At 51.5% G+C, this 280759-nt stretch overlaps 8 protein-coding genes and 1 long non-coding RNA gene across 34 annotated transcripts; 4 read left to right on the top strand and 5 right to left on the bottom strand.

Annotated features, from left to right (window-relative positions):
• Positions 1-18493: 18493 nt before the first annotated feature.
• Positions 18494-56344, bottom strand: IGSF9B (immunoglobulin superfamily member 9B). 11 transcript variants are annotated; one of them, XR_010616471.1, is made up of 23 exons: positions 56123-56344; positions 49163-49360; positions 48289-48435; positions 46278-46429; positions 45110-45227; positions 44024-44165; positions 43778-43929; positions 41365-41507; positions 40493-40633; positions 39015-39131; positions 37528-37620; positions 37283-37433; positions 36705-36828; positions 33979-34154; positions 33213-33439; positions 32991-33075; positions 31413-31574; positions 30628-30673; positions 27543-29177; positions 27190-27431; positions 26825-27057; positions 25980-26025; positions 19429-19448 (listed from the first exon to the last, which is right to left on the bottom strand). XR_010616471.1 is itself a non-coding variant. In XM_065697238.1 (21 exons), exons 1-21 carry the CDS (start codon positions 56184-56186, stop codon positions 18560-18562), a joined length of 4419 nt encoding a protein of 1472 aa, XP_065553310.1. In that variant the 5' UTR covers positions 56187-56344; the 3' UTR covers positions 18494-18559. The 11 variants fall into 11 exon arrangements, 7 of the variants coding, with proteins under 7 accessions (XP_065553310.1, XP_065553312.1, XP_065553311.1 ...); XR_010616472.1 differs by lacking the exon at positions 25980-26025 and having other exon boundaries at positions 19427-19448; XR_010616474.1 differs by lacking the exon at positions 27190-27431 and having other exon boundaries at positions 26825-27148.
• A 26054-nt stretch (positions 56345-82398) lies between these two features.
• Positions 82399-108400, top strand: JAM3 (junctional adhesion molecule 3). Its single transcript, XM_065696892.1, has 9 exons — positions 82399-82503; positions 101654-101719; positions 102515-102628; positions 103219-103371; positions 103538-103740; positions 104046-104145; positions 104427-104556; positions 105278-105332; positions 105917-108400. The coding sequence occupies exons 1-9, from the start codon at positions 82470-82472 to the stop codon at positions 105950-105952; spliced, it is 891 nt and encodes a 296-aa protein (XP_065552964.1). The 5' UTR covers positions 82399-82469; the 3' UTR covers positions 105953-108400.
• On the bottom strand, positions 83572-95272 carry LOC136022950 (uncharacterized). The gene is made up of 4 exons (XR_010616407.1): positions 94822-95272; positions 93806-93931; positions 88246-88291; positions 83572-83989 (listed from the first exon to the last, which is right to left on the bottom strand). It is a non-coding gene; the product is annotated as an uncharacterized LOC136022950 (long non-coding RNA).
• Positions 107216-135350, bottom strand: NCAPD3 (non-SMC condensin II complex subunit D3). Of its 3 annotated transcripts, XM_065696890.1 has the most exons (36): positions 135269-135350; positions 134865-135016; positions 133623-133785; positions 132879-133063; positions 132116-132292; positions 131487-131548; positions 131163-131250; positions 129876-130009; positions 129196-129268; positions 128476-128601; positions 128063-128315; positions 127482-127550; positions 127245-127328; positions 124972-125045; positions 124073-124207; positions 123160-123380; positions 121847-122038; positions 121427-121524; positions 121187-121302; positions 120080-120187; positions 119573-119687; positions 119371-119478; positions 118153-118391; positions 117463-117542; positions 116140-116277; positions 115599-115732; positions 115268-115467; positions 114941-115051; positions 114378-114533; positions 113440-113600; positions 112989-113128; positions 112791-112868; positions 110285-110359; positions 110128-110185; positions 109892-110036; positions 107216-109316 (listed from the first exon to the last, which is right to left on the bottom strand). In XM_065696890.1, the coding sequence occupies exons 1-35, from the start codon at positions 135327-135329 to the stop codon at positions 109925-109927; spliced, it is 4476 nt and encodes a 1491-aa protein (XP_065552962.1). In that variant the 5' UTR covers positions 135330-135350; the 3' UTR covers positions 107216-109316; positions 109892-109924. The 3 variants fall into 3 exon arrangements, with proteins under 3 accessions (XP_065552962.1, XP_065552961.1, XP_065552963.1); XM_065696889.1 differs by lacking the exon at positions 107216-109316 and having other exon boundaries at positions 109324-110036; XM_065696891.1 differs by lacking the exon at positions 107216-109316 and having other exon boundaries at positions 109324-110036; positions 127503-127550.
• Positions 135351-135468: 118 nt separating this feature from the next.
• VPS26B (VPS26 retromer complex component B) lies at positions 135469-145000 on the top strand. The gene is made up of 6 exons (XM_065696879.1): positions 135469-135911; positions 139194-139350; positions 139917-140081; positions 140635-140810; positions 141422-141564; positions 142075-145000. Exons 1-6 carry the CDS (start codon positions 135689-135691, stop codon positions 142219-142221), a joined length of 1011 nt encoding a protein of 336 aa, XP_065552951.1. The 5' UTR covers positions 135469-135688; the 3' UTR covers positions 142222-145000.
• A 461-nt stretch (positions 145001-145461) lies between these two features.
• THYN1 (thymocyte nuclear protein 1) lies at positions 145462-149502 on the bottom strand. Of its 2 annotated transcripts, none has more exons than XM_065696880.1 (8): positions 149376-149502; positions 148774-148860; positions 148072-148304; positions 147834-147902; positions 147279-147371; positions 146556-146651; positions 145799-145949; positions 145462-145686 (listed from the first exon to the last, which is right to left on the bottom strand). In XM_065696880.1, exons 2-8 carry the CDS (start codon positions 148814-148816, stop codon positions 145640-145642), a joined length of 732 nt encoding a protein of 243 aa, XP_065552952.1. In that variant the 5' UTR covers positions 148817-148860; positions 149376-149502; the 3' UTR covers positions 145462-145639. The 2 variants fall into 2 exon arrangements, with proteins under 2 accessions (XP_065552952.1, XP_065552953.1); XM_065696881.1 differs by having other exon boundaries at positions 148774-148857.
• On the top strand, positions 148660-154865 carry ACAD8 (acyl-CoA dehydrogenase family member 8). 2 transcript variants are annotated; one of them, XM_065696877.1, is made up of 12 exons: positions 148660-148860; positions 149376-149668; positions 150195-150295; positions 150688-150857; positions 151096-151205; positions 151392-151468; positions 151680-151817; positions 152178-152313; positions 152412-152509; positions 152589-152741; positions 153520-153622; positions 154063-154865. In XM_065696877.1, the coding sequence occupies exons 1-12, from the start codon at positions 148760-148762 to the stop codon at positions 154113-154115; spliced, it is 1533 nt and encodes a 510-aa protein (XP_065552949.1). In that variant the 5' UTR covers positions 148660-148759; the 3' UTR covers positions 154116-154865. The 2 variants fall into 2 exon arrangements, with proteins under 2 accessions (XP_065552949.1, XP_065552950.1); XM_065696878.1 differs by having other exon boundaries at positions 148664-148860; positions 152427-152509.
• Positions 154866-155229: 364 nt separating this feature from the next.
• LOC136023083 (beta-galactosidase-1-like protein 2) lies at positions 155230-175143 on the top strand. Of its 3 annotated transcripts, none has more exons than XR_010616460.1 (21): positions 155230-155341; positions 157499-157558; positions 158630-158827; positions 159013-159081; positions 159296-159391; positions 160411-160519; positions 160783-160875; positions 163541-163622; positions 166100-166164; positions 167081-167165; positions 168038-168175; positions 168506-168586; positions 168791-168897; positions 169250-169396; positions 169735-169806; positions 170665-170743; positions 171570-171657; positions 173068-173182; positions 173904-174020; positions 174453-174643; positions 174717-175143. XR_010616460.1 is itself a non-coding variant. In XM_065697170.1 (21 exons), exons 1-21 carry the CDS (start codon positions 155259-155261, stop codon positions 174748-174750), a joined length of 1992 nt encoding a protein of 663 aa, XP_065553242.1. In that variant the 5' UTR covers positions 155230-155258; the 3' UTR covers positions 174751-175143. The 3 variants fall into 3 exon arrangements, 2 of the variants coding, with proteins under 2 accessions (XP_065553242.1, XP_065553243.1); XM_065697170.1 differs by having other exon boundaries at positions 174453-174526; XM_065697171.1 differs by lacking the exon at positions 157499-157558 and having other exon boundaries at positions 174453-174526.
• A 501-nt stretch (positions 175144-175644) lies between these two features.
• On the bottom strand, positions 175645-256782 carry B3GAT1 (beta-1,3-glucuronyltransferase 1). 10 transcript variants are annotated; one of them, XM_065697326.1, is made up of 14 exons: positions 256700-256762; positions 254736-255089; positions 253637-253778; positions 238056-238207; positions 228931-229078; positions 226585-226718; positions 202118-203496; positions 188122-197411; positions 186962-187080; positions 186662-186808; positions 184089-184597; positions 181858-182154; positions 179647-179762; positions 175645-178310 (listed from the first exon to the last, which is right to left on the bottom strand). In XM_065697326.1, exons 9-13 carry the CDS (start codon positions 186963-186965, stop codon positions 179676-179678), a joined length of 1044 nt encoding a protein of 347 aa, XP_065553398.1. In that variant the 5' UTR covers positions 186966-187080; positions 188122-197411; positions 202118-203496; positions 226585-226718; positions 228931-229078; positions 238056-238207; positions 253637-253778; positions 254736-255089; positions 256700-256762; the 3' UTR covers positions 175645-178310; positions 179647-179675. The 10 variants fall into 10 exon arrangements, with proteins under 10 accessions (XP_065553398.1, XP_065553391.1, XP_065553399.1 ...); XM_065697319.1 differs by having other exon boundaries at positions 186662-187080; positions 202118-202420; positions 203333-203496; XM_065697327.1 differs by having other exon boundaries at positions 184089-184561; positions 186662-187080.
• Between the last annotated feature and the right edge of the window lie 23977 nt (positions 256783-280759).

Raw genomic sequence — 280759 nt, 5'->3', positions numbered from 1 at the left:
CCACATTCTGTTTATTTTGCCTGCAAAACTGACAATATGATCAAAATGCGAAGAAAAAACATTCCCTCTTTACCTCCTTGATCCTTTAGGTCGCATTTGCCATCACATTCAACAAGAGCCGATTCGTTTCTGTTGTTTCTAACCCATTTCGTTGCTGGGCTCTCTGCAGGAAGAGCCAACCCTGACCTTCGAATTGGGGGAGCTCACCCAAAACCCCACTTTCCTCCTCAAACTAACCCCTGTATTAGGGCAGAAGCACCGGGTTGAGGATGCTTTCCCAGCAGAAGCAGCCCAGCTCAAGCCCTAAGAGCTACCAAAGCAACAGGCTGCAGGAAATGAGCGAAACCAAGTCTTTCTTCTTACTATTTCTCTATTGTTTGCCCTTGTTGTGGAGAAATCGCTATTTTAACCCTAATTGTCTCCCGGTGGTCATGATTAAGGCATGGCTGGGTGATTTGCATTACAAATACCATAGGGCTTTTGGTCCAGCCCCAACGAAGCCCATTAACACACACTTGGCTTGTGAATGCCTCACTGCAGAAAGCTTCTTGCTCTTCCGGTGGTCACCAGCTCACCTTCCCCATCAGAGCAGCAGTGAAAAGGGGCAAGGCAGACACTCATGGGGGTTTATTTAGCCCTTGGGGCAAAATGAAGCAGCCTGGAGCTGTTTTCTTATCCTGGGAATGGAAATGGGGATGGCTCAGCCCACCCTCAGCGGGCTTTGGTCATTGTTCCAAGTGTTCTCACAGGTTGGAAGTAGCTGTAGTAATTAGGAGCTAAATCTCTATTTAGGGAACAAAGCAGCTAACACAGGGTGAGGTGATGTGCTCCAAAGTCACCCCCATCAACGTCTTCCCTGGTCCCAAACCCCATTATTCATCTGAATTCATATCGGAGCATAATGCCAGCTAGCTACAAGCCCTCTCAGCATCGCCTATAAAGAACCATCAGCATCACCTATGAGGAGCCATCAGCTCTCAACTACAGCTTGCTGAGGGCTGGAAGCACAGCAGTGCCTGCATGGAGGTCTCTCACACAGCTGTGATTAATACAACCACCCCGGTAGGGAAAACCCAAAATAGAGCTATAGTTTGGGGAATTTAAAAGTTATATTTGGCCTTAAACACAATAGAAAGGGGTAATTACACAGCCAAAATACCCACCTTTGAAATGTTTTAGATGAGATCTGCATATTAAAAGAATCCCCTTGAGAAATCACATAAAACGGCAAAAATTCGAGTGGAAACAAGTTGGTAAATAATGAATATGTATTAGAAAACATGAAATATAGTTTCACTTCCAAAGTAAAGGAGTTGCTAGGCTGGTAAATACCAGCCTATAAAGAGCACATCGCAACGGAGCCTTAGTGTATTTAGTCTTGGGTGAGGTTTCATGAAGGCTCAATCCAACCCACTCAGAAGCTCCATAAATGGCCTTTTCTATGGTTGTTTTGCAGATACAAACGCAGGGATAAGGCCATCACCCTTATTTTCTTTATTATTTTGTATAAAGCTGCATTACAGCCTCAAAACTTGATGAAATGAGCAGTTTTAGTGGGATTCCCACATTCCTCTTGCAGCGTAGGGAACTTGGTATAGTTATAGGTTATGAGAGCCCAGCACCAAGTGCCAGAGCACGTTTAGCTCATGTTTTTAGTCCAAAAGACATATTTACCCCCAGAAGCCATGAAAACAGCCACACTATTAGGTTGGAGGAGAGTATGCACATACAAGAAAACATGGGAGTTGGAATAAACCAAAGAGGGTGATGCAAATCCCACTGGAAATCACCAGTTGGAAAAGGAAAGGGAAAAAATTATATCTTCTTGACATTAAGAGCTGAAAACTCATCCCCATCTCTAATTCATCTTGGATTCACTGCCTTCCACACATGCAGGGCTGCCTAAAGCCTGTATCCCCCCCAGTCACGTTGCCTGCTGCAGCCCTTCCCACATGGAAGCAAATCTCAGCTCTCACCAAAAACACCCATTCCCACCAGTAAATACCATTAGCACCCAACTCAAACGAGCCGTAAGGCTTGCTAAAACCAAGGAGGAAAGGCAAACACGTACATACATTTTAAATAACATGAGTCTGGGGCTATTTTCTCACACCAACAGCCTCTCCAGCACAACTCACCACATCCCCCCTGCCTCCCCAGCAATGCTACCTGAGCCAAACTCTGCCCAGCAAAGGAACACCTCCCAAAAGTTGGTTTTCTTGCCCAAACAGAGCCAAAAGCACCAAAGATCCAAGCCAAAGCACTGCAGCAGCAAGGAGCAAAACCCCCTGCACACAGCCATACCTAAGAGCATCCCTCCAAGTGTTCCTAAGAAAGGTGAAGAGGAGCTTCCACCATTCCCAAACGCAGCTGGTGAGTGCGAACCCTCTGAATAGCCAATAGGCCCCTGCCAGCACCTCTGCCTATTTCTCCAGGGGTGATTTGGGCTCTCCCAGATCCTGGTTTGGGATAGTGGAGAAGCAAAGCATCACGCCAAGAGCTGGAGGGGAGCAGCGAGTGCAGGATGCGAGGAGATTTGCACCCCTCCATCAGTTCACCACAATTCCTGCTCTATTTTACCCCAAAATACAGAGCCTTTGGGACAACAGGGAATAAAGGGACTTGGGTTTGGGTTCAAGGGTTTCATAAGCGGGCAAAATCTCCCTTCTGACCCCAGGGCTCCAAAACGACATGGAGCTTGGTTTAATCAAAGGTCTGAGCATCCAGAGCCCTGAACGGGGAGGGAATAGGGGAAAGCAGGGTTCTGATGTGTATTTCTTGATTGCATTTCAAACAACATCTTATAGTTAGCATAATAATGAAGTTGAGACCTGTCTGAGCCCATGGAGAGGAGCTGGCTCTTCCTGCTGCTGGTAGCAGGAGGCAGAAGCGATAGCTCTGCACAGGGAGCATCCATGCAGACACATCTGGAAGCAAAGCATCACTGGAGAAAGCAGGAGGCTGAGCCAAGCCCATCTCATGCCACAGCTTTAGGGCTTCGTGTGTTGTTGCTGGTGAGTGTTAAGGGCAGGTCTGATATCCATAAATCACCATATTACTCATTTCGAAGCATTGCAGGCTGACAGCTGTTACATGAGCACATTGTTAGGAGCTGTCAGGCAGTGATACATAGTGCCTTTTACAACATATGTTGACTCTTATCTAATGTTGTTCCGTAATTAGCCCCAGGGAGCAGGAATCTGGGCTGGGTGATCTCGGCTTAACCTTTCCTGCCTTGGGGAAAAAGGCCAGTTCCATGTATGGCAGTTCCATGTATGGCAGTTCCATGGACAGGGACAGTTCCGTGGATGCAGGAGGAAGCAGGTGGGGTATGGATGCGAGTGGTACCCACAACCCATCCACCTGCAGATGGAGCAGCTTCCAATGCTTTCCCATGTCCCTGAGCATTCCAGAGCCGTCACAAGAGGTAAAATAAAGCTCTCAGGAACTTGGGAGCTTTCCTCCTGAATTCCAAGCTCTAAACATGGTCTGGGATGAGGAAGAAACCCAGTGGTACTTCCATGCATGGATGGAGGGGGAAGGCATGGGTGACTTATTGATGGGGATAGCAGATGAATGAAGGAGCAGATGGTGGAGTTAATGAGTGGAAAGGGTAGATGGATGGACACAGAGACAAGGGAGAAAACACCATAACAGATGGCTGTGGACCCGGATGAGGACAAACACACTCATGTCCTCCCAGCCATGATGATGCCACCCATGGTTCTCAGAGCAAACTATTGGGAAAATGGGGAATGGGACCTCTCCTGTTGAGTGGAAGCAGGGTTTGGTCCCCCTGCATCAGCACAGCCCTGCCCAGCATCTCCCCTTGGTCCAAGCATGGTGCAATGAGACTGGAAACAGGGACAGCTCCAGCCCCCCAGCCCGGCTGCAGTGATTCTCCTGCATCCCAGGGCTGCGTTGCTCATGCACACACAAAGTCACCACCCTGCTCACACCCCTTCCATCCAAATCACCCTTCATGAGCATCTTTGCTGTCACCAACCATGATAAACCCTTCTCTTTGAACCATTCCCAGGCTCCTGCTCCACCAAACCAAGGCTCAGAGTACTCCAAAGATGCTCTTAGCACTCAGCTTGGTGGTTTCCTCCTGCAACGGGACAAACCCAAAGGGGCCCTTGGCTCCGATGGGGACAAGATCCGACTGCAGCAGCCTCTTGGGCTCCTTTCCTTTCCTTGCTGCAGCTGCTGGAGCTTGAAATGCAGGAGAGAGGAAATAAATCAATAAGACATGAAGACAAATACACTTTTCAGTGCTCGGATGTCACAGTGCCGGTCCTCTGCATAAACTCACCAATAACATGCAAATGGTGCTGGTCCTGTCACACTGACCTCAATAGCATCTCCTATGGACTGTTTTGGGGGTGTTGCAGGAGGGAATGTCCCCCCGGCATCCAGAAAGATGCTTATTCCCACTCAGGATGCAGAAATCCGCCTTTTGGGGTGCAAAGCATTCAAAGACCAACCAGAGGGTGAAAGTTGAGGTCTGGAGACCACAAGTGCCCATCAGAATCGCTCCCTGGGGATTATAATCATGGCAGCTCCATGTCCGAGCACAGACCTCTCCTGCTCCTCCATCACCCACTTCCACACCTTCATCTCCACCCCACACAAGCCATTTCCATGGATGTCTCAGGGAAGAAACCCCAGCCAGGCCTGGATAAGCTCTTACAAAGCAAAGGAGCAAAGCCTGGAGAAATAGATGTTCCCAGTGTTTTTTCCACCTGCAAACACCATGGATGGGTTTGAGCTGGGATTTTACAAAGGGAGATTTGAGGCCCATTTTCTTCCCATCTATCAGACGAACACAACAGCAAAGGAAAGCACTGGGCTAAGACCTGCTTTTATGAGAGATTAAAGCTAACTTTGTTGTGTTTTAAGCTACTAAAAGCTTATAACCCCCCCAAAGAACAGACTGCACACCTTGGAGCAACCTCCCAGGGCTCTGCTAAGAGAAAGTCAATGTAAAGTTAATGTGCAGGTTGCTTTGCTTTGCAAACAGCAAGACTGCACTGCCCGGAGAGGAGAGTTTAGGGGAGAGCAAAGGGGTTTGGGTCCTCTGCATGGGGCCATGGTGCAGCTCTGCTCACCCAGGAGTAAATCCCATCCGTTGTTATGGATGGATGTGAATATAAACCACCAGCTTCTCAGCTGGAAAAATACTTTCTAAGGCATTACAGAACCATCAAGGACTTGTTTCAGGCAGTGTGTGGAAGCCAAGGAGCTGGTTGGCAGCGGCCCCATTGAGGATGCTGCGGTTAGTACCCTCCTCGCTCAGCCCCAGCTGAGCTTCTCCTCATCCCAGGGGCTGCCAACAGCCTTTCCTTGTCCCTCCTTCATCCCGACATCCATGTTTCCTAGGATAACACCATAGGAGTGACTGCTTTTCCCACATAAACAACTTAATTTCTGTTCTATTGACTTTGGCAAACACCGTCCTCAGGTAGCGGCTGGTAGAGGAAAAGCAGGAAAGCCCCAGAGACCAGATCCTGCACCCAGCAGTACAGTGAGAAGGGCTCCAAGCTGCCACCCTGGGGTGGTTAGAAAAGGTCTTTGCCTCATCTTGCCCCCATGGAATCACAGTTGGGCCAAGAAGAGCAGATCCAGCCCTGGGGGGGGTTCTGTTCTGCACATGAGCATCCATGCGAGCATCCATCCCTCGGGTTAACTCCATCCTGTATCCACCACTCAGAGGGTGAGATGTGGCAGGAGCAGCATCTGCTGCACCTGAGCAAAGCTTCTGGTTTGTTGACCAAGGCCCCTGTGCCGCTTGCTAATAAGTCGCCCTCCACATTGAACCCCATGGACAAACCTTTTTCCCTGCCAGGTTCGATGCCACCCACGGGGAATGACAAAAAACAGTCTCCCATGAGCAAGCCCCAAAGATGTGCACCAGCCCCATCTATTAAAGCGATGGAAGATGCTGTCCACCTCAACCAGGCACCAGCTCCATTCAGTGCAGGGGAGGGATTCCAGGAGCTCAATTTGTGTTTGCTTGAGCCGAGGAGGAAAATGTGATTAAACATGGTGTTGGGGCTTGAAGGAGCTGGGGATGGGGCTGGCATATAAAGCATGGCTGCTTCCCGCAGATCAGAGGGCAATATTAATAAACCCACTGAGGGGGACTGAAGGATCAGCTGGTAATATTGATGAATGTAAAGCAAAGACAAAGCAGAAGGAGAATATTGGATGGCAAAGCTGATAACAAAGCAAGGAGGATCACCTTGATAGCAGACTGCACACAGCCTTGTGTCCTGCTTCCCAGGTGTGGGGCGGCCTCACGAGCTCCACAGCATGGAATGAGGTGGATTGTGGCCTGGTGGGCTGCTACCCCCACTGCTGCACACCCAAACCTTCACAACGCAGAGCCCAGGTCATGATCTGGCATCAAGCTGGGGCTAGGAGCAAAGAGATGCGCAGGGGATGGGGATGTGCAAGGGGTGGAGGTGCACAGGGAATGGGATGAGCAGGGAATGAGGATGCACAGGGGATGGGGATGCGCAGGGGATGGGGGTGCGCAGGGGATGGGGGTGCGCAGGGGATGGGGGTGTACAGGGAATGGGATGAGCAGGGAATGAGGATGCACAGGGGATGGGGATGATCAGGGGATGGGGATGCGCAGGGGATGGGGGTGCACAGGGAATGGGATGAGCAGGGAATGAGGATGCACAGGGGATGGGGATGATCAGGGGATAGGGATGCGCAGGGGATGGGGATCAGCAGGGGATGCAGATGAGCAAGGGATGGGGGTGCGCAGGGGATGGGGATGAGCAGGGGATGCGGATGAGCAGGGGATGGGGATGCACAGAGAATGGGGATGAGCAGGGGATGCAGATGAGCAGGGAATGGGGGTGTGCAGAGGATGGGGATGAGCTGGGGATGGGGATGCACAGGGGATGGGGATGAGCAGGGGATGGGGGTGCGCAGATGATGAGGATGAGCAAGGGATGGAGATGAGCAGGGGATGGGGGTGCGCAGATGATGGGGATGAGCAGGGGATGGAGATGAGCAGGGGATGGGGATGCGCAGCGGATGGGGATGTGCAGCAGATGGTGAACAGGGACAGCAACAGCCAGGGGCTGTGTGGGAGAACACAGCAGGGTACGCTGGGGTACACAGCATTGGAGATGCCCACTGCTTGCTCCATCAGCTGCAGGGATGGAGCGGACAGAGTTGTGGGGGCAAAAGGACAGGGACCCCTCAGAGCCTGCCTGGGTGCTTGGCTTAGAGCTACTTCCTCCCAAACACAGCCTGGCTCAGGAAGAGCCCCCAAGTGCATGTTCAATGAAAAGCCATGTCTTCTGGAGTGACTGGAGTGATGGTTTCAACATGAAACACCCAGGAACGGTGGTGTCAGAGCCAGAGCGTTAATTCCAGTAAGGAATTCAATGTTAGGCAGTAACTGCCTCCAGCCAGACCTGCAGAAGGCAGGGTGCTTCCCCCTGGGGTGGGAGCTACATCCCCATCCCTCTGCCATCACCACCAAGGGTACCAAGGCTACCCAATAGCATCCCTCATCCCAGGACCCCCACACCCTTACTGAGCTCCTACACCTACACAAGCACCAGAATATCCCAACAACTTCATCCCTAAACACCCCCAACTCCACCATAACCTTAGAGTGACACCACCATACACCCCCCCACCCCATTACACTCCATGGGATGCTCATGGCAAACAGAAGCCCAGCATCCTTCCCGCATCCCAAGGCGGCAGCATCCTCCCCCCAACCATCTCCACAGGCAAATCCAAACCAACGACAGCAAAAAAAGCCTCTATTTTTTTTAGCAAATGTTTATTTATATCAAAATACAAAACATTTCTGAAGCAGGGTAATGTTACATGAGGAGCAAGTTAATCGATTCCAAAACCCATCATTCTCCTACAGCATGGCTACTTGTACGTAACATTGCAACACTGCCAGAACTTCTCTCATCGTGGGGACATTGAAAGAAAACCAACATAAAAAGTCAGTCTAGGAACATGCAATGGGACCGGCGAGAAAATCAAGTGCTCAGAAGGCCTTAAAACCCCAACAGGCAGAGACCGAGGGACCAGTATTCCCAGTAAGGCAGGGCTTCAAACTCATGTTGTCCAATTGGTGTTGGCTTTGAGCCTTTACTCATTAACTGACAACAGTCCAAGAGCCAAAGGGACCCAACTTTCTTGGCAGAGTGGGATTATTGCTTAGAGCTATCAAAGCAGCCCCAGCTCCCCGTCCATCCCCAAGGGAAGATGGGGAAGGGCAGGGACAGGGCTCGCAGGGTGAGAGCAAGGAGAGATCCACCTTGGCCAAGCCCTGCTTAGGTCGGGCTGAGCTGGAAGATGTAAAACCCCCATGGCAAAGGGTCTCGATGGGTTGTTATCCCCTTGGAGGTGAGCTCGGAGGTTGCCCAGGAGGAGCCATCAGTGCTCCCAGCGAGGTCTCAGTTACCTGCCCAGGGCAGGCTTAGCACCCAGTGGGAAAGAAGAGTTTGGGGTGAGGGACCCCCACTTGTGCCCCTCATCACATACCTGGGGAGTGATGCTGCAATTTGGCTTCCCCTCCCTGCGGTCCCAGCCCAGCTCCAGGTAGGAAGCTGGGTATTCCCGGGAATGCCGAGCACGCTGCCGCCGTCGGTCCCTCCTGATGGCATTTTAGTGGCCTTCGTGAGCACAGAGGCCGAGAGCAACAATTACAGATACAGAGAGATTATATAGAGCACGGAATAAGTTTCATATAAGGCTTTGGTACAGCACCATCATGTCAGATTTCTTTGTAAATCCTTTACAGAAAAAAAAAGCTGACTGAAAAAATAGTGGTTTGTTTCTCTATTTTATTATTATTCTTTTTTATTATTATTAATTATTATTATTATTTTTCTCTTGAGGAACATACCTGAAAGTTCAACAATTAACCCCCTAGTTGCCATCCGGGCTCCCCTCCAATGCTCTTTTTGCTGTGTACAACTGCAAACCGAAGCGACTCGACCCCGACTCCTCCATGGAGTCTCCTTGGGATCCTCTTGTATCCCAAGGGGTGATACAGCCCACCCGGCTCGCAGCATCCATCCTGCCCATGCAGGTAGCAGGTCGCAGTGCACAAGGCAGTAGAATCAACACCACAAAGCTCCAGCAGCTGAGAGCTACTCATTGTTTAGTAAAAACCCAAAAGAACCCCCCACAAAAGAACTAAGGAAGAGGAAAGAAAAGTCACGACAAGAAACAGGATGGAACCAGCGGTCCTAAAGATTCCTTTATTGTTATGGGGGGGGGGGGGGGGGGGGGAAGGCAGTTCCACTGGTTCCTATTGAAACAGCACCAAAGAGCACCCTAATGTGTGTTATAGATCGTAATACTGGACATTCAAGAAATGGAAATGAGGTTGGATGGTCTTAGTCTTTCTATCCACGGGCAAGAAGTTCTTCCTAAAGAAGAGGGAAAAGATGTTGCAAGCAACCAGAGACCTGGTGGGTCCGGAAGAAAATCCTGCCTTAGGGAAAACACTATGGAGTTAGGAGGGAATGAAATCAAGAGCTACCTAAGGGAGGGTTCAGAGACTCTACAAACCTAGCAAAGGGGAGTAAAAAGTCTGGGCTCTCCAGGAGAGACAGGGATGCACCCCCGGGAGAGGTGGAGATGTTCCCCATGGGATCCAGGGATGCTCCCCTTGGAGAGCTGGAGATGCTCCCCTGGAGCTCCAAGGATGCTCCCCAGGAGATCCAAGGATGCTCTCCTTGGAGAGCTGGAGATGCTTCCCAGGGAGCCAAGGATGCTCCCCTGGGAGAGGTGAAGATGCTTCCCTGGAGACCCAGGGATGCTCCCCCAGGAGAGCTGGAGATGCTCCCCCAGGATCCAGGGACTGCACATGTGCAATCTCTGAAAGCCCAAAAGGATGGTTCGAGTAACTTAGGGCAACCTAGATGTGTCCAGAAGGATTTCTATGGGGCTTTTCCAAGCAGGAAAGGCAAAGGAACCAGAGCCTGCACAGCCTAGGGAAGGTCCTGCAGCCCCCCAGGACCACAGGAGCATCCTCTGCCTGCTCTCTACCAGCCCCATAGATAAGAAAAAGGAGGAGTTTGGCCTTAAAGTGCATCTGGGAAGGCAGGAAGCAGGTCCAGTGCCTCCCACCAAGCCAAAACCTCCCCGAGTGGAGACAGGCGCTTTCCCACTGCTCCCAAAGCCCAGCAGGAAGAGCCTGGAAAGGGGGCAGGAAGCAAACACCCACCCACCCCCCCAAAAAGCAAGCTCCTGCCAGCAGGTGGATGGAGGAAGCAGGGTTGAGTGTACCAAAGGAAAAGATACGATCAGAGTAAATGATCCCAAGGGAAGCAGGACGATGGCGTTGGCGCGGCCGCCCCTCCAGCCCACGGCACATGGGGAGGAGCAGCTCTTGACGTGTCTGTTTGGCATCCAGAGGGTTAACGGTGGCAAATGTGCTTTGTAAACATCTGAGTTTTGTGTTTCCTTCTTCTTTTTCCTGTTTTTTTTCTGTAAGTGATTCCAGGGGAAAGAGGGAAAGGAGAAAGCTGCCCCCCACCCCCCCCCACCCCCCCCCCACCCCAGCACTACCCCAAAGCCCCACTGCTTGGAGGCAACGCAGCCCCTTGAACCAGTGAGAAATCTCATTCCTCCTCTTCCTCCTCCCATCCTTTGCCTTGTTTTAACATAGAAAATACTCACTTATGTATTTACCTCTAATAAATGCAAGTTAGTCCCATCAAACATGCTTTTGCTTTGATATCAAGAATTGGTGCTGAACAACTCTTGGCTTGATATTAGAAACATCCCAACCCCCCCCTCCCAACCCTCCCCATCCCCATCCCGACAAAGAAGACAGAAATATCATGGAAAATACAGGTGACACCGACGGAGGACAGGAGGGGACCAGCTCCTGGGCATTACATTCGTGCCTCAGCCCACGACACCAGTGAGGGTCCTCTGCCTGGTCCCAGAGGCATGAAGCACCCAGAGTCTGCCCCACCATCCCCTGTCTCCATGCAGAGACATCTGAGCCCCAAACCCAGCATCTGGGTCCCCCCCCCCATAGTGGTAAGGACCATGGGACCAAGCTGGAGGGGAGCAGAAGCACCGCTGCCCAAAGGCAAGCCCCAAATCCTGCCCTAAAGGAGGCAGAGGGGATGGTTTGCCACTCCTTGGCATCGCTCAGTCCCAAAACTGGCTCTTCTACCCCTCACCACACAGGGAAAAGGGATGGCGGGTCCACACTGCTTTGCAGGAAAGGCCCTGAGCACCCCAGCCCCTTCTCCACGGTGCCTGCTGCCCACCAAGCTAGGGCTCCATGCTATTCCACACACTGGGAATGGAGCTTCGCATCCCGCCCTGGGTACCAGCAGCCTGCACGGCACCAGTAAAACCCTGATGCTTGGAGATCTTTTGTTATAGAGGTATTGACGTGCCTACAGAGAAGGTGCCCTGCTCCAGCCGGGCATGGGGACCTATGGGGACCTCACCACGGCCACCCAGGCAGCTCCAAAAACCATGGGATCCATAAGGATTAACACCAAGGCGGTGAGGATGGGTGCCCAATGGCACCCAGCGAGGTAGCGGCGTGGGGAGCCTGTCCCCACAGCGTGTCCCCCTGTCCTGTGCCACCCCATGGGCCTCATCCTTCCCGTTGAAAATAGCACCCCTGGAGCTGAAATTCATCTGGAAAAGCAATAAAATCCAAGCAAGACACAGCCCTCAGCGGGAAAACCATTTCCTTACCGGCAAGCTGGCAGCAAACAGGGTGCCCAGGCTCCCCCCATCCCAGGGATTTTTCCCTTTTCCCTCCATTTTCCATGTTTTTTCCCTATTGAAACAGCAAACAGTGGTGATGCTGGGACGGCAGCCAGAGCCAGCGGAGCCCTCTGAGCCCCTCAGCCTTACCCAACCCTCCTCTCCTTGGCCACCGTATTGCTCGAACAGCACTAGGCATGGATACAAAAATAAAACAGCTATGTGACTTAGATATATAGAATTTATATATATAGATATAGATAGATTTGTATATATATCTTTTTGTCTATTTATAGGTGGATGGAGAAGCAGAGAAGCCAAAGCGCAAGAGGATGGCAAGCTACTCGCTCTGCTCCCTCTGTTCCCACTCTCCCCACCTCTGCCAGCCTCTCTCCCGCTGCAGAGGTTTCTGACACCTACATCTAAGGAATTCACTTAAATATTTCCTCTTCCCCCCCCCTTCTAAAATAGAAAGTAACTATCTATTTGCTTCAGGTTTGTATATACAATGCAGGTTCCAGACACCAATATCGTTTCTTTAGATAAGAGATACTGGGGCTCAGTTGGAAAGTAGTTCTTTTGTTTTATAATAGAAGTGCCGAGGGGAAGGGGTGGAAATCAGAGGAGCTTCCAGACCACAGGAATGCCTTAGTCCAGGCATGATGGGCACCCCCTTTGCAGTCCCCTTGGTCCCCTGGAACCTCAGGAGAACAAGAATAACAGCCTCCCCTAGGAGAGAAATTGGTATTTTTGATGGTAAAGCAAAAATCTGGGCAAAGTCTCCCCCATAGCACGTGTCCCACCCCATTCCAATGAGGATAAATCCTTAACCACCAGTACAGCACCTGCTTTCCATGTCCAACCCCCCCTGCAGCCTGGACCAGCCTGCCTGCCCCATGTTTCTCCTGCCCACCTTCTCCCCAGTATGGTCCTTTATCCATCCATGCACATATCAAAAGGCAGCCAGAGCCTTGGGATTGGGGATGCAGCCCTGGGACTGGGAATGCTCACTGGCACAGGGCCCGAGGTCACCCAGCAAGACGCCCACTGCCAACACAAGTGATGAGGAACTGCCAGCTTAGCAGAAACCTGCCAAGTCAAAGCACATATAAATAGGGAAAAACAGGGAAACACGGCACTGGGAGGCCCCCACTCATCCCAGTTGCTTGGGAAGGGGAACAGGCTCCCACCTCCAACCTTTTCCCAGGAAGCTGCAGCTCCACATCACTGATGGGAATGGAATTTGACATCAAGTTTCCTCTTTTGCTGCCAGGTTGGAGGTGACATTCCTGCTCCTGCAGCCTCCAGCTCAGGCAGATTCCAGCCCTCACCTCCAAGAGGAGTAAACTGCACTTCCCAGCCAACACAGGCAGGCAGGAGTAAAGATACTCAGCCAAAAAGACAACCAAGGTGAAGAGGGGTAACGGGAGCAAGCATCTCACTGTCTTTAACAGCCCAGACAGCACGGGGATGGGCTCCCACAGAGCATCCAGCCTGAATTCAGCCAGCCCCATGGTGCCAGTACAGGCTCTGCTCTCGTTACAGAACAGATATTAACAGTCCTGCTAATGAGGTTTAAAAAAGCAAAAAGGAAAGAAAAGCCACTGATAAGAACATCTTGTGCCAGCGAGGAGCCACTGCTGGGCCCGCCTGGCACCGCGTTCCTCATCCCAAGGGACAAATTTAGCCGTATCCCTTTTCATCCCTTCTGACTCATGCTTTTTCTGGGAAGAACAGATGCTTCCGCATCAGTAACCGGAGAGCAGCATCTAGAGGGACGTAAGGGAAGGGCTCCTGTGTGGTGCTGCCTCTGCTTTAAGCCCTTTCCCATGCCATGCACACGCAGAGGGGAGGACCTGGCACTCCTGATTCTCAATGTCACAGCCTGGGGTGAGCCACATACAATGAATAAAGCCCCAAAAACAAACGGGGAGGGGGGTAATGAGTATCAAAAGCAGGATTTGGTTGTGTGCAGCAGGGCTGCGGTGCCTGGTCCATTCCCAAATCCCATTGCTCCCAACCCCTCCACCCAGCTTTGCCCATCCCACTCCCCCCCATCCAGCATGGCTCTAAACACTCTCCCCTAAAGACAAACATACCCCCAACATGCAAATCTACTGGACTTCTGCATACATCTACCTTTGTCCTATGCTTCTCTATGTATTTATAGCTCATATATACAGTGTGTTTGATTCCAGTTCCTTGGAAAGATTTCCTGCCACAAACAGCATCGACTCTGCCACATGGGACATATGGAAGTGCCTGAAGGCAGCCAGCAGCTGGTCCAGCCTCGCTGAAGAGCACCGCAAACCAAGAACCACAGCTGAAACCAACCCAGAACTCCAGAGAACTCCCAAATCTGCATCACTGCCAAAGACAGGCTGCAAGGGACAAGCACATCTCAAATGCATGTGTCATGCCCAGATGCCATCACTAGGCCCTGCAGGACTACGCCTGCTGTGAGAGCACACCTCCACCCCTGGAAGTAGGTCCAGCAAAGTTGATATTCCCTTTATATTCCCTATACATCCATTTATCCAAACACCATCACCTCCAAAGGAAGGGCTGAACGTCCGAAGGGTGGCACTGAGGAGGCACCACCAGATCAGCAACCTGCAGCCCATCAGGGACCAAACCCAGGCTCCAAATCACACCAACACACAGCAGCAGCAGCGAGCAACCTACCCTGGGCAATCCATCCCCTGAGCTCATGGGGACCACTCTGCTCAGGGAGCACCTATACATGGGCCCAGTGAGGCCACAAACCATGCCTCCTGCCATGGTCTCCATCCCAGGCCCATGGCAGGGCTGGGAAGAGACCCGGAGACCTTCCACCCTACAACCCCATCAGTCCTGTGGAGGCAGTTAATGGCAGGCACAGAAACAGGGCCCCATAAGCGGGCCATAAACGTCCCCTCCCATTTACACCAACGTGCATTTCCCTTCATGCCAACATTGCTAAACCAAGACCACCAGTGGGTTAGCATGGCAAAGTCAACTTAAAAATCCATGGCTGATTGCTCAGCAGCTCCTGCTGGAAAAGCAATGGGACAGCAGGGGATTGATGGAGGGGGTGTGAGGAGCAGCATCCCATAACTACCCCATCTTCCGAGGGATCTCAGCGACATTCCTGTACCTACCTCTTGGTGTGACCCGGCAGCCGAATCCTGCACCCCGATGGTGATGGAGAACAGCACCGGAGCATCCCCACCATGGCCACCTCACAGCAGGAACCACCTAAAGCCAGGTTGGTGCCCACTGCAGTGACGCCTTGGTGGAGCCCAGGGCCAAATGTTCCTGTGATTCAGACGCATCTCTTCACTTTTGGCCCAGGATTTGCCAAAGGACCTAATGAAATGCATCAAGTTCAGAACGTGCAAGGAGGAATCGTGTGCTTACTGCTAAAGGAAGAGCCGTCTACCTCAGACGAGCTTAGCAAATAAGAGAGTTGGGCCCAGGGAGATAAAAAACATGATATATTTTGCAGCATGAAGGAGAAAAATGAAAGGAAGGAGATGAAGCAGCAGCAGCAGCAGCTGTGTTTGCAAACCACCAAAGCGAAACGGAGTTCAAACAGGGATGAAATGGGGGAAGCGTTTGGCATCGTCTGACACAGCTTCGATGTCCCAGGTCCGCGGGAGGAGAGAGGGGAAACCAGAGGGCTGGGAGAAGCCAGGAGGTTGCCAAAGCAAGAGGTGAGCCCGTCTGCCAAAGCACAGCCCGAGTCTATCGGAAGGTAGCTCGGTCTAGCAGGGAAAGGAGTTAAGGATGGTTTTTAGGGAAGAGCCGCTTCCATGAGGCGCCCGGGCGGGATTTCCCACTCCAGCAGCATGGCTGAAAGAGAGAGGGCTGCAGCTCCAGCCTCTAAAGGTCGAAGACCATGAAAAGCAGGGGGCCCAGTGGCTCAAAACACCTGCAAAAGGAAAACAACTCTCAAAAAGACTGACCCAGCAAGCCGGCGCGCTCCATCAACCTTCCAAAGCCTCTAGAGCTCCTTAAGACGGGAAAGGGGCACAGTCCCGAGGTAGCGACCTCAAGAGCCCGAAGACATCACCTTGCCCATGGGAACGGGCGTCATAAACAGCTTGGAAAGCACTCAAATGGATAAAAAAACCCCAGCCTTCTGTTAGAGAGGTTGAGGCAACAAGAGCAAAAGGAAGAGCAAGTCAGCACGAAGCCTCCCCCCGGCCCCCATTGTCACCTGTCCATCAGGAGCAGCCCACTGACGTTGCCGGCGAGCTGAAGTTACCCAGGCAGAGTGTTCCCGCTGGCAAGCGGGTGAATGGCATTAAATCAATTCAGATCCGAGCGGGTTCTAGGGAAAACCCCCTAAAAACACACTCAAAGCAAAGAAATTGGCAGTCATACCGTTAGCGAGGTTGAATTCTCACTCTGATAGTTGAGGTTCTTAACATCACGGACTCAATAGAAAGCCCTGGTAGAGGCTGGAAGGAGAGGGGCATTCCTACAACACCCTCCCTCCTTCCCAAGACAAACCTGCTCGCGGTTCGAAGACCACCTACACGATGTTAAAGCTCCGAGATAATCACGTTATCGAGTTAGAGGATTCATTGTCAAGTGGTTCAAACCTAAGTGAGGGCTTTGAGACTGGAAAAGACACAGCGCTCTGCCTTTTGGGGTGGCAGGGAGCCAAGTGTCCTGCTGGAAGAGGAAGCACAACCTCCAAACCCAGGTATTTCTAGGCAGGAGGATCAATACACTCCAACCTAAAAGCTCCCAGGGAGTGTGGCATGGTTGGAGTGCTGTAGCCCAGCTGAGAGCTCACGTCTTTGTCCAAACATCTAAGCCCTTGGAGGTTCAACCAGCAGCAAGAGCAATAACCAAGGCAAAGCAGAATTAAAGGCGAGATTGTGGAGAATCTCTTGGCAATTCTACCTGGGAATAAACAAAAGTTTCGGATGCAAATGGAGAGCCTGGGGCAAAAACCATGCCTAAAGGCTCTTGGATTCTCCTGATGCTTCTTCTAGACAGCCCGAATCCGCTGGAAGCAAGAATATCCACATGAAACACTCGGTGGTTTATTCCCAGGCAGGCTGGAGGGTTTAGCACTCAGAGGAAGGAGTGTGCAAATCTGGATGCAGTGGTTGATTTTACCACTTCAAAACCCCCGAAACCTCTAAATCTCTTAAAGGGAGGATCGCTTGGTACCAGCACTCAGCATCTAGGCAGCACTTGCGGTCTGTAGGTGACCAAAGTGCTTGTTCAAAGTGCTCAAATATGACTTATCCCCATTTTACAGATGGGAGAACTGAGGCACAGAAAGGGTGAGTGACTTGCCCAAGGCCACGCAGTCAGAGAGTGGAGGCAGAGCAGGAAAGGGAGCCCGGTTGTTCTCGGAGTCAGGCTACACCTTTCCTGCTGAAGGGAAAACAAAAGGCCTGTGCAATCCAGAAAACCACCAGCCGCCAAACCTACCCTACGTGTGGTGAAATACATTCTGGTGAAGAGATACAACAGCATTACCAAGAGGGGAACAGCAGGTCTCCTCGGATGGAGCAAAGGGAGGGACACAACCCTGGTGGGGCTCACAGCCTCCACGGCCAGGCAGGAACAGGAGAAAGAAGTGGGGAAAGAGTGAAACCAGCAGCAATGTGTTTGAAGCTGACGCGAAAGGCCGGGCTTCGCTTTGCACAGATGCTCCAAGGAGCCATCATCCATCTCCATCTGCAGAGCTGGGGCTTTTCCAGCTGCTTGCACTGGGTTCAGCATCTGCTGATGGAGGCTTTTGGGACCCCGTGGCCAAACCCCCTTGGTCTGCATGCCTGCGTCCCACCCCGTTTGGCAGTTGTGAGTCAGGATTACAGACGTTCCCGCAGGAAGAAATCACATTACTACATAGCACTGAGTGCACCAGCGATAACACAAAGTGTCAGGAAGAATAAATCAAAACCACCCTCAAAGCTGAGGGACACCAGACTTGGGGGGCAAAGACCCTTGGCTGACAGCAGTCCCATACCTGCGTGCTCACACGTGTTAACAACATTCAAACACAGAGAAATGGTGATTCCTCACATCTGGAAGAGGCTGCCAAAGGAAGCTGTGGCTGCCCCATTCCTGGAAGTGTCCAAGGCCAGGCTGGGCAAGGCTTGGAGCAACCTGCTCTAGTGGAACGTGTCCCTGCCCGTGGCAGGGGGTTGGAACTGGATGAGCTTTCTTTCCAACCCAAACCAGTCTGGAATTCTATCTCAGACCAGTTCAAAGGCTCAGGGTCTTTCTGGTTTTCCCTTTCAGAGGCAGGTAAGGAAAGATGTCACGGATGGTTTTGTTGCTGTTATCTTCACACAAAAGGAGGCTGGGAAGGGGGAGGCAGGGCGATTTTCACAATTCCAGCTTTCCTGGGATTATTTGGTCATGGTTTTATCATAATCAGATTCATGGGATTACCAGGTCCCGGCCGGGTTCTTGGCTTCTTGTCAACTAATTACACCCTGTGCCATTTAATTTCTTCCAGCTATCGAGCTGCTCAACCCCACACTTCCTCCCTAACCTCACGCAATGGAAGCGATGTCAGAAGCTCCGTCGATGCCTTTTAAGCCTAAAGATCTTTCCTGAAACCGAGGTGCAACGCCTCCCCCTTCCCACCCCACCAAAGCCATCCGGAGCAGTGGGGGAGAAGCAGATCCCAGGCATCCTCTCTACCCCCTAACCTGCCCCAAGATGCCCCCAGCTCATCCCCACCACAAGCCACCAGCATAGGGGCATCCCCCACCATGTCCCCCATCACCTCCATCCCCCGGCAGCGCGATGTTGGCTCCCTCCACCCCGTCCTGTTTAAGTACGTGGGGCCGGCGCTAGGCTAAAGCAAGGTGGCGTGGCCGCTGGTGTCGTCGTGGTCCACGCTGTTGAGGATGGCTGTCTGGTCTTCAGGGAGCTGCCGGTGGCAGAGGTCGTCCTTCAGCGCCGAGAGGCGGGCGAAGGGGTCCTGACGAGGGTGTCTCTTCTTCTTGCGGAGGCAGACAGCTTCGTCAGGCCACAGTACCTGAGAGTTGGGAAGGTGCTGAACCTGGGAGGCAGAGCCATCTGCGGGGGAAGAGAAGCACGGAATCATAGGAGCATGGAATCAGCTGGGTTGGAAAAGACCCTTAAGATCATGTCCAACCACTCCCCATCACTAACCCATGTCACTGAGGGCCTTGTCTACATGGTTTGTGAACACGTCCAGGGAGGGTGACTACACCACTTCCCTGGAGCCCTGTTCCAGTGCCTGACACCCAAGATAGATGGGACCAGAGGCAGCACCAGCAGCAAGCAGAGTGCTTTGCATGCTGTAAAAGAGAGGTTACAACAAGCCCAGACCTCAATCTAATCACGTGGTGAGCAGGGCATCATGGAAAGTTAACACTCAGAATCCAAACCAGACTGGAGATGCATGGAAGGAGAACTTGGGTTGGAGGTGGGGAGATGCAGCAGAGGGACAGGGTGAGCATGGGAGCCACCCCTTTAGGGAGAGGGGGTGAGGGCATCATCCAGGGATGGGTTTGGAGCCAGCAGGGACCTGCCTGGGCTTTGCCCATGGGAGCACAGAGGGGATGCTGATGGGGACCGCGGCACCCTCGCACTCACTGGATTGTTTTCTGGATTTCGACGAGCCCTTGGATGACTTTTTGGGCTTCTTTATCCGCTGGTATTTCAGAGCTTCAAGCCTCTCAGGTGCAGCAGCGTCCCCGGGCGGAGATGGACAGTTTCTAGGGAGCAAAAAGCAGACAGGCACTGTCAGTGGCTCTCGGCCATGCTCCAGCCTCTGGATGTCCCCGGTGGGGGATCGGTTGACCCCAGCCAGCTGTGCCATGGAAAAGGAAAAGGTGAGAAACCCGGGGCCTCGCCAGCCCCCGACATCTCCTCCACGTTGCACGTTGCCGGTCCCACCAGCAAGAGCGTTGCCAGCACCCCCAGCTCACCTGCCTGCCATGCCAGCATAGCTAAACCAAAAAGGACGGGGCAGATCCTATGTCCGATAAGGTATTGCTGCGAAGCGGTGGGGGAAACCCCTTGGGATGGAAAGAGAGGAAGAAGACAGGCAGAAGCGGCACGGCAGCATCGAGACGGGCACCACGAGCCACCCATGGTGGACAACACCAGCACCACGAGCAGCAGGGGGGCAGGTTCCTGCCCGGCCCTGCTCCCATGGCTGGGATAACCGAGTGCCACACGACAGACAGGGACACGATGGGCACACGCTGACAGCCGGGAACCTCATTCCCAGGTCCCTGCTATAAGCAACAACAGAAATGCAACAGCACGGGAGCATCTACTCCTTTCCCACCCAGAGCTGGGTTTTCCTGCCCTGTGGGACAGGATGTTGTAATGGTGAGGTTTTACCGTGAGGGACAAGGAGGGGATTTGCAGACAGGTATTTCCTGCAGGACAGCAAGAAGCTGTAAGTGATAGTTTTCCAGCTCCAGCCCCTGAGTAACTCTTCTACAGGAATCAGCTCAAGGTTAAGTGGTCTCCCCTTTGCAAAGGGTTCTTCGGCTCTATTTTCTTCACTGTACCTCTTTTCCCACCCACGGGCTGGAAAGCTGACTGCTGTCAGCAGGGTAGCAAGGAAAACCTTTCCCTTTGGACAACAGTCAGCCCAGCTCTTTCATATAACACATCCCAGCATCCCCCCTCTTGCTGCTTTCCCATCTCCTTCCCTCTTCTATTTTACTTTCAGGACCCACGATGTTGCACCAGCACCTGCAGAAGGAGAAGCCTGAGGCCACAGGTAACAACCTAGGATCAACTCGAGTCATCATGGAGCAACCTGCATGCAAGGTGTCCAGAGATGACAGGGAAAGCACCCGCAAAGCACCCTTCATCGCAACAGAGTCAGCGCTCAAAGCCAGGCTCCAAAGAGGAGATTTAAACCAGCGTGCATCAAACAAGCCTGTCCTACCCAACACTCTGTTGCTCTCACAGCTGGAGGTCAATGAGTAAACCTTTTCCAAGCAGCCACGCAGAGCATGGCAACTCCTGCATCTTCAGGTGTCTGTGATGGGGTTGGGATGTGCAAACCCCACAAGGAACATGCCCTGCACCCAGCAGCATGTGGAGGAGCTGCCGCGGTGTATCCAGACTCCTGCTCTGTCCCCAAGAAGCTGTGGATGAAATCCTCCTGGTGGGTCAGTAAGATGGGACCCATCCAGCATCGCCAAAACTGTGTGTGCCAGCGGCAGGGAAGGGGTAAGCACAGAGACCCAGCACAAGGTACAAGACCACATCCCCCTGTGATGTGTTTGAAGCTTCTCATCTCCGTTAGATTTCAGGAGGAGCCTTGCAGGCCCTGAAAACACCCGGCAGGGTTTCCTCTGCAAGTCTTCCACTGCTGTGGAGCCCGATGTGCCAGCAGCGTTTCATGTCTCACATCCCAAGTGACTGATGCTTCAGCTGGAGCGGCACAGGCAGAGAGCTCCCAAGGGATTTTTCCCCTTGAGGAGCAGGAGGGGTTGGTTTTGAAGCTGGTTTCTGAAAGTACGTGCGATTGCAAAGCCTCTCAGATCTTCCAGCCGCGTTGGAGAGCAGTGAGAAAAGCACAGTGCGAATTGATGCGGCAGCTGGGACACAGCAGATGCAACAGAAACCCAAACACTGGGTATGAAGAGCTGCTTTTCATGTTTCCCATCAACATCAAGGCATGGAATGCTCCTGGAGAGCCTCTGTTCCAGCTCCCAGCAGAGCAGCACGTCAACAGAAGATGAAGCAACTCGTCAGACAAGCTGCTGGCTGGATCCAAGTGAGAGCTTTCCCTCATAGGAAAGATGGCATTTACAAGCCCAGAGAGTTGCAGTTCTTCAACATCATCTTCCCAAGGGCAACCAGATGCTGCAAGTGGCAGCTCCAAGCTCCGTTGGGGCATTGCCCACTGAGCTGCATCAATACCAACAGCCACTGGGCTGTACACTACACACATACGACGGTTCAGAGTAACATCACATTGACCCAGAAGGCCAACAACATGGGACTTCCTGCAGTAATTCCTGCCTGAATAGTCAGTAAGAGGCTTTTCCCACTTATATCCACCATTCTCTGGTTTGCACTATACATTCATGCAGGTACTTGGCTAATGGTGACCTCAATTGCTCCAGCCCCACTCCATCTCCCATGTGTGCCACCATCCTGCCCATCAGCATCTCTCCCTTCTACTGCCTGTTCCCACCATCCAGGTAACTTTGCTGCTATTAGTAGTGCCCAACTTATAAAAGGCTCTTGCTCTTTCCATGCTTTTTTCCTTCTAAGAAGATGTTCCTGTGGCACGTTGACAAAATGAGACAGATTTACGCGAGGGATTAGGAGGAAATTGCCTGAAGCTCATTTCCACTTGTTCTCTATAATTGGGCTTGTATTTATACACACAAACATAAGCAGCTGAACCCATGTGTCACCATAAATAGTCTGACCTCTGGCAAGGAAGAGATACAGAGGAGGACGAGACGATGCTACTCACCAGCCAGATTGTATCTGTTCTACCCACCCTTTATTTCTTCCAAGGACTCTGATTCTTTCACATTCATTTGCATTTTAAGCTCAGCCAAAAGTCTGTTCCTGCCCACAGAGTTCATATCTTGGGCAGCTGCCCATGCACCAGAAGTCTCTTGAGCACATGACGATGAGGTTCAGGAAGGTGGGTGAAATTCTCCGCTGCAGAGCCAAGGAAAGGAGCTTCAAGAAGCACACGTGAATCCCAGGTCAAGGCCCCACAAACACCCAGAGCAGAAGCTTTCTCAAGTCTTCAAAGGATGACCCTTCTGGATGAGCAAGGATCTGAACTGCATAGGCAGGGAAGTACTGGAGAGACCAGAAAGGCACTGAGGGACCTCAGAGACCCCCAGGACAGGAGGAGGTAGCTGAAGGAAAAGAGCTATCCAACCCAACACACATCTCAGCTGCTTTTCTTCAAACCTCCTTCCACATATGAGGCAAAAACACAAGGGAAAAGGCCTGTGAAAGCATCACTAAGCTCTTTCCACGCAAAAGGGGGAACCCATATAAAGGAAGAGTCCAGCAGATTCAAGGCACAATACGTGTATGTCACCTAGGGGAGGTCTCAATACACATTCCCTGTCTCCTCCTCTCCTTGAGTCAAGATGTTGACATCCAGGAATAGTTTGGACACGTTAGAGTATCCACTTGGACCAGACGGAGCATCCACTTGGACCAAACAGAGCAACCACTTGGACCAGAGCCCACCACATTCTTCAACCCTTCATCCTCCTCAGATGAAGAGCTCAATTCAAGGCTCCATCTCACACCCAAAGTGCAGCATGATCCAATAAGATGTCCTGCATGTTGGAATGCCCCCTTTGTCCCCAGGCTGCTGCCTCCATCCTGGAATGCCATCATGCAACACTTGAGATCCTTCGGCACAAGAGGCGCTAGAGAAACACAGCGGTGATGGCCCCTTGCCAAGGCACCACAATGAGGGAGGAAGAGGCTGGGAACACACCAGAGAAGGGTGTCCCCTTCTCCAGGTCTGCAGACACCACAACTCATCTACACAACGGACTTCACCATGCTGACGGGAGAGGAGAGAGGGCGAGGGAAAAGGGGCTGGACTGGAGAGGAAGAGGGGGGAATAAAGTCACGGGGCAAGGGAAGAGAGGAAGAGAAACGAAAAACGGGAGTGAGAAAATATAGAAGGAACTTAAAAGAGACTGAAAAGAAGGAAATCATAGTAATAATCCAGAAAGAAAAGAGAAAAAAAACGCACTCAGACAAGCGGACTCACAACTTCTCCAAGCGGGAGGAGGCATGGAACACATGCAGAGGAGCAGCACATGGACAGTCTTTAAAGGGGAACCTGGTTTCTTTCAAGCGGGGAGCAAGGGGTGACCTCCTCCCGCACGCCTGGCACCCACGTCCCTTCGTCACTCAACGCTACGCCATGGCCGAGCCTCCCAAATCCTGGCATCAGCAGCACTGCCCTGGAAAAAGGGGGGGCCTGAAGGGATCAGCCAGGGCAGGCTGTGGTGCTGAGGGGTATGGGTGCTTGGTGCTTTGTCTGTGGTTTTTGGGTTTCCCTCTGCACGGAGGCGACAGCTCCGCTTCAGCCCATTAGGAGATGCATCCGGAGAGAAGAGGATGGGAAAACTGCTTGTGCTGACTCGGGAATGGCATCATTTATCCCTGCCCTTCACCCGGGTGCTGCAACCATCACCGAGCCCACACACCATAGAATCACAGACTGGTTTGGTAAGGACCTTAGGATCATCCAGTCCCAAACCCCTGCCACGGGCAAGGACACCTTCCATTAGAGCAGCTTGCTCCAAGCCCCTTCCAACCTGGCCTTGAACACTGCCAGGGATGGGGCGTCCCCAAGGAATGGCCTCTCCCTCTCCTCCCCTCAGCTTTTATTACTGCAGTACAGCAATCCGGCTGGTCTGGTGAGAAATCCCTGTGCTCTGCACGCACTGACAATTTTATGACCCCAAATCACCAAGAAATTACTTGGCTGGGCTCTTTACAGGATTCCTTGCTTATTAAAGGGAGATTTATCCTTCTGGCTTCCCCTTTTGGGGGAATAATGACTCTGGAGTCGCTCCTGCAGCTCCAGTCCCCTGCAGCATCTTGGAATAGGACGCATGGCTGCTCCTCAGGAAGCATCCTGCTGGGCAATGTGACCCTGCTCCTAAAAACCCATCAGCCCCCAGCACCTGGAGACAGGAGCCCACCAGGATCTGTGCAAGAGCCACACCAAACCAGCCTGGATCCATCTCTGCTCTATTAAAGCCATGTTACTTGTGTCCCTAATGCTCCCGGAGCAGGGAAGCACCACAGGGAAGGAAAGAGCGAAAACAGCCACATCCTCACTGAGGGCTTCTTTATTACTCCAGAAGCCTGGCACAGCCCAGGTCTCACCAAGGCTTGGTCCCAGCTTTGTTCCTCATGGGATACCCTGCTCTGGGATCAGCAGGGGAAAATAGAAGAAGGTGGCCAAGCACTCCAGAGCTTTGGAAGCTGCAAGGCTCAAACTAGAGAATGGTTCCTCCATGGAGCGCACATCCTGTACCTGCTCCCCTCACCGTGACCAGATATTCCTTCCTCACCTCTCCTGCACTGCCCACCCCAGAACAACCCTCCAGGTCAGCTGGAGGAATTCTCCTCTCCTGGAAACATGTACCGATCCCACCTCTCTCTCATGAGGCTCTTTTCCAGCCCAACAAGGCTCCTCAGCCTGTTAGAAGAGCATCAGCCAAGACCTTGACTCTGTCCATCCAAGGCAGAAAAGCTTTGTAAGACCTGTGCTAAAGAAGCCTGGGCACGGTCAAGCCCTAGAAACTGACACACCATGTGCAATCCAACCTCTCCTTTCAGAACCAGGCTGGGTGACAGCCAAAGGGGCTCAGCATTCCCAACCCTTGTGGTCAGGAATATTATCCCATCTGCCTTTAGCAGTTTTAGTGACATTCTCTGCTTCTAAGGTCTGAAAGCCATCTCCCAGTTACTCCATCCCAGCCCAGTGGTGCCCACGGTCATCCAGGAAACAGGGCCGAGCAAGGCATCCTCTCTCTTGGGATAGTCTTCCAAGATCTGCTTAGGGCTGTTTAATTACAGCTGGATCAGAAGAAGTCTTCAAGGTTTCCCAACGGGAATGAGGAACCACCTCCCCAGCAGCTTGAAACTGCAGTCACGCTGCTGCCAACCTCACAGCCCGCCTTGGCTTCTCCCCTTCTCCATGACTGAGGGGACTTGGGATGAACAAAACAGGTCCAGGTACTGATGGGAACAAAATTCCCCACGTCCTGGACTGCAACTGGAGACTGCCTTGTGGAACCCTATTGCGAGGGCTCTGTCCGCTCCAGCTGTGCCTTCTACCTGGCTTCAGAAGGTGGCCCTGAGCGCCTCTTGGTTTGGATCACCCGGACACAGCACACACCTCCCTAACACTACACAACCAGCACCGGGGTTGAGGGTGCCATCCTCCAGGAAAGGAATGGTGGCCATGGGAAGACAACAGCTTGGCTCATCCCAAAGCCCACCGTGAGGACATTGCTGCCACCACCGGGTTCTCCAGCCCAAAGGCAGGGGAGCAGCGGCGTGCTGCTGGGAGGGGAAACCCAAAAGCCACAGAGACTGTTGTGTCCAGAGGTGTTTCCTAGTGTTTTCGGATTCCTTATTCCCCTTTAAAGGAAGAGATGGTATTGGAAAAGCCCCTTCCGTGTCCCCCTTCTCATGCCCCGCTCCCAGCCACCCTCCACAGCGCCCACACCATCCTTTCGGACATGGATCACCCTTACCTATTGAGCTGAGGAGAAGCTTGTCTCGACAACACTGCCCAGATAGCTGAGATTAATCAAAAACAAAGCAGTTATCAACACCCGCAAGGAGCCGAGCTCCGCAACACATCAGCACGTCAACAACTCCAAAGGAAAAAAGGAGGGAAAGAAACCAAACGGAAACCACAAACGAAACGAGGCTGGAGAATAAAAGGGGAAAGAAACAGAAGAAGAAAGGAAACAAAGAAGAAACCAAAACAATACTCAACGAAGCGAATGGATACACTGCGTAAAAGCACGGACAACAGTGCTGGCTCTAACACGGATCTGTCCTGGAGCTGGCTCTCCTTAGGGCAGCCCTGGCTTGGAGACGTGGACCTATAGATGCTGAACTGCATCACTCCGGAGCTGCGCTTCCCAAAAGGCACACAGAAGTCATTTCAGGCTCCTCCAGCTCCTCTCCCTCCCCATCCTCTCCCCCAAGCCCTCCATCCTTCCCCCTGCGCAGTGCCAGAGGGGTTTCCTAAGGCCATAACGCTTCCAGGTACCAGAGGGAGGGAGTGAAATGTGGGAAGTGGTGAAACGCTGCCTCCCCCCTCCCCAAAACACATTCCTCTTCTCCGTACGCCTCCGACCGCGCCGGCTCCATGGGGCTGGGTGCCCCGGCCCCCCAAGTCCTCTCTGCCACAAGAGGAAGGGGGTTCAAACCCCACCAGACAACAAGCCAAAATGAAGCGAGACGGAAGGATGGGACGAAAGCACGGCTACGGGGTCTGAGGAGCTGGGAAAGACGGAGGGAAAGAGAAGGAATACAGAGAGAAAAGGAGAAAGAGAGAGACGCTTTTTGCCTGGAGCAACCCTGGTACCTGGAAAACCAGCCGCTACTGTCTAGTGCAGCCACATCCCTCTCTTAGGGCAGGATCTGAGCGTGCCGGCAGCCTCCCGATCTCCGCTGGGGTTACTTTACTGTTTCTATGTCCTCCTCTCCTGACATGCTGCTGCTGTGGCTAAAAGTCCTCGAGCTCTCCCTGCCCACGTCCTGGGGCTGCAGCATCCCTTTTGCAGGTGGGGCGGTGAACGTGTCATGCATTAAAGCTCTCTAGACTCCGCGGGGAGGAAGAGGAAGAGGAAGGAAGACAGAGGCGCGGCGGCGGCGGCCCTAACGTTCGAAGAAAGCCAAGAGCCAGCAGCTAGAAGAGGAAACAACCGCCAGTGACACCAGGACACTTACCTACGCGAGCCAGGAGCCAGGTCATTGCACGCCTGGGAGACAGCCCATAGTCCTCATGGCGCTCCCACATTCCCAAGGGAGCAGCCAGGGAGGAGGCAAGCGTTCCGACTGGGAAGGTCGCCTAAACCCCAGCTCTCTTGGGCAGTGGCCATGCAACCCCTTGGTGCCACCAAGCTTCTTCCTAGCAAAGCCCGCGAGATGCCATCTCCAAAAGGGATGCTGCAGCACGCCCAAGAGAGTCCCTACGAGTTGGGATGGTGATGGCGGGGAGGGAATCAGAGGGAATGGGTGAGGCAGGGTCAGGGAAGCAGGGAAGGGGCTGGGGGGAGGCACCACGGGGCTCACACACTTACCCCGTGGCGGCTACCGTGGTGGATGTCGGCTCCGGTTGGAGGATCTCCTCGCCGGCCCTCCTTGGAGAAGGGATGTCTCCGAAAACATCCATGGTATCCACGGGCAAGGAGGAGCCTTGGGAAGCGGAGTAGCCAGCGGTGGCCAGGGAGGTGAAGGCGGTGGTAGGTCGGAAGCTGGGGCTGTCGCCCCGGCTGCTGGGCGCCGGGGATCCCGTTGATGATGGTGTGGACTTGCGGGAGAAGCTCACGGCCGTGGGGGGCTGCAGGGTGATCTCCGACACCTCAGCCTGCTGGATGAGACCCGGCCGGGGCCGGGCACGGGCGGTCAGCTCTGGGGAGCTGTTCCGGGAGCTGAGGGGGCTTTGGGTCAGAGGAGAAAGCCTCGAAGGTTGTAGCACCACCTGATGTAAACTGGGCTCGGCCCTCCTGACCTGCCGAGGGCTTGGCCGAGGTCGGGGTTGGGGCTCATACCACCTGGTATCCAGGCTGAATGTGCTTGTGCCGCTGGGAACGCCGGGCTCGGACGGTTCGTGGTAAGGCAACACGGGTATGCCCATACCTTGGCTGGTATGTCTTAGCTGCCCTTGACATCCCATGGGTTGCATAGGTTTGTCCTGCCACTTGGTGGTGGTGGTGGGCACAGAAGGCTGTCCCCTGCCGGGTGACTTGCCGGTCCAGCTCTTTGGTGCCTCCAAGGGCAAGATGCCCGGGTAGGATGCAGGGACCACCTGAAGGGAGGAAGGGGGTGGCCCCCGAGGAAGGCAACCGGTGGGCTGGGTGCCCTCGCCCCCCTCGCAGGGCTGGAGCTGGTGGGGGAACGGCGCAGGGGCCAGCTCCAGGCTGCCGAAGGGGAACTCAGCCCTGCCCCACGACTCGGGGGACCGGCCCCCCGTAGGTGTCTGGGCCAGGGGCAGCGTGCTGTTGGAGGCGTTCTCGCCGTTCTCCTCGGGGATGGTGGGGTGTCCGAAGGGCCCCTCGGGGGGCAGCGGTGGGGAGGACATGACCGAGCTCAACGGGCTGACTTCTGGCATGTAGAAGGGCGGTGGGTCCACCTCCCCGGGGCTGCTGCTGCTGAGGTAACCATAAAACTGGTGGTGGAAAGCCCGTGGGGCTGGCGGGCGAGCCTGGCCAGTGGGCTGCAGGGCGCCGGGCCCCTCCAGCGCCCGGTGGAACCGGGGGCTGTATGCTGGTGGCTGAAGGTAGGACTCTTGGCTGGAGGACAGAGGGGTGAGCTGGGTTTTCAGGGCGCTGACAGAGGTGGGGACGACGGGGTCGTCGTTCTCCTCGTCCGACTGCCTGAACTCAGGGTACATGTCCGTCTCCTCCACGAAGGGGAAGCCCTCAATGCGCCGCGTCTTCAAGGAGGGCTCCATCTCCGATGGGTCCATGACGAAGCGGCCGTCTGGCCCGCGGCTGATGAGCTCGATGGGGGTGGTGGCCTCGGCTTCGGCCTCCGCCTTGGAGACGCTGTACTTCTTGCTGCTGATGGCTCGCTTGGTCTTCTTGTAAAGGGAAAGCTCCTTCTCCTTGGTGGGGCTCAGCATCCGCTTGGCCTGCGGGCCCTGGTCGTCAGAGGACTCCGAAGGGGGACGGAGCGTGCGGATGCTCTCAGGACTCACCTTGCCGGAAGACAACCTGGACCACAAGGGAGAAAAACCAAGAGGGGACTGTCACCCGGAGGGGAAAGGAGGTCTTCCCGTGCAGAAGAACCACCGGCTGGATCCAGAGAACAAAGTGCTACCAGCCATCCAAAGAGGAACCGCTGAGAGAAACCAGGATGGCAAAGTCTTGCCCGGCCAGAGGACCAGCAGCAATGCCCATCATCCTGCTCCACTGGAAGAGAGCTCAGCACCCTCGCCAAGGCAACCAGCTCCACCAACACCCTGCAACCAGCTCCACCAACACCCTGCAACCAGTTCCACCAACACCCTGCAACCAGTTCCACCAACGCCTTGCAACCAGTTCCACCAATACCCTGCAACCAGTTCCACCAACGCCTTGCAACCAGTTCCACCAACGCCTTGCAACCAGTTCCACTAACACCCTGCAACCAGCTCCACCAATGCCTTGCAATCAGCTCCACAGCCCCAGGAGGACAAAAGACAGATCCAGAGCTCACTTCCAACTCCTCCAAAGGTTTCCTATGTCCACCTGAGCTATCAACACAGGAAAAGCCCCTGAGAGGGACATCAGGCAAACGTTCCCCTCCTGCAGAAGTCAGTATCTCACTTGCAGATGTTGATGGATCATTTCAGACCAACCTTTCACCCCATTCTCAACACTCCAACTTAAGGCTGAGAGCCTCAAAGGCAGAAAGCATCAGAATAGTTCACTCATCCCTATCCAGAAAGCCTTGGACAAACAGGATTGAAAGGCAAAAGGCAGCAGATCCAACAAAGCGAGCCCAGGCATGGTTATTCCAGTGCAGTGGATGAACCAAAACAAAGGAAGATTAAGATCCACCAGCACTGGGACATTTTACAGCGATCCAGGAGCCAAAGCATGAGCTGTCCACATCTGACTCCCATGAAGATGCTCCTGTTGATTAGCAGCTATACATGCTTTTGATGGCTCTGCAAGGAGCTGTGGCTGCTGCAAGCACCACAATCCACCACCTTGGGGCACGTGTGGGAAGAGGCTTCAGCGGGGCACTCCTGATGGGAAAAGAAAGGATGTAGGTGGAAGATTCCCTGAATTTCCCAAGTAAAACCAAAATCAACAGAGAATCACCCAAAAACTACACCGGGCTTGCACGAAGGACTCATATGCAGCAGGATAACCCTTCTCCTAAGGAGCCCCTTCAAGCTGGGTGTGAAATTGAGTTCCATCAGTCAACTCCAGCTTTGGCCAGTGGTCATAGAAAGATCCAACGGGGTCATCACTTAGCTGCATTTGTCCCTCTTTTCTGCTCCAAAGCCCATTTGTCTCTTGTTGCGTTCCCACAAGTTCAAGGAACACCCAAAACCACTCGTCAGGAGCAAGAAAACAAGCTGACACATTTCCATTTGAGCTTTGCAACAACTCGTAAGGAGGGAGGCACCTGGAAGACCCACAGCCTGGTGCCGCGTCTAAGACAGATACTTACGGGGACTCCAAACTCTTCCTGCAGTGGGTTATCGAGAGAGGAGGGTCTGGAAGAGAATAAAAAGGGGAAAGAAGAGAGAACGCTGAGGAGGCGCAACACGACAGGAACAACACAAACTCAACATCAAGACAACAAAAGACACTCAACAAGAGGCCAAGGTTTCATTGCTCCAGTGCTTTAATGGTTGCTGACAACACACAGCTCCCGTCACAGGGTCCTGCCCCATCCTGCTGCCGCATCTTAGCTCATAGAATCACATGGGTTGGAAGGGACCTTCCAAGGTCATCTAATCTTCCAGGACAGGGGAGCTGCTGCCCTTCCTGGCTCTCCAGGCACCATTTTCCCTATGACCCACTCCTGCATGGTGGCTGCAGCCCCAGTTTTTGGGAAGCAGAGCAGCAGGGTCTCCATTGTGGGGGTCTTCTCTAGTGTAATGTGGCTGTGGGGCACTGGGGCTGGGCAGAAAGGAGCTAGAGAGCCCAGCTCCATGGGACCTCAAGGAGGAGAGGGGCTCAACACCCCAACCCTAAACCCCATCTCTAGGAGTTATCACCAGGCTAGTTCCTGTGTCTCCTCTTCACCCACCCTGCCTCTCCCGCTCCCGACCACGGGTTCTTTCAGGCACAGACGAGGGATGAAGTCAGGGCTTCACCTGAGGACGCGCACGCACGGAAGAAGAGACAGATAGGGAAGACGGTTACCACCACAACACAACATAGGAGGAGGAGCGAGGAATGAGGAGGAGGGGGAGGAGGGAGGAAGCACACGAGAGGGGATGGGCTCACCTTTCTTGCGCTTGAGCTTGCGTTTGCGTTGCTTGTTGACGAAGCAGGCGGCGAGTGTGCTGAAGAGGATGGCAGCAGCCAGGAAGCAGATGGTGGCAACAATGCCAGCCAGCACCGGGCGGGCTAGACCTTCATCCGTCAGGTCAGGCTGAGGGAATACGTCTGCGGGGAAACCACGACAATTGGGTGTCATCATGCACAATCACTGCTGGCTTCTCCAGGGACCCATCACAGCAACTGTGAAGGCGACTGGTACTAGGGATGATAATCCCAGACTGGTTTGGGTTGGAAGGGACCTTAATGTTCATCCAGTTCCAAACCCCTGCCATGGGCACTGACACGTTCCACTAGAGCAGGTTGCTCCAAGCCCCATCCAACCCATAGGGTGCCACCAGAGCAGAGGGGCAGGATCACCTCCTTGGCCATTCAGCCCACCTAGGGAGAGCATCCAGTGCAGCTGCAGGACACTGCCAAGGGATTTGGTGACCCTGCACCACACAATTGCATGAAGATGCTGCAAGGGCTGGAGCAGCTCTGCTCTGGAGCCAGGCTGAGAGAGCTGGGCTGGGGCAGCCTGGACAAGAGAAGGCTCCTGAAGGGGAGACCTGAGAGCAGCCCCAGTGCCTAAAGGGGCTGCAGGAAACCTGGAGAGGGGCTTGGGACAAGGGCCTGTAGGGACAGGCCAAGGGGAATGGCTTGAACCTGCCCGAGGGGAGACTGAGATGAGCTCTTAGGCAGAAGCTCTTCCCTGTGAGGGTGCTGAGGCGCTGGCACAGGGTGCCCAGAGAAGCAAAAAGCCCTTTTGCCTTAGCCGACAGACACCCAGGGAAGAGGCCACAAGCCCCAGTGCTCCTGCAGCGTGCTCCTGCCTGGAGCACCCGCTTCCAGCCGGGAAGAGCACACACACGCTCTGCAGGCATTGCCAAACCCCCTGGGAAAGCTTCTGGGAGAGGAGCCGGAGCAGGGAAGCAAGCAGGCTGCAGCAGGCAGGCTCTCACCGTGCCAGCACCACTTGGGGGCAGAGGAAGACCGCAGCAGAGCTGTGCTGCTGCTTGGCTTTTCCATCAGAGCCATAAACCCAGGGCTCTCCCCATCCCCATCTCCCCCTTGCCTTTCCCATCGACACCACCTCCCCTGCCCCTTGCTCCAGAAGCATCATCTGAGCTGGGCTGGGATGCAGGTCCATGCACAAGCTGCAGCATGCTGCAGTCTCCAGCTCCAAAGCTTTTTTATCCCTTGGATCTCTGCACTGCAGTGCTACGTTTCCCTCTCTGCACCTTCCACTCCCATTTCCAGGCTGCGCTGTGCCCGGTCTTTGTCCTCCAAGCACCCTGCAGAGCTGTCACACTGCAACACAATGCTCTTTGGGAAGGACTAACCCACTCCAGTGCTGCTCCATTTGCATCCAAGCACGGATGGGGCCAGCAACATTCCCAGGACACTGACCATAACCATGCAGCCAGCCCACATCAAAAGCACACAACCACCCTTCAGTGTCATGAGCAAGTTCTGCTGCATGACCCGAGCGCTACCTGTAGAAGCAGAGATGCTTGTGGTAGAAGAACAAACCACCCTTACCTGTACTGGAGACACCAGCAACGTTGCTGGGCTCACTGATGAGATCCTGCATGACCGCCAGGACACGGAACTCGTACCAGGTATCCTGAAACACCAAGAACATCCATCAGGTCCCTCACCGCAGCCTCCAACCTGGCCCAGCTCCTTGAAGACCTTGAGCCACCCCTAAAGCATCCCCAGAGCTGCAACACCACACATACGGGGTGGGCAGCCCCTGCTTACCTGGGACAAGTCCTTGGCAAAGAACTCGTTCTCGGTCCCCAGGATACCATCATCCAAGATCTCCCACCTCTCCGCGACGCGGAATTCCATGATGTAGCGGTCGATGGGGAAGCTGTGGTTAGCAGGAGGAAGCCATGACAAGAGGACGCCTTGCTGTGTGCGGTTGGCTGTTAGGCACCTCGGTGGGGTAACCAACACCAGAGGCTCTGGAGTTGTTACAGGGAATGCTGGGGACAGAGCAGATGGGACAGGGACACAGTTGAGATGGGGTGAGATGAAGGATTCTCTCCCATCAGGGCAGGCAGAGCACGGTGGCAGCAGCGGTTCCCAGCTTGCTGGAGTTTCAGGCCTATCTGAGGCATCTCATCTCAGTGTCTTTCCAAAAAGCAGGACTAACAACGCAGTGGCTCCAAGAAAAAGGCCTTAGAAAACATCCTGCTTCCTCCCACCTCCACCTCAGACAGCTCCAAAGCAGGTACCAGCACGTGAGAGCTCCAGCTGAGCTGCACACAAGTGATTTGGGGCTCCATTAATCCCTCCTGACCCCAGCTGAACTTAAGAGATATCTGAAAGGTGACTGGTGCAGCACAGCTCTCCAGCACTGCCTGTTAGGACAAGCTCTAAGGAGCCCCATGCACCCCACAAAGTCCAAAAGCATCATTTAGGACCCTCCATGATCCCTCAAACTACTGCTGCTGATCAGCATCAGACAGGACATCCCCATAGCCCTCCTGAATCCCTCCCCTCGTGCCCATGGAGGACCTACCTAGAGTGTTCACAGTGACCACCTCACTGAAGGAGCTGGTGCCCAGCTTGTTTTGAGCCAAGACACTGAACTGGTATGCTGTCTCTGGTTCCAAGGTATCCACCAGTAGCCAACTGGAACCAGCTGGCACAGGGAGAGAGAGCCAGTCATGGGGGCCAAACTGGGCTCTCTTCATCCTGCCAAGAGAGAAGGGAGCATCCTCAGGGAAAGGGGTCTTTGACAGGGAGGACCAAGAGGCAGCATTAACTTCTGGAGTGGATATGGAGCTTTCCTGAGCGATGGTTTGCTTTGAGAGCAGTGATGTGTATGGACATGGGGCAGCCAACCAAGAGCTGGCTTGGCGATAACCGGGGCCAGCATCCCGCTGTGCCACACCAGCTCATATGGACACTGCCACCAGCCTCCCCCCTGCCCTGTGCCCCCCTGAGCAGGGTCAGCACCAACAGCCCTGCTCTGAGGTTGTCTCCATCAGATTCCCATGGGCGAAAGTAGAAGCTGGAACATTCTTCCTAAGGTGGGTGCTGCGAACGGGATGGAGATGGGCCCTGTTCCCACTCATACCTGAGTTTTCCCTCAGCTCTATCCCTGTCCATGCAACCCCACAAGAGACATTCAACTAAATCACCACCATTGCCACATCTACACAAGTCAGGGGCTGCCAGCACAGCCCAGGGCATCACTTGGGCTTTAGCAACACAGCACTTGTGGGGCACACAGGACACAGCCCTTCTGCTGGGGTCTAACCCACAAACCCAGGGTGAAAAGAGCTCCCAGAGCCACCCCAGTGCAACCCAGCATAGACAAGCATGCAGCCACCTCCACAAGCCATCACCCTGCTGGGAAGCACCACGTCCCAGAGGAGCATCGCTGTGATGCAAGTACTGGTGCTTATGTTAGAGGGATGCTCTATTGAGCCCCAGCCCTTGGCTGCACGTTATGGTTGTGTCCAATAGAGGATCTGGAAAGGATTGCTGCAGATGGTCTATTCTGAATAGGGCACATCTGTAACCACCAGTTTACAGCCAGGTAAATCCCCCGAGTGGGAAGTAAAAGATGGAGCAAGGACAAGTGATGCTGCTGTAAAGGGAGCAAAAGGTGAGGCAGGAGAAGCAGCAGCAAGCTATGGAAACAAGGAAGTCGGTGGAGAGCCATGCACCTGCAGTGTGCTCCACCAAACCCAGTGGGAAAGCCTCTGTCCCACCACTGCTCCAGCTGGGAATCCACCTCCCAGAATCCCCACTGCCACCGCAGTGGAGCAGCCAGTGCCTGGAGCGGGTTTCCATGTGGCATATAACTCCATCACCTCCCACATCCCTTCTGTGTGGGGACACGCAACCACAAGGAGCTGAGTTAGGGCAAGACAAGGGTAAATGCATCACTAACCGCCCCCCGGGATGTGTGACCGTCCTTGCTGAGGGATGGTGTGTATGCAGGAGGGATGCTGCGGTGGCCCTGGCTACCTCTGGGGAGCAGGGTTTGCATTTCCAGCATCAATAACCATGGAAGAGGGAGGAAGCATCAGCTCCACCGAGGATGAAGCTGTGTTTCGCTTGAGCATCCCATAGCCACAGCAGGGAGGAAAGCACAGGGATGGCCAAGCTCTCCACATGGCTCTAGATGACCCAGCACCATCCCAGATCCCTGGTCCCAAGGAGCAGCACAGCACCCAAGGCTCACACCCTTGCAGTCAGGGCAAGACAGGTCTCTGGATCCCTGTTCCAACAACACCCTGTAAATTCCCTACGGAAAGCTTGGTGTAAGCACCCTTCCTGCTGCTGGCTGCTCTCGCCAAGGGTCTGGAAGAGCCTGGATGAGGCAGGAAACCAGCAGCAGGTTGCAGAGCAGGAATAGCAGCAGCTGTCACATCTCTCCAGAGCAGAGAGGTTTAACTGCTCCTTCCCAAGGGCATTTTCATCACAGCAAGGTCTGCGCTGCTCTGCTTGCTCCATTCCTTCCTCCCCCCACTTCCCAACAGGCTGGGGGAGCAGGGCAGGAATCGCTGCAGGTGACATCTGCCCTATCTCCACTCTCAGCAGTCTCCATCAGGGCAAATTAAGGGAAGGAAGGAAAGAAAGAGCAAGAAGAAAGGCTGAAGAACACCAGCCCAAGCACAGGAACGGAAGGCATCACCCCCCACACACCACGTTTCCAAGGACATGCAAGTGCAGAGCCCCAACCTCACTGCAGCTACATTGCTCCCTCCCCTGTCCCAAGGGATGCACCCACTGGCTTTAGGTACCAGGCAGCACAGGGGTGATGGGAGCACAGCCCCACGAGGCTCAGACCCAGCCCTCATCTCGCAGTGGCTGGTTGTGAAGTGAGCTGGGATTTAATCACCTCCAGGGAGCCAGAGAGCAAGGAGAGATCATTTCTGCTTAGTCACAGCTCTTCCAGGACGCGCACTCTAAAGGCTGCATTTCCCATCCTCTCCCTGCCTGTTAAGCTCCATAAACAGTTTATCTTGAAATGAGATGCCAGGGGCAAAGTTACGTGAATGCAAAGCATCTCCCTTGTACCATCATCAGCAGAACGAAACCTGCTGGGCAGCACAGATCCCACCACCACCCAACCTCTCCCAATGGGAACACAGCCCTAATGACACCCATGGGTGCCGAGCCACCCTCACCACCCTCCTCCCCTCAACCCCCCCCACCCCAGGCTGCTGGAAGCTCTGGTCAGCTGGAAAGGAAAAGAAGCAGAGAGCAAAGCATGCCAGGATGACTCACAGAGGGCCGTACCAAACTGAGAATGTCTGCTCGTATCCACCGTCGTAGCCGGGCTCCCAGGAGACGTTGGCTGAGGTCATGGCCACCACCACGTGCACGCTGGTTGGGGCATGAGGGCTTGTGCCTGCACGGGACAAAGGGATGGGGTCAATGGGAGCAAAACCAGAGAAGCTGCGGCCGCCCCAGCCCTGGAAGTGCTCAAAGCCAGGTTGGATGGGGCTCGGAGCAACCTGGGTTAGTGGAAGGCATCCCTGTCTATGGAACTCAATGAGCTTCAGGGTCCCTTCCAAACCAAACCATTCTGTGATTCTTTGCCAGCTGGCAAAGGCAAGAGGGCTTGGAGCCCCCATGATTCCACAAGGAACGATTCCCATGAATCATTTCAGCATCCAGCATGATTCCACAAGGACTCCTCTTGCCCCAACCGAAGGCCCCCCAGAATTCCTGCTCCAAACAGCAGCAGGACAAAACAGGAGCAGAGAAAGGCAGCTCCATCAGTAAACAGCACGGAAAAGCCACGCTGCTTTCCACGGCGAGCATCCCCACCTTCTTCGCTCGAGGTGCCACCGCTTACGTACCTACAACAGTGAGGTGGGTGCTGGCAGTAATGCTTGCGACGATGTTGGTGGCGACGCATTCCCACTCGCCGTGGTCATCCTTGCCGAGGGAGCGGATCTGCAGGGTGCCACCGGGCAGTGTGTTGTGCTTGCTCCTGCTGGGCTTCCCTACCTTGGGCAAGGAGCCGGGCAAAGAGAGAAAGAGAGAGGACTCAGCGGCGGGTTGCGGGGCAGGGCAAGGCGGCAGCGGGGTCACACTAAGCTACCTGCGTGGCCCAGGGGACACCGCCGGCCACCGGCAAGGGAGCTGGTCTCTCCAGTCGTGGCAGGGCAGCCGGTTCCCCCGCTTGCGAGAGGACCTGGCGGGGCAACGCGAGAGGAAGGTGTGAGGGAGGTTGGTGCTCGGCACGAGCGGAGAGCCCTGCGGCACCCACACGGGCACCGCTGCCGAGGAAGGGGCAAAGCAGCAAACACCGTTCCGGGCTGTCCCCAGGTGCCCAACCTGCCCCTCAACCAGCAGCAGGACCCTTTGCCTCTGATGGGCGGGCAGAGAGGGCCCCATGGGGACACAGGAGGATGGAGGGAGGTGCCTGGAAGATGGATCTTGTAACAGCTCCTTTCTAGGCTCGTAAACCCAAATGATGCAAATCCCACATTGTCCCGAGTCTTCTTCAGCTGTTCTTCATGCAGAGGGCTCTGCTAATCCACACAAGACGAGTACAAAGCACACAGGATTACCAGTGCCAAGCCCAAGTCTTCAGGAGTTCTTCAAGAGACTGGTCAACGCTGGTGCGCTGATGGGGAGCTTGCTTCTGGCAGTGGGAAACTGAGCCCAAGCAAGCCCCAGCTGCACTTGGAGGGGATAAGGCCAAAGTCATGACAGTAGGAGGATGGCCAGAAGGCACAAGAAGGGTTGAAAAGAGACCGGAATAAGAATGGTGAGGGGCAGGGAAGAGAAAAATAAGATGGAGAAAAAGACTAAAGGGCCAGCAAGGCTTAGATAGGTCCATGTGTAGGCCATGGTCCTCCTCGTGCAGGTCAAAGGAACTCAAAGAGACGCAGCATCTCACACCATAAGGACTGAAGATGCTGCTGCCCACTGGACAACACAAGGGACCCCATCACTCTCAGGAGCTCTGAGAAGGGGAGATGAAGCTTGGCAAGAAGATTCTGACAGGGGGACAAAGAGCACACGGGGTCCCTGCATGGTGGCTTTCATGGGAGCAGCAAGGTTGGAAGCAAAGGGGAGGCACAGGAGGACACTGCTCTCCGGCTGTGCCATCACAGCCTGGAACCATTATGTTGAGTTCAGCATCATCAAAACAGCTTCTTCTCAAGGTCTTCAAAGCCACAGTGCTGCTGACAGGACCAGCCCCTTAGCAAAACACAGCCAAGGGTCGTCTGGGAGCACAAGAGATGGGAGATGTCCCACCATGGGAGATCCACATGGGAATGGTGGCCATGTCCTGCCAGTGACCACCTCATCAGCAGCCAGAGGAGGAAGAGGAGGGAGACAGGGCTAGGGCTCAGCTTGGCGGGTGCTTTTCCCGTGCTGGTTTCATGGGATTCAAGGACTTGGTGGCCGCAAACTGGGCTTCCCCCACCCACCTGCGGGACAGGACGGCAGTGGCTCAGCCCAAAGCGAAGCAGCTGTACCTGCAGTTTGTTCTTACCGGGACAGAGTGTGGCTTCTCTGTCTGCAATAGTCACCAAAAGCCAAAGGCACTGCAGATTTGTCTGGCAGGCCGGGTACCTTTCTCCAGGCGATGATGGGAAAGGGGTCTCCGGCAGCAGCACAAGGAATCAACAGCTCCCTCCCTGCCTCCTGTCTGTACTCCCAGCCTGGTAGCACCGTGAAATAGGGGGGGTCCTGCAGCCAAGGGAAAAGGCATCCATCAACCTGTGTCAACTCCCACCAAGGAGCACCAACCCATTGACAACTCCAACCAAGGAGCATCAACCCAGTGATGACTCCCACCAAGGAGCATCAACCATTGACAACTCCAGCCAAGGAGCACCAACCCATTGATGACTCCCACCAAGGAGGATCAACCGATTGATGACTCCAACCAAGGAGCATCAACCCATTGACGACTCCCACCAAGGAGCATCAACCCATTGACGACTCCCATCAAGGAGCATCAACCCACTGCCAACTCCCACAACACACTGCCAACTCCACCATGTGCAAGCAGCTGCCCACCACCAAAACAAACCCTTTTCCAACACAAATCAATTTGGTTTGGGTAAGGTTGAGGCACTGCAAGAGTGTTTTCACAGCAGAGAGTGTTTCCTCTAAAGAGCCATCGCACTATGGCATCTTGTTTAAGTTTTAAGGAGGTCAACAGGGGGAAAAAAACCCACCCACATCACATCAGATTCCATCAACAGCCGTTTTAGTGGATGTGTGTTTGTGATACACAAAGTGTTATCAGATGAATCTCAACAAGACACCATAAATCACTGCTGCCCACAAGCATGGACTTGGTGATCAGGGAAGGAAGAGGCAGCAAATCCCACCCCAGACACAGTGGGAACTGCACTGGGAGCCCAGCACACCTCAGGCTCTGCATGCAGCAAGAGCACATGGAGCATCTCTAGAGCTCAAATCATCCCTTTAATAAAGTCTTCCATGAACCCAAGCCCAGGACAGCAGGGCCCAAGTGTTTTGTTGTAAAAAGGCCATCCCAGGGCCACATTTCCTGGTCCAGCACTACCAAAGCCTCACGCTCATCATACACTGGCTGTGGCCCAACCTGTGCCACTGCTCCAGGGGGACCTTCTCCAGCTATACCTGCCTAGTGTTTCAGGACACTCATGAGGCTCCACATCCACCTTTCTCAGCACAGGTAAGAGATAAGGCTCACAGCAAAGGTTTTTGCTACAGCGAGTAATGGACCAGTTTGGGGGGCACAAAGCCCTTCTTGGGCTCTCTTCACAGAGAAGCACTCAGAGAAGCAAAGTAAATCCTCAACCCCAGCACTGAATTAACAACCAAATAAGCACCATGGATTAGAGACCCCGCCTCATCCATCCCTGCAGTGCTGTGCCGAACAGGAAGGCAGAATGAGTCACATGCACATTGCAATTCCACGTCAAGAAAGCCTGGCTACAGCAGGAGATATCTCCACAAAGCACACACAGATTCACTGCAGCACAACCCCGAGAGCATCACTTGGCAAGAGACACAATCCATGGCTGCAGAGCAAGGATCTGAGCAGGCAAATTTACCTTCAGTACCAGTCGGGCAGGGGGAGACTGGCCCATCGTACCCAGGGCGTTATAAGGCACACAGGTGTAAGTGCCGAGAGCATCTTCAGTTGCCTCCTCGATCCGGATCGACCCGTCTTCCAGCAGGTTCCAGCCGGAATACTGCAGCAGTGACAAAGAGGGAGCTGGTTTATCCCACACCCACTGCTGCTGCTTATTCTCCCTTCAGCCAAACCGCCCCCAGCTATGCCCCAGGAGATGCCCGATTCTATTCCCAACACACAAGTAGCCCAAAAGACATAACATCCCAATCCGTCACCCCCTAAAGTGAAACTCATCCTGGTGGCACCAAGGAGACAACTTCACCCGAGGGGCTGAGGGCACCAAGGAGCAGGAACCCTCAGGTTTAAATGCAATTAAAACTTCGGATCATTAATATTTAAGGAAATTTAAGATCCTGAGCGTTTCCTTTAAATATTTAATGGCTCATATCCTTGCTCAGCCGATCAAACTGTGATTATAGGATGGCAGAGACCTATTAAAAGGGTCTTTCAACCATCCATTCCCATTGGAGAAACCAAAACAGGGCCATCAAGATGTGACTTGGGAAGGCAGCAGGCACAAGGTCTGGGAGATGCAGACATCATGTCTACACAAGAACCCGAATTCACTCTGCCCGCAGCTGATAAGGAACAGCAGCATCATCCCACCCATGGGATGGATTAGTGCACTTGGCAGGTAAAGGCTGGACTTGATGATCTTGAACGTCTCTTCCAGCCCTGCTGATCCTATGGGGTTTCTTCTCTCCCGATGAACACAGGGTGATGCTCTCTGGCTATGCAGAGGACACAGGGTCCAAATCCCTCTGTGTCCCTCCCCGGGGGGTTCCTTACCTTCTCAATCCTAAGGGGACGTCCGTCTTTGTTCCACTTGACCAGCGTGACCGGGGGCTCTGCCTCCACCGGGCAGCGGATGTATCCGTGTATCCCAATGGGGACGTAGATGACGGGGGGCATGTTCACCACGCGGGCAGGATCTGGGAGAGCAGAAGCACCGTGTCAGCCCATCTCTCCTCCACCACCTGGCTTCAGACGATCTCCATCACTTTGATAATGAATTCCAAGCCCTTGGCTCCCGGAGGCTGTTATCTCCAGGCTTCCTACACACAAATCCATTGTAATACCTGGTATTTCGGGGGGGCTTTACTCATGCCCAGAGTGCTCCTACCGGGGGCTCATTAAACGATGCATTTAAGAAGCAGCATTAAACCCATCTGCTGGCACATCCACATTGAGTCATGCCCTGCTCAGCATGCTCCATCACACCCAGCCTGCCTGGTTCTGCACAGCAGCAGTGAAAACTATCCCAGCTCCCAGCTGCAGCAATAGGGATGGGAGAAGGGATCCATGACTGGGCTACAGCGAGTCCTTTACCTCCTGTCTGTTTGTACTCGCAGCTCATCGAGCCTGGGTCACATTGAGCATCAGCCACCTCCTGCCTTCCCAACAGGATGCAAGTAGCTTAAAATATGCACCTTAACCCCCCCACGCTGCATCACCCACACAGTCTCGCGATGCTCCAGTCTAGGATGTGTCATTACCAGTGCTTCTAAGAGCTTTTTAATTAAGTGTGAGTGGGTTGGAGCGAATCGAGGCTTTCTTTAATAAGCAGCTTGATAAAAAAAGGAGGAAAAAAGAAGTTACTTTTAATAAGAAGAGTATTTCCACAACCTTGTCTAGACACCGGCAGCGTGAGGTTAGGGGGGAAATCCTGACAGTGTTTACACTGCCATAAGGGATGGATGAATGCATTTTGGGGCTGCAGCATCCCTGTGCTGCGGATACAGAAACGCAAAGCTGGGGCTAAGGGTGAGGTTTTTGGGAGGAAGGGATGGAAGACGCGCTTCCTTGGGGTAAAAACTACCCAGTTCGGGAGTGCTGCTCCCTCTCTGCCTGCCAAAACACGGAACCCCAAGCCGGTGCCCCCGGCAATGGCACCGTAACCCAGATTTGCCAAGCGCTGCATATGGAATGGGCTTTACCCCCCCTCCTGCTTCACTCCACCTCCTAGGAAATGTAATCAAGGGCTCTGGCAGCATGGGAGAGGGTAATGGGATCGAGCCTTTCACTACTAGGTCACTGGCGAGGGGCCAGCCCAGCTCAGTAATGCCCCAGAGCCATGTCCCCATCCGAGGGCTGCTTCAGGGGGTGGGAATTCTCCCTCTCGAGAGGTCAGCCCGGTTCTAGATGAGGTTTGCTGTGGGGGAAAGGGGTTTGCAGCACAAGCAGCCCCCCTTGCAGGGCGGTATGGAGGGCAGGTTGCCCAAAGGCTGGTTTTCCTGCCATTAGAGCTATTTTTAACAGCCTTCAGCCCTGATGAGTGGTCCTGGATTAGCAGCAGGGCAGATTTAATGGTCTGAGGCCACAGGCTCTCCCAGCCGGGCGTATCCAAGCACCTCTGCCTGGTCACCCCTCCATCCATCCCTATAGGGAGACCACTGGACCTACCGGCCCTTCTCATAGCAGCTCCCCACCAGTGTGGGGCTTCCCACTAACCAGCATTATTGAGTTAAAACACTTCAAATCAGGAGCCCACTTTGCTCAAGCCTATCTATCATTATAAAATAAACCTCTTACAGCAGAGTAATATTGCCATTGAGAGCAGCAGCAATTGAGGCCATTACTGTCAAATGCCACAGGACACCGGTAGCACACTACCCATTACTGCCTGGGGAGCCCAGAGAACAAGTGTGGGAAGCAACACTCCTGCTCCAGCCCCTTCTCCTCTGCTTGTTTAGATCGGTTACAGCCTGAAGAATACAACATGCAAAGCAGAAAACTCCTCCATAGGAACATGCCCCCATAATAAACACTGGGGAACTCAAGCAGGCAGCTGAATCTGAGAGCCCTGAGCTGGTGTTTCCCTGCCCAACACGATGCAGATGAGGACAGCGCGGTGGGGAGATGCCAGCCTAATCAAAACCCACTTGTAGCAAAGGTGGAAGCTACCCAGGATGCTCAGGCTCTGCTTTCCTGTTGCCCGCACCCTACAAACACATGTGGGATGCAATCTGGGATTCCCAGAAGCTGTGGCTGCCCCATCCCTGGCAGCGCTCAAGGCCAGGTTGGACACAGGGGCTTGGAGCAAGCTGCTCCACTGGAAGGTGTCCCTGTCCAAGGCAGGATGAGCTTTAAGGTCCCTTCCAACACAAACCAGTCTGTAATAGGATTCGGGGATAACAGAGCCTCTTGGGCTGCCTCAGAGCCCGGTACTACCAATCCCAGCACCATCCCTTAGGATACCCACACTCACACTGCACCGTCAGGTAGGCAGAGGCCGATGGCGAGCGGCCCAGGCTGTTACTGGGGATACAGGTGTATTTTCCAGCATCCTCTGGCTTGACACGGAAAATGATCAGCGTCCCATCGATCAGGATCCGCACCCTCAGCTTCAGGTCACTGCGAGAGAAGAGAGGAGGAGGAGGATCATGGGGACATCATGACCCGGGAGCAGGAAAAGGAGGATAAGGACACGGAGCCAGCTACAACTCACTTCTTGAAGTAGACGTTCTCCTCCTCCCAGTACCACAGGTAGGTGAGGTTCCCGGGATACGCCTCGGCTTGGCAGGTGAAGAGCGCATCCTGGGAGATGTTGACTGTGATGTTCTCCGGAGGGGAAACAATAAATGGAGGTCCTGGAAGCAGGGAGAGAAAGGTGTTACCCCCACCAGCACAGAGCCCTGCAGAGGCTGCGCAGGCTCAGCTCCATCCCAGCATCATTGGCTGGGAGCTGCTCTGGGATCATGGACAAGGGGAAGTTCAGGTTGGAGATAAGGCAGAAGCTCTTCCCTGTGAGGGTGCTGAGGTGCTGGCACAGGGTGCCCAGAGAAGCTGTGGCTGCCCCATCCCTGGCAGTGCTCAAGGCCAGGCTGGATGGGGCTTGGAGCAACCTGGTCCATTGGAACATGTCCCTGCCCGTGGCAGGGGTTACAGAATCACAGAATCACAGAATCCCAATGAATGGTTGGAATGAGATGATCCTAAGGTCCTTTCCAACCCAAACCAGGCAGGGATGCTATACTCTCTACACCTTTAGGGAGGGGGCCCTGCACTCACGCCACACGGCTCTGCTCCTCCCAGGCCAGATGAGCTCATGCTTCCCTTTATCCTGAGCACTTCCACATCACCCACAGGAAAAACCAGAGGGATGCACAGCTCAGCACCACGGCTAAAGCAGAGCAGAGGACACCCCGTGCTCCTCTCTCTGCTGGTAGCTGTTGACCTAATTAAAGATTTATTTAATCAAAGAGGGAGCAGGAGGCCCTGCCATGCATCACCGCTGTCTGACGAGGTGCTTTGTGACAGCCTCAAGCTTTTCCCTGCTTCCCAAACAAAAGGGGCCCGGCACGGCCGCGGCGTGCCCCAGTTAAGCAGATTCCTCCATCCCACAAACGGGATGCGGAGCTGGCAGGATGCTGAAGCAGATTCCTCCATCCTACAGCTTGCAGGATGCTGAGCCCATGAGGTTTGCGGGTCACTTCAGGACAGCGCCGCAGTCCTGCGGTCCATGGAGTTTTCCCCATGGAGAACAAACCAGTGGCTGAGGAGGAGCTGGAGGGTCCGTGCTGGAAGATCTCACCTTGAACGAGCAGGCGCGTTGTGTGCACAGCTTCCCCCTGGATGCTGTATGCCCGGCAGGTATAGGCACCCCGGTCCTCCCGGCTCACAGAGAGCACCGTAAGGCTCCCGTCGCTCACCTGGGAATGACAAGGGAAAACCCTGGAGCACAGGGAAGGAGCCCTGGGAAAGGGATGCATCCTATAGCCGCACCTCAGCATCCTCCCTCCCTGCAGCACTGCGCTACCAGCGCTTTAAGGGCTGGATGAGAAACGGGTTTCCCCGGCTCGGCAAGGCTTTGGATATTAATAAACCAACACAGATTCCTGCAGGATGCCAAGGGGAAGGGAAATAAATAAATAAATGAATAAATAAACCATCACAATGCATTCATCTCCTGCAGAAGGGACTGGCAGCAGGCAGGCTCCAAACCGCTCCTGCCAGGTGCCCCCGGCACCATCAGCCCTTCACAAAGATCCATCCCCTGCTCCCAAGTGATCCACCCCTGGGGTGGGATACAAGGGGAGAACCCAGCTCAGCCACCATCCTTCCTGTAGGGACACCCTGCAGCTGCAAGGAGAAGCCAAATTCCCCCCTGGGGACACAGCAGAGGAAGGATGGGTGAGGGATTGTCACCCTCAGGGCAGCAGCACCCCCAAGCACAGGAAGCCCTACTCCCAGCCAGGCTTCCCTCCACCCCATCCTGCCTCCTCCTTCTATTTCAATTAGTAACAAATGATTCCTAATTACTCTCATTAGTGCCTGCACTGATTCCAATGCCTGATTTACCAATTACAGCTCAGGGGGGGAATCTCTGCTTGGGAACCTCCAGGATGCAAACAGGGTCCTGAAAGGAGGCAAGGATATCCTCCCTGCCCAAACCTCCCCCTGCATCCCTCCCTGCATGAAGACACAGCATTCCCAGGCTCCAGCCCCACTGGAGTCCCCAGGGAGCAGTCTGGATGTGGGAATAGGGATGTCCTAAAGCCTGGCGGGGTCTCTAGCCTGTACCAAAGGGATGCAGCATGAGAGGATGGGGTGGGAAGAGACATGGGGGGAAACAGGCATCATGGCAAGGAGATGCTGAGAAAGAACACCCGGCTCTGGGGCCACCGTGGTCCCATTGACACCATCCCCAGCAGTGGGATGTCCAGGACCCCCATGACAGCTCCCACCACCCATCTACATACCTGGTACTTGCCGTTAGCACCCAAAAGGTCTCCTTCTCTCAGCCAGGTGACGATGGGCTTGGGGTTCCCGAACGCCATGCAGGTCAAGGTGACGCTGCTGCCTTCCTTCGCCTCTACGTACTGCGGCGGTGTCTCCGTGAAGGTGGGGGGAGCTGGGGGGCAGAGGACACCACTGTGACCCCCCCACGGCCGCTGTGGGTCACCAGAAGGCACAGGGACAGAGGGAACAGGCTGCGCATCCCTATGGAGGGGGCTGGACCACCCCAAAAGTGAGCAGGGGTGGGGATAACACCCATCGAGGGTATCCCTTTCCCTGCCACACGCACCCCAGCCCTGTCCCCTCTCCTCCCCAGCAGCTCCAGGCTTGCAGCACAGCCTCCCCCCTGGCTGCACATTAACTTCCTATTGTCAAAACATGGGAAAACACCGCAGTGCAGATCGAAAGGCTCCTTCCTGATTCCAGAGGCTGGCAGGATTACAGCCCGCCCCCAATTACCAGGACTTGTTAAAGCTCACTTTGGAGGAAGATAGGTTGGCAATTTCAGCTGCTTGGGGATGAAAAAGAAGAATCACACTTTGTTTCTCCCCAAATGATTCCTGTTCCCCCCCCAAGAAAAGGAAGCATTGTAATGCACTGAGAGGGAAGCCACGGCCTTCCCCCTGCAAGCAGCTCCTCAAGCCAGGAGGATTATGGTTATTAAGCCGCTGTATGCCCCTTACTGCAAACACCACCACCCCCCCCGAAAAACACCCCATTTTCCAAAGGAGGTCGAGTCCATGGAGAGTCAGAGGTGCTGACAACCACTTCCAGCCCATTGGGATGCTGGTTTGCAGCATCCCCGCATGCAGTGGAGGTGAAGCAGGCACCATCCTGCTGCTCTTGCTTCCCTCTACCCTGTGAGCTCATTAGCAGGTGAAAGGAGGCAGCAGCAGGGCAGGACCAGGCTGGGGCAGTGCATGGCTTGCAAAGCTCCTGCTCACTAATTGGGCTCAATTAGACGGCTCTGGTCCATGCTGCAGCCCAGCACCCCCCTGAAAGGTTGAATTAGTCACTCAAGGTCAGGCAAGACCAAGGAGCTGCTGGCGGTGCCCACATCTCTGCAGCAGGAGAGGCAGAGCCCTGCTGCTGGGCTCAACATCAAGCCCTCTCCTGACGCGGAGAACAGTTTGTGATGGGTTTAAGACGCAGCCTTAATAAAATGGAGAAGTCATTTGAGTAAATCTGGATTTCAAGAGAACAAAGATGGGATGCTCTGAGCCGGTTGCTCAGAGCAGATCCGTTCCCAGCCCCGCTCCTTGATGTCTGCCCTTTCAACAAGCACCTCATAATTAAACTGCTGAATCCCTCATAAAAGCGTGCCCCTTTGTTAAGGCACACCCTGGCTGCAGCAGCCACCCTCGATGGCTCCAGCCTTGTCTGCAAGGTGTGTGCTCTCTGAGACCCCATTGGGAGCATTGTGTGAAGTTCTGGTGTCCTAAGCTTAAGGACATGGAGCTGGTGGAGCAAGGCCAGAAGAGGCCACGAGGATGCTCGAGGGCTGGAGCACCTCCTGTATGGAGACAGGCTGAGAACACTGGGGCTGTTCAGCCTGGAGAAGAGAAGCTGCGTGGAGACCTCAGAGCAGCTTTCAGTATCTGAAGGGGGCTACAAGGATGCTGGAGAGGGGCTCTACATCAGGGACTGTAGTGATAGGACAAGGGGTGATGGGTTCAAACTGACACAGGGGAAGTTCAGGTTGGAGATAAGGCAGAAGCTCTTCCCTGTGAGGGTGCTGAGGCGCTGGCACAGGGTGCCCAGAGAAGCTGTGGCTGCCCCATCCCTGGCAGTGCTCAAGGCCAGGCTGGACACAGGGGCTTGGAGCAAGCTGCTCCAGTGGAAGGGGTCCCTGTGGCAGGGGCTGGAACTGGATGAGCTTCTAGGTCCCTCCAACCCAAACCAGTCTGGGATTCCAAGATACCATCAAGGTTCAGCATCCATCGGGAACCACGCAGCCCATCATGCCTGGCTCACCATTGACCGTGAGGTGGACCCAGCTGCCGTTGTGGAAGGTGTCGTACTGCTGGTCCAACATGAGCACTTTGCACTCGTACCAGCCCTGGTCCTCGGAGCGGACCTGCTCAATGCGCAGGGAGGCTTTGTCATGCAGGCTGGCCCGGCCTGTGGGGACAGCACAGCCATCAGCATCAGCATCAGTGCGATGCCCACCCGCACCAGAGCATCACCACTGCGGACACCCAAAGCATCTCCTTTGAGGCCAAAAGCACCCAAAATCCATGGGTTGAGCCTCATAGCTCCCATCTGGGGAGCGCAGAGGCCACTGGGCTCATTCATGAGCTGAGTATGGCAAAGCTCAGCCCATGCTAAGGCGCATCCTCCCTAAGGGGAGCAATGTGGGCAGAGGAAGCCCCACAGGGTAAAGACCCAAGGAAGGTCCCCAGGGGACTGAGACACCGAAGTGGGTCTCCCCCACCACACCAACCACATCAAGGCTTATCCCCACCAGCCACGTGGGTCTGGCGGCACATTGGCAAGTGGCCACATGGGTTCTACAGCTCCAGCCTGCTGCTTCCACCTTGCACGTGGGGCTGGTTCCATCCCCACAGCATCCCTGCATCCCTCCTCTCGGCTCACAGATGCTCTGGAGCGCAGTGGCAGCAGCAGCAGCAGCAGCCGCCGCCACCACCACGTGTCACCCTGGGTTTCTCTGCCTCGCTTGCTCCTGTCCCACGCAGCCCAGCTGGCTTCCTAGTGCTGCTGCTTAATTAAAACCAACTGGGTGGAAAGCAAGCAAGGAGAGGCAGAGCCCGCGCGGTTCCCGGCGGAGGAGCGGATGGAGCGGATCCGTGCACCCCTGCCACATCCCCCTCGCCACCCCTACACTCACCAGCATATTCCGGGTCGACATGGGGAGGGTAGAACCCAAACTTGATGAAGATGGGGATGGGGACGCCGAACTTGAACCACTCCACGACATAGGGAGGGGGCTGCCCCGTGAGCGGGTGGATCACGTCGCATCCCAGGATCACGCTCTCGCCAGCGCGAGCGGTCACGAACTCGGGCTCTTCCCTTGAGCCGAGGGCACCTGCAAGGGGCAAAGGATGAAACTGGGGCTGATCCCACCACTGGGCCCCAGCACCAGTGAGAGATGGAGGATGGGACCCCGATATGAGCTGCAGCAACAGCATCTGCACCAGGGCAAGGTGATGCGCAGTGACCCCACATGGGGGGGACCTGCTGTTCTCAATGGAGCGGGTGCACGAAGTACACTCAGTGCTGCTCCCCACTTAGCTGCACCATCAGGGCTGCCCCACATCCCTGTGGCGGGCTAAAGGCTGCTTCTGCTGTCCTGTTTGTGCCCTTATGTCCTCTGGGACCACTGACCCACAGACCTTTGCCAACCCGGAGATCTGGCTTTCCCATGGGAGCAGGCTCAGAGCATTTACATTCCAGCCAAGCTCATCCATCCTGGGGCATCCCCAGGAGCCCCAAGGCCTGAAACCTGGTGATCAAGCCTGGCACCCTGCTGGGGTAATTAAAGAGGGCTTTGGTGTCCCCATCAAAGGCAGGGACCGCTCCACCCCAGCCACCCCAGCCGTGCCTCCCTGCTCAGCTGCAGCCTGGCATCACCCGGCCAGCAAAGCTGCATCCTCAGCACAGCCTTTTAGAGAGGGAAACCCAGGGCTGGAGCCAAGGCTCAGAACTGCAGGCACCTGGATCTCCTTGATGGAAAGGACTCCCCTTTCCTTTCCCTGGCACATGCAGCATGGAGTGGGGGGATACTGAGGAAGGGGGATGCTGGGGATGGGGATGCTGCTGGGGAAAGGGGATACTGCTGGGGAAAGGGGATACTGCTGGGGAAAGGGGATACTGCTGGGGAAGGGGGATGCTGGGGAAGGGGGATGCTGGGGAAGGGGGATGCTGGGGAAGGGGGATGCTGGGGAAGGGGGATTGGAGAAGGGGGATGCTCAGGAAGGGGGATGCTGGAGAAGGGGGATGCTCAGGCAGGGGGATGCAGGGGAAGGGGGATGCTGGGGAAGGGGGATGCTGGGGAAGGGGGATGCTCAGGCATGTGGTTGCTCGGGAAGGGGGATGCTCAGGAAGGGGGATGCTTGGGAAGGGGGATTGGAGAAGCGGGATGCTCAGGAAGGGGGATGCTGGAGAAGGGGGATGCTCGGGAAGTGGGATGTTGGAGAAGCGGGATGCAGGAGAAGGGGGATGCTCAGGAAGGGGAATGCTGAGAAGAGGAATGTAGGGGAAGAGGGATGCAGGGGAAGGAGGATGCTCAATCAGGGGGATGCTCGGGAAGAGGGATGTTTGAGAAGGGGGATGCAGGAGAAGAGGGATGCAGGGGAAGGGGGATGCAGGGGAAGAGGGATGCAGGGGAAGGGGGATGCTCGGGGAAGCACGTTCCCACTCCTCCGCGCTGCTCCTCGGGGCCGCCGGTGATTGGCGGCGAGTGACATCACCGCATCCCCGCCGCGGGAGCCGAGCATCACCGGCTATTTTTGGCTCTGGCACAAGCTCACACTGGCGAGAGGCGCGCACTGTGCCACCCCATGGGCTCCCCAGCCCAGTCCCACCATGGCAAAGAGGAGCCTGAAGCTCCCCATAGCCAAAACCCCTTCCGTGATGCAAGGTGCAGCACGGCAGGGACGCACAGCCCGATGGGCAGCCAGGCATCCCGGCATCAATCCCTGCATCCAGGCATCATTCCCTGCATCCAGGCATCCTCAGTCCCTGCATCACCGGCTAGCCAGGTACAGGGACCGGCTATAGTGGCTGTTCAACCAGGAGGGCTGGCTGGTGGCAATGGAGAGGGTGATGCTCTGAACCATCTGCAAGGAGCAGATGCTGCATTGAACACCCACTACAGGGGTCCTGCACAGCCTGGACCCCATCTAGGTGGAGGGGATTGCTTCACACACGTGTGTTATGCATGCACACGCGTGCAAGAGGCATGCACACACACAGCCGGCTCCTGCCCACCCTGACACGGCTCTTTGCACCTCTCTCCCCATCCCTCCTTATCGCTGCATATGATGAGCTCAGGCATTCACACCCTGTCAGCAGGGACGGTGTCAGCCCTCCCCTGCCACCCCAGCAAGGAGCTGTGAGGACCCAGCCCGAGCCCAGTGCAGCCATTTAGGGGGCTGCAGTGCAGGGCTGGGACACCCCCCCTTCCCTGCCCACTGTGCTCCTAGGGGACAAGCCACATCATGTGCTGCTCAAGAGCATCCAAGCACACACACAGGTCCCCAGCACCTTGCTACCTTTCCAGGGACAGGATGGAGCCCCCCAGTGCCTGGGGTACCAAGGTGGGATCTTACATCAAGCCAAGCAGAACCTGGGATGCTGATGCTTGCCCGGCTATTGAAGCACGACGCTGCCCTGATGCCCCAGGGATGGGCACCAGGGAGTGACACTCACACATAGCCCCCCGCAGTGAACCTATGGGTGATGTCCCAGGGGAGGAGGGGGTGGATCCATGCCTGGGTGCAGGGAAAAATAGGTCATTCCCTGGAGCTGGCAGCGCCGGTGTCTGACCGCGATGCCGGTGGGGAATGGCACGCACGGCTGAGCATCACCTCCCCATGCACCACAGCAGAGAACCAGCCCCTGGCTCTGCCCAGCTGCCACCAGCCCCACCACCAGCCCCCTGCTCTCCTATTCCCACTGCTAGAGACAGCAGGAAAGCACCAGGGAGATGCCTTACAGACCTTTGATGGCCTCACTTCCCAAGCTGCCAACCCAGCGCTCCCAACCCTGACCAGGTTTTCCTTCCCAAAGCCGATGCAATGAAGGCACGCGAGCCCTGGAGGCTGCAGCTCCACTCGAAGCAGCGTTTCTCACCCCCACGTTGATGGGGAAATGCTTGGAAACAACCTGCAGACGCCAGCAGAAACAGAGCGCAAACAGACGGGGTATTTTTAAACCCACTTGGTTTTCCCCAGCCAAGGGGTTTCAAGGCTCAACGTGCAGCTTGGGAAGAGGGATAACAGAGGGGATGCGAGCCCCAAATCCCACCCTGGGGCAGGAGCTCACGTGGAGCAGGGGGATGCCTCGTAAAGGAAAACAAGTAAATCAACAGGCTCCGTCATCCGAGCACATCCAGGAGAAATAAAAGCACGCTGCGTGCCAGGAGGCGAGGATACAAGCTGCGGAGGTGGAGTTGAACAGCATCCCAATGGGAGAGGAGGGAACGCTGCTGCCGAGGGGCTCCGGGGGAGGATGCTGAGGCTGGGGAGACCCTCATCCGGGTCCGGGCATCCAGTTCCTCCCATCTCAAGAGCAGAGATTTAAGGTGACACAGGGCTCGGTGAAGCTGAGATCGGGAGCAGGACCCTTCCTGAGGATGTGGCCATGGCAGAGCCGGTTTCCAGATGGGAATGCTGCCCTGCCTGTGCTGTGTCAGAGAGGGGATCCTTCCCTGTCCCACCACCACCTTGCTACGGGCAAGGAGGTGCCACAATCTGCTTGCAACGACCCCAAGGCTCTCATCCCCATCCCTAGCCCCCCATGGGGACATCTGATGGAGCAGGAGCGAGGACCTCTTCTCCCTGCCGAGCGGAGACAAGATCCGCTCTGACACATCAGTGGAGGCGGGATACGGCCCGGATCTCCGAGGACAAGGCCACCAGCATGGCATATGGAGGCCAGCAGGGAAGCAGAGCAAGCAACCCCACACTGCGACCCCAGTCCCCCCCGGGGTCCCCACAGCCCCCCCAAAGCACCCATCCCTGGCGAGGGGCAGCTCTGGGGGTTGGGAGCGCAGCCCTCGCTCCCTCCCCCCAGCTGGAAAAGCAGCATCTGGGCTTTGAGCGCAATTCCTGCGTTTTAAACCCGATTTTCCAGCTGGATGCAGGGCGGAGCGCAGGTCAAGTGACGTGCCTCAAGGTTACCCGGGGCCACGGAGGAGCAGGATTAGCTGGGAGGGGTGGCTCAATGTCCCATCCACAGCGGCTCTGAACCCCATCCCCAGGAACAAGGGATGCCCTGAGGGACCACACCACCATCCCAGCAGCGCCCCACAAGCTCCCTCCACATGCTATAGAGGGAGGCTGGAGCCAAAACTGCTCCCAAGAGAGACTTGCACCCAACGAGCACTCTGCCCCCCAGCCAGACCCATAGCACATCGGTACCCTCATCGCCTTCCCCATAGAGCAGCGTGTGGCACCCCGATGATGCCTTCATAACCGGGATGCAGGCAGCACTCTGAGCTGCCCGCCAGCAGCTCCTGAATCACGCTGTTCCTGGCTCTCAGGCAGCCCTCCCACCAACGCCAGCTTCTCCATCGGGAAGCGGGAGGATGGGAGTTGTTTTTCCAAAGGCCAGCTGGCCCCAGCTCGGGAGATGCCTACTGCAGGGGAAGGGAAAGGGAAGGGCTCCGGCACAAGGTTGGACCCACTGCTCACCCACCCATCTGTGGGGCTTCTCTTCCAGCCATGACCTCCAAGACAGAGAACTGGAGGAGAATGGGAACTAACCCATCCTGCTGCGGATCCGGAAGGGAATTTGCAGGGTTCACTCATCACCAGCAAAGCCAAAAGGTGACCAAGCAGGGAAAGCATCACTACAAAACCCCTCTGGCAAGCCAAGTCAGCAACTGAGACACATCCCTCCCATCCAACAGGTCCAGGAGAGCAAAAATCCTCCAGGGAAGGATGGAACTGGGAGCTGAGCCAACCCCTTGGCCGCTCCCAGTGCCAAACCATCCCCTTGCCAGAGGAGAATGGAGCCAAAGCTGGTGGCTGCTGGTCCAAGCCCCTCCATGGCCAAAGAGACACCAACCCTCATGTGCCACGGCTCTGCACCAGGAGCGAGTCAGGGATGCAGCTCCGGCACCCCCGCAGTGAGCCGCTCCGACCATCAAGGTCACCATCACCTGCCATGGTATCCAGAGGCATCTCTTCCATGGGAGCCTTCACCAGGCGCTGGCGAAGCCGAATCCTCCTTCCTGATGGATCCATGAGCATCCCTGCTCGCCCTGACGGTGCGGCGCCGCGTCACTCTCGTGGGAGAGGGAGGAAAAGCCCCTCGGCACCACGGCACGGCTGGGAATGCCAGGAGGCCAGATCCCTCCTCCAACACCCACTCCCAGCGCGGTCACATCCCGGCTCTCCTCCCCCATGCCGTAAGAAGGGATAACGCGCCCTCCATCCCTCCCTTGAGCCGATTAACTCCTGGGAAGCCCTCGGAGAGCCAGGCCAGGCAGGAGGGCTGAGGAGAGGAGGATGCAGTGCAGGAGAAAGGCCATGGAAAGGGGGAAAAACCCCGCTGAGGGCATCACCCCATGGCGAGCCCCAGCCCTGCTCCGAAGCCTTATCCCTGAGTGATGCAGGGTGGGAGCATCACTGTGGCCATGGGGCTGCAGCAGCAAGTCCTCATCCCCACGCAGCACCCACCTGGGCATCACTCATGGCACACTCATTCATCACATATACGCCGCTCCGTACACACGGCACCCCCGCACCCGGGCTTCCCGGCACCCACCCACCCTGGCACCGGTTCCGGAGCCCCCATCCAAGGTATTTCCAAGTTGCCCAGCGCTCTGCTCCTCTCCCAAGCAGAGGATCCCTCTGCTGCAAGCCACCGCCTCGCCACGCTGCAGCACGCATTACAGGCGGCTCGGCACCAAAAGGGCAGCCCCATCCTGAAATCCCCCCCCATCCTGACATTGCCCCCACTTCTAAGGAGCACGCTGCCAGGCAGGAATGCCAAGGGACCGCGGCGAGATGCAGATTTGACCCCACATGCTCAAGGAGCACCGTGATGCAGGGGGGATGCTGCAGTGCCCCTGGTAAATGCTGATGTGCCCCACACCAGCCCACCAAGGCAGTGTTTCCCTGCGGAGAGGGGAGCCAGCAGTTGCTGCACCCCCATGGGAAGGGGCTTGGGGACACCCAGGGTGCAGATCCCGGGTCTTATCCCGGTTTGGGACCATTGGGATGCAGCGATCACCCCGTGCCCGGCAAGGCAGAGATGGAGACGGTGCTGCACCAGCAGCAAGCAGCTTCCCTTCACCTGCAGGGATGGCTGGGAGGGAGGGAGGAGGCAGCTCAAGGAAAAAGAAGCCAGAGCAGGAAAATCAGGGTTATTCCCTGCTGCTGTCTCCCTCCTGACCTTGGACAACCCTGTGCCTCAGTTTACCCGGCGCAGCAGCCCAGCCTGCAGTGGTGGGGGGGGGGGAGTATTGGCCACCTCCCCCTGGGCAGCGGGGAGCAAAGTCACCCCCAAACCCAGGCACTGCAGGAAAAGGCACCGAATCCCTTTCCCGTTTCCCCTTGCAGGGAAGGGCAAACGCTGTGGGCTGCTTCCCCACGCTGGGAGAAGGCACAGGGGAGCCAGCAACACTTCCCATTCCCTTCCTGTGCTCCGGCCCCATCCAGGGGTGCCCCCAGCAAGGACTCGCACCCGGTTGCCTTCTGCCACAGGGAATTTCGAGCGGAGAACCGGGCTCACGCACCACCTCCTGCCTCCCGAACTTCCCTTGCTGCAGCCGCTGCCCTCCGGCAGGTCACGGCACGAACCACCGGGAGAAGGAGATGCGCTGGGTGCAAGGGATAACGGACCCGCCATTACCCCCCCATTCCCTCCCTCCCTCCCCGCTGCAGCGGGGACACGGGCACCGGGGAGGATGCGAACCCCGCAGCGCGACGCGCTCCCGGCGCAAGCTGCCCGGTGCATGCATTCCACCCCGGTGCATGCATCCCAGCCGCAGCCGGCAAACCGGGCGGGGGGGGGGGGGGGGGAGGAGGAAAGGGGAGGAAGGATACACATGCAGACGCAGCCCCATAGATTCCGGCGGACCCCCCCACCGCGTCGGACCCCCCTCATCCTCACTCACCTTGCACGGGCAGCCCGCGGGCACCGAGCACACTTGCTACCAAAGCGGCCACATACCAAATCATAGTACTACCGGTCCCCGGTGCGCAGCATCTTCCGCCCGCCGGGCGGCCCGGCCGGGGCGGGGCAGGGCTTGGCCGGGCCGGGGTGAGGGGCTCGGCTCCCCGGGCCTCCGCGGGGCTGGCGGGGCCGGAGGAGCGGCTGCGGAGCGGCTCAGGACCGGCCGCCGGCCGCTGCGCCCATACCCGCGCCCATACCCGCGCCCATGCCGCCGCCGCCGCACCTGCCCTCCGCCGCACGCTGCGGGGCGCAGCCTAGCCTGCTCCCTTTAGCGGCTCGGTGCCGCCCCCGCCCGCCGCTCATTGGTCAGAGCGCCGGCGGAGTGGGCGGTGATTGGTTAGCGGCGCGGCCCGGGCCCGATTCAAGGTGGGTTGGCGCGCACGGGGCCCCCCTTGCGCCGCAGTATCATGCGCACTGCCGGGAGCGGCGGGCGGAGCGGAGCGGAGCGGAGCGGGGTCACCTCCGACGAGCGGTCACCTCCCCGCAGCCGCGCCGGCCGGGCCCCGCAAGGTGCCCGTTGGCACCGGCGCAGTCACCTGCCTGCGCACACAGCGGCCGGCTCAGCGTCACCTCCGTGTACCCAGATGTGGCCTCTGCACCGGCTCAGTGTCACCTCCGTGTACCCAGATGTGGCCCCTGCGCCGGTTCAGCATCACCTCTGTGTACCCAGATGTGGCCCCTGCGCCGGTTCAGCATCACCTCTGTGTACCCAGATGTGGCCCCTGCACCGGCTCAGCATCACCTACCTGCCCCCAGATGTGGCCCCTGCACCGGCTCAGCATCACCTACCTGTCTCCAGATGTGTCCCCAGCACTGCAAAGCATCACCTGCCTGTTCCCAAATGTATTGCCCACACCAGAGCAGTCAGTGTCCCATCCCCAGATGTGGCCCCTGCATCAGTGCAGCATCACCTGTCTGTCTCCAGATGTGGCCCCTGCATCAGTGCAGCATCACCTGTCTGTCTCCAGATATGGCCCCTGCACCAGCACAGTTGTCTCCCTGTTCCAAAATGTGGTCCCCACAGTGCAAAGCATCACCAACCTGTCACCAGATGTGCCCCTTGTCCCATCTGTGTTCCCCGCACCAGTGCAGCATCACCTATCTGTCTCCAGATGTGTCCCCGGCACTAGCACAGTCACCTTCCTGCTCCCAGGTGAGCCCCTGCACCAGTGTAGGATCAACTCTGTCTCCAGATGTGTCCCCTGCCCTGGCACAGTGTCACCCCCCTGTCCCCACCTCTGCCCCCTGCCCCTGTTGCCACACACGACCTCTCCATCACAACAGTGCCACTTTGCTCCCACTCAGGGTCACCTTCCCACCATCTGCCCCAGCTCCACATCACCCCGACCACCATGAGCTGTGCCAGCTCTCCCTGCCACCCTGCACCACCAGGGTCACATCCCTGCCACCTACTTGGTGCCACTGCAACCTTGTACCCACATCAGCACAGGGGAACGGACCTGTGCCCCTGATCAGGGCCAGCACCCTGTGACATGTCCACTTGCTCCCATCCCTAGCCCCTTGCACTCTATGACGTCGCTGTGTCACCCTGTCCCCCAATGAGCCCACCCCTCCACCTGAAAAGAGAGAATTGGGGGACAATTCAATTAAAGGAGGTAGAAAACAGGCAGCCCCCTTGTGCTCCCCCATCTCAGCCCACCTCTCATCCCTGCAAAGACCTCTGGTGATGCCAGATGGGCAAACAGCCTGGCTTGCTCCCCAAGGAGCGTGCCAGCAGGAGAAATGGGCCACTGAATATCCCCCAAGTGACAGGCAGCCTGGGAGGGGACAGGCGCAAAGGTTGCCTCAGCACCAGCTCAGCATCACCTACCTGTCCCCAGATTTGCCCCCCTGCACCAGCTCAGTATCACCTCCCTCCATCCTGTGGCCCCTGCATTGGCACAGCATCACCTCCCTGTGCCTACACCATCGGGAGGGGACGTGGGGAGAGGTCTGAGCAGCTGCTGCTCTTCCCACCTCTTCCCATGCGTGTCCTGGAAGAGCACCAAAACCAACCCTTGGAGAGGATGAGGAGCATCCCACACCCTCTGCCCACACTTAGGCTGGTTGAGGGTCAGGCCTGGGTGCAGCCCTGGCACAGGAGCATCCCCCAGCCCAGCTCCTGCAAGCTCCCAAGCAGTTTGCTTCCCTAGCAAAATCCAAGGCCTCGGAAAAGCCTGACTCAGCTCCTAGTCCTGAGGTCTGAAGTGAAAGCTTGCAGATCTACAAGGTGGGTTGGCAGAGCCAAGGATGACCCTCGTGCTGGGCTGGTTTTGCTCTCCAGACCTCACATCCTCCCTGCTCCAGTCCTACCAGCTCCAAAGCACCCAAAGCCTCCCAGCTATCACCCACAGCCCATGAGGGAGCACGCCCAAAGCCATCAGGCCTCCATTCACCCTCTCCCCAGCCACACAGAGTCGATAGGCTCTGGTCCAGCTGGAATCCATGTTCCCATCCAGATCATCTTCATGCCTTTAGCTGGGTTTTGCCTCATTTTCATACACTCATAGAATCCCAGAATGGTTTGGGTTGGAAAGGACCCTAACACCACCCAGTTCCAACCCCCAGGCATGGGCAGGGACGCACCACACTAGACCAAGGCTCTGTCCAACCTGGCCTTCAACACTGGATGAAGCATTCACCACTTCCCTGGGCAGCCTGCTCAGCATCCTCACAGGGAAGATCTTCTTCCTTATCTCCAACCTGAACTTTCCCTGCTCCAGTTTGAACCCATCACCCCTTGTCCTACCGCTACAGCCCCTGATGCAGAGCCCCTCTCCAGCATCTAAAGAAGAACGATAGATACCAAACTACACTGATACCCTCAGCCCAACCTGGGAGACATCAGGAGCCTGTGGCCGATGGGGAGGACGCAGCCCTGCTCCTGGTGTGTCGCTCCCAAAGCTAACCACAGCGCGGGGGCCGCAGCAGCATCCTCCAGAACCCGGAGTTATGGGCTCGGGTTGAGGCTCTTGTTTCTCCTGCCTAATTTGCCGGTTTCTGAAATCCATTCCCCACTGCTTTCACACCTCTCTCCCTCTATTTATAGCTGGGTTTATTTACATGAGCAGGGCACTCCATGTACTTACACGTCAGCCTGCGGTGGCAGAGCCGCGAGAGGGTGAAGGCAGCGAGGCAAGGCAAGGCCAGGAGCATCCCGGTCCTCAGCCATGTCCATGTGGGAAGCAGGCAGGAAGCCGAGATGGGAGCTGCCAAGGAAAGGAGAAGGAGCTGAATAAGCCATGGACAACTCAGACCCACATACCCAGATCCATCCCCGTGGGGCACGGTGAATGCAGCTCCCATGGGATGCAGATGGCCATGGAGCTGGCACCTTCTCTTTCCCAGGTGGAGCAATTGCTTTTGGGGTTTGTTTCTCCTAAAACTCTGACAGATGAGGCAGGAATCTAGACTCTTGAGATGAACACAAGAGCAAGAGACAATGGGGATGCAGCTCTTCCCATTGCAACACATGGACATCTGTGTTCAAACCCTGGGACTTGGCTCTTGGGATCAGGGACAGAGGTTTGAGGCATAAGAAAACTGGGAATGAGATGGAAATGTAGGCTGGAAATGCAGAGATTTCCATAACAAGGTTCTGGTTCAACCTTCACACGGGGCAGCAAAAACACTTCCCGTTGGAGAAGGGCTGCAAACGGGGGGTCCCTGGGATGTGGGTCACCGGTGCTCTCTTCCCAGCCCCTCTCCACCGGTGATCCAGTCCAGAGAGCAGGAGATCCGGACCCAGCAGCATCCCCCCCGGCCGCGGGATGCTCCAGCCCACACGGGGCTGAGTCTCCCTGCACAAGTACATGATTATTCACAGCATTTGCATGGTGGAGTCACGAGTCTCACAACACCTGATCTCCTCCTGCAGTGGGGAGGCAGCGGCCCACAGCCCAAAAGTGGGACTCGGTGTCTCACAGCATCCCACATCACCCAGCTGCCACCTCCTCCTTGCTCCATGTGGGAAGGGAGCCGGAATGCCCGGGCAGGGAGATGGCTTTAGGGCAGGGAAAGGCAGGAGCAGAGCAGGGAATTGCTGAGGCAGCCTACAGCATCGCTGCGCACAGCCAGGCTGTCATGGGAGAGACCAAGAGAGCCCTTCGGAGCAGGCAGATGGGCTCAGTGCTCAGCTCACGCCGAGCTGGGGTTAGGCTCATTCCCTCTCCCATCACCGGTGGCTCATCACCAGCACGTGACTGGGGCTGGCAAGCGAGGAGGAACATCCTGCCAGGCCTTTCCCGGCTCCACATTCCAAGTCGTGGAATGATCCACCTGTGGTATTTGAGCAGACACACAGCAAACCCCGGCACAGAGGGGTCAGCTGAGTCACGTTCACAGCCTCTCCCTCCCTTTAGCAGGTCTCCAGCACAGCTGATTACTCATCAAGCCCACTAATAGACTCATAGCACTCCCTGGATCAAGCAGCAGTGATGTCTGTCTTGTCTTATCAACCTCAAAGCAGAGTAATGAGATACCCCGTCCTTATCACCTCCTTCTCCAGCCAAAACATGGCTCTCCATGGTGTAGGGCATCCTCATCCCAGCACCATCCCGGGGAAGCTCAGCCTCACTGCTCCCTGGGACCCTGGTGGGGTGGGAGACCCTGGACCCACATCAGGCACCATGGGATGGGGTTTGTTCCCCCAAGCAAGGGGCAGCAAGACAACAGCAGGGACCCATTGTGCTTAACACAGAATCCCAGCCTGGGTTGGGATGAAGGGACCTTAAAGTTCATCCAGTCCCAACTGCTGCCATGGACAGGGACACCTCACATTGGACCAGGTTGCTCCAAGCCCAATTCAACCTTGCCTTGAGGGATGGGGCAGCCACAGCTTCTCTGGGCACCCTGTGCCAGCGCCTCAGCACCCTCACAGGGAAGAGCTTCTGCCTTGTATCCAACCTGAACTTCCCCTGTTTCAGTCTGTACCCATCACCCCTTGTCCTATCACTCCAGTCCCTGCTGAAGGGTCCCTCTTCAGCCTCCAACACGAGTTTGGGTGCTGTATGCCTCATCTCATTGCCCCACAGTGCAGCACATCCCCCGTGGTGTGTGTCCCATCCCCCCCCCCCCAACCCCAAAACGATGCCGGAGCGTGTTCTGCTCAGCACCACCAACTGCATCCCCCGGCACTGCCACCCACCCCATTACTCACTGGGGCTCTCTGGCACCGGGAACACACCTCCCTGCGTTGGGAATAGGCACAGCACGTGCTCCTGGGGGCTGGGGGACTTTGTCATCGCTGTGAGTAACCACACTTTGTCTTAAATCACCCTAAAACCGGCCCCAAGCAGCCCGCAGCGTGCAGCTCCACTGCCGGCATCCTCACAGCCACCATCATGGGGGAAACTGAGGCACGGAGCTCCCGGAGGGGAAGGGAAGAACAGGCTGGACCGCTTCGGCTGTGCTGGGGAGGTGACCCACTGCGGGGCTGAGGCGGCGATGCTGTCCCTGTGATGCTCCAGCCTCTCGCCCTGGCATCCTTTCCAGCCCCTGCACATGCAGCAGCGTGTCACCGGCGCTGACACACTCTGCTGACGTCCCTGCCGCAAGTGCCATCGACCTGGCTCGCAATTCCCGGCGGCAGGAGCGCTTGCAGCCGGCTCCGTGCCCTGCAGGGCTGCCACCGGGGCACCCCATGCACAAGCCCTGCTCCCCCAGGAGCCTCAATGCGGTGGCATCCCCCACCAAGGACGTGCCCTGCTGTGCGGCAATAGCATCCCAAATAACCCCCCAGCTGCAGGAGGGGACAGGCTCATGGAAGGGGTTGCAGCCTGGCCAAGGAAGGGGGGGACCAGGCTTGGGAAGAGCCTTTGCTGCGGAGAGAAGGGCTCTCTTGTAGCGTGCCAAGAGGCAGAGGAGGCTCAGAGCTGCCTTTGTTCAGAGGGCAGCAGATGAAGTCTCACACCTCCCTGCTCAAGCTGCACCAGCCTCTGTGCTTCTCCTCCCTTCAGCCCCGCAGCCCCGACTGAGGCTCAGCAGGGGATGAACGGACCATTCCCTGCGGGATCGCTTTCCCAGAAAGCCTTTGGAAGCCGAGCTGCAGGGAGCAAATAGAGGGGGATGCGTGGAAGGGAGAAGCCCAGCTTGGGGGGACCAGCCCCCAGATGCTGCTCCCTGCCCCACACTGGGTGGGCAAATCCTCACCTCCCTGAGCCCAGGAAGAGTGGAAACAGCCCATGGCCATTCCATGGGTCCCCTCCGGCCGCAGCCCAGAGGCCACAATGAGGGGCTCAAGGAGACACAGGGTGTGCTGCGCCCCCCCAACACACAACCCAGGACAGGAGGCTCAGCACCTCGTGCCCCATCCCGAGCTCAGAGCATCACAACAACAGCCCCAACCTGGGTCAGTTCACAGGGGGTGAAGGGGCGATGTCCCGGTGCCACTGCAGCCACAGGGAGGGAATCCCAAGCCAGGAATGCAATGACACCAGCCTGTAGGTCCAGGGGGACCCCTCACTCACCCCTTTACACACACACAAGGCATCGCATGGAGCGGTGACAGCACCCCGGGGCTGTGCTGTGGACACCGGGGGTCCTGCCCCACAGGTCACCCAGCATCGCTTCAATGGAGCCTGGCACAAACTGGAGACAGGAGCTGGCTCATCCTCATCCAAACTCAGCCCAGCGGCTCCGGCATCGCTTCCCTGCAGCTGGGCTTGGCTCCCAGACAGCTTCCCCCTGCTCCCTCCCTGCCAGCAGCAATCAGCCCTGCATTCAGAGGGCTGCGGGGGGGATGATGAAGCAGCAGTCAGACCGCTCTGGGCACAATGTGCAATCAGCCCCCCGAGGAGCAGGACTTGCTCCCTTGGGAAGGGCAAGAAGGGCCCTGGAGATGGGCGCTGACTCCATCCCCAAAAGCAAACCCGCACCCAAGGGATGCTCCCCCACTCCTGCATCCCATCTGCCCATCCTTTGCTGCTGAGGATGGTCCTGGGAGTGCAGACCCTCAGCTCCTCAGTTTTCCCCCCATCAGACACAGAGAGCCTGGGTGGCTTCTGGCTGATACATTCCCAACCTTCCTTGCTGCAACAGCGTCCCAAATAACAACCTGTGACACACTGAATGCAGGGAGAACCCCACACACACACTGTTGCCCTGGCCCTGATTCCCATGGATTTGATCCACTGGATAACCATTCCCTCCCCATCTCAGGCACTGCTGTGTTGCTCCTGCCACACACTGACATTTCCTTCCCCGGATGCCACTTATTTATAGCACGCCTGACCTTTTCCCCAAGTTTACATCCTCCTTTCCCTTCCCTTCCTCCCACCCAGCGCTGAGATCCAGCCCCCAAGCCTGGCTGTCTGCAGACGTCCCCCACGGCCCAGCCGGGATGCAGGATTTGCTTCTCCAGCATCCCCATGGACAAAGCTGGGGCTGTCCGCTAAGCACGAGCCCCCTTCTTCCTTCTGCAAGGAACAGCTTCCTAAGAAACCTCTTTGGAATCCAGATGGACTCGTAATTCCTGCTGGAGAGGAGCAGAAAGGCCATTGCAGTGCGAAGCAGAGCTGGGGGAAGCAGCAAGTTTGCTCCCTGAGGATGGAAGGACAAGGGAAAGCTTGGAAAGCTTCAGCACACAAGTGCTACAGCCCAAATCCAGGCTTTTTGGAGCTATTTCCTTGGATTGTGAGGGAAATCTGTCCCATTATCCCCTACTAAGACCCGATTTCCGCGAGGATCCCCCATCACTGCTCCTTGGGGAGTGCAATGGGTCCCTTCCACCTGCCAGCATCCAGCCTTTAACCTGAATGGGGAAAATCACTTCCCAGGGATGGAGATGCTGTTCCAGCAGCAAGAGGGAGAGGAAAACATGCTGGGAAAACACCTCACTTCAGGATCAACCCCTTAACAGAGTAACCCCGCTTGTTCCTATCAGCCTGGAGATGTCTGGATGCCAAAGGGCATCCCGGCTGCCTGGGAAGCAGGAGCCAGCCCCTTGCACTCCCTGCTGTCCATCTGTCCATCCCTCTCCAGGCAATGGGCTCTGCTGCTCCCATAACTCCTCTTGCACCCAGCACTGGGCCCTCCCAACAAATGACCATCGATTCTTCTCTCCAGCCCAATCGATGCCATTGACTGAGGCATCAGAAAGACAAATCCAGGCTCCCTGCCCTGGGAAGGCAGCATCAGCCCTGGGGGGGTGTGGGATGCACAGGGCTGCCTTCACTTGATGCTCTCCATCCCTAAAGCCATACGGATAAGGCAAACGCTTCCAAGCACCCGAAAGCACCAGCTCAGTTGGATAAAACTGATAGTAGGGATCAAGCTAACTTGGGAATGGGGAGAGCTCCCCCCAGGCTCCATGGGATGGGGAGGCTGCAGTCCTCTCCTGCCCCAGCGCAGGGATGAGGTGTCCTTCTCCATTGCACCATGCAAGGAACCAAACCTCAGCATCCAGAGGGGGGGAATAATTCCATCAGAGCCCCAACAAGGGATCACTCAGTCTTATACAGATGGGAGATGGGGGGGCTGCCCCTGAGCCTCCTCCTCCTGCACCTCCCAGCAGTAGATAATGGACCCCGCACAAGGAAATTACAAGGAATTTGCAGCCATCCCATCTAATCCACAGGGGAGACATCTGAATCCTACAAGGAGCATTTGGCTTCTGGGTACAGAAGAGCTTAGAGACATGCAGAGGCATTAAAAACACTCCTGGGGATTAAACTGGGAGCTGGGAAGGAAGAACACAGCTGGAGACTATGGGTGGATGTGGGAGAAGACTGATGGGGATACCCAAGGACTGTGGGGAGACAGAGTAACACATCTAAGGGTGGCATGAGCCAGCCTTGGAGCAGGGATGGAGGTGGGAGCACACGGGATGCTGCAGGGCAAGTGGGATGCGACCAGTGAGGTGTCACAAGGTCTGGGGCTCCAACACTTCAGCAGCTGATGTCTAAGCCCCCAGCTAGGTCAGAACGAGTCTGAAGCATCCCCCACAGCCAGCCCCATGCTGTGGGGTCTTCCAAGGATAGACTTGGGCAACGTCCCTCATCATTTGGGATTTATCCTCATTATTTCTAATCCTCCTCCTTGATTGCCGAGGCCCCAATCTCATTAGCTGGGCTATGCTGGGTCGTTATTCATGTGGAGGGGGGTGTTTAAAATTGATATTAATCCCACCTCGATAATCTGGCATTCATTGATGTGTATTTTTAACCTCTTCTTTTATGAAGATGAGCTGAGGAAGCCCCAACCCTGTGCAATAGCGACCCAAAACACTGCTCGACCCATGGAGGAGATGCCCCCTCTGCAGGCTGCGAGCATCACTGGGGATGCTCAGGCCCTGCCATACCCACTGGGACCAACCCCTGGCTGCTCTCCTTTAAAGCCATTTTCATCCTTTTGCTTAATGATGACAGAAAACAGCAGCTTCCCCTCAGTGAGGACATGGAGAGAGCCCGTGATTCCCAATGAGGAAGGAGCCATCAGCATCCCGTCAAAACAGCTCCTCCAAACCCAGCTGTGGCAAAGCCAGCACAGGAGAGCCTGGCTCAATTGGACATCATCCTGACAGCTCCCATGAAGGCAACTTCAGGCACCTCTGGGGCATTACCTCCCTATTAAATGCTGCTCAGCAACCCGGCTCCAAGCAAAGCTGCCACAGGGCAGGATTTGGCCTCCGTGGGGCAAACCCGGGTGCTCACCACATTGTGCTTGGAAACCTCCATCTCCCCATGCACAAAGTCCCCTCAGCTCCAAGGGCAAACACAGAAGTGACTGATGATGATGGTGATATGATGATGGTGATATGATGATGGTGATATGATGATGATGATATGATGATGATGATATGATGATGATGATATGATGATGATGATATGATGATGATGATATGATGATGATGATGATACGATGATGATGATGATACGATGATGATGATGATACGATGATGATGATATGATGACAATGATGATATGATGATGATGATGATATGATGATGCAACCTGGATGCTCCAAGTGGGATTTGCTCCAGCCCCAAGCTCCCTTCTAGCTCAAGAACAAGGCACCTCTTTGCTGCAGCTCAGAGGCAGTGGCTGTTTACCCCAGCAGAATGCCAACAGCTTTGGGAACAGCTCTTGTTTAGCTTGGCAGGATGGCTATTGTTCCTATATTGCAATGCACCTATCACGCAGGAGTGCTTTGAGAAAAAGCAAAGCGTTTCCCTTGGTCCTGCTGTAGCATTGTCTTAGAGCTGGAGGCACATCAGGATCGGCTTTTAGGGGAGAAACCACCTCCAAAAGGTCCTCAGATTATGGAGTGGGAGAAAACCAGTCCAGCCCCATTGTAAACCCATCCCTTCATCTCAACTTTGCTGCTCCAGACACATTAGAGCCTGGAACAAGCCCAAGCTTGATGGAGCCAAGCCATGGAGCCAAGCACCAGCTCTATCAAGTGCCTTGAGAAGCTCATGGGGAGAAAACCAATGCAGAGAGGATGGCCCAAAGGAGAGGTGTGGGGACAGGGAGGTGGCCTTAGCTCCTGGTATCATTTCAGAGCCACCAGTTTCATAAGGAGACTGGTTTAGGTGGAACTGCACTCACCAAGAACACAAGGGGAGTAAATACATAGAAATAGTCCCAATTCTAAAGGTTCTGCGGTACTCCCCTAATGAAATGGGGTGTCTTAATTACACAGCAACAGTTAATGCCATCTACAACCCAAATAACCTGAGGGCATTTGAGGAACCACGGACACGGACTTGGAAAAACAAGTTTGGCACCAAAGCAGGTTGGGAGACAGGGATTTGGAGACACAGGCACACACTGGCATGGAGAGCAAAGAGGCAGCTCCATAAAGAACAGGAAGAGCTGAAGAGGTGCCAGCCTCCCCTCTTCACCGCCAGCACTGAGGAATGCAAGATGCATTGCTTGGGAAATAGATGGATGTCTTATGGTGGGATGGATTTCCCTCACTGCCTGTGCCAGTGTTGTGGAGTACGGAATACAGTCACTCCCAAAGTCCTGGGTGGAAAGCTGCTTCATTCCACCGGCAGCACCTCTTGGTGTGTGCATGCTCATAGGAGGGAATGGAGACCTGAGATTCAGGGTCAAAACCCACCTGCAGCCCCCAGGGGTCCCTCGTATGTTGTTGCAAGCCCATCACTGGAGGTCCTGGTTGTCATCTGGGACCAAAGCAGGAGGCTGCAATCCCCCATCCAGGAGTAAAGGAAGCTGGTGGTACCCAGAGGATGCTCCTCAAAGCCAGACACTCGGTGCCGAGGATGTGGGGAGAAGCAGCAGCCAGTAAAACACCGGAGAGCTCCAGACATCAAAGCATCCCAATGCAATGAGGAGAAAGCCACTTCCCTTTGCTGCTCCAGACATCCCAAACTACCAGGGTTGGGCATCCCCACTCCAGGCACCTGGTTTGGAGACACCCAAAAGCTTTTCATCCTTCTTTCCCCTGTAGCTGGATGTTGGGACCGACTGCTCCCTATGGAGCGCTTTGAAACGGCTCCCTTCCAATTACCCCCACAAAAAAAGTGATGGAGATCCCTCTGGAAGGGATTCGAGCTGCACTCATTTAAAGAAACGAGAATAGGAGTTGGCAGGAGGAGCTGTGTGTATTGCAAAACAAAATGTGTTGCTTTTTAATGCGGTTTTCTAACCCAAACAAATTGGTTTCTTCGCACTCCCGGGCTGGGAAGAAGGAGCCGGCCGACAGTTTGGGATTGCAGTTTGCAGTCGGCGCCGCCGAGGAATCTGTTGCAAAGCTGTCGCAGCAAATAAATGCTGTTCCTCTGCTGTGCTGCAGCTCTCCTGGTCACCGCTCGCCACCCGGGCCCCACTCCTCCCCAGCGAGAAAGGGAGGAAAGCAGCACAGCAGATGGTTTGTAATGGAAACCAATGCACGGCTCCTCGAAGCCGCGCAGGGATGCGAAGGCATTTGAATAGACAAGCATCTCCCCATCAGTGCTGCAGAGCCAGGGATGCAGCACTAGGCATGGCCATGCAACCTAGAGCTGAGGTAGGAAAACACCCTTGGGAGCCACCAGCACCTTTCTGCTCCCCAGAGCCAGTCCCACAAGCCACGGCAAGGGAAATGATCCCGATACCCTCGGTCCAGAGCAGAGCATCCTTTGGGAACAGGGATGCAGAGCAACCCCTCCCTGCCCTACGTGTGTTCCCACCCCCAAAATCCGCATCCATTACCTGTGTTTCACCATCGGAGCAGCAGGACAAGGCAGGAGATGCTGCTCCTTGCCCAAGCACCGCAACTGGAGGACACGGAGACTCCCGCTGGTTGCCTGAGGGGATCCAAAGAAATGATTCCCTACAAGCTGTGTGTGTGTGGGGAATATCCCACATCCCAGCCAGCCCCCGAGGGGAACGCACCAAGAGCTCGCTCTGCTTTGTGCTCAGGGAATGGCTGATTCATGCTTTTTTCCAGGCATCCCCTGCAAAACCTTGGATGAGGACAGAGCTCAAAGCTGAGCGGGTGTCTTCCACAGCACATCACAGTGGGCTTCCCTTCAGGGGGGATGCTGAGAGCCAAACCCATCTATTTTGATATGTAAAACCATACGAGAAGGCCTTACAACTCAAAGAGGAATGAGATCCCTTGGGATAGCTCAGCCAGGCACCCGGGAGCCATCCCTGGGGCAACAAGTTCACATGGAGGATGCTGAACCGAGAGCAGGGTCTCAGATAGGAGGGGACATGCTCCCAAATGAGGGCAAGCAGCACCTCATCCTGCCTTCAGTGGCCAGGGCAATGGGGACCTCAACCAGCATCACAGCCTGCCGTGGCTGGGGCAGTCTGCAAGCATTAGGATGCTATGTCATGGGGAAGGACATCTTCCACTAGAGCAGGCTGCTCCAAGGCCCTTCCAGCCTGGCTTGAAAAGGCCAGGGAATGGGCAGGGAAATGTCCCAGTGGTCACATGTATCCACTGGCATCCATGTGTCCCGCTCCTGTGAAGTAATCCCCAAACAGGGACCTGTGTCCATAGGAGATGGGTTGGAACTTGGATGAGCTTTACGGTCCCTTCCCACCCAAACCATTCCATGACTCCATGTTCTCTAACCAAAGCCATGAGCAAACAGGACTCCCCTCACAGACCTGAGCACCCACTCCATGTCCAGAGCCCCCAGAGCTACATCCCCTAGACCTCAATGTAGATTCCCCACCCCAAATCCCACCTCAGACACCACAGGAAGCTGGATGCTGCTGGGGAAGGACCTGCTCTTCCAACTCTCCCTTCCCAAAGCACATCCAAAGCCTGTTTCCAAAGTGAGGGAACACCTTTTGCAACCAGCATCCCATAAACAAAGCAAAGTTAATCCCATCCCATCCCATCCCATCCCATCCGCTGGTACCTGGCCAGGAGATGCTGAGGGTCACCAAACCAGGCAGAGCACCCAAAGCACAAGGTTGGGTCCCACTCCCCTGTTTAAAGCTTCGTGCCCCACAGCTGCATCCCGTATGGATTTGGGAGGCTCCAGGTGCTCCCCATCAGGGATGTTGTCACTCCTGCATCCCCATTCCCTCCCTCGGGGGCGCTGTCTCCCTTCATCCCTGGGTCCCAATCCAGGGTAGTGATGTTCCCCTTCCCTACTTAAACCCACAACCTCCATTAAGAAGCAGCATCCTTGGCTGCAGATCCACTGATGGCTCATCCCTCACCAGCTCCCTTCCCTTAATGCCTCCATCCATCCTGGCATCAGCCTCACCAAGAGCTCCTTAAAAGACATCTAAGCAAGGAATAAGTCTTGGGAATGGGGGATGTTTATGCCTCTGACCCAGTGGAAAACCCCACACCAGCACCTGCACCCATATCCACCAGCAAAACCCATAGCTCCAGTTGAGCCCTAAGCACTGGTCCATGACCCACATGAGCCTCCACACTGCATCATCTCCTCCATGGGTTAACCCCCTCCAATGAGCCCCAGTGAAGCAGCACAGGGAGAAGCAGAGGCAGCAGCATCCCCCCAGAGGGACAGCGATACAGTGGTGGGGAGAGGGGAAGAATGAGTCCCCTCATCCTCCTGCCTTCCTCCTCCTCCTCCTCCTCCTTCCTGGGCCCCCAGGTTGCTGCACACAGAATAGACCCATTTGCTGGCAGGGCTGAGTAATGCTCTGAGCTGCTCCTCCCCGGCAGTGAGTAATCCTGCTTTTGTCTCCATCTCCAGCATGGAGCAAAGCCAGGGATACAGCACCCCATGGCCACCTCATCCAGAAGGATGGGACCCAGGGTGGCACCCCAGGTGGGGGACACACATCATGGTTTACATCATGGCAAGCTATGTTCATATGAGGACATCAAATATGGGCAGCATCCTCTGAGGGGCTCCCTCTCACTGGGGTACCCTGGGCTGGTGTTCCCTGAGCATCCTTTGCCACACTGCTGGACCCCACACAGCACCATGGAATCGTGGAATCCCACATTTGTTTGGGTTGGAAAGGACCTCAAAGCTCACCCAGTTCCAAGGGCAGGGGCACCTTCCACTGGACCAGGTTGCCCCAAGCCCCTGTGTCCAACCTGGCCTTGAGCACTGCCAGGGATGGGGCAGCCACAGCTTCTCTGGGCACCCTGTGCCAGCGCCTCAGCACCCTCACAGGGAAGAGCTTCCTTATATCCAACCTGAACTCCCCCTGTTCCAGTCTGAACCCATCACCCCTTGCCCTGTCCCTACAGGCCCAGGATGCAGAGCCCCTCTCCAGCATCCATCCGGCATCATATCCACGAAGAAGCACATCCCCACTGGGTGCCATGGAAACGCTGTGGAGAAAAGGCTTCTCCATCCGCTTCCACCTGGTTCATCCTCCCTCTCAAGGAGGTGTGAAGGGAAGCCCAGCCACGACGGGCTCCTGCCTGGGTGGGACAACCAAGGGTTTCTCCATTGGTTTTCCCACCCAGGGCATGTCCTGGATCCCAGAGCATCCCTCCATTCCTGGTGCTGAGTCACAGGGCTGGCGGGCGGCTCCCGCTCGGGCTCCCACGCTGCAGATGGTGAAGCCTCTCTCCTTGTGATTTCATGTTTTCCCCCTTATTCTTGGCTGTTATTTCAGTGCACCCCCCCACCCCCCCCACTTCCCTTCCCCTCTCCCATGTCCCCTCGCCACCTCCTTCCATAGGAGAGGGCAGCCATGGAATCCTAGGATTCTATGCCATGAATCCCATGTTGGTGTGCAAGAGAGCCGGGATTTCAGTGACTGTAAGCAGCCCTTGGTGGCTTCCTTGAGGGATGTCACAGTTGTCCCGCATGGAACAACACTGATGCACCAGGACCCAGCTAATTCCCAAGCTTCCCATTGCATGGACACTGATGCCACGTTCCCTGTGGTCCTCTCTGGCACAGGGACATCCTGCAGCGGGCAAACGCCTTCCCCATCACTTCCAGGCACTGAGGACCATGAGCAGCACCAGTTTGCCCCTGTTGTGCCAATGTGAGATCCCGATGTGGGTCATCCATGCACTGGGGGTGATGGAGCTCCCATAGCGATGTGGCTTCTCTTCCATTCCCTTTGCCATGGCTGAGCCGAGGGAGAAGCCTCCCCGTGGAGTGCTGGGTTCAGCAGCTCAGCTGTGCTGGGAAAAGGAATGGAAATATGGGATGCAGTGAGAGCAAGACAGGCTATAAATAAAGGCTGGAGAAGTGGGAGGCAGCAGCCACAGGGGCTCTGGAGCAGCAAGAAAAGCAGGTGCACGTTGGCTCTTGGTGCCTTTGTGCTTCCCGGGTATCCCTAATAACTGGGATCCGGGTGGGAGCAGGGCCAGGATTCCCTCTGGAAATCACTGGTGTCTGAAGAGCAGAAGGAGCTGAGGAAGAGGAGAGTGGGAGGGAACCGAAGGCTCCAAAGGGGCTGCCGGCACCAATGCAGCCCCAGTTTAATGGGAAAGGGGGGAACCTCCAGCCCAAATCTGCTACCGGAGTTAATGGGGAATGGAGGGAATTGCCACAGCTCAATGCATCCAACCCGGATCATCCCAGGAAGAGGTGAGGTTCCCACCGCAGGTCACCGGGAGCCGATGGGGACCCGCACGGTGCCTGCAGCAGGCAGGGATGAGCGGGAAGAGAGGAGGAGAAGGAGACAGATGGGCAGCGATGGAAACATAAGTTAACTCGAAGGAAGCGGATAAACAGCAGGCAGGGAGCAGATCCCAGCACATATGCTGTGCTGCAGCCAGCCAGGAGCAGGGATGTTCCTCACCATTCCCGGTCCCCATCTCTACAGAGCAGCCTGAGCCACACAGGGATGTTGGAAGTGGGAGCAGGGCTCAGGGTGATGGGGTTTGAGGCCAGGGCTTGCAGCAGGCAAGCAGGAGAGCAGCCAGGATGAGCAGCTCAGGTGCAGCTCATGGCCCAAAAGCCAACCCCATAGAAGCATCATCCATGAGGTGGACATGGCTCCCGGCACGGGAATCACAGACTCATTCCCTATGGCTGCTTGGGGCAGCTTTGGCCAGGGAGGGATGGTTCCTCCCTGCCTGTCAGGAGCAGGCAGTTGGATGGGGTCCCTGCCTCAGTTTCCCCAGCCAGGAGAGGGGAAGCTGGTTGGAATACCGTGCTTTAGTGGACAATGTCCCTGCCATGGAACTGGATGAGCTTGAAGGTCCCTTCCAACCCAAACCATTCCATGACTCTAGGGCTCTATGAACAGAACAGCATCGGCTCATGTGCCAAAGACCCTCAAAAGCTCTTGAGCCCTGCAGTGGGTACCGGGTACCCCAGTGCCTGCACAGCATCACTGCCTGCTCCAGCAAGGGGAACCCCGGTCACCCTGCATTGCCCCTGCTCCCCCAGCAGTGGGATGGGGGGCTCTGCATGGAGCTGCCAAGAGCATCCCTTTGGATGCCGGGTTCTAAGAGCCCCGATGTCACGACCCACATTAACACCCCTAAGGATGCTGATAACAGAGAAGAAGGAGAGCGCTCAACAAGCCCCCGCAGCCGTCTGCATCCCCGGAAAGCTGCTGGGCATGGGGCCAGCGAGCGCCGGGCGCACACAGACACCCTTGTTCCCTGCTCCCCGCCGTGGGCCAGGGCTGCCCGCACAAGGGGAAGCTTGTTCAGGGCACCCGCACTTCCCGGCGGGATGCGAGAGCTTTCCCTGTGGTTGCCAGCACGACCGGAGGCTGCGGCAGGACCCTGAGCTGCAGCGGTCAAGGGCAGGGCTGACCCCATAGAGGGGGAATGGAGGCATCCGGTGGGAATTGCAAGCAGGAGGCCTTGGAGAGGTTGTGAGACTGCTCCATCCCTGGCAGAGTTCAAGGCCCAGTTGGACACAGGAGCTTGGAGCAACCTGCTCTAGTGGAAGGTGTCCCTGCCCCTGGCTTTAAGGATGACCTTTAAGGTCCCTTCCAACCCAAACCATTCCATGAATTCATGATTCTATGTGGCTGGCCCTTGTCACGTAGCCACTTGTTTCCTTCACTCAGCATCCCCTCACGCAGCTCCTGGTTCTTTCTTTGCAGCATCCTCCCCCTTGCAGTGTCCTTAGTACCACAGAATCCCAGACTGGTCCATGCAATGGCTCTGAGCGGCCACAGCTCATCCCAATGGTGGTCAGTGGGAAGCTATGGTGGTATTCCATGAGCCCGGAGCAAGCATCTCCTGCCAAGCACGGGTAACTGATGTCCCCATAAAGCCAAGTGGAGATGAGGAGCTGCAGCATCCCGGGAGCATCCATCTGTTGGAAAAGGCAGAGCAAGGAGCAATGGCTGGGAGAGGAAACCAGGAGAGCTCAAATTAGGATTAATAAGGCACAAATTGCTAGTGGCAAAGGGGAATTCAGCCTGGGAAGAGGCTGCCAGAGGGAATGGGGAGACAGAGGCACATTCTCAGCTCAGAGCTGCATCTCCCAGCCCAGCACCACCATGGGAGCAGCCCTGACTCTGCTTCATCCCAGCACCTTCAGAGGCGAAGTTCTGCATCATCCCCCGGGATAAGCAGCCATACCCCGGACCTCTGCAGCCGGCGTACTCCAAACCCATGCCCTGCACCACAGCGACGTGTGCTTGGTGACTCCAGCACCCAGATCCCGAGCATCACACGGAGCATCACAGCTCTGTCCGTGGGGTTTGCCCTGGGCAGGGCTCGGAAGCCCGCTTGCGCACTGGAGCCTGATTTCAGCCTGGGAGCACCCCTGCGGGAGCAGCGCGATCCCGCGGGGCCCTCCCAGCAGCAGCGCGCCCCGGGAGGATGCTCCGCAGCGCTCCCACCGCCGGGGCTGCTCCCGAGGACCAGGGGGTGGCAGGCAGGAGCACCCCCAGCACCCCCCGGGCTCCGTGGCAGCCCCCATGCGCCCGTCCCTGCACCCGGCTGTGGCTGCAGCGGAGGTGGGAGCGATGACTCAGGAGATAATGAGCCACATCAGGAGGAGGAGAGGAGCACAGCGGGGACGTGGTGGTGGTGAGGAGGCAGCTTTGGGCTGCTCTGACTCACCCACAGGGCACAGCAGCACCGTTGTAACCCCCCACCCCATACGCATCCATCCCTCCTCCCACCAGGGATGCGGGTCCGCAGGCAAAGGGGCTGCGCATGGGGTCCATCCAGCCCCCACCGCTGCTGTGCTGCCCCGCAGGGAGCCCATGGTCCAGCATCCAGCGGTGCCTTTCATCCACAGGGATCCTCCCGCTGCCAAACGAGCCGGTTCCCCAGCTCCCGATGGATAAACAGCCTCTGCAGCCTGGGGAAACTGAGGCAGGGAGGCACCAGACTGGCCCGAGGCTGTTGTTCACAGCAGGAGTCCCGGCTCCAGTGTCCATTTGCATCCCAAGCTCCTGTATAAAGTCATTTCCCACTGTGTGCAGGGCAGTGCCACTCACCCATGGGGTGACACTGCTGGTCCAGCCCCTTGGTAGCTTCACCTCCATTAGAACCAGTCAGACCTGGTACCACCGGTGCCTCAGTTTCCCCACATTGGAGCTCATCAGCATCTTTTGCTCACAGCATCTTCCTTCCCCAGGAGCTGAGCCTTGGCAAGGGAAAGGAACTGCTTATGCAGAACAAATGGAATCAATCACAACAAAAGGCAGCGGGCCTGCTTCTATTTATTCCCCATTCGAGGGTTTCAAAGGCATCTACAGGCATCCACAGCCATATGGAGACGGGGAACCCACCGGGGCTGTCCCAATGGGCAGGAAAAGGCAGGAGAGGGGCACAAATCCAGGGTCTCATGGCCACCTTTTGCAGTGTTGTCCCCCCCCCCCCCCCGCCTTGCATGTTCTTTGGGACCACAGTGGTCCCCATCCGCCTCAGCTTAGGGGTGATGCTACTGAGCAGCCAGAACATAAAGCAAAGGGAGGATGAGGAGCAGGGCACCCAAAATATCCTGCTGCTGGGTGCAGCACAGCCCCTGCATCACCACCTCCACGGACACTCCACGGCGGAGGATCCAGCAGCAGGATCCAGCCCACGCTGCCAGGGAATTGGATCTGTGGTGCTTTATCAGGGCTGCTGCTCCTGCTGACAGCTTCCATGTGCTCCCGGGAGCTCCTGGCCTCTCCCTTGGCCTCACCAGCTCATGGAATTGGTGATGCTGGAGGTACCTCTCTGCTCCCATCCCAGCCGGGGCAGTGGCAGCCTTCTGGCATTGGAACAAGCTGGAAGTGGTGAGGAAGGCTGGTGGGAGATGGCTCATTGATGCAATGAGGCAGCAGCATGTCAGGACCTGCACGCTGGAGGGACAAGCTCCAAAACCCTGGAATCTGGCTGTGGCAGAGGCACTGGAGGGATGGTTCCACGCATGAAGAGTGAGGGGACACCTCGCTGCCAGCACGTGGGGTGCAGCCACTACCCAGGCAATGGGGAGATGCCAGCTGGGCTTTGTGATTATCCAAGAGCAAAGAGCAGCTCCGTTTGGAATTCTCCTTGGCTGAAGCTTTCCCACCCACCTGTTCTCCCACTGCACCTCTCCAGGGCTGCTGGAGCTGTCTCCGGGCTGATGTGGGGTCCTGGGCACCCCAGGGGACTCTGGGGAAGGGCAGGACCCCCACATGTCCTCGTATGAGGACACTGAGGGCTCAGCCAGAGCAAGAGCCAGAGCAATGTTCTTCCCAGAAGCATGTTCCAGGGGGTGCAGGAGATGATGCTCAAAGGGGATGATGATGCTTGGAGGGGATAAGGATGCCTGGAGGGGATAAGGATGCCTGGAGGGGATGCTAATGCTTGGAGGGGATGACGCCTGAAGATAATGATGATGCTCAGAGGGGATGAGGATGCTCAGAGGTGATACCGATGGTCAGAGGGGATGATTCTGGGCGGTGATACTGATGCTCAGAGGGGTGACGCTCAACGGGAACAATGCTGGGATGGGATGATGCTGAAAGGTGATGCTGATGCTCGGCGCGGGCTCCCCCTGGCGGCCCCCCCGAGCCCCGAGGCCCCCTCCCGCCCCGGATGGATATCCCCCCCCCCCCCCCCCCCCAGCAGCATCCTCTCCTCCTTCGGTCCCCCCCTCCAGCCCCAGAGCCGCGGCTGCTGCAGGATAAAGCCCCCCAGTCCCCCTCCACCCCATCTCCGCCCAGCGCAGGCTCCCTTTAAGCCCACTCAAATCCTATTTCCAGGAGAGGCTTTTGCACCTGGGCACTTCTCGATATCCCCAAGGGATTTGATGCACCAGCACTGTCCGTCCACCCCCCCCACCCCCCCCCCCACCCTTCAGTGTGAGCCCCTGTTTTGGGCTGTGAGAGCCCAAAGGGGAGCCTGGGGCTGCCCCCCGCTCATCTATGGGGCTGCAGGTGCCTGGTGGTGACGGCCCATGGGCCCCACATCGTGTTGGGGTCACGCAGCGTCTCTCCAGTGCCGCCCCACACACGGGGTGATGAAGGATGGGGGTGGCTCAGCGCACCCCCACCCCCCAACCGCTGGGGCTCTGAGCCTGGCTGTGGAGCATCCAGGAGCATCTTGCCACAAGAGGGAACCCCTGGGCTGGAGAATCCCGTCCTGGAGCCGCTTCCCGGCTGTGCTCCAGCAGCCCCGGCGTCCGGAGAGGCGCCGGGGCCAGGAGGGATGCTCCCCTCGCCAGCAAGGGGCTTTGGTCCCCTTCTATTGGCCCAAGCTACCTGCAAGCACCTCCATTGACGCACCGCAGGGAGATGGATACCTGTCCATGGGATTCCCGTCTCTGACCTCATTTCCCAGCTGATCTGATCTGAGGGATGAGGACGGAGGCAGGACACACAGCTCACGCTTGCCTGGGTGAGGGGGCACGGCAGGCATCCGATGGGACAAGAAGCAGCCACATACGCTGTGGGTGGCTCAGTCATGGACATTCACAGCATCCCATAAAGGAAAGCCAATAGGAATGATGTAGCTGGCCTGGCTCTGGTTTGCACCCCAGCGGGACATCCAGTGCTCAGGAGGGAGCCCAGGGTCCTTCAATGGGGCAGACATATTGGTCCCCATTCAGATTTATAGCCCCGCTGACACTGGGCAATGCTTAGTGCCATGGAGCACCAAAGGGGAGAGACATGGGAATAGAGGTGATGAGGGCCGGTTGAGAGGTTATCTATCTAAAACCATGGGATAAGATCTCCCTGTGGCTTGAATGTGCACAGGGACACTTCCAGGAGAAGGAAAAACACTCCTCATGGGTGGGAGAAGGATGGATGGTGCTGAGGACCTTGTCTGCTTCACCTGAAGATGCCAGTACCAGGAGGAAGGGAGGGAAAGGGGAAGAGATGCCAGAGGGATGGAGAGCAGGGGCATGGGCCAGGATTAGTGATGATAAACCCTAACCCAGGCTTATGTCAGCATGTATTACCCAGGCCTGATGGGAGCAATGGGTTTGCTCATCGTTCCTAAGTGGCAAATGGTCCCTCCATCCTGTTTGCTCTGAATTAGGTGGCATATGTCTAATCGCCTTTGCAAGCACAACGGGCAGAGATTAAGCCCTTGCTCCTCCTCCAAGCCCAGCCAGGCAGGAGGACAGTGCCTTCACCTGCCTGCTCAAGGGCAGAGGGGGGGCAAATGCTGGCACTGGGTGCACACAGCGCATCCCATCTGTCCTCCAGCGGGTTGGAGCTAGTTGAGCCTTAAGGTCCCTTCCAACCCAACCCGTTCCATGGTGCTATGAAGTTCTTCCCTCTCTTCCAAGCAATCTACTGTGTTTGAGCACAGTTTCCAAGCCAGAACATGCCACAGTACTGATTTCCATCGGAGTCATCAGGAACCATTGAAACAAGCTTAAAGTGGGGAACCAAGCACTGTCTGCTGGAGACAAAGCACTTATTAAGCAATAAATCAGTGCAACAGAGGAACCAGCACAAGAGGAGGACTGCGGGATCCACAAGCTCTGCAGGACATCCTCACTCTCCTCATGCTTTTTCTCCTATATCTCTTGTCTTCTCTCAAGAACAGGGATAAATGCAACGGAGCGTTAGCTCCAACAGTTGTTAACCTGTTTGTGTTGAGTGGGATCAGGAGAGAGGAAGCATTTACAGGCTGAGAGAGCTGGGCTGGGGCAGCCTGGAGAAGAGAAGGCTCCTGAAGGGGAGACCTTAGAGCAGCTCCAGTGCCTGAAGGGGCTGCAGGAAACCTGGAGAGGGGCTTGGGACAAGGGCCTGTAGGGACAGGCCAAGGGGAATGGCTTGAACCTGCCCGAGGGGAGACTGAGATGAGCTCTTAGGCAGAAGCTCTTCCCTGTGAGGGTGCTGAGGCGCTGGCACAGGGTGCCCAGAGAAGCTGTGGCTGCCCCATCCCTGGCAGTGCTCAAGGCCAGGTTGGACACAGGGGCTTGGAGCAAGCTGCTCCAGTGGAAGGGGTCCCAGCCCTTGGCTCTAAGGATGAGCTTCTAGGTCGCCTTCAACGCAAACCAGGCTGGGATTCCATGATCCCCTTCCCACTGACCCCAGGCAGAGGAAACGGGAGCAGTCCCCCCCTCCTCCTCCCAGTGCCAGCCTGGGGATGCTGGCAGGATTCAGACCGGAGCTGATGCCATGTCCCAGCTTGCCTTGGCCTGGAAGTGAGCAGTGTAATGGGATGGTGACCCCTGGTCCTGTGATCCACACCTCCACTTTGCTGGGGACTGGGGCAGGAGGGATTGGATTTGACTGTGAACAGCAGCCCCAGGGGTGCTCTGTGCTCGAGGGGGAGCCAGATGCTCCCTGCCCATCGAGAAAGGAAAAGGGCTGCACACCCCTACCTCTGGGATCACAGCTTCCTGCCTGGAGCATCAGGAGGATGCTGAGAGCCAGGCAGATCCCAGTGCTTGAGCATCGTGGTGCTGGGAGGCCAGGGAGACCGGCTTTGGTGCTGAACCCCTAGTGAGGATAACCTCTGCTCCATCCCTGGGCCAGCACAGAGCGAGCTCGGCTTGGGGATCCCTGGGGATGGAGATCAGCTTGGATGAGAGTTATGTGGCTCCTCTCTATAGCTGTTATCCCACCAGGCTGCTGCAGACAGACCCCAAGGAATGCAGCCCAAATCCCGGGCTCCCTAAAAGCATCCTGCTGGGAGGCAGTGGGTTTATTCTAAGCACGGGCATTCCCAGCTCCCGCTGACCACTCCGAGAGCCCTTGTGAGCAAAGCACCCAAAGAAAACCACCTCTAATTAGAGGGTAGAGGTAAAAATATCCCCAGGCCATAAACAGAGGGAGGCAGACAGGGAAAAGGCACATGCCGGAGAGACTGACGCCCGGGAGGGAGACGAGATTAGGAGCAGCCCAGCCTCACACATAGGGAGGATTCAAAATAGATGAGCATATGCCGAAGTGATGAGCGAGGGGAGAAGGATGGGGCTGGTGTAGGAGTGGGGTCATGGGCTGAGGCACTGGGGGAGCAACAGCTTGTCTGGGCTGCGGCAGCCAAAAACAGAGGTGCTGCCTTCAGCTCATGGAAAGCTGCCCCAGCATCCACATGGAAGAGGGATGCCAGGGCCCTGCCTCTATTGCCAGAGCTGCTGAGAGTGAGCCTGGGTGAAGCTGGCAAGCGCTTTGAGGTCCTCGCGTTCAAAGGGAGGTGTAGAAATGAGTGTGGAGCCTAAAGGCCCTGCGGAGCCTAAAGGCCCTCTCCAACATAAGGCAGGACTTTGCTTCCCAAGCCGGTGTTTCCAAGGGGAAAAAGCCTCATGCAGCTCCACCTGGATGCGGCAGCATCCTGCTCACCTGAGGGCAGCTTTGAAGAGCCTTTCCCTCTCCAATGGCTTATTCCATCACCCGCCACCTCCATCACCCTCTGCCGCACACAGCGATGGCTCTCGACACGCTGCACCTAACACAACCCTGTGCGCTGGTGTCTGCCGCCCCTCTTCACCTCCCTCCCACAGCTCCAGGTCTGGAGTGACCCCGATGGCTGGGAAAGGTCCAGGTGGAGAGCCCTGAGGCCGCAGCCAGGCTGCTCCACACGCCAGGCATTGGCACAGCTCATTGGCACAGTCCTCAGAGCCCCGGTGCCCTGGATAATAAGATTCCCATCTGCCATGTGTGTTGCCATTGGAAACCCCCGGCGACAGGCGCAGCCTGTCATCACAGCTTGGAGCAGCTTCTTCCCAGCAGGGCTGGAATCTCACTTTGGGCCTGCAGGCACTACAAGTGTCAAAAGGATCTCTATGTCCCCTGACTGCCTTCAGCTCCTCGCAGATCCCGAATTCTCGGTGTACAACACTGCCCCTTCCAGAACCCCTGAGGGGGTTTTCCTTCTCTTTAACCCTCAATCCCCTTCCCTCTGTTCTCACAAGTGCTGACTCTCTGCTTGGGCTTCTCTTCTCCATCACTGCCCACCACAGGCCTTGGCTGGGGCTCAGGGGGCTCTCAGCAGGACACGTGCTCCCCCACTCTCATCCTTGCTCCGAGCACAGATGGGAAGCTCTTCAAAGAACAAAGGGATCATAGGAAGAGGCAGGTTCGTGCTGCTCCTCATCATGCCTGAATAAACCCTGTGCTACCCAAGGCTGCTCTGAGCACGTATTTCATTCCGGTTCCTTGTTTCGATGTTAAACAATGAAAGGGGAGCTCCATTTGTGTGTGAAAACCCATGGCTGACATGGCAGCGCTTCACCATCCCGGTCTGACGGGCTCTGCTCTGCAGTCCTCGCATGCTGTGTGCTGTGACTCCTTTGGAGTCCCACATTCCAAATGGATGGAAAGGGCCATGCTCCTCTTGGCTGTGTAAATACAACGTAGAAGGCCAGGAGCTAGAAACCCTCCCATCCTTCCTTGTTTCCTCTCTCTCAGCTCCACTCTGCCCTGATGAAGCTGCTGCTGGATGTTAAAGAGGGCCCTGACAGCTCAGTGCTGACACTTTACCACTGATTACACTCTCTGTCATTGTATTTTATGTCTCTTGTCATTCCAGCCCAAGCAGACTGTGTTCAGATGACTCTTTGCTCAACAGGGGCCCAACCCGGAGACGGCAGGAGTCAGGATTTAAGCTGTGTCATCTTATTAGGTGGTTTCTTCCCCTTCATCCTCAACGCAATGTCCCATCTGGCCATTAGAGCTGATGAGCCTCTCTGTATTCATTTCACCAGGCTCAGATCAGCCCTTTAAATCTACTCATTAGCATCTCGAGTTAGATCTGCCACATTATCAACTTAAATACAGCTTTACATCCCTTCATTTCTTCCCGGCTCTCCCGAGCTGGTTCACAGCACAGAGGAGAGCTCAGCTTTCATTCCAGCTGCTTGATCTTCAACAGCATCTTAATTACATCCCATCATGACAGGCTGCTGACAGGCAGTGACGTGGGAGCCAGCATTAGCCCAGGCTGAGGCACTGGATTCCAGTGTCCGGTGCTGGTGGCTTTCGCTTCTCGCCATCACTGAAAAAGACTCTGGGAGGTCTTTTAGGGTTGGTCCAAAGTTTGCAGTGAAATGCACAGATTGGGGACTGATTCTCGCAGGGAAATGCCCCTTTCTTATAGACTTATGGAATGGGTCGGGTTGGAAGGAACTTAGAGCTCATCTAGATCCATCCCTAAACACTCCCCACTAGACCAGGGTGCTCAAACCCTTTTTAGAGGCTCTTATTGAGTGTAAGGAGGGGAAACACTCTCTTTAGAGCAAAACCTGGCCCTAAACCTCTGCTTTCCAGCCGATTTCCAGCTTCTCCTTGCTCTCCACCGCGTAAAACCTGCCCAGCGCCTTCCTCCCGGCCGGTCCCACGCACGGAGCAAACTCTTCCCTTGCCATGGGAAGTGGCTTCCCCGGGGCCGGGGCGGGTGGGGGGAGCCGGAGGACCAGGACCGGGGGCACCCCCCCCCCCCCCCACGGGTCCCCATCCCGGCCCTGCCCTCCCGGGGCCGCCCCTTCCCCGCCCGGTTTCTGCGGTAACGGGAGCGCGGCCGCCGGCGGGGCAGTGCGCAGGCTCTGCGCGGCTCCGCACTCCTTCCCTCCCATCATGGCGCTGCGGATCCTGCTCCTGCCTCTGCTCGGTGAGTCCCGGGCGCCGGAGCTGCCCCGATACCGGCACCGGGGGACCCGCGGCGGCAGCGCCCCGGGGAACGGATGGGAAGGGAAAGGGGAGGGATGCGCTGAACCGGCTCCTTCCCGGGAGGGAAGAAGGGAAAGGGGAGGGATGCGCTGCCCGAGCCTTGTCCCGGGAGGGGAGAAGGGAAAGGGGAGGGATGCGCTGCTCCGAGTCTTGTCCCGGGAGGGGAGAAGGGAAAGGGGAGGGATGCGCTGCTCCGAGTCTTGTCCCGGGAGGGAGGAAGGGATGCGCTGCCCCAAGCCTTGCTTCGGGAGGGAAGAAGGGAGGAAAGAAGGAATGCGCTGTCCCAGGTCTTGTCCCGGGAGGGAGGAAGGGAAGGAAGGAGGGATGCTCTGTCCCAAGCCTTGTCCCAGGAGGGAGGAAGGGAAGGAAGGAGGGATGCTCTGGCCCAAGCCTTGTCCCGGGAGGGGGGAAGGCCAGGAGGGTAGGATGCCGTTCGCCGAGCCTTATCCCGGGAGGGAGGAAAGGAGGGCTGCGCTGCCCCGAGACTTGTTCCGGCAGGGATGCGCTGCTCCAACCCCGTCGGGACGCAGGGGCAGGACGGGACGGGACAAGGACTCGGCGCCGGGAGCGCGGTGCGGCGGGGAGGGAGGGAGGGAGAGTGGGGTGTAAAAACATCCCCCAAAGCCCAGCTCAGCAAGGAGCCGGACCAGGGATGAGGGTGCCAGGAATGTGCAGGCTCGGCAGGCAGGCAGGGAGGACACTGGTGCCTATTCAGGACCAGGCACAGGCGCCTATTGTTCCGGGGGCCCCGCATGGATGTTTGCAGTTTTAATTGCAAAAACATTTGCTAATTCCTCTCAGGAATGAATTTGGGCTCATTTGGTGTCTGGCTATTAATAGTGGAGGGGGGTGAGGAGGGGGACAGCAGCCGGTGGGCTTGGATTGCCCTCCCCCTTTCTCTGCCCAGACAGCAGGAAGAGGAAAGGGATGGAGTGGGGTTAGGGTGACAAGCAGCAAGTGATCACTGGAGCACACAGGGCAGTGCAGACACACAAATCACTGCTTTGGGTCAGTTCAGACTCAGGTGTATTGGCAGTATCTCAAACAACTTATGAAGCAATTCTCTAGGTAACTGAGAGAGCCTGAAAGAAAGGGACATGTGGGCACTCTTTACCAAAAAGGAGTGAGTGGAGTGGTGAGGAGATGACTCTAACATCTTCTTTCACATCTCATCTGCAGCAAGGAGATGGTTGTCACGCGCTCCACGGTCTGTTGTTCACTTGGTTTACTGTGGTTTGTGGCAGAAATGGTTGCAGCAGGAGGAATCGGGATGCCTGATCCCAGAGCATCACGGAGTGTTCCAAGTGCTGACTCTGGATCCGGATGCTCCGTTTGAAGGAGAAAAAGCACGAGACTTAAAGCACCTTTTCCATACAGTTAGCCTGCAAGGTAGCGCGCTCAGTGCCGAGTGTCCCATTCAATTTGGCCTGAAAGATAGCAAAGCTGGAGTGAGCTACAGACACGCCTGCGTTGCTTTAGCCAGACAAACCCCACTCGTTTCACACCTCTGCCTGACAGCATTTCTCTGGCCAGTAAACCAAGTGATACCAGGGTTTGCTCTGCATTTAAATCCAAAGGGTTGTGGCCAAATCCAAGTGCCTCATCCTGGAAGTGATTTCCAGCTATTTTAAATTGGGGTTCCTAAGCGCAGGAGGGTGGGGTTGAGAATAAAGAAGTTTGTCCCACTCTGATGGACTAAGCGAAAGTTGTGCTGTGAGCAGCACATGAAATGAAACATGGACTGAAGCCTGCGGGGTTGGTGTTGGACGGTGGGATAGGAGCATGACAGTGAGGGTGTGCTTGGTGCCAGCAGACTTCTTGGGAACAAACCAGGAGCAAAAGGAAGTTAATGGGATGCTGAGATGCCAAGGTGCAAAATTAACCCGGATGGTTTAGGCTAGAAGGTGCTGGTGAGCAGATACGAGGTGCAGAGCAGGGATTGCCTCCTCCTGGGGTGGTATTGCCCAGAACAGCCCCTACTCTTGCTCACAGTCTAAAAGCCTTGCCATGGAGCCAATGGAGCATTCAGTGCTTACCCAGCTCCAGGCACTGAAAGCATGTAAAGACTCTGCTCATCAGGGAAATGCCACAGTCATAATTAGACTGGCGTCAGTGACGGAGAGTGGGGCTTCCAGCTGACATCAATGTCATGCCCTACCTCCAATGCAAGCTTCCCCGTGAAAACAAAGGTTTGGATGTTGAGCCCTTCCCCAGCCTCTCAAGTTGAAACCGAAACAGGTTGATGTACTCCTCAGTGGGGAGATGCAGCAAGTCCCTGGCTCATTTCAAGCTCAATACATCCAACTCTCCCTTTGGTTCTGTGGGGAGGTTTTGGTAACGTGCTTTTCAGACTCTCTAGAGCAGTTCCCATTTCCTTCTCCCTTTCCTTCCCTCTCTGAAGTCCATCTGTCCCAGCCACCAGCAACTGTTCCGAGTCAGCTGTCAATGCCAAAAAGCACTCGGTGGCAGCATTGTCAGTCGCGCTGTTGGTATTTTCTGATGGGAAGGAGTATTTGCACTGTTGCTTTCTTTCCAACAGGCAGCATAGAACCAGCACAAACAGCTTGGAGAGCCAACAGGCTTAAGAACCTCTTCCAAAAAATTCTTAGGAAGGGCTTGGTGTTCCTATTTGGGTAAGAAATATCTGGCATCACCACCAAAGGGTGGTTGGATGCACATCCCCTTTACAGCTGTTGACAGAGAACGTGACACCAGTGCATTCCCTCTTGCTTGGAATACTTTGGGGAATGACTTGGGTACTGGAGCACAAGTAGATTAAAGAGTGAGATGTGTTTCCTTTAGCGAGGAGAAAGAGCTGCTGCTCTGCTGGCGAACTTGGCTTCTTTCACTGTCCTGTTTGTTTTCCTTCTCCGAGTTGAACTCCGGGTCTGCTGCAGCTGGGTTGCAGCAATCTGGCCACACACTGAGGATATGCACCAGGAACACACGGTATGGTGCCAAAACCTCACCTTCAACAAGTCAATCCAGTGGAAGGAGCTGCTGCGTTCAGCTTCCCAACTCAGGGCAAAAGCTGGTTTCTGGGTCTCCTGCTGGTTTGCCCCTAACTTTATCCATCTCCAGAGGGTAAAGCGCTTGCTCCGGCCGTGTTGGAGCAGAACTGGCCTCCCTGTTGTATATTTAGAGCTAATGCTTCACAGTTAATTGCATCAAGCCCTGAACTCCTTACAGAGCTCGCCTGGAGTGGTGGGAGGGAGTTAGGATCCAACAGGATCCTGAGTCCTTCTCTGCACTGTGCCTTGCTAATGTGCCCCTCCGGAAGAGCAAACCTCTGCTCTCTGCGTACAAGCTGGTGGCCTGCTTTGAAACTGTTCATCTGCTAGAGGAGAGATGTACCCGTGATAGCAAATTCATTAGGATAATTACATTCTCAATCTGGCTTCTCCATCAACTGGAAGCTGAACTGCACCATCTTCTCCCAATTGATAAGGGCTGTTTGCTTCCCTCTGCACCCCCAGCTGGTATCCTGGTTTTAGGACATGCAGTATCAACCACAAAGCATCAGTTCTGAGTAGTGGAGAAGTAAGGGGGTGTGGACCCTGCAGTGAAACCCATCCCTTTGCTGAGCCTAAGAACCAGTTAATGGCTTTAATTGCACTAATGAATGTTCTGGACACGGTTCCCTATTCACCCAAAGGGGCCGGATTGCTGTTTGGGTGCAGTTCTGTCAATAGCTGTGCTTGGGGCAGAGGAAATACCTGCTGGGCTCCTGCTGCAAACCAGAGGTTTCAGTTTCAGTAAAGCAAACAAGAACATGAAAACTGGACTCTCCTTTTGGCTGGAAAGCTCGGGGCAATGTTTGCTTATGACTCCTCAGAGTGCTGACAACACCCACAGCATTAACCTGGGGTCAGAGGTGCCGTTTGGAGCGTTTCATTCTTGTTCTAGAGGCTTACCAGAAACGAGTTCATCTGTGGGGAGCAGGACAGCAAAGTCCTCCATGGACTTCATTAGGACGAGGAGAACGAGCTTCTGCTCCTCCTTTTCGATAAGTGGAGGTCAAGCAGGCTTCCTTTGGGGACAGGCACTGTGGGAGGTGGCTATTGGAGTTGTGTCCTGCACAAGAGCAGCCAGCTGAGGTTCTGTTATCCCCACTTCCACTGACTTTCTGGTTGCCTCGCTGTGTTTTGGGCTTTGTGTGACTCCTGTGCTGAGTTCAGCTGTCTAAGACACAGCTTGGAAGCGCAAAACCCAGACAGCTGCATAACTGAGCTGGTGCCTGGTTCCTGTTAGAGCAGCATCCTAAGCCAGGCCTTAGGAAGGCGAGAAGTAAGGTCTAGGGAGGGTGTTCCTCACTGGTCCTGAAGGGTCTCTGCTGGGTTGAGTATGGAAGGGATTTGCTTTGGTGCATGGTCCAAACCAGGCAGAGAAAAGAGGGGCAAAGGCAGAAGGGAAAATCATAAATGGGAGCTGGCAAAGGATAAAACCCATCCCTGCAATTCCCCCTGCTCCTGAGAGCAGGATTCCCATGGGCTGCTGGGTTCTCTCCAGTGGGAGTCCAGTCCGCACTGGGCTGGCATCACCTCCCTAAAACCCAGCCACGTACAAGTTGCAACCCGACAGCCCACAGGTACTTGAGGTGAGCTCAGAAACGTGATGGGAATTGTTCTATCGTGCCCAAATCACTTGTCAGTGTAAATAATACAACATACTGGGTTGTGTAGAGCCTGCCCCTCATGGGCTGGAGCAAAGGGCTTAGCACAGAGGCCGTTACAAGGGGAAATGAAGGTTCCAGCGCAGCAATGGATGAAGTAGATGAAATTAAATCATGTTCAGCTCATGCTCAAGGTTTTCTTTTCTTTTTTAAGTCACAAATCCGAGGGATTTGGGAGTTAAAGCCAGAGCGCTCTAAACCACCACCCCCCACCCCCATCAGTGAACCTGATTACAGCACAAACCTGAGATCAGCACCTTTTGAAGGCTCCTTGGGATTCATTTGGGCACAGCTGGCTCATGGGAAGACGCTGAGCTCTGTGCCAGGGACTTGCTGTATCTTTGGCACAGGGCTAAGAGGCAGCAGTTGCGGATGCTCAGCAGTATTCCAAGGGGTTTAACCACACCATTAAAAGTACATTTTTGGTGGCCTAAGAAAGATTTTCCGCTGAGCCAAAGAAATCCACTGAAGTCTAAGGGGATTTGGTCCCATTACTAAGCTGCTTCTAACACCCAGGGCCTTTCTTGATAAACTTTGGGGAAATGACTTCTGTAGTTGGCCAGCATTTGACAGGAAGATGTGAACCAGGGGCACTTAGGTTTAGACTCTGTTTTGGAAGGTGGTAAGGGGGAGGCACAGGTTGAAGTCCTTCAGTGGGTGCTGAAGGAGCCCATAATAGTCCATGTATCCAAAGTAAGTCTGAATATGGGTTTCATTAGTAACAGGGAATAAGCCTGGCAAGCAATGTCGTGGGAGAGAGGTGTTTTGAGGAGCCAAGCTTACCTTTTAACACAGCCAGCAGTGCTCTGCTCCGCACTCCTGCTTTCCTAAGGGAAAGGCTCCTGCCACATCCCACCTCTCCCAGACCCACTTGAGTGGAGCTGGTTCCACAGCTATGGACACAGTGATTGCAAGGCTCTGCTTGATCTTTTAGACCAAGATGAGCTATGGAGACAATCTAGGATGTGATGGTTGGAAAGCAAAGGCCTTGAGAGATGTTACTGCTCTTACCTGCATGACAGGAGCTTCTGTTTCATGGCTTGGTGTCTGTCTTTGCCTGGGGTTGTCAAAAGAAAAGAAAAGAAGTGAAATCTCACTGTAACAATTAGCATCCTCCCTCAGTGACAGGCACCCAAAGGACCAATTCATCACTCGTTGCTGTTAGCCCCACAAAGGATCTGAATACACACTTAAACCTGTGCTCTCATCTTTCTTTTCCCTCTGCATTGATCTCTGCAGAAGCCCAAAGAGGAATACTGCTTTATACACACCACGTTGTTTAGGGTTGTTGTGTTAGAGCCTGGCAAACACCCGCTCTGTTGCAAGCAAGGTCCTGTGCATCAGTAACACACCTTAGAGAGGGAAGCCCCAGCAGTGACTTGTGCCTCTGGATCAGCCTTGATGCTATGGCCACTGGTGCCCCCCATCCTTGAAAGGGTGGGTTGTTGTTGTTGAGGGGTTCAGATACCACCAGCTGAGGTGGAGGCAGTCATAAATACACAGCTCCCTGTTGGCCTGAGTGCTTTGATAACAGAATACACATGCAGCATGAAACAAATTGGCTTCAGCTTATGGATCAACCATGGATCTTGTTGGCTGGTTGGTCTTGGTCTTGAAGCCAACTTGTTGGCTTCAGCCATGGATCTCCCTGTTGATCCAGTAGCTCCTCTAGCAGAGGAGCTGGTTTGTTCCCTTTCTGGTCTTAGCTACTCTGCTGAGGTTGCATATAGAGCACATCAATGGGGCTGGGCTGGTTTCTCAAGGAGCAATGGCTTATCTCATTCCTTTTGCACAAACAAACAGCTGTTACTTGGCTTCAGCTTGGTCAGTGCTGATGGAGCTGCCTTTGAACTGGTGATGTGGAGATGAAAGGCAGAGCACCTTGTGATCATCTCCTGACTCTCCCTCAAGCAGAACTACTGGAGTTGGGAAGCATCCTTATACAGCTGGCGTTTCCCCTTCACTTGGGCCAGTTTGCCACATCCCATCGGAGCAGGGAGCTCCACCTGGAGCGCTGCCTGTGCGTGCTGGAGGGGAGGCTCAACCAGGTTCCAGATTCTCTCTTCTCCCACCAGGAATGCTCTGGTGGGCCTGGCCAGCACCCAGCTGTCCTCACCCACATCTCTCCCACACGGCAGGCTGAGATAAGCCCTTTGAAGTGTGCGTTTGGGCTGGCAGCAGCTTCTGAGGTGCCCCAGTGCATCCAGTTGCCAACTGCGCCTTGGTTCTCCGAGCCAACAGCTGAGCATCCATCCAGGGCTGGAGCACTGGGGCTTCGCCAGGGGACAGAGGGGGCTCCAGAGCCCAGTGTGTTCCCGCATGGGAGGACTGGGGGCTTGCTTTGTGATGAGCCATGCTCCTCGCCCGCCTCAGCAACAACAGCGATTGTTCTGCTGGTGCTGTGCTGCAGGCTCCTGGAGCCTCCTCCTCCTGCAAGTATTTGGACCAGATACTGTTTGGCTGCTCTGGTGGTTTGACTCAGCCATGGAATGACAAAGGGAAGCTGGACCTGGGTTCACCCTGGTCACAAGTAGCTCTGCAAAGGGGGGAGATGGGTGTCAAGATCCGAGATGAAGCAGGAGGCTCTATAGGAGAGGGTGTAAGGTGACCTGACCTCAACTGTTGGAGCTGGGTTGCATGCGGCACGTAAGGGGATCCCTGCTGTTGGCTGTAACACTGCACGCTTGAGGGGAGCGTGTTTGTGGAGCTCCTTGTGCTCTGGTGACAAACATCCCATCATTTGGCTGCTTAAATGTTTCCCAAGAGCTTTTCAATTCCTGGCGCATCCTCACACGCATGCCATACATCTTACATCTGTCATCTTCTGGACATCTTTGCTACAAAGGCTTCCCTCTTTTCCTCCCTCCCTGCTTTCCTTTTCCTGGGGCCCTCGCTGAGAAGCAGTAGTTACAGCTGCTTCCCCAGGCTCCAGTGTGCTCCTCTTCACCAGCAAGCTGTAAGCGTGTTCTTAAGTGGGAAGTGAAGCGGCGTTGTGATCCTTTCATCTCCTGGCTCACGGAGCAGGCTGGAGATAACTGGTGAGGGGATGCCAGCAAGGAAGAGGCACCTTTGGATCCGATTCCTGCTTCGCAAGGCAGTCTTTAAAGCGCATCTCTGCTGGGAACACAGGCGGGTACAATAAAGCTGGTCCTTGCTTTCTCAGCATATGGCTTTTCCTCATGTCTCCGAGGCACATCCTCTGCCTGTGCCAGCAGAGCTAGTGCAGAGTGAGCTGGCTTCTCCCTTTCAGAGCCCTCCTTCTGGTGCTGACATTGGAGGGCCTTGTCTCTAGACGCTGTTTTGGCTGGTGCTTGCCGTCCCGCCAGCAGAGCCTGTGCGGGGCTGAGCCGTGCCCTCCCCACACTTGCACTTTGGGATGAGCAGCCGCGCACACGACGCATTCCTCCGCAGGGGTCCGGGAGAGAGCGCATCAGCGACAGCCCCGCAGGGGAGGCAGCCCTCAGACCCCTCTGGAACAGACACCGCATTCAGCTCCCGCATTCCTGCCTTAGTCCCTGCTCTGCTGCCTCAAGCAGCTGCCAAGCACATGCCTGGAAGGGTCTTTATAGGGGATGGTCTTCAAGGTCAGCTGTATCCAGCCCACATTCCAGCCTACCTCATCTTCTGGCCATGCAGCCTAGAGGTTCCCAACCACGCACACACACTGCTTGTTGGAAGCAAACCACTTGAAAGCAGTGTGTGTGCAGCCCAAGCCTGTGCCAGCCCCCAGGGAATAGGGCAGAGAGCTGCTGCTCATCCCACATCCATACCTGTGCCACTCCAGACAGCTTCTGCAGTCTGTTGGATGCTGTTGGTGAGCAGCTCCAAGCCTGGGAGCATCCGTAAAGGCTGAACTGTTTGAGGCAGGGAGCTTGGCTTTGGCACAGTCTGCAGGCAAGCACAGAATGGTTTGGGTTGGAAGGGGCCTTAAAGATATCATCTGATTCCAGCCCCCTGCTACGGGCATGATCCAGAGGAGATGATGCCTATTGCACTGAGAAGACCACATCCAGGTGCTGCTTTGAGGGGACTTCAAAGGAGCCCAGGCTGTTTCCAGGTGCCTGCTCTTGCCTCTACCTTTGTGTTAAACACAGATTTCAGATGAGGCTACGAACCATAGCGAGGAGCCTGGGGGCCTCCCCTCTGCTTTACGTGGGGAGCTTTGCTACCCATCAGAGCCCGCAGTGTGAGCAGAGGCTGCAGCATCCCTCTCCAATCAGCCCCAGCACCTCCCTGACAGGGAATTAAGTAGGATTTCTAGGTCATTGTGGGGCTGTCAGGAGGAATCATCTCCTGGAGGCCTCATTACCAAGGCTCTGCCTGCAATGCCAGGCTTCTGAACAATGGCAGCCTGGGTCCCTAAACACTGACTAATGAGACAGGGCTGTTAACAGCGGTTTGCTCACTAAAGGCTGGTTCTGCCCTAGACAGAACAAAGCCAGGCTGGATTTTCTCAGCTGCCTCTCGCACAGAAGCTATTTCAGAGGATCCTTATTAAAACAATAAGCTCGATGCTGCTCTCGTGGTGGCTGCAGAGATGCTGGTGCACCCTTGAGCTCCTGTGACTTTGTCCTGCTCTGATAGGGACCCACTGCTTTACACTGGGCAAGCTGCTCTGGGCGAGCTCCGGTCCCTTGGGTGCCATAGGAAGGTGATCTTTGGTCTCAGGGTGGTCTGAGGGCTGCTTGTGAAAGGAGCTGGAGGTTTGCACAGTGCAGGGAGACTTTGCTTGTACCTGGATGCTGAGCAGCAAGGACACAGCTCCCGTGTGAGTGACGGGAGGCCAGGAAACGTCTCCTGATGTGCCTGCAATGAGATTTTGCATCCTGCCTCTCCTCCCGCTGTCAGGAGAGCCTGGATTAAAGATGGAGCACGATGGGATGTGTCTGCCTCTGGCTGGAGCTTGCCCACTTTGGTCGAGGCAGTGCTTTGATGTGGCAATGGGAGCCCATGGAAGGTAAAGGGTGCACAGACAGGTTTTTCTCACCCTCAGTTGCTGCCTCTGAAGCACACAAGTGGTGCCAGACAGGCTGCACGGCTCCAGGATGCAGCAGAGCTATTTCCAGAGACACGGAACAATGGTTCTCCAGCAGAATCCCAGCCGGCTCTTGCTGAACCCTCGTCGAACCTCCTGCACGGTGGAACTGCTCCTCTTTGTGCCTGCAGCAGTTAGCCGCACATAGATGATATTAGGAGTGACCAAGGGGAAGGCCAAGAGTGTGCTTCCATGACAGAGAGGTACAGGAGAGGTCCATCACCCAGCGCCCTGGGCAGCAGGGTTGGGAATCCGGGATGTCACTCAGTTCTAGCTGAGGGATCAGGCTGGCTCTTGGCCGGATGCTGCTGGGACTTGCCCTGCGTGGCCAGGAACAACTGTAGCAGTGGTTCAGCTCCATTGGGAGGGGAGGAAAAGGCAGGCCATGATCGGGAGGGATGTGTCGCTGGCTGGCAAGCTGTGCTCGGAGCCTGCCTTGGCTCTGATGTGCCATGGCCCCCAGGCTGTCTGGGAGGGGAAGTGGAGACTGCATTCAAACGCCTATTGTGTCCTTCAGCTGGGAGCAGAGCCAGGAGAGAGATGCTCTGGCAGCATCTGGTACAGGGGGCAGATGTGAAGGGGAAACATGCTCATCCGTGAAACGCTGTCGCTGGCGTTTCCAAAGGAGCGTTGGAGGTTAAGTGCCCATGTGTTGGGATGCGGATGGGAAGGTCGGGAGAGAAACCCTGGGTTCCTGGGATCCTCTTGGCGCCGGGACAAGCCCTTGTGCAGCATCTGTGGCGTGTCCAGGTGAACGCTGCTCGCAGCCCCTTGAAAGCATAGCTAGGGAGAAGGGCAAAGGCAGGTTTAGCCCTCGTGGGGCCCTCAGAGGTGCAGTGTTAGCGCAGTCTGGCTCCTCTCTCCCACACCCAGCTGCAGATCCCTGCAAACACGAGCTGGAAGCAGAGGGTTTCTTTACCCTGCCTCGTCCTCTCCCTTCACCCCTGCCAGAGCAGGGCTCGGCCACAGGTTTCAAGCAGAGCTGGAAACTTGGCACTGAGGCGAGGAGCAGAAGAGAGCCCAGCTTGCTCTTGTGTGTCTGGGCTGGCTTCTGCGCTGCTGCGGGGAGTACAAATACGTTCCAAAGCTGTTTGCTGCACTGACACGGCTCCAAGACACACAGGCCACAGATCCTCTGACCAAGAAGGGGCCATTGTTAGAGGGACTGTCTTGACTGTGGCTCTGCTGCAACCAACTGATGCTGCTTCATTCACAGGCTCCAGAGTGCTTGATCCTCGCAGGTCACCCAGCTTTAACCGCACAGGGAAGCCAGGGCTTCATTCCTGTTTGTCCATCCCTGTGCCCTGATCTGGCCTTTTGATTTACATCCCCTGTCTGGGAGACGGGTGTGAAATCGAGGTGGAGATAAAGGAGGTTCTGAGCATTGCTACCCTGTGATGCTCGCTGACATTGCTCATTGCACATAGCTTGCTCTGGAGCAAAGGGGCCAAGGGAAGGGAGTGATGGACTGATGGGCCATTTGGGCTAAGGAGGAGTAAAGCCCCCAGGAAAGCCAGTGAAGAGGAAGGGAGTTACCTCGTTTGTTTCCAGCAGCTGAGGCAGGGCTGTCCTCTGAGAGGTATTTCCTTAAGCTTTATCCAGTCTGATTTTAGTTGCAACTTTTATGAACAATAAAGGCTTCCACGGTTTCCCTTGGAGGAACTGGAATGAATCCAAAGAGATTTGAGTGCTGAGAAGCAGATCCTGTTATTAAAGTCAGCCCAATCACTTCTTTCTATCTCCTTCCCACCTTCTTGGCCATTCATACCCCTGCGAGCACTTAAACCAAGTCCAGTCCACCCTCTTCTTTAGCTGCTGCTGAGACTGCAGCCCAGATTGCAGCCTGACTTTTAGGGCCTGAGAGTGCATTTCTTATGCCTGCAGCGTGCTGGGGGGTGGGTTGTCCCCCTTGGCTTTGGAGGGACACCTAAACCCCAAAGGCAGCAGGACACGAACCAGAGCTAAGCTGAGCTGGGGACCAGTGCGTGCTGCGGGGCTGTGTCTGTGGGAAAAGGGCCTCTGCCCAGGACTCAACTGGGAGCATTCAGCTGAGAGAATTCTCTGCTAAAAATAGCAGCAGATGATGCTGAAGGAGAAAAACAAGTCAGGGGTTGGGAGAAGTTAGTTCCCGGCGACGTGGGGAACGGAGCTTCCCCAGCACAAGCCATCTTTTAACCCCTCCATGCCAAAGGCTCATTTCTGCTCTGCTAAGCTTGCCTTGGCCGGGAGCCCAGGTTGGCAGTAGCCAGAATGGCTTTGCTCCTCGCTCTTTGCTCTGACGGGGCACTACTTTTCTCCCTCTTCCCCTGCTTATTTATTCCAGCATCTTCCTAATTGTGCCCTTTGTCAAGCTTCCCATCTTCACCTGTCTGGGAGCTCATTTGGGCTCCCTTCAATTCCCTGCTGTTCTTCCCAAGGATACAATCCCTCCCGAAGCATGCAGCACATCTATCTCCCCATGCAGGTTTGATGCTGATGTTAACAAGGGAAGTCCTTTCAAATCTGGTCGTGTGAGTCAGGGCTGCCCCTAGAATAGCATTGCCCCAGCTCACATGTCTGCAGGCAGAATGCCTCTTCCCCTTTGGATCTGCATCCTTTGTTCTGACACAGCCGCTCCAACGCTTCCAGGCTGCCTTATGGAAGACAGCCCCACCTCTCCCGCCTGGAATGACGGCAGCGGCTTCACAGGCTCTTGGTCGCACGCTCATAGGCAGATGTGAATGTTCCCTTGGTGCCTGCCATCAGGCTCTTGCAGTACTCATTTGTACACCCTTTGTGCTGCATAGGAGACAGACAACTGGTTTCTACCCGAGACTGGAATTATACACACAAAAAAGACGCTGTAAAGCTGGAAATCACGTCCTCAAACCGAGAGCTGTTTTCAGTCTTGTCATAAAGGACTCCTCTGTGTGCTTGCTCACGCCCTCTCCTGTTCCCTTCTCTTGGCTCTGATGGCTCCTGCTGTCTTCCCAACTCCCGTTTTCCACAGGAAGATGACACGCTTGCTCTCTGATGAGCAGAACTCCAGGTCTGTGTTTTGTTGGTCAAGCGGGAGGAGGATGGAGGATCAAGAGATTAGAGTCACAGACAGAGAAATAGAGGATTATCGGCTAAAACCCTGTGAGTCTCTGTATTGATGGCTGGGACAGAGCCAGACACCAAAGTGCATGGCAGAACCTGGTGCTGATAGCATATCCTCTTATTTCCTGTCTTTGCGTTTCAGGCAGCTTTTGATAGATGTGTCCTGCTCCAGAGCCAGGGTCAGGCAGGTCCGGAGCATCCCCAGCTCCTCCTGAAGTCAAATACCTGCTGAGATCCAGCCTGTGCCTCGCCTGGCGCCCAGCCTGGAAAATGTCACTTGGGCTTATGAGCTCCTCAGCATCCCTGAGTCACATTCCCACACAAGACTCAAATAAAGGAACTTGCCCCCTTTCCCCTTACTTTTCCCTTTACAGTTCGCTCTGTCCCCCTGATCCCGGCTGCAGATCCCTGCCATGCCACTGAATTGAGGGAGACTCCCATTATCGTGTCTGCTGCAACCTCCCTGCTGGGAGGAAGGGAGAGGACAGGAAGAAGACCATTGCCCCTGGCTCCTTATCACAGTTATCTGCTGGTTCCCTCCCACTTGGCACTAATTTGGTACCAGCATCTGCCACTTTGGGGAGGAAAGGGACTTGCTGAAGTGAGAAATAACGTAGGATGTGCCTGCGTGGCAACTCTTGGGGCTGGCTAGGGAAACAATGCAAGAAGGCAAGTGGGAATAGGGAGGAAGGGTTGGTTTCAAGTCTGCCCTATGCAAATATTCCCACTTCTCTTCAGTGCTCACCACTTTTGCTCCCAGCCTTTGCTGTTGCAAGGCGCTGCCATCCAGCCAGCAGATCACAGGAGGGTATAGCCACTGTGGGCTGAGATGCTGTGTTCCTTACACTTCCTTTGACTCCCTGGTCCTCAGTGCTCCCCCCACTGAGCTGGAACTGTGCATCCTGACTGAATTGCAGGGGACACTGGACCTGAAGGGTTGTGATGATGAAAGTCACCACAAAGCAACACTGCAGGTGGGAACCTGAGGGATGCAGCCAGTTGTGTTCCATGCCCTAAAGCAGAGGAAGGGGTGAGCTGAGCTCCCCTCACATCCCATTTTGTGTGAATGAATTCGTGGTCATGGTGTGGACTGGCTGGGAACCAGCCCAGTTTGAAGCTGTAATTGTGCTGTCTATTTGTTAATGGCAGGAGCAGCACTCGGTACAACACAGTCGTGCTGGTACATCCCCAGCCAAGTGAGCTCAGTGCTTCCTTCTTGCCTTATTTCTCTAATGGCTTTTGCCAAAAAGCCTTAGTGCAGAGGCAATGAGAGGCTCTCCTGTGGCCTTCCCTCAGAGCCACGCAGCTTTGAGATCAGCCTAACACTGCAAAGCATCTGTGTGAGGGGCTGGACCTCAGAGGCAGAATATGCTGGGCAAGGCTTAATCCCCTGGTTAGTGGTATCTAATGCACCGCAGAAGCTTTGTGCCCTGTTCCCTTTCTGTTCCCTCTCCTAGATTTTGAGGGGCAAATTCTCTTTCCGTCTTTTCTTTGAGCCGACGGTGGCCTAAAATACCCTGCAGGAGGAGAAGCAGTCTGACATGCTGGGAACTCTCTAGCCCGTGCTGCTTCCATCTTAATCTCTTTCAAGATTAGGTATTAGTCATCCACCCAAGTGTTGCTTCCTTCCCATGCTGCACGTACGCTCAGTCCTTCCTAGGAGAAGAGCCAAAACCCAGGGTAGGAGCTTGGGAAAAGAGGAGAGCTAAGACCAGACCATGCACAGGTTGAGACGCTGGGCAAGGCATGCACAGCCGCATGTGTTAACTGCCCATCTGTCCCTTGATGTCAACAGCATTCAGATACCTTTGTGGAGCTGGCTCTTGGCCTCTTGATCCACGTCTGTTCTGGGAGGTAAGAGCTGTTCCAATAAGATGGGCTGGGTTTGCTGTGCCCTTCAGCCTTCTTCCCAGGATGCCAGCCATGATCCCAGGCTCCCTCCTACAGCATCTGTGCTCCTTTAGGGAGAACAGAACACGAGAACCTGCTGGTGGACGAGGTCCAAGCTCAACGTGTCCAGCCAAGAGCTCAGACTCATGCTAAGACCATGAGTAAGTTGAACTCTTCTTGTTCAGACAGCTCTGCAGCGCAGCTCATGGTGCCTCCTCCTTGCATGGGGCTGAGGATTTGCCAAGTGGGTGGCGTGTGAATCTCATCTTGGGAACAAGCTGTCTCGTCTCCGTGAGGGTGCAGATACGTGGGACCTTATCTCTAAACACCCTGCAGTGCCATGAGCAATGGCAACCAAGGATTGTGCAATCCTTGCCTCCAGAAGCCCTTGTGGAAGGCGTCACTGCCCATCAGAACTGCATCCCCTTCCAACCCAAACCACTCCATAATTCTATGATGGAATCTCCTGCATGGGAGAGAAGGAGGCTGCTTTGCAGGGAGGCTTTTGTCTTAAGAGGGCTCTATATCTCCTTGATAGCAGCTCTCAAGTGCAGCTGTGTGAGCTGTGTGTATACCAATGGCTTTGCTGTCTGCTTAGGAGTAGAACAGTAAATCCTCCTGTCCAAAGAGGGAGAGGAAAAGAAAGGAAAAGGAGGGAAAAAAGCCTGTGCATGGCCTGCATGCTAATACAGGACCTTATCTGCAGCAAGCACAGGCAGGTCTTTTAAGGTGCTAGTTTAAATCAGGAGATTGAAATCTGGAGATTTAAACAGGCTAAGATTGCAATCCAGAACCGCGTGTACCCTACTTGCAGACAGGCATCTCCTTTGCCTTCTCTAGCGCAGGAAGAGAGTGAACCAAGGGTGAAATGTGACATCCTTACATCTTCGGATGGCTGCAAACACTCCATGGGCTCCCATGCAACTTTGTCCTGCCGACAACACCAGATACTCCTTTATTATCAGCATCTGGAAGGACTGAGTGCCATCAGCCACCTAAAAGAGGGGAAAAGCAAAAGGCAGAACCATGTGGAACACCAAACCCTGCTCTGTAACGTTGCATTTGCCTCCTCTATGGTTAATTATGCTTCATGCTCCCTGCCCAGGCGGGCACATCTCTGTTTGTAGGTGTCTGTCAGAGAGCTGGCACCCTTTTAACTGCGAGGTACAAGCCTTGCATCTAAAATCAGTCCTGCTGGCTGGTAAAAATAAAGCCTTACACAGGCAGCTCTGAGAGCACTGGGGATTTCTGCCTGAGTGGGGCTTTTGCCTGGCCACAGCCTGGTGATGGCCTTTTTATACCCTTTATCAGCTCCCACACAGACCAGGTCCATCTGTTACTTGATTTGAACGGGACACTCCTCAGCTTTTGTGTGCTAATCTCTCCCTGCCCATCTACATTGTTCTCCAGCAGGGCAGCCCACCCCTGAGCCAGGCTTGGCTTGCGTGAGCTCGGGAAGGCGCCATGGAAAACTGGGATAAGAGAGAGGCAGGCAGCTCACTCCGGTCATTGACCAGCAGGATCCAGCCACCTGCTCCCTGGAAGGGGCTTTTAACGTGCAGCTTTGGGTTAAAAGCCCGAAGTTGATGGCATTGTCATCAACTTTGTGATGCCTGAGCAAACATAAAGGCAGCTCCTTGGGCTGGAGGCAAGGGCTGAACATGAAGACTGAGTACTACAAAACATTTAGGCATCCTATATACATCCAGTCTTTATCTAGCACAGGTTTAAGCCCCTTAAGCTATTCCCAAAGCCCCAGCTAAGGGAGAGTTGGGCAGAAGAGGCCCCAAGGGGGTTTGGTTACTCCAAACGTACCAGAGGGCACGTTTTGGTATCTCAGTCCTGTTTGCTGTGTTGCCCACATCACCTTGTCCACACCAGCACAAGCATGGAATCACAGAGATGTGCTGGGGAGAAAGAGGAGGGAGGGTGAAGAGCCTGAAGCACCGAGACACGGAAGGAGGTGTATTTCGAGGCCAGATGCTTCTAAACCTGACGGTTTATGGTGATTTCCTCCAAGCAAGATGATGGCAGAAACCTGCCCTCCCCCTTCCTTGCCTTCCCCAGCCCAGCACCGTGCGGCTTCCTCTGCTTTCCCTCTGGAGGCTTCTCACATGGAACGCTTTGCTTCCTCCCCGCCACATGCACTCATCACTTGCGAGGCAGGGGCAGTGCTGGGGTCGGCTGGGCTGCCCTGAGCAGCAGTGCTTGTCTCCTGCCTGCTGCTCTCATCGTCCCTTCTGCACTGTCCTTGTCACCACCGCTTCCCCTGCAGCTCACAGCATCGAGGGTGGCTGCTGCAGGGGGCATATCCAGGCTGGCAGGTGTAAGTGTGCTAACACATGGCTAACACCTACAGTACATCACTGGGTAGCGCTCTGCTTTAAACAGAGAGGAGGTTGGGATGGAAGGAGATGGAAGGTCAGGCTTTAAACCCAGTGCAGAGAGAGGAGGTTTAGCAGTGCAGTCGTCTGTAAAGCTTTCTCCTGATGCTATAGTTTCAGAGTAGCATTTTGAAGTGATTCAGATGTCATGAGTCACAGCAACAAGCAGAGGCTGAAAGAAGTGCCGTAAGAATATGCTATAGACTTCACTGCCTTGTCCTGGATTCCATTGCAGAGAGCTGATGGCATTTAGGATTCAACCATATGTGTGCCTGAGCCTGTAGCACATACAGAGCTGGTGAGGATTCGGAGCTGCAGCACATACAGAGCTGGAGGTGCGTCTGTTGTGGCATGCCTGCTGCTCCCGAAAGGAATGCGTGTCTGTGCCCGGCTGTTCCCCACATCCTGGCTTCCGAGGCCTTTGAAGTGAGATTGCCATAACACAAACCCTTTGCTGCTTATTTGCACTGGGCTCAAAGAGGCCTAAAGGGATGTCTTTGGAATACTCGGTTTAAAAGGTGCCATTGGCCACTAATGAGGATTTAAAACAAGCAAACCGTAAGTGTGCCAACAGCAGGGAAATGGGAAGAGCACAGATGCTCTGGCTCCTTGAGCAGCTGGGAAGCACTGCCTTGGTGCAGATTCCTTCAGCCCTAAGGAGACTGGGGGACAAGGAACCCCAAAAGGAATGCTAAGAAGAGGCAGGAAGGTGCTCAGCTCCTCTCCTGTGATTTAGGGCACGCTCCTTGCTCCTGTGTGCTCCTCCACCATGCACACAAGAATAACTGTGTCTCAGCAGTGATTTGAGGAGCCACATTGATCTCTGCCTGCACTCAATACATGTAATAGTGTCAGAACCCCAAGGACTCGGCTTCTGTCTGAAATCTGTTGTCATCCCTCAGGGATAGGCCTAAATCTCGTGTTTTGTGGGTGGGAAAACGCCGGCTGTGAGCAATTCCTGAGGAATGAATGGCTGGAGCCTGATAGAGTATCACTGTCCTGGAGGGAATACTTCTACTTGTAACTCCTTCAGACTAACAACACTGGGGTATGACTGTCCCCACCTTGACCGCGCTTATAGCGTAGCTCTAGTAGATGAGTAGGACTCTCATCTACTTGAAGGGACACAGTTCTGCTCGAAACAGATCTTGTGCGAGCAAAAACTTGTAACAAAAACCAAGCACAGGTTTCCTTTAAGGAACCTTTTCCCTCCCCACCTTTCTCTGGCTTTTCCAAAAGGAACACATACAGGACAGCAGAGACCAGGAGGATGCTGTGCAAGCCGCCTTCCGTGGCTCTTCAGGTGCTGTGCAGTTCCATAGTCATCTCCTGCTTCAGGTCTTGGAGAGGTCTTTGTGGTGCAGCTCCATGGCCAAGGAGGAAAGCAGCACCTCCAGCTTCCCCCTTTTGGGAAGACTGAGCTAAATGCATTAGCAGAGTAGCAGAGTCCCCTGTGCCAGCCAGGATCTCCACACTGAGCTGAGTGCTCCGGCCTCAGGCACAGCTCTCTTGGTGCCAGAAGCAGGAATCTCACAGCAGAAGCAACAAAATGCCTTGTCTGTGTGACGTGCCCTATGGTGGTGTTGAGAACATGACCCAAGGCTGTTCCGTGTCCTGTGGTGATGAGCCCGGGGTGGTTTGCTGGGATCAGTGGGATCTGTGTGTGCTCACAAGGGAGCAAGCGAGGATCCCAACCCCAGAGAGAGCACCTGAGAGGATCAGAGGCTCAACAGAGGGGCTGTGTCAGTCCCCTGTTGTAGTGTGCATCCTCCTCCTGCATCGTCCTCCTTTGATCAGCCTCTTCTGAGAATACCATGGGCTAATGGACTTTGCAACCACCACAACACCCGGTTTCCTCCTGAATCCCAGCCCTTCCCTGATTTACTCACCCCCTGAAACACCTGACGATGTATTCCCTTTAACTCCAGTTCCCTTCCCCTCTATTTACACCACGACTCGGGCAGCACATTTCCAGCTGGGTGACTTATGAGCTGTGCTATTGCTCCTTACCTTCTGTTTGCTTTCCCAGGCTACAGGCTCTTGGCTGTGGAGCTGACATCCAGCAACACCAAGCCCGTGGTGCAGGAATTCCAGAGTGAGTCCTGGCTGTGGTGCAAAGAACTGGGGGGGGAAAGAGTTTGCTTCTGGCTTGTGGTATCAGGTTTCCTGGGGGCTTAGGGAGCCTGAGAGTCACAAAAGTGCGGAAGAAGACGTCTGGAGCTCCCTGTTTAGCCAAGCTCTTGATGGAAATGGTTTATTGAAATCAAGCCACTGGCAAAGTGTCTCCCTAAGTGCTTTTTTGAACTGGATCCCAAAAGGAGGAATGGCAGTTGCCTTGCAATTAATGCACTGGAAAGCAGGTCGGGAAGTATGCGATAGCTTGGCTCCCCTATAGATGTGCAATGGGATAGTGGGTAAAGCACCCCTCGACCTGCTGCAGGGCCCTCTCCTGTAGAGGAGATGAAGGTGACAGTGCCTGCTTCAAAGGGTCTGGGTTTGCTGCAGTTATCCCCAGGCATCGTGGTCCTTAGTGCATCCGCAGACACGACCCGGGGAGGTTCTGCATCCCTGCCTCATGTGGTGAGCTCTGATTAGCAGCAGGACAGTGCTCCGGCCTCACCCTGTCAGAAGGGCTTGTTTGCCATAAGTTAGAGCCCGCAGAGAACAGTGTGTTCATCTCTCTCCATAGTTCAACTATTATTTTTGCTGGCCAAGATCCATCTTCCCCAATAGCTCCTGGAAGCCAGCAGTGTTTCTGTTTGTGAGGCAGATGAAAGGCATTGCTTCGTGGGCAGCATCTCCTAATAAAACACTCTGCAAGGCTGCTTAAAGCAGAGCAAAAATACATCTGCTTCCTATTAATCTCTGTGTCCTTTCGTTCTCCTGGTAGGTGTCGAGCTCTCCTGCATCATCAAATCCACCATAACACCAGATCCCAGAATCGAGTGGAAGAAGATCCGGGATGGAGAAACCTCTTATGTATTCTTCGACAATAAAATGCAGGGTAGGGAGATTTGTTGTCCTGAAACCTCCAAAGCAGCCTCAGAAACAATACAGCTGAGCACAAGTCTATAAAGGCAGGAGGACCATAAAGGCAGGACCATAAATGACTGGTGGTCACTGGGAGTCTGAGCTTTCAGGACCAGACACTGACCCTTTCTGTCTTCCCATATGACACGCTTGTCTTTTATCACTTTTCCATATGGCATCTTCTGCTTCGAAGCAGACTCTTTGGCTTGATGGTGAAGCTCAAACCCAGCACTGCCGTAAGGGCTTGACTCCATCTGGAAACACTCCAGTGCTTTAGATGGGACCACAGCCACATCCAAATGAATCTTCCAAAGGAGATGAGACCTTAAGGCTCTTGGAAGTTCAGTTTTGCCGTGATTGGAGATTGAAGTGGTGCCTTCTAGAGTTATCCTCTTACTTAGTAGCATTGGTTCCCTTTGTGCTCACTGGTGAAAGCTCTTAACTCCAAGCATCAGGTTCCTTTTAGGTGGTTCTCCAGGTTCCAAGTTGAGCCACTTAATTCAGACCCTGAAACCGGTCTTTGTGACTGCCCTGAAATGTCTCTGTCCCTTTCCTGTGCCTCAGGGGACTTTGTGACTCGTGCAGAGATCCTGAGCAGGACATCGCTGGTGATCAAAAACACCACGCGGATGGACACTGCCACATACCGCTGCGAAGTGGCAGCGCCTGCTGATACCAAAACCATCGATGAGATCAACATCCAGCTCACAGTCCAAGGTACTGCTACAAATCCAGATACCTGCCTAACAGAAAGGGCTCTGGGTCTCTCCAGAGTCCAAACCCTCTGCGTCTGGGTTAAAAGCAGCTGGGAATAAGGGCAGGATTTGATGGCTTTGTAGCACCTTAGAAAGCAGCATTCCCATGGTCTGTGTCTTTCCCACAGTGAAGCCTATGACTCCTCGATGCACCGTGCCTAAAGCTGTCCCTGTTGGCAAGACAGCCTCTCTTCACTGCCACGAGAGCGAAGGTTACCCCAAGTCCACGTACAGCTGGTATCGCAACAGCGAACCTCTATCACCAGACTCCAGATCCAATGCCAAATTCCACAACTCCTCCTACACCCTGAACCCCAGCACAGGCACTCTGGTAATGCCCTGGCACGCAGCAGCAAGGCTTGGGTTGCTGGATGGGGTTGCTTGGGGAAGTACGAGGCCATTGCACGGCTGTCAAGGGAGGTCTAACATGAAGAACGCTGTGTGGGAGGTGGGTGAGTTGGGAAGGGGGAGATTAATGCCGGAAGATCCTGGTGTTTGGCTTTAAACTCCTGCCTTTTTAGACGAAGATGTCTCACAGCTCACCGAGACGCCGGGGAGCGTAGCTTATCCATGCTTATGCCCTCGCAGTGCCTTCTGTTTCTCACATCCTCCTCCCCTCCCTTTTCTCCTCGCCAGGTTTTCCATGCTGTGCACAAAGGGGACACGGGCCGTTACTCCTGCATAGCAACCAACGATGCCGGCTTTGCCAAGTGTGAGGAGCAGGAGATGGAAGTCTGTGAGTGGCTCTGCATCGGTGCTGCTTAATAGATCCCCATAAATAACTTGCCATCACCATAGGGAAAGAAGGGGGACATCCTCAAGTGTCTTTCCTGCTTTCTCATAGCTCCAAACACAGGAAAAGCTAAGTAAAAATCCAAGGAACCATCAAAAACACTGTTCAGATCTGTGACACTTTTAGTCTTGGAATCAGTTCCCTATGGATTACTTAAAATATTTGAGAGATGTCATTTTAGTGTATGTAAATCTAAATGTGAACCGATGGCTTCTCTTTGCCAGATGACCTCAACATTGGAGGGATCATCGGGGGGGTCCTGGTGGTCCTCGCGGTTTTGGTGCTCATCACCCTTGGTATCTGCTGTGCCTACAGAAGGGGTTACTTTGCAAACAGCAAAGAGAGTGGGGAAAGGTAAGAGTGTCCTTAGACTAAGTCCCTGTCTCGCAGCCTGCATGAAGAGTCTGAAGGTGCCAGAAACTGGTGGTTAAAGGGTGTTTTGATGCCTGACTCAGACATATTTCTTCCTCCCAAAGAGTAGAGGCCAAGCAGTTCTTAAAGCGCCCAATCCCCCGCTGTCAGCCCTGCACCATGCTGAAGGTTTATTTGCCTAAGGGAGCATTTGGTTTGGCTCCTCCTGTGCTTGCTGCTAAGAGCAGGCAGAGGAGTGGATGCTGTGCTCTGATATCCTCAGCCTTTGCTCAGGAAGGGGGGACCAGCACAATTAAAAGCCTGCAGGGGTTTGGCCAAGGGGTTACGTGCTGTTGGCATAATGAGGGCTACAATGGCATGAACAGAGCTCACTGCACCATTAGTTAAAAGCATCAGGACATGCATAGGAAATGTATGCAGAAGAGTAGGCTCTCAACAGGAAATCTCACTCGTGGTGAGAAGCTCAATTTGGGATTAAAACTAACTCTTAGAATGCACATTAAAACCAACAGCATTAGCATCAGAAACAAGCCTTGATGTCCTTACTGAACCTGTAGAAGAGATAATATATGGAAACCCAAGCTTCTCACCATCTCATGTTAAACGCTGCTTTGCAGCACGAGTCCTGTCCTGATTTTTGTCCTCCCCTCCAAAATCCTGCAGTCTTCTTGTCCCAGAAATGAGATCTTTCCCTTTATTTCAGCTACAAGACTCCAGCAAAGCCTGATGGCGTTAACTATATCCGGACAGATGATGAGGTAACAAATGATTTGCATTTAACATCTCTCTGTTTAGGAGAGGAAGGGGGTGGGCAGAGAACTACTGGCTTTTTTAGGACCTAGAGGCTTTCTTAGACACGAGCACCACTCAGAACCAAGGATGCAGAACAGAGAGGAGACAGAAGGGTGAAGGCTGAGTCATTTCCTTAGAACCGATGAACAGTTTAAGTTGCCTTGAGTGGCTTGATGCCAACAGCTATCAAATGCAGCTCTGCTCTCCCTCAGTTATCTCATGGCTTGACCCCCTTAGGATGAGTTTCATTGGATTAAGTGGGCAGGCCACGATGCTGCTACAAGAGAATTTCCATTCTGGGATTTGGATAGATCACTAAGATTAAGAGCAGAAAAAGCCTCTCCCTGGTAGCAGAGATGCTGAGGAGGGAATGAGAAAGTCCCTTGGGAGGAGGACAGCAGGAGAAGGAGCCCTTGGCCAGTGACTGGTGTCTCCTTCTTACCTGGCTGAAGGAGGACAGGATCCTGGTACTAACACAGTTTGGATCTACCTTTCATGGGCACATTGCAGGTGCTAGATCCTCCCTCCATCCAGCACTGTTTTCTTGCAGGGTGACTTCAGGCACAAGTCTTCATTCGTCATCTAAGATGCCACGAGAGTCTCACAAACCAGCAAAAGCAAGTGTGCAAATACCTCCTCCAGGAACCCGAAGCAAGAGCAAAGGATGAATTAAGTGCGCTTGGAAGAGTTTGGAACACACCAGAACTCGATAGCTACCTATCTGTATCTTGTTTTTTCTTTGCCAAAGTTTAAAGTAACTCCTCACTGCCCAACTTGCATCTCCCCTGCCTCCGGAGATACCAGCAGGATCACCTAAACCTGTCCTTGGACTAAGGAAGCTTTCTAACGCTTCCCAAGAGACTGCGGGCTGTGGAAGTTTGTGGAATTGCCTTCTCTTTGTGCTGCAGGGACACAGCCACAATGCGCAAACCCACCAGAGGAACAGCGTTAGGTAAACGTGTAGTAGACATTACTAGTAGGTGTTACTAGTAGACAAAAAAAGGTGCTGATACAGCAATAGATGGACTTCAGGGGGGAATCTTCCTCTCAGCAGCTGGTTGCCCAGGCCTGGCTGGTGACTTTTACACGTGTGTGATTGTCTTGTGCTTTTGGCTCTGACTTTGGTGCAGAACAGGGGATGTGACCAGCCTGCAGCGACAGGTACCGATACACAACTAACGCTCTCAGCCCTCTTGTAAACTTACCTTTTTGTTCGTCTGCCTAACAGGAGAGAGCAGGCAGCATCAGGCCAGGAGGATTGCTTCTGTTTGCTGCTTTATAGAGAGCTCACTGCACGCAGGTAACCCCTCAGTCTAATCTGCACAAAGCAGGCTTGCCTCTTGTGTCTCCTGGTGCTGGAAAGAGGCTTAGAGTGGAGGCAGAGTGTGCTGAGACATCCCTTTCAGGAAAATTAAAGCCAAATACTTCCATGGGGGAAGGAGGCCAGGAAAGGCACTGAGATACCTTCAAGCTTTTTTACCTTCTCCCTTCCTTTTGTAAAAATCCCACAGCCTCAATTTTGGGCAAAGAAAGATCTATTTTGGTTACTTCAGAAAAGGTAATGTTTCTATTGCCAGTGTAAATAGGTGATGCCAGCAGCGGGTCAGGAACGGGGCTATTTTTTTACTGTTCAAGCTACAGAGAGGAGCTCAAACGTTGCTCCAGTCTGGCACTGTCAGAGCATGTCAGTATTACTGCAGAGTGTGCTAAAGAGCTGCAGGTGGAACAGCATCTCCTTCCTCTTCAGCTAGCTTCAGCAATTTCCTTGTCACAAGAGGTCTTACAGACACAGAACAGAGTCACTCAGGGATAGTTTTTGTACATTTATGGCAGGAGCTGTCAACCTTTTTATACATAAACCATAGTTTTCTTGCCAGTGACCAACACTTTGGGTTTGGTGTTGCAAGAAACAGCCAGGGATGGCTTTTGGATTCAGTCCCACCAAGGTGACAAGAGTGACTTCAACGTTTGCTACCCTTATGCAAGTTCCCTAAAGCACTAACCCAGTGTGACAGCTACAGCAGTTTTCCAGGTGCAAGCTGCAGAGCAAGGGCAACTGTTCCTGGAGCTGGGAAAGCAAAAGCTCAATACAAAAGCACTTTTGTAGTGGCAGTTGCAACTTCTCTGTAGGTGGTAAGAGAAAGAAAACACATGTGGTTCTCTTGGCTTAGAGAGACTCATTGGAAACGTGCTGATAGTATTGAACAGCATTGGGTAATATAAGGCTGCAAGATGCGGATGCAACACTAGAACTATGCTGTGGTTTAGGAGTTTTTTTAATGTAGCATAAAGTAGTGTTCTTGTATTTCCAATATGAATTGAGTTGTCTTAACTTTTCCTGGATACAGTATTTTGGATACTTGACAATTTGGACTGTCGGTGTTATTTTCTAGTGTTCTGCATTAATCTGCTTTGGTTCCTTGGGGCCTCGCTGGATATGCCATTGCTGCATTTGTTTTGCCTAAGCTAAGTGGCATCACTTCTCCTTTTGCTAAGGAAAGGGAAAATAAGGATGAGGCAGCAATAACCTGGGGTTCTTTGTGTAACTCAGACATTACCACTGCTATATTGAACTACATCATGATTAACTTCTTAAGACATGCTCTTCAAGCAAGCCACACGCTGGTCACTGGCTGCCTCTGACTGTATGCCAGTAGTGAGCATAACATTCCTTTGCACTTTCTGTCCATCCACTACTTTTCTGTGCTGCTTTTACAGGTATCTTTACTACAGGATACCTGTAATAAGGGAGGGGAAGAAAAGGGTTGAATAAGGGGAGCTCTGGGCCCTGTGGGAACACAATCTACATAGAGTCTCACCATGAACCAAAGGCAGCCTTCACATGAAAAGCCAGCAAGCTTCTGTTTCAGTTCTAAAATGTGACAGTGGCATCTCTAACGAGAGAAGGGGAGATGATCCCCCTCATCCAGCTCTGGTGGAGTTCATTGTATCTTTGTGAATAATATTCAGGTTTGTACTAATGTATTCTGTTTAACTTTGCCAAGAAGGTTTTCCATAAATACCAAGCTATAAAGCAGTCTTGTGGGGTTGTTTGGGGTGGGTTCGGTTTTCAAACAGCCAGATTAGTGGAGGATTCTGTTTTCAATGCAGCGAAGGTCAGCAAAAGTCTCTTCTGGCTGAGCATTCCTTTACTTGTATTGGGCTGAAGGTTACTTGGGCATTGAACCCTGGTTCTTTTTAGGCTCATGGGGCTCATCTCAAACACTGATCAAGACAGAATAAAACTAGAAAAAGCACAAGTTAGGAAACGACCTATTCCAATTCAAGTGGTTAAATCATACTTCACGGTAGGAGAGAAGGTGCAAAATAAATGGATGGGGCCATAATTGACCATAATTAAGCCAAACCCAGTCTGTACATCCCCTGGTCCCAGGTTTAAGCCTTGCTTAAAGGTTTCTCTGATCTTCAGAACAGAGTAGGGAAACTGAGGGTAAATGATGGAATTCCAATGCAAGAGGTAAGTGCCCCTGGAAGGGCTGTGGCAAAACCACACTCGGCCTCTTTGTCTCCCCTTATGCAGAAAAACCCATTCCCTTGCTGCTGGTCATGGCCGATTGAGACAGCCCAGCATGAATAAAAGAGATTCCAGTGTCATGTTGCAATGAAATCCAGGGCAAGAGCTCTGTAATAGCTTCAGTGAGGTTCATATGGCACCAAAGAGCCTCAGGAATGGTCAGATCCCAGCATTCTCACAGCGTATTTATGATAAACAGGTTATAGAGCACAAAGCCATGCCCAAGACTTACCAGCTTTGATTTGCGTTACTCACATCCTGCTTGCAGTCAAATGAGAGTCTATATTTAAAAGCTGCTGGGTCCAACATTAATTGAAGTGAATGTCTAAAGATACCAGCAACGGAGTGGAAGAGAGTTAGAGGCTGTGGAAATCCATAGGAAAGAAGAATTCCTCTGTCAGCTCAAGAGCAGAAGCTGTGGGTGGAATTAATTCTGTAACCATTTATTTTCATAAAATGGAAATCACATAGTTCAAGACTGGAAATATTCCATAGAAAAGAACACGAAGGCTGCTCACACACACAGGAGTCAGCACAACAAATAAGAGGTGCTAGAGCTTGCAATTACCAGATTTAGGGGGATGGCAGTGACAAGCTGGTTTACCTTTGTGCAAATTAAAGCAAGCCTAACACAGAGCCAGGAGGGACAATGAGGGACTAAGCAGAGCCACTCACTCCCCTGCAAGCTGTGATAAATGCCTTTACTGCTAAGCTGGTGGCAACATTATGCTCTTACTTTTCCAAACGGACAAATTATACATCCTGTGAGCGAGGAGCAAGCCTCCCTTTATAGTGCAGCTTTCAGCACTCCATTGAGCTCTGTCAACAGCAGTTTATAATACATACATGTGGTAATGCAGGCTTTGTGTGCCCACTTTCTAGACAGCTTCATGTAAAACCCACATCAGAATAGATAAGGAAGGAAGGGAGGATGGACGTGTGCCCACAGGGACTTATAAATACAGAGGAAAGGGACAAATTTCAGGCAACCTGATGATTCTGTACAACAGCTCAGTGAAGGGATCAGTTGTCTGGTTTCAGTGGGGTTCTCCGCTGGGAACGGCGCAGGGTGACACATGGGCTGCTCTTTTTCCTTGCTGGGGATTCTATTTTCCACTTCTGGGGCCGGGAGGGGCTGGAAGGAGGAAGGAGAACAAGCATTGATTGTAAAGCACGTCACCAGTGGGTCTCACTACCATTGCTGCTTCAGCCCTGCAGTAACTTACACTTTCTCTGGTGAATTCAAACAGATGATATCTTTTGGCTCCTCCTCAGCCTTCTCCTCTGCAAATAACACACATACTTTCATAATGTAAGAAATGCCATAGATTTGATCATTGGGGTGTTTTCCCCCCTTAGGTTAGAATCCCAAAGAGAACTTGCCTGGACTTGAAGTGGGTGTGCGCATCAATCTGATGTAACTGACCCCAGCACCAAAAGTCAAGTCATTAATGGTCTCTGAAAGGAGAAGCAGATTAGAGCCAGCTTGTGACACAGCCTGGGGGCAAGGCATGTGGCACCCAAGTGGCACAGAGTGAGCATATCCAGGTAACTCAAAACTACGTGCTGAATGTGCTGGGCTATCTGTGCACATCAGCTTCACACTCCAAACTTAGAGCCTGCTTTGTATGGGGTGGAATCTAATTCAACCACAAGACCTCCTTGCCCTGCCTAAGTGGGAGAGCCACCCCTTCCACTGAAGCTTTGCCATCTGTCTCAGCAACACGTTCGATTCAGAGCGGTTGCTTTGCCTTGTCGAGGCACAATATGGGCCCCTGAAGACTGACAAAGGACCTGAACAGCCGTTCCTTGAGGAGCTGCCTGCAGCCAGACAAGAGGAATCACTTGACAGAGAAGCTAGGTAGAATTTAGCTTGCCTGAATAGGCCAGAGTTGTCAGCTGTCTCTTTGCTGTCATTTCTCTCAGGAGAGATGTCACAATATTCAGATTTTACTTTACTCAACACTCTGGTTTACGCTCATGTTTCCCAGAACCTTTCACAAGGAATTAAGGTAGAAAGTGCTTTATAGGACAGGAGCTGGAAACTGCTGTAAGGCCTCTCCAGACTAACTGGGTTTGCCCTTTAACTACTTCCCTGTCCCAGAAGGGAGCCACTGAAGCTTGTAGTGGGAATCCACCTTGATCTATCTGCCTTAGCTGGCCACTGCATCTCTGGAGATTGACCTGCAAGTGTCCTTTGTGCAGCATGTGCCTTAAGTTACCTTGGTTAATGAGAAGTTTATGTCAGGGGAAGGAAACAGTAAAGAACTGCCATCAAGTAAGGCTCCCCATGTAATCAAAGGTGCTGTCTTCACAATATGTGCTGCTGTACCACCATGAAGCAATCCACACTTGCCCAAAGCCATGTAGCCATCCTCTAAGTAACAGGCAGCAGTTGAGAAGGAGACCCAAAGACAGCCAGAACAGACAAATAAAGTGACTAGACAGTTGTTCTGAACTTCTCAAGTACAAACTGGCTTACAAAGAACTCCCAACAGTTCTAGAATGATATACTAGAGAAACAAGAATGCTTTATTTTGACTATCAGCCTCCAAGGCCCACCATGCAGATGGCTCAGCACGCTAACTGAAGTAATGACACTGCTCTGTACAGTTTGTCTCCCTGCTGAAGGAGAAGGACATGCGCTGCCTTGAAGCAAAGGAAGAATTCAGCCCTAGTACCACTGCAGATTAATGTTCTGCCTCCTTTTTCACCATATGGCTCTCAAGAGAAACAGCCGTGCAAGCTTCCAGACAGAGAGCTGGCTCTTCACCATTTCTGCTCTCTAAAAACATGCCCCCAGGTATTTTTGTTGCACAAAGATCATTGCTTGTTGCTCAGGCAGCAAAGAGAAACATTGAGGCAGACAAATCCAGCCACAGAGTGGAGCATGCAGGGAAGAGAAGGGTCAGATTTTCCAGTGGATGCACATCACTGCTGCCTGCTCACACATGGCAGGTATTTGCCGTTCCCTGCTTTGTTGGCTAGATGAGGTTTGCTCTCCTGTGTATGTGCAGGTCAGGTGCTTGCACAGATAGAGGCAAAGAGTGCAGGCAAGCAGCAGTGCCTCTGGAACATCAACCCATGCCCACAACACTTCACAGCTGCCTAATGAGAAACAACTTGTCAGATACTCACCCATACCCCCAGCTTCACTGGAGGGTGTCAGTGACACTCACAGTTCACACCACGACGGATATGCCCTCAAGGAGGTCAGCAGTGAATTGACATAAAAGAAGGAATCCACTGCTGGAACTCGGCTCCATTTGTGTAACTGCCTCTCAGCTTGCAGAAAGTGACACTGCAGAATGCTGTAGGCTAGCAGAAAGCATTCCAGTAAAGACTGACTTTGAAGGTCAGGTTCTGAGGGAGGAGCTGAAGCTGTCATGGACACAAGCACAGCAAACTCCCAATCTGTGTACAAGTTTCCTCCCTGTGTATTTATACATTAGTTTCTACAGCAGAGTGAAAAAAACCTAAATCCTTCTCCAATGCTCAGTTCTTCCTTAGGGAAGAACACACACACTCAGAAATGACCCTGCAGGTTATTAATCCCACTTGAGCAGATCTCTGTGTTCTCTACAATTGTCGCAGCTCACTGCCTGTGCTAGAAGCAGGTCATAGCTCACCCAAGAGCCTTTGTTTGGACAACAGGAGCTTCCTATCTTAGAGCTGAAGAGGAGCAGACCCTGAGTATTTCCCTTACATCATTTATCCGAGGCCTTCCATTTCAGAACAGTTCTTACTTACTACAAGCACTTAGATAAATACCCTACAGCTAGCAATGATTCCTTTGCTCTTTAGGGAGCACACAGAGCATGCGCTGCTACCTCTCTCAGAGAATGAGCGCTCAGCCCCATTGGAAAGGGTTCCTTGGGGTTGTACTTACGTTCTGGTGTGCTGATTGCACGGCCCACCACAGAAACATTCTCTCTCGTAGACTGTTCATTCAGGCTTTGGAAGGATGCTGGGAACAACAGGGAAATCATTCAAATAGAAACGTGTTCACTCAGAGACCTCCAGGGTCTCACAATCAGGCTGTGTCAACTAGATCTGATCCAATGCCAGTTTGCAGCAGGATTCCTACCTTGCTTGCTGCCAGCTGTGCTCGGTGGAAGCAATGCAGTTGCTAAACTTCCTCCAACACTCTTGCTGCGTTGCTTGCTCCTGGTTTCCACTGCTTTCCTGGCAGAGTTCAGGATGGCAACTGTGCACAAGGATGTTGGCCTATAGGGAAAAAGCCATGACAGAACCAGTCATTGCCTTCTGCAAGCCCAAAGGAGATGATGTAATCACAGAATGCTTTGGGTTTGAAAGGACCTTAAGACACCAGACCTTGTTGCCCAAGCCCCTGTCCAACCTGGCTTTGGAGGAAGGGAAACCTGTGCCCTCCAACCCCCTTTGATCTTAGACACCAGATGTTTTGGAGATCATGCTGCAACACTGGTGGCTTCCATACCTCTAAGCAAGTTGTGGCTAAGCAAAGCAGTAGCCCTGCAGTGTATCATCAAACTGGTCATCCTAACCAGAACCCATACCTGTGACTGTGTTTCAGAGCATCAGCCCTTGGTGTAGCAAACACAGCAGGCACTGAGGAAGCACTTGATCGAGGTGAGGAGGACTGCATCCCACTTGTAGGAGGCTGAGCATTACTGCTCCAGCCTCCAGAAGGTCCAGTTCTTTCCAAAGATGGAGGTTGCTATAGAAAACAGGAGGAAAGATCATGTCTAACTGTGGATACAGGTGGATCATGTCTAACAGTGGATACAAGCCTCGATACAAGACACTTAGACCTACATGCTGCATTATTAAGAACTACCCCTTTGGGTGATAGATGTTGAGGGGTGAAAGGAAGACAGAATGTATTGGCCAAAATTTTAACAAGAAGCAAATAGGAAATCAAGATGGGACACACATGCCCTAGTTTAGGGGTGTATATAGAGGTGCTCTTCTAAACCAGCAGAGAAAGGTGCTTCCAGGGTAGAAGTCATCTCAACTTCAAGCGTTATCTAAAATAGTTCAGGACAACTGACCCCAGCACATACTTATTTCTTTACAATGACTTTAAAAGAGGATGTGCACTAGGACAGGTTAAGTTTGCACTCTGTATACACCTAAAGTCAGACAAAATGAAACCTTTTATCATCTCTGTCATGCTGGGAGCAGAGAGCAACACAACATGTAAGCACAGCCAGTGGCAAGTTAGGCATAGCCTTCCCTTTAAATTGAATTCCCTTTACATCAGTTGTTTGCTGCTCCTCTGGCTAACACGTGTTGCTTGTAGTGGTTCTAAGCACATTAAATGACTCTGAAACCAAAGCTTCTGCCAGCAAATGAGAAGAGGGATGAGAACATTACACAGCCATGCTGTTACAAGTGCTGTAACGAGGTCCACACACATACAGAGCCTGGGTGTGAGCCATACACCAACTTCAGCAGAGGAGACAGCACATGTACAGTTAATGGTACCACCAACCTCTGCCTGTGCTGTGGAGACTTGCTCTTGGTCTGACTCCTTCTCCCTGGCCAGCTGCTCTTCATACTTCTTCATATCATACTCCAGCTCGGCTGCCAGCTGCTTGTCCACAGCAAAGAAGTCCTTGATTTCATTTCTGTAATCCTGCATCATTTCCTGGAGCAATAAGGAATGTTTCAAGTCTTTCAGAAATCTCTTGACTACTGATTCACATCCCCATTCAGATCACAGCTGCTTAAGTGCAAAAGGAAATACCAGTTGGTGGAGCAGAGGTGTTTTTAACAGACTAAGAGTTTCGATTCCAGTTTGTACTTGAGAACATGGAAAAGCTTTCCAGCATTCAGGCTTTCTGCCCACGTTCCACTGAGGAGGCTCACACGTATCACACTGATCCTGATCTAAAATCCCTTCGCCTCCTATGTTAGTTAACACAGTGGCAGTGTCACAACATCATATGCCTTCTAAATTTCCCTCTAAGAAGGCTGTTCTGTTCCCAGTTGCACATCTAACACATTAAGGCAAGAGAGGAAAAAGAAACCCAACAAGAAAACACTTCCCCTTACCTGGAGGTAGCTCATAAGGTCCCGGACAGCTGGGAGCCTCTTCTGCTCCATCAGAGACTTGAGGGATGTGATTATTGGCACGATGTTTTCTATGAAGTTCTTCTTTTGAACCTTTGAATAAGGCATCAACAGTTACACGATGCAATAAAGGAAAAGCCATTCTATGGTTAGATAAATGGTCTCAGTGAGGAGTTATCATTCCATAGCAAGGGAATTATCACAGTTAAGCCTGCTCTTAACACCATACATATGTACATAGACTTTTAACCTAAGCAGAGCCTCTTAAGAAGCCAGTCCTCCCCCCACTCCAGATCATGTGCCACTCACCTGCGAGATGAGCTTTTTCTGTGCCACCTGCATGACAACATTGGCCATTGCCATTTCATCTTCCTCAGGCTGAATATCTTCGTCCGGTTTTGACCTCATAGTTGACAGCTTGATTTCTTTGCAGCTAAGGACTGCAAACGTATCTGAGAGCAGCTCACTGGCTTCCAGGTCCAATGGAAGGACATTATCCACAAAGCATGCTGGAACACACAGGGAAGAAATAAGTAGTATACTGATAGCAGCAGTGCCAGTAAAGACAGGAAGATAACACGGCTGGATTGAGGTCTTATACAGACATCAGTTTGGCAGACTTTAAAGGACAGGCCCTTACCTAGGATGCTGTGGCTGATCTTTGTCGTGATGCTGAATCTCTGCTCATCTGTAAAGTGGTCCAGCAGGAACCTGTAGATAAGCATCCTCTTCTCTTTGTTTTCTTTCCCCTTCAGAGAAAAGAGACTCCTCGCCCTGGGGATGAGCAAGACACATTACCAGGGCCAAGTCACATTATGTGAAGTCACCGAAATAATGACTTTCAATCAGCAAGGAATAGTTGCATGTCAATTTCCAGACCCATAAACCTGTTAGGATATCACACACTGCCACAAATCACATGCAGGAGGCCTCCCAGAAGTGTCACAGGGAAGGGAGAGCACTCTGCATTTAACACTGTTTCCCCTGGCTGCTTTCACCCTATTGCATACTTAATTACACAGTGCCACAAGTGCTGTCATAGCATCAACTAGGTTGGAAAAGACATTTAAGATCATCAAGCCCAACCTTTGCCCCAGGGCTGGTAATGATGAGCCAGACAGCCCATCATTAGCAAAGAGGAGATACGAATGTGCTCAACTGACCGAATGTGCTCAACTGACCGTGCACTCTGGAGGAACCTGTTGTACTTCTCATGCTTCTCATAGCTATTGAAATGGAAGATGCACTCAATGAAGTGTTGGGAGAACATTACTGGATTCCTCTTCAGCAAAAGATGCACCAGGCAGAACTCTCCAAACCTGAAAAGGAGGATAACAAAGAACTCAGCACCAGATAGCTTCTAAAGCCACCCCTTGAAACACAGCGTAGGGTTCACAAGCTATAAAGCGGAAGGGTGGTTTTTCTTTTGCAATTCTCCCTCAACACTTGCCTGGCTCTATCTGGACTTGAGCAAGGTTATCAGTTCATTGACTTTAAGCCTTTTTTCATGCAGAAAGAGACATTCTCAGCATCCACAATACTATAATTTTTGTGCCATTAAAGAGAGACTGAATTTGAATCCAGGCACAAGACTTGGACTGTTTAAACAAGTTAAGTTCCATTGTGCCTGAGACACAGCACTTAGCACAAAATGAATCACCAAAATCCCTGCAACAGCTGCAAGTCAAACCCAGACATGAAGAACATGGTTTTGTCTGGATGCAGTCACTGAATGCAGATGCAAAGAGAAATGTGCCCAAAGAAATAACACCATGTTCTTTAGCTGAAGCTCTGGGAACGTGACGTTGCAATGTCACCATCTACTGGAAAGACATTTTTACATCTTAAACTCACTGAAGAGAAAATAAAGTGTGAATATGCACTAGGAAGCAATGACAGGTTGATGGTGCTAGAAACACCAATCTTCAGATCGACCGTTCTAGGGAGAAAGCAGCAGTGTCTAAGTCTCCTGTGCAGCACCACCCTTAGGGAAACCTGCTCTGCTACGTGAGAAATGGGAATGGGGCAGCTTGAGACTTGGAAACCCACAGAAACATCACAAACGTGCACTTAAAGCCAGTGTGCACAAGTCCTCTTAGGTGTCAAGAGTATTACAAACTGGTGGAAGGCTTAAAAGGAGAATATTTAATCCTATCCCTAAACCAAAACCACCACTTAAGACAGAGCCTATTGGAAAGCCACAAGGAGAATTTCACCAAGGCTTGCTTCAAAAATTCCTGTTCTCTGGATAACTTGAGAGTCAAAACCAGAGCAGAGCTGCATGTCAAGAACACACAGCTTGCTACTTTGGGTCCTTTGGATGACTTGGAAGAAGTTCCCCACTCCTTTGCTACCACGGCAGACCCTAAGGCATGAACCACCACAGAACTGAAGAGGTTAATGGGATCTCTCTCACTGGGTCTTTGCTTTGCTTGCTGAAGGTAAAAGGCTAGGACTGGGTTTGAGCCCACCTCTGATTTTGAACTCACAGATGTGTATTTTACCTGGCAATGTCTGGACACGGATCCACCAAGACAGTGATGAAACGGAAGAAGAGACAGTTCTTCCATCTCACAAACTCCTCCTGTAAGAAACAGCAAACAAATCACCTGGATCAGGAAAAGCTTCAGACTGTTGTCAGGACAATATCTGATGGAGGCCAGCAGAAGATACATCAGGCAGATCAGCAAGATACCTTCAGCTGGAAGGACACAAAATCAACACCAAACCACTCCTTTTGGAGTGGACATACAGATGCCACAGTGGCAAGGATCCAGGTTTACCACAGGTCCCAGTGAAAAAGCAGAAGCATCCCAAGCCACATATGCTCTTCAACAACTCTTCTGGGAGCCAAATGCACTCCAAATCTGCCCTGCCTGGCTTCATATCCATATGGGGAGGGTAAACATCTTGAGCCTTCTCAATGCCAGAAGAAGGTGCTGAGATGCTCATTAGATTCATTCATACAGGAGTGAAGGGAATTCAGAGAAACAGAAGGTGAGAAAAGAGGTACCCACTGACTAAAAATAACCTCATTATCCAACTGCGTAAAGTGTCCTCGGTAGGATCCCTGCCCAGCTAGCAAAACAAAGCAGGAACAAGACACATAAAGTCTTCCTGATGAAGTGTAGATGAATCAAGGTGTAAGCAATGCACTGGCTGGACAGGCTGTGAGACACAGACCCCCTATTTACCTGCAGGAGGTTGGTGAGCAGGATCAGTGTCTGCTTACGGATGAAGGGATGGGGGTCCTTCAGACACAAGGAAATGTTGGGAATGTATCTGTCCACCATGGATGTGTAACGGACACACAGATCACACATGATGATGACAACGTTATTGCGAACAGCCACATCCTGTGACACCTCCAGCTCTCGAGCGAGAGCTGCAATGCATTTCTTGGCCAGATCCTCATGCTGTAAACACAATTTACCTGGGAAACAGGGATGAGATTGTCAGAGCTGTAAAGACAGTCTTCTTCCTAACCACCGCAGCCCAGTTTACTGCCTCCATTGAGTCCAATAGGAGCCAAGAAAGCAATCGGGAAGTTAGCAGGAATAAAGAAGAAACACACATGGAAACTTGATGAGCAATCTGCACCATCTCTCCAAGAAATGATACTTTGAGGAGTTCTTCCAAACTCCACTTAGACCCTTAGCGTGGGTCTCTATGCCAAATTCCCTCCTTCACAGCAAACTATTTCTGTGTACAGGGTATTATTCAAAGCAGCTAAAAAGAACAGCCCCAGCTGTCATAGGCATAGCAGGGAGACACCCACCTCTGAGAGCATCACTAAACCAACCTAAAATAAACCAGCCTGCATTCTAACGTTACTTCTCCCTGTTTCTAAGCTCTGTACAAAAGAATTAAGCTTCCCAAAGCAGTTGAGGAAAGAATAATACTGTCTATCTGCGAGAGAAGAGACTTGCTCTTAACCACAGAGGTACTACAAAAGCAGAACTTGCACTTAGTACTCTCCATAATACTGGAGATGCAGATTGAGGCTTCTCTCAAAGAAGTTCTTCCGTCATGCTGAGGAGAACAATGAGCTGTGTGCAGTCATTCTGCTCTAAACTGCATCAGAAGCACCAAGTTTTCTCCATCCTCTTACTACATGTAGGAGAATCCTTCACCCAGACAGCAACCAACCAAGTATGATTCTGAAGGACACTGCTAATTGTTGGTCACCATTAACACATTAACCACCACGAGAAACAGCCACATGGATGTATTTTTATGTTTGTGCCACTTGTTACCATGGATATTTGCATTGCTAAAAAGCCATGAGCTGAGGAGATGCCAACATGGAGCACTGTGCCTACAACTGACACAGCTTTTTGAGCAGAACTTGAAGCAGGAAGGCCGGGAATTGGGTAAGTGAGGGCCAGCTTCTACTGCAGGATGGCACTCACCTAGAGTAATGAAGGCATGAGCTCTGACCACTGAAGGCATGGCGGATCCTCTGAACTGGGACAGCGGTTGAGAAGCTGGGATTTCCTCACCATCTGGAGGACTAGCCACTAGGGAAGAACAGGTCAGGAATGATAACATGCTCTTCTGGTAACACTGTTGTCTGTAAGCCCAACACTACAGGCAGTAAGGAGAGAGCCTCACATTTGTCCTCGCTGACAGGAGCGGCCAGAATGGACTGAATCAACAGGAAGACACGTTTCTCCACTTTGGCTGGACAGAGCTGTGCAGCCTCCCCCAGGAGGTAGAGGTGTCTCACCTACGAAGATAAAGCACCACTGCAGTCAAAAGGCAATGCCTGAGCTGCAAATGAAGCCAGCAGGACTCTTCTGGTACCTCTCCAAAACCAACTTTCAATAACATTGAAATCCACCTCAAAAGCAACCTCTGTGTTTCATACTTATCTCCCAAACAGCTCATCTAAGAAGTATGAGTGGAAGAGCAAAGAAAACCCATGTCATTTTATTACAAATACATGGGATATCGTACCCTTAAAGCAAGTGCTGCTGTATAAAACTGTTGGATGCTCACAAATACCAGATTCCAGTATGTACACACAAGTACACACCAGGATTTTCCTAGTTAACAGTTACTGGAGTCTCAACGACACCTCCAGCCTTTGAGCAGTCTGTGAAGGGGAACCAAACATACCAAGAGATCTTCCTGCAGCTGCTTTGCTCCATCCTTTTTGAGGACTATATTTGAGATGTAGCTTTCACAGTTGGATACTAAATCTCCACACACCTGGTTGAGCAGCTCCTGTTCCATAATTAAACAAAATTAATTGGGCACTTGATTAATTAAGCAAAATGGAACTGGAATATCTGTCCATACATGAAAACCTCATCTAAAAGCACTTACACGCTTTTAATAATCTAGGTGCTATTGAAATCAATCAGACAGGGCCGTAGAGCTTTCAAATTCCTCCTGCACATCAAAGGACATGTGCAAGTGTCCAAACACCTTGGAGAATCTGGCTTTTAATGATCCACAGGCCTAAGCTTACTTCATTATAGAAATCACACAGATTTGAATAGGATTTAAGTGACTGTTTCATGTACATCCAACACATTTGGGGTTACCCGTGTGAATTTTCACAGGCTGCTTGGAAAATGCAGCTCTATTCAAACGACAACACAATGCAAATAGCTGCCATCAATATTGAAAGAGATACAGAACACAAAGAGAAAACAGTAGCAAGAGAGACCTGCACTAGTTTTAGCTTCTTTGAGACTGTGCTCAGGCTGAGACGTCTATTTTACCTTCTCACTACACGAGTGAAACAAGCTATGGTATAAAACAGGGGCACTAAAAATGAGCAAGTGATGTGTTATCAACTCCCTGTTTGGTCCCATGAAAGAGGTCTAGAAAATATGTGTATACAGCAGCTCTGGTATAGAATACTCAGAGCTTATAGTATAAAGCCTGTAGCTTCAAACTGGAGTAAGCCTGAGAAATAGCTGATTTCAAAAGGCACAGCCATAGGTATCCTAGTTCTGTCAGCTCTGACAGAAGGCAAATGCAAGGTATTTCAGGTGGTGGTGGTGGGAAATCCTTGTCAAGAAAGACGATTTCTCACAAGTCCATCGTTATAGGATGCTCTCCAGCACAACTGCAGTAAAGCAGGTAAGAGCTGAGCAGAACAGACTTGAGCTGTTGGAGTCAGCTCCCCTTTGTTAAGAGAGCCTAGACTGGAGACAGAGAGAGCTCTCCAAAGTGTGAAACAAGCTATTTTAGAAGCTGTTTTTTCAGTCACACCTGTGCCTCCTCCAGCTCATCTGCATAGGCATAGCAGAACTTCTGCAGAGTCTCCACAGCTGGGCTAATCACCTCCAAGGGACACTGAGAACCCCTCAGCCACCACTTGAGATGATCTGAAAATGACAGAAACACAGAAAGTGAGCATTTTCTAAGCTTCCCAAGTGATGGAGAGGAACTAACTGAAGATGGGAGGCATGAACCCTGCCTTCTCCACCGCAGTTTCTCAGGGCCACTCACCAATCAGCCTCTCACAAGTGCTTTTAGGGAGGTGCTTTGCGACATGACCCACGACACACAGCATATGTCCTGTAGTATCAGCGCTTATGTTCTGCTGCCTGAAAAAGAGCAGAGCAGACAAGCTCACATTAAGGAACACCACCAAGCCACAGCAGAAAGATCCTTTCATCTGGGATATGCATTATTAAGGCAGCCCTGTCAAAACAAATGAAAACTCAGAAAGCTTTAGGTAAGAGCTGGCTACTGCACAAACTGTGAGCCATTGCTTGCCTTCCATTGCAGAACAGATCCCTGCTTAGATATCAGTTCTTGATTCAGGCAATCTGCCTGGGGAAGGACAGAACATGCTCACTTGCTTTGTTCCTCCTTCTTCACCCCCATCTCTTTCACTGCAGAATGGAGCTCAAAGCACACATATACCTGCTGACACTTTCCCAGGATTCAACGATCTTGGAGTAATCCAGCTTGGGGGAGGAACGTGCCACCTTAGCAAGCAGCATCCAGGCCGGTACAGCATGCTCTGTTTCCACATGAGACATGATGTTATTGACGAAGGTGGAGGTGAACTTATTCTGTCTGGACCACACATGAAAAGCTTTGTTCAAGTAACGGCTGCAGGGGAGAAAGAAGAGAAGTAAGTTAAAGGAGGAACAAACACTTGGCCTTAGGCACTGGCAGTAAAATCCAGCATCCTATCCAGGATACACTGGGCAATGCAACAGAGCTGCTACTGCTTGGCATTCCCATGACTTGCAATACATAGGGATATCTATCACCTATTCACTAGCAGTATTTTCAGTCTTTCAGCTTATTGTCCTGATGCCCCACAGCCCTGGCACACAAGCATGGAGGTAGTGCTCCGAGTCAGTAAGATGCAAGGTCCAACTGATGCCATGACTCATCAAGAAAACATCATTTCAAGCAATCTGTAACAGACTTTCTAGTAGCTGTTGTTGAATAGCCATGGATGGGACAGGTCACACTCATGTTAAGGCATCAAAACTTGCTCATTTTCCTCTTTAACACCAGTTATCTGCTTCACGTGGAAAGAGTTCTGAGCTCTGCCAAGCTGCAAGGTATTCCAAGGCACCATGACTGTGCAAACCATGTTAGAAAATAGCCCAAATGAGAACATTGCCAGTGTCACAGATGGGCAAGGCAGCCCCACCAGCATCTCCTTTTCTATTTCTGAGCAATTATGCCCTGTTGACTAATAAACACACAGCTGCCTTTAACCAATGTTGTGTCCTTGTCATACTGTGTGTCATGCCAGTTCTGCTGTTTCTTCCCACAGCATTCTACAAAAGGCAGAATAATTCTATTTGTCATAAGACAAGTAACATATTGTACATCAGAATTAATACAGGGCGATGTTCTCTTTTCTTTATATATCCTCTCTTCTATCGTCACAACACCTCCATCTAACTTAAATAGTCATGCTGCTAGCAACACATCAAGAACAGCACGCACCGCTCCTGCGTGTGAACACTGGGGTGCAAGGACAGAGCACAGGTAACGAGAGCAGCAAGGGAAAACACTTGACACAAAGGAAGACTGCACTTTTCTCACTAGCTTGTCTGTGCTGGGAAAGTTGCATATCCTAATGGGATTCCAAGTAACAGTACTGGATTTTGGATCTGAATCCTGATGTTGTAAAGGCAACAGAAGCATTCGAGGCATTGAACAAAGGGAAAAGCCAACAGAGCTCACGGTGAGGGGAAAAATGCACTTACTTGAGCTCCTGGTTGTCTGAAGCCAGGAGGGTGAGGAGATCCCATGCCAGCACCTGATTCTCATCATCACTCCTGAATTTATCATAACGTTTTATATGTTGCAACAAGAGCTGATCAAGGCAATCCAAGGCCTTTTCTTGGACAGAACTCTCGGAGTCCATCACAACAGGCACCACTCCATTTAACCAGGCCTTTTGCACTAGAGCATTTTCGTGCTGAGACTGAGAGAAACACGATGGTGTGTTAGAAACATCTTTAAATCATTACAGGATCTAAGATCAGCAAAGGCCTAGGAACCTCCAGATTCAGACTGGTAAGTGAATCTTTATAAATGCCAGCATACTGCTCAACTAGCAATAGGATAAGGGAACTTGTACCTCCTTGACACCACAAGGTATTTGATCATAGCTGGTGCTTCTGCTGAAGTACTGTAACACTTTGGTTTGAAACCCTATAAATAGTTCTCACAGTATCACAATAAAGCTGCACAGCAGATGATCTAACACTAAAAAACCAGCTTTGCTTAATATAAACCCTGGGCTCCAAGTTGCTAACCCATTGTGAATAAATAGAAAGGCAAAATATTGCAGTGCTATCATCTCCACATTGCGTTTTAGTGGAGTGATTCACATTTTCTTTCAAACTGGAGAAGGCCAGCTACATAAACATTTGCTCCATGACACAGAGATCAACACCCAGGGAAAAGAAATGTTTCCAACAGTTGGAAGCACCCTGCAGCAATCACAAGTATGTGTAAGAATGAATCACGACTTCCGAGTCAAAAGGTAACAAAAAATACTAAGACACAGTCATAGGATGAAATTCACTGAATGAACAACTGACACGGACCAGATTTGTCTGTTGTCTCCTTCTTTTAACTCACATTTTGCTCATCTGTGCAAGAATCACTCACCAGGAGGAGCTCTGTTATAGACTGCAAGGCCTGCTTACGCACAGAGACAGCGGGGTCCCGGCAGCGGTCCTGAAGGATGCACAAATCCTCTGCAGTGCAAGGGATCACTTGGTGCTTCAGGATGTTCATGAAAACCTGGAAGTTGGGAATACAGGCCATGTGCATCAAGTAGCCGATCAAAAATGCAACCCACCCCTAGCAACTTGAACCAGAGATGAATTTCCCTCAGCCAGAGCCAGACGTCACATTCACAATTTATGGGTAGTGGGTGCAGAGATGTAGAATGAAACAAAATGCATCTTTTCAGTCATTCTGCTCTTGAAACAGCATTTGGATCAAGCAAATGTCACTGTTTCCCTTGAAAATAACAGATCTTTGTATGAACCATGTTTGTTACCTGGGAAGCTCAAATCAGGGGGAAGAGTTGGGGTGCAGAGAACTAACAGAGGAAGGTGTTTTTTAAAAGGAGATCTTTGCTGAAGCACATCTCCTTAAAAGCTAACAATTTCATTAAATAAAGGGAGCAACAAGCAAAGCATCCCTCAAGAAGAGCCTGGCTATAACCCAATCTCTTTGATAACAAGGTCAAAACAAACTAAGCAGCTAATCTGCTTCAGTTTCCAAGGAAGTCACTTAATTGAAATGCCTGTTGACATTTGCAAAGAGCCTCTCTTCTAAATGAGGGGCTAAGAGAAGCCAGCAAGAGTCCTAGAACAATCTCCCATCATCATGCTTGCATTATTTACTGATGAGGAGCTAGGAAACAAGATCTTTCCAAGGCCTGGAGGCACTGTGCAGGAATAGCAGGAAGCTACTGGGTAAAGTTGCAGAGTTCCCTACAGTACTATGGCCTCATCATTGTATGAGTATTGTGGGTAATCAAGCAGAAGCCATCCCACCTGCAGAGCGGATTTCCTCACGTTGGTTTTCTCATCTCCAGCTCTCCGTCTCAGCATGGCCATGACTTCTTTTCCTATCCAAAACCATGACAAGAAGAAGTGAGCCATTTAGCAGCACTGCCACGCTGTGTGAGGGGGAGCACAGCTCCCAACTCAACTAAGCAATTTGTTCCCCGAGACTTCCAGGTCTGAACCCAAGGCAGGTTAATAGACTTGTAAGCAGAGAGCTTTGAATGCCTACAACTTTTTGTGAGTTATGCCTCAGAGCTCTACACAGGATAAAGCGTTAATGTATGAACTGCTGTGTTTCCTAGAGTGGAAATGACTCCATTTATGAGCCAAATGAACTCCTCGAGGCTGCAGAAGGCAGCTGCAAAGAACCCAAGAGAAGGAAACCAGAACACATCTTCCCACTCTGAACGTCAAATTAGGCCTCAGATTTCACTTTCCATTGCCACAGTCATACTTATTTCTGCATGTTCTCAGGAAAAATACATAATGGAGTTCATTAAATGCCACAAAAATGAACACACAGAGCCACAAACAATTGTTTAGCACCTTTAAATCATTCAAATGGGCTAGTGACAAGCTGGCAATCCTGACTGATGCGTTTTACTATTGCTTTTAAGGTTTCTATTTAATGCTGTTTGTTAGATTTCTCACAGCAGAGGAAGATTTGCCCAAGATATGGCAAATTTGGGTGTCTGTGGCAAGAGATCCACATGGAGGTCCACTCTGTTGCCATTAAGAAATAGGATTAATCAAAAGTAGTTGGAAAAGGGACTTCAATCTTAACGGGCAGTTAACTGCAATCACACCTTCCTCCTGAGAACAGCTTGACAGAGAAAGAACCTTTTTAGCACCAGATTTTGCCGTTAAAACACACCAGCTCTTGTGAAGGTGACCAAATGCGTTAAAACAATCACATTTTGCCTGCTGACACTGATTTGACTCCCAGTGCCATAAGAAGGAGGAAAACCAACCCCAAAACAACCCAAACAAAATGGCTGAGAATTACCAAGGGAGCACCGTGTTTGCATTCTGTAACTCCTCAGCACCCTGCAGATTCCCCCTCTCTTCTTATCTCTGCCCTTGTGCAATCAGCACATTCTGACTGTCCTCAACCAAGATTTATTTCACTTCTCCAATATGAGTTCTTTGGTCTCCAAAGAAGTGCAGGATTAGTACAGGCATAAGCCAAACACAAGTGTGTGCCAGACAGCTTTGCTAATGCATCTTGACTGACTTGGAGGCCCTGTATTCCAGCTATTCTCTTGAGCCCAAGACAGCCCTTTCTAATCCAACCCTTTCCTGAAGTTGTTCTGCCATGTGCCAAACATATGCTCAGCTGGGTATTGGATACAAAGCCAGGCATCCTCTACCACAAGGAGCCTGCAACTACACAGGGAATACACAATACCTTAAGTGGCCTGGAGGACTGTTCTATCTGAAAGAGCAGATTAATGACATTTATCAGGGCAATGTTTTAAAGGAAAGCTTTCAATGGAAAAGACTGGAGCCTGACTCATGGAGATAGGGACAGAGATCCCATGTGAAGCGTAGCATGAGGCGTGTAACAAAGCCACAAATGCAGGATGTGAACCAAGCCGCCTGCTGAATTGTTCAAGGGAGGTGAGCAGCAAGAACTCAGAGCAGAGATACTGGCACAGGCCTAAAGGTTAGGAATAAAAGCTTTTAGACTGAAGAGGGGAAGAAAGAAGAGATTCAAAGAGCCACAAAAGGTGATTTCATGCTATCAACACATGAGAACTAGCTGCTTGCCATTCTGCATCGGTCCACCTCACACTTGGCTTTCAACTCCAGCCAATTCCTGATGCTGCAGAGAAGTGAATTCTTCCCCACTTAAGTCCTACTCAAAAGTGCTGCAGTTTGTATGGCAAAAATCTATTAGTTCTTTTCGGCACTGAAGCAAGAGATGTAATTACCCTTATATTTATGGAGTTCCAAGTAATATACCCCATCCTTCTTGGAAAGGATATGTTACCTGCTTTTCCACAAGAGTTACCACTACATTCATACAAACCAGCATCGGGATTTCAAGATTACATGTATTCGTCAGACTTGAGTGGAAACAGGATTTCTTTATAGCTGCCACTTCCATCCCCTTCATCACCCAGAAGTGGTTTTTTAACAGCTCTACAGAAAACCCTCTGCTCTCTTTGAGAAATGGACAGTGAATACACTTCAGAAGGCCTAATTTCAGTGAAGGCTTTGAAAAATCACTTGAAAAGGCAAGTGTGATTTTGACATACCATCAAGCCCAGCAGCGCTGCTGTTGTCTGTCAACTCAATGGTTTTAAACACGGGCAAGGTCTTCAGTGGACGGCTGGACACAGCTGGAAGGAAAGTTCAAGGTTTAAGAGCTCAAAGGGCAGATGCTCACCCAGCAAGATGCTTCACTGTTACACAAAGAGCCTCATGCATGACCTAGGTTTTCCAGAGATGCATATGCACAGAACGTGGCATGCCAAAAAAAGCCAGAGACTTACTAGAAGAGAACAGCTCTGTACCTTCTGCACTGACGGTCAAACTCGTAGCGCCTGTGTTTGCTTCCAAGACTGTGAGGCCAAAAAGAAAGCAAACAAGAGAAATAAATGAAGTCATTTAATTCCAGATGTTCTGTCCTTCCAAATTGTTTTCAGGCAACTCATCTAACTGTAGGATGCCACATGCATATCTCTGAGTTGGGCCATCTGGCCTTTACCACACCTGAGGGAGCTCAGAATGCCAGTCAGGAGCACACAACTTCACAGCAGCAAAAGGCAACTCAAGAATCAAGCAACTCTCAGGCAAGAACGAACATAGTTTTTCAGTGAGCAATTTCAGTCATCCATAAATATCTTCCAAAGGTATCTCATATGGAGGCATCTATTTAGAACTGGCTCGTGAGAATGAATCCCTTCCAAATATAAGGCTTCATGAGTAACAAGACTCATTTCTTGCTTCTCATCATGACACAATACTCAAGGATGAGCAGATTTAAGTTCCTGACCACCAGCTCTCTTATCTCCCAGTAGTTACTCCTCAAAGTTCAAGAAATACTCCCCCTATCTGATCCATTAATACTTACAGCTTTGTAATAAGTCCTGGATGCTCTCCGAGGTAGTAGCAGCTTTCATTTCAAGACACTGCGCAAAGCTGCTTAAAGCTTTGCTACGGACCACAGGTGCTTTGTCCAAGCAGCGCCCAAATACCATCACCTGTACTAAAAACTTATGCTTTAGAAACTTCTGCTGGTCCAGGGACAGGGAGGTGTCCACGTTCCTCTCTGGCACATCCAACAAAGCTAAGGCTACATCGAGAGCAAACACCCTGTAGGCAATCTGTTGGGAAGAAAAAGCACATTGTTAATGTAAGCAAAGCCACAGGAGTGGTCTACTCAGTGCCTTTAGGTACCAGTAGTAACAGCAACGCTATTCGGAACCCTTCAACTTCGACCTGCTGCTGCATCTGAAGCCTGGAGCATCAAGGAGATGTACTTACTTTAGTGTTGTGGGAGTATTTGTAGAGCCAGGCGATGAAGTCAGCAAACTCTACATTAGGGAATTTGCTCAGCAGAGTCACCAGGGCCTGTGCAGCGTATGTGCGATAATCAGCCTTGTCTGGGACCTGAAAAACAAGGGCAATGGCATGGTGTGGCATTTCCACACCCTTCTCCCAGGGAAAGGTGGAGCTTGGATTAAATCCAGATGGAGTATTTCTACCTGTCTTCAGATGGGTACCTAGGCCAAGAGCTCTCAGCACAGAATGGTTTGGGTTGGAAGGGACCTTAAAGACCATCTAATTCCAACCCCCCTGTCTTAACAGGGACTGAATCCCAACAAATCCGAACCCCCAAGAACCCTTCTAATCATGTGGGTACCAGGGAGCATCCAGGCTCACTTTTGCTTTCTCACATAATTAATATTAAATTAGTTAATGTAAATCACATATTTGAACAGGATGGGTTAAGAGTTGCCCTTCACCAGCTAGCTCAGATGATAGTCTTATATTAGAATTAAGCTTCATTTTCCCCTCTCCCAAAAGACTGGTAAAGAAACAGCACATTTTGGAAAGGTCACAGTAGGGTACACCCACTTGGAAATGAGTGGGATAGAGCTCACCCTCAGCATTCCCATAAGCTGTTTTAAGACCTATTTTCTAATTCTTAGATACTACCACCCATCAGTTCTTCAGCTCCAGAGGTAACAAAGCTCAGCGTACCTTGATGCAGATATGTTGCAGTAATATCCGAAGAACTGGAAAAGCAACTTCTTTCAGCTCATCCACTACAGAGCTGCACAAAGGAAAAGCAGATGTTAATAAGGCTGGGTTTAGAAGACAGCAAAAATGAAGTAAATTTCTTTTGGAATGCATTTCAGAAGTCAAGGAGTGCAACAAGATATGGGCATGGCAGACCTACTGTCTGCATTAACCTGGCTTGCAGGTAGAAAACAGGAAAAGCTTCTTTGTTTTCAGTCTACTCACTAGATGTTGTCTGCACAAACTATACTTTGCAACCACACAGATCCCCAGTAAACACAGGCAAAACCCCTCTATAAGCAGGAGAATGCAAAGAGCTAAGGAGACATGACTTTGTAGTAAAATACTTTGTAGTAAAATACTTTGTAGTAAACCACAAGAGCTGAAAAGCTGACACAAAGCAAAATAGAGAAGGGGATGCCTTCTACTCAGTGCCATGTCTCTGTCAAACAGCACCTCTGCCAGCAAGTTCAGTAAATTCCCATTACAGACATTTTAATTAAGCCTCATTTGCACAACCAACTTCAAAGCCAGTGCCAGTTCTTGTCATCCCTTTATCAAGCAAACAGTAAAGCAAGGGCACGCCAGAAGAAAGAGCAGACCTACCCAGTGCAGGGTAGTGCCAGAGCTCTGTACTTCACCTGATAAATTTAATAGCCTGATTCCTGGCACTGATCACAGCTGATGTGATGGCAAGGACTGCAAATCTGGAGCCTGCACCACCTTCCAGCATCAGAATGACACTGAGGAGCTGCTGGAAGACACAGGAGAGTACCTGGAAAGCAAAGGTTATTCTCAGGTTCAGCTCAGCAGCAACCAGAGTTCATGGATAAGCATTCTGGCCAGGTTTATGGACGAATTCCAAACCAAACAAGCTTACATCCAAATGACAGAACCTGCAAAACATGACTCCCAGAAGAGTAACTCAAAGAGGATCCCTTCATTAATACACCACATCTTTTCCAGCTGGGATGTTCTCATTCCAGTTCAGCAAGGCATGGTTCCAAGGTGCTCAACCTTCACCATGCACATGGTATCGAGCTGCTGGGCTTTGGGCTCTGCTCATGTCTAAGGGCTTCCTGGAAACATCAACAGATATCCCCCTCCCCAAAGTACTGGACTTGAATTTGCCAGAAATGTTTGGGATTTGAGGAAATTCACTGGTGCTTGCACAGAAGTGTTTTGGAGCTTCCTCCCTCCCATACTTTTGGGATCACAACATGCCTTGTTATCCTGGCACACTCTGAGCAGTCAAACAGGAGAGGCAGGGACGTCCTGACTAGACAGGCACTAACTCCTGGCTTGCTAGCTCAGAGCTGATTCAGATGGGTTTACACAGACCCAGAAATACAGCAGCACAGTCACACCCAAAGCTCAAAAGCCCCATCCACAGGAGCAGCACAGGTAAGCGAGATGACACAGTGTGCTTGACAACTTAACAAAAGATCTGCAGACACATTCCTGATGGAATGGGATGTGCCAGATGACAGTGTTCTCTGCATCAGAATCAACCCTGCTCACCAGCATCTGCACATAACACTGACATCATGCTTTGTTGCTGCACAACCCAGCACCGCAGCACAGTACAAGCAGTGCTGGAGCTCCACCTAGCAGGAAACAAAAGCATTCCAGGAAATGCAGGAACCTGGAATTCTCTTTAAGACACAGAGATCTCTATCCTCTGCTCTCGATTCACCTGCCACAAGAACCACTAGACCACAGAACTCAACGCTGACAAAACACATCACTACACAAGTCAAAGGAATAAGGGCTGGGATGGAAAATACCATCTCGCCTCTTACCCAGCAAACACATGCACAAAGAGTAAGACTAACTGGAGAAGTAAAACACATGCAAGCACAAATGACGTGCAGAGAAGGAAACAAACCACTGCAGGGAGGATTTTAAAGATTTTGCCTAACTTTTACCTTAGCTTCTGCACCATGTAGAGGGGAGCACAGTAACCGCACGCCGCAATAGGCCAGCTCAGAGATGTACTTGGCTTTGTCAATATTCCTAAGCAAAAGGAGGCAAAGAGATGTCATCATCTCTCATCAGAGAAGCATTTACAATTACTACAACTAAACATGCTCACTGACTGGAACACATTCAATATTCACTAGGTGGTGTTTCCTGTTAGCTAGGTGGAACATGTTTTAATTATCTTTAGCGAAAGAAAACCCTGATTTCATTGTCACATCAACAGGTTAACACCAACAGAATCCCCCAAGCATCCAGAATTCTCTACTCACATTGCTGATGAGAACTTGAACTCCTGTACCACTGGCTCAAAGTTTGTCACTTCAACAAAGACCTGCAAGGGAAGAAAGCCAAACTTAGCTCATTCACAAGTGGGGAAGATGTGCAGCTCTGCTGGGGGTCAGACCCTGCAGAACTCAAGTCTGTATTTCAAACCACGGCACTTCTCTTGAAGAAGGACATGAGCAGGCCCAAAGCCCAGCAGCTCAGTACCATGTGCATGGTGAGGGCTGAGCACCTTGGAACCAAACACAATCTGCTGAGCATAACAGATATGGAGCAGGCACCCCACTCAGAGAGAATCCCAGACTGTTTTGGGTTGGAAAGGACCTGAAAGCTCATCCAGTTCCAAACCCTGCCACAGGCAGGGACCCCTTCCACTGGAGCAGCTTGCTCCAAGCCCCTGTGTCCAACCTGGCCTTGAGCACTGCCAGGGATGGGGCAGCCACAGCTTCTCTAGGCACCCTGTGCCAGCACCTCAGCACCCTCACAGGGAACAGCTTCTGCCTAAGAGCTCATCTCAGTCTCCCCTCTGGCACGTTAAAGCCATTCCCCTTGGCCTGTCCCTACAGGCCCTTGTCCAAAGTCCCTCTCCAGGTTTCTTGTAGTTGACCCCCATTACCTGCAGGCAGTTTTGCAAACACTGAGGTTTTTCTTTGAGGGAGAACTTAGGTAGCAGTCTCAAGATGTTTTTGAGCAGAAAGAAGACTGCATTGCGAACTTGAAGGAGGTCATCTGTTGAAAAGTAAACATTTTCATCATCTTCTTCCTCCTCCTCCTCCTCTTGGATCTCTTCCATCTATATAGGTAGAAAAAAGAAACAACACCATCCTGCCCCACAGCACTGGTGGGTCTCTTCTGCACATTTTGGTTTTCAGGCTACATCCTACATGATTTCCATCCCAGATGTGGAATCTTTTCTTTCAGATGAAAAAATAAACTTAACAGAGGGGGACAAAAAACCCCAACCAACCAAAAACCAGACAGGAAGATGAAAGTCGGGTACAAAACCAGAAAGTGCCAACATAGGACAACACAGTGCTCAACCCAGGACAATAGCTTATTCTTGTTTTGAAGGACAAAGTCCATCAGACTGAATACTAACTTGAACCCTCTTGAGGAAGCTGCTACAAATTAGTTTCTCCCTCTGCTACTGAGCTTCCTAACAATATGGCACACACAAATCATTAGATTTCTGAAATTCCTACTAGGTAGAGGACCAAGAGCACAGCTGAAGTGCTGAATGAAAGGGTAGGGATGGAAAAAGGGCTGGAAAAGAGGAAGAGCATCACACTGCACTCGAGGTGAAATAGTCTGCCAACTTATTATTATTAACTGCTTACTAACAGTGATTTATATCTGAAGAGATTATGCAAATATCTTACACGGGAGGGGCCATTCCTGCGTGGTTTGCCTTTATTTCTGTTTCTCCCTGCAGTGGTCCGAGAGCTTTGAGTGTGCATCTTCTTCCTCTTCCTGGCCAGATCTGGTTCCCGAGGCCAGCATTTTGTCAGGGCGTAAAGGCACTTATCAAACATCACTTGGTGCAACAGCTGGTTAACTATACTGCCTGCCCAGGAGAGACAACATCAGCATCTTCCACACAAAATACAGACAGCATCAAATCACCTCGCCAGCTCCTTGCTTGCTTTGACAGCCAGAAGACTGACTGCTAGAACACTCCAACTGCTGGTTATTTTACACAAAAACTATTATTTTCACAAATGAACCTGTCCAAAAGCTCCACACAGTGAAATCCTCTCTAGTTACAGAGCAGGAACAGGAATAAGCTTCTGCCTTCACTGTGTGTTACTGTCTAAGCAGAGCGATACACAACTTCAGCTCTGTGTAGCATTCAGACTCCTCAGCCCACCTTGTCACAGAGCTACTAAGATGCACAACAGCACAGATCCGAGCTGACACCTTCAAGCTACTTTATGACCAGTGACCAAACTGCTGTCAGGCTGAACGCTCAAACCATGCCTGGGTTTGATCCCCAAAGATTTCAGGGAGATCAAGCAGACAGCTCCAAAGCCATCATTTGCTCCACATGGAATCCTTCTAAACGAAAGCTGATTTAGACTGAATGATGCTTTATCCTACAATCAAGAGTAGGACCCATTGCTCACCTGGGATTTCCAGCAGTAAGAAGTACAACCCAGCTGCATGGAGAGCAAAAACCCTCTTCTGTGCGTTAGCTTGCCTGTGCTGGCCTGCTTGGACAAAGTGATGCAACACAGCCACTAGAGCAGCAGGAGAGAAGTTCTCTTCAGTAAATATAGTCCAGATGTTCTGAGGTGAAATACACAGGTAAGAGTGAGAAATACCACCATAGCATAACTCTGCACAAGTGTTACTGTTCAATTTTTAACAGATCCCACTGCAAACAACCCCCTATATATATTTAAAGACATGTTTTAACAATTATGCTATAAATATATAATAATCATAGAATTATGGAATGGTTTGTGTTGGAAGAGACCTTAAAGCTCACCCAGTTCCAACCCCCTGCCACAGGCAGGGACCCCTTCCACTGGACCAGGTTGCTCCAAGCCCCTGTGTCCAACTTGGCCTTGAACACTGCCAGGGATGGGGCAGCCACAGCTTCTCTAGGCACCCTGTGCCAGCACCTCAGCACCCTCACAGAGAACAGCTTCTGCCTAAGAGCTCATCTCAGTCTCCACTCTGGCAGCTTAAAGCCATTCCCCTTGGCCTGTCCCTACAGGCCCTTGTCCAAAGCTTCTCTCCAGGTTTCTCGTTGGCCCCTTTAGGCACTGGAGCTGCTCTCAGGTCTCCCCTTCAGGAGCCTTCTCTTTTCCAGGCTGCCCCAGCCCAGCTCTCTCAGCCTGGCTCCAGAGCAGAGCTGCTCCAGCCCTCGCAGCAGCTCCATGGCCTCCCCTGCACTCTCTCCAACAGCTCCACGTCCCTCTTGTGCTGCTGCCCCAGGGCTGGATCAGGACTGCAGGGGGGGTCTCCCCAGAGTGCAGCAGAGGGGCAGGATCCCCTCCCTGAGCTGCTGCTCACGCTCTGGGGGTGCAGCCCAGCACACAGGGGGGTTCTGGGCTGAAGTACACACTATTTGTGCTGGGGATTATCCTGACCCAGGGGCAGGAATTTACAGTTGAACTTCAAGTGTGAAAATGCTTTCACAATTATGCTATATAGTACTATATAGAATCTACATGATGTTATACTATATATGACCTCACATTTCTTACCCATGGGAATACCTTCCCTCTGAAGCATTCCAGCACATGTGACAAGGACTGCTTAGGGCTGCCTTAGAGCATTTTGCACGTTTCCACGTGGGACAGCCCTGAATACCTGCAGAGCACCAGGGCCCACCCCCATGGTGCCAATGCCATCCTCACCTCCCTCTCCTGGCTCTCATCAGCAAACCACAGCAGGGCCTGGTGAAGACAGGTGAAGACATCAAGTCCATCGTTGGTGATCTCCTCTACAATGCTGGGATCCAGAGGCTCGGTCTCAGTGAAATCCAGACTCCAGACCGCGTCCACCCAGACTAAGGGGAAATAAAGGTTTATAAGCACCGTATGTGCACAGCAGCTCCAGCTCCCCACAGGAACCCTTGGCTCCTCTCATGCACCTTAGATGCCACTCAGCCCCCTCAAAGGCCCCCGCGGCCCCCTCAAAGGACCTCAGACCCCCTCAAAGGCTCCCGCAGCCCGCTCAAAGGCCGCCAGAACCCCCTCAAAGGACCTCAGAGCCCCCTCAAAGGCCCCGCGGCCCCCTCGGAACCGCCCCGGTCCCGCACCCAATCCGATCTCCTGCAGCCTGCACCGAGCCAGCGCCCGCACCAACTCCTCGGCCGCCATCACTCTCCCGCCGGCACCGCCGCCCGGCTTCGAACCAGCCAATTGCCTGCCGCAGCCTATCCCCTCAGCCAATCAGCGCCGCGCTCAGTGCGCCTGCGCCCGGCGGCCTGTGAGGGGCGCCGTGGTGCGGACAGCGCATGCGCGGTGCGCAGCGCCTGGGCCGGCGGTGAGGCGGGGGCCGCGCTCCCGGTGAGGGCTGAGGGGCCGCGGGGCCGCGCCCGCCCCGGGCTCCCTCCAGCGGCGCCCGGGTCCCGCCGCCCGTGTCCGTGCCGCATTGCGGGCCCCCTCCGCCGTCGAGACCCCTCTGCTGCTCGCACCGTCGGGGCCAGGCCGGGCCGCCCCCCCCATCCCCCGGTGCAATGAGCTTCTTCGGGTTCGGGCAGAGCGTGGAGCTGGAGCTGGTGCTGAGCGACGGCGAGAGCCGGCGGCGGGTGGAGCACAAGACGGAGGAGGGGAAGAAGGAGAAGTATTTCCTCTTCTACGACGGGGAGACCGTGTCCGGGCGGGTGGTGCTCACCCTGAAGCACCCCAACAAGCGGCTGGAGCACCAGGGCATCAAAGTGGAGTTCATCGGGCAGATCGGTGAGGCCCCGCCGAGCCGCGCTCCCGTTCCCCTCACCTCCATAGCACGGGTGCTGGGAATGGTGCTGGGCCGTAGGGTGTGGAGGTGGGGATGAGGTGAAGCGGGATGTGCTCCTGCCCACCGGGGGATCCCTATAGCCACACGCAGTCAGTCCGTCCTCTGCTGGAGGTGGGTAACCTGGTGAAGGGAGGGAGCTCCAGCCTTTTTCCAGGTCATTGTTCCCTATTTCCTCGTCCTATTTTCCAGCCTCTGCTCGGGCACTGATTTCACCTCGCAGATGCATGTGCTTGGAGGTGGGTGGTGCTTGCTTTACCTCCTGCAGGTGCAGGTCTGAGCCTGGACGTCCCGGCAGTGTGATTCTCTAGAATGGCTCTGCTGTTGCCATTGCTTGGGTGCCTGGGGAAGCAAAGGCTCTGATAAGGGTGGTCAATTGGGTGGGTTTTGCTCATCCATCCCAGGGGCTTCCCCAGCCCCTGTTCCTCACTGACCCGGGTGAATGAGTTTTCTTATGGTGGGAGATGGAGATGAGCTCTTAGGCAGAAGCTCTTCCTTGTGAGGGTGCTGAGGCGCTGGCACAGGGTGCCCAGAGGAGCTGTGGCTGCCCCATCCCTGGCAGTGTTCAAGGCCAAGTTGGACACAGGGGCTTGGAGCAACCTGCTCCAGTGGAAGGGGTCCCTGCCCTTGGAACTGGGTGAGCTTTAAGGTCCCTTCCAGCCCAAACTGGGCTGGGATTCTTGAGGCCTTCTTTTCAGCTTGGCTGATTCCATTTTGACTCTGTTTCTCGAGTGCATGTCTATGTGTCCCTGCATGGTTGGTTGAGTGGCTTCAAGCTGTTCAAAACTCGTGGTTATCCGTGCGTGTAACCAATGCAGATTGAATGAGGAAGGGTGGCAGCCACACCCACCCTTGATCCCAGTGGAAATGTCCATGTTTCATCCCTGCACCCCAAAGTAAGTGCAGGATCTTGGAATCATCATCTTGCCCTTCAGGTACTGGAGCTGCTCTCAGGTCTCCCCTTAAGGAGCCTTCTGTTCTCCAGGCTGACGCAGCCCAGCTCTCTCAGCCTGGCTCCAGAGCAGAGCTGCTCCAGCCCTCCTAGCACCTCCGTGGCCTCCTCTGGACTCTCTCCAACAGCTCCATGTCCCTCTTGTACTGGTGCTCCTGGTGATGCAGCTGCATTTGGTGCCTGTGGCACTTTGACCCCCAAAACCCCCGGGTGAGCTGTGGGCCTGCAGCCTCTACATTGCAAATCATGTGCTGTAGGCAAGTGAGCTGGAGGTTTCCCCACCCAACCCTGATGCTGGTGTTGGATGATTTTGCTGGCCTCACTTGTGCTTAATGCTGCTTTTTGGAAGGGAAGGGGAGGCCAGGTAGGAGAGCCTGCAAACAACGGGGTGTAGCTAACCCTGTTCCTCAGGAGGGAGCCCATTTGATGATGATTGTCAGTGGAAATTAAGCATGAACTTCACTTCCTGCTCTATTTTCTCCTTTGTGCTGCCTCACCTGCTTTTCATTGCCCATTTTGGAAGACTTTTGAGAGAATAAGGGCTCTGAAGTCACATTAGGACCCTGGCAGGTGTGGTAGGAGCTGCTGTGGCCACACACCAGCCCTTTCTTTTTCCCCTCAGGCTGCTTTATTAAAGAGCTGAACTTTGTACCACCTTAATGCTTTCCATCTCAAACCAGCCTGCCTTATATTCCAACTTCCCACTGTCACAAAGTCAGTATCCACACCATATGTAGAGGTAGGGAGACAGAGGTATAGTGGGGAGAATGAGTGTTCCAGACCAGGGTCCAGGCTATGAACACCATGTCCTGTGTGGCCACTGGTGAGCACAGAACCCATTTAACATTTCATTTTGCAGTGTCCTGAACATGGTTTTAACCTGGAAAACCTATAGCCCTGAAAACCTGCAATTACAACTTATACCTGTTTGACATCCTAATGTCTTCTGAATTGTGGGAAACACCAGTCCTTCCTCCACTTAAGGCTGCAGAGTGCCAGCCCGGGCCCTTCCAAGGTAGCACTGACATTTGCCTCCCCTTGCTTTAAATTCAGTTGTTGCTTTCTGCATTGTGTGGCAAGATGATGTGTTCCTCTTGTTATGTGGCACGAGGCTTCTCCTGTCACGTTAGCAAGCACTTCCCTCCCTGTAGACGTGTATTCAATGCAGAGAGCTGCTTTATTTATGTCACCTGCCTGCCCAGCCTTGATGGCACTCACTGTTTAGCTTAAGTGAAGGGTGTCCTCATGCCAATAATTCCATTATGGAGACAGGGTGAGCAGAGGGGTGTATGAAACAGAAATCACAAGCTGGAATCTCGCTGTGCATCTCAAGGAGTGGAGAAGTGAGTCTCACAACAGTTCCTGACCACTGCTAATCCCTCTTAGAAGCCTTCTCTGCACAGTTTAGTCCTGACAGTGAACTTGGGGGGTGACTGTCTGATGACTTGGGGGGTTGTTTCCTTATCTCACCATATCAGACTGGCGAAGGCTTTACCTTTTGGAAAGCCGGTGTGGGTGTCTGGTAGGCACAGTGCTCACACAGCCTTGGGAAGGGCAGGTTTCCTTGATGTTTAGCTGTAATACCAAGCTGTTAATGCAAATTGCAGCGCTTTAAGTTTCTGTGGCTTTGTCCTAAAGGAGAACACTTGTGGAAGTGAGGAAACCTGCAGTTGTTTCTTGCAGGCCCGAGAAGGTTGTGAGGAAACTGAAGCAATGGGCTGGTGTTGGTTACCTGAGCTGGTTTGAGCAGTGCTTCCAAAGGTGAATGCTCTTCCTTCATCAGTGTTCATGTGTTATCCAGGGACTGGTGGAGCACCTGACTCAGCCTCCTCCCCACACACTTGGCAGTCCTGCACTGAGTGCTGGCTTACTGCAGGGTTGGTGGCAGTCTCCACTGTTTTTCCCTGGTGGGAATCAAGAGCACTCAAACTCTTTGTCGTGAAAGGATAAGCAGGAACAGCAGGAAGCCTCCTAGTCCTTGATTTTGCTCAGTCACTGTTTGATGTTCCAGAGAAGCAGTGGTGGTGTTTTCCTCTCCTTACGGTGGCAGTGCCTTTTCCCTGGAATATTGCATGAGCCACTGGCTCCTCTTCTCAACCAGTCTAATTAATACTGATAGGAGGTGACCCACGTCCCTGAGGCAAAGTGAGCTCCTGATTTGGAGTTGATGAGGCTGTACAGACCCCTTCCTGCTGCAGGGCCTGTGACATCTCCTGCCTTTCTTTCTTTCACGGGATTGAGCAGCACAGCTTACCCTGCCCTTCTGTCTTCCCAGAGCTCTACTATGACCGAGGGAACCACCATGAGTTCGTGTCCCTGGTGAAGGACCTGGCCCGTCCTGGTGAATTCACTCAGTCACAGACGTTTGACTTTGAGTTCACCCACGTGGAAAAGCCTTACGAGTCCTACACAGGGCAGAACGTGAAGCTACGGTGAGTGCTTTCCCCATGCTGAGCCCAGGCCCTGGCTCTGTGCAGTGTGCAGGTGCTGGTATTCACTGCATCCCTTCCCACACATCCTTACAAGCTTAGAGTGTAATTCCCAATGGATTCTGGGGGCCTGAGTTGTCTTGGAGGGCTCTGCTTTTATCAGCACGTATTTCACATTGAGGAGCTCCAGTTGACTGGAAATCCAGTCACTGGCCTTTGAAGGGGGGTTGGAAAGTTGAGATCTGCAGGAAGAGGTGTGTCTGTGGAGACCAGCATGATCTCATCTCTTGCAAAAGTGGTTTTACCATGTGCAAGCTGTTACTTGGATCTCCACAATGATACTCGGGCAGCTCAGGCTCACAAATGCATGGAAGCTTAGAGAAGCCTTTGCCATTAGAAAATTCCCTTCTGTCTTTCCCATCCTGGGGTATTGGCTGCTCCAGAAGCCAGGATGCCTGTGAGACTGCTTGGCTAGCTAGTTCAGTGCAACCCATTCAGCCCCACATCCCTCCCTGCTTGTCCCCGTTGCTTCCTGTGCCCCCCCTAACAGGAGGGGACTGGCCTTGCAGGTATTTCCTCCGTGCGACCGTCAGCCGCAGACTGAACGACGTGGTGAAGGAGATGGACATAGTTGTGCACACCCTGAGCACATACCCGGAGCTCAACTCCTCCATCAAGATGGAAGTGGGGATTGAGGATTGCCTACACATTGAGTTCGAGTACAACAAGTCCAAGTAAGTGTCTTGAGAGCAGGCAGTGGCTGTGAGGAGCTATCTGCTACAGGGGACAGCTTGGTTTGGAAGCCTGAGGCACGTGTGTGATCCTCAAAGGGAGTCTGTGTTCACGTGCTCCAGCAAGGCAGGTTGGATCCTGCTGAGGATCTGTGGGTTCCTTGCCCTGCCCCATAAATGTGGGGGATCACATCTCTCTGATCAAGGAGTGGGAAGCTGTGGCTTCCCTGAGCTTGGAGCACAGTGTGAGGCTGCTGCAGTAACTTTGTGTTCCCTATATTATCCTTGGCAAGATCAGTGTTTCCAAGTGTCTTCCAAGTATCAAGTCTGCTCTTTACCAGTCAGTGCAGCTGAAGTGGGACATTAATTCAGGCAGAGAAGCTGGGAACAGCTCTTTTTAAGCTAGTTTTGATGAACCTTTCCCAGCTGATGCTGACAAACCTCCTTCTGGTGTAATATTGGGGTTAGTTTTAATCAACCTAAAAGATTGGATTTTGGAGGCTTTGGTGTCATGGTGCAGACACTGATTGTGGTGCTTTCTCCCTTCACATGCTAGGTATCATTTAAAAGATGTGATTGTTGGCAAGATCTACTTCCTGCTGGTGCGAATCAAGATCAAGCACATGGAGATAGATATCATCAAGAGAGAAACAACAGGGACCGGCCCCAACGTCTATCATGAGAACGACACAATAGCCAAATACGAGATCATGGATGGGGCACCTGTGAGAGGTGAGAAGGCAGATGAACCCTTCGGAATTCCTCTTCTTGGGAGTCTTTTGGGATGGGAACAGGAGTCCTACAGTAGCTTCAGCTGGATCTGTGTGCTCCTGTTTCACTGGTGGGCTCACAGCAGTTTCCAGAGGTGGTTAAATACGACCCCCTTCCTTCTCTGATCTGATGAGGAGGAACTGAGGCATAATGAGTTGCAATGACTTAAATCTTGTGCTGAAGCAGTGGAATAGATGTAAATTCCCTGCTGGCATGTGCCACCAGCTGGCATTGCTGCAGCTTGAAGCAGAAAGATGATGTTCTAGCTCTGTGCCAGTCTCCTATGCCACATTCTCCTCTGCCAGAGAAAATGGCACCTTACTCATTTCTTCCTGCAGTGCTGTCCTGATGAAGGTCATGGCGAGTCCCATGCCTTAGAAGTGGAGGTGGAGTAGCTGTCAGCAAGGGCAGGATCTGGCTATGGGTTTCTGAAGGGGGTTGAGATCTTGCTCATCTTACCCCACTTGTGGAGATGGTCACGATGTTTGTGGCCTAGTGAGCTGTCTTGCTGGTGCTCTCCTAGTTTACAACTGTGCATTCTGCCTGTGCTGATGGTTCTGTGCACTTTGCAGGGGAGTCCATTCCTATCAGGCTCTTCCTGGCTGGCTATGAGCTGACTCCAACCATGAGGGACATCAATAAGAAGTTCTCGGTGCGTTATTACCTCAACCTGGTGCTGATCGATGAGGAAGAGAGGCGTTACTTCAAACAGCAGGTGAGGAGCAGAGCTGGTTTTCTTCTTGGACCTGGGGACTGTCACTTGGGAATCCTGTGTTAGAAGCACCTTCTGGGAATTTGGGATTCCCATGGGGAGAATTGTGTTCTTGGCTGAATATCCATGAGGATATTCCATATACCAATGAGAGTGTGCAAAGGGTGGTCCACATGGGTCAAATGTGCATGTAGCAGGTGCCTAACTGGGATTTCTTTTCCACTGTTGCCCCATGGTAGAGCTTCTCACCTTACCCATTCCAATGTGGTAGCCCATGGCAGTAGCCTATGGCTGCCCTAGATGTCCAGTGGGTTGCCTCTGTGTGCTCAGACCCTGGGGAGGACCGCTCTACCCAAACATACCAAGGCTGCAAATGGCCTCATGCACACATGTGGTGGAAGATGCCAGCATGGGCTGAGCTCTCACTGTTTGCCTGGCTCAGCCTTTGGGCCTGGCTGGGGCAGGATGAGGCCCCACAAGCCCTGACGAGGCCTGCTGGCTATGTTACTGCAGGAGGTGGTGCTCTGGCGGAAAGGAGACATCGTGAGGAAGAGCATGTCCCACCAAGCAGCCATCGCTTCCCAGCGGTTTGAGGGGACCTCCTCGCACCCCGAGGCCAAGACCCCCAACCAGCCTGCAGAGAACAACGGCCGGCAGTGAGGGGCCACGCAGAGGATGCTGCTGTGGAGCCAGAGGGACAGCAGCAGCAGCAGCAGGAGGAGGAGGAGGACAAAACACTTGAGAGACTTTGTGAAAACAAATACCCGTTTTTGACTTAATTCCTTTCTTCAAAGGACTCACAGGGTGGGAAGGGATGGGAGGGCAAAGCGAGCTGCAGCACTGGTGCTGCGGAGCTGAAGGTGCCTCAGTGCTTCCCAGTCAACGACATTCCTCTGGGATCGGCTGCTTTGAGGCGTGTGTCCTGAGGCTGCGGAGCTGCCTGATCTCCTCTCTGCCCCGAGACCCTTTTGGTGTGGCAGCAGGGAGGGAGAGAGCAAGTGAAGGCCACATCTGCTGCTGCTTCCCATCTGGGTGGAGGTTGCTCTGGGGCTGTGCAGGATGGATGTTGTCTTGCCTTTCTGAAACCTTCACGAGGGAAAAGGACACAGGGATTAGCTGGAAGGTAGAGGAGGGACTCGGACTGAGGTGTGGCCTTCTTGAAGTGCTGAGTGTTATCCCCTCGCTACCTCCCCTTCCTTTCCATGCTGGATTCCTTGCCACAAACAGCTGTATCATGTCACTGACTCAGCCACACTGAGCACGCTGCAGCGGCCTTGCTGTGGAGCTCCTGTGTGTCGTGGCAAGGAAGAGCTGTGCCTGGCAGGAGGGAGCGAGGCATGAGAGTGCAGGAGGAGGTGGCACAGGTTGGGCAGAGCTGTGAAGGTCCCAGTACTGTTGAGTGGGCAGAGGGAGGTGGCAGAAGGCTCCTGGCCAAGAGCAGTGCCTTCCTAGTGTTGTCCCAGCACCTGCCTGAGTGCCCCTCTCTAGCTGCTGCTGCAGAGCAGCCTGGAGAGATCTAGAGGATGCTTTTGGGAGGTGAGACATCAATGGGGGCTCTCTTGGGAGTGGGCTTACGCTGCACACACTGCCCTGCTCGTTCCTGTGTCCTTGTGGCAGAGCAGTCTTTGTTGTAGGGACAGACAGGGCAGTCTAGAAACACGCGTGTATGGTTGTATTTGCTTCCTCGAGCCTGTGGGATGAGGATTAGGAAGGACAGAAAGTGGATGAAGTGGTTTTAAGAAGCTTATGGCCTGTGTGTGCTGCTAGATGAAGCCAAGCAGCAACTGGAAGGATGATAGAGTAGAGCTCTGTGTTTCCAGAGGCACATTCCTAAGGTCTGAGCTTAAAGGTCTGAGGGTAATGCTGTGAACTGAGAACCTGAATGTGGGCTTTTCCTTCCCTGAATTAAGCTTTTCTTAGTCTTCAGCTAAGTGAAATCATGAGAACATTCCCAGAAGGGAGTCATTCCTCCATTAACAATTAGATGTGGCTTTGTAGACTTGATGGAGTCTGAAGAATATCCACCCTGTTTAGCTGCCCTTTGAGGAAGCAAGGGGCTAGACCTCCTATCAAATGGAGAGAGAGAAGCCTGCAGGAAATGCTGGGATATGAGCTCTGTTGAGTGGGATTTGCCTGGATTTCCCTGTGAGCTGGTGGCTCACTAGGGTATCTTCTGCTTTATTTAGTGGAGCAGTGCTGGAGGGAGCGGGGCCTGGGTGGAAAGGGGAGCATTTTATGTACTAAGACAGCTACTGTATTCCAGTGATAAATGTGTGTTTCTGCTTGCCAAAGTAAGTTATCTTTTATTCACCACGTGTAAGGCTGTGGTTGTCAGTAGAGCTGGACAGATCGTGCTGTTGTAGAGGACACTACTGAGCTCATCCCTGCCCGATGCTGTGTCTCACCATGTGCTGCTCTCATCCGAAGACGTGGCTTGCTTTCTGTCCATGAGAGGTCTGTGCCGTGGGCTGGAGCTGGGTTGTCCTGGCATCAGACAACTGCCCTGTGGCAGGGCAGGGAGTGGGGACCTGCTGCAGGCCTTGGTGGCAAAGGAATCTGGATTTACTCCTTACTCTCCCTCTCTGTGTAGGGGGAACCTGTGCTGTGGCAATACAATCTTTTAGGGACAAGTGAAGCTCCCACTGGGAGCCTCTGGGGATAGCAGACTATCCTTCCATGGCTTAGCTGAGCACAGCAGTACCCTAACCCCCCTCTAGCTTCCCCTAGGCTCCCGTCCCACCTGGAATTCCCATCCTTCCCCATTCCTCTTGCTTGTAGGCCACGTGGTGTTAAAGAAACCCCGTGGATGAAGGTGCCTCTGCATTCCAGGAGTGTTTTGTTTACTGGCTGAACAGCAGCAGTACTGGATGTGGGATAACAAGGCACAGTTGGGAGAGTTCTGTTCAACATCTGCTCACCACTTAGGGAGGGTTAACTTGGAAAAGGTGCATGAGTCGTTTGGGTTGATTTTTCCCTCCTCCGTGCCCCTCTCCCGTGTCCCTACTTGTGGAACCAGAATGTAGAAATGATTCCCATTTTTTCCTTCATCTAATGGACCATTCAACCTGTTGCCCACTAGGCCCTGTGTTTGTCTGTGGTGGAGCAGATGTGCTGAGCCTCTTCAGAGAGAAGCGGAAGCATAAGGTCACTGCAGGTACGAGAGAAGAGCATTTCCTTAGCATGTAAGGGGCAGACAGCACTGGAGCAGTTGTGGCCCCTGAGGTTCTGTTCAGCCCTTGGCTCATTCCCCTCTCCCCCAGGCAGGCTGGAGCAGGGGCAGTGTGCAAGTACTCCAGCCAAGCAGTGCAACCTGTAATTAAGCCTCTGCTGTGTTTACATGTTTCTTAATTCGTCGTCTTTTCAATGGCTGTATTTTCCAACTTGGGTTTTTTTGTCTCTCCAATTAAAAAGAGCCAGCCCTGGCTGTCAATGCTGTGCACGACCTGGTCTGCTGTGGTTCGTGGTGCCTGCCTCTGGCCTTGGGTTCTTTGTGGCATGAAGCCATTTTCCCTTAGTGCTGTGCAGTGCAGCCCTCCAGGAGCAGTCTGTCCTTTGGTAGCTTTGTCAGTCCTTGGTCTTCCTTTAGAAGCTTTGCTGATGGAGAACCCTTATAGCTTAAAATGAGCAAGACAGCTCTGTTATCTTCCACTTCCCTGATACCAGAGCTTAAATAACCTGAGGAGTCTGGTACCTATAGGAAGTTAACTGATGTGCGTTGCAGCAAGCAAGCTGGATGTGTATTTATATGTTCTTGTTCTAGTGATACCTTCCTGCAGAGAAATGTGCCTCTGCAGCACATAGAACTGCAATGGATCCTGTCGTTAGATCCCCAAGGAGGATGTTTGGTCCCTCAGGAGCTAAACTGCAGATTTCCCAGCTATTACAAAGGAGAAGCTGCACTTGATTCTCAAAAGCTTTATTTAAAAAGAAGCAAGTAACAGTGTGTCAGGAGAAGGGATGTGGAGCTGTGGATCATGGGCGGGCACATTTTGTTGCTGGGGTTGAGCAAGGGAACTTGGGAATTAGGCTGGTTTAGGAGCATCAGTGGCAAGGTACAAACTGTGCTGCTGGTAGGTTCTTAATGTGGCTTCTCCTCTTCCAGGCTCAAGACGAAATCAAACTCCTCTGTGTTGGAAAGGTAAGGGAGGAAAAGCTGTAACTGGGACTTGCAGGCACTTGGAGTGAGGGCTGCCTCCCCAGGGAATAGCACCAGGAGTGCAGAGAAGAGGGTTCCTACCTTGTGTCAGTGGCTGGATGGAAAGCCGTTGTCTTGTGAAGAGCATCATGTTCTTGAGGGGGCCTCCATCTGCTTTGTGTGCCAGGTGGTGAGCCTTGATCTCGGAGAGCGGGATGAACCGCTTGGTCATCCGCACAAACTGCACATCCACCTGGGAAGTGAGGGGCAGCAGAGGAGGATAAAGCCTCCAGATATCACATAAGATACTGGTGGAGGGGGATAAAGATCTTAAACTGAAGGAAATGCCACCTTATAATGGTGTGGAAGCTTTTCCTTGCTTGAGGCTAAAAGAACTTTGGGCTGCTCCTGGCAGGTGATGTGCTTACAGCACTGGGCACTAGCACCACACAGCCGTGCTGGCACAGGCAATACAGAAGGAAGCTGTGGGATGTAGCCAGCCTGTGAACAGTCACTTCCCTGTCATTGAGTGTGCCTCAGAACTACAGCTCGCTTGGTGCTAGGCTGAGAGTGGTACTTAAAGATATGTTCTTTTTGCTAACCCAGAATCCTGCTGTGCATGGATGTCAGTCTGCATCCAACATTTAACGACTTAGGGAGATAGATTTGGCAGCCTTCTGGAAGAAACAGGGGAAAAGGCAGAGAAACTATCAGGATTGACCTTCTTCTTGAGAGAGAATAAGGTAGGTAGGCCAGGACAGAAGCTTAAGGAGACACACAGTATGATGCAAAGAGGCTTCTGCCTCCACTCAGCTTGCACACAGAGCTTGAAGCAGCTGTATTTAGTTTACTACATTACCATGGACCATTTGGGGTTCTCTTTTCTGCTGGAGGAATCATAATGAGGATTCTTCTGATCAAACTGTGTGTGATCAGGGTAAGCCTCCTTTACGATCTGAAGCAGAAAGGGAGAAGAACGTGAGACATCAGTTCAAAGCTATTGTCAGCAAAGGCTATGAAATGCCCTTGAGCAAGCTGTGACTAGAGGGAAGGACTAATCCTGATGCACAAGCCAGCCTGGCTTTCCCTGAGCTCCATTCTAACAGGGAGATCCATTTCCTTCCTTTCCATCTCTTGGGTCGAAGCACTGCAGAGCAGGATGGTTGTCAGTGAAGCCCCATTACCTCTTTGGAGCGTGATGCAGAGGAGCACACCCAACAGAGGAAAGCCGGGTAGAGGAGGAGAGCCTTTGTGGTGAGTTCTCCTCCTGCAGAAGCTGCTCTGTGCCCGAGGTTTTATTACTGAGTAGAACTGAGTCATTTTGATCAGTGTGGAGCAAGCCCTGGCTGGAAGTGCCCTGACATGCCAGCAGGAGAACAGTTTGGTCCCACTTCTCCAGGGAGAAGTGCTTGTGTCAGCCCTGCTGTGACATCTACCCTTGAGCCTTGATGTCCCAGGCTCACCTCCTGCTCCCACTGGACAGCTTTTGCCCTCTTTTGGTGCAGAGACGGAAGCAGGGCTAAGGAGCTGTTGGATAACCCATTCCCTGCCCCAAAACACTGGACAAGGAAGAGGCACTCACCTTGACAATGCCGACAATGCCAGGCTCTTTACAGTTACTATGGTAGAAGAATGCCTGCTGCCCGAGTTTCATGGCTCTCAGGAAGTTCCTTGCCTGTCAGGTGTAAAGAAGAGACTTTGAGCTCTTTGCATCAAGGGTTTCATTATAAGCAGCAGGAGCAAGAGCTAACAAGAGAGAGTATGTGAAATAAAACCCAGGCTAAAGACAAGCTCCTGATGGTTAGAAAGCATGTGGGAATCCAGCAGTTCAGCAGAGCTGATCATGTATGGGGGGAAGCATGTATAGTAGTGGAAGAACACATGGATTTCTTCTGTGGAGAGGGCTGGAACAGAAAGCTGATGTCCACTGACAGTGTTTGAGTAAGGATAGACTTGCAAGAGGTTGCCAAGGGGAATAAGGGCTGCTCAAAGTGAAAGGAAAACTGGATGATGTAACAGCATTGCCCAACCTGTGAGTGGTACAGCCTCAAAAGCAAATCCTTTCTCCAGGCAAAAGAACAGGTTACCCGTTTTCCCGGTGCTATTGCAGTGCCTTCCTCTGTCGTGTGCTCCTTACCTGGTAGTTTCTTACTCCATCCCAAAAGGTGGTCTGGTTGGGCTGAGCTTTCAAGTCCTCAATGCTGAACTGCCAAATGCAATGAAAACACAGGGGTTTGCAGGGAGACAAATGGGGTCTGAGAAGTAAAGACACAACAGTGTTCCTCCGGGTTGCCTGAGCCCATAACTCAGCACTCTGGGGACGGCAGTGACACTGCTGCTGTACCCTGCTGAGTAAGGGGGGTGCAGGTCCTTACTTTCACATCCACTCCCTTCTCCAGCCTGCTCTCTGGTTCTGATTTCAGCAGCCAGTGGCAGTACGTGATCTTGCTCTCCTCCCCACCGGAGTCAGACTCCTTTGTCTTCTTCCAGTTCTTCCACCCCGACTTGGAACTCCCAGCGGGAGCTTTTGTGGACTTCTCCTCTTCCTCCTTATCCGGAGCCTCCTCCTCCTCGGTTTTGGCAATTTTAGCATCAGGCTCTTTTTTATCTTTAAAAGAGATAACAAAACATTCAGATAAAACCCATTTGGTTCCCAACAGGAGTGATGAAGGGCTAAGATGATGCTTATTTGCCGGAGTTTATTAAGCAAAGGAGTGCCACGGATGAGCCAACTGGGCACTTTGTTCCTCTTCTGCTTTAAACACCACAGAACAGTGCCTCAGGTGCCCGGTTCTTGCTCTTTGGGGTTTTGTTTGTGCAGACACCAGTGTCCTGCTGCTCCACTGGGCTCACACAGGTGAAAGCTCTTTGTAAATGGACGCGAGTTGTGTTTCTTAACCACCTGGCCTTGTGAATGCATCACTGTCCTCATCTACAGCCTGGTCTCTGTCACCCCTGGCTGCTCAGCCCGTTTGCACAGAGGAAACGCTGTCTGGAACCCATGCGGGTTAAGATGACTGCAGTTTCACTACAGCTTGGGACCTCAAGTGAGAGTTAGCGAGGATGCCAGCACAGACCTGCTACTGCTGCTTTGTCTCTCTTCCTGCTCGGCCAAGGCATCTCTGCTCTCTTGGAACGATCTTCTCTCCACTGGGAAGCTGCTGCTGAAGGAGGGAAGAAGGAGCAGCGCTCAGGTAAGCTGAGCAGGGCAGAGGCAGGGCAGGAGAAGCCGCGCAGTGAGTGCAGGGTGAGTGAGTGATTTCCTTCCCCGGGCCCGGCCGTTTCCTCTATCAGTGCTAACGCAGGCACTGGCTGAGGACCACACCCGCGGTGCCGGAGGCAGGACCCGCGCTGATGGACACCAGCAGCGGGGCAGCTTCGCTTCACAGCGATGGAGGAGAGGGCCCCGAAGTGCTCGTCCCGAGAGCGGCCGCGGCGCACGGGGAGGGCGAGCCGCTCGGCTCCGGAGCCTCCCACCTCGGGGCTCTGCCTCGACTTGTTACTCGCAATCCCCCTCGGGCCAAGGGCTGGCGCGTCCAACCCCTGCCCCTTCGGCAGCGGCCCCTTGGCACTGCCCCGGCTCCGGCGGCATCAACTTTTCCACCTCCCGTGCCAAGCGCTCCAGTCCCTCCTCGCCCCGCTCCATCCCTCCCCATCGCGCCCCCCGGCTCTCCCTCACCGGCTCCTCCGCTCCTGGCGGCCGGGACCGCGCTGCTGCCGCCGGGCGCGGTTCAGCGGGCACCGTTACGCGGCCGGAGGCGGCGGAGCCCGCGGGCTCGCCCCCTTCCCGGAACCAGCGCGCAGGCGGGAGGCGCCGGGGGCCGGACTACAGCTCCCAGCCTGCACCCGAGCGCAGCCTGCGGTCCGGCCGCGCCATGGCCTGGTGCGGAGCCCCCCGGGCGGCGCGGCTGCTGCTGCCTCCATCGCTGCGGTGCGCGGCCGGGCGGCGCCGCGTCGCCTCCTGCATTGACCGTGAGCAGCGCAACGGGAGGGGCTGCGAGGGGACGGGGAGCCCCGGGACCTGGCGCGGGGGGTGCGGGCCGGGAGAGCCCAAGCGCTGCGTCCCCTTCCCGGTACCTCGGTTGTCTCCTCAGGCTCGGCTGCGGCTCAGCGTGGCTCGGAAGGGCCCGGTGCGGCGCTGGGGAGGCAGAAGAGGCGGCTCGTACCCCTGATGCTGAGCGGGGGCTCCGGTTACCGGGATAACAGCTGGGGCCGAGCTGCTCTCCTCCTACGGGATTCCTGAGCGCTGCCCAGATGCATTGCTGCCGGGTGTCCCAGCGTGTGGGACTGGAGCTGCAGCATCCCTGGGAGAGGAACCAACAAATCAGTGTTGGGTGAAGCAGGATGCAGGCTCTAACTAAACCTATAGAGGGGCTGCTTTATTCTTAGCTCGCTTCTCGACTTCTTGCGGTCCCAGTCCTTGGGACACTTGGATGCTGTTTGACACTCGTTTTCCTGCAGCAGATGCAGTTTCTGATCACTCTTTCCTTTTCCCTAGCATCCGCTGGGCTCACTGAGGAGCAGAAGGAATTCCAGAGCGTTGCCCTAGATTTTGCTGCCAAGGAGATGGCTCCTCACATGGCTGAGTGGGATGAGAAGGTACCGCAGCTCCAGCAGGGTTGTACTGCTCTGCTTTCTGTCCCTTAGGACATGATGGGTCCTGGGGCTCCCAGAGGGGTGGTCCTGCAGTAGCTCCTCGGTGCTGTCACATCATCTGTAGGGCTTGGCTTCGAAGCTGCTGCTGCAGCTGGGGTGGGAAGCCATCAGAAAGACCTTGAAGCTTCCCTGGCCAGGCTGTTGAATCACCTGAGACCTGGGTTTACTCCTGAAGATGGTCTCTATCTGCCTAGGTAGAGACAACCCATTCTGTAACCCACCCAGTTAACATCAGCTCTGGAGGACTTTGGGTCTGGCCTTGCTGTACCAAAGGAGTCTGAATGCTGAGATTGAATTCATCCTGATTACTGCACTCCCTCTGCCTGTCCCGACAGGAAATCTTCCCTGTGGACACAATGCGGAAGGCAGCCCAGCTGGGATTTGGTGGGATCTATGTGAAACCAGACGTCGGTGGCTCTGGATTGTCACGACTTGATACCTCCATAATCTTTGAAGCGCTCTCAACGGGATGTACCAGCACCACTGCTTATATGAGCATCCACAAGTGAGTTGTTCCGTGGGCTCTGAATGCAGCTGGAGGCAGCTCCCTTGATGCCGCTTCTTAGTTCAAGTTGGGACCCTGAGCAGACCAGTCCCTGTGAGGGTCACTTAGTGGTTGTGAGCAAACAGGCTCCAAAAGGAGATGCCACCGGGAAATGATTCTGGCTTCGTGGCGTGCAGGATAGGATTAAGTGCTGGCTGTGTTGGCCTCCTGTAATGCTGCTCCTTCTCTGCTGCTCCAGCATGTGTGTTTGGATGATCGACACCTTTGGCAGTGAGGAGCAGAGGCGCAGGTTCTGCCCGTCCCTCTGCAGCATGGAACAGTTTGCTTCTTACTGCCTGACCGAGCCAGGTGAGCATCCTCGTCAGCTCCTTCCCAGGCTCCCAGCGCAGCTGAACTGGACTTGACCGTTCCAAGCAGCAGGGAAGTTCCTTCTCTTGTTTACCTGGGCAGTCACCGGGATGTTGGGAAGGGGCAGTTGTGGGGGGGTTCAGGCTCTGGACTTGCTTCACTGGTGCTTCCTTACCACTTGAGCAGGAAGTGGGAGTGATGCAGCTTCCCTGCTGACCTCGGCTCAGAGGAAAGGGGACACCTACGTCCTGAATGGCTCCAAGGTACCTCCTTGCTCCTCCTAAAGCTGCTGGATGCAGTGCATGCACAGAGGGGCTGGCTTTCATCCTTTCCATTTCCTGCTGTCTCCTCATCTCTGTGTATTCTCTGCAGAGCATTCACCAGAGCTGGTCCCTGAACACCTTCTGGGGTCTTCGTAGCTGCAGGCTCTGGGCTAGCGCACGACAGGGACCCCTTTCTTGTGCCTTTCTGCAGGCCTTCATCAGCGGAGGGGGGGACACGGATGTCTACCTGGTGATGTGTCGCACGGGAGGCCCAGGCCCCAAGGGCATCTCCTGCCTGGTGCTGGAGAAGGGAACACCAGGGCTCAGCTTTGGGAAGAAAGAGAGGAAGGTAAGAGGCTTGGGGCTTGCTTCCTGTGTGTTGAGGGAAGTGCGGGATAATGATGAGGGATCTCTTCTGGGATAGGACCAGAATCCCACCTGGACCATTCTTCCCAAGCCAAGCCCAGCTTAGGTGAAGTTTGCCCTTTGTGAAGGGAAGGGTTTTAATGTCGGAAGCATCGCGGACCGTTGGATCTGTGCCTCTTCTCAAATAGATCATTCCTGTTCCCACACTGAGGCCAAACCACGTAGCCTGGCGGTGCTCCGCAGCAGCTTGGCAAGGAGACCGAGAGGCTGAGAGCAGTCGTGTGCTGGGAGCTGGAGCTGTGCTGCTCCTTGGGCAGGCTGAGGGCACTCTGCTCTTCCCCAGGTGGGCTGGAATTCCCAGCCAACTCGGGCTGTGATCTTTGAGGACTGCGTGGTTCCCGTCAGCAACCGGCTGGGAGCCGAAGGGCAGGGCTTCAGCATCGCCATGAAGGGCCTCAATGGGGGCAGGATAAACATCGGTAAGAAAGCTGAGGGAGGAGGAGGAGGAGGGCAGGATCATCTTGTTCCCTTTCTGCGGCTGCTTCGCATTCACTGTGTCCCTGCCTTCTCCCACCAGCTTCTTGTTCATTAGGAGCTGCTCATGCTTCTGTGCTCCTGGCTCAGGAGCATCTCACCGTCCGCAAGCAGTTTGGGGAGCCCCTGGCCAACAACCAGGTACTCTCCACCAGAGCTGGGAGGGGACGTGGCCCAGTCCCCCCCCCCCGGAGATGCTGACCTGCTTTCCCCTGTGCAGTACCTGCAGTTTGGGCTGGCAGAGATGGCCACGCGCCTGGTGGCAGCGCGGCTGATGGTGCGCAACGCGGCGCGGGCGCTGCAGGAGGAGCGGGAGGACGCACCGGTGCTGTGCTCCATGGCCAAGCTCTTTGCTACTGATGCGTGCTTTGAGGTGGGTTACTTGAAGCATCGCCTGGGAGCTTTGCAGCCCCTCCAGGGTGTCAGGAAGCAGCTGGGCACTGTCATGACCCAGTCCCAAGCACGTTCGTTGAGCCAGAAGCCTCATTTCAGGAGCAGGGTGTTCATAGGACTGAGTTCTGCAGCCTGTGGAGGCTCTACAGCTCAGGCTTGTGCTTCCTGCACTGCCTTCTAGAGGACCAAGGAGGGGGACAGGACAGGGAGCAGAGCAGGATAATACCCATGCTGCAGGCTGGGAGGTGTCCCTGCTCATGGCAGGGGTTGGAACTGGATGATCCTAAGGTCCTTCCCAACCCATTCCATGATTCCCAGGTAGCAAGTGCTCTTTGATAGGCCACTCAGAAAGGCCATTACCCCAGAACGTCCCTGAAAAGGGGAAGCGAGAAGGAAAAGGAACAATTTCTCCCTCCTAGACCAGTAGATGGTGGTGTTGGCGTTTTGCATCGGTAGCACCACAGACATGCAGCGAAATACCCCTTAAAAGTGTTTTCCTTGGTATTTCTGTGCTATAAATGCATCATCAATGCGAAAGAGCACTTGGGTGACGTGCTGGCACTGAGAGCAGCACTGGTGGGCACTGGGAGCGCCTTGCTGCTGCACCACACTTGAAGAGATGGGATTAAGTGACCAGAGCAAAGACACCAGGAAGGTCCCTGGGTTCTTACCAAGCTCCTGTCCCTGCTGTGTCCTCCGTGTCCCGTCACTGGTGAATGTTCTCTGTGTCCCTTCACTGGTGATTGTTCTCTCCTCAGATCTGTAACCAGGCTCTGCAGATGCACGGGGGCTATGGCTACCTGAAGGACTACGCCGTGCAGCAGTTTGTGCGAGATGTCAGAGTCCACCAGATCCTGGAAGGTAAAGGGCACTGTCACTGCCAGTAGAACATCGTGTCTCTGACGGTGTCTGCCCTTCTCTGATCTCATTTGGGCCATTCTGTGTTCCCTCCTTTGAAACCCCTTCACCTCACCTACACCCAGGACATCCTCTTTCCAAGTACCAAGTGGGTCTGTGTGCTCCCTCTGTGCGTTGTGTGTGTGTTAATAGTGAAAACCTGGATGTTGGTTTATATCCACTCCTGGTGCTGCATCCTCTCGAAGCCCAAATCAATACAAGCACCAGCATCTGCCACTCTGAAGCCTGAGCAATGTGCTGTATTTTGCCCCAACACCTCCTAAATGCCACCTCCATCAGCAGGAGGAGCTTTTCTGTGCTGGAAACTGCTGATCCGGGGAGAATCTTCTATCTGGGGGAAAATGCCTTGATTGCCTCTCTTTTGCACCCCTGTCCTGCTGCAGGTACCAATGAGGTGATGCGGATGATCGTGGCCAGGAGCCTGCTGCAGGCCTGAAGCCAGGAGCTCTTCTCCAGCCTTAAAATGCCATCGTCTGTTACACTCACTGTTTCCTTCCCCTGTGCACCAGCTCCCTCCCTGGGAGCACAGAGGGGGATATCCCTGTGGAAACAGCCTTTCTGCCTCATAGTGACTGGAAGCGCACAGCTGGATGCCCCTCACATGCTGCCACTCTGTGCCTGGCAGAGCTGCTGTTCCGTGGCTCCTATTGTGCAGCCTGGGGATGCAGATCACAGCGGTGAATGCGAGCCTCTGTCTCCACATCTCCATCACGGGCTGCTTGCCACACCAGAGAAACCCCAAGCTCTGCTGAGTCAGGACTGAAATGGGAACGCCGGGCAGAGGTGCAGCCTTAATCCCATGGGATTTTTCCTCTTTAGTTCAAGGGAACTGTTTGCTCTGCTTTAAAACCTGGCCTCTGGGGATGTAGGGAACAAGTTACCCACATAACTGCAGCTCTGACCACGTGCAGTGGCTTTTTAACTATGAAGCAGGATGCTTCTGGGCTACCTGGAAGCATTCCTTTTTATCCCAGCACACCTTTCCCAGTGGACGACTGCTTGTTCTCCCTATTCCTACCAGGTACTGGTGCTTAATCTAAGCAGTACAAACGCTAAGGTACTGCACGGGAGCAGGTACCTGTTGTTCCTAATCGGAGCTCCCTGCCCTGCGCAGCACAGGGGGAATAAATCAGTGAGTTCAGGTATTTCCCCCTCAGATCTGGGATCAGTAAAGCAATGACGTTGATTTGACTGATAATTCCCTTCTGTGCTAGGGCAGGGATCAAACCCAGCTCCTCTTCTCCCAGCCCACGCTTCACCCACGGAAGGGGCAGGAGGTGACGGACCCTTAGCGCCCGATTTGGGTCTCGCCGAGAAGCGGAGCGCGGTGGCGGGGCTCGGAAGCCGCCTCCCCGGGTAGCGGGCGGCGGAGGGGCACAGGGACCCGCCTCACCATACCGCGACCCTTCGTCCCGCCCTGCGGGCGCCCAGCCACTAATCAGAGGCTGCTAAGAGGCAGGCCGAGCCGACGGCTGGCCAATAGCGAGCGAGCAGCGGGCGGAGCGGACCAAAGCGGCGGAGTGAGGAGGGGGGGTTCGCGGAGGGGCCGGGCCGGGGCCGGCGGCGGACCGCGGCCGCCATGTGGCCGTGCGGCGGGCGGCGGCAGCGCCGTGTCGGCGGGGTCGCGCTGGTCGCGGTGGTGCTGTGGGTGCTGGTGCGGAGGTGAGAGCGGGCCCGGGAGCGTGGTTTCGGGGTGAAACCGGTGAATCAAGGCAGTGCCGGCCGGGGGATGAATCCGTGGGGATAAAGCCAAATCCTTCCTTCGGGGGGTGCGGGGGAAGGAGCGCGCCCCGCTGCTGCCCGGTTTGCAGCTGGAGTTGCACCGGTGATAAACGCAGCTCCTGCCCGTCAGAAACGGGAACGGGTGAGGGGCGGCCGGCTGCCAGCGCTGTAGATCGCGCCCTGCGTTGCGCTGATGCTGTCCCGGGCGGTGTTGGCTCTCCCGAGGCTTTCCATCATCGCGGCACGGAAGCGGCATTCCCGCTGGGAAGCCAATCCCGGCGCTGGAGCTGCACCTCGCTCCAAGCTCTCCCGGTCCGGCCCTGCCCATCCCGTGCCCGTGTGGTACCCGGGGAGAGGCGCTGCGCCCGCGGTGCTGCCACCTCCTTCTGCTCCGCTGGAGTCCACCTGCAGAGCAAGGGCTGCAGCTCAGGGTTGTAGCTTGGATCACATCCGTTTGGGGGTGATGCTCTTCCCTGTCTCGCGTTGTAGCTGGAGGGGTGTGGGTTGCACTCGTCCATGCCGAGTGGCAGGAGCTCTTCAGTCCCTGGCACTGGAGATGATACAAGGGAAGATGTGGTTATTCCTTGGATAGAACAGACGTGGTTATTCCTTGGATAGAACAGATGTCGGTATTCTTTGCACAACCTGCTCTGGTGGAAGGTGTCCCTGCCTATGGAACTAGCTGAGCTCTAAGGTTCCTTCCAACCCACACCGTAATAACCTGGGATTTATTACCCCTGGGATTTATTGGATGTTTATAATGGCTCCTGAAATTCATAGCAGGAAACAGCCCGGCCCTCAGGGCTATAGGCAAGCTCTGCTAAGTCCTTGCCTTTTAGAAGCAAAGTTCTTTTAGGGCAGGTCTTGGGTTTGTGCCACGTCCGTTCTTCACACAGGACCTTTGCAAGCCAATACCTGATAAACGGGTGGAAGTCTGCTCCACAGAGCGTCTGTAAACCAGGGTATCCGTCAGAACCGGGTGGTTTTCTCCACCTGGGAATAACCTGTACCAGGAGGTGCAGGGATCGTTATCCCCACCACACTGAACGTGCATCTGGGGCTTGGCTGACTGACACAGGACCCTGGTTGCCACCGGACTGCAAGTCCTGAGTGAAGGCAACTCAAAGCTTTCCCTTTCCCCTGGCCACAGGGAGCCTGGAATAAAGAGCAGAGCCCTCTGCGTAGAGCTTAGGGGTTAAATGAAGTCTCTTGTCCTTTGGTGTGGGCAAAGCAAAGCATGGGTCTCCATGCTTCTAACCCTGTTTTGGCTTCATTTTCCTTCTCCTTTGGCTGCTGTGGGTATGTGGGGGAGCAATACCAGGGCTCAGGCTCTGCTCATCACAGAGGACTGGAGCCGGGTTTGGGTTTTTTCATTATGGAGATGGGAAACCCGACCCTGGGAGCTATAAATTGCTCTCCATTGGAAGCACAGAGCCGGGGGAAGTGGGAAATCCAGCACCGGGGAATGAGGTGCCAGAGCCACCCCTGGAGCTAGGGAGTGTTGAGGCAGGGAATGTGCCAGCTGAGTTACGGCCAGGGTTAAGCGGATGAAGCGATGGGGTTATTTTTACCTGGCTGTGTGTTTCCTGGGTGCTGTGGGCAGGGGTGAGTTAGGGCTCAGGAACTGATGGGAAACGGGGATTTTCCAGCTTACTCTCGAAGTATCAGAGTCTCCAGACCCCTCTGAGCTTTCCAGCTCTGGCTTGCACCAAGCAGGAGCAGATAGAGCTGCTCTTTGGGGAGCTCACTGGCTCTAAGAGCTAGTTCTGGGATAGGGGCACGGAGCTGTAGGATACCCTCTGGATGCACTGAGAGCCACCATCCCTGCGGTAAAGCCCATAGGAACTCCTTGGGAGCAGCGCTGCTGTTCCCAAGCCTCACCCCATCATCCTCTGGCTTGTTCCTTGCCTAGGAGAGCACTGTTGTGTGCTGTGCCTGTTTCTCCTCCTTTGAGCTGCCTGTCTCCCTGTCAGCTCTGTTATTCCTGCAGCACCGTTATGGGATGTGTTCCCAGCTCCTCGCTCTGGCAGTGGTTGCAGGGTGGATGCGCCTGGTGGCTGAAGGCTCTCAATCGCTAATCGAGACTTCCTTTTCCAGGTATTACCCGTGCCTGCTGCCGGCTGTCTCAGAGCCCTGTGGGAATGCTGTGCTGTACAGGTACCCTGGGCTTGCCAGCCAGCCCGTGCAGTAGGCTTAGTCCCTTCGGTCTCCTTGTCTTGTGTTGAAGGACAGGTACTAGCCGCTGGTTAGCAACCCCTGTAAGCCCTGAGAGTCCTCCCCCTCTGCTAATACCTGCTCTGCACCTAGAGTAGAGAAAGCAGCGGGAGCTTGAGGCATTTCCCTTCCACTCCTGCTTGCTTGAGATGGGAATTCATCCCTCACATCTGGCTGTGCGGAGCTCTCTGAGGAACAAGCTGCTATTGTCCAGCTCCTGTGTGTATTCCGAGTGGTGGAACTGGGATGGTGGAGGCAGTTTGACTGCTTGTTGATGCAATGGTTTCTTGGTTCCGCCAAAACCAACTGCAAGGGGATAGGGAATAGACAGAGCATGCAGGAACCATCCCGAATGGAGCTGTGGTAGCGTGGGGACTCAAGGTGGTAAGTGCTGTGGAACCTGGCATCTGCTTTGCTCCTGTTCTATTGGCATATGAATACAGCAGTGGAAGCAGTGAGAGGCTGGTGCGGGCAGCTGCCTCTGCCTTTCCTGGGATGGCTGTAATCCAGGACGTGAAGGAAGAAGTTCTCTGTTCCCACTGAGGGCGCTTTGCTTCCCACGCATGGAGTTGGAAGGTGTCGGAGGCCACAAGATGCTCAGGGTATCACTACCGAGCTGCAGCTGCTGTTGGAACAGGGACCTGGGACTCAGCTGTCCTGCTGCAGAACAGGGACATCTGAAAGGGAATAACTTCGGGAAGTGCTGGAATTGGGAGTGAGGAGCTGCCCTCCTTGCGTTGCCAGTGAGGCGGTTCCATGCTCCAGGCCGGAGCAGTGCCACAGTTGAGTTGCAGAGCGTGGCAAAGGGGCTTGGGATGGGAGCTGCTACTGAAAGGAGGGGTAAATGCACATCGTGGGCAGGCTTCCCTCTGTCTATAGCTCTCTCTGGCAAAGAGCATGGCTTGAGGAGCAGTCAGAGCAGACCCTGCCAGGTAGGGGAGCACGAGCAGCCTCTCAGGAGCCAGATTTGATCCCTGGAGACCGCGTGCTCTTATCCCTGCCTTTCTCTTCCAGGTTTAACTGGAGCGAGCTGGTCCCTCTGCGGCTATGGGGGAGGACGCTTGGCCTGCAGGCAGAGCACTCGCAGTTCCTGCTGGAGGGCATGCCGTTCCGCATCTTCGGAGGCTCCATGCACTACTTCCGAGTCCCCAGGGAATACTGGGAAGATCGAATGCTGAAAATGAAAGCCTGCGGCTTGAACACCCTCACGACGTAAGTGTCCTCCCTCCCTGGGCTCCGTCCCCTTCCGTAGCTGTTGGTGGGGTTTGTCCTCCATCCCGGTTGTTTGAAGGGATGCTTGTGGCCAGGGGTGCGTGACTCACACAGGGGGTGCGGGGGGGGGTGGGGTTTGAGGTGCTTCACCAATGCAGAGCCCTTTCCACCCCTGCACTGCCCAGGTACGTGCCATGGAACCTCCATGAACGAGACCGAGGGAAGTTCGACTTCAGTGGGAACCTGGATCTCGGGTACGTGGTGCCGCCAGCTCTGCCCCAGACCCCTTGGCTCTGCTGGTTCTGGATGAGGAGGTCATTTCCAGCCCGTGCCTTGATCAGGCAATGGAGGCTCCCATTCCTTCTGGAGCTCCTTAGAGCTTTAGTCCCAGTGCGAGCCTCAGCAGGCAGATCCTGTGCTGCAGTGACTGGGGCAGGCAGGCACTGATGAAGCTCTCTGCATCCCCAGGGCCTTCCTGTCGCTGGCAGCTAAGAATGGCCTCTGGGTGCTCCTGCGTCCTGGCCCTTACATCTGCTCCGAGTGGGACCTTGGGGGTCTGCCCAGGTAAGTGTGTGCTGATTCCCTTGAGGTGAGCCTTTGGGGTGGTGGAAAAGCCCTTGGGCACGCAGCTGAGCCTCCTTCAGAGCCGGGGAAGGGTTGGCTGACCCCTGACCATGCCACCCTCCTGCTGTGTGCACACGGCTTGCTGGTGAGAGGCTTTGGGAGCTGAGTTGAAGGCGTCAGCGTTGAGGCTCGCCCGGTTACTGGATCCCAGTGGAAGCGCTTGTTTTCCTCACCGTCAGGGAGCATCAGCCTTAGCGGAGACACTGCAGCGGGGACTGCTGCTTGCAGTCGTCGTTTCTCAGGATGCCTTTGGCACCAGAGGGCTCGGGGTGGAACTGGAAGATGTGTCGGGATGGCTTGTGTGCCCAGAGGCAGCAGTTGGCTGCCAGTATTGCCATGTGCATCTTTATCAGTCAGATAAAAGACTGATAAAGAGCAGCAGCGCTGTTCCCATTTCACAGATAAAGAGCAGTGATTTTGTAAGCCCAGTGAGCTGCGTGCAGAGTGCAGGAGTTGAGTATTCCAGACCTCTGGAAGCACTATTAGTTAATGCCTCCTTTTGCAGAGGCAAGGAAGCTGCAAGCTCAGTGTTACAACACTACACTGGTCTGCTCTGAAGCAAATTGCTCTTTCTCGTGTTAAGACCCAACCAGTGAACTAAGTCTTGGAAATGAGCAGTAGAAACCATGGGAACGATGCCTGGAAGCTTTGCTTGGGTGATGGCTGGGGTTTGTGAGGGGTTGGTTGTCGGGTGCCCTAGGGGATGTAGGATGCTCCAGGGTAACCTTGCCAGTGGTAAGTTGAGCCCTTGAAACCCTCTTGGGAAAGGTATGAAGTGAGCTCAGGCCCAAAGTGCAGGCCAAAAAGAAGGGAAGGGGTTGGCAATTGCAGCCTGGTCTCACTGGAAGGGGAGATGGGGCACTCGGGTGTCCATACCTGCACTGTGGCCTTCGCCAAGTGGCCCAGGCCTTGAGTGGCCAGGAGACTCTGATGGATTCTGTTTGCTGCCTGTCTCACAGCTGGCTCCTGCAGGACCCAGAGATGCAGCTGAGGACAACGTACAAGGGCTTCACGGAAGCCGTGGATGCTTATTTTGACCGTCTGATGCCTCTTGTGGTCCCTCTTCAGGCAAGTCCAGCCCATTACCCTCTCTGTCACGAGTGGGGACTGTGTGCAGAGAGCAGCGGGAGCTGTGTGTGATGGCAGCCGCCTGAAGCAGTACCAGGGTTGTCTCTGTCAGCTCTCCAGATCCAGAGGTTTGGTTGTACACGGACTTTGGGAGGGTGGAGCTGGGTCCATCCGAGACTCCTGCATCTTCCCTGTGCCACTGAGGCTTCCATCCCTCTGCTTTAGTTCCCTGGTGACCAACTTCTCCCTTTCGTTCCCAACAGTACAAGAAAGGAGGTCCCATCATTGCAGTGCAAGTGGAGAACGAGTATGGCTCCTATGCCAAAGACCCAAACTACATGGCCTATGTTAAAATGGTAATGTTGGCACGGGCACTTGTTTCTGGGGTGAATCTCTCTCCTAAACACTTTCCATATGGTATTTTCTTTCTTCTCAGTAATCCTGAGCTGGGCTTCACAAACCCTTGGAAGCATCAGCACATAATCCCGCTGCTTTCCCCTTCATCTTTCCTCCTGGAGTGGAAGAGATGGCGTATGACCCTCCCAGTACTGATAAGCCTGTGTTCTCATCTCTCCCAGAGAAGAGGCTGATAGGGAAGTGGAGGGGTGTTTAGAGTAGATAGCTGGCCTTGAAGATGCTGTCTCCTTCTGGTCCTGTTTGGCTTCTCTTAGCATTAGGGAGAGGTTTCTCTCTGCCTCTGACTTGCGTGGCTGTGAACAAGCCACTGGCACCCTCCTGAACGTGTGTGATCTGGAGCTCAGCACCAGGCAGGTCATTTGCCAAGTGCCTCCCTTACCCTTGGCCAACAGAGACTAAACCATGCCCTGGGCCCTCCCTCTGAACTGAGTGATGGGGAGTTGGCCAGTGCCCACGGGGGCCAGGTTATCCTGGTGGATCTAACGCAGAGAGGCAGGGCTAGGGTTGGAAGGAACCTTAGAGATGAGCTAACATAAGCCCGACCTGTTTGTCTGCCCCCAGCACAGTTGCAAGGCAGACAGTGCCTGTCTTACACAGCTGGGTGTTTAACTTCTCACTGAATGCTTGGAAGTGCTGTTACAGGAGCGTGCATTGCTGTGAGTTGGATGTTCCCTGTTCTTCTGACACCCTCTGGGTGCCCCCGCTTCACCTTCCAGTTCCCTCTGGCTCCGGTTGCCCTCTTGCAGGAGGTACAGAGAGGCTCTTGCAGCGAGTCCATGGTGTGGCAGGAGTCCTGACCTGCTTACAGCAGCGCCTGCACTATCTCCATCCCATGGAGTGATTCAGCATCGCTTAGAAGGTTCCATAGGGAGTACATAGTAACACGTGAAGGAGTTAATGGCCAGTCTGCACTGACAACGGATCAGCTTCCTCTCTGTGTCACACCAGTGGCAAGTATATAAGCAGCTGGCTTGCAGAGGCCTGCGTGGATGGGGCACAGGGGCTCTGTTGTGCCTGAGCAGCGTGTTGCCTTGGTGCTTTTCCATCTCTCAGTCATGAAGGATGCTTCCCAGACCTGCCAGAACAGATCCCCTTGCCGGGCCTGCTGTGGGTGTGCTTTTGCAGGGCTGTTTCATCATCCTCTGGCGCTGTGTGCAGCGTGCATCCGAGGAAGTGCATTGTGGTTAAAGATGAAAGTGTGGGGAAGCAGGATCTGCAGGGCGTCCTTTTTGGCTGGAGTGGGATCTAACGTGGGGCGGAGCTCCTGGTCTTTGTCCTGGTTTGGGCTTTAAACTCGATTAATTCACATCTGCAGCTAGAACATACGTTGCAATCCTCCTGGAAGGAATGTGCCTATTCCCCCCCTGGCAACTCTTGGAACACCTGGAAGCCCTGTGCTGACCTCCCCCGTGTGGGTGCAGTGCCGTGTAGTGGCAGCTCCCTCCCCACACGGAGCAGGAGCTGGGATTAGCTGAGCACACGCCTGGGTCTGTTTCTATTCCTGGTGTCTCTGCTGTGCCCTGGAATGCCCTGAGACATTCCAGTGTGGGCAGCTCTCCGCTGGCTCTCCATTTCACACTTGTATTCAAAAGACGGGCAACAAAACTTCACGTGGATGCAGGGCTCGACACAAGAGGCTGTGTGAGAAACTCCAGTCCCTCAGTAGCTGGATTCCTTCAGATCCCAGCATTCAGTGGGGTATCAATAAGTAATCGCAGGTTGATAAACGAGCCCGGTTGTCCCAGCTCTGAATGGGGCTTGTCTTTAACCTCTGCGCTGTAATTCCCCAAGGGGGGCTGTGCGGAATGCCCCAGTCTGCTCTTTGTGCAGGCTGGGGCTGTAGGCAGAGGTTTCTCTGATCACACAGCACACACGAGCCGGTTGCTGCACGTGATGCAGGTTGCTTTATCTGTGATAAGCGTCTTTAGCACCACTTCAGAGGCAGGAATTCGGAATGAGGGCACTGCAGGTTTGTTCTCCAAGCCCCTGGAGGCTGAGGGAGTGACTTCCCTGCGGGTCCAGTGAAAAGAGGGGTGAATTCAAGGTTTCCCCATCTCTCCTTCAAACACGAGCCACTGCTCTGTAAAGAAAACACCCAGAAGGGAACAGGCCTGATGGGAAGAGCCTTCTTTGTGCATGGGCATTCCAAAGCCTTGGAGTCCTGTTTCATACAGAGAAGAACTTGTAAATGCATTGACTGGTGAAGAGCACCGGTACCTGAGCAGTCCGTGATGCAGTCACTGGCACATCAGCTCCCATTCAGGGAGGGTGAGCTGCTTTTCTTTGTCTCCTTCCACCTGAAGCCCTCTCTCGATGGAAAGCAGTGATGCTCTTTATTTAACTGAGCTCAGAAGAAGGAGAGGAAATCCTGGAGTCTGATGCATCACCTTTCCAGTCCTGCTTTCTAAGATAGATCAAGGTTTGGCAGTTGTCTTTAAGCGTTAGGAGCAATGGGAGATGTCACGGGAATAGTGTTTCTTACCAAGCCACTCCCAGTCTCAGGCTATCCCCAAAGGTGCTGATAATGTGCTTGAATGCTTTAATACCCTGACCAGCACTAAACTGAGGCTGTTAACACAATTGCTTCTCCTCTTTCTCATTTAGGCCCTGCTAAACAGAGGGATTGTGGAAATGTTAATGACCTCGGACAACAAGAATGGGCTGTCCTATGGCTTAGTGGAAGGAGGTATGTGCTTGGAGCAGGTATGTGCTTGGACAGGTATATGCTTGGAGCAGGTATGTGCTTGGAGGAGAGCAGGGTAAGACTGTTCTTTGCCAGGGGCAGCTGATGAAACATAGCCTTTGGGTGAGAGCAGTATGCTCCATTCACTAAGCTGCACCCGTTAGCTGTGTTAATCAGATTAAAAGGCTGGAAATACTACTTCTTATTGCTTCATTTCAATAGATACTAAACAAGTACCTCAGCCATTATTAATAATAATAATAAGAAGATACCCACTTTGCAATAGAAAAAGAGAAGGAAAAAGCCCATCAAAACCTTGCTTCAGAGATAGAGCATTCTGTAAGGTTAGTGGGTTGGGGTAGCCCTCTCTGCTCATCCTGCTTGCTCTGAGCTTACAGCCTCTGGTAGATAGGTGAAGGAGGGCACCATTTGCTAATCTCATGCAGGGGGATGATTTAAGGCATTTCCCTCCTATTTTTCCTCCTCTTGTTCTTATGACAGGGTTTTTATGTCCAGGTTGGATGGGGCTTGGAGCAAGCTGCTCTAGAGGAAGGTGTCCCTGCCCGTGTCAGGGGGTCGGAGCTGGATGAGCTTTAAGGTCCTTTCCAAGCCGAATAATCCCATGGTTCTATGACCATAATAAGAGAGGGACAAATTCAGTCCATGGCCCTACCCCAGCACTACATCTTCTCACGTGTATCCTGGTGGTGGGCAGCAGTGGAGGCTGCGTGGAGACCTCAGAGCAGCCTTCCAGTACCTGAAGGGGGCCTATAGGGATGCTGGGGAGGGACTCTTCATCAGGGGCTGCAGTGACAGGACAAGGGGTAACGGGTTCAAACTGAAACAGGGGAAGTTTAGATTGGATCTAAGGAGGAAATTCTTTCCTGTTAGGGTGGTGAGACACTGGAATGGGTTGCCCAGGGCGGTTGTGAGTGCTCCATCCCTGGCAGTGCTCAAGGCCAGGTTGGATGAAGCCTTGGGTGGGATGGTTTAGTGTGAGGTGTCCCTGCCCATGGCAGGGGGGTTGGAACTGGATGAGCTTGAGGTCCTGTCCAACCCTAACTATTCTATGATTCTAAGGTCCTTTCCAAGCCGAATAATCCCATGGTTCTATGACCATAATAAGAGAGGGACAAATTCAGTCCATGGCCCTACCCCAGCACTGCATCTTCTCACGTGTATCCTGGTGGCGGGCAGCAGTGCTCAGCCATGACCACACAGAGTCACTCTCTCCCTTGGCAGAGCGCTGCAGCGCAGGTCTGCTGTGGAAGTCCCTGCTTAGCCCTCCCCCTCTCCTGTGGGAATGTTGACTGCCTCGGAGCTCATGTTTGGAGTTGCCTTTTGCAGCGTGTTGCATGCTGAGCACTCTTTGATACCAATTTGCCTCTTGGATGTCATAACAATCTGCTCATTAGAGTCAACATGTCAAGTAATCAGATGTGTGGAATAACTAGGGCTCAGAGCAGTGGAGCAGCAAGGAGATTATGGAAGCACTACAGGGGAGAGAACAAAACCCACTGTAGAAATTGGTAAGAAAATAGAGAAGGCTCTGTACTGGAGCTGAAAATGGACGTGATTTTGTTGATTCTCTTCATCACTGGTGTACTGAGTCCTGCCTGAGAGGCGTTTGTCGGTTCCCCTTCATGCCAGGAGCAGTCTGGTGCGCTGCAGAGGAAGCTGTTGGTGGAAAGCTGTGTGTATGTGAGAGCTGCCAGCTGTGGAAAGGATGGGGAAGGCTTTGGGGACCGGTTTTCTGCACCATTCCCAATGGTGTGCTGCGTGAAAAGCAGAACTGAGCATGTTCACCTGCGGGATTGCCAAGCGGTGCTAAATCCAACCATGTACCAGGGGCTGGGCCGTTAGTACCAGATCAGTGTCTTCTAATGCGTGGGCTCCTGGAGAGAGGTTGTCCTGCTTCAGCCCTTGAAGCTCATGCAGTGACTTTGGCTACGCTGCAGCACACACCAAGTGGCTGCTGCTCCCCTCATGCTGCACAGGGCAAAAGCACAGATTAAGCTTCCCAATTCTGTCTGCTTCGCTGGTGCTGTGGTTTCTCTCACCCACCCCACAGGCATGCCAAGCTCTAAGGCAGCAGGGATTGATTCCTAACGCCTGGAAGCTCAGTGTGCATCCAGACTAATAAGTTTGCCTTTATGTAGTGCTTTTTATCTGAGGACCTCCAAGCGCTTTACAGCCTCTAACTAAAGCTTGTGACACCCCGTGAGCTACTCTGATGCTCTCTTTCTAGTACCTGAGAACATGAGAGCCACAGAGATGGCCTGCACATATTCCACTGTGTGCTGCTGTCCAGTTTGATTCTGCATACCCAGAGAAGGCTTTGATGGGCAGCTTCTCAGGAGGCTGTAATGATGGCTCGGATGATGCTCTGCTTGCCCCTGAGCTCGTGCCGGATTCCCAATGGTCCCTCAGGCATTTTGCAGGTGGTTAAAGGAATAAACCCTTTTTCTTCTCCCCAATAGCACTGGCCACTGTTAACTTCCAGAAGCTGGAACCTGGGCTGCTGAAACACCTGGACTCGGTGCAGGTAAGGTGCAGGAGAGCTGTGTTCCGCTCGATTTGGAAGGGCAGCTCTGGAAATGGAGCTCTTGCAGCTGCTCTGTTATCATTTCCTTTTTAAGGTCTTTTATTGCAGAGGGCGATAAAACTCCTCCTTGGATGAGTTTGTTAGGGATGGGTTGCTGAGACATTCCCAAGAGCTGCTGTGTACGTGGAACAGTTGGATCCCTACAGGCACCTGCAGTTGTTTCCTCCTAATGAAACATGAGTTTCTTCAATGCCACTTAATGTGGCTGCTCCATGTGGCACCAGATAAAGCCCCTGCCAAATAAAGGGCAGAATTCCCTTGACTAGGAATAACTGCCATGAGGAGGGAGTGCCAGCCAGGCTGCGCTCCTGGCCAGTGGGATGGGGCTGGGTGGAATTCTGGAGGAGCCAAGGCAGGCTGTGACAGATAGGAAGCAATTGCTCTGTGTCTGCAATTGCAGAGCCTTTTAATGAAGACCTAATTCCTGCAAAGGCTAATTTCTTGCTGCCAGCACCATGTGCAGCATTAAAAAGGCATTAAGCTGCTCAGGGCTGCTGTTGTACCTTGGCAGGCATTCACTGCAGTGCACCTGCACGCTCGGGGCTGGCACTGGGAAGCTGTCATTCCTAAACGGGTATTTCCAGGAGCAAAGCAGTGACGCTTGGTTTGTGCTTTCGCTCTGGCTCTAGCACACAGCAGGATCCAGAAGTGTTTGTGGCACCTGGTTGAGTGCTGTGGGTTTTGCTTTGTGCCTAGAAGAGGTCTTCTCTGCTTTGCTTGGGCACCGCAGCCCCACAGCATCTTGTTCACAGCTCTCGGATGCTCTTGAGAAGAAAGCACGTTGCCAAACTGCCTTCAATGCTTCTCTAGAAGAGCCAAGTCTCCAGTTTAACTCCTTGGTTTTGTTTCGCTACAGGGAGATCAGCCCAAGATGGTGATGGAGTATTGGACTGGATGGTTCGATAACTGGGGCGGCCCTCACTATGTCTTTGATGCAGATGGTGAGCACCATATCCTGCTCCTGTGGGGCACACAGCAGTTTGCAGCCTTTGCTTTGTGGGAAGCTTTGGAACTGAAGAGCCCCGCAGTGAGTGGCTCACGTTGCTGTGCTGTGGCTTTCCTTGGCTAGTGTCAGTAAATGGCAGCTCTTGTGATGATGCTTTTCCTCTGGGGTTCTATGTTCTCAGTGTCAGTGTGTCCGGAGGCCTCGTGCTGCTCCAGGGTGGTTTAAAAGTGCAGCCCAGTGATTGAAATCCTCAGTGTCACCTCCTGAGCGCTGTGAAGGTTTGCTGAGTGCTGTGTAAAGATGTAGCAGCGGTGCTCATCTAGTGACTGAGCACTCCTCCTTGGGAGAGGAGTTTACCTGCTGGGGGGATGTGTGACCTCCAGCCTCTTGCTGGTCTCACATGGACTGAAACGGATCCTTTATTCCTAGTTTAGAAGCTCATTAGGAAGGAAAACTGGTGCTGAACACACCCACCCCAGCCAAACCTCCAGAACCCCCTGGGCATCTCACACGGGTGCTGTAGAAGCTCTGTAAGGAGCGCTGGGTATCACTGCTGTCCTGCCTCTCTCACCCTCCTGCAGTTGTAACTGGGCCATTAGTGGCTGAGTAGTGCTGCCAACTCCTCTGCTTAAAAGCAGAATTCCTGTTCAAGGGCACGAGCTTTACCCTTTACCCCTTTACATTTGAATGTATTAATGTGTCCTGGTACATCAATAGACGTGCCTCTCTTCCTGAGGGCAAAATCCATATCTCAGTCCAAATCCCTGCAGTGGTACTGACTGACAAGGACCAGAATGTTTGTGTCTGGAGGAGTTTTAGCCTAACTTCTTGCTCTGTGGCCTACCTGGCACTGCCCTTCCTTTACAGAGATGGTGAATACCGTCGCCAGCATCCTCAAACTGGGAGCCTCCATCAATCTCTACATGTTTCACGGAGGCACCAACTTCGGCTTCATGAACGGTGCGTTGGAGGCTGATGAATACAAGTCAGATGTCACCAGTTATGGTGAGTTTTCTTCCGTTGCCTGGCCCATGCACCTATAGGGTGCAGCTCAGGCTCCCCTGTGGGCTGGTTACACTTGACAGAAGCATTGAGAAGTGATCACTACATCCACTTTGTCGTGGAGAGATGAGTTGGAACATAGCTCAGAAGCAAGTACCTGTATACAGGGGGGGTTACAGTAGTGTTTCCTATTTCCAGACCTATCCCAGGGTGTGAAGAAGCCCCTCATCCTGAATTGGGAATAGAAGTCACAGATCACAGCTTTGCCTCATGTTGATAGTACTGTCCCAGAGCTGCTGTGTGCTTCAAACCCCCTCTGTGCTGCTCTTTCAGATTACGATGCTGTGCTGACAGAGGCTGGAGATTATACGTCCAAATTCTTCAAGCTCCGGCAGCTCTTCAGCATGATCATTGGTAAGGAGAAATCCAGACCCAAGTCACTGTCCTGCCTCCGGTGTTCAGGCCGAGACTGGTTTCAGCTTGTTTAGCTGAAGCCCGGTGGCTCTGGTTGGTTCTTGTCCTAAGGATGGGTGGGAGAACCAAGGAGGCTTTAAATCCGTGCTGGCCTTTGGTATCTCAAAGACTTGATCCATCTTTCTCTTTCTTTTTGCATCTCAGGCCAGCCTCTTCCTCTCCCTCCTGTGATTGAAAGCAAGGCATCATACGGTGCAATCCTGTTGCATCAGTACATCTCTCTCTGGGATGTGATACCGTCTGTTCTACAGGTAGTACTACCGATTTGCATGCTAAAAGGCATCACTCCTTAGGTGGGAAGGGCAATTAGTGCTTGGTACCCCAGGAGGATAAAGTCAGGGAGTGTTTTATCAAGGGTATGTGAAGGAGGCAAATCTTTTATCTCACCTCTTTTACTGCCACTTCCCTTATCTGGGAATTCTGGTTTTGCAAGTCCTTGGCTCCCTTTTCTGACGCCTTCCTGGCTGTGGCTTTCAGAGTCACAGGAGGTTTACAGGGTAGATGTAGCCTGTGGCAGTGAACCTATCTGAAATAAGCTGCCTCTGCGTGGGCTGTCAATGCTGAGAGCCCATTTCTGCCCTTCGATCTGTTTCTCCTTTGCAGCCCATTAAGTCTGAGTTTCCCATTAACATGGAGAATCTGCACCTGAATGAGAGCAGCGGGCAGTTGTATGGATACGTGCTCTATGAGACTGTCATTTTTGGTGGTGGCCATCTCCACTCAAGGAACCACGTCCGTGACCGAGCACAGGTAAGGAGCAGAGGGACCAACCTAAGTCAGGTGTAAATGCTTTGGACTTGGCAGGCAGGAAATGGGTCAACCACGAAGGGAGATGGGAAGTTCTCAGCTAAGCCCCAACCCTTACCATGTGTGAATCAGGTTGAGGTTCCAGTCTGCTGGAACTTAGGTCTTTACGGAGCAGAATATTGGCTGTTCTGAGGGATGCTGTGATTTTCCTCCCCCGCTTCCACTCAATCAGTGGCACTGAGTTCTAGTAGAGGCAATTTCCTCCCCAGATACAGCTTCATGCAGCTACAACAGTATAACTGATAAGAAGTTGCTCTCCTCTCTTGTGCTCTGCTCTGCAGGTGTTTGTTAACACCATGTATGTTGGTGAGCTGGACTACAACATAGTGGAGCTCTCCCTTCCTGAAGGACAGGTAACTGCTTGGAGATTGCTTGCAGCAGTAGGATGTGGATAACAGGACCAAGACTGCTAAAGAGGAATAGCTCTCCAGGAGGCACCTCCCACCAAATCCATTTAACAGTAGCCTGACACAGGGAATGGTTGTTATACCCCAATGAGACACTGTTTCACGAGTGAAATACAGGGTGTTTTCACTGCCAAGTGATGGTTTGTGCTTGAGAAGTGGGGTTTGAATGCATTTCCATGGAGAAGATTCAAGTCCTTGTTGTCTTTGCTGCACATTCTACAACTGCAACTGTAGACATTAAGTACCGTGTAGGCTTCACTTTCCTTAGCACAAAGCAGCTTTTAAGGGGGTTTGGGGGCTTTTGCCCATTTTAGGACTTAAATAAAATGAGGGGGAACGTCTCTTTTTTGCTCTGAGAGTAATCTTACCCTGGCAGAAGTTGGCAATAAGACCAGAGCATTGATTGAAGCATGTCAGCAGAGCCGTGCGTGGCTCCTAGGTGAGTGGGTCGGATATAGGAGTTGTTCTTATGACTTGATGGAGAGCTGTACTGTGTCACACTCCATTTCTGGCTCTGTGGGTGATACCAAAATGATACTTCAGATTTTAACAGCAAAAAAAAACCCAGCTCTTATGAAAAAGCTGAGAGTTCCTCAGGGGCATCACTGCTTGTGGTAGGTAGAAAGTACTGTCCTGCCCCATGACCCACAGCTTTCAACAGGCAAATTGCAACTGCCAAAGGTTATTGGTGCCACCTTCCCTCTGTTCAACACCTCTGTTGGCCTCTATTAGCCAGGCACTAGGGCTGATACGGCACATGCTGAGTACTGGTCCAGCTGATGCTCTTCCTTATCTTTCTTGCAGGGATTCAGGCAGTTGAGACTCTTGGTAGAGAACCGTGGTCGTGTCAATTATGGCCTGGCGCTGAATGAGCAGAGAAAAGGTAAGTGGAGTTCTTTGTTCTCCCACTGTCCGACATGGTTCTCTGAGTATAAGCCCTGCAGAACTGGGTTTGCTATTGGAGGATCACAACAGTTAAAAGCTCACCCCATACCAGGAGGAGCAAATTGCACCCTGCTGTGCGGAACGTACTAAAATGTTCAAGTCTGACCCAGTTGTGGAGCTGCACGAGGTCAAACCCCCAGGATTCCATTTTAGTGGGGAATTATGGGCAAAAACTGCACGAAACAGACCAGTGGGCTTGTGCACGTGGCTGTACACAGCTTTACTGCAGAAGAGGTGCACAAAGGCTCGGTGACAGTGTCAGCAGCACTCCTGTAAGTAGGAAGCTGGATTAGGACCCAGCTTTGCCTGCTACGTAGAGGATAACTTTATGTAACAAGAGAGTGCTAAAGGTAAATGGCTTCTTAAGGTGCCCTGAGATCCATGGATGAACAGCACTGGATGTTCAAGCCCATGGCACCTTGTGCTGGGCCCTTTACAGAAGCAGCTCACTGGCTGCTTTCAAATCTATAGCTGGTCAGCTAAGCCCAGCAATGCACCAGAGCCCTGGCTGCTGCCTGTGCCAGCAGTGCTTTCTGCTTCAGTGGTATTTAATGGCTTGGTGGGTAGAAGCAAAGGAGAGAGTGGAGAGGCCAAAGTCCAGTGATGTTCCCTACTCAATCTGGATGAGCAGTGGGACCACATGGACTCTAATTCCATTGCAGAATGTGGCTGCTTTCCATCTCCTGCTGTTCCTCACGTTCCAGTAGGAAAATCTCTCAGCTTCAGCTGTTCTTAGCTCTTCATCACCCCCATTGCTCTTGCAGGCTTAATTGGTGATGTCTTCTTGAATAATACCCCCTTGAGGAACTTCAAGATTTACAGCTTGGAGATGAAACCTGCCTTCATGAAGAGGTTTGTGGCATTGAAAACTCTTTTCTTCCTCATTTGAAACCAACTTTTACCACCGGGGCAAAATTTGCTCCATAGCAGTTCCGTATAGCAGGCAGCACAAGGTAAAGTAGGTGCCGCTTCATCTATGCCGTGATTTAGGGGTGAAGTGTATTCCCACTGTGGAGGATTTAAAGGCTTCCTTCACAGCAGGGGTAGATCAGGCAGGTAAAAGCATGGCTCACCCAAAGGGATGCATCCCAGCACACGCAGGGTTGGAGCTGATGATCTTAAAGGTCTTTTCCAACCTGGTTGGTTCTGTGATTCCCTGTTGGAGATGATTTAGTAATTCAAAGTCACAAGGGATGGATTAACTCTACTGCTAATAGTACATTAACAAGCAGGGGGAAGTCAAGGAGCCTCTGTTATAGAGGAGACCTTAGCACATGTTTAAGGCAACAGATGCCCTATGGACTCTGGCCACCATCCAGAGAGACTGTTTGCAGCTTGTTCATTCCAGAAAGGAACACAGTGTGCATCCCCCGGGATCTCACAGCTCCTGTGGTGTGTGTAGGAGGGAAAAGAGAGGCCATAAAATGGCTTTTCAAAGGGATCTGGCCATTTCTAAGACTGATCTTAAGAAACGCTGGGGGGCTGCTGGAAGGGTATTGATGGGGTGACTCCCATAAGCTTGGGCTGCAAGTGAGCTGCCATACCCAGCCTAAAGCAGGGTTGGTCAGCACTGGCAAGTGCCCAGGAGCAGCAAAACACAATCAGCTGAGAACCAGTTCGCTGGGTGGGAGGATGCAAAAGGCTTTTAGCTTGACTGCTCCCCAGGTATTCAACTGCACTGAGCAGCAGCTTCCCTGACTCCAAGAGCTGCGCTTCCTAAGGGTCAGAAGGAACACGTGGGACTCCCCCACTCCTCCATTCCTCTTCTATTTGTCCCCTGCTCCCAGATTGTTGCCATAGGTAAGAAATGGTGCCAGATTGCCCCCAGTTACCGAAATTCCCGTGGATGTGTCTGTGTTCCTCGCCTGGAACATGGGCAGGAATGTGTGGTTTGAATCCTGTCAGTTCTGCAGGCTTTCCTTTAGCACATGCCAGCCACCTGCATTTCAGCTTGCACCGTGAAGGAGGACGGGCACTTCAGCAGTGTTAGAGATGGTGATAGCCCCATAGAGCCTTTTCCTTTGTAGCAGGAGTTGGGCTGTTGGTGATGGGGCAAGCACAGGATAACGAAGACCCCAGCACGCTTCAGTGGAGGGGAGAGATCAGCTTAGTGCTTGTCTTGACTGTTTGCAGGTGACCCCTTCATCCCTTTGCAGCATGAGGCCCTCCCTCTAGAAAGCAACTGCTTGACACTGCAGGCACGCAAAGCAGTAGCAGCCCTGTTGTAACAGCTCCGTGCTGTGTTTGCTCCTTCTCTGCCAGCTTGCAGCGTGTGACTGGCTGGAGCGCGGTCCCGGATTACTTTGTTGGTCCAGCTTTTTTTCGTGGAAGGCTGTGGATCGAGCATCAGCCCCAGGACACGTTCCTGAAGCTACAGGCAAGTCCTTTGTCTTTTCTGGATCCAGAGGTTTGGAAGCTGGATGGTCTGGGCTCTGTTTAGTCTGTAGTGGTCCTGCTGGGAGAACACGTGCCATGCTGAGCCTGCAGAGCTGCTCCTCTATTGACAGTCTTTTCTGCTTGCTATTGTCTAGTTGCAGAGCACACCGAAGAAAGGAGGCACTGGTTTTATCCCTACCTCCTCAATGGGGCATGGAAAGAGGCACTTCTTTGTAGACATGGCATGAGAGTTGGCATTCACATCTTCCTTCTGTGGCTTATTGCTGCTCTTGCAGAGAACTTCAGCTGTCATTCAAGTGCCTTCTCTGATTTCATTCCCTTCAAGCCAGGGTTGATGCCAGTCATTATTGTAGTGCTCCCTTTTCCAGTTCCGCTTTGCTGTCAATGCGGGATTTCTGTCACCTGGGAAATAGGTGAGGGGAGATGTTCTGTGCTTGGGAAGACATCAAGATGTGTCTGTCAAAAGGATGAGGTTTTCCTGTACAAGCGTGAATCTTTGGAAGCTTTATCCTTTTCATTAGTGCTTTAAGGATAACTCCTGTTCAGTGGGGTTTAAATGTTCCTGGCTTCAGGGAGAGCAAGCAGAAAACCTGCGGGAAGTGGCCTGGAAGAATGCGAGCGTGAAGCAGACTGAATTCCCAGTGGGAATGCCAGGCAGGCAGCACAGCTGCCTCAGTAACCGTGTGTTCTCCTGGTTCTAGGGCTGGGAAAAAGGAGTTGTGTTTGTCAACGGGCAGAACCTGGGCCGCTATTGGAAGATCGGCCCTCAGGAAACACTCTACCTTCCTGGCCCCTGGCTACGGAAAGGGAGCAATGAGGTGAGAGCTTTCCCTTTGCTTGTTCCATGCACGATCCTGCTCCGAGCCAGGTCTCAAAGAGCTGGACGTAGCTCATGTATTGATTACCTGTGTCCAGCTCCAAAGCAGTGCGGCACAGGGGAAGGAGGCCGTTCTCTCCTAAGGTCTGGGAGATGAGGGAAGGAAGGGGCTGCTCTCGAGCTGATTCTGGCTCTGGCAGCCAGTGAGACATGATGGGGATGGCAGCTCAACTTCAAAGCCATCACGTTCCAAAGCAAGACAAACCTGATGTGCTTCATTTTCAGCAGCGTGTGGTGCTGAAGGATCCCAGTCACTGTTCAGAGCTCCCTAAATGCTGCTACCTTTCCCTACTGGGATCCTGTGCCTTTTCCTCCTCAAACTGCTGACAGTAACTTTGTGTGAGGAATGTTCACGTGTCCCTTTCTTCTGCAGATTGTCATTTTTGAGGAGCGCACTGCAGGAAGGATAATACAGTCTGTGGACATTCCTTATTTAGGAAGGACCCAGTATGTGGACTGATGAGAGCTTCTTCCCCATGTTTGGTTCACCTTGAACATTCCTGGTTGCATGGCTGGGACGTGATGGTCCAGGCACTTGGGCATGTTAAATCCCACTAGACCCAGGTAAAGGATTTACTCTTTGGCAGTAAGTTCAGAAGAGAGAATGGGCCCTGAAGGTGGGTCTGTTGTTTCATAGATGGATGTGGAAGCTCATCTCCCTGGACTACTGAGGACCCACAGCTTGGATGGCTGCGCATGATGCTATGGACAGCCTGAATGTGGGAGAGTCAAAGTGCTAGAGGCAGGAGGAGAGAGAAAGAACTGAAACCATCTGAACTGAAAGCTGAGCTCAGCTCCCCAGTGACTTTCAAGATGTGTTATTATTGGCCTCCTCATTTCTATCATTAGATAGTGAGAAAATAGTTGGTGAACATGGGAGGAACGAGGTGTGGAAAACCAGGCAGAACTCAGCAACTCACTCTGCAAAGAGGCCGTTTCCTTGTTCACTCGTTGGAAGCCAAGTTGTTGTCAGATGGCTTTAATTCAAGCTGTTTTTCCACTCAGTTTTACTCTGGAGGTTTGTGTCTCTCTCAAAAAGGATTAAAAAGGGTTTGAAGAAGTGACCTGTGTGTTGTCCCCTGTCGAACACATCAGTGTGTTTCAGGCTGGAATGAGAACTTGCAAGGAGGAGAAAGGACCAGTTCATCTTCAGTCATCCCTCCACCCTGCTCGCGCTGGGAAGCACCTGAAGATGAAATTCCCCCTTGTAAAAGGAGCAGGGATCAGATTTGGGTTGGGATAGAAGGGATTGCAGACATAGCTGCAAGGGGGAGAGCACATCTGTTCTTCCCAGTTAAACACACTGTGAAAGCTTGGGATCTTGGGTCCTGTGTCCTTTTTGTCCCTCAAAGAGAAACCCGGGATGTAGGGAAACGTGACCTGTTGGGTTTAGCTCCCCTGCCCAGCAGTCACTGAGGAGCTGCCATCTCTTTAGATCAAATTCTAGCTGGGAATCTCGGAGAAGCCGCTCAGCCCCTGCTTCATATCCCAGTAACCAGAGGGGCCGGGCTATGAGAGAAGCACCAGACGTGGTCTCTGGTGATGGAGGTTCAGGGGCTGCTGGCTCTTAGAAACCATCGTTTTATTAACAAACGTCAATACAGTTTGTTTCAAACTGAGGACAGTGCAGCTGGAACACTCTGCATCCACCCTGCTCCCAGCCAACACACAGCGCTGCGCCCCAGGACCACTGCTGGCCCCTCTGCACGTTGGAAGGGCCCAGGCTGGTGGGACCAGCTTGGAGGACAGTGGAGCGCGTATGGTTGTGTTGAGGACTTGAGCCTTTCCCTTCCTCTGGAAGCGATTCCCTTCCAAGGAGGGAAGGTTGCAACTCAGCAGGGACTGGAATTAAGATGAGTGAACCCAAACATGCAGCTGGGAAAGGACACAGCACTTGGAAACGATTCCAATGGCATGAACATTGTTGCAGTCCTTTTCCAAGTGTCTCTTTGCGCTCTGGGCTTTGCAGACTGAAGCGAACTTGGAGTCAATCTGCTACTGCTTTAATAGAACACCCCCCATTCCCATAGAGCAGCCAGCAGCTCTCTAGCCAAGTAGCTCTTCAGCCAGTGCACCTAAAGGAGCATTTCTGTAAGGCTTTGGGACTGGGAGCTGGGAATGCCACTCTTCCCAAGGGATGGATACACAGTGGGGGAAAATAACTTACCAAAAATAGATTGTTTGAGATCTGAGGAAATACACCACGTTTGCAGGGTTACCTTTCCCCTCAATTCAAAGCTAAAATTGTGCTTCAGACCTTTTCGAAGGAATTGGGACAATGGTGGGAAGGGTTGATCAAAGGTTTAAATACAGCATGAAGGGGGAGGTAAGTTCTGGGGGTTGTTAATGGGGAGAAGGGAGGTGTTGTACCTCAGTGTGTTCCTCAGCAAGGGTGTCAGTCTCAAACAGAGCTAACCAAGGTAGCAGCACCCAGGTTCCTCTTGCATTGCTCAGTCCTGTGTCTCACTGAGGAGCAGAACACAGTTTCATCAGAGAGCACGCTTCCATCAGTGCCATCTCGGGTCCTCTGATGTTCAGAACACACTCGAGGTGACTCATGTTTTACAGAGAGAGTTTATCAACCTACCCTGAGCCAGGCACTGAAGAGCACTAAGCCCAGGATCCCTTAACAAGGGTGCTGCTCTGTCACAAGTTACCTCTGGAACTGCTCCAGCAGCTCTGCAGTAGTGTGGCCTGGCTCTGAACAAGGGGCTGGGGCTGAAGCATATATCCCAGTATGCATTAAAATCAGCTTTTGTCATTAAGCCCCTCATTTTAAGCAGTTAACATTTTTTAAGGGTGGAAATCAGGCTTTAGGGAAGAGCATCCTTCAGAGAATCCCACACCCAATGCTCACATGAACCAGGGTTTGAGACCGGATCAGGGGTTATAGTGTACGGCCACAACACTCTGGCTAAAACCCACTCCCAATTGCTTTAGTGTGGATGAATAGAGAACCACATGCTGTAACCATAAATCCATCCGGGAACAACCCTGGAGCGTGAGCAGCAGCTCAGGGAGGGGATCCTGCCCCTCTGCTGTGCCCTGTGAGACCCCTCCTGCAGCCCTGATCCAGCTCTGGGGCAGCAGCACAAGAGGGATGTGGAGCGAGTGCAGAGGAGGCCATGGAGCTGCTGTGAGGGCTGGAGCAGCTCTGCTCTGGAGCCAGGCTGAGAGAGCTGGGCTGGGGCAGCCTGGACAAGAGAAGGCTCCTGAAGGGGAGACCTGAGGGCAGCCCCAGTGCCTAAAGGGGCTGCAGGAAACCTGGAGAGGGGCTTGGGACAAGGGCCTGTAGGGACAGGACGGGGGAATGGTGTAAAATAAGCAGGGAGATTTAGAGTAGATAAAAGGAAGAATTTCTTTAACAATGAGGGTGCTGAGGTGCTGGCACAGGGTGCCCAGAGAAGCTGTGGCTGCCCCATCCCTGGCAGTGCTCAAGGCCAGGTTGGACACAGGGGCTTGGAGCAAGCTGCTCCAGTGGAAGGAGTCCCTGCCCGTGGCAGGGGTTGGAGCTGGAGGAGCTTTAAGGTCCCTTCCAACCCAAACCATTCTGTGAACACAGAGGTATGTCAGTGCCCCCCAAACCATGGAACTAATGAAGGGAAAGGAGAGGGAATACAAAGAGAACAGAGATACTTGTTGGGCCTGTTCTAACCTGCCTTGCTTTTCACCCTCCCCCAAACCCTTCCTGTCTTGTGCAGTGTAATGAACACTGATTAAAGTAGGTTTCAAGTGAAGGGCTAAGGTGCCATCCCAGAAGGCGGCTGTCCCCTCCATGAGCAGAGAGCTCTTAGGCACACACAGCCACAAGGTACACGTCTCAGAAACAAGTCACCAGGGGCCAGCACACTCTGTGGCCATCCTCACCCTCGCCTTCAGTTCCTGTGAAACAGCCCCTTCAGTCTAGCCCACCATCCCAGCAGTGCCACATCCTCAGTGCATCCTGCCCTGCATCCACTGCTCCCAAACCGAGCATCTCCTCTCGCAAGGCAGCTGCTCTGGTACCAAAGATGATGGCAGTCCTGTGCTTTCTGTGCTTTTTCTCCACCTCCAGTGTCTGGTTGTGCTCAGAGTCCAGGAGGAAGGGCAGGGGAACCTGGGCAGTTTATGGATGCAGTGGTGCTTGTTTGCAGTACACTAAGAACTGGAAGTCAGCAGAGGTCCTGGCTACTGCACGTCTGGCTGCTTGGATGCTGTAGAGAGGAACTTTGCAGGCTGTGCATGAAGAGATCTGCAACAGAGACACAAGTAGCATGTTTATCACCCTCCTGCCTCGCTGCAGTCAGCTGCCACCCCTTGGAACTAGCCCAAAACCCATCTTGGATCGGGAGTGCTGCTGCTAGGCAACTGGGTGGTGGTGACAAGCAGTTGTGACAGTGCCGGAGAGCTGTGGCCTCTCTGCAAAGCTGCTATATATAGTGCAGCTGATGTGCAGTGCGGGCTCTCCTCTGCAGGCCTGACAGTGGGCTGCCAAAGAGGGCCAATGCAGCAGGCAGGGCCCCAGCTGCTCAGCCTGAGGGCATGGGCTGTCAGAGAGCTCACTGCTGCGGAAAACACACTGCTGCTGAGCACATGGACCCCTTCCCTTTGGTGCTGAGCACACGGACCCCTTCCCTTTGCTGCTGAGCACATGGACCCCTTCCCTTTGCTGCTGAGCGCACGGACCCCTTCCCTTTGCTGCTGAGCACACGGACCCCTTCCCTTTGCTGCTGAGCACATGGACCCCTTCCCTTTGGTGCTGAGCACACGGACCCCTTCCCTTTGCTGCTGAGCCCATGGACCCCTTCCCTTTGGTGCTGAGCACATGGGCCCCTTTTGCTGCTGAGCACATGTACCCCTTCCCTCTGCTGAGAGCACACGGACCCCTTTCCTTTGGTGCTGAGTGCATGGACCCCTTCCCTTTGCTGCTGAGCACATGGACCCCCTCCTTTTGCTGCTGAGCACACAGACCCCTTCCCTTTGCTGCTGAGCGCATGGACACCTTCCCTTTGCTGCTGAGGACATGGACCCCTTCCCTTTGGTGCTGAGCGCATGGACCCCTTCCCTTTGCTGATGAGCGCACGGACCCCTTCCCTTTGCTGTGCTTACTTCCCTGTATTCCAGAGAACAAGAGAACAAGCAGCAGCTTCCTCTCCCCTCAGGCCTGGTTGTACAATTCAGTTAAAGGGAGCTGTGCATTTATTTTTCCCTATAATCACGAAATGCTGCAACATGGTTTGGATGTAGAGAGGACTGAATAGTCCATCCTTCACTTCAGCAAACCAGCTGCAGACTAAGTGCACATCCTGCACCCTTGTGCTTTGGCTCTATTAGTACAGTTCATAAGGCAACCTTGTTGTTTGGGCAGAGGTTTGGTTATTTAACCAAGTAAGTTGTGCCTAAACTCTCCTCCCCTGGTTTTCTCCCCCTTTCAGCAGCTTGTCTTCAAATAGAGATTCTCTACTTGTCTCAGGACATTCTGCAGAAGGGGAAGGTCAGAATGTGAAAAATGGCACTGAAAAAGCAGGTTTAGAAGAGTCACTGCCTGGTGTTCTCCTCCCTTTAGTGTCCAAATCTGTGTCTCTTACCTCCTGTTGGTCTCCTTTCAGCCATGCAGTCAGATTTCCACATTGGGATCTGTGAATCCTTTCTTGCCCTCATTCACCAGCACCGGCTTCTCTGTCCTCGTGTGCCAGACCAGGATCTGGAGAAGCAGCAGAAGTCATTGCCTGCACTAACAGCTCTTCCTGCACATTCCATCAATGGTGCAATTTCACCACCTACCCTGGGGCCTAATGGCGCATTCAGAGCGGAGCGGAGGTTTGCATAAAGCTTCATTTGGGCAGCCCTGCTGCTCTGCCAAGTGCACAGAAACAGCCCGTGTTACAGCGTGCTGCCTTGCAACATTAACCTGCTCCTTCCGGGAAGTTAGCAACCACCCTCCTCGAGAGGCTCATCAACCCTCGCAGTGATGTAAGGCAGCTCCCTCATAAGGACGTGTGCTCCCCACAGAGCCAGTTCCTTCCTCAGGTTCTTGCTTATCCTGTTACTACATCCTTGGCCAGTGTGGAAACAGTAACGTGAGTTTTTCAGTGCATCTTGATCACCCGTCACTGCAGGGAAGCCCCAGCTGCAGGAGGTAGGTGCAGAACACTCCCCACCTTCCACATGCACGTGGCCCTTTCAGAGCCCAGCAAGCATCTGTCTGCCAGATCACCTCAAAACCCCGCACACATCTCCTTTGGTGAGCTGGCCTCACGCTGCCACTCTCTGTACCGTGTACAATCCGTTGCCTAAAGCCCCTCTCCAACTTAAACCAGAACTGAAGCTTCTGCTAAAGATTCCCCGAGTCTTGGCAGCAACATGTAATATAGAATCATGAGATGGTTCGGATTGAAGCCCCTCTCCAAGTTTCCTGTAGCCCCTTTAGGCACTGGAAGACTGTTTAGGTATGACCATCTGTGGATGAGAGCTGGAATCCATACAAACTGAAGAGGAGGCCTGGCATTCCTGGAGGGGGGTTACAGGTAAGTAGTCTCAGGCAGCTGTGCTGTTCTGCTGCATGGAAGCTGTTTAAAACACTCTCCCGTCACCAGACTCAATTACACTCATTGCTTTGCTCCCAGAACCTGGATTGCTGGGAGCAGCTTCATCCCTTCACTTACAGCTTCCTGCTTCCCTTCACCTGCTCTCGCTGATGTTTGCTGCCTTGCAGGGGTTTCCTCTTGTTGCTATGACAATGCTCTGCACAGTTAATCCAGGGATGTGCAATTCCATACCCAGGCCCTGCTCTTCGGGAGGAAACGAGGGCACATTCTGTTTCTAAAGGATGAACAAAGCCCTTGGCAAACCCTTTGGTTAAACAGGAGCACCCCAAGAATCTGCTGGACCAAATTTGCCTCTGGCACAAGCTGTCACCTCCTGTGCAGGGCTTAAATCTCACCAACTGAGGCAATAGAGACCGGCTGCTGTCTGGAGCTGGTCCAAACCCCTGTTCTATTGCTCCCCACAAGCCCTTCAGAGCCTGCTCATCCATAGCAGACTTTGCCTTCTAACAGGGAATTAGCCAACAGGCAAGTTGACCCACAGCGGGAGGGGGCCACAGGGTGCCAAGCACACAGGAGGGGTTGCAGTGGTTCTTGTTCGAGAGGGGGACTATACAACATGAAGGAAAAGAGACACCGAGCTGCAATGACAGCTTAGCTTCCTCCCAGCTTGTGCTAACCCAAATTCCTACATCTCTAAGGCTCTCTTCAGCATTGTGGAGATCCTCTTCTCCCAGAGCACACCCACTGGCGTAACAAACACAGCTCACTTCTCCTATAACTCTTGCTTTTCTTCTGTGTCAAGAGAATCGAGGCCACTGCTATTAAATGAGCTCAGACTAATCTTCGGCTGCGCTTTGTGCCTTGTGATGGGTGTTATAGACAGAACGCACCGGACCACGAGGGAAGAAAGGGTTACAGCAGCCTGATTCAAGCTATTGCAGCTGCAGCAGAGCTCCATGTCCAGCACGGAGCAGTGCAGGCAGAGAGTGCTGCAGGATGTGGGCTTCTTAGGTGTAAATGGCAGCTTTACAGGGGCCAGCATTGCAGAGCAGTGCTGGTCCCCAGCCACGTCAAGGCAAGGCCAAGGGAACCCTCCATGTCTGTCATTCAAACCAACAGCTCGAGCGCTGCTGTGCGTGAGGCTTCCCCCGCACTGGTCACCAACCTACATGAAAGGAGGAGGCAAGTGATGGAATGCTGGGGCTGACGAGGCTTTGGGCGCTCAGAGCACGGGTGAGGAGCAGACCGTACCTTAGTGCAGTTGGCAGCTTTCGGCTCCAGGTCGTTGAGGGTGACGAGCTCCCGGAGCAGGCTGCTCTCCTGGTAGCCCCCCTTGACTCCCCGCAGCTTGAAGTACGCCTGAGGTCTGTGGAGGATGAGCCTGAGGTTCACGGCAAAGCCGGCCATGTCTATAGCGAAGGGGCGGTGCGGGTCGAACACCGTCTTCCAGCCATAGACCTTGCCGGCGGCGTTCACGCGGGGGGACTCGTAGCGCAGCCCTCCAACAAAGGCCACCGGCCACACCGACACCTTCCTGGTGCTGCGCATCTGCAGGGGCACAGAGGGACGGGCTGCAGGGGCTGCCAGCACCCGGCAGGGAGCCTGCATCCTGCTCAGCACCAGCTCGAGAGCCAAGAACCTGGGCTGTGCTCCCAAGCTGCAGAGCTCGGCACTCACCGGTACAAGGATGAGCATCAGGAGCTGCAGAAGCAAAGTGCTTTGGAAAGTGGTACCATAGGAACGGGCAGCCACAGAAACAGGCATAGAACCACGGAATGGGTTGGGGTGGCTTAAAGCTCATCCAGTTCCAACCCCCTGCCACAGGCAGGGACCCCTTCCACTGGAGCAGCTTGCTCCAAGCCCCTGTGTCCAACCTGGCCGTGAAGCTGGCATGAGCTCAGCACTAACCCCTGAGCTGCCAATAATAAACATAACTGAAGAGTGGGGTTTTGTCCAAAGGCTTTAGAGCTGTGGGGCATCAGTGCCCCACACGGACAGCACAGGACACATAGGAGGCAAGCAGGAATGGCACGTCTAGGAAGCAGGGTGAAAGCTAAGGAGTCTGAGCTGTAGTCTCAGCCTGTGAGGCAGAGCAAGACTCAAAGCATCTCTAGAGTGAGGCACTGCACCTGCAGCCCACACCTCAGGGCCAGCTGAGCCTCTCCAGAAGCTCCCAGCATTCAGGATAGGGCTCTGTACCTGCTCCTACCCCCAGTGGAATGATGCTGGATGCCTCCATTCCCTGAAGAGTCAACAGGCACAGACAGGAGCCACGAGGGGCCACTCGAGATGCCTGCACTTGCCAAGGCAGATGCTCTGAATGCCAGGCTGCCCACTCACCCAGGCCCTCTCTGCTGGCAGGCTCAGCCTCCAGCCTGCTCTCAGCCCAGTCTCTCAGCTCAGGGATCTCCCAGAGCTAATCTCATCGCTGCTAATTGCAGCAAACAAGAGCAGAGGAGCTCTGGAACTTGCCCTCCTGCGTTATACACAAGCTAAGAGCAGCCCCTGCCCACAGGGAACACTAGTGCGTGTCTTCTGCATTTCACCACACGTTTCAGCAGCTCCATATTGGAGAGAAACCTCTACAAGCAGCGCCCACAGGTGACTGGAGGAACCCTTTCTGCTTTATTCATGTATGGTGTCTGTCTCGAGATGCTGCCAGAACCAGGCTCAAAGGGGACTGTGGGAGAAAGGCATTCATCTGGATTTGCTTTCAGCTTTAAAGACTGTGGCTATCGAAGCTAAAGTGAAAGCCATCAGGGGAGGGAAAGGAGGCATGTGTGGAGCAAATAAACAGGAGCTCCCTGCTATGGAACTTGGCAGCTGGTGGGGAAGGCAGCAGTCCCCCATTCTCATCCCTTGCTGCAAGAGCAGCCCTTTCCAAGGCAGTGTGAAGGGCTCCACCTCTCCGGGAGAAGGACCAAGCACAAACCATGCTCCTCATGTGTGCAGCAAGGCAGAGCCATGGGGGAACATGTCCTGCATGACACCATGCAGGCATAGCTCTGCTTTCAGAGGCACTGGTGCCTTGCAGGCACCACACTCCTGACAGCTCCAGGATTCAGTGGGCACTGTGGGATGAGAGCAAGCACATGCAAACAGCAAGCAGGGAGGAGAAACCCCAGGAACTCCTCAGACAAGAACAAACACCAACTCACAGGCAGCCAAGAGCAATACAGAGGGATGGTGGATAACATCAGGTCAGGGAACAGCTGGAAATCTGGTCCAGGATGGTGCATGGAAGGAGGGTGGACATGTATGTTGTGATGTTCCACTCCTCCAATACTCCCCACAGGGGAAGGCAGCTCCTCCTTAGCTTTCTTTACAGTAAAACCTACCTGGCTTCATGCCACTGGCGTTCCCATCACTTCACATAGGATGACTGTGGTCCAAGAGGATGTACACAGCATCCCCTCAGCTCAGTACACAGCATCCTTTACCCGCCACGTCCCAAGCTGCTGGTGGGCCCAGCAGGGTCTTACCTCCTCAAAGAGCTCCAGGCTGTAGGTGTTGTCATCATCGGCGAAGTACACGATGCCAGGCTGGCTGCTGTTCTTGTTGAAGGTTTCCCTCAGCCACCTCAGGGCGAGGTTCCTCTGCATGGTCCCGCGAGGGATGCGGGGGTCCCGCATGTCCCCCCGCAGCTTGTAGTTGCGCGGGGTCTCCACGTTGAGGTGGGTGTAGTTGAGCCCCGTGTCCCGCAGCAGGCGGGTGATGAGGGGCGTGCGGCGCTGAGAGTCCTCTACCAGGATCCAGTGCAGGTTGGGGACGTGCAGGAGGGTGTTGGCCAGGCGGGTCAGCTCTGCCTTCTGCACGGGCCGGCTGTAGGTGGGGGTGATGACGTGGATGGTGGGAAGGGTGTCCGACCACGGGGGCGGGCGGGTGTAAACATACTCTGTCCTCACCACCTCCACTATGTCCCGCTCCGACAGGCAGTATTCCTTGGAGTCCAAGCCTGCAGCGAGATCACGCTGGGAGTCACCACCATCATCTGAGCAAGGGTACGAGAGAGAAGAAAGAGCTGCATGGCCTCAGTCCTCCAGCACCCCCCCAGCTGAGCCCGCAGGCTGGTTGCTAATAGCAGGTCCCCCTCCTGGGTGCAGAGGACAGGAAACAAGCTCAGCTGGAGCTTGAAGAAATAAAGGCATCGGGGACAAACACACAGGAGGAAAGAGGGTTCTGCTGTTAGAAAAGCAGCACCAAGCAAGGCCTGAGTGCTCAGAGCAACTTCCACAAGCACCCAGAATCAGAGAGTACCAGGCTGGAAGTGACCTCGAGGATCATCTGGTCCAACCTTTCCAGGCAAAGCTACAGAAAAGACAGGCTTTTGTTGTACAGCAGTCAGATCCAGATAAAGAAAACAGCAGCGGGGATGGATGAGGTGTCATTCCCAAAGAGCTCCAGTGCTCTGGGCACCACGTTCAGTGGGACAGGACACCGGAACACCTGGACTGCGAGGCAGGGAGCTAACTGGTGGTAATACCAAGGCAGTGAAGATCTCCCAGCAGCATCACCTTGGGAGACTGCAGCACTGACAGACCTGGGATGGGGCATGCGGAAGCAGGGAAAGACACACTTCAAATCCAGAGATGGAGAGGGGAATCAAAGCCTGTAAGTGTAGGCATTGTCCTGGAGAGACTCTCAGGAAGGCCCTCCCAGTCTCTGAGCATCACACTCAGCAGAGCAGAGTCAACAATAAACAGCATGCATGTAGGATACAATGACCCAAACTATTCCTTGCAAACAGAATCCTTCCTATTCAGCTAAAGGGAAGAAAAGGTCCTGCCCCTGTTGCTTTCCCAGGGTGTGACTTTCACACTTCAGTACCACTGCAGAGCAGCAGGAACACCACAGTCTACAGTCAGGAGCTGGGAGAGGTGAAGAGACACCTCCATTCAGTGTCTGAGCAGCTGCTCTCTAGTGGGCACATCCTACTTGGAGCCATGGGGTTTGCAAACAGCGACCACCAGATGAGAAAGAAGAGACCAGAGATGTGACCCAGCAGGGTCATAGCATGTTACTCTTCCAGCATCACTGACTTTGATAGCAGCCCTGACCCGAATGAAGGTCTCCTACTCCATGGCACTGATGGAGGGAGATGTGTCTACCTGGTGGGGATGGACAGGGATGGGGTGCCTGCACATGCTGGTACAAGGCAAAGCACGTCAGCAGACTGAACTGACAATTCCAAGTGTTCAGCCAAGGAAGAAGCATCTTTGGAGGATGGGTGCAAACACGACATTGAAAAGGGGAAAGAAATCTCCATAGAAAGAGACTAGAGAGGGGAAATGAAGTGGCTTTCTTCCTCTCACACAAGCCTCCCCATACCGACCTGCAGCAGAAGGGCAGAGCCAAGAATGAAGCCTGCAAGAGCTCTCACAGCCTATAGATAACTGCTGCTGTGCCAAGAACAGGATAAAAACTAGGACCTTCTGGCCAGAGGGGATCCCTCAGAACACTCTGCATCAATCTGATCTGGGCCAGGGCTCTGTTTAATGCTTTGTGTGACGGGGAGGGTGGGAGCTGATGCTCTCATAGCATTGGAACTGCACAGACACTCAGGTGAGACGCTGGCTCTTGCCTTCTTCAAGTGCAGGAGCACCAGTTGGCTGCTTTCCTGAGGACACTTAAGGATGCTCTTTGCCTCCCATCTCCCAGAGCTGTCTCAAGTGGCAGCTTTGTTTCCTCTGCTCTCTTGCTTCTGCAGCTTTCCTGCTCAACTGACTTGTGCGCAGGGACGGCAGGAAGGGACTCCTCTGCTGAGGATCATCATCCACAAAGAACAAAGAAAAGCATCTTCCTTCAGAACTCTGGGTTTAGGCCACAGAGAGCTCTCCAAGTGCAGTAAGCACACCCCATGGCTTGGAGTTTGTTGTGTGTGAAGAACCTCTGCCAGCACTGGGCTGTTCCTATAGCACAAGTGGGGAGGCTCCTGCATGAGCATGGACTGGGAGCTGAGATGAGCATGGCTGCCATGGAGAAATGAAATGAGGGAGGAGATGAGGACGAGGGAGGGATGCACAGACCGGGCATGGGCTGGTTTGAGTTCTCTCACCCTTGTGCACTGCAAGCAGTGGAGCAATGGTGCTCTGGTGCCAGACGGTGATTAGTAGTGTCCAGGGCAGAACTATCAGCACGATAGCCAGGATGTCTCGTCTCTTCGGCATCTCCAAGACTGACTGGACCCACAGCTCCTCATTACCTGACAGTGAGAACCCCAGAGACAGAACAGCAGAGCACATGGAGAATAGAAATAAATGGGCAGGAAGGAACAAGGACACAGAGAGAGAACGCAAGAAGGAGAGAGCAGCAGAGGCGACATGACTCGTGGGTCTTACCAGTGCTTACAACCCACCCATTGCAGAAGCAGGTTTGGAGGGGCCTCGGCTGCTGACACCCGGAGCAGGAGGGCACTTCTGCAGCACAATGCTGGAGCTGCCAACAGGAGCCTCAGGGACTCATGTGGAAGGAAACCTGCAACACAGCACAAAGGTGAGGAGGCAGAGAAGAGCACTATGGAGCTGCTGCACAGGGATCACAACCCTCCTCAGCAAGAGCAAATCAAAGCTGGGCGCTGAGCAGCAGCAACGTGTCCCACCCCTCCAGCGTGCTCAGAGCCTTGCTTCCCTTCACATCCACCTCCTCAAGCAGAAGCTGCTCAGTGCTGCATCAGTGCTTGACCATGGCCAGCAGAAGAGGACCCTTCATCCCCCAGCCAGCCAAGCCTCACATCACCCTGTGCCAGGCCCATGCCCTGGGAGGAAGCAGAGACCATAATGATTCTGTGACCCACCAGACCCTCTCCCTAGCCCAGGCAGAGCACTTGGGCTGCCTGTGCCTGCTCCCTTGGGAATACAGCTCCAGAGAACCGGTGACCCTGTGTTCTGCCCATCACCATCTTCCCCTCAGCTCAGACCATCCCACTGGCATCTCTGGGGCAGCTCAGGCTTCCAGTGGCTTGTTTCTTCCATCTCAGGGGTGTTGCAACTGGAGCATGTTAAACTGCCACGACGGCTCAGGCTGATTCAGTATAAGCCCATACAACATTTAATCAGACTGTGTTTTATCCAAGTGTCTCGGCAAGCAAAGTACATCACTTAGAGATACACACGATGGACACTCTGCAAACATGGGTACCACATTAGTACCACTGCTCCCATGCGGGACAAGGCATTAACCTGCTGCTAAAAGGGCTGCAGAGAATGGGAATGCTGGAGAGATGCAGGCTCAAATCCCTGACTTGGGTAGATGTGGTTTTCCTTGGCTGTGCCTTCACTATGGAGTCAGCCTCTGACACTGAGCCCAGCAGAAGACCTGAAGTGAAATGGCTCCAAGAAGCCATGGCTTGTCCTTTTGGAGTGGGATTCAAGTCACTGGACACAACCAGATCAGCACTTCAGTCACAGAGGGGTTAACTTCCCAGAGAAAACAGGGGGAACCTGCTACCTCCCATAGAGAAACCTGTGCCAGGGATCGTCTATGGAGCTGGGGACCATCCACCTCCTATGCACCTACCGTGGTAGGGTCTCCAGCAGCAACAAGCCCCCAAACACACCCGGTTCTACAGAGAGGCAGGTTTCCTGCAGGGAAGAACAGGGAAGCAGCAGGGAACAGCTTTCACAGCTCAAGAAGCTGCTCTGTGCAGCCGCTTTCAAGGAAGCATCACCCAGCAATGCGGATTTGTCCCTATTTATGGTCAGGACTGGAGAAAGCAGTCAGGGAGGAAGGAGTTATTCCAGCACATCCCAGCCTGCTGCTGCATCCCTGTCCAGCTCTGGGAGCCAGAGACATCCCGCTGGCCCCACGCTGCCAAAGCACACAGTGCCCTCAGGAAAGAGCATCTGGCCTCATCCTTGCTGTCCCTGCAGTTGCTGTCAGTGCCCCAACAGAGGACACTGGGAATCCTCTCATGCATCCAGAGCTTGTCCTTTGGGCATCCCTGTAGGGCAGAGCTGGAAGGGGCAGCTTTGACAAGCCTGCCCACCTTAGCTAGCTGCAAATGCATGCAGGGAGGGCCTCAGGCACTTAGAGGGGCTGGGAGGAAAGGACAAGCAAAAAGAGCTGCTCAGACTCAATGCTCTGGCAAGCTGTCACAGTGGCTGGCATGCAGCAAATGGCCCTTTGTCGAGGGCAGCTTCCTCCCAACACAGAGCTCGTACCTCAAAGATGCCTTTTCCCTGCCTCCTGACAAGCCAGCAGCCTTCCATAGGACAGGCTGAGCCTGGGCTTCCTAGGATGGAACTCTTCCTCTCCATGTCCTTCTGGGGCTGCCTGAGCTCCCTTTGCACCAGCAAACCATGGGCTGCAGGGGTGAATGAGGTACCCACCCACAGTGACTGTTACTGACGTTCCTTCCCTACACACAGCACACTCCGCATGCCAAAGGGACACAGCTCCAGTAGGGATCCCAATAGCAGATGGTGATTGTCTGGGCCCCCCACTGGGAGAGAGACACTGAGGGGACCTTGTTGCTCTCTATGACTGCCTGACAGGAGGATGGGGCCAGGAGGGGGTTGGTCTCTGCTCCCATGGAACAAGGGAACGGTTGGACTTGCTCTTTTACATCCTGGTTGATCCTATGATTCCACGGCTGGGGGAGAATGTGAGGACACAGACAGTGCCTTCTGCATGTGGGATCTGCTGCTCTGCAGTAAAGCCATTTGCTCACTGTTAATCCCTGAAGTGACCTGAGTGGCTGGATGACCCCGAGAAGCCTGACTGAAGGACATGGGGAGAACTCCCTTGGGGCTGCCCTGGGATCCAACGTATTTCCAGCGTGCTCGCTCTCAGCACAGGCTGAGGCCAGTTCTCAGTGTTCCAAAGCCACGCTCCCACCTCACCAGCATGTGCTAAAGGGTGAAATCCATTTGCTGCTGTGAACAGCATCAGCCAGGAACCCATGGTTGTACATTGCTGGTGACAGAAGTCACAGATTCATGGTCCGACAAAGAGGGCTTGCCCTGCAGCCCCCAGATTCCATGGTGCCCAACTAAATGATGCTTTTTGCTGCTCTTTATGGCACAAGGGAGGCTTGCCAAGAATTAGAATGGGAAAGACAATGTTCCTCCTCCAGGTATTCGCTCTACCCCTGCCCCATCACATACAACTCTCCTTTTCCCAGTGCACAGCTTTAAACCCAACCCTGCCTTGGTTCAGTTTGTCCATGTGAGGCTTCTGCCACCTCCTCCTCTGCAGGGAAAAGGAGGAGGAACAAAGTGAAACACGAAGTAACCGAAAGAATACTTCCCTTTTTTTAGGCAAAAGACACAAATCCCCAGCTCAAACCTAAGCGATTTTGGGGTTAAAACACTTCAAACCCAAAGGTGTTTGGCATGGTTGGAGCCAATCTCCTTGGCAGGGATCTCTTCCAACATGCTGGAAGCAGAAGGGCTGTGCCACACGGTGGCAGAGATTCCCCTGTCTCCGGCAGAGGGCAATGGTGTCAAGGCATGACAATAGGGAAAGGGCATGCATCTAATAAGGCAACTGTAATAAATCCTGGAGCCACGCGTTGGGAACCTGCTGGATCGTTAAAACACTGAAGGTTCTTCTTTAAAACGGAGTGAATTTGCCTCAGTGCTGGCACTTGCTGTAGGAAACACGGATTCCATCTGCAAGCTGGTTGTAGTTTTCTTTTCTTTCTTCCTGTGGTGAGTGTCATTACTCCTTGGTTTCCCCCCCCAATTGAACAGAAGTGATTTAGAACATGTTAACCTAAAGGCTTGCTTGGGTTGAGTTTGTGTGGATGGATGGATAGATGATAGATAGATAGATAGATAGACAGATAGATAGATATGAGATGATATAGATGATAGATTAGATAGATACAGATGATAGATAAATAGATAGATAGATATAGATGATAGGTAGATAGATGTAGATGATAGATATAGATGATAGATTAGATAGATACAGATGATAGATAGATGGATAGATAGATAGATAGACAGACAGATGATAGATAGATGTCACTGAGTGAAAATACTGCCTAGATGTAAGAAAAGCACAGACAAACCCCCCAAACAAACACAGTCAAACACCTCCTTGCACTACAAACAGCCAGGAAATAGCACAGACAGAGACAGATCCTACAACAAAAGCTTTACAAAGCAAATAAACACGCCAGGATACAAAGCATATTCTCACCGATAGCTTTTCCCCCTGAGCAAAGTGTCCCCAAACCTAAACACAGGGTTCCTTTCACCTTGGGGATGGGAATAGGTCTGATCCCTGCTGGAAAATGGCTCCCAACCAGAATAAAGTGCATCTCCAGCCCAGCAGACACTGGGGACAAGGGCTCTGTCACTGGGGTCACACATGGGCACTGTCACAAAGCCTCTGTCAGAGATGCTGGTGTTTGTCAGCAAAGGCCTGTAAAGCGCAGGCTAAAAAGAAAGGCAGTTATAACTCTTGCTCACTAGTTACTCCATAAGCCATTAATGCCAACAACCCCATAACTTTAATGGGGGCTGTTATCAGTGTAGCAGCAAAGCTGCGGAGCTAATTGCTGTTCAGTTATTAAGCAGAACATGGAGCTGAGTAATGAGCACATGGAATTGCTTGTTCTTCCAGGGTTTCTTCCCTGTGAGGGTGCTGAGGTGCTGGCACAGGGTGCCCAGAGAAGCTGTGGCTGCCCCATCCCTGGCAGTGCTCAAGGCCAGGTTGGACACAGGGGCTTGGAGCAAGCTGCTCTAGTGGAAGGAGTCCCTTCCCATGGAACTGGGTGAGCTTTAAGGTCCCTTCCAACCCAACCCAGGCTGGGATTCTCTGAGCCGCACCCCCCCCCCCCCGAAGGTTGCACATCACTGCGACCAGCCTTGCACTGAAGCCGATTTGCACATCGCAAAGCTGGAATTGCAAGTCAAGAACAAATGGGATCAAACCCACAGATTAGCTCACAGAAAGAAACAATATGAGCCCATCTTCTCAGAACAACACTTACAATTTACAGCAAGCATGAGCAAAGTGGATCAAGGGAGCTCAACACCAGCACAATTAGCTTCTGGAACTTATTGCCACAGGATACTAAGAAGAACAAGAACTTAACAGGATTCCAAACAGGATTAGTTGTGTATGTGAATAAAATGCATATCCAGAATGAGAATGAGCCACCCACAAGTCTGGGAAACAGAAACCCTGGAGCTTTGGAGCTTCAGCCACGTTTTAACAAGCATCAGGAACTTCCTCTTCTGCAGATTCATCTTCCCCCCCCCCCATGCTGCTCCACCTCTGCCAGAGGTGGCGCGAGCTAGGGACAGGGCAGGAGACGTGATGCTCTCAGGGGATGCACTGGTTGTCATTCGGGTTGGAAATGCTTGCTCCAGGCTCCCTCCCCAGCCAGGCGAGCTGTGGGTGACAGAAGCATCCCAAGCACTCAATACTTCTTCATCAATGGCTGCACTTCACACATGGGTTTTAGAAAGCATCTCCATCAGGATGGAAAGCTGTTGGATTTACAGCCCACTTCCAAAGGGAAAGACAAATGAGAGTTGTTTCCTTCAGGGAAATGCTGATGATATCCATGAGAAGTTGTCTGACTTTCTTTAAGGTTGAATGCTGAGTGAGTGCTCCAGCAAGTAGCTCCTTCAAGGGCTTCTTCATCAAGTCTTCTCAAGCTGGTGACACCACAATACCTTGAGTCATACCTTTGCTCAGCTCAGACCACATCCACGCTGTCGGAACCACTCGGAGCCTGTATTTCCACCCCTATGGTTTGTATTGCACTGAGTATTTTGCTCACTGTTACCTTCCATAGATGTTAAAAAGTGACATTAACAAAGGATGACCCAATTTCAACAGGATTGAACTAAATTCCATAGCTCCATAATAGGCTTTGCACATGCTTTGTCCAAAGGGTTGGAAGACTTCCACAATACCCCCCATGTAAGGGTGACAGTGGGACCTAAGGACCAAGCCTCACCTTGCCCACCTGTGGGCACAAGGCCACTGTCTCAGAAGCTGCAATATCCCCAATCTGTTGTTATTGTTCCCTTCTGTTGTTAGTGGTGGAGAGAAGCCCCAGGCTTTGACACTGCCTGAATGAGGGGTGTAGGATCCTGTGGCTCAGCCTAGGCGGTGGGGTACACTGGGGGCTGCCTCTGGCACTGGCACCTGGGACCATCACCCATGAAGAGCTGTGCCCAGCAAGCCGCAAGCCCTCATTGACTCTCCCTGCTGGCTCCGCAGGGTGTTCCCAACTCCAGACCTGGAGCTGAGGCTGCTCACCCCACACACTGCTGCCTCTTGCCTCGCTGTGGGGATGGGGCTGGGGCAGGACCCACTGTCTGGCTGTGGGTCAGGGCACACAGTGGCACAGAGCTCAGCACCTCCATACCCGAGACCTGCCTCTGCAGCCTCCAGCACTCCCTTTGAATCACTGAGTTCTTCCCTAGCCCTGAAAGGAATTAAATCCTGCTCTATTTAAAAAGAGTTATTAATAACCTGATTCCAATGCATGCAAAAAGAAGGCTGGCAGTGAGTGAGCAAGCTGGCCCTCTCCACCGCAGCAAGCCACCAGCGGGCACCTTGACACCTTAAAAAGGGCTTTAGTTTGGGAAAGCATAAATTCCTTTCTTTTCAAGAGCAAAATCCAGGATCTTCAAGGTTGTTTTTTGAAGGCTGGAGGCAAAACCAACCTGCTGGCATCCAACTTCCCCCTGAGTGCTGCAAACACCAGCTGCTGTAAGCACCAGTCCCTGAAGATGCCACTGAAGGAAAACTGCTTTGCAGGAGCTGTCGCTGAGTTGCTTGATGGGGTGCGCATGACCAGGCTGAGAGGAGCATCCACTGCCATGGCGTTCCTGCTCAGGGGATGCAATGTGTTGTCAATGCATCTCCTCCACACTCCACGCTAAGCAGAGTCCGTGTTAGCTGCTGCCTGAGCAACAAGCCCTCCAGCATCTCAGCACCAGCACCTCAGCACCCCTCAGTGCTGCAGGATGGATTCCTATGCCAGCAGCAGTGCTTGCAGGGGCAGGGCTGACTCGCAGCAGTTCTCTCCTGCAGTTTCCTCTCCTCTCCCTGGACAGAGCCAGCAAAGACGCAGCCCTTGGAGCTCACTCAGCTCCTTGGTCAGCCAAAAAATCACAGCCAAGAGCACCAGAGCAACCTGCAGGGAAAACCCCAGCTCCCGTTCCCTGCTAGATGGCTTCTTTAAAGAGATGAGCCTCAAATCCAGACGCTGCTCAGTGCTCGGTGTCCATGAGTGCCGCCCTGCTCCTTGGAAGCAGGAAGGTCATTGGGAAGGGAACTCCTGCTGGATTTGGGCAGGGTCCCCAGGATGCACTCATCCTTCTTGCCCCACCTCTTGTCTCCACAGTGCACACGAGGCCTCTGCCTGCCCAGGACCCTTTGACAGGTCAGAATAACATGGACCCATCTCCCATCTGAGAGGCATTTGGAAGGAAACGAGTGCCTTTCCTTTGCCATGCCCCCATATGCCAATCCAATAAACCCAGGGCTATTCCAGCCCTGCAAGGAGGTGGGATGTGGCTCTGGGTTTGTCTCTGGGTGGGACAGACTAATTCTACCAGTGTCAGCAGCTTCCAATGGAAGCCTGGACCCAGCTCCATCCTCCCCCGTGGCTCAGTGCCTTTGGCTCACCTGCACCTCCGCTTGCGTAGGGGTGAGATGAAAATAGCTGCTGCTGTTGGGCAGGAATCGCAGGGCTTGAGCAGGCTAAATACAGAAATGGCACAAGCCCTGGGGCCTGGGGTGCTGGCAGAGCACAGCTCATGCTGCCCTGCGGGCCTGGCGAAGGTCAGTGCTCCTAAATTTAGACTCACCCAAGGGCCAGCTCTCCTGCAGGCAGAACGAAGCAGTGAACAAGCCACCCTCACCGGTAGAGCAGCATCTCCGAGCACCTCTCCCTGCTGCCCAGCTCCCCAGGACCAGCTCCTGCCCTGTCCAAGAGCACCTTCACCACCTGAAAGAGCTTGACCTGCTTGGCCAAGCACCAAAGTGTTGGGACGTGTGGATGGAGGGAACTCCAACCTGCAAGGGGCACATGGAATGTGCCACAGAGCGAGCTGCAGGCACAGGTGATGGACAGACAGACTCCCCTGCAGTGCTTTACTTGCAAGGTGAGGAGTGAGACAAGCCCTTGGGGAGAACCTGGAGGGGTTTGTAATGGCTGCTCTAAGAATACTGTAATCATGCAGTAATTACAGTGCATCTCAAATCAGCCACACAAATTGCAGCCTTATTATGCCTGTCACCTACCTTGTGTGGCAGGGACACAGAGACAGGCCACCCCTTGCCCAAGGAGGGGACAGGGTTAGGAGACTCCCAGCACAGCCCCATCACACTCCAAGCCATGTGAGTGGCTTCCTCAAGTGAGCAGGACCACATCTGTGCTTTCCTACTGCATCTCAAGGTACAACACTCCATCAGTCAGGTTGATTTTACCTTTTTGCGATGAAACAAATACCTGCACGCACCAGAGCAGCCCTGGGTGTTTGATTGGAGCTGTCAGTCTTTCCAATGGCATTCCTGCAGATGAGTAAGCTTTAGAAACAAGAGTTACTGAGCTCTTTGATTCAGCTGATAATGAGGCAGAGCAGCGGCTGGGACAGGGGGGAGAATCAGTGCTGCCTGGTTCCAGAGGGGCTCAGTGCTGCATGGGGTCCTAAAGCAGCTCAGGGGGCTGGGGCTTGATGACCAACGCAGAATGCAGGCTATGAACACAAGGGGTGCAGCACATCTGGGAGGACATCCGGGCACACCTTCCCTCGGCCATGTCGGCATCAAAGAGAAGAATTTCCTCTTTCAGTCCCTCTGGATGTGTTGCTTCCCATCCAGTTCCAAGCCCCTGCCATGGACACCTTCCACTAGAGCAGGTTGCTCCAAGCCCCGTCCAACCTGGCCTTGAAGCACTGGCCTGAGCCCAGCACTTCTTCACCTGATAACAGTGACAATAGTCCCAGCATCCTCACAGTGCCATGGACAATTACTCCTCCACAAAAGGCAGGGATTGGCAGCTCCCCTCCTACCATCCTTTGGGCTTTATTTATGGAAAGACACCTTTTATTGCCGTTTGTGCTGCTTCCTGAGGCTGCTGTGCCAGGCTGGAGGCAGAGACAGTATCTACACCTCCAGCATCCAGACAGCTCCACCTTGCTGCCAAGGGATTCGTCTTGGAGCACTGTTATTCACAGTTATGCCTGCCAGGCCCCTTCTCAATACTCTTGGCTGCTTGCACTTGGTGAATTGCAGAGCTAAAGTAACTGGTAACTGATAGAATAACGATAAGGTACAAGCCTGAGCCACCCCAGAGCTGAACTCCACACCACATTCTCTTTTAACCATCTCCTGCCATGCCTGAATCCTGCTGCTCCGGCCAGGCTAGCACATAGAAATCCATCAGCATCCTTCCCTGTGCCCGCCAACAGCTTCCCACACAGGTAGAGCTGTCCTGGCCTCACCCTTATCCCTCACATTCCACCCAAACTCTTCAGTTTTAGCACTTCCTGATAAAAAGCATGCCAGGAATGATGCTCATCTAACTGAAACCCAGCAACAGCTCCTCCCAAACCCTTGCAGAAGGTCATTCCAGCAAGCTCTCTGGAAAGGAGCATGTTAGAGTCATGCCTTGTGGATGTGCCACTGTTATTAGACACTGGAGTCTTTTTACAAGTGACTCCGTACCTCCAGTCTCCCGTTCATCCCAATGGATGAACCCACCTGACTAAACCTTTGCATGTCCATACAACCCCACATCGCCCAGCCAAAGCCAGCCTCTCCTGGGGCACTGCATCCCTGCAGCTCCTGCAGCAGGCTGGGAAGGACACAGTATTCCTGTATCTCCGCAGGGCTGTAGGGAGCATGCAGGCTGCAGGGGTGGCAGGCCTGTGCCACGTTCTACTTCTCTCCCAAATCAGAAGCCAAACGTGCCACTAGAAAGTCAGCTGAAAGCAGAAAAGGCTGCTCCTCAGTATCACCGCGTGAGGCAGCATCTTAAAGCATCCCCAGCTCCCAGGGCTCTGCCCATTGCCCTGGCACACACATGGCATGGGTTGCTGTGCTAGGGATTAATCACAGCTCCCCTCTCAGCCTGGCCTCAGCGGGAAGAGAGCAGAGCTGCTCCCATCCTCTGATCCCTGCGGAGGCTTCCCCAGATTTGTTACTATGAGGTTCAGGCGCTCGGAGCCCTGTCAGGCTGCTCTCTCATCACCTGCTCGATGTACCTCCAGCTCACCTCCTGGGTGCTCCATAAACCCCAGCCTTTCCTGGGGCTCGCAGTGACAGCTGCCCACAGGGTGCAGGGGTGGCAGGACAAGGAGGGCATGGGAAGTGACACGGTGCCCACAGGACAGTGACTTTAGCACATTCTCATAGGGCCCTGCAGAGTTATTGCCACAGCAGGGTGGCATCAAGTGTGCAGGGGTCACGCACAACAGCCAGGTTTGCCTCCTTTGCATCTGAACGTAGCAGTGGTACAGCTGCCCTGGGATGGGTAATGGCTCCTCCACCCAATGAAGCACTGGGTTCTAACAACAAGCAGAGCACAGCAGTGCAGACCACGAGAAAGGCGCTTCCCACAGAACTAATTCCTACCATTGGAATTGCATCAGCACGAGGCTGGAAGACATGAACTGGAGAAAGCTCACTTGGATGCACTGCAGGGTGTCAGGGTGTCAGCACAGCTCCAGGTTTCCTCTTCATGACCCAGGCTATGGGATTCAGATGGATTTTGCACACTGAGAAGCTGGACTCTCCAAGCAGCTTCCAGGAAGTACAGGCCTGGCCCTCCCAGGCCTCCAAGAGAAATCCATGGATACACATTTCTTCTTTAGCTTTAGAAGCTGCTAAACAGATGGACAAACAAAGGATGGGCTCTAAGACACCGAGCCAGAATACTTCAGCACCATGGTGGTATTTATAGAGGAGCCCAGGGGGAGGTACCCCAGCACCCACTCCACTGTCACACTGCAGCTTGCTCAGCACCCACACACATATGCACCCAGAGCCACTGATTCCCAACAGAGCACAGGATCACCTTCACCCTCACTTCGTGCCTCCAGGACAAGAGTATGGGAAGTGCAAAACCGCACCTTATCGAAAGTGATGGGGAGAGGAGTGATGCTTTTGCTTTACTGGGAGCTGGAGTGGGCCCCGAGTCACACTGGCATTATGGTATGATAATGCTGGAAGTATTATATATGCTTTGCATGCCAGACAAATCCTGGAGCAGGCTTCCAAATCCCCTCCAAACCCCACTTGCATCTCTGCAGTCATTCATTCATGAAACTCGGAGCAGAGCCCCGGCATCCATCCTTTTCCTCCTTGGCTCTTTCCAGCTGGGTGGAAGTGAGGCAGAGTCAAGGTGTTTCTTCTGCATTAGCCTCTTCTTGTCTTCCAGGTGCTGAACCTGAGGAGGAAGCAGCTGGAGCATTCCAGAATGGCACTGAGGAAGGCAGCTGAGCCAAATCCATGCCCTTTCCCTGGCAGGAAGTAAAATGCCTCATTCTCCATGAGCTGTGGCATTGGTGAAACTGGAGCCTTCACCAGGCTGGAGCAGCCATGCACACCTGCCTCCAGGTGAATTCCCACTCACCAAAGGTCAGATGGGAGCTGCACTGCCCTCAATGCCCATCTGCAGGGGATTAGGGTAGGAGACACCCATCCCTGCCTCCTGCAGTGCCATGGCTGCGCATACCCATAGCAGAGCTCGCTGATGGATTCTGCCTGCAACCAACAGGGACAATTCCAATTCCCATTAGGAGAATGCCTTCACATGAGCTGAGCTGCACCCTGGAGATGCCCGTTTCTCTTGACTGAACTGATAGCCACATCTTCAGTACACTTCAGCAATGCTCCTGACCACCCACCATCAAGTGCACCAGGCAGGAAGGGAAGGAGAGGCTCTCAGCTCTACTCTCCATAGTGCATCATCAGGCACAAGCTGCTGCGGTTTCAGGGAGGATACCCAGCCTCCGGCAGGCACAGTGGAGGAATGTGGGGCTCAGCGGACATCTCTTTTCTGTGCTTCTCAACAGCCCCGAGCTGAACAAGGGAGTTCTCCATCATGACATGAAGATGTAAATCCCCTCCCTGGAGGTTTCACGGATAGGGTTTAAACTCCTTTCTGAGGTCTGCCCCACTTTAACTTCTCTCCAAGCACCAAGGACTCTGGACTATCAAACCACATCTCAGGAACTAACAATAAAGAGCATTCCAGAGCAGCGTAGAGGCTGGAGCTGGGCCAGCAGTGACCAATGCATTAGCGCACCCTTGGAGAGCTAATACATCATCTGCTCTTAAAGACCAGCACAGGAAGCCTTGCACAGAAGGTGAGCTCCTGTCCCATCTTTGGGAAAACAGCTCAGATCCAGGCAGGAAGGGGATTTGGAGCCTTTCTCTCTTTATTCTGCTGTCGCTGCCAGGCACATCAGCCCGTGTTCAGCTGGATAGGATAGTTATAGGAGGGGTTTATGAGCTGGCAAAGCGCTTGAAGCCATGTGGTGCTTGGGCAGGCCTGGGCATTTCTCAGAGAGCAGCCCAGGGTATGTGCACATCTGCACACAGCTGTACCGGGGAAGGACACACACTGCTATAGGCATGGATAACAGAGGTGCACAAAGCTGCCTGTGCACAGCCTGCCTTGGAAAGTGGGACCTGGTACAGGCTGAGAGAGCATGAGGGAAGGACTAAAGTGGGACAAAGCCACCAGCACTGCAAGAGAGCAGGATCCGCTCCCTGGCACAGTGAAGTGTTCTCAGTGATTCCTTCAAGCTCCCAGTGCCTGAGCTCCCTGGAGGTGTGGAGTCCCCATTAAAGGATGTGGGAGGATATATTGAACAGTGACTAATGTGCTGTATCCCTTGGAGCTCTTGGGGGTGTCCACGTGTCTAGATGAGGGCATGAAAATTCATTCACCCTGAGGTCTCCACTCAGCAAAGCCCTTCTTACCTCCTGGAGGTGACTCCAGCCAGCCCAAATGCAACCAGTTGGGGCTCACAGGAGGGAAAGAGGACTCTGTCCTCACTCTTCAGCCTTTGTGCTTGGCAAAGATCACTCCCCCTGCCACCAGAGAAGGCAGGTAACTGGTTCAGGATCGCCATGAGCAAAGCTTAGCAGACAACACGATACAGAGAACAAGGACTTGTGAAGAAGACACTGCAGATGTCACTGCCTTCAGAAGATGCTTTGCCTTTGGGTTGGTCAGAGCCACACTAAGTGCACCTCCAGCCGTATCCTCAAATAAGACCTAGAGCTACAGACCCCCTCCCTTTCCCAGGATGCTGCATGCAGTGGAGGGTGAGAAAGCCACAGAGGGCATCAGCCACAGGCAAAGATGCTGCCCAAGGCCTGGTGTGTCCCCAGGAATCAGAGGTGTTGCGGGTGAGCCCCTGGAAAGCAGGCACTGTTCATCCCTGCAAGGCAAAATGCACAGGGAAGCAAGAAAGGACCATCTCCTGTCTGCCCATGGGTTCACATCTGCCCACTGGGCTTGCTTTGAAGACTCCAAACCTGCTGCTTTTGAGCTGATAGAGAACAAGGGCAAGAGAGAGCAAAAGGCAAGTCTCAAAGAAACACCAAACCATCAAGTGCAACACTTGCCCTGGTGTTCATTTCCCAAGGCTTCCACTGGTGCAGCACGAGGGTGCTGAAGGAGATGAACAGGGCACACACAGTTTTCCTCTCGGGAAGCATTGCTTTGACGTGGAGCCAGCTCAGGACACCATGTGCTCCTTCGGCAGCTCAGGATGGTTCTCCCAGCTCCAGGCAAAGCCAAGCTGCTCTTCTTGCTTCGGGAGGTGCCCAGCTGTAGAGTGGAGACTGGGAAGATGCAGGTCGAGGAAGCAAAGAGCAAATCCAGGCCTGGCTGCTGGATGGATCCAGGCACTTCTCTTCCTCTGTCTTTCATATTGAACCAGGAGAATGACATTACTGCTCAGCTTCCTTCCCATTCAAATAGCATCCACTCTCCTGCTGGCTCTGGCCATTTCCAGAGCCTTGTTCCCTGCCACAGAATTAACCCTCGTGGGTGAAATCTCCTTCTAATTCCCTCCCCAGAACACCTTCTCTATTCCCAGTGCTCTGAAGCTGACACTGAGCTGGTGCTACAGACAGCAACATCTTTCACCCTCCCTTCCCCAAGTGCCTCCATTTTCCCACACCTTTCTGATCCCAATTCTGTCAGGTGAGACCCAAATCCCAACCACCGTAAGCTTGCAATTGGCATTGGAGAGCTGTGTCCAGAGAAGTACATGCACAGGGCAAGCAAGAGCCTGGGTGAGCAGGAGAATTCCCTGCTATGAGCAAGGAGGAAACAAAAGAATGTCTTGGAGCTCCACAGCCCTTCTTCCATTTCCATGGGCACACCCCCCCACCTCTTTTACACAAGTTCCCTGCAGTTTAGACCAGCATGGACAGACCCATCCAACACACTGCAAAGGCTCCTCCAGTCCCAGCACTGGACCATCGGCTCCTTCAGTGTGCAGAGATGCCAAGTGATGGCTCCTGACTTCCTGCACCGGGTGCACCCAAGTGGGCACTTGTGTGATGCATCACTAAAACCCAAAGCAAATGCTTCCTAACCTCATGCCAAGAGGCATCAAGAAGCCCCTGAAGGCAAGGGGAGGATGGACAGCACAGAACAAATGCCTATTGCAGCAGCAAGATAGAGGGACACCCAGCCAAGACCTCCACTTGCTGGGATTAACTGGATCTGGGCTCCACAGCTGTCAACGTCAGGCTCTCCTCTGTGCTTTCCCAAACATCTGGGCTAAACCACCTCCCAGTACGAGCTGAAATTGTTTCTGGTCTGGGAGAGGAATCAGGACTTTCCGGGTCAGAGAGCCTAGAACTGAGTCACACAGAGGCCCAGCCGGGAAAAGGGAAGAAACATTTGGTGAGGGCTTCATTGATCACCATGGACTTCCTCCCCCATAATCACTGTTTTTCACTCCCACAGCGTGAGATGACACAGAGATCACCCCTCAGCTGGCACAGCGTTGCCCAGCCATCTCCTATTCCTCCAAAAGCTTTTCCCTTTAAGCAGCCTCAAAGTTGGCTCTCGCCACCACTGGCACGAATGAAAGGGATTTCAGTTCTCCTTCCTAAACCCGTCCCTTTCTGTTGTGAAGAAAAGGCAGAGGATGACCAAGGGGAGGGAAAAGCAACTCTCCCTGTGGCTTCTCACCTCTCATCCTCCTGCACGGAGGCACTGGAGAGCTGGAAGGGCGCGGGGCCATTGTATTCCCCACGGGAGGAAGCCCACAGAGCGAGTGCAGGGCTGGGCGGCCAGGGCTGGGAGCACAGTGTGTATTATCCATACCCCAGCCTGAAAAAAAAGTGGGGGGGGGGGGGGGGGGCAAAGTGATCTCCAGCAGCCCCCGGAACCCATTCTGCATCCTTTCAATACACGGGGAGGGGTAGAAGAATGAGTCTTCCCTGCTTCCTCCCAGCCCCTGCCCGCTGCATGCACACATCCACACACACCCTGTGCATAAAGGAGCTCTGTCCTGCTCAGTTCAGCCATGCAATGCCTGCAAGAGGCAGGAGTTACCTTATTCCCACAGCCTGAGCCGCCTCCTCTCTCCATCGTGGCTGGGAAGCTGCTCCCATTCATGCTTTAATCCCTGGGAACAGAGGCACGATTCAAAGCGGCAATTCGCCCACCGGAGCGGGCTCCACGTAGCCACCTCCTCCTCCTTCTTTCCTTTCCGCCTTGTTTTCTCGGGTACGTATTCCTCCCAGTCCAGGCAGCGACCAAGACCTTCCTCCTCTGCCTCTGCCTCCCGTTCCACTCGCAAAGCAGCAGCGCTGGAGAGCTCCTTCCTCCTCCGCCGGGCACCTCCGCTTCCCAGGTCTGCAGCGTAGGGAAGAGAGTGGGAGAGGGGGGGGACGTGCAAACAGGGAGGAGGAGGAGGAAGAGGAGGAGGAGGAAGGAGCTGGAGCGTGGCTGCTTTGTATCCAGAGCAGTGCCCTCCCCCCTGCCAGAGGAGGACCTGTGCCGCTAATGGTCTATACCAATTGATTCCACTTAGGCAGGGGCGGCGGGAGAAGGGAAAGCCAGGGATGGCTCCGAGCTGGCCCCTTCGGGAACTGCTTCCTGCTCTCCTCACTCCAACCATCACCCACGGAGGAGGTGAGGGAGGTGCTCTCCCGCTCAGCAGGCAAAGGGGAAGTGCGAGGCTGGGTGCCAGGGAAGGGTCTTGAAGAGGGAAAGCAGCGCCTGGATGAGGGGTGGAGAGCAAGGCTCTCCTCCAGCCCCTCTGCTCCACCTTCTGCACACCCACAGCTCTTGGTGTGTGCCTCCATTCCCCACCTGGGCTTTGTGAGTCCCCTTGTCTAGCATCATGTCTTTCCATGGCCCCCTCAGGCATCCCAACCCCAACAGTGCATCCCAGCAGCTGACTGAGGGCCTTGGCACTAGGAAAGGACAGCAGGAACATGATTCCCCCATGCAAAGGAGGCTCTGGATGTGCCAAGGGCTGTCTCTCAACTGTGGACAATTGCAGACAGGACACCAGGACCTCTAACAGTGCAGCAGGACCCTGTGTATCCCCTCCTTCGGAGGGACCACTTGGAGGCTGCAGGAAAGAGCTCACCTCCTGGTACTGCCCTTCAGTGGTTAAGGCAGGCAGGGCTGCCTCATGCTCAGCAGCACAGCTCTCCAGGCTGCCTGAGCACCACAGTCCCTGTGTCTCTGAAGGCTGCACTCACATCTGTACAGTCTAACATGAGCCAAAAGTCAGCGCTGGGGTTGGAGGTGAGTTACCTTTTACCTGTCCTGCTCCTGCTGCCTTCCAACCACATCAGCCCCTCCATATCCCACCATCTCCTCCTGGCTATGTGTTCCACATTGGACATGCACAGATCCACAGATACTCCCCTGTTCCTCGCTGTCTTCCAGATCAGGTAAGGTTACAGTGCCATGGTAACCTGTATGTATAGACACGTTTAGTTATGCTTTACCCAAAAAAAGAAAAACAAAGGACAAACAGAACCTTCCAGTTACTGTGAAAAGCTTCAGCACTCGGGGAGCTGAGGTCCTTGTTGTGGAGCCTTCTCAGGGATATTCAGCAGTGATTCCCATCGTTGCCAGCGCCAGCAGCTCCCATACTCTTCCCCCCTCAAGTGGGACCCCACGTGTGGCCCCAGGCCACTGCTTCAGGTCTGCACTGCACAAACCAGGGAGATGATGCCTCCATCCACAGAGGGTGATGCTTAAAGGTGCTTTACAAGCCATGGATGGGGATGAGCTGCCAAGCTAGAATCCTTCCTGCACAGCCAGGCCAGCTCCTGCTGCAGAGCAAGGCAGTTCTTGCAGTCAAAGGGAATGTGGTCTTTTTGTCCTTGGTCTCATTTCCTGCAAGGCACAGAGGGAGAGCTCAGCTCCAAAGCCTGGGAATGTCGTGCCAATTGAGCCACTATTAAAGGTTTCACTGAACCCCCTGCCTGTTAAAAATGCATAATGCCCACTTACATCAGAAGGGGGGGTTCAGACCAAGCGCTTCTCCAGTATGTCCCAGGCTACCTGCTGTTATGGAGGAGACGGATAGGAAGGAACTGTCCCTTGAGGCCTCTATGAGGAGATAAGAAAGGGCCTCTTCTTTGTCTATTTCAGGGCTGGGTACGAAAACAAGGGAGGAGAGATGTAAGGATGCTCTTGCCACAAAACCTGAGCCCATCCAAACTCAGGGAGGAGGGAAAGGGGATGAGCTACACCTGAGATGTGGAAACATGACGGGTGAGCAGTAACACTCGAGGCTCAGCCCCTCATCAGTGTCTCTGGAGGCTCACAAAGGTGAAAGGCATTGGGGAAAGTATCAGAGGCTCTGGAGGGACACACACACAGAGAGGCAGGGCTGTGTCCATCCCCGGCTGCACACCACAGCCTGACTCAGCCAGGGAAGCCGAGCACTGCTGCAGAGCCGCTGCTCCGACACTTCCCTTCGAACCTTCGCGTAGCCACGTGTTAGCAATGCTGGCTATGGAGTGTGCCACATGCCCCAGGGCCACATTCCAGCAGAGAGGGATGGAGGAGAGGCTCAGGCCTCCCATCCCCTGAAGGATGTGGGATCAAGGTGGGAAGGGAAGGGTGTTGTTTGCCTGGAATCCAGTGTGCTTCCCAGAGGATGTGCCTGGGAAGCAGCAGCCTCGCTGTTGACAGCAGTGTATGTAAACAGAGCAGTATTTCCCTACTCCCTCCCCCTTCTTATTGTAGCACAAACCACCTCGAGTAAAACACACAAACACAAGAATCCACTATAAATGGAAAACAAAGCCCCAGGCGCAGGCACACACACCCGTAGATGCTCTTCTGGAGAGCGTAGCATATATTCAGTACCTGAAATGCCATTTTTAACCACGAATGCTGTGCCCCTGTCAGGGATACTGCCACGGGTGTGGGCACATGGGAAAACCTGACCTAGCCTGCCCCAAGCCTGCTCCTTGCCCACGCTCCCATCTCCCCATCCCAGACTCTCCATCCCAAACCCCACAGCAGCAGAGCCTCCAGGCTGTGTTACCAGGAGGAGACAGAGCTGCAGCTCTTTTGCCCCCCTTCCCACCATCTGGCACTGCCAGGAGGATCCCTGCCTGGAATCATGCTGCAGCCAGGCAGGAACACGAGCGTCTCCAGCTCATGCTGAGGCAGCACAGGCAAGGGCAGAGCACGAGGGCTCACCATGGAGAAGGTGTGCTTCCATGTGCACACACAAGCACAAGGCTGGCAGGGAGCACAGCTATCCACAGGAACGGGATGAGGGAAGAGATGGGCCAGTTTTTGCAGTGTCGGAGCCAAGCTGAGCACTAGGAAGGGAGAACCTCATCTGATATCCCATTTCCCAGCTAGTCCCAATGCACTGGGAGAGGCCACAGAGAAAAAACCCTCCAAGTCTGTCCCCTTTGCCAAACTAAGACAATTCCTGTTCTTCCCACAGGAGGCTGAGCGTGTAACCACAACTCAAACTACACCCCATGATAACTCTCCGTGCAACAAAACCTCTCAGTCCTGGTGCTCCCTTTAAGCACCATGGTCCATCCCACCCTCTGGCATGGATCCTTGCTCCTACATGTACGTACTGGTCTCAAAGATCCCACCCGAATCCTCTTTATGATCCGCACAATGAGTCCATCTCATGGGCTTCACCTACACAAGCCATCAGAGATGCTTCATCATTCAGCTCCACTTCTGCAGCTCCACTTGACACGATGATGTCCGAAAGGACCTTTGGAGGAAAACCACTCCCTGTGTCCAGCCCATCTTTCCCTTGCAGGGAGATCCTCTCTTCCCTGGCAGCAGTGCAGTGATGCTTCTTAACATCTTGTCAGGAGCTCTTCACAGGCTAAAGACCCATCGCAGGTAACCTCACCCAGGGGAACACCGAACAGGGAATGCTTTAGCACACTGCTGGGAGCTGGCAGGAGTGAGTCAATAACCCCTCACCTCCTTGTCCAGCTACAGCCCTGCTCCAATCGATGCCCTGGCCAGAATCCAAGGCAGAGACTGATCAGAGACCAGCACAATGCAGACAGTGCTAAATCACACACATCCCAAGTGTTCCCTGAGGGATTGCAATTCATTGGGAAGCACCCTCTTAGCAAACAAACAGCAGCAGCGATTCAGCTCTTCCTGCATGGCTTTGTAATGAAGCTCTGGTTCCAAACCTTCCATCAACAGAGGTCAGAAACTCTTGTCTTGGCTCTGGATGCCATCACTTCAGGCCAGAAGAGAGGAGAGGAAGCAAAACCATGCTGGGGTTATTGCTGGGTCTCTCAGTGTGTTGAGACAACCCCACTACAGAAGCACAGGCCTTTTTGGATTTCAGGGCTCAGGAGCCTCCCCAGCATGTCCAAGCCAAAGACCTGCATTCCTCTCTGCCTCAATCCTTCAGCTGCGCTGTTGACGCATGCTCTGCCCCATTTCCAACTCTGCTGTCCCCATGTTTCCTGCCACTGCTTCACCAGGCAGCTTTGGATCTTACAGAGAGCGACCCTTCTTCAAGAGCAGCTTGTGCTGCAGCGTCACACAAGCAATTGAGACTCTTTTTTCCTGTCCTATTCATTTCAGGTGTTTCAAAGCAGCAGAATGCCCCCAAAGCAAAGCGAACTACACCTGATGACAGCCTCACCTCACCCTACAGGTCAGCATGGTCCTGCTGCCTCTTGCCTGTAGGTATTCACAGGTCAGGATAACACAGCACAAAAGAAGAAGCAGCAAATCTCAGCTGTGGCAGTCGTGTCCCTGCCAGATGCCCATTCCCTGTTATTAATCTCCATCTCTAAACTAGGATGTGGGAATCCCATCATCTTGCCTGGGTTTCCCAACCAGCATCAATTGGATCTGTAAAGCGCTGTTGTGTTCATGCCTAGGAAGGAAAAAATAGGATACAACCAGAGCGATAAATCCTCTGCTGTGCATATTTCTGGTTTTATCATGTAGTTAATCAGGAAGGAGTATGTTCAGTTTAGCCACAGCTCCACACTCTGCCTCTATAATCTGAATCCCAGAAGGGCCTTATAAAACCATAATCTGCAATGCAAAATGGCAAAGCATATGGGAGTGTCTATAGATTTTCCAAATCACCTGTGCCCTAATTTAATCTGAATAACAATTAGTTTACTCTTATCAGTTAATTGTGCCCCTTGTGGATTCAGCAACACTGCAGCTCCTCACCAAACACCTTTGTCTGAGCACGCTGTGATTACACTCCAACTCTTCCAACCCTCCTTGCAGCTTTGGTGACAAAGGCAAAGCTGCTGCTAAACACAACCCCAGCACCACTGACAGCAAACCTGGGCTGATAGAGCTGGAGAACTGAGCAAAACAGGCTGGGGTTAACAGCAGGTTACTCCAGTCCCTCCAACTCAGCAAGGGCAGCAATCCCACAGCATCCTGGATGAAGGACATGGATCTGTTGGAGCAAAGCCAGAGGAGGCCACGAGGATGCTCAGGAGCTGGAGCACCTCCTGTATGGAGACAGGCTGAGAACATTGGGGCTGTTCAGCCTGGAGAAGAGAAGCTGCGTGGAGACCTCAGAGCAGCTTCCAGTGTCTGAAGGGGGCTACAAGGATGCTGGAGAGGGGCTCTGCATCAGGGACTGCAGCGACAGGACAAGGGGTGATGGGGTCAAACTGAAACAGGGGAAGTTCTTCCTTGTGAGGGTGCTGAGGCACTGGCACCTACTAGGTTCAGGCATCAGAGGCATCTCAGCAGCAGAATTAGATACTGAAGCCACAGAGGATATGCATCTTCACACTAAGGAAGCTGAAAGGCTTCTCCGTCACCTGTGCTGATGCCTGCTCCTGCACCCCTCTGAACACAGACAGAAAGGACACTGACCCTGCTCGAGTCAGGGAATCTGCCACATCAAATATGCTCATCATCCTTCTATAGTGTGACCTCTGCTCCTCTCCAAAATGGGGTATCTCCACCCTCACCAAGGAATAAGCTGCTGTGAATACTTGATCACTTTCATTACTCTCTTGTAACTGTTACCATGACCTTTCCATGCTCTGTTTTGGTGTGCCTCTCACCAGGTCATTGTTCCTGAGTCATAGGCTCCATTGGAACAGCAACATTCATCTCCCACAGACTGCAGATGCAGAGCTCATGGTGTTTCATCTCTCCTGGGAAAAGAGGATGCCACAAGCAGGGCCAGGTTGAGCTCTGGCATTGCGGCAATGCCATGAAAGATCTCTGATGTTCCCCAATGGATCCTCCCTCTCTTGTTGACCAACTCACCAGCTTGGTAAGCAGCAAAGAAGAAGCAACTCCAGGTTTTAAACAAGTGTCACTTGAGTAGCAACACCAGTGTGAGTCTCTGCAGTGGCTGGGATAATCCTGCAGGCAGCATCAGCTATTCTGACAGCAGTGAGTCACTCGCCAGACTAATTCCCAGCTAAAGACTGGGAATTTGATTCTCTATGGAGCTTCAAGCAACAACACCTCTGCAGCCCTCATTTCTGCTCCAGCCATCGCACACAGCCAAACACATGCAGCACCAGTCAGGATGAGCTGGCAGGTGAGGACAGGGCCTGTCTTTTGACCATCTCATGCTCCTCAGAGCAACGCTTGCAGCTCAGGCACTTGGGCTGGAGGAAGAAGCTGGAAGCACAAAGCAAACCAAAGCTTGTTCTGGCAGTGTTCACGCGGGTCTGACAGCATCACCCTCTAAAGCAATCTCACCCACAGCATACACTGATGACACAGGCAGGAAAAGGCACTGGGACATGAGCACAGAGCACAGCCGTGCTCTCTTCCTGCAGGAACACAGACCTGAGCCTTGCAAGCTGGGCTGTCTCCTGCACATGGAGCATCTCTGCCTGTGGACGTGTGGGCTGTGTGTGGCACTGACCCCCCGTAGCACTCTCTGCCAAGGGGCTGAGCCAAAGGACACACCAGGAGGAAAACAACAAACATCTCCCTGCTAAATAACCCCTTTGTTGCTGAATCTCAAAGCCTTTGGCACAGCTGCTGCAGTGCTCTCTCCCACAGGCAGAGACAGGAACGGGATCTGCATCCTGCATGGGGGCTCCATTTGCACAGAGGATGCTTTCAAACTGGCCCAAAGTGTGCCTAGAACTGCCTAAACCTGGGTCTGCCAATGCCCAGTTTAACGCTGTGCTCGATGCTGACCTGCTTTCTCCTCTCATCTCTGTAGCTGTTCAGTGCCAGCATAAGGCATTGAACATAGAGGTATCTCCTGTCCTGTCCTGTCTTCTCCTCTCCTGTCCTCTCCTCTCCATGCTTGGAGCAAGATATCCACTATATGAATAATGGAATAGTCTGTAGCAGTTCCATGTTCAGGTTCGCACAGACATTTGCACTTAAAGCAGACTAAAATCCCTCTGCTTCACACTTCCCTGATTGAATCCCACATCCCAACTCAGCACAGTGATTCCAAGGGCACTGAAATGTCTCATGCAACTGAAGTAAAATATTAACTGATATTTGTAGATGAGTGCTCTCTAAATGTCCATGAGAAACTACTCTGTTGCCCTGCATCTTTTAGCTCTCCCCTGGTTCAAACAACATCACACTCTACCAGGCTGCAGCTCAAAGAGCAGCCAACAGAGAAGTTTTTCCCTCTGTTCTTCCTTTCTAATATAGTAACAGCTCAGGAGCTGCTGGTCCTGAGAAAAGGAAGTCTGTGTGTGCAACACATCAGCTTGTATGGAAAGAGGAAGGACCCAGCTCTACACTGCATGCTCCCACCTGCCACTCACTATTTGTCCCAGGACAGTGTCCTCCAGCACCCTCAATGCTCATATAGTTATTTCCTCCTCTCCTGTGCTGCCCAGTCAGTCAGGCACCTCTGTCTGCAGGACCATGGCTGTGCCTGCTGTCAGGGCTGCCATCACCCGCAGGCACTGACAGGCAGCGCTTGCTTGGGCACAGCTGGGTGAAGAGCCCCTTCAGCACATTCTGTTCCTCACATGCTCTGCCCGCTGATCGTGTTCTGAGGTGGGGAAGAAGCGGATGAGGAGCAGAAAGCAGTTCCTGAACACATCCCAGCTCTCACCTTGCTGGGAACAAGGGAATGCCAAGTGGCAGGGCTGCATGGTGCTTATATCAAAGCAAAACACCCAATGCAACAAAGAACCCTCCCACTGCCATGCTCCAAGACAGCCTGCACAAGGGTGAGGACCCCCATCTATTTTGTGTGTTTCACTCCTACTAACAGCAGCACAACTCCAACCCATCTCCCCAGCACTGAGCAGGGCTCAGCAACCTCTTTTCCTTGCTGAAGATAGCCAGAGTCAAGCTTGCACAGGCAGGATCTCTGTCATCATCAGAATGCCATCCACAAAGGATGAGAGCAAGGAAAGGTTTAAAACCAAAGAAAGAACTTTATTCATACCGACTCTAAGCGTGTGTGTGTCAGCATCTCTACCTGAAGCACCAAGGCTCTGCGGGCTCTTTGCAGGTATTACGCCTCTGCTATTTTAAGGGAAATAGAATTTGCTCTTAAAAATAATGAGATTTAAAATTAATAAGCTTGGGGCTTTCAGCTCTCTGGACTGGGGCTCCGCAGCCTGCACTTGTAACACACCGCTGCATTGCCTCCTATAGCCACCAGCTCTAGGAGCTTATTTAAAAGCAAAAGCTTCAGCTTCCTATGTTTCAGGACCAGAAGCTCTACGGAGAAACATCAAATAGCATTAGATCCACAGTCACACTGCGAAAATTGACAAGGTGAGTACATAAGCTCACAGTATTACTGCTTACTTCCTGAGCTGAGATACTGAGCAGTGATATGGGTCAGCAGCACAAGTCCTTCCACCCAGGAGCAATTGCCTTTCACCGCTACCTGTAGGAGCAATACACAGGCACACTCAGAGCTGTCATTCTTTGAGCTAGAAGGTGCTGGAAGGATGACGATTGCACATGGCTGCAAACAATGGGAAACTCCAAGAGCAACAGATTAAGTAAACGCTTCCCATGGGTACCTTGCAACTCCTTGTAGAAAGATGGAAGAAGAAGAAAACTACTCCATGTGTGGAAAGTGAACTGTGTTCCTGTTTGGGGCACAAGGACATCAGCTCTCATAGAAGGTATCAAATAAAGTCAAGGAGATTAGGGAAGATGACCATAGGAATTGTAATTCACAGGATCCTTTTTCTGCAGACAGATGGTCATTTCAGCTTTCTGTTCTCTAATCCCTTGTTCTGCAAAGCAAACATCCTAAATCCCAGATAATGCAGGTTTTACCATCTCCTACATTTCCCACAGCATTAAAGCTGGCCCCAGTGATAGGATACATATGCTTAAACATCTGCATGCCACAGGAATCTCCTACCTGGATTCAGCACAGGGGTGAGCTCTGCATCCTGATTCCAGCCCTGGAATCCCCTGATAAAGCAGCCACCTTTTCCAGTAGGCATCATGGGGATTAAAGGGAACCTCTACCTGGGAATGGCCTCTCTCTGGCACAGCCAAGATTCCTCAGCCCTGTCTCTAAATAGGAGGAAGGTTGAGTGTATTAAAAGTAAAATGGAGACCTTAAATCCTTCTTTTCTCATATGACCCAAAGAAGAACCTGTGTGGCAAGTGGCCCTTCTGGAAACAAACAGCAAGGGATGCAGGAAGCAGTGAGCAGTTTGGTACAACATGACAAGAATGAGGCTGTACATCAGCTATTTATCCTCCTAACTCTGGAGGTGAACACTTGCCGGTGTTCACATGTAGCACATCCCATCTTGGGGTTGCTGTTCCTGACAGGCTCCCTTATCTCATGGCTAACTGCTCATTATTTGTATTCATGTAGGAGGAGGAATTCATTATTGGAGAGATGGGACATGTACAAATTGGAGTATACTGATTGTATTTTCCAAATGATCACACAGACTATAATTCCATCTGCAAGGAGCACTAACTGGCACTGGAATTACCTCCTAAAGTAGGAATTGGAGCTTCTGACAGAGAAGAGCAATGACTGTCCTTGTGTTGTGAGGGGAAGGTGCAGATCCCTTTCTAGCTCACATTGCAAGAGACCTTTTGTCTGCTCTTGGAGTTTACTGTAATGTGGGGAAGAAGATTAAATGAGCATTTTGGAGAGGTATTTCCCTGCTGTAGATGCACATTTGAAAAGAACACAGTATGTCAGTTTAATTGTTCTATACCCAGTGCAGGAAACTGAGGCTCTCCAGATTCCTTGGAAACTGGAGAACTTTGTCTGAAGATGCTCAGTATAGCACCACTGAAATGCAAATCTCAGAACATCCAGAAAGTGCCTTTGTTCCTGCTGGACGCACTCTGCTCTTCCAGACATTAGGTCATCTGTGCTAATCCCAGAGGGAATGCTGTACCAGCTCCTTTAGATGGCAAAGATGTTCAATCATTAACTTCATTCATGCACCCAAGGACCATCTCTGTCTGCAGGAAGGGAAGGGATCAGGGTGTTAAGCACTGAATGCCAGACTCAAGATGTGTTTCTCTATCTGAAAAACAGCAGAATTTATACTACTTCCAGTCCTCAGATGCTCCTTTCTCAGGGCTGGGGAGAACAAATGGTGTGGGAGATGTCTGTTGTATTGCTTAAACAGTGAAAGGAAAGCTACATATGCAAGCCTGTAGTACCCAGGTCACCCGTTGAGCAGTGGAATCAGAGAACTCTGACTGTCCTATGGCAATGGATTGAGGTTTAGGCACTGTTGGTCAGTGAGACGCACGCTCACAAGCAGCTTTATTCCTGTTCTTGGGACAGTTGCAACGTCTCCCGCACAGATCCTGGTTTCTAATAAGGGTGACCTTACAGTGCAGGCCCCAGTAGTGGGATGAAGAGTCTTTTCTCTGTCCACATTTCCAAAGCCTATAGGCATACAGGACTCTGCCAGTCCCTCTGGGTAACACAAGTAACATTCTCTTTGAGTTCTGTTTGAGACTGACACACTCTTGTTCCAGAGCCATCCGAGGGCCAGGGACAGCAGGATCTCCTGTTTGCAAACCCAAAGGAAAGCATCTCAGAGGAATAAATATAATTACCAGCACAGCCCAGAGAATGCTCCCAACTGCTGCTGAACCTGGCACAAAGGAACAGGCAAGTAATGGAGAGGGAAGGGAGAAAGCAGCACCGCCTCTCTTAGATATGCAAAACCAGCCAGCTAAACCCCAGGGAGTCACAAGAGTGACTTTGTAAAGGCATGATTAAAGACAAAACAAACACTAGGAGCTGGGGTTTGCCTCCGCCTTTCAACTCCAGCAATTATAGCAACTTAACCTGAAGCATGCTCCATCTGCAACCAGTTGCTCTACATAACTATGCTCTTAATTTGAACGGAGAGCTGAGTTCTTCACACCCTGTGCAGTGCTGGAGACTGGAGATGGGTGGAGGGAAAAGAGATCCTGTGTGACTCTTGCAGTGTTTGATGAAACAGTAAGACACTGGGGCAGGGAGAAGTACCTGAGACATGACTGCAAGTCAGCGCTCTGGCTTTAAAGCCCCTCGCAGTGTGGCTTGGTTTGGTTCCTGTATTCTTCTGCTTATGCAGATACAATCTCTCACATTGTTCTGGAGACCGGGTTGGAGCTGGAGGGATGCTGCAGCTGCAGCACGCTCACAGCCACACATCACTGCTGCCTTTTATGAGCAGGAAAATGGGCCGCTGGTGCTGCTGCAGCAAGCAGCTGTTATTTGTTGTTCTCGGGTGGTTGTTGGGGTTGGGGTTCTCATTTGGAGCTATTATGATGAGTTTGCCTTCTCTTCCCACTTAACCGAATTACAGTGTTGATGTGCCAAGCCTCTCGTGGAGCGGCACGGATGCTGCTTCCCTGGAGCAAAAGCACACCTCTGGCTTCCCTCACAGGGAAGAACTGCTTTATATCCAACCTAAATCTCCCCTTCAGGTACCACTGCAGAGCATCTGTGGGCAGACAGAGCCTCAGCTGCCTCCACACAAACCCAAATGATCACAGCCAGCCGCTGCTTCCCAACAACAGGGAGGGGGGAAAACAGGCAGATTTACCTCCTACTGCCAGACAGAAATACAGCCACAGTTGTCCCTCCCAAATGGTCCTTTTTAATAGAACCACCTCATTCATTCCGTAAAAGCAACTTGTTTTAAAATAGCACTACTTTGGCATTAAAAATGTTTCCCCTTCATAAACCACCACTGCTAGATGTTTAATGTAATAGCAGCTCACACTGCCTAGAAATATGCTGTAGCTTATACTTAAAGGGATCTTAAACATGTTTCCAAGGCAGAGTTGCTATTCAAAGGCATCCTTCCCCTTTTTTATCCCACTTAGGGGATAAAAAAGCTTTTAAACCCCCCACAAAGGATGTTTGCTTTTGAAATCACAACTGATGGCCACTTTGCAGCCAGGATTATACAAGTCATCTGTATCCAACCCACATGGAGTCCAAGCCACAGAACGCTGGATTTCCTTTCTGTGTGTTCCTACTTCAGTTCCTGGCAAGTCCACCCAGATTCAAACTCCAGATCACACATGATAAAGGCAGGACAAGTGAAGAGTCTCAGATCCTAGTTCTGCAACCGCCTTCCTGCACCCAGATGCACACACGAACTTGAACAGGGTATGATGCTGACAGGCGCTGGCAAACACATAGAGATTTGGCTGCAAATCAGGGTCTATTCTTTTCTTTCCCAAGAAACAGGCTGTTTCATTAACTAAAAGCAAGTCATTAAGGAAACAACAACCAAAAAGCAAAGATAAGAAATGGGAAATCCCAGAGGATTTTGTTCCTTTTTGAATAGTGCTGCAATCCGTCAATGCACTGGCAGAGATGCTGCAAGAAGAGACTCCCCCTCTGCTGCCAGCTGGCTGTGAGACTCAAGTGTGCTGACAGCAATGTCAGGAGCTGGCTATACCTTAGCACTTGGTGATGGTCAACCCACAGGTCCAAGCTATTGCACAGATCTGCTGTTCCCTGTGAGCCTCTTAATGTTATAGTTCTCATTTGTGTGGTAGATGCTTCAACTCCTCCAACCTTCTAAGCAAGTCCTTTCTATTTGTGAAGCCTCCTTTCCCTGGCACTGAATCCTGTTCTTGTCCCCAGCCCACACACTCCACAGGCACAACCTGCACCAAACTCCACTGCTATTAATCCCATTTTAGCCATTCCCCAACATTTTGGCCCAGTTTTTTTCCTTATGCAAAGTCCATCCATACCATGGAACACTTTTTGAGGCCACTGCAGAACTCAAGGGCCAGGGAATGGCTGATCTCTGTACAAAGCTCTGGAACATGAGGAAAGGGAAGCAGTGCCTGCTATCACAGAGCCAGTTTGCTGCACGTCTGTGGATGGAGCTGTTGTAAAGACACAGCAGCAAGGTAAATCCAACCAACACACATGCTTAGATGCTTCTTCCCAGATCTCGGTTTTAAGAGGAGTAGGTCAAAGCTGGATATACTGGCATTTCTTTTCCCTGTGGGTATAACATGAAGCTGAAAGAGGTGCAGTGATTTGCCTAAGGCATGGGTGACCCCTGATGGTGTGATGCTGAGCCAACCAGGACATGGCCCCTCTTGCCTGATCTGCAGCACATTTCTAAGCCAGCACACTTTGTTGGGCTTACACAGGCTGAATTGATAGAGCAGTGAAAGCAAATATTTAGAGCAAGGGATGTAGCATATGCTATGTGGGATTCTGCATTAACTAGGCAGGGATATGGAATTTATCAGACACAGATAAGCACTCGAGGAACCAGGGAAGAAGTGTTCATTAGCTGGTGATATGTATTCCCATGCAGCAGAAATTTGTTCCTTCCCATCAGCAAATCACACCTTTTGTAGCAGGATTAGTTGATGCCTTTCATGATAATGTAAGAAGATTATATTTTCCCTTTCTCTTCACAATTCAAAGCACTTGAATGCCGAGAACCAGTTTCCTTGAGATAGCACTATGGAATTATCACTCTCCCCAAATAAAAAGCTGGAGAGGCCATCGGAGTGGAGCAAGGGTGTTCACATTAAACACATTCACACCCCAGCTCAGCAAGAGGAAATAGCAGCAGCAGCTGAACCCTTCAGATCTCATCTGCACTGAGGGCCTGGCAATTGCCACGTGTCCTGATGCAATGACAGTGTTCAAGAGCTTAAAGGATGCTCTTGGCTTTCTGATTGAGACTTGAAGATACGACTCCATCCAAACCAGCACTGCCCTTTGGATGCTGCAGGGCCAGCTGGCCATGGAGCAGGGCAATTGGCAAGCAGAGGAAAACTGTGCTGCATTCCTTGCGAAAGGCTTTGGAGCTTTCAGCTCTGGTATCCAGGAGATATTTATATTGGAAGATGCAAATGAACAAACATTTCTCTAATACAGAAAACTCTCATTAGCAAACAGCCCAGCGAGGCCCAGTTTAACCACGTGGCAGAGCTGAGCTGGTCTTGGAAAGGGAGCTTTAATAACAGGGAGCCTTCACTTTCAAAGTGTAGATCCAGGAAAGTAAGAGGAAAGACAAACCCAAAGGTGTAACAGAACACTGGGAGTGGATGGGGCAGTCTAGGGGATGATTTACAGATATAGGAAGAAACAAAGTGCTGCGTTCCTTCTTCTATGCACACCTATGTCAGCCTGAGGGCTCTGATTTCATCCCCTTCCTGGGCACTGGCATTCCAGAGCTGTGACCCTCTGTTTTCACTGCTCAGCCCCAGAGTTTTCTTGGAGTAGAGCAACCTGCCAGTGGGTTGTGTATAATGGAAGAGGGAGCTCTAGGTAAAGATAAAAGGACCTGTTTCCTACCGTAGCATCTGGAATAAACCCAAGCTCAACAAAGAGAATTGTTTCTGGGAAGCCAGACTGGTTTATTTGTCCTCCTATCATTCATCTTCCCTGTTGCTGTACCTCCACTCATGTGTTTCTGCTGCTCCCTGAGCCAATGCAATGAATAAAAATCCCAGGTTGAGCCTTTCTCAGTGTGTGTGATGCAAGTCAAGCTGCTCTGAACGTCCTCTTGTTGGGTATGAATGCAGCATGCTATTTGTTACACGAGTATTTTGCTGTGGCAGACAGAAAGTGACATTTATGGCTCTATCATGAGAATGAATTTCCCCATCCATTAAAATGATGTACAGGTAAACACTCCATTCATTTTCAATCCATGAGCTTTGGTTTTTTCTTTGCTCGGGTAGATGGGTCCATCAATACAGCTTCTATTAGCCAAACTATGTGCTGGGAAGTGAGAACTACTGAGAAATGGTCCAGGCCTGGAATTAAAGGGGTTGTAGCTTGAAGAGGGAGTGCAGAAACTCAGTTTATTAGTGAACTCTCCTCTCCTAGATCTGCATGCGGTGCACCTCTAGAGCTCTGCTGCTGGAAAGACACTGTCCCATTCGGTGATGAGGAAACACAGCTCCTGGCTCCAGCATCTCCTAGAACTGACCCCAGGACATCTACAGAATAGATGTTACATATTTACCATTCAAAGTGGAAAAACCCCAGGACAATGTCTGGAGAAGCTGTAAATCTGATGGCACAATGCATTTGTAAACATACATCTACTAAAAGAAGAGCAGAGAGTGTAAGCTAGACACTGGCTCCTCAGCTCCTGGCTGAAGATGTCACCTAGCAAAGCAGGTTGGTGATAATCAGTCACCAAAGAGCTGAAGGGGAAATCCTTAATATTGTGATGTGTTACAATGCTTCAGGATCCTCTGCTAGGGAGGATTTACAGCAAGTTTGCTACGATTTACAGAGGATTGCTATGAGAAATGCACAAGGTAGAAAGAAAAAGTGCTGTCCACGTAAGCCACATCACTTGGGAAATGAAGTACCACTGCTCACCCACTGTGATTGTAGAGATGAAGGGAATAACAATTAGACTGAAGTGACTCATATGTACCACTGTGCAATGTTATCGTGTATTAAATAAAAGCCAAATGATGATATATCAAGTTGTCTCTGTGATTCGGCTGGTTGCGTTGCTCATGTGGACCCAGATCCAGGCCATCTGCAGTGCAACGTGATGCTGAAGGAACCTGTGCTTATGGAAGAGGGGGTGCTTCCTGTGAGGTAATATTGAACCATGTTTCTGATGTCCTTCAAGGCATTCAGGAGAGTCACGTTGTTCATCCAGCTTTCCTGGGCAAAAGCCAGCCTAGAAGAGTTGTATTGGATCTATTTGAGCCTTGCTCGTGTTCATTTCCCATTCCTTTTCTTTTGGAGGGTTTTCTTAATCTCAGTTTTAATCATATCAAGCTAAGTTTTGTGCTCTGTTGGACTTCCTATGGATGAGCCAAATCTGGGGGTCCTTTGATGGCATATTACACAGTATTATTTAGACAGAAATCAGTATTAGTTCACAAGGAAAATATGGGTTCATAGCAAAACGTGCATCCACCCCAGAAATCAGAAGCGAAGAAAAGGTTCAGATGTCTCCTTTTTGCTACATGTCCACAGTCTAAACATTTCTAACTAGAGTTTATGACTTACCGCCTGTGTCTCCTCTCCTCCACTAAGAAGCAGAGAATGGAGAAGCTATGGCAGGAAAACTTTTAAGAGAGAAATAGCTTTCTTTTCATGATAATATTCCTAAAGGAAGCGAAAAAACAGAGTTCAGAAAAATCAATGCAAGAGAAGTATTTCTAAGTAGGATGTGTTACAAAACACTCCTGAAGGCATACGCAGGTCTGGTATCCCCATAAATATGTTTTCCATAATTAACACCCAGAAACTGCCTGACAGGATCTAAATGGAAGCTTTCAGACACTTCATTTAGGAAGCATTGGAATGCATTGGAAGTGGTTCTCCTGGCCTGGCCATCCACTTCCTCCTCTCTTACAAAGGCAAAAGCTTTATCTCCTGCGCAGCCTGCGTGAGTGTGGCAACCTGCAAAGCTACAACTCATTTCCAAACGGAGCTGGTTAATTCATTCTCCTCTTTCTTTCAGTTCCAGCCCTTGAGGAGAGTAAACCAAAGCGAACCTGTTAGCTGGGGCTGAAACAGGAAGCAGCAGGTGAGAAAGGGTATTTCCTTTTAGGAATAATGACTAAACGTGCACAGCTACATCAGGGATATGAATTACTTTCAGTGTAGTCCTCCTTGTCCTTGCTAATTTCTGTTCATATTCATTTTGCTATGGATATCTTCAGCCAAGCTATTTCTTTGATCTCTTTTGTTGCAGGGGCCTTTGGCAGTGGGTTTGTATTAAAAGCATGCCCTGGAAAATGTTTTGTTCTGAAACCAGTGCTGGTTTGGCAACCACTGCGTCGCAGCTTCCTGAGCAAGGGTTAAAGCAAAGGGTGAAGAGCACAAGAGATTTGCTTAGCATGTTCAGTGCAAGGAGAAGCATTCCATTTGTCTGCAGAGCCTTATCATATCCCACTGCGTATCCACCCTGCCAAAGATGCTTTCTGTCACAGTGGGTAAAGCCAAACAGGAAGGAGCATGAGCAGAGGGCACATTGCCCTCCCCAGCACAACCTCACAGCTTCCAGAGATGCTGTGATTCACAGGTAGCATCTTTTGTCTTCCAACAGGCCATGAAGGATGCTTTTCCCCATCATTTTGTGCAGGCGTACCTGTGTGTTTTGTCAAATGACCTAGAAAAATCCTGATTTCCTTCCTGGATTCTCACTGCCTCTTCCAAGTTTGGCCCTGAGAGAGACACTTCAGACAAGTGAGACCCTTCTCCAGCACCTTCTGATTTCCACTGCTGCAGAGAACCCTCATTTTAGGTGGGGAGGGAAGGGAGAAGGGAATAGATGTTGCAGGGTTATGAACATTGGAGAAACACAGCTCCTGTTCTCATTGGAGGCCCTGCAGCAGGGTTAGCAAAGGGAACAGAAATGCCAGCTGACGTGCATGCAGAGCGGTCCCTAAATAGCAGCTTTTCAGAGATCCCCCTTAGGCTGTGACAGCTCCTGTAGCAAAAGGCACTGCAGAAATGGTGCTGAGCTGAGCCCTGCACTTGGAGACACACTGACACCATGCAGCGTGGCTGGACCTACCCTTCCCAGGGCAATACTCACGTAATGCTGTGCACAAGGCAGGGGAGAATCAGGGCCAGCCCCTTCCAAGCCCCATTCCTCACCCTCACTGGCACTGGTGGGCATTTGTGCTTTTTGGCTGATTTCCCAGCTCATCTTCAATTACCATTGCCAAAACACCTGCGTGTTAAAGCACCTCTGCAGCTTCAAAGCAGAGGAGCCACCAAGATCATGTAAGGCTGAACAATGTGGCCTCAACAGATCTCCACAACACATTTAACTCTTTGGTGAAGGCCCAGAGTAGCAACTAAAGGTTTTCAGGCACCGTTTCAATGCAGAGGATATTCTCCTCACACAAAACTGTGGATGTCTGCCCATTGTTTCTGTGGCAGACAAAGGATGTTTGCAACTGCATTTGGATTTCCCCAGCCACAGTGGTTAAATCCATGTAGATTTTAAACTGATTGCCATGGACACATGATAATTTATCCGTTAGAAAGGTTGGGCTACAATGAAGAATGTTTTGAGTCTTTGGAGTAAGGGTTTGAGAAATAGCAATTTCTCTTCTGTGAAAGAGAGGCACTCATTCCCTTTCACAGAATGGCTACAGATAAGAAGAAGCCAGTGTCAGCTGGAAGGAAACCATCTCAGAGACACTCAGTGGCCATGGGTGCTCTTTCGTGCTTTGAAAGATCCTGCAAGACAAGGGTCAGTGCCCTTACGCTGAGATGAAAGCCAAGGCCATGGAAGAGTCAGTGAGTTCCTGTGGCACTCAGTGATGAAGGTCCCCACGGGTAGCTCCAAATTCACTGCTCAAAGCACAGACAAAAAGCTGTCATCCCAAAGGTGCAAGGTGGGAAATACACCTGCATTAATGCAGTTGATTCCAAGATTCCTCCTGAAAAGGTACCAACTAAACCGAAAGCACCATTAACAAATGATGTCTCTTTACAAATTCATTAATTTGTCATGTTTCCTTAATGAGAACTATTATCTAATGAAGTGAACACCCACCATCAAACAGACACATGCTATTCAACAGCTAATCCCAACCCAGAAAGTGACAGGAAAATGTCTTTAGGGTGTAGCAGGGGAATAACAAACAAACAGGGAAGCACATATGTTTCATTCCATTTAATAGCTGGTATCTGAGTGTGAATAAACATTTCCTATCACACCTTTTGATGGCTGCCACAACAAGATTTCAAAGAGAGAGCTCCTTCTTCCCAATGAAGTGGAAGTTGCTCTTGTGCGAGAAGAGACAGATGAAAGAGCTTTGCAGTATGGTTGCAGCACAGCCCCAGACCTTGTGAGCCACGAGGATTTATATGCCATTAAATAATTAACTGGATGATGCATGAGGGAAAGTAACTCTCTGTAAAGGACCTCAGTTAATTGTGCTCAGTGCAGCAGACACCGAGTCTTCATGATGAGATCTAAAGAGATGAACTTTGTTTCAGAGATGCTCTGTTAAATACAGTCATAAAGAACATGGCAAATGACTTGTTCAGGTAAGACTTTTGTTTGCTGCGGTGTCCTTGGTGTTGCAGTGTCTCCGGCTTAAATTAACTGACATAATCAGCTGCCAAGCTAGGAGCCTGGCCCTTGTGCTACTGTATTCCCTCTGTACTGTTCTCTCTCCTCATGCATTCCAGGGACATTAAGAGGCATATCATGTCTGAACTATGGATTTTTCATTCATGTATTTGCCTGCCTTTTATCTTGAAGTATTCACAAGCTGGTATAGGCAATATGGTTTAAACTTCCTGCCACATTCTGCCACCTCTCTTGGGATTATCCTTTAGTCTAATAGGATATAATTCCTGTGTGTGTAAACCTCTCTGTGCTTCATTTAATCCCACTAGTTTTATTCAGACTGAACTGCATCACCCTTAAACCTTCCTATCTTGGTACTCACAGCCTCTCCCAGGCTGCTCCTGCAGAGACTGGATGGAGGAACTGGAAGGCTCAAGCCCTACACTCAATCCCCAGGGCATCCCACTACACTAAATTCAGTAGCTGGACAAGCCATTGAGTAGAAACAGCAAACAGCCAACAACTTACTCACTGTCCCGGCCTCTTACAAGCCCTGGGCCAGCTCCGAGGTCTGGCAAATAGGATTTCAGCTACATTTACAGTAAGGCTCCCTGTTGTTATTCCAGCCCCTTGCAGATTTGGTGACTGAAAACTGCTAATGGTAGAAAAAGGCAGCAGTGGGGTACCCACTAGTTCAGGTTTCTGGTTAAAGATTTTCAGCCAGAAGGGAGGATTTCTAATTCTGGATTTAACATGGGTGGAAATGAAGGCACTTAACAGAGTCGACTTTCAGCCGCGCAATTTCTGTGCCAATGACCATCAGCCCATGGTGCACATAACACTGAGGAGGATTAGGATTATATGATCCAGATGGGGCTATTTTAGCCAGGTTGCTGCTTCGTTACTTAAAAGGTTACAAAAAGAGAGGACTAATCCAATGCCATCTGCTCAGGATGAGGTGAGAAGAACTCTGCCAGCATGGGCTCACACTGGTACCCATTCCACTCCCACTTAATTGCATGCTGTCACACTTACTGCTGGTGCCTCTGAACTGGCACCCAAAGGCTGGAGTGTGGCTGGAGAGAAATGCTCTTCTCCCTTCAGCAGATGGCACAGCCCTGGCCAGCAGAAGAGGCAAGTTGTGGTGAGTGTTGAAGGGATGCTCTCTGCCCTGTTTCCAGCAGTTCCCTTCTGAGAGGATCAGGCACCGCAGGCTATCTGGGACTGTGGAGCTCTCACCACTGGGAAGACTGCTTTCCCGTATGATCTCAAAACAGCTTCCCAGTGTGTGTGAGGAAGCACAGCAGGGCACTACCAGCTCTGTACTCATTCTGCTACTGATGATGCAGTAGGAAGAGAGGCAGAGAAAAGCTGATCCTGCAAGACTTGTGCACAGAGGTAGGGAGGAGACACCAGCATCAGCTGCCAGACTGGAGGTAGGTGTCTTCCAGCCATGGTCTGGAGGGGACAACTCAGATCAGAATGGCAGTTTCAGAGCTGGATGTCACGGTGTGGCACAGCATCCACCTGAGGATGTGCATGGTAGCATGCTCTGGGTGTTCCTCTGTCCCAACTCCATAACAGGAGGCAGGTCCTCACCTTCTAGGAAGTGTGCATTGCCAAGCAGTTTATTCTCTCACCTTGGCTACCTTATTAGTAGGCAGCACTGTCAGGTCAGGAATAATGAAGTCATACAGTGAGTAGTAGATAATCATTGCTCACTCTCCACAGTCTCTGTTTCTGTGGTAAAGCCAGAGCTACTTGCAAAGCCAAAAATCACCTTGATCATGACAGTGAAAGAAAAGGGTGCATCTAATGGGCTCTTAATTGGGTGGGATTGACAGGTGGATGAGGTTCTCCCTGCTTGAGGCTTTGGAAACCAAAAGGAACGGGCTCTCCACGCAGGCAGTGGCATCAGCTGTGGTCTTCATGTGGGCTGCCTGGAATGAGCTTCATTAATGTTTCCCGTGGTATAATCCATCATCCTTTCAACAGTGCATTCCTGACAGTTAATTAGACTCCACAAAGTGAAATAAGCAGTGTCGTGTTTGGAATGACAATCCATTACTGAAACCAGATCACGTGAAGTACATCACCACCCCCAGCTCTTGGACATCTTCAGCAGTTTTTCTTCCAAAAGCTTGGAAAACTCTTTAGTGAACAGTTCTGCAGCACGTTTGTAAGTGGCTTCATTACAACAAGGAGTCAGGAATCGGGGACCACCCCTTCATTAGCAAAGCCCAAGTGTCGAACTACCCTTGACCAAGTTCACTACATTAGAGAGGAAATCCTTGTCCAGTTGATGCTTGTGGCTAAGTTTCTGCTGACTGCAGCAGGGTCAGGACTTGACATGAGAAATCACTTACATGGACCACACTACAACAGGGTGCAAACTGCTGCATCTGGATGACTCAGGGTGTTAGCTTTTTTGGAAAGGTGTTCTTATCTTCTGCATATGCAGAACAAAAGCAGGAATTTGAGAGTGGCTTCAAAGCACAACTTTGATAAAGAATATCACACTGAAAAACACTAATAGTGATGAGGCTGGGTTCAACACCAGTGACTTGGTTATTAGGAAATAACTGGGCTGCACAGCAAGTGATGCTAAAAGGGAGGGCAGAACTGGCTCTGTGATGAACATATAAGACAGGAGAGACGTTCTTCAAGAAGTCCTTTGCCTGCAAGTGCTCAGGTGTCCGCTTGCTTCAGACATGCAACAGTGCTGCTACCTTGAGGCCCCTGAGCACCAGCACACTGTTCCTACAGCTGGTAATCACATCCAGTGTGACAGAGTGTCAAGTTTAAACAGACCTTTCCACATCTGGCATCATTTCCCTCTTTATCCTCTATCTTGACTGGTTTTTTACTTACTGCTTATCTAGGCAGCATTTGAAAGATCTGAATCAGTCAAACATCAGTCAAACATGGCTGTGAATCTTCTATTTGAAAGCTCATTCAGCCATCTGGAAGTATCCTCATCTCCAGATGTTCAAAGGAGAGCCTGTGCTTTACCTTCTTACCCAGTGAGTCTCTTACAGCTCTGCCCACAGATCCAAATAGAAAACACAGGGGAAGCTGCCTCAGGAGCACAATGCTGAGCATCTCCGGTTTTATCAAACTGCCTCAGAGTTACAGCTCCTACTTCCAGCACTGATTTCAGTTGTTAGGAGGCTTTAGGCAAGCCACTTGGAAGAACAAGGGCTCCCAAAGACCAGATCATTGCATAAAGATCACATGAGTGATCCCTATGTGTTTTTGGGGGCCAAGCCTAAAGTGCTTTTAAACTACAGTCGTTTTCTTCTTCAAAGATATCCCTTCCCTGAGGCAGAGCTGCTCCACCTGTGAGTGCAGGCCATGGATCACAGAGAGACAGGGTTCTGGGCAAAAGCCTGCTTCTGATGTCCCTCTTTGCAATGGTCCTTTCAGTGTCAGAGTAAATGAGCTGTCATGGAGAGCCACAAACTCCCCTCCTACTGCACAAGCAGTGTGTGTGTATTTAGATGAACAAGCTGTAGCAGCCTTGTTCTGCACAGCACTCCTTGAATCCAAGCAGAGAGCAGGAGGAAGCTTTTCCACCGCATGTGGCCAGTTGAGCTGATTTGTACACACAGAGACATGGCACTGGGGGGATGCATCAGATCTTCTCTGTGCGCACAGAGCATGGCCCATGCACTCTGCAGAGCTCTGGTGGATGCTGCTCTCCTGCTGTTCAAGGATGAGCTGAGAGGTGACCCCTGAGCAGTGGCTGGGAAGCTGTGGAGCACTGGCAGAAGGCTGAACCCCCACACAGCGTGTTACAAGAACACTGACAGCAAAAAAGAGCGCATTTGAATACTGCCATTTGTTTCCTGCCAGATTCAGTGGCTAATTCTCATTTCTCCTTAACCTGCACTGTTATCACCAGAAAGGCACCAAGAACCCGGGTTCTGCATTTGTACTTGTCTTCTTTTTGGATGGATTAAAAAAACATGTTACAAAATATGTTTGCAAGAACAGCGCGGGCCACAGAAGCTGACACCAAGTGTCTGTACAAGCTGAGCTCTTCTCGGAACTTTAAAGGAAGCTGCACCTTCAACTTGGAAATGGAATCTTTGTTTTCATTTTATTATGCTCAACTTCCAGACACTAACAATGTAGAGAAGGGAGTGAGCAGAACTGGAGCAGAAGAGTAGCTACGCAGCTCTCAGTGCTCCTGATGCTTATTCATTGATCATTTTGGGTGTAAATCGCATTGATTACAGTAATGACAAAGCCGAGTGACAAGCCCTGTGAGAGGCAAGCTTCCCAGGCCAGCATCTGCATGCCTCAATGCTGGGTGCAAAGCACTGCTGGATTTCACACAACTGATGGAACTGATGCAGTTTTCACCCCTGAATATCCCAGTACATGTGGACCACTGATGAGGGTGCTTAATCAGATAGAGCTCTGCATTTCACACATGGAAAAGCTGAAGCAGAGGAGGACCTGCTTTGTCCAAGAACAGGCTAAGGATGTCTGTGGCAGAGCTCAGACTGAACTCACATTTTACAACAGGTTTTACAAACTGAACTCAGGTTTTACAGCTCCCTCATCAAGGCCTGTTACAAAAAGAGCATCTCTGATAATACTGAATGCCTCCAATCACATTGTATCCGTGCTGGGGGAAACCAATTTCCCAGTGTAACCTTTGTCAGCAGTGAATTGATGAGGGGTTGATATTGGAAAAGTTATGAACTTCTTTTGCCAATCTCTATTAATAGTCACTCCTGGGAAAATAGGTCAGCAGCTTTTCATAGGGATGTTCTGAGGACAGATACGGGAAAGATGCTCAGATACAACATATAGGATAGCAAACGAAAGCTAAAGTGTAATAGGAATTCCACAGCAAATATTACCAGTACCGCATTTCTTCTGGTGCAATCAAGGATAGCTGCTATTTCTCTTGAAACCCCAGCTCCTGCATTCATGTCGGTAAGTGTGAATTAGGCTTTCAACTTCTAACCACCAACATATTAGAAACGGAGAGTTTTTTAGCATCTGCTATCAGATTTGAAGCACGAGAGAAGACAGCTTTTGTCTTTACAACACTGGTAAATACTCTGTGCCTGTTTTACTTACCAGAAGGTTCCACAACATTAGTGCAGAATGGAAATGTCATGCCAGGCAGAGAGAGGACTGTGGCTCCTGTACAAATCCTTTCCACGCTATAAATACAGATCTTCCCCCATAATTGCAACACAATCTCGATGTGCCTATGGTGATAAAGAGGAAAAAAAGAGCTGTTTAATTTAATTAGAGTCCATTTGAAAACCCACTAGCATGGAATAATTTGATACACAGAAATAACCCTCTCCAGCTACAGACACCATTTCATTGTGTCTTATCTTGGGCTAACAGGAACTGTTACATTTCAGACCTTGAACTGTATAAACAGTGTGACCAGAGATAGCCCCAGGAACAGTTCAGATGATGTCAGGATATCACCACTTCTTCAGCTCCCTCTTTTCTGCCAGGCAAAGATGCTAAAGCTGCTGCTGGAGTAATGGAAATTGTAGCTAATTCCTGTCCATCCACACAGCAGCAGCTATGTGCCCTCCAATGCATCTCCCGTAAAAGGCTCCTTTTCCTGTGCTGGCATAAGGGGACAATGCACTACGGAGAAGTCACTCACTATTTGTGGATGCACATTTCCTTGGAACACGTCCTGTGCTTGTTTGCTCACTGCTTTGTTTCTTTGGGGCTAATGATAACTGAAAGCCCTGCGGAGAGCAAAGTGTCGCAAATAGCTAAGTTATCTGCTATTCAAAATGAGCCTTTCTTTGCTTTTGATACCATTTGGCTTCCAGCTCCATTGTCTAGTTTTGGAAAGCAGAGGAGCAAATCCTATAACCATACATTCTTCTATTGCTTTGGCAACACAAGCTTTCTAGGAAGGGAAGCAGGAGCCAGCTGGTTATCTAGGATGGTCTCATGCATATCACAAAAGTTACATTCACCATGACATACATGACGTTTGCCTCTATGAAATCCAGTCATTTCAGCTACAGTAAAGCATTTCCGTATTCTAGGGGTCAACTGTGGTTTGGTATAGCAGATCTTGTAATGTGACTTCCAGGAACGTAAACAGGCAGCCCCCTTCCACACTTCTTACCTTTCAAAAGGAGCAAAACCTGCTTCTGTGTGACTAAAGCTCCAGAAACATGCTTTCATGTATGTGTGTCTGTGAGAGACTATTTACAGACGTGCAAACTAAAGCTGCAGGAACCTTCTCCATGATAAGGCAGATACACGCAGAGCTAAAGCTATAAAAACAGCTTGTGTGTGCATTTCTGTATGTGGGTATTTGCATGGAGAGAAAGATACAGAACTTAAACCTATAAAGCCTGTGTGTGTGAGGAGCAGACAAGGGAAGGGAAGTTTGAGGCTTGTCCTGGTTTTGAGCAGCAGCAGTCATTTTTCTCCTTCTTAGGAGCTAGTAGTGCTGTGTTTTGATCTTTTGGCCTTGGAACAGTGCTGATAACGCCGATGTTTTCAGTTGCTGCTCGAATGTTTGGTCTGGCCAAGGACTTTCTGAGCCTCATGCTCTGCCAGGGAGGAGGGGAGGCTGGGAGGAAGCAGAGACAGGACACCTGACCCAAACTGACCAAAGAGGTATTCCATACCACAGCACGTCATGCCCAGGATGTAACTTAGAGTGACCCGGAAGGGTTGGGACTGCACGGTTGGAGGAGGTATCGGTTAGTGCTTGGCTGGGGGGAGTGGGGCGACTTATTGGTTGGCTGGTGTTGAGGTGTTGTATTCTTTCCTCTTGTTATTTCCTTTAGCACTATTATTATTGATGGTAGCAGCAGTGATTTGTGTTATACCTTAGTTACTGAACTGTTCTTATCTCAACCCGTGGGAGTTGCATTTTTTTTCGATTCTCCTCTCCGTCCCTCCAGAAGCAGGGGGAGGGCAAGAAGGGGGGGAGTGAGTGGACGAGGTTTGTGGTTGGGTTTAAACCACGACAAGGCTATAGGAAATACTTTGTGTGAATAAGAGGGGGATAGACTCAGAAGTAAAACCACAGAACCTTTCTTCTGTGTGTCATAGGAGAGACCTGGGAATGAGCAGCCTCTGGGACAGGTGAATTGTTCCTCCTCCTTACGTTCTGCTCCCATCATTTTAGGGTAAATCTGAGATGGTTTTCCCCTCATAGCATAGAAATTCACTGATTTTCAAACATGGTTTAATGAGCAGGGAATTTAGGAGCTTGCAATATAGAGCCCTGCACAGCAGAGGCATTAAGGAACATTCTGGCAAGGGACTAAGGGTCTTCTTTTCCAAAGCCTGGACAAAAGCCTGCAAATGCTGTTTAGGAAATACTGAGCCATCTCCTGGCACTGCCTGTCAATGGGGATGGCACTGAGCAAGGCAGAGCCTCAGAGAGCTGCTCAGCCATTACTATTCAGTATTAGTATTTACATTGTCACTGGTATCCAGCAGCCTTAGCCAGGGAATGGAGGTTCCACTGGGCCATCTCCTGCTACAGGCTGTTTTCGACCAGTCACAACATAGCTGAGGTAAGGAGACGCTGAAGTGGATGCACTGTCCTGCGGGATATTGCTGATTCCTGTTTAAAAAGAAGAAAGGAAAAAAGTTATGAGCCATCCACTAGTTTCCCGTGGCAAAACCACAGACCAAACCAGCAGGAAGTGCATTAATATAGGATTTAATGACTGTTAAACTGGGGCTGAGAGGAGTAAGTGATCATACAGCTCTGCTCTTGACTTGCAGCAATTCAAACCATCTGCCAAGAAGATGGTTCAGGTCAGTACCCAGGTGAGGTGCAGCACAGAGCAGTCTGGTGCTATGTACTATTTCTGTCTTGGAAGAGCCCAGAGGCCCCAGTCAACATCAACATGATCAGATTATGAACTGTGGCAAAGGCTGGAAGTGGACCCCAGGACCAGGTACCCCACTGTGCTCATCCCACCTCCTTCCTCTCCTTTCCCAGTCTTCCCAGCCAGCTCCCTTTGGCCCACAGGCTCCAGTGCAATTGCAGCACCTCCACACTCAGGCTGCAAATGTGACCTATCCCTCACCACCTCCTGTCCAGTTGCATCTCCATGAACCTGCATTGGTCTCTGAGGACAGCCCAGTTTTCTCCCTTTATTTATCTACCTGTCGACTTACTTTAAAATCCCTCTCTGGATGGGCACAGAACAAGAGACAGAGCCAGATGCTGTGGCATGCACTGAATGCCAACTAGTCTTCATGCAGTGGAAAGGTCCCTCTGCAAACATGCCTGTGATCAAAGGGCTGATGCTTGCTGGTACTTTCAGTATTAATAATCTCCCAGCTGCCTCTCTCCATTCTCTGGCTCCCTCTTTACCTCTCCAGAGTTCACAGAGAGGCAGAGCTTAAAGCAGGGAGTTGCTTGAAGGAAAGGAAGGTTGTTTACACCAGGAATAAACCATATTGACACTGCACAGAAATGCATCATATATGTAAAAAATCATTGTAGTGCCTTATCCTGCACCTGGCACAGGCTGAGGCATCTGAAGATATGTGCCTGCATGCATAAAACATAATGTATATCCACATCCACACTCCTTCGCAATCCAAGTGCTGCATATGTTCTTGTGCCACACCTCCCTTCCTATCCATGTGCAGATATATGGAGTCAGGGAATCAAAATGTGACTGCTTCATCAGTCAACCCTTGCTGCCCAAAATAAGTGCACAAGCAAGGGACTCCCAGAAGAAGACAAGCAGCTGCCTCTTCCTGGAGATGGTTTGCATGGCTGCGAAAGAGTAGCAAGGAGGCAAAGGAGCTGTACACAAATAGCACAGTAGCACTGAAAGACAGTGAAGGGGAATCTTTGGGTCACAAGCTGAGAGAGAGCCGAAGGTGCAAGGAAAGGGGCTGTTTCCTGTCCTTTAACTCCTGATGTGCTCTGCTCTTGGTCCATCTTGGTCCATCAACAGCACGGCATCAAAGACCCCTGAACCCGTTGCCAGCCTCTACCCCTAAGAGCTGTCCTTTTGCTGAAGGAGAAAGCATTAATAAAAGCTGGTAATAAACTCTGCAGACACCAGGCAAATGTCATCTGTCACTGAAGCACAGCCAGCACGAGTAACAGAGCTCCAGCAGCCACTGCCAGAGACACAGAAACACACTACATCTGTCTGGAGCTGCGGGATTGAGCCAAATCGAGGGAAGGAACCCAGTAGACTCACTGAGGTGTTACACAGGTACTTGCTTCAGGCGTCACAGCTACTGGAAACATTCTGGGTCAATCCATCAGAGCCTGACAGTGGCACACAACAGGACTAATGCTGATAACTTGCCAGTTATCACTACAAATAGCTTGCTTCCCTTCTTCCTGGTACGTCAGGACTTTCCAAACTCAAAGGTCAGAGAGAAACTGCTGAGAGGAATCACAATCAGAATGTTTCCAAAGGGGGAGAATCCTTCCATAGGAAACACAAGCCCAGGCCAACAGATGCCCATGGCATCACCGTGCTGTGTGCTAGCTGGAAAACTACCCTCCATTTCCAGATCCCATTTTAGGAGCTGCATTTCCACTGGGGATTTCAGGCTATCTCAGTGGCTGGTTTGTCACCACATTCCTCATATATGCAAAGCACGGGGATGTTTATTTATTGCAAGGATATTGTGTTGTATTGCTCCAACTGCACTTACAGAAGCCTGCTTCTATAGGTTAGGATTTCATTTCCTTCCTTCCCTGCACAGTATGTAAATGCCAGGTCGGGACAGTAGGACTGGGATTTTCACTGCTGGCACACAAGGACGTGGGCATTTCAGAAAGGAAACCAAAAGCTTCTTTCTCTTGGCCTCTGACACTAGGAGACTGCAGACCATGAGGCACCAGGCCTGTGATTCCCAGCATCATTCCTTCAACACAGACAGACCATCATGTTAACATTCATGGAACTGGCAAAGCTCTGCTGAGTGGTCCTTGCTGTACCCCCTCTGCTAAAGACAAGGCTGGAGGCACTCAGAATCATCCTGTCCAAGCAAGAAGTCCCTGGAGCTCTCCAGCATCCTGCCCTTACCACTACCACACAGCCACCAGCTGCCCTGGATGTTTGCAGGACACTTTCCTGGCTTAGCAGAGGCTGTTCATTGCGAATCCCCATTACACTTAGTGGTGAAAAATCTTCCCCCCGGCTGGCAGATGGGCAGGGAGGAGAGGTGCAGAGTGAGAGTCAGACATCTGCTCCTGCTCTCCTTCACCCAGGCTGTGCTCACAGACCCCACAGAGCGAGGGAAGGAGAAGATGCTGTTGGCAGCAGTTTACTCCAAGACATTTAAAGCATAGAAACTTGCTACCAGCAGCCATGCCCGTTGTCAGCGAGCCCAGCTCTGTGAATGCTCTTGCCTTCTCTGCCCCGGCATTCTGCAGCCTTGGGGATGTGTCAGGGAGAGGCAATGGAGAAGTGCAGCCCTCAGTGGGCAGGTGAGGATATCTTTATATGTGCCAAGATCAACTAGACCTTGTTGGATGGCGTGATGATCAGAGTGGTTATGCCAGAAAGCAACAGAGGAAGCGTGTGGTGGAGCACAGAAGTAGAACGAGCACCAGCTATACTCCTTGATGCTTAATTTTAATGTCTGCTATGGCCATCAGGTGATCTTTCCTTCCACATCTTTCCTCAGCCAGCAAGAAACAATTAGGCACAGAAACAGCAGCAGAAAATGACCTATCCCTGCCCTGCTTGGGTCTGAAATACCTACAGACTCATAGCTATGGAGAATACCAAGCAGGGAGAAAGCTCTTTCTCTTCAGTTATTTTTCATGAATTAAAACCCAAATGACAATAAATGATGCTATAACACGTCAAATGGCATTTGCTTTTATCGGAACAGAAATGAAGCCATACACACATTGAAGATAAAACAAAGAAGGAGATAGAGTATGAAAAGGATGAGAACTGTTTTGTCTTCTCTTTTGGTGCAGTTGAGATGAGCCAGGGGTTGCAGACAGCTGGGCTGCAGCATTCAAACCTAGAAAGCTCTGCTAAATAACCATGCCCACAGGCTTCCCAGCATGAGGCCCTTCACATCAGACACTCAGGCACACCTAACAGCTGAAGGGTGCTACCATATGTATGTTTTAACTCCTGTCCAGAACTCAGGAAGGATGCAGCTGTGGACACTGAATGTGGACTGGGCTTTGTAAGCATCTCAGCACACAGGAGTTTTAAGCCATTTTTAATGTTAACGGCGTGGCATTGTCCTTAATTTTCTTGTCCTCCACAGGCAGGTGTTTACCTCTGGAAGTGAACAAACACAGGCCAGAGCCTTCCTGGATCAGAGCACATAAACCCATCTCCTTTTCAAAGGCTCCTGTGCAGAGGCCTCCCACTATAAAACGCCAGAGTTCAGCAGGCAGTGGCAGGTTTAAGTCACTACTTTGTCCTCTCTGCACGTTAGACTTTGAAACCCACAACAAAAAGGCTGAAAGGGGAACTTGAATAAACCCATTTCCAAACCTGTTGGAGATGTCTATGGCACAGCCTCCCGCACAGCCGCTGATGTTTAGGCTGCACTTCCTGCACACATGTAAGTACCGCTGATGCTCTCAAACACAAACTTTTGTTCCCTCAGCTCTGCTATATCCTAATAGTATAGAAACATCACAGCCTCTCTCTTACTAAATGACCAGGGCAGGATGTGTATCTCCTGAAGCTGATGGTCTTGGCCAGAGGGTGGGTGTAAAAGAGACCAGAATTAAGACTGTCTGTGCAGTGCCCAGGAGCTGGGTACAGCAGGACAAACTCCTGCACACACCAAAGCTGGTATCAGAGATGTGTGAACAAGAGCCATGTGGAAAGCACAGTGTCATGCTCATATCTTTCACTGACTGGGTTCCAAACTTCCTGTAAAGAACTGTAATACAAACAGCTTTCTCTAGAATCTCTTTGGACGCCTCATTCTATCCTGCCCTTAGGCTTCTTCACACTCAAAGGTGCTGAGATTTGCTCTAACTGTGATTCACTACAGTTTTAAACCCTATTACCCCTCAGCATGGTGCTGTAGAAATCAATGCAGGACCTTTCATTTTCTAGACAAAAGTATTATTTGAGTTCCTTTCACAGCCTAATTATTGCTTAGCAAATATCATGTTGTGATGAGTATTTATGGATAATTCTCAGAAAATACCCAATTAGAAGGGTAGTGTTTCTAATGATGGGAAAGCCTCAGACATTCAGAGCCCAGGTTCTTTAGACCATACCAGAATCCTACATACTTCCAAGAACACGTAAACTGAGCTAGGATTTATGGGATTTTGACTATTTCTAGATACAGCTCTTGCTGCAGCATCTCAGGCTGCTCACTGGGGTTTGGATTCACACATAGGGCTGGACTGCTTTGAACTTCGAGTGCTCTGATATAGCTCTAAACCTGATGAACTCATCAGATAACCTCAGTCTGTGGATCATGTATAGGAGTGAATAGGCAGAGCTCTCAGGGAAAGCACTCTAAGAGGATAATGGGCTATGCTAAATGGATGAAAAGGCTTGCCTCAACTGGAATTCCTCATTTTCCAAACCATATGACGGGATGGATAGGGCATGGAGAAGAGAAAGGGCTGCAGGGGAGAAGTTAGTTCTGTCTCTCTCAACCGCTGTGAACTGGAGACTGCTCTTTGCTGCAAGCCCTTCTCTGCAGTGCTGTGATGTGCAGCATGCCAAGCTGCACACAGACTGGGAGCAATCAGATGCACAAACTGTGTTTCCTGGGCAGTGGTGCAGAGCTGAGCTCCAGCCTTCCCGCTTCATGAAGTTAGCCCATTAAAGCACCCGTGACACCTCGAGCAGTCCCAAATGAAGTTTCATCTCAGCAGGTAACAAACAAGCTCTTGGTCTCCTGGACTTGAATCTGCGAGTCAATACATCTCCCAGCTGAGACTGTAGACATAATGATTAATTCACTGCTGGCTGCCTAGGTAAATGGATACCCAAATGCAGAAGAACTGCTGCCTGGACAATGAGATGCTGCAATGTGAACAGATGCAGACATGCAGAATCCATGGAGAAGGTGAGACTGATGGGCATAAAACTGTGAGAACTGTTTTGAATGGGTCACAGCAAACATCCTTGCTAGATCACAGCCCTGAGAAAGACCAGCGGGGACTGTAACTTCCTTCAGATTCTGACTGCAGTTAGATCACAGAATCATGGAGTCACAGAGTGGTTTGGGCTGAAGGGACCTTAAAGCTCATCCAGTTCCAACCCCTGCCATGGGCAGGGACCCCTTCCACTGGAGCAGCTTGCTCCAAGCCCCTGTGTCCAACCTGGCCTTGAGCACTGCCAGGGATGGGGCAGCCACAGCTTCTCTGGGCACCCTGTGCCAGCGCCTCAGCACCCTCACAGGGAAGAGCTTCTGCCTTAGATCTACCCTGAACTACCCCTGTTTCAGCTTAAATCATTGTATTTTATTAATAGTGAACTTGTGTTTTGTGAAGCATCTCATGAAGATGAAGAAAAGGACCAGACCAGAGCTTTGGTGACCATTTTTATCACCTCCTCGTGTTGCTTTGTGGAAGCGTCAGCGGGAATGCCATCATCCAGCTGGGGCATTGCAGGGAATGTGGGAGACCTTGGGAACCTCACTTGTGGGATGGTTGCAACAGGCAGTTTGTAGCTGGGAAGCATGGGTTCTACTGGCAGCAGCAGCAAGTTGCTTCCTATCTCTTAGCCTTGATACACCCCTGTAAAATGAGTTTAACCGCCTACCTCATGGAGTAGTCTCAATTAATTAGCATGTGTAAAACTGCTCTGAGGTTCCCAGATGAAAGGCTGGCCTGGAATGGCAAACTGCTAATGATAATTAATAGTTGTTCCCGAATTCCAAATGATTTTCTGAGCAGAAGAAAGTGGGGAGAGAGGCTCCCAAGACAGGACTCACTAACCACCCCCCCCCCCCCAACACCTCTAGCCCCCCACCTGCCCCACCTCCTTCCTCAGCATTAATGGGAAGCACTGACATTCCTTCCAAGCACTGGAAGGTAATAAAGGCCTCAGGTGCTCCTGTATTCTCTCCACGTTCTTCCTCTGGCACGCAGCAAGGCTGGGGAAGGGCAGGAAGGGGGAGTGAGGCAGCAGGAGTGGATGAACAGGGGTGTTACATTCCTGTCTCCAATGGATGCAAAGGCAGCCCTAATTAAACAGATGTTCTTCATAATACTCTGACAACTGTCCCTGCTTTAATTTGCTTCAGAGTAAAGATGAATACAACAGCGCAGCAATCCTTTACAAGGGGAGGAAAGGGAGCTGAGCTAATAAAAGGCAGTAGCTTACATGGTATATTATTGCTTTCCTTTCTGCTTGTCTGGCGAATATTTACCTCCTCTGGGAGCAGTTTTCCTATTGATTTGATCGCTCCTCCAAGCTAACACTGACTTTGTGGTACACTGCAAAAGGATTAATGCCAGGGCCAAGGGGTGTGCTGGGTGCACAGGCACAGCAGGGTCTCCATGGTGGTTCTCCCGCTGGAGCAAAGAGCCCAGTGCCACTCAAGTTAGCAGTGCTATTAACCACACATCATGGGGGCACAGAATGAATTCCAGGTTCCTGGAACAGGAAACTTATGAAGCAGCAGCAGATGAGCCACAGGAGATAGGAGATTGCTTTTGCATTGCTTCTCAGACCAAAGAAGGAGTTTCTTTTGCACAGCCTCAGTGCCATAGGCTGACATGAAAAGAGCAGAAACAGAGAGCCCAGGCAAGCAGGCCACAGAGAAGAGTGTTCCTGAAGCTCTGGGAAGGAGTCAGGGCTCTCATTCCACATCCCTGCTCTGGTTTAGTTTAACATGAGAACAGCCAGCCTGCTGCACCTCGTTTCCTTCATGCAGGAGGCCAATAGCCACGAGGTAACACTGTCATTTGCCCCTTTGATCATCCTGAGTCTGAACTCCTACCCCAGTGCATACGGAGTAACCGAATCTCCAACATCACATCGTAGCCTTAAGACACAGCGTGACACAATCCGGGAGCATGATGTTAAACACAGACTCCCAAGTTGCTCTTCACTTTGATGATAACTCTGGGTAGGCTTGTTAAATAATAAAGCAATCCATGTGCACTTTCACAGTGTGAATTTCACAGACTTGAGCAGCAAGAAAGCCACCAAGATCTCCCAAGTGGGAGACTTGTCTCTAGTAGCCACAGGTAAGTCTGCATCTTTCTTGCTTCAGGCTGTTCAAAAAGGGACCTTTCCACAAACAGGAACAGACTGCAGAGCTTTGCTTTTGAACATAAATTCATACCTGGATATAATGCTTCATATTTAACAATACAGCATCTTCTAGTGTGATGAGTAGCTCTAAGGGAAGAGAGGGAGAGCCATACGGGTGAATTGCCATCCATACCCAGGTGCTCCTCAGCTCCAGGTTATTGTGGGGGAATGTGTTGTCACTCCCCTGTGCCTGAGCTTGCAGAAATGATGTGGCACCTCTGCAACTCATGCCTTGTCACTGCTGTGTGTTCTTCCATGTCAGCTGCTCATATTGCCTGAGAAGCACCCTGCCCGTGGAGCTTCATGCTGGGCATAACTGGGGGTGCAGCTTAGCCTGAGTTTAGCTATGACCCCAGGCTACAGCTCTGCACCTCCCAAATCCTACAGGAGCGAAAGTCTCTCCCTCAGTTTGTGGATGTACAACTGATCTCGTTTCAGCAAGACACAAACACAAATGGGAAACAACTGCCTTATGGATCAGCTCATTAAATTTTCCACCCCAAATCCCTTCCTTCCCAGCAGCTAGGAAAATAACACCAGAGGCATTGGGAACACATGTGCTGTCTGGCACAGTGAGAAGCTGAGAGAAGAGGAGAGATACAGAAAGAGGGGCAGAAGCAGAGATCCAGGATGATACCAAGGGAGCAGAGACGCAAGGTGAAGCGGGAAAAAGAGAAAAGGAGGGATCTGTGGCAGTGGAAAGAAGGAAAGAGGGAAAAGGCTCATTCCATGGGATATGAGTTATCTACTATTCAACTGTTCTTTAAATATTTTAAAGCTCTATTTGTTATGCAATTTGTGAAGCTGTTTGGGATAATGAAGCCCTCAGACACTAAGGAGGAAGCTAAAGCAAAGAGCAGAAGCAGCTTCCATTGCCCTTTGCTGGAATTTCTGAGTCTTGTATACTCTCCGGAATTTTCCAGCTTCCTGAAATGTCAGATGCCACCAGGACTATGTTGGCAAAAGCACATCATCCACCCACCCCCTGTAGCTGGCTGCCTGCATCCCTCTCCTGACTCTTCACTCCAAGCCCCACCTCCACTGGTAGACCTTTGAATGTAGTCCCAATCCATTTTTCACACTGGGGACTGCAGTTCTCATGGATGGACTCACTATTAAGGGTAACACATCATTATAGCTGCAGCATTCCTGGAATTTTGATAGGTAACAGAGTTAGCAGCACAAGGACAATCACCATAGAGTGACTGCACAGGCCAAAGCTCTTCAGACCTTTGCAGCCAAGAGGTTCCCTTGGTCTCCGATCTCAAACAGGGACAAAGTTGTGCATGTCTGCTGGAATTACCACGGCTGAACTGATGGATGCTCCAGGCTTGGACTGACCTGCTCTTGTTCTTGGTAATTATCTTGCATTGCTCTGGGCTCCTCTTCACCCAAGAACTATTCCCAGCACTCCTCACCAGCCTCCTCTTTCTGCTGCTGCTCCAGTTGCTCCTTTCTTTTGCACCCTTCTGTCTCAGCTCAGCTCTGGTGTCCTGGGTATGGTGAGGAAGAGGAGCTTGTCAAGCAATCACCCTAAGCCCATATGCCCCAGGCCCTGGTGACAGAACAAGAACTAATACAGCATTGCAGGAGTGGGATGAATGATTTCATTGCCCTATAAATCAGTTGGCTGGAGTGGTCTCTGCACAGCAACAACGCTGGCCATTGCTCATTATTCTTCTCCTTGCCAGGGCTGCCAAAGAGAGTCTCAAAGTTTAATGACAGAAAGTCAGTGCCCTTTCCCGTTCACAGCTGTTTTGGTTTGTGCTTCCAAACACCCTTCTCTGTTGCTGCAGTCAGGCTGATTCAGAGCTTGCAGAAACACAGGCCCTGGCGGGGCTGAATCACAGCTTCCCACACTCACCACTGTAAGCCCAGGCTTCCCAGCCAGCACTCTCTGCTCCTCAGGCTGGGCCCAGCCTCCCAGTCCTGGGTGCTCACCATCCCCTCAGCGGTGGGAAGGACTGAACTAACTCCTCATCCCTGTTTTTAGCAACTCTTATTTCCCTCCAGATATCTGTCATATTTCTCATTTAATACATCTTCTCTTGCTTGCGTCCTACCAAAGGCATGGTAGTACAAATACAACACAAATGCGCTCAGCTCTGCAGGAACCCCACCATGGTATTCCAACTCTACTAAGCGATACAGTAGATTTGTCCATGACTGTGCTGACTGGTAATGAATAGTTGTGTCTCAAGGTTATTCAAGGGCCTCAAAGAGTTCTATGTGGATAAATAAATCCAGTTCTTTGAATTCCAGAAAGTCCTCCCCACATGCACACTGATGCACTGGCTGTTTCCCTTACCCTGTCTGTGCTGTCCATACACAAGTCCCTTCCAGCATCTCCAGGTGTGGAAAACAATGGAGAAGGTGAAATTCATTCCACATCTTCAAATGATACTGAGTTACTGCAGGGTCTAAGGGTTCTGCAAGCACTGGTTCTACATCAACATCATTCAAATAGTCCATTGTGCTGATTGCCATCTGGGTCACTGTTGTCAGGGTTACAGCTGGCTCAGTACCCACCCATAGATCATATCTGGAAACACACCTGGTGATCTGGGGATATTAAACAGTAACAACCCTTCAGTAGAGCAGGATTCCAGCACATTCCCACAGCTGCTTCCCTGAGCCTGGAGTGAACTTCATTAATATTGTCCATCCTAAGTGAAGTAAAAGTAAACCCCACATGATCTCTGCACTGACAGGGGATGTGTGATGCAGAGCATGGCCTGGATAACTACCTGCTACACAGTGTGCGTATTATGCACTGGTGTTCACACATACCTACTGATTGCCTGCAAGGCTGACAATGCCTGAGGGCTTGTGAGACTGGTAGTGGGAAGCTGAGACCCAGAGTGCAATGAAAAGGGACAAGTTGGCTCATATGGATTTGGGATTGTGTGGTTGTACTCAGTGTGTGACTACATTTGCTGAGCAGCAGCTACAGGAGGTCACTCTGGGACAAGTCAGTTGCAAGAACAGGACCATCAGAAGGTCAGAGCATTGACATCACTTGCAGTTGAAGCTCAAATAAGCCCATGTCACAGAATCAGAGAGTTTGCAGCTGAGCCCTGGCTTGCATTACTCCCTGCCTGTGGTCCCAGGGAGTGTGTGCAGCAGGCATGTGAGCACTGATTGTGTTGTACTCCAGAGACACAGTGAACTTCCAGACAAGCCGTTTGTTTTCTAAAAAGGCTAAATCCTTATTTCCACTGAGCTGTGCCGATGGCCTCAAGTTCCCAAGGTCAAAGCAAAGCCATCAGTCACAGTCAACTGGGCCCGGGCTGCAGGAAAGAGACAGTTCCAGGCTCTCAGTGCCAGCAGGTATATAGGGATGAACTGCTGACCTGGCAGAAAGGCAGTTCTCTAAACAAATGCATAATGGGAAGATGAAAACTGGCTCCTGATTCACTTGCAAGAAGAGGACAAGCCAGCTATTTTCTGTCCTAAGATAGACCCTCCTTCTTCACTGTCTGCAAGTGCATGAGCCAAAACCCACAACTGGAGACAGAGCAAGAATAACATATGCAAATGAGGTGGCATTTCCTCAAGCATTCAGTGCTGCCTGGCTGTCCTTTACCATACAGCAGAACTGGAGCATGCGTGAACCTATCCCATCAGTTCATTGCTCTTGTATTCTTCTTTCCTGGCTGTTCAGGGAAGCTTACACCCCAGTGCTGCGCAGTTAATACACAGGATCAGGATAAAACTCTAACTGAAGGTCCAGCCTTTGCTTTCTGCCTGGTGCCACTCGTTTGCAGCCCATGGAACAAATGAGAATGACCCAGAAGCACTCCAGCAGTCAGGAACACTTTGAGAAGGAATGTGAAGGCTGTGAACGTCAAGGGCACCCTGCAGGGCATGGATGGGGTGACGGAGTGAGCTGTGTCAGCTGCATGTGCTTCTGGGAACCTGCCTGCAAATGGATAATTGTATTTCCAACTGCTTTGTGCCTCAGAAGTAGCGTAGATCTGGGCATGGCCCAGAGCTCAGCCCGGTCTCCATGTGATCTCTATCCTACAGGAAAACTGAAATTGCTTTATCTACCACTGAAATAGAGCAAATCCCACCTTGGGTGGAATATGACAGGTGGTTAAGGATGATGCTATACAGCCTGAGATAGGAAGTGAAAGGAACTGTAACTCGTGCACATCTAAGGGGAATACAGATAGGAAGAATATTAGTCTGCAAATGGGAAGGCATCCCAGATCACTGCTGCTCAGACATTCCATTTTATATTCAACTAAGTGGCAGTGACTAATACCACCCTCTGTGACCAGACACCTTTGCCAAGGACCTGATTCAAGTACTTACCACACTGATACTCTTGTTGAACAATACCCTTTCTGCAGCACAGAAGCATTTGCTTGGACAAGTCCCACCCCCGGTACTAATCAAACTCCACCAGCTTGGCTCCATAACAGCAGCTCCATTAAGAATCTGTTTGTCGGCCCCCTCCATGAGCTCACCAGTAAGAAACTTGGTTCAAAGCATGACAAAAGAAGGTGTTCTCCTCTGCAGAGCTGCTTTGAGCTCCTTCCCACAACAGGCTTTCATACTCATTGCCTGCAAGCACTCACACAGAAGGCTGTGTATCGAAAGGCAAGCTGTGCTGCCCAGCCCCATTCCTGTTCTCCCACTAACACATCACAGCACTCCAGCATCCTTTCAATGCTGCAGTAACAGGCAAAGATCTATGCAGAGGTGACTCGTGGTCAAATATCAACAAGCAATTTACAGGCAATGTTTCAAAGAGATTCTTGCAGGAGACCTCTGTTGCTGGCTGAGTGGTTGGTTACCACCCTCTCATCACAGCCCCTTCAAGTCAAAACCCAATCACTAGACATAGAACTGAACGTGGTTTGAGTCAGTAAAAATGCGTACTAATGCAGAGTTAGGGAACTGATCCTTCCCTCTGTGTGCACAAACAGCCTTTGAGGAGGGCACCTGATGCATTTAGTTGGGTTTATTTCACTCCTGCTGCCAAAGCCTCTCCACTCACTCGCTGCTCTGACCATGGATGACTGATGTACAGCACCTTTGGGAATGTTCAGGACTCTCTTTATCAGATCCCTGTACCAAAAACTGTATCTGATCATCAAATCTAATGAAACTTGCTGGAATGAAATGTGTGTGAGACCAGCATTCTGCGGGTTGACACTGTCTTGATAATAATAAAGGAAATCATGTACATATTGAGTTTTCTCTTCTCCTCTGAAACTTAATCCTGGGGCTGTGTGTAAAGCAGTAATTGTATTTGACAAATGAGAAATGGGACCGTGTAAAGTCAAGCTCTGAGAAGCTCTGGGCACGAGCAGAGATCTGAATTGGAGTCTGAGGCAGGCAAGGACTGAGAAAGAGTTGCAGAGATCACTGAAATAACACCGTAGGCAGAGGGATGAAAGGACAGAACGACAGAACAAACATATTAGAGATATATTCATTCATCTGTGTGCACATATTGATACATATACACAGTTCATCTTGGTTTTATATGACCAAACTCCTTCCCTATTCTTTATCCTCTAGCCCCTGATTCTTCCTCTCTACACCTTCCTCTCTTCCTAACCTTGCTCTCTGCATCTCTGCTTCCACTGGAAAGTGTTTTTCCCTCCTCTCATGCATTCAGTCCACCACAAGCCACATTTAGAAGGATCTGGACACAACGAAATTCCGGTTTCCTGGTACATAAAGAATCCCTTTTTTTCATGTAATGTCAGGATTATTCATTTCAGAGAGAGGGAGGTAAGTGTAATGAATTGGTATAAATGCTGATATTTGAAAGATAAATGAATGGGGTGCAACAGGACTTTATTAAATCCAAAGGTCTCGTTCCCCTCAATTACTAACAGTGTCCTCCTTCTCCAGAGAAGTACCCATGAAAATTGAAACCAGTTAATCTGTGAGCAATGTTTTATTCATAGGCATTAAGTGAACACTGAGGTTTGATACACGATGATCCATCATTCATGTGGCACAAACATGGGCATCAATGAAATGTTGTGTCAGAAGAGAGGTGAGCATGACATCTTTGGAGGAGTTCTGCGCTGAAGGCTTGTTTCAATTCCTGAGATGCCCAAAATCAATACAAAGTCATAGATTTTCCAAACTGGATGCCTTTGTGTTTTTTTCCTTCCTAACCCTCCTCACATTCAGAGGCTGAAATGGCAGGAACTGCATGGAGAAACTGTGTCTCAAAAGCTTTGGTATAAGGATTCACCAAAGACAAGAAGATGGCTCTTGACATTGGGTTTGGGAATAGCCACATCACTGGCATTTTAGGATATTTGGATGTGGATTAGAAGTCATACTGGATTTATCTCCAAACCCAAGCACAAAGTAAGATTAAAAGCCCTGGCTTGGGCCGCTGGAAGAATGGAAACCTATCTAGGAAACGTGCCTGCTGTAGCTGAACCAGACCTTTGGGGCAGACAAACTACAAGTATTGAGCATTAGTATTACAAGCTCCAAGTAGCATTAGCAGGACTGTGCCCCTGCTTGAGCCTTGTTGGTGTGGAGCTTGAACTCCAACTTGAACTACCTTGTTTTTATTGCTTCCATTGTTCATATTACAGCAGGGTCAAAAGAAGCCTTCTGACACTGGGGCCATTGGAGCATATTGATGGTGCTTTTGTTCAGTGAGAAAAACAAAAGCAAGCCTAAACGAGGATAAGAGAGGAAATGTAGTATAAAAGGAAAGTGTGTTGCACATTGTGTCCATTGTACCAGTTCAGCTTTGAGTACAAGGCGTTCTTTTGCCCAGCATGATTATTCTTGAGGCTGTGCACAAGGTTTAGTTCTGTTCTCATTTGCACAAAAGAGTTCTTGTAACAGACTGTTTCCTTATGATGCATGGTGTAATTGCTCAATACTCAGGAAAGATGTGGCTGGGAACCAGGGCAAGCCCACAGGCTCAGAGAGTAGTCAAAGGGATGCATTCACTGGGTTTCTCACCCCCTTACTCTACTTCTTTTCTATGTTTCTGCAATTACTGTGCTTTCCAAGGTGAGATTAAGCAAGAACAAGGCTGCTGATCTAAGCACCCAGATTAGTTTTATCTCTTAAGGATAAGGCTACTCAGCTCATGATAGTCTGTTATCTGTATTCATAATGAGAGATGTAATGGAGAAGCACCAGACTGCAGTGAGCAGCCAGAGTGAATTGTAAACAGTGTCTGTGTCTGTTTAGCTTGTCTGGGGTCTGCTAATACCGGATGGACAAGAGGCCCCAAGTGACTCCAAGGCAAGGACACAAAGTCACTGCAGCCAGGGCAAAGTCGGCCTCAGCTAGTCTAAGCCTAGGAAAGGAAGAATGAAAGGGTGAGGAAATAGCCATTCCTTATTTAAATAACCAGCCTGGTCACAAAGAGAACTGAAATACAGACAAGCTGACACAGGGTGAGGGGCAAGGGAGGACCGTGTCTGTCCATGTTCTTTACACACATGGTTTAAGTGCAAAACCTGGGGAATTACTTGCAGGGGAGTCTTTTGCACTTGATCCAGTATTGAAACAGTTACCATGGCTCGAAATTGCCCTATGCTGGCGTGTAGAGACTGTGAACTGCTCTCCTACCAACCTGGGCAGAGCAGCAACATGGAGACAAGAACAGCTACAAGTGCACAGAGCTTTTAAGTGTCTGTAACAGCATCTTTGGCTGATTAAAGAAGTGTTCATGTTAATCATATCTTGTGCTTAATGAACCATCACAAATTGCATCAAGCAGTGACTCTTTTATGTAATATGCTTAACCAGGATACAACCTGCTGCAAAGAAAATAAAGTGAAAGGACCATCTGAGGCATCCCATTTCTTCACTTTAATGACAGGTCTTGGAAGGTTAAAATCAACACTGTTCCAAAGCTGTACTTACTACAGAGTGCTACACACCTTCTTCTGGTGAGGGGCAAGACACAAACTCATGGTCTAGGAAATCAGAGAAAAGGGTAGGCAAGAACAGTGTAAGAACACACATATTATCAGCTTTTCCTCATGCACACAGTGCATCTTAGCTCTAGTGAGTGTCTCACCTTGTAAAGAGGCAGCCTCATCTAACTAGTAAGACTGGGTTTTGTCCTGACCTTTCATCATTTCTCATCTGCTCATAGCCAGCCTGTTCCTGGCTGTTTCGAACTCACAGCATGAGTTTGGATTCATTTATTCCATTTTCTCCATGCCTCAGCTCCCGCTTCGGTACTGTTTAACAAGCTGAAATCACTGCTACGTGTAGAGCACTTTGAAACTCCTGGATAAAAGGAAGAGCCCAGCTTCTGCTATAAGAGATGACCAAATTTGTGAATGAATAAACCTTGGGTCAGGTAACATATTGGAAAGATAGTTGTAAGAGATAATGGAACATTTATTCAGACTGCTATCAGAAGGCCAGACCTGGTCTTCTTGTAAGTGGAAGCAACACTCCGCTTCTTTGGGTGCTGGGCCAGCCCATGCAAAGGCTGACACATTATTAAAACCAAAACAGGTCTATTTCCCATTTCTGCAGGCAGATTTTTCCATTGCCATATGTTGCTGCTTCTCTATCGAGCTTTTATCCTAGTGATCTGATACTGCTCTACAATCCATTACTGTGCTCTTCTGCTGAAGAATCTGATCCTAAAAGGCTCAGGGAGAATTTCTCATGCTTCTTGGTACCTTCAGACAGGCTTTTCTTGTCAAGTTTCACCTTGGGCACTAGTGGCACACGAGGTTCTTTGCTTGTTCATGTTTCCTATGTCAAGGAACCATCCAACTTCCTGAGACTTGAACAACTGCTCCCATTTTAAACCCAGTATAGTGAAATCTAAGGACCTGTGACCTGCAGGGCCTGCCCAGTTGCTCTTATTATCTCGAATGCTCAGTGTTTAGAGTAGCTATAATTCCATATTTCCCAGTATGCTGCTGTGGATCTGCTCAAAGCAATTGCCTAAGGACATTCTGGCACTCATGTTTGCCTCAGGATCAGAAGTATCTAGTGGGCAAGCACTAAGCAGCTCTGTTCACTGTCTCTTTATCAACTTGTGCCTGCTTTTGCTGATGAAACTGCATGGGTAAGTAGCAGTAAGAACATTAGACAAACATGACACACCATTATCCCCATACCTTCTGTGCCTGGGGATCGGAGAAGTGGCAGGATGTTATGAGAAGAAACTGGGTGGCTTGGAGGGAAAATGGGGAGTGGGCTGCCTTGTGGAGCACTTCCCTTGGTTGTGCTTGCTTAATGATGGGGTGACATCCCTAAGTCATGGCTGTACCACAGCCACACTGCATCAGTTTGGTGACACCAGTGGTGTGAAAATGCCTAGAGCTCTGAATTCTATCTAGGGTCCTAAAGGACCTTTCCTGGATGAGAACCTCAATAAAAAGCTTCAACTGCTCAGTAAAAGTGGAGAAGGGGAAGAGGATTGTTTCCACACTGCGCAGCTGCATCGCGGAGCCAAAAGCATGTTCAGGGGTAAGCTACAAAGGAAGGTGCCTGAATCCTTTGGGAACGTAGAGGCTCTCATAGGCAACTTGCTCCTCCAGCTTCTGAAGTCCTCATCATTTTTCCAGGCACTTTTGCTGCAGTGCAGCTATTTCAGCCTGGTCAGTGGCTACAAACAAGCCCGATGGCAACATATTGTGGTCCCTTTGTTTGTTTCAGGAGGCTTTTTTCCTCATTATTGGAAAAGAATGATAGTGCACAATATTCCCAGATTTAGAGAATCTGGCTGCCAATTCATTCAGCCTAAGCCTATGCAATCTAACTATCCATATGCAGAGATATTCAGGAACACACTTGAGAGATGGAACGTGGGAAAGGACTCATTTTCTGACCTGCAGAGATGCTGCTGTGAACAAGGTTAACTGAAACAATCCATCTTCACTGAGCAGTGTTTTACTGGTGGGGGTTTCAAGGCTGGGGACTGCCTGGGCACTGTATCATCTTTATCATGGCACTTCTTCATCTTTCCTTTTACTGTCAGTACTTGCCTCTTCCCCCTCCTTCTCTTTTAATTTTCCACCCTTTTGTAAACGGTGTTGATTTATCTGGTCTCTACAGACCTTGCTCCCTCCCCTCCTCTCCATTTAACTCTCCATAGGAAGGATGAATTTAAGGTAGTGGAACTGCTCCTGGACAGGAGGGTGTGCAGGCAGAATTGGTTGGTGATTCAGAACAGCTCAGATGCTATGGTAACAGAGGCCACAGAGGTATTCCCACAGATATGATAGCTGTCGTTCTTTATTCACTCCCCATTCCATACACCTCATTCAGCCTTTGAATTTGGATGCCAGGAAACCCCAATTTTAAGTCCACATGTTTTTACGTTACAGGGGGATGTGTGTTACTATAAGATTGCACATTCAAATCACAAACATCCTAAGGGTTCATTTTCTCCTAAACAAGCAAACTGACAAGCTGAAAAATTCAGTGATTTCCATGTGAACAGATGTTCTTCAGAATGCAACCTAATAGGTAAATTCCATGTAGCCTGGGATTCCCCTGGGAGCTCACTGCACTGCTCCTGTATGCATGAACACCTCTCATCCCATATAAAACACAAGCACAGACCTTAAATGCTTTCATTGCTTTTATGTACACAGAGGATTGGAAGAATGCCTGCAAAGAAAGCAGAACTTGACTACAAAAGGAGAGCAGAGCACACATCAAACTCTTTGTTCTCAACCCCTGGCTGGTTAGAAACCATGAACATTTAACCCCTTCCAGTTGCAATACTTCCTGAACCAAAAGAGATGCGTTGCTGGAGGGTGTAATGACTTATGGTACTGCCAACACTTTTCTCTCACTAGGCCTCATGCCTCATAGAGTTGTTGGCTGGCTGACTGCTCCAAATGCTCACAGAGCTTTTTGTTGAGCCACCTAATAACAAATTGACTTTCTCAAGTTCAATTTCATTTGGAGAGGTTTGCATATAGAACTGGGACTTCTTTTGAAGCAATGTACCTTGAATCTCTCAACAAAGAAATCAATCTTCCCACTCACCAAATGCTGCTGATGACTTTCCCTCAGCCTTTACCTTTGGCAATGCTCTTATCCTAGCAGTTCCCTGGATCCTTCTGGAAGTTGGCTAGCTTTAGAAGCTCAGCTTAAGTTAAATCCCAGCCTTAGAGTTCTCCCCAGCCTTTGCAATGGAGTAAGCAAGCTCAGTGTTAATCCCAGAGCCTGTGCTAAGCCTTCTGTGAGGTGTTTTGGACAAGAGTGAGTTAAAACAACAGAGCTGAAATCCCGGTCTTGTATGTCTGCCACTGGAGAAGATTCACTGTTTGGGATAATTCCCCTGAATTGAGCAGCTCTAACCCAGGGATGAACCCAGCCTACAAGCCATATGATGCTTATGCACTGTAAATCCCCCCTCTCACTTCTTGCTCTGGCTCCACAATATTTATTGTCTGGGCTAGTGAAGCAAGGAGCAGTGTCACATGCTCATGACACATATATGCTGTTAGGAAGCCTGATGGCCTGGCTGACTAGAAGAGGGACTCACATATTAGCAGCTTTTATCTAGAAGGAGAGGGAAAGCTCCATTTCCAGGACAGAAGGCATAATATTGAAATGATCCATCACAGCTGATGTACCCAGATGGCTTTATGAATGAGAAAGACAGGGAATGGATTGCCCAGTTCGCCACATTTAAAGCTGCAAAGCTGAGAAGTAAATCCTCGTGCTACATGAGGTGAATCTAGCCAGCTGAGGAAATGCTTTGAGATCCCTCCGGATGAATGCTATGGAACCTTGTCAGTATTGTCATCACTGCCTTGTCACACTTTATGTGCTGGAAATGTAATATTGTGGTTTTAAACAAAACCATACCAAGCCCCATCGCAAGATCACTCTTTACATCTCATTCTTCCCATTAAACTTCCTCATCTGCCATGTCTGTTGGTTGGTTTGTCTGTTTAATTACTCACAATGCCTGTAGGAGCTGGGATGCTGTTGTCTGTCAGCATGACAAATTAGCATATCCAGAATGCGAATGACAACCTCTCATCTTTCAGGACACCCATCACATGTAAACGTTAAGTGACAGACCCCAAAGTTCCATGCCAGTTGCTGTCTCCCTACTCTTGTGCCTGGCTTGAAGCATGTCAATGACATGTCTACAGACTGATCTCAGGTTTAAACCTGCTCTGTCTGATGGAACTACAGAATATTGTCAGCTGCCTGTCAGACCTCACTGGAGCTCAGACCATCACGGGTCACAACCAGGTGATTCTGGACTAACTGGAACATGCCTAACTAGCACAAATCTCCTTATTGGCAACAGCCAGGATTCAGAGCAAATACAAGAGAAAAAGAAAAGGAAATTACTGACTAATCAGCCCATCGGATAAGCATCTTCCTCAGCACTGCCATTGGGATGCTGGCTGATAACCTGAGCTGCAGCACTGATACGGTGACAATAAGCTCTCAAAGAAGCCCTGTTGTCTCCACAGGGAGCAGTGAGCCCTGTGCCAGGGCTCCGGTGTGATGCAGCTCAACTGCAGGTTCTGTTGATAGCATCTGAACGTAGCTATTGGCTACCTCTCAGGAAGAGATGCTCTCTGGTGGAACTGGAGGTTGTTCAGCCTGGTATTACTGTCATCGTTTATCTAGCAAAGGAAAAGAACTGCTGTGTATGAGGGAGGCTTACCACAGTGTTCCCTTCTGGTTGGAAATCACACACATGGAATAGTTATGCCTCCTTTGGGTTTGGCACCTCATGGTTTGGGCTTCAGACGCTGAGTTGGGAAATGTTAGATATATAAAAGGAAACGTGCATAGCTCTGTGTAACAATGAGGGCAGCACTTGTCTTGGTCACAGGAGGATGCTCTACTTAACTAAGTAATTAGGCCTAGGTCTTTCCCTCTTACATCACAGAGTTACACTGACAGGTAGGTTCCAGGTCTTCATTTTCATCACTTGAGATCATAAGCACTTGGTGACAAAACCTCTTGTACTAATTGCAGGAAGGTCAGCAGAGTCACCATGCTGAGGGCCTGGCCCTCTGTTCAGCTCCGATGCTGAGCAGTCCCAGGTTCTCTACATGTACTGCCTATAAACCACTCTGCTCCTGATGTGGTGAGGTCCTGTAGAAAGCATTTGGTCCCCCTGCATTTGCCTCCAGTGCCCCACTATTCCTGCTCACTGACACAGCCTCCCACCTGGCTGCTCCCTGAGCCTTTTCTACTTTACCACAGAGCAAGCACTAAAGGAAAGAAAGAGCTATTTGCAACTCCTTGCCTGAACTCCTCTAGCACTAAGGTGGATGTGTGCAGATGCCTGTGTTTCCCCAGCGTTCCCCTCTGTGACCACGCTCAGTGCTTCCCTAGCATAGAGCCAAGGATTATCCTAGTGGAATTACAAGAGACAAGGCAGCTCTGTCTCTGCAGAGAAAACAATTTCACAGAAGACTACACTAGGCTAGGATGGGAAGCAGGGGCACAAAGGCAGTGAAGAAGGAGCTGATCCCTCTCTGGCTTGAGCCAGCCAGGGTAACCAGCATCTAGAGTAGTTTTTAAGGACAGAAAGGCATGGAAGCATGAGGTGTTTTGATTCCATACAACTTTCTTTGCCAGCTTCATAACCATTGTATTTCCATCTATCCATCCCTTGCCTGGATACTTGATGTTGCTTTTCACTGGTCCCACAGAAAGCTTATTCTGCTTAGATGCTGAAGGAAGGGGATGCAATTCAGAAAGCATTGCACTCAGGTACCTGGGAGAAGCAGGAACTGGGAGGTCTGTGCAGCTTGGCTACTCATTCCACAGCTATCTTGGACAAAACACGCATTCTTTGTACTTAAGAAGCCTAATGAGAGAAGTGATGGGGTTTACTGTGGTTCTACATAGCTGAGATCAGCAGCAAACCAGACTAACACAGATGAGAGACAAACAGTTGGATAAGAAGTATCAAATATTTGACCAATGCAAAAAAAAAAAGCCTTATGAAATATCTTGCCTTTATATTGCACATGGGAATGCTCAAAGCACAAGTGTGGACAAGACTGATAAATCCTTTTCTGATGGATCTCCAGCTCAAGACGTGTGATACATGTAACTTTTAAACACAGAGGTACTCATACAAGCTGTTTCTTTTGAGCTAATGTAGTATCTGTAATTCAGAAGGACAAAGGCAGAAGCCTGTAGCTCTAAATCATCATTCAAAGCCTGTACTCCTGCTCCGAGCTGTCTATCATTTCTGCTTTGGAAATCCAGGCAGCTGCACTCATTTTCCAGAAAGATCCTGAAGCACAACTCAGATCCTAGTGCAACATCCAGTATAGCTCCATGCAATCAGGTCGTATCAGCCACAGACCACAGCCTGGTGATGCTGTGAATGTGTGCTCCACTATGCTCAGCCTCCTTAAAGCTGACAAGGAGCCACATTCCAGGTGGCTGTGGATACCAGCCTTAGCCTGAGTTCTTGGAGTAGTAAATGCAGACAACTAGGAGCACTCAGAGATTAAATTCTCAGCAGAATCAGAATCAGCAGTGTTACAGGGCATAAGAAACACCCTGTTCTCTGTCATTGCAGGCATGATTTGCAGCCATAGAGTTCCGCACCTCTGCCTTGTGCAAGCGAAACCTTCCTCAGTTTCTTCATTTAGAAAAAGAAGATGATGCCCTTGACCTTTATAAAGGTGTTTGCAGTACGCGGAGAGAAGCTGCAAGCTAAAAGCTTGGTAGTACCACTATAATACAAATAATGGTAGCAGCAAGAATACATTTTGTGTTCCTCCTTTCCTGACCTTCCTCCCTCACACCATTCATGCCACATTCTCTCTATGCTCTCAGCTCCTGCAGCTGATCACTTGCCAGCTAGAGACACTGACAACAAAAAGCAAACAGTTTAAGACACAGGATCTCTCTCTTCTCTCCTCCCAACATCCTTTCCTTGCAGAAGACGATGACGGATATTTGCAATGTGCATCTCCCTCTCTGCCTCCAAGCTGCTGTGCTTGTGAGCAGAGGGAAGGTTGTGATGAGGCTCTAGTGCCATGGCTCACACATGTGATTGATGATGACTGTGCTGGAGCCTGGGACAAGATTGGTTTCTGGATAAAGTCTATCATGCAGCATGAAACAGATGGGGCGGAAAAGATTGGGCCATCTGATTCTTTCTAGCAGTGACTATTTAGTGGGAAAAGCTTACTGAGGGGGCTTCCTGATTTATCTGTAATTATAGCAGCTTGGGTCTTAGCCCTGTTAAGTGAAGATTGTCTGACCAGGTACGTCTATGGGATATCACAGGAAGCCACAAACGTTCCCTTCTGCTGGAGTGCTGACCTGGACTGTTCAGTCTTGCTTAGCAAAGGAAAGACCCAAAGAACCCATTTAAGGAGTTCACTTTCCCTGGCAGCACAACCCCACGAATTAACGATCGGATGGGAGACAGATAATGCTGGGCTTGAGGTTTTAGTGTGTTTTCATGTATATTTCATAGACCTGTTTTCTTTTTGATGTTTAAAGCTCTTTGATCATTCTTTTTAATCCTTTTATCTCGATTTTCCTAAGTGCCAGTTGCAGCCCCCATTTCAACTTGCAGGTGAGCTGCTCCTTCACAGCTAACACAGACCCATTCTGCAGGAGACAAGAGATGATCTTCAGACATTAAGCTTGGGACAGTAGCACATGAGGTTCTTTGGTCTGATGCTTGGAGTCACGTGGACAGCTGGAAGGGACTATAGCTCTCAAAACACTTTCAAATGTTACTTTCAAATCCAAGCTATCACAAAGGAAATCTGCAATTGCTTTACTCATACCCACTTTGCAGGAGCTGCTTTTACCACTTGGCAATTACAAATGGAAACAAAATACCCATTTTGTCCCTGGATAGGGGGAAACTTGGAGCACAGCTCAGTAGTGGCGCTGCATTCAGTCTCAGAAATGCAAAAGCAGGAGGAATTACCAAAATCAACAAGAAACTAATCTCTTTAATCCTGGAAACTTTTTAAACAGGTTTAAATAATTGATACACTGTCAGAAGCAGCCTGAATCCATGGAGGGGAGATTAATATTGAATGAGGATGCTTCTCCCTCTCTGTATGGGAAAGGATGGCAAAGTCATAGAACAAGTCCTTTGCACACCGCAGTTGGCATAAGGTAGAGGTAAAATGCTGGTGAAATTGCTCCTTAGCTCGAGATTTCAGACACAACCAGACCAGTGGTGTGGGGAGGAGAGAAGAGGTTTCCCAGCTCTCCCAACTTGGTTTTTGTAGGAGATAGGAACCAGGAAATATTGGAAACTAGAAGGAAGAGGAAAGAAGAAATCTGAGAAATCTATATTAGTAGTCTTCCTCTGTGACCCTGAGTTTTATGGGTATTAAGCCATGACAGCATCCTACGTGCCCTCTGTCCTGTACTGCCCCATGTCCACCTGGCAAGTTTGGCTTCCCTTTCTCTCTTCAGCCATTTGCCATGTGCTCGGCAGTGTCTCAGACACCCAGCACACTGGGATCACCATGCTGCAGAGCTGTTGATTGTGGCATTTGGCCAACCACTGAGAATCAATCACAGCCACTGGCTCCAGCTTGCCTTGTGTTAGCTCCCCAGTGCTGATCCTTCCACCAGCAATGGTGTGGCTCTCCCAAAGCCAGACACATCGCAGGGAACACAACTCATTAACCTTGCCTGGGGCAAGGCTGGCAACATGTGCAGCCCATAATACAAAATGGCAGTTACAGTGGAGAGGGGAGACAGAACCGCAGACAGAGCATATTCCACTTGCTAACACTTTGCTTTTCCAGTCATGTTAATTCAGATTAAATAAGGCATTTATGTCCATATCTAGAAAAGTATTTAGATGCTCAAACGCTGCTGGATTCAGCATCACTTTGTCACCTTTGGGAGTCTGGGGTCTTATGCCTTATTCCTGCAATATATTGCAATATGCTTAATGCTGAGAAGGTCACTGTCCATAGCTGCTACATTGCTCACTTTCTTACCAGTCATGACACTGCTCTGTCTTCATCTATGGTCCTCATTCCAGATGTATCTGAAGCTTTTCAGGTGAGTTAAAGCCAGCAGCTCTGTCTTTGTCTCCCTCTTATCTCCCATTCAGAAGGAGGATCATTATCTTCAATATACCTATAAAAATAAACCCTGTGAGATTACTCATGGAAAAGCAGCCTCTCCCTATGACAGGCAGCAATGACAGGTCAGACGAGCAGTTACAAAATGCAGCAGCGGAACACGCAAGGAAACATAGATTACTGCACAATGTCATCCTGACACTGGGAAACGTGCTGGAACAGTGCCTTGGAGCCTTGTGCCAAACGGATGGACTGTGCTGGGGCAGTGAGCAGGATTGGACTAAAGTTAATGCTTCCCTTAGAATTCAATGTTAATAGAGCTTTATTAACCTGCCCCCTGAGGTACCTCGTAAGGATCATGTCAGAGAAGAGAAGCAATAAGGAAATGAATAACAATTCACTGTACTACAGATGCATGATGATAATCAATACTACTTCACACCAAAATCGCAGTTGGCATCCAAAACTCTCTCAAAACCAAAACACAGTAAGAATTCATTCAGCAATGACCCAGTCTTCAGAGGCACTGCAGTGTTATTACATGCTTTGTTCAGCTGGGCCACAGGGAGAAGACAAGACTTGCCCAAAGACACATAGCTCACAGTTGACAGGGCTGCAAAAAATTGCCCAAGGTCTTGTGTTCAAAGTCGTCCAGCTATTAATGCGCAGTGGAGGCCATTATGTTCATACCACTTAACAAAGGCCATCAGCTCTAAGCCTGCAGTGGCCAGATCGAGCCCAGTAATTGTGCTTTCCTTAGTGCCAGTCTCCAGAAGAGCTAAAGATGAATTAGGTGGCAGAACAAGCCATGTGTTAGGTCTAATGGTTGTGACCAATCACTCTGAATAGCATCCCTCAAAACAGGATTTCTCTTGGGTTGAGAGGCAGTATCATACATTGCCTTTAAACCCACAAAAGGCACACAGCATGGACAATGTAATGACAGCAGTGTGGAGCAAGGCTGCTAGAGAGTGATCTGGCAAACTGTAATTGATACCCAGTGGCAACTCACAAGCATAGGCAGCCACTCTGGTAGATTTGATTTAACAGAGCACTGATGCTGCTGCCTGCTGATTGACAGCCTCCTCCATCATGCATGGCAACTGCTGCGAGACTCTGCAGCCACGTGGTTCTTGCTGCTTGCCATCAGTCTCTACCACAGGGTGCTCACAGCACATGCAGAAGATCCTTGCGCTGATGGAGAGCTCTGCGCCCAGGTCAGACAGAAGCCTGCTGCAGGTAACCGAGACTGATGTCACTGGGAAAGTCACCAAACTAGCGCTGAAACATGGGAAAGAGCCTTCAATTCTCCAGCAGCAGATGAGCAACTGTGCCTTGGGTGGAGCTCTGTGCCTCCCAGGGGTTCCTGAGGGACATTCATACAACAGGCTGTTATTACAGATGGCAGGAGACGGAGGATACTTGGCTGTGGGTTGAGAACATGATTATTTCCTGATCATTAACACATTGAGTGGCTTCTCACAAGCTGAAATATTGCAGGAAAAAGTGAAACGCAGAAAGAACAAGGCACAGGTTCACTGTAAATATATTTGTCACCCAAGGACTGATCCCAGGCCAAGTGGTTTATGGGATGCTTTTAAAGATACAACAGCCTCTTCTGTAGACACGTGTTATCTGCCCAAGTCTCTCTCCTCTGCACTGACACCAGTGCACACTTAGACACAAACTCCAGAGATTTAAACCTCTGCAGGTAAAAACCGAAGGTAAATGAAGGGAAATGCAGAAGCCCTGAGTGCTTCTTCATCTTCCCTTGTTAATGTTCAGGATTAGTGGGATCAGATAAAAAGCCTGACTCATGCTTTTGCAACACCTGAGGTTAGCAAAGGTCCTTCTCACATAGACTGGCACATGCCTTGAGAGCATCCATCAATTGCAGTTCATGGGTGAAGCGCAGGGACAGACGGGCTTTGAAGCAATCATGGCTCTTACCCTTTTCTTCTCCTGACTGTCCTGAAGTCACACACACTGATCCTGCAACTCTGATAGGAGAGAAATTGCCTGTTCTCTCAGCACTAATATATTTCTGGTTTCTGGTTGGCTGCATTTGCATCTGTTTTTGCAGACTGCCTGCCCCTGGAGCATCTTTATCGGATTTGCTTGGTCTCATGACTTACTGCATGTTTAGAACTAAGTTCTCTAGAACTAAAATAAGCCTCAGGATGGCTCAGGTTGTTGGAGCAAATCCAGGAGTGTGGGATAGATCCAGCAGCCCTGGTGGGACATGAAAGATCTAGAATACTCTCCAGGCTGGAAGATTTGTCACCGAAAGCGCCAGAGCTGCTCCTCCCTTCCTGCAGACCAGCAACAGAGCCTTGAGCACAACCAAAGCCCACGGCACAAACACTATAAATAACGTTAATGGGGCCACTGCTGGTGACATCAGAGCAGGGATTTGTGAGACTGGCAACTGCAAACAGCAGCAAAGTGGAACAGTTTCACCCCGAGAGCTTTCTGGAGATGGTTTTATCTCAGAGGCTGAGTCAGAGGCAAGTAAAAGGGGCAGAGGACTCACCCCACTCACCCTGCTATTGTGGGACAGGAGGAATTTCTGGGTCTCCCCAACTCAGACTGCAGCAGTTTTCATTGTAGGACAAGGTACATGTTCAGGCAGCACAGGAAAAGTGTTTTTTCTGGGGATTTTTCACTACACCACCGTGGGGTGTGTGGGAAAGATATGGTGCCAGGTCTGTAATACCTGCAGTGTCACACCACTCCCTGCAGTGGCTTCTCCTTAGTGTGATAGGCACTTGTCGTGGTTTAAACCAATCCACACAGGTCGTCCACTCACCCCCCCCCGACCCTCCCCACTCCCGGAGGGATGGGGAGGAAAATCAGGAGAATGTAACTCCCACGGGTTGAGATAAGAACAGCCCAGTAACTAAGGTATAACACAAACCACTGCTGCTACCACAAATGATAATATTGATAAGAGAAAATAACAAGAGAATACGATACCACCGCCGAACGAGTTCGACACCCCCGAAGAGCCAGAGCCTGCCCCTTCCGGGTAACTTCCAGTTCCCCCTCCGGGCATGACGTGCTATGGTATGGAATACCTCTTTGGCTAGTTTGGGTCAGGTGTCCTGTCTCTGCTTCCTCCCGGCCTCCCTCGTGCCCAGCAGAGCATGAGACTCACAGAGTCCTTGGTCAGAATAAACATTACTTAGCAACAATTAAAAACAATCGGTATTATCAGCTCTCTGCCCAGGCTGGAAGTCAAAACACAGAGCTTGCACCAGTTACTAAGAAGGAGCAAAACGGCTCCTGGTAAACCCAGGACAGCACTGGAATGCTGTCACCAGACCCCTGTTCCTCTGTTTCCCACAGCATCACCTGGGAAGGGACTAGCACCATTGTTGCTCTGTGCTGCTCCAGAACTCGGACAATCCGTCCTGCATCTTCCTGTGGAGCCCAAGGAGCCTGTCTGGGACTTCTCGCCTTTTCTCAGCAAACACCTCCAACAATATCTCAGGAGCAAAACTGTTTTACTGGCAAGGTGTCACTCTGCTGGGATTAAAACTCCTTCTAGCCTTTGGATAGGTCCCCCTGAATAGCAAAGCCTGTGTAATAAAAGAGTGCTAATTTTACAGCTAGAATATACACATAAATTTCATAGGAAAGCTCTTGGAAGCCAACCAGGTATCGCTGAAGTGGCCATGAGTCCCTTCAGCACAGCCATGAAATAGCCAGAAAGCAAAGCAAGTGCAAATTGGGCAAAGAATGCCCAATGGAGATAGTGCTTTGGCACTGCCACAAGACAACAGCCACCCAGGCTTGCTTAATCCAGGTAGATTGGAGTGCTCAGGAGCTAAGGACACCACCACTTCAGCTAGCAGCTCATTTTCCAGGGTCTCAGGCAGGCTTGTGCTGACTCTACTGAGGGCTCTGCTGCTGCAGTTCTGATTTGTTGGTGCCCAAGCTCTCCAGCATAAAGATAGCTCGAGTACATCCAGATGTGCCGCATCCACAGACCCCAGCTGCAATATCAGCATGGCTTTTAATAGCCCTCTGTGGAAGAGAGAAGTGCTGACATGGAACTCCCTCAATCATCTGAGTCCTCTGGGTGAAGGTGACCTGCATCTCCAGAGCCTGATACTGGTTCCTGTCTCAGGCTACCTGAAGTGCTGCTCCCACCCATGCCACACGAGATCAGCCATACACCTATGTGCTTCTACACTGGCACAGCAATGGCAGGCACTGAAACTCCTTGCTCCCAGTCATGCACTGGGTGCCCAACACGGACAGAGTGCCTGGCCTGAGGAGATGGCAACCAAGCTCCCAAGATGGTAGAAGCTGCATTCATGCCCTGTGTTCCCCAAGCAAAGTGTCCTGTAACACCTCCAAAAGAAGCAAGAAAAGAAGACGTGGGAATCCTACAGAGTACTGGTTCTAACAACTACACGTATCCCAAGGCACTTTGTGAAGGTAAATGGCAGAGGTAAATCAGTCACCTGGCCATTAGAAAGAGTTTTCATTGTTTTGAGAGACAGCCTCAGCCTTTGGCTGAGTATGGCCACAGTTCCCATCTCCAAATCCTCTTTGCTGGGAAACTGGCAATTTTGGTGCTGCTTGTTGCCAACTCTCCCTCCCCTGGCCCTTCCTGCTGCAGTTCCCTTTGCTTGGCCAAACTTTGGCAGTGCAGGAGAGGAAATATTTATCAGTGCTAGAGGAGGGCTGACTGACCTTTCCTGTCGAGCTGTTTGTTGAAGTCCCTGACAAGCCATCCTGCCCTTTTCTACAGTCTAAGATTGGGTCATCAGGGATGAAGCTCCTGTCTGCGGACTACAGCTCCTAATGCTATGGCCAGAGACAGCATGCAGTGCAACAGAAAGCATCAGCAGAGTCTCATACACCCCCTAGTGAAGGGCTGTAAGGTGTCAGGGTATGCTTGATGGCAAAGAAACCAAGGCACAAAACTGCCATCACTGAGACATCACAAAAGGGTGATGAGGAGGGAGAGCTGTGAAGTTAGTGTGTTAGCAGTAATAAATCAGGAAGCATCAAGTCAAAGTGATCAATGTGCCGTCCTATGCTTTTAATATAACATCTGGTATCTTTGGTTTAACACTTACACTATGACAGGGACTTTGGGAGTTGCTTCAGACTACCTTTGTAAGCTAACCCCTGCCTTAGAGAAACTCCCACGCCACAAAGCTAGGCAGGTACTGTCAGAAAAGGGAGGAGAGGCGAAAAGTAAATGATTTTTCATTGAGTCAAGAATGAAAAACCCTGCTTGCATTTCTCAGGTTAGGTTATAGAGGGTCTGCCACAAGTACAAGGTCTCTGTTCACAAGTTAAACAGACTTCCTCTCCTTTTTTCCACAGTTTTCTCTGCCTGCTGCTGTCCTTAATGCAGGATTAATGGATGCAATGCTTTGTGGTTGGTTTATGTAAATTGCTGGCAGCAAACAACAGTCATAATCCACTTTGTTGCAATGAAATGCAGCTCGTAGTTAAATCTACTATAGTTCAAATATAAATTAATTATAATCCCTTCTGCTGTAGTGAACCTTCATGTATAATTAACATTTACTGTATGGGGAAAGGGAAAGGAAAAATCCCCATCTGAATGTTTCAATGTCAGTAATAATTTCCTCTTCCTTTATGTCTCTCATAGGAAAGCATATTACAGTTTACCTGTCCCCCTGCACAACACAAGTCACAGCTGTCTTCAGCTGGAGCCAAAAAATGCTTCTGCAGCATGAAGAAAACGTGAGCAATTTCAGACCACGCTGTGTTCTGGTCTCCAGGAAACATGGACAGCAGCTCCTTCTATGTCTTCTATATCCAACACAGGACCTAGAAGGAGAAAAGGCAGCCTTGTGAGTCTCAGTAACCAGAGTTCTTGTGTTAGACTAAGGAATGAGTTTCCAGGCCCAAGTCCATGTGGCCATGAGGCACAACTGGACACCTACGGTCCAACTTGTCAGCACAGCAAGTTGCTCTGCACACAACTGCACTCTGACACTCTTGAAACAGAGTATTTCTACTGGAGTTGAGCTTGCCCAACATGGCAAAATTCCCTCCTCACACCCTGTAATAATAGCAATGCAATTTGCAGGCACTTCATTCAGCTGGATCATGTGCTCCAAACAGAACTGCTTGCTGACTGCTTAAGGACTTCTAAAACCAGACTGAAGGAAGGTGAGAACAGCACTTGTGAGAATAGAAATGTTGATGGTTCAGTGTCTGAGTTTGTTCAGGGCACGGGTCAGCATGAACACTGGTAAGTGAAAATGTGGAGGCTCCTTCCCCCTCACAACAAAGCCTCCTGCTCCCATCTCTAATGAGAGTCAATTGCCGCTGATAAATTTTACATAATAGCTTTTTTTGCTTGTTCTGCAAATTAAGCAGAAAAATCGCCTATTAAAAGGAAAACTGGGGCAATTCTTAAACCTGAGTGTAACCTATTTAGCTGCTTAGGTCAGATGCAGGGCGAAATTCAAAGTCTCCTTATTAATTTTCTGCAGGGAGCAGCAGTTTGCACTGCTGAAGCAATGTCGTGCTTCAGAGACCCAGTGAGAGCTGATTTCAGGGCCACATCAAAGCCAGTGGGTACCAGAGGGGCTGGATTAGCTCCTCTGCTGTTGCCTTCAGCACAGCACACCACTCTCTCTTGACCATTCTCCTGCTTGCTGACTGGTCACCCCCCCCAAGAGGTATTTGTTTAAACCAGCCACAAAGGTGGGGAATGCCAGGCTTGAGTCTTAGAACCTCTTTCAGCCAGCACCTGACACAGCAGCTCTTTGCTTTGCAGTGCCTTTCTGACCCAAAGCTGTCCTTCGGCACTAATTCCCACAGTGACATAGACTGCATCAGGCTTATTTAACCCTAAAGCTAAAACGCACACCACCCAGCAGAACTAATTTTCTGGTGGATGCGAGCACCACCTCCTGACTTATTTCAGTCTGGGGCATGGGATGGCACCAACTTTGACAGACTGCCAGGCTTGGTTGCAATCGGGAAGTGAAAGAACACAGGCTCAGGCTTGTTACAATATCTCCCAACCCATTCCTACAGACCACAGTTGTATGTTCACTTCCCATATGTGAAATCTCCATAGTTCACTCTCTCCCTGAATGTTCATCTTCATTCTCTGAATGCTGACCCTGTTCAACTCCCCCAGCTGTTCATCCCTCTGTCCTATCACTCCCACATAACACATATCCATCCTTCCCCAAGTCCCTTCCTGCTCTGCACAGGCTCCACTTGCTTTCTCACAAAGCAGGGCTCAGAGCTCACTGGAGACCAGGCTGGAGGACCATTAATTCTCTCTGCCAGGACCCATTCCTTCCTTTCTATTACTTTACCTTTCTCACTGCATGTTTTTCTTAAAATTGGCTCTGGACTGCAGACATTTATTTGCAGTAACACTCAAGAGAGCTAAAGCTCCCAGGCAATCAGCAGCAGGAGCAGCAGCAGTCTGTTGGCAGAGCTGAGCTGGAGAGGATCTGGCTGTAGGTTAGGCACAGCTAAGAAGCTGCCGGTCACTTTTTGTTGCCCTTTTCACCTGTGTTTATTAAAGGTGACTCCTTTCTTTTGTTGTTATAATTTTAAATCATCTGCTTACTTCATCCTCTCTCATCCCATTAAATGAGGCAGTAGCAAATTTACAGACAGCTCCAAATGACAAACTTACTTACATTCTCCTAACTGGCTCATTTTCCTTCCTCTGCACAGAGAATCACAAGACAGTCTCAGCTCCTCACATGTTTAAGAGGCCATAAAAGGTTAGCATACCCTGGCAATGCTACAGTCTCCTCCAGCTCTAGGTGCTGACCAGTGAACAGTCAACATTACCCACCATTGACCTCAACAGCGGACAGCTCCTTACTCTTTCTCCACTGGTTTTGACTGTAATTCGACCTTCTAAGTCCTGTCTCTCTGCTGGGCTTCATGCAGAGCACTGCCAGACCTATTCATGAAACACACACACACACACACACACACACACACACACAGTGTTCCACCATATTCCTGTATTTGCATCCATCCTGCCTGCAGTCTGCTGCCCTCCCCATCCCCTGCTCCATCTCATTCATATGAATAGGCAAATGCACAGGAATGGAACTTCACGCAGCTGATTTCATCTTCTCCCCTTCCTATTGACCCCAGGACTTACAGCTCACTTATCTGCTTCTGATAGAGGACCCTGTGTTTTATAACCTGCATGGGATCACTACTTAAACCTGAGGTGTGCTTTGCTTCCTGTTCTCTCCTTGGATGTCTGAGTGCTGCTGAAAACAATTCCAAGCGTCTTAGCTAATCTATAGTATCCCCCAGCCAATCTCATGCTCCTGACACATCCTTGCTTATTCTTCCCCACCTGAGAAATAATTACCCAGAGATTTGCTCAACCCATAATGTGTCTCCAACACAGAACCAAGGCAAAAAAAAAGGAGGAAGAGGTGGCGGAGGATGGGGATCTAACCTTGATCTGCTTCAAAAGCTACTTGTCCTTCAAGAGCAGCATCCAGAAAGCACAGAAAATAAGTGGTATCTGGACCTGCATATCAACATAACAGAGTCCCCTTCAGCATTAATAACCATGCAGCCATTGTCAGCTCCAGCAGCTATCAGGTCTCACAGGGATAAGCGCAGCGGGGACGGATATTGTTTATACCTTTTGATTCTGGCTGAATCTGTGGCAATGCTCCCAAACATCGGAGCCTCTTCACTTTGCACACACACAGGAATTAACTAAATAACCTCTGCTGGCACTAAATAACCTCTGCTCCTTGGAGAAAACCTGATTAATAGACAAGGGGAGGTGATTTTAGTAAAGGTTTTCATAATAGGCACATGCAGAGGGACCGACACATGTGACACAGATTTATACATTCTTTCAACTAAAGAAAACAAATAAGAAAAACTGAACCATATTTTCAGCATTTTTCTTTTTTAAACTAACCATTTTCCATCACCAAGATCTTTTCTTTTACAAATATGCCAAACTTTAATAGAATGAATAACCTCACCCCCCTTCTCCAGAGCAAATCGATGTTTCATTCAACCTGAAACACATATTTCCTTCTTCATTTTCCCTCCACCCCCGGGAAAGTAACAAATGCTTTTTCCCTCAAAGTGTGCTTTCTGCTTTTCAGCACATTGCTGAATAGAAACACTCATTACTTACACAGCTCCATATATTACCTTTTTTTCACTAAGGAAAGCAATGGGCAGCAATGCAAACCTGTTGCACAGTTAGGAAACAGCTGCTCAGCAAGCTCCTTCACCCCTCTCTAATGGCAGCTTCCTGTTCCCTGCCTGTACCTCTCCCTCTTACCCACTCGCCACAACATTCTAGTTTTGAAGCTCACTTGTGGCTCACTTGCAGAGCCCTGCAAGCATGGGGTAACATGCTCAGGGCACAAGCGAACAAGCTGAGCTTTCATAGCTGAAAATGGGTATCTGTGGTCTGACAAAGTTAGAGCTAAAACCAGAATATCTTAACACTGATATTTCCACCTCTGGCTAATCAGAGTAAGAAGACTCATGGTCATTCCCTCTCGCCCCATTCCTTAGTTTTTCTACCTAGTGAGCTATTCCAATTGATCAATGCCCCTTTGAACCTATGGCAGACATCTGGCAAGGCATTTCTAATGCTCTCCTAGCTCCACTCTAACTGAGCACGTTCTTCTACAATCAGGTAATCAAAATTCCTCAATTCATGTTATATTTATGACTACCCCACGTGTTAGCACTAATTGGGAGAAGCAGCATAATTCCTGGCAGGCAGTTCTGCTGATTACAGAGTATGTTACCAGAAGTAGCCTCATATTTGTATCATATTATCTGCACCAGATCCACAGACACAAAACATGGACATAAAGTGAGAAGCAAAGCTTTGGAACCATCCACAAGAACGAGATAACTGCTTCACCCTGAGCTGTAATTAAAACAGGCTTAGCAACTTCATTTGATTTATTTGTTTGACAACCATCTTCCATTTTCTTCCTCAATACCATCCACTCCTATTTCTCAGTGCCATTGCAGGGTCAGTGAGCAAAGTACAGGAACAAAAATCACAGGACTGAACTCCTGCATTTCCCAGACACTTAGCATTCTATTGCTGGTCGATAACTGCCTCCAGAGAACATCTCCCTTCAGTTTGCAGTGCCATCTCCACCTCAAACTGGAGCTAAAACTGTTCTAAGGAGCCCAAAGAGATCGGCCACGGCATTAAACAATGACCTACTTCCATCAGAGAACTGTCATCTCCTTTTCTTTTTGTTTCCTTCCATTCCCTTTGCCACTTGCAGCCTTTCCTTCCCAATCTGGCTTCTGTTTCCAGAAAAAGCTGCCACCACATGGACCTACACTTACCTGTGACCGACTTACCTGAAGGCTGAAGGAACAGCAGTAACTTCACACCGTGAAGCCAAAGATTTCAGCTATGCCCTTCTCTCTTCTGAACTTGCTCAAAGGAGCAGCAGACCTCCTCAGAGGTTTCAGAGAAGCCCTTAAGAGCACAGGGCTAACTTCCTCCCTGTCCTCACACTGAGAATAGATGCCTGAAATCCTTATGGATCTCACTGGAAAGAAAGAAGCTGCCCAATATATCCTGGTGTCTTTAGCCAAAACTGTCCCTGTCCTCATTTTCTGAACAGACATTTTATCTGTATGATGAAAGCAAAGCACCTCCCAGTGCTGGGAAAGCATTCCAGTCATCCTGTCTTTCCATTCTGCATTACAAACTCAAATACTCACTAGCCAACTGGCAGCCACCTTCACAGAGAACAGCAAAGCCTTTTCTTTGTTTAAAGGTTAGACATGCAGAAACCAGACTGGTGTGTGCAGAAAACGCAACAGCATTTCAATATAGGATTCCTGACATAATGAGAGAACTGGCAGTAAATAAAAGACAAGATGGCATCAATAGCTTGCAAGAGAGAAAAAGAACATCAAAGGAAATGCCAGAATACAGAGAGGAAAAAGGTATAAAAAACCCTCAAACCACTTTTTTTCCTCACAGAAAGTACATTTTCAGGGGTTTGGGCTTAACCCAAGGCTGAAAGAAAACTATGGCACAGCTGGCAGTGATTTCAGCACCCTTTGGATCAGGTCCTCTGGTTTTATTCAAGCTTCCTGCTCATACTGATGAGCTCATATATGTGACACCTTTGGAAAGGAACAAGGGTAAATCCCCACTTTCCTCCCATAGCAAACCCAGGCTGAACAGGCCCAGCTATACCCCAGAGACAGTTCCCACACCTCAGCTCTGGGTCCTCTCCTTCTCCCGGCAACCTGTAGCATGAAGCAGGGTCCCCTCTTTGCAGTTCAGTGGTAATTGCAATTAAATGGAAGGTTTGCATTGAAAGCAAACATGGTAATGGAGTTAATTTTAGCAAACCACTAATGAGCAATACACCAGCCTCCTTTTTTTACCCTTATGGCCAACCTCCTAATGTGCCTTCTCTTGCTTTATTGAAATCATTAACAACTAACCTGCTGTCCTCCTTTTGGAAAACACATTTCTTCCAGATTCTGCTCCATGGGGATCTGAAAGAGCTTTTCCAATCAACAATTCATTGAATGAAGTCTCCAGAAATCTGCTGTTGTGTTTCCATCCTGAGCTGACCTTGAGCTATTTAAACCTAGATGGATTTCAACTCCATAGTCCCACCAGCCTACAGTTCCTCCTCCCCGCCCTCCACCTGGAATAAGAGAGGCTTTTCAGAACATGTTAGAGGAGATCTGCTAAATGATGCATTGAAAAGAGCCAGAGGGAAAAACAACTTTATCATCTTGTGGCTTGAGCAGAAGAGGATGGGGCTCCTCAGTGCTTGAAAAGATAATGAAAAAAAGAAAATCAGGCAGAGAGCAATGCAAAAAGGAGAAGTAATGCTTTTTGATGGATGAATGATGGGCTCAACAGAGAGAAAAGTCCCAGGAGAGTCCTAGGGAACACAGAGAGTGGATGGCAAACTCCATCCTAGTATAACTTCTCCTTGGAAAATGAAAAGCGTTCAGGGGAATAGCTCTGTCCAGCTCTATCGGGACATGCTATGGAAGAACATGGGAGCAAGACAATGGAGAAGATGCTGTTGGGAATTCAGATTCAGCAAGTTGAACAGTAGAAGTTCTTGTGATGGTTGAGGCTGCGGTTCATTCCATGGTCACAGAATCACAGAATCCCAAGGGTTGGAAGGGACCTCAAAAGATCATCTAGTCCAACCCCCCTGCAAGAGCAGGGTAACCTACAGTACATCACACAGGAACTTGTCCAGGCGGGCCTTGAATATCTCCAGTGTAGGAGACTCCACAACCCCCCTGGGCAACCTGTTCCAGTGCTCTGTCACTCTTACAGTAAAGAAGTTCTTCCTGATGTTAACGTGGAACTTCCTATGTTCCAGTTTACACCCATTGCCCCTTGTCCTATCACTGGATATCACTGAAAAAAGCCTAGCTCCATCATCCTGACACCTACCCTTTACATATTTGTAAACATTGATGAGGTCACCCCTCAGTCTCCTCTTCTCCAAGCTAAAGAGACCCAGCTCCCTCAGTCCCTGAACTGAAGTTTAGCATTTCTGATCTAGATTCTGGTGCGGATGTTTGTAGTAGATGCAAGATGAACCAAATGCAACAGAGCTCATGAATGCAGCATATCCTCACCACTGCTCACGGGCTCCAAGCAGCAGCAGGAACTTTGGTGTCAGATCTGGGAATGCCGACAGAGCTGCACTTGGTGTAAACACCAGTGAGCAAGTTACGCAAAAACCACTGCATTCCTCCAAAACTGCTGCCTCTGCCAAAACACTGCCACAAGAGCAATTGATCCACAAACCATCAACATCAGAAAATATCTCAAGCGCCCCACACAAGGTCACAATGCCAGCCAGACTCTATTACTGCAGGCCAAGAAGTCACAGAGAGCCGAAGCCAGAAAAGCTGTTCCATTTGCTTGCTTTGAGGATCATGATTTGTCCTAAACCTGTGTGATGGATCACAGGATGAGAGGAAAGTTAGAAAACAAGGGGCAAAACAGGACAAGCCTTCCCAGCATCCTCAGCCTCCCTGCTGAGCAGTTATCCCCTCTGCCCTTGGAAACATGCAGCTACATGACTTAAAAAGAGTTGTGTCAGCATCTCTCAGCAGGACAAGCCTCCCTAGTTCAGATATTCCTTAAGCACTCATTTATTCAGATCTTTGCCCTGCTGGAATAACGATGAGCAGAAGAACAGATTCTGCCCCTGGACTGCCCCATGTAGCTATACAGAGATTGCAGGAATTGAATGGAAATATTCCAGGAAATCCCAAGATAATGCGGCACCCTACCCCAGTCCTCCTCCAGGAGATGCTGATTTCCATTGTTCTGGGTCGGGGTGCTATTGTATTTGATGTGAATTTATATAATATTAAAAGCCAGTAACTTTGCAAGAAATTATGGAAGTACAGTGCTGGGTACAGTAAGCAATGCAATGCCAGGATACATCCGCTTCCTTATTCCCTCCCTAAGAGCAGAAGTAGTTTAGATCTTCCTTTGGGGGGGGGGGGGGGGGGTGTTGGAATTAAGGAACCAACGCATTTCCCAAGCTCACACAGGCAGAGTAAACCCCTACCATACAAATCAACACCATTATAGCTGTTTAGTATGAAAGGATATAAACGCCTGTACAGCTGTGACAGTGCCTGTGACTCACACCCTGCCACAGCACAGGTATTCCACAAAGCTTTGCCTACATACTGTACATTAAGCCTGCAGGTAAGCTGCACCCTCACCCCAGTGTTCTGTTTGCCTTGCGATATACATACCCCCTCTCTCCTCGCTGACAGAGTCACCCTCCATGCCTCCTTCCTCTCCCTCGTGTTTCTGGGGTGCCCAACCTCTCCTAGCACAAAACACCCAGTGGATGATCAGCGGCGTTTGCCAGGTTTCCACAACGCTTTCTGTGTGCGCAGGAGCTCCCCTCGCACAGACAGCAGGCAGCCTCCTCCTTGCACCCGTGCCATGGCATGAGGCAAGTCACCCATGAAAGCGGCAAAGGCTGGGCCTTTGGGTGCGAACCAACAAAGCTAGCCCTGTCCCATTGTGAAATAGGAACTCACTCCTCTAAACAAGATAACAGGGCTCTATTGAGGGGCAAAGTCAATAAAGCAAAAGCAACAGCACTGGGCGCGTTACTGTAGCCAGAGGCGCCCTGATTAGCATTTGTTACAGGTTTATATACTTCCACTATTGCATTAGTCATATACATATTCATAATTCCCCACGTATAGGTGGGGAATGTTATAACTAGCTCCAGTAACTTATTACCGTAAGTCTCCTCCTCTTGGTGTCTGTGCACTGCTCTCCAGTGATTGTGGGCAGGGTCTTGAGGATGAAGTAAGCAGTCTTCCTCTTGTGAGTAGGGGTCTTCAAGATGAAGTAAGCAGTCTTCCTAGCAAAGCCACAGTTCTGGATTTCTGAAGGGCCAACTTTGGCCTCTTCAGTCAACTGCTAAGGGAAGTCTCATGGGAAAGGGTACTAAGCGGTAAAGGGGCTCAAGATAGTTGGTTAGCATTCAAGGACCGCTTCTTCCAAGCTCAGGATCGGAGCGTCCCAATGAGTAGGAAATCAAGTAAGGGATCTAGGAGACCGGCGTGGTTAAACAAGGAGCTGCTGGGCAAACTCAAGTGGAAAAGGAGAATCTATGGATTATGTAAGGAGGGGCTGGCCGCTTGGGAAGAATATAGGACAGTTGTTAGAGGATGTAGGGAGGCAATTAGGACAGCTAAGGCCTCCTTGGAACTCAATCTTGCTAGTCGGGTTAAAGACAATAGAAAGGGCTTCTTCAAATACATAGCAAATAAAACTAACACAAGAGGCAATATAGGCCCACTGCTGAACGAAGTGGGTGCCCTGGAGACAGAGGATATAAAGAAGGCAGAGGTGCTGAATGCCTTCTTTGCCTCTGTCTTTACTCCTGCAGACTCTCCCCGAGGGCCCCGGATTTCTATAGCCCCAGAAGGAGTCAGGACAAAGGAGGAGTTTGCTTTGGTAGATGAGGATTGGGTTAGGGATCAGCTATGCAAACTGGACATCTGTAAATCGATGGGTCCGGATGGAATGCACCCACGGGTGCTGAGGGAGCTGGCGGAGGTCATTGCTAGGCCACTCTCCATCATCTTTGGTAAGTCGTGGGAAACGGGCGAGGTGCCTGAGGATTGGCGCATGGCAAAGGTCACACCAATCTATAAGAAGGGCAAGAAGGAGGACCCGGGTAATTATAGACCGGTCAGCCTTACCTCCATCCCTGGAAAGATGATGGAACAACTTATTCTTGATTCCATCACTAGGCATATCAAGGATGAGGGGGTCATTAAGAACAGCCAACATGGTTTTATGAGGGGGAAGTCATGTATGACCAACCTTATAGCCTTCTATGAGGAAGTGACTAGGTGGAGGGATGATGGTAGAGCGGTAGATGTGGTTTTTCTTGATTTCAGTAAGGCATTTGATACTGTCTCTCACAGCATCCTCATAGATAAGCTAAGGAAGTGTGGGCTTGACGATCAAGTAGTGAGGTGGATCGAGAACTGGTTGAAAGGACACAAAACTGGGAGGAGTGGCTGACACACCAGAAGGCTGTGCTGCCATTCAGCGAGACCTGGACAGGCTGGAGAGTTGGGCGGGGAGAAACTTGATGAAATTTAACAAGGGCAAGTGTAGAGTCTTGCATCTGGGGAAGAATAACCCCATGTACCAGTACAGGTTGGGGGTTGACCTGCTGGAAAGTAGCGAAGGGGAAAGGGACCTGGGGGGCCTGGTGGATAGGAGGATGACCATGAGCCAGCAATGTGCTCTTGTGGCCAAGAAGGCAAATGGCATCTTAGGGTGCATTAGAAAGGGTGTGGTTATTAGGTCAAGAGAGGTTCTCCTCCCCCTCTACTCAGCCTTGGTGAGGCCGCATCTGGAATATTGCGTCCAGTTCTGGGCTCCTCTGTTCAAGAAGGACAGGGAATTGCTTGAAGGAGTCCAGCGCAGAGCCACAAAGATGATTAAGGGAGTGGAACATCTCCCTTATGAGGAGAGGCTGAGGGAGCTGGGTCTCTTTAGCTTGGAGAAGAGGAGACTGAGGGGTGACCTCATCAATGTTTACAAATATGTAAAGGGTGGGTGTCAGGATGATGGAGCTAGGCTTTTTTCAGTGATATCCAGTGATAGGACAAGGGGCAATGGGTGTAAACTGGAACATAGGAAGTTCCACGTTAACATCAGGAAGAACTTCTTTACTGTAAGAGTGACAGAGCACTGGAACAGGTTGCCCAGGGGGGTTGTGGAGTCTCCTACACTGGAGATATTCAAGGCCCGCCTGGACAAGTTCCTGTGTGATGTACTGTAGGTTACCCTGCTCTTGCAGGGGGGTTGGACTAGATGATCTTTTGAGGTCCCTTCCAACCCTTGGGATTCTGTGATTCTGTGATTCCTCGCGGTGTACTTTTCACCTTCGGCACGGTTGGATGCCCCAGTAATCACAAAACTAGCTGAAAGCAGCCATATCTGTAATTCTTCTGATAGCTGGCAGAGATTTCGGACAGTGTGACCTTCCTGCAGAATTCATTGCAGGATGGGCAGACAAGGAGTATCCCAAGCTAGCAGATGTTTGGGAGGCACTGTCTCTAAACTAACCGATAAGTAGAAGGATGGTGTGAAATCATTCATTCATGTTTAGTGGGGCCACTAAACCCTGTTATCTCACCACAGACTTACAACACAAACATTGTTCTTTAAAGCTAAAGATACTTTAGAAGACTGGTATGAAACAATTAACTCATGTTTAGTGGGGCCGCTACATTCCACAGCCTTACAACATAAACATTATTCTCTTTCTACAACCTAAGTTAAGCTAAAAAGTACTTTATGTTTCCCAGGCACTAGCTTTTCTTATATCAAGGCCCCCCCCCCCCCCCCTTTCTTTTACCTTTACAAACTCTTTTGCTACGTGACTCCGTTTTGCTCAAGAGTTCTGAACCTTTTTAACTTGTTGTCTAATCTTGCATCTTTAGCGAGCTTTGTTTGTTACTGTAAACCCGTACAGTTCTATCCACATAACCACACCTATGACTTGTGAAAGCCAACAGTTCTGTGTTGATCACACCATTGCTGCAAGCACTTCTGGGGGAGAAGCAGTGAATTTGTGCCTTGAAACACTTCTGGCCACTTGGCGTGCAGCCATCAGTTGGTGCCATTAGACAGCACCCAAGGGAACAAATGGTGCTGTTTCCAGAGCTCCATCACCATGTCTCCTCTAGCACCAAACCGGATCGGGGAAGGCTCATGGGGTGGGATCACTGCTCTCCTGCACCCCCAAGCCCTCACCAGTGTTATAAAAATTCCATCTTGGCCACGGTCTGATTTAATTATTTTATTGCAATTGATTAATATCGAGAGGCAATAAGCAAGCAGCGCTGGGTGCGTAGGGGAGTCTCTGCTCCACCAAGACACATGCTGGGGTCTTTGGGGTCCAGTCTCTTATACTTCTTGGTCTTGGGTCTCAGCCAGTCCCTTCTTCATCTGTACCCAGATGCTGAAGGGGCCTAGGGATGCTGGGGAGGGACTCTTCGTCAGGGACTATAGTGACAGGACAAGGGGTAACGGGCTAAAACTGAAACAGGGGAAGTTTAGATTGGATCTAAGGAAGAAGCTCTTTACTGTGAGGGTGGTGAGACACTGGAATGGGTTGCCCAGGGCGGTTGTGAGTGCTCCATCCCTGGCAGTGTTCAAGGCCAGGTTGGACGAAGCCTTGGGTGGGATGGTTTAGTGTGAGGTGCCCCTGCCCATGGCAGGGGGGTTGGAACTGGATGATCTTGAGGTCCTTTCCAACCCTAACTGTTCTATGATTCTATGATTCTATGATGCGGCCCCTTTTAATTGTTCTTTTCTTGCTGCCGAGGTCTGCTTTTCGGTGAAGAAACTTTGGATGAGGAAGTGAACCCCTTGGTAATTTATTAATAAGGAATCGTTTATCGCAAGCTTAATCACAGTCCTGGTTCTATCCTTATATGGTTATTTAGTCAAAGCATAGGTTTCACAAACCCCTTCCTTAACGCACTCAAGCAGTAAACCAAAGCCTTATTATTTTAACAGTCAAAAATTATTAAAGACTATTCTATTCCTTTGTTTCTTCTTCTCTCCCTTCATTATATTGACAGCAGCATTTATTATAATCAAAGTCATTTTTATACATCCCATACATGGTACGCTGGTCACAGGCGCATTGGTAACAATGATTCCCAAGCTCCTGACACGAATCATTCTCGTGTTCTTTACACCAGGCTCCTCAGCAGCTCTTCCTGCCGCACCATCATGCTGCCGGCACACAGGCACCAAACACCCTCCCGCCTCTCCTCAGCGACAGCATCGGACAGGGCCCGAGGGAGCCGCGCAGATGAAAGACCCCAAACCTCCAGGGGGATTTTTCCACGTTTGGATTCTTTCCTCCCCCGGCACACCTCGCCCTTCCCGAGCGGAGCGGCCTCCCTCGGCACGCAGCAGCAGCGCCCTCTCCGCCTCCCCTCACAGCCCCAAAGCGCTGCCCGCCACCACAGGTGCCCGCTGTGGTAAGGGCACAAGATGGCGGCCGGCTGCAGGGTCCGGGAGAGAGCCCCCGAAGCTGCCCACCGACGGTGGAAGGAGCTCGTGTGCCTTCATGGCATGAACCCAGCGCTTGCTTTTCTCTTCCTCTGGCCTAGCTCACATCTTGGTCTGCTCACAGACGCATCCTCCTGGCTTGCACCTCCAGGGAGCACTACAGGAGTACGGGTGCTGTGGGGATGCCCGGGGAAGGGGGTGTGCTGGAGGCAGGGATGGATGGAGCTGTCAATCACGGGGCTGTTTCTAATCACCAGAACCCCGGCTGGTGAACAAATGGCACCTCATTTGCAAAGCTTTTGCTCTGCTCTCTCATTAGCATAAGTATTGTTTTCCATTATCCATGGTGATTCACATTAAACTAATGGAAATTCATCTGTCATGTGAATATAACTGGGGAAAGGGCAACTGAGAATTCAATTAGTGACTGCTTGCCCCTCTCCTGTTTAGCAGCTAAAGGGGCACAGCTTCCTGTTGGTTTGGGGTGAATCCCTGTGGAAGCAGGCTCGTAGCTGCTACATCACATTTTATCTTGTAGGTATCGAGACACTGGTAATTCCAGATTCCGAGATAACCTGGGCTCCTATTGAGGCTCCTTGGCTTATGATAAATGGCATTTTTTAGCCTTACCTTGACTTGATTAAGACCCCCATTTTCTCGGCTAGCTTGAAACCCATTGTTATTTTGTGGCTAGCTTGGGTAATTAGAAGGGACTACAGCAGTTCTGAATGCAGGCAAAGAAGTAGCTATGAGCTGAATACTCTTTCACGTGCTACGTGGATATCCAGTTGCAGGTAACATTTCTGTAATTGCAGGTATCTAGTTCTGCAAAACCCCTGCACTTTGGGTCATGCTATTACACAGGTTTACACTACCATTCCGTGTGATTTATCCGGGAGTGTAACCTTTACTGACCAGTTGTTACGTGGCCCTCTCAGTAGTGGTGACCTGCTGGTGGTGAAGAATAGATCCCCTCTGCCTTTCTTCCTCCACAAAGGGGAATTTGAGTGCTGTACTTTGTTGAGAGCCGGGTGATCCTCCCAGACAATAACTGCTGCTGAAATGCAGGATCAGGTCACCCTGTGCTGCAGGAAGATGGTGACAACAGTTGAGTTGCCTGATACTTTGCCTCCTGGATGCTCTGAATTGAATGGGGTAGGAGCTGTAAGGATAAACAGAGTCCACAAAGTACCTTGCTTCACCAAACCACCCAGGCTGTAATTCTCCAGGGTGCATACTCTATAAATTCCCTTTCACTGCTGGCATGTTAATGGCATTTGGGGAGATGTCACTTCAAAACTAAAATGAGCAATGACACACCGAGCAGCAGAAGGTAAATGGCTTTTAACTGGATAACGTGTCAGTTAAAGGCTAAATTATTTCCCTGCTGTCACTTCCCTTTACTTTGCTGTCTTGTGTTATTGGCTGTTAGTGACAGTCGTTGAGAGAAGTGATGCCCTTGGCCCTGGGACATCCTGATTACCTTTGCAGCTATCTGTTTATGGGGGAATAACAGGCAGATGGAGCTGAAATCAACTTCCATTCTTCTCTCTAGGATACATAGAAGTTACTTATAGCGTGGGATATTCACCTCTTACGTGGTGGTGTCCTTCACTAGCAGTCGGATACTTGGGGTTTCTCCTAGACAGATTTACCAGGAAACAAACCTTTCCTGAGTGTGTTTTTTTCTGGTTTCTTCTAGACAAGAAGAAATCTATGGGTCTAAATATAGGTCTGCATAGGTCTACTGCTCCTGTGGGAGTAGTATTTTGGGGACAAGATTCATCCTGTAGCAATATTCCTGTAGGACATCAGAATGGGAAAGGGACCCTTAACTTCTTGAGACTGGATGTTGGGGCTTACAGATGATGGTAACTGGAATCTGTTGTGCTAGATACTGTATTAAGATGTGCTGGGGTAAATACTGCTGCTTCAGAATTTTACTGGGAGGTTGAAGGGAAATTTATGTGTGCAAATCTGAATGACTTGTATGGGTGAGTCATTATGTAAAGGTGAGTGGTAAAAGCAGCATTAGGTGCTATAAAACTCATTGAAAGCAGAATGTTAAAGAAATCCTGAAAATGAATATATTATTTATACAGCGGTCTTGGTATTGAAAAAGCTACACTTTACCAGCAGACTAATTGTTGTTAAGTAGCAGCAGAGTAGAAGAACTGATCTCTGGATCACAAAGCAGCAAAACCAGAACTGTTGGGGGTCTGTTTAAAAGCTGCCCCTGCAGAAAGGGCCCTGTGGTTCTGTTCCCATTCTTGATCCCAGAAGATGATTTTCTCACTTCCAGATGTTTTGAAACCTGCAGATCAAACCAGGCCTTTTCTATATCATCATCCTTGGTGGTAAAAGTTCTTGCAAGGCGAATTGGGGGTTTATCTACACTTGCAAAGTTTTGTGGAGATTTAGGAGATTTCTTACTGCTCCCCTAATCTTGAACAAACTGAAGTGGCAGTAAGTTTAAGTTACTAAAATCAGTTAGAATTTCCTTCAGGCTTTATTGGATCTTTTTTGGAGAGAGGCTAGGTAATGATGACTCTGTTCTTAATCCAGTTTAGGACCCAAGTCTTTCCTTCTTTCTTTTAAATGCCTTTATGGGAGGTGGATGAAGAGAAAAGCCCAGTGAGTGATTGTTGCATAGCAAAGCCACTTAAAATGCTTTGAGTGTGTTTCTTGTGCCCACTGATAACCAAAGATTCCTGAGCATCAGAGTCCAGTTTAGGAACCCAAGGTAAACAGGAGTTTACCTCAGACACTTGGAACGTGGCAGAAGCCTTGGACAGAGCCTTGGGTGACATGGCCTAATGTGAGGTGTCCCTGCCCGTTACAGGGGGTTGGAACTAAATGATCTTAAGGTCCTTTCCAACCCAAACCAGTCTGGGATTCTGTGATTCTAAGTTCACTAGCAAACACATGGAACACCAGCTGGTTCCTCTGTGACAGCACCCTGAACATAAGTGGTGAATGGAATGTGTTCCCCTTTCTCTTTGAGCTGGAGCAAAGACTCTTGCAAATGCCTTGCATGTGTGCTAAATAAATAAATGTAAAAATGAACCTTGTGGCCAATCACAGTGTAGCTACCCTGCAATTAAACAAATCCACAAACTGGCAACACATTTCCAGCTCATTAAAGGGAGGCAAATGCAGCAACTGCATGAAAATTGAGAAATTAGGCACAATTACCATGTTGGCTGGAGGCAGGAGGGGGAGCGTTCATTGAGGGAGGTTTGGAGGAGAAGTTTGATGGTTCTTTAATTTGCTGCTGCCTCCCCAGTCCTTCCCAGCTCTGTTGTTTGAAATGTTCATGAAAGAGCCATTGATGCTCTGCCTGTCTCTGCACGGCAGCACCCCTGAGGAGTTAATGAAGCAAGACTTGGGAACCCTCAGGGTGCTCCCCTGTCACAGCACTGGGCAGGAATCCCAGGTACTAGAGGATAAGCCTGCACTGGTGTTTCCATGGGGTTTGCAGGGTCACAGCTCTCACACGCTGACCCTTTTGCTCTTGCTGTGTTCTGTAGCTGTATCCGTTCCCATCATCACTTGTTCTGAAGGGCTGATGTATTTAGGATTGTAGTGTAGCACTTGCCAAAGGCGGAGGGTGCCTTTCCACTCACTTCCATGTCTGGAGTATTTGGCTGACACCAGTGGTGGTGTCTGTTAGTACACAGGTATTTACTGAACAAATGCTAAGTTGTTATTATGCACAGTAACTGGGGATAAAAACCATCTCAGGCATTACTTCTGGGAGGAGAACCTAGGTTTTCCTGGAGATTGTCTAGACCACTGGACCTGGGAGACTTTCCACAGAAATCCTAGTTAGTCATAAGGCAGGTGGTAGCAATGCCCACTGGAAGGTAGGCAGCTATAGGAAATAAAGCCATAAGGTTTTTACAGAGGAACAGTGAGGCAGAAGGGCTGTTCTTTTCGTGCTGGGATTGTGTTGTCTTGCTTTTTACCCGCTTGCGTGTAGTGAGAGCTGGATCTGTCCCTCGGTGCTACTCCACCGTGTGGTTGTATGTGTGCGGGACTCCAAAAGCACCAGTGTTCCAGGTCAGTGCAAATGAGAGGCTGTTGTAAATAAGTTCAGCCTGCTCAGGGGAATTGCAAAGAGTTGAGGAATGGAAAAAGTCTGTTACTGTCAATCACCAAATCCACTTTGTCCATGTGTTTAATAGCCCTATTAAATATAGCAAGTGTAAATCTTACAAATTGCCCTGGAAAGGATTCAGCTGCTTCAGTAGTGGAGGCATATTTTGGATGTGTGACTTGTGCTTCAGAACCATAAATAAGAAGTCAGTGTGTCTGGAAGTTGCAGCAAACACTTCTTAGGTGTTTCTTTGTAATTTTGGCACATGTGAAGTCTATGACTTTCCTTCCTGAAACACAGTGCTTTACCACTACTTTCTACATGGCTTTGGCAGCAAAATCCACATTTGCACAACTGAAGCAAGTGAAATGGAGAGTGAGTAGATACTCCTACAGGCTGGCTCGTACCCTGCATACCAACTGATAGAGTTAGTCTGGTGCTGAAGAAGACAGAGATGTTTTTCCACATGTCCTCAGCTGATTGTTTGGAAAAAAGGAAGCGATGCAAATGTAAAAAGAATCGTGAAAAAAACCTTTGTAACTTGGTTTAAAAATACAGCCTGTGAGGTTCAGTTAACTTCACGCAGCTTAAAGTTTGTGTTATCACCCATTCATATGTAACCTGCACTATGTTTTGGGGTTTTTCCCCTCGCTATTTCTTTGGGCATCTTGGTTGTTTGACTGGTTGTGTTTTTGCACTTGCAAGTAGTTTGAAATGTGCAAGTGATGGCTCAGGTATCCCTGATCCATGAGATCTGTCATGTTGCTGGGCACTGAGACTCTGAGGAGAAGCTTTATCATTAACATAAAGAATTGATGGATGGTGTTGAACTGGTGAATTGATAAGGAATTAATGGTGTTGTGTCAAGGGACTACTGACAGAGGGCATAGGGGTCTACAGGTAATTTATATGTTCTGCTGTACATGAGACTGTGCCGTCAGTAATTTAGGGGACTGTATGTGCAGCAGTGAACAAGTTCAGAGTTGAAGACACTTCCCATGGCATTAATCATCAAACTGTCACTGAGTTCAGTAGTATTTCACTCCTGAAGTGTGCATATCCTAGATATGAATAACTTACATAGGTGAGGAGTGTGGTTAAAACCATGCTTCAGCTGCAATGTAGGTGTCACTTAGGGGGCTATAAAAGCTCTCCGAAACGCGCCTTTTATTACCCCTGCCATATTGCTCTTTAGCTCTTTTCCCTGCAGCACACAGCAGTATCACTTGTAGCAGAGGAAAGGTGTATGTCTGAGCAGAAAACCACCCTGGCCTGGTGCCACTGCAGTCTGTATCCTGGCCAACTGCCCCCATGCCTCTCTGCCTTCTATGTAAAACCATCACGTTGCTTATTCATAAGAGAGCTATCTAGGAAAGGGTAATACAGGTGATACTTAAGAATGTGAATTCTGCTTTTGGCCAATGCTGGCTTTGTTATATTTCATTTTTTAGTGTGCAAATGTGTCGCTTAGGCAATGAGAAGTGGGCTGCAGCTGTTCCTCTCTTTCCATTTCATGCTGCTCTTCCCTGAACATGGATCACAAGGATCTTGGGAATAATTCATACGAATGTCTCCTAGCTTAGCCAAGAGAGGCAATTTCAGCTGGAGCAGAAGAGAATGCATTTCACCCTGGCATTGAATAGAGGGAAGGATACCTGCTGTTACTCTGATCTTTATTTGTTTTGTGCAAATACTCAGACACTGCAATGACGTGTGGCAAGATGAAGCCCAAAGATAGAGAGAAAGGGTATGAATCAAACCCAAAAGATAGAAAGGGTATGAATTAAACCCAAAAGATAGAGAGGAAAGGTATGAATCAAACCCACAAGTGTAGTCACATGCAGCCTCCGTGGAAGTTGTGCCTGCAGCCTTCATTTCCTAATGGGGCAAATTAAGAGTCTCAGATAAGCACATTTGGGCAACTCTAAGAATGAGATCAGGTTTTAATCTTTTGTGTCAGAGATGTTGCATGTCTAATCCTGAGCTCTCGCTTTTGGCAACAAGAGATGTTGCTGAAGGTGTGTCATATATCTACAGGTGGAATGGGAGCATTTTCTTGCTGTTTCCTGTGCCCTGCTCTTAGGAAGAAAGAAGCAATTGTCTCCTTGCCACCTAATGTTTTTGGTAGTGAATTGAATATTATGAAGTGGATCCAAGTAGGTGTAGTTCTCTTGTGTATTCTGTCTTTTACTTATTTGCAGTAATTGCCTGATTAGACCTGCAAGGCCCTGGTTAAGGTGAATTTCTGCTGCACTGGGTGCAGCTTTATGAAGAGTGGGGGAGGAACTGTGAGAACAACAAATAAAAACTAATCTCATCATCTAAAACACTCTATTACACAAACTCAATTGGTGATGCAGAGCTGCCCCTTCAAACACGTGCGAGTTGCTGAGGCAAGCAAAGAATAAACAGAACAAAGCAACCACCCAAGGTTTGTGCTGCAAGAAAACAACCACCTTCCGGCACCTACTGGAGCCATTGAGCTGCCCTGGCCTTGCTGTCATTAGTATGCTTAGCACACTCAGGAGAAAGGATTATCTTCAAAATAGGGGTTCTTATGGTGTGCTCTGTAATCCAGAACTCTCTGCAGTTCTCTGGTTGCCATACCTCAAATAGAGTGGCAAGTTGCCAGAGGATTTGCACTAGAGTTGAGGTAACTCTTTACAGTGAGGAACCAAGAGCCAGGAGTTCTGGAGAGGTAGATGAGTTTCTCTTTTGCTTGTTTGTGGGGTTTCATCATGAAGATCTCAATAACCTGAATTGTCCATGTGGTGTTTATCTGCTGCTTGGTCATGCAAACCTCTGATCTGTGTGTCTTGGCATGAAAGAACTAGTTTGAAGTGCTTCGATCGTAAAACTACTGATGGCCATGGCCCTTGTTTTAGTTGATCTTGAAGCTTTGCTGTCTTGGGTAACCCAAAAGCAAAGATTTGCTGAAGGCTGTGGCTCCTTTCCCTCCCAGACACCACTTCATCCTGCAAGGAAGTGAGGCTTCTCAGGTGCTTCCTTTTATGCTCCCTCTTGGTTTGAGCAGAAGTGAGAGGTTCTTTTTGGTAACAATGCTGAAACACATCCCATGCTGGAATTCAGCAGCCCCTCCAATCACTGTACTTCCCAGTTAATTTTCCTGTGTAAGCAGGACCTGTGGAAAGAGTGTGCTGCTGTTAGCTGGGGCTTTAATTTATTTGGAAGAATGTGTAATTATCAAGCTGTGAGCAAATTGCTGTTCTTTTCACCTGCCTCCTTATAGAACTCATTTGTATTCAGGGGAGCTGCTGATTAATGAACACAGCAACAGAGGACAGGGATGAGCCAATGCAGCCACAGACTACGAGCTTCAGACAGCAGCAGTAATGCTTCAGGAAAAGGTGTATTAGGCCCTTCATTGCAAATCACCAGATGAGGTGGGAAAAGGCAAGAACTGGGTCTTAGGAGATGAACTTCTTTCCCATTTCCTCACTGTGGGACAAAGAGGAGCTGGATGGTAGCCTTCTGTCTTATGTATAATGATGTTCTGGGCCTTTCCAGGGAACATACATGTACAGAACATAAGGCTCATTCTGGATTACTGCTTTTAGAGGTTCATATGTGACTGTTGTGCAACTTCCTCTGATCTCATGTTATATCCTTTCTGCCTTGTCCTCTTCACCCTTGGTCAGCTCGGGTGTTGCTCACAGTATGCTTGCACAGACCCTTTTCTAGCAGATAGAAGTTCAGCTCTGTGTGTTTATCTGCTGCCATGTGCACTCCCCAAAGGAGTGGTAGTTGTGATGGTGATTTGATGGGATGTGAAAACCTAACTGCAGCCAGGCACCCCTCCAGATGTTCCTTTCAGAGCTCACTAAACAGCTCTCTGTTCCTAGTGAGTTTAGAGCACTATTGAGCCAGGCTGGACTGCAATTGTTTAATGTGGAGGGGAAAAAAACAATCATATGTACGTTTTTGCATAGCCCCCTTGCCATATTTGTCATTTTTGGGGGGTTTCTCAGGGTGGTTCATTTGTTTAGGGGAAGAGCAGATGTTTTTTTGGTTATGGGTTTGGGGTTTTTTTTAACATCTTTGAGCTAAACACAGAAGCACTGAGAATGCAAAGCTCTGAGTAAGCCTATGCCACAATTCAGAGCTTTGCAGGATTGGACTGTGAGCCCTTACTTGTTGGAGATTATACGGCTTCCTGTTTCGACACGAGTTAAGCGTGTGTTAATAGAATCAGGTTCTAACTTAATGGCCCTCTAGGCTGAGCAAGCTGTAAACTGATACCACCAGAAGCAGGATATTAGCCCCAGAAAGGGAAGGAGTAATTTATTCTGTTGAGTTTGTAGTGAAGGAGAAAAAAGCC

This window comes from Lathamus discolor, chromosome 17 (genome assembly GCF_037157495.1).
Source record: "Lathamus discolor isolate bLatDis1 chromosome 17, bLatDis1.hap1, whole genome shotgun sequence".
Lineage (NCBI taxonomy): Eukaryota > Metazoa > Chordata > Aves > Psittaciformes > Psittacidae > Lathamus > Lathamus discolor.
This window is presented reverse-complemented; position numbering and strand designations above follow the sequence as displayed.

Bases quoted from the DNA above. Each gene is read 5' to 3' on its own strand.
- NCAPD3 (XM_065696890.1), bottom strand. From the start codon at position 135,329: ATGGCGGCCGAGGAGTTGGTGCGGGCGCTGGCTCGGTGCAGGCTGCAG. The intron at 133,786-134,864 runs GTGAGGATGGCA...ATTTCACCTCAG, and splicing joins ATGAGAGCCAGGAGAGGGAG to AACATCTGGACTATATTTAC. The intron at 125,046-127,244 runs GTATGTCAAAAT...GGTTTTGGATAG, and splicing joins CAGCGCTGCTGGGCTTGATG to GAAAAGAAGTCATGGCCATG.
- VPS26B (XM_065696879.1), top strand. From the start codon at position 135,689: ATGAGCTTCTTCGGGTTCGGGCAGAGCGTGGAGCTGGAGCTGGTGCTG. The intron at 139,351-139,916 runs GTGAGTGCTTTC...CTGGCCTTGCAG, and splicing joins GGGCAGAACGTGAAGCTACG to GTATTTCCTCCGTGCGACCG. The intron at 141,565-142,074 runs GTGAGGAGCAGA...ATGTTACTGCAG, and splicing joins GGCGTTACTTCAAACAGCAG to GAGGTGGTGCTCTGGCGGAA.
- IGSF9B (XM_065697238.1), bottom strand. From the start codon at position 56,186: ATGATTTGGTATGTGGCCGCTTTGGTAGCAAGTGTGCTCGGTGCCCGC. The intron at 34,155-36,704 runs GTGAGTCATCCT...CTCTCTTGGCAG, and splicing joins TCAGTTTGGTACGGCCCTCT to GATGAAGAGAGCCCAGTTTG. The intron at 29,178-30,627 runs GTAAGTATCTGT...CTTGTGGTCCAG, and splicing joins AGGAAGAGTTTGGAGTCCCC to GTTGTCTTCCGGCAAGGTGA.
- B3GAT1 (XM_065697323.1), bottom strand. From the start codon at position 186,848: ATGTGCTCTGCTGTTCTGTCTCTGGGGTTCTCACTGTCAGGTAATGAG. The intron at 182,155-184,088 runs GTAAGACCCTGC...GTGCCCCTGCAG, and splicing joins GCCTGGAGCTCTTTGAGGAG to ATGCGCAGCACCAGGAAGGT. The intron at 179,763-181,857 runs GTACGGTCTGCT...CTGCTTCTCCAG, and splicing joins AAGCTGCCAACTGCACTAAG to ATCCTGGTCTGGCACACGAG.
- JAM3 (XM_065696892.1), top strand. From the start codon at position 82,470: ATGGCGCTGCGGATCCTGCTCCTGCCTCTGCTCG. The intron at 104,557-105,277 runs GTAAGAGTGTCC...CCTTTATTTCAG, and splicing joins AGCAAAGAGAGTGGGGAAAG to CTACAAGACTCCAGCAAAGC. The intron at 105,333-105,916 runs GTAACAAATGAT...GTTTTCTTGCAG, and splicing joins ATATCCGGACAGATGATGAG to GGTGACTTCAGGCACAAGTC.
- LOC136023083 (XM_065697170.1), top strand. From the start codon at position 155,259: ATGTGGCCGTGCGGCGGGCGGCGGCAGCGCCGTGTCGGCGGGGTCGCG. The intron at 168,176-168,505 runs GTGAGTTTTCTT...CTGCTCTTTCAG, and splicing joins GTCAGATGTCACCAGTTATG to ATTACGATGCTGTGCTGACA. The intron at 173,183-173,903 runs GCAAGTCCTTTG...TCCTGGTTCTAG, and splicing joins ACACGTTCCTGAAGCTACAG to GGCTGGGAAAAAGGAGTTGT.
- THYN1 (XM_065696880.1), bottom strand. From the start codon at position 148,816: ATGCCTTGGCCGAGCAGGAAGAGAGACAAAGCAGCAGTAGCAG. The intron at 147,372-147,833 runs GTAAGGAGCACA...TACACCTGACAG, and splicing joins ATGGAGTAAGAAACTACCAG to GCAAGGAACTTCCTGAGAGC. The intron at 146,652-147,278 runs GTGAGTGCCTCT...TTTCTGCTTCAG, and splicing joins GCATTGTCGGCATTGTCAAG to ATCGTAAAGGAGGCTTACCC.
- ACAD8 (XM_065696877.1), top strand. From the start codon at position 148,760: ATGCCAGCACAGACCTGCTACTGCTGCTTTGTCTCTCTTCCTGCTCGG. The intron at 149,669-150,194 runs GTGAGCAGCGCA...CCTTTTCCCTAG, and splicing joins CGTCGCCTCCTGCATTGACC to CATCCGCTGGGCTCACTGAG. The intron at 152,510-152,588 runs GTACTCTCCACC...TCCCCTGTGCAG, and splicing joins AGCCCCTGGCCAACAACCAG to TACCTGCAGTTTGGGCTGGC.